The following is a 287,158-nucleotide window of genomic DNA, read 5'->3' as shown; positions in this document are numbered from 1 at the left end:
CTAATGATGGATGAACCTTCAGGAATTTAAAATTCAGTCCAAATGAGCATCCAACACTTCAGATTGTTATCAGATACATATATGAACCACTCCCTATCTAGGGAGATATCTCACATAGGTTTACATCCTTTGCTGTTAAACTGAAATAGTGTGAGGACAACTTTCTTCATTACATCTCACCATTTTTTGTATCAGAAGAGAAATGGGAAATAAACTATCTGAACTTTGGAAGGCTTCTTTAACACATTGGGCTGCATTTCACTTTAGAGAGACTGAGAAAAGATAGAGATTTCCTGTTTGTTCAACTTATTTTGTCCTTTCCCACTAAATACATTGGCTTGGACAAAAATCCAGAATTTAAATACCTGACTGTGTTTATATGTGCATGTATATATGTGCTTCTGTCAAATATACATTATTTATACACACACCTATGTTATAAAAGAATGCTCAGAGACATAGTAACAAGCATTTCCAGTATACTCTTATTTCCACTTGTGCATAGAGATCAGCCAAATGTTAACATTACAACCATTTTGCAGCTATTTGCAGAACATGAATTATTTCTTCTCACTTCAATGTGTCATTGTAATTAATTCACATTGGAGAATAACATTCCATTTTTAATTTAACTGGTTCCATTTAATTCTGAGTCCTTGTTAGAATGTAGCTTAAACAATGACCGCATCCTATGAAAATATACAACAAGAAAATAACATCTGCTGCACTATGTTGGCAAACACCAGGGCTAATGCATGGTTGTCAGTATCAAAACAGATGTCTGTTCACAGTTAAAAAAATATTCTTTACCAGTTAAATTAATTTAGGAATTTACTTAAACTCTTGTTTGCAGTGTGTGGCCCAAATTGCTTTGCTATGATGATGCATGATGGAAATGTTGGTAGATTGAAAGGTTTCTGTTCCCCTTAAGAAGTCTGACTTAAATGTGACATCTAAGTTGGCTTGTGGAATCCATAAGGACAATTTAATTTGATGAAGATTATCTTGTCAGTAGGAGAAGACTTTCATAATTTGCTGAATATAATCATCTACTTAGGAGTATTGCAGTTCAGAATGCTAGAGGGTTTTGCTGAAGTGGAAAATGAATGTTTAAGGGAAAGAACACAAATAGTCGTATCATACAATCAAGTGAAATAAAATGGAAACAACTTCAGTGCTCTCCACTCCACACATCATATTCTTAGCAATCCTCAGCCTGTAGATCTTGCATCCTCTTACATCTACCCCACTTCCTAGTGTTAACAATGTAGGTGCCAATCCTCAAAACAATGAACAAACTGCACGCAAGGCCCATAGGCCTGTCCATAGGCCACTCTTCCATTTGTGTCTCCTCACTGAAAAGGCATTAAATTCAGTTGCTTCTTCCTCTTGGGATAAGAAGTTCCTTTAAACCTTTCTTGGTTATCCAGGTCAATATTAGGAAAGTTCATCTTCTAATGAAGAGTTTTATTTTTTCAGCCGAGACATTCAGTGTACAGAGTCTGTGGTCTGCAGGTCAGGACTGAGCCAGCAATGCAGATTCTAGATTATTTCCCTGAATTTATAGAATTTTCTAACCTTGTGACAGTGTCTCTAGCCTGTCAAGTTTCATAGCTGCATATCCACTTTCATGCAGATATGTGCATTAAACAATATATTTTGACCACATTTTTTCATAGTGGTGGCATTACTACTTGAATAACCTCATCATGACGTACATTCTCTTTCCTCCATCACTTTTTCTCCAAAGCAGACAGCATTTAAGAAGATTAATTGATCTTTGAGAATGAGTCAGCAAATTACATGTTGTGTTTCATCTTTATCATACACAGAAAATTAATGTTACAGTGTGTCAGTAATTCACGATGACATATCAATTGGACTGAATCCAGCACAGATCACAGAGTGGTGAACAGTGCTCATTATTCAATTTAGGTTTATGGACATCAAGAAGAATTAAAAAGAAATATGTAGGTGTTATTGAGGCTTTTGCTGTTTTGTCAAGATAAACCCTAAGTATTGCACATACTTAAACAATTAAAGAGGTTAAAAATAGTGCACAAGTTCAATGCCACTTAATGTAAACAGTCTTTCACCCCTTGCACTGTAAAAACTTACTGGATTGCTGTATTTTCCTTACTGGAAAGTGCAATCTTGAATTTTGTAGCTGAAGTTTTAGATGTATCGTACTGTTGGTTGTAGGTATTGACTTCTTATCGTAAAGAATTCTCAGTAAGACGCTGAACCCATATACATGCAATAAAACCCATGGGAGGAAGTTTTTCCAAATGGTTTTCAATCTCCACAAAGTAGCTTTTCCTGAACTACTTACCACGTCAGAACTATGGTTTGGGTTTTTTTTTAATCCTCTGATCTAAGTCTCTAGCAAGTGTGATGCACTGATTATCTTGTAGGAGCCACTGAACTCTGACTTCTTATTCCTTTGATGCTTCTTGTGTTCGATTGCTTCGCCACTACATCTCCCAGCCAACAGCAGGAGCAAGGCAAGGGAGAGGGTACAAGTGGAGAGAACTTCCTGTGCTTGGAAATGAACAAGGCTATGAATTATCATTTATTCCACAATTACAGTTTATGGTGCACTGGATGTATGTGGAATCCCAGAAGAATTGTGGTGCGTGAAAAGTTGGTTTCTTTGACTTTTCTCTGTCTTTGCAGTGATGCACTCTGAAATGAAAACAACCACGCAAACTATTTTTGGTGTCAGATTTCCTTTTCAGCCTTGTTTCTGCTCCTTAATCTTCTGCTGGGGTAGGTCTTCAGGGGTTCTGGTCTATAAAAACACTTAAACGCTTGTGTTCATGTAATTTTTCTTCCTTTCACACAGAGTCAGATTTAAAATTGCTTCCTTCTCTTATGCCTGGTAATAGCCTATACACTTTACAGCCTCACTAAAGCCAAAAATAAGAGGCAGAATGTGGCTTCTGGAGTGAAACTGAGCAGAAAGTTTGGCTCACTGTGTTCTGACAGGATGCCATTCTGACAGGATGGCATCTGAACTGTGGTGCTGCCTCCTGCTCTGCATTGAAGATGCACCAGTGTATGAATATGTTGAACAAGAACACATACTGGAGTGTACAGGAAGACTGGAAAGCAATGAGTCACCAGGAACTATAGCATTGGTCCGATTCTGAAGGAACCTGGGAACAGAGTGGCTGAGTTGCGAACAAAATGTCTAGGACTGTCTAGAAAAGAGAGTGTTGTCCTTGACACTGGAGAAGAATTATTTAAGAGGCAGGTAAGGGAAATAATTATCTGGAGAAAACCAGACTTTAGAAAAATAATCTGCTTGAAATATTCAAGTTGAGGGGAATGCAAATCAGTGAAACTTTTTGTTAAGGATAATCAGTCTATTTCAATCTACTCCTCCAGTCTTCCTCATGTGTCATGGAAAATAGTTTGAAAAAGAGAACTGGTGGCAAGATACACTTAAAATAATAGCAGACAGACAGTAAATTCTATACACCTGTTTGTATTTTCATATCATAAAAATACACAGATTGTAGAAGACCAACTTTGACTTTCCTGTGGAACTTTCTGCCAAAAGGATTTGCTAAGTGTATGTTAAAAAAAACAAACAAACAAACCCCAACAACAACAAAACCACAACACAGATAGTAAAAATCCTCTTTTTTATAAGCCCATGTGATTTTGAAAAGTCTTTACTTATAGAAAAGCTATTTCAGGACATAGTCGATAATAAAGATGATAGTCATTTTTCTCCCCTTACCTCTTTCCTAGATATATTACGGTCCTAGTAAAGACCAGAGAATGCATAGCTCCAAAACTTAAACTCTAATTAAAATCAGCTATGAATTTTGTATGCTTATTGCAGGTTGTAGCCACCAAACATCCCTTTTGGCAGTGTCCTCAGTCAGAGGAAGAACTGTGAGGCTAGAGTTGTTTCTTTAAAAAAAAATAAATTCAAACAAGCTATGAGGGGTGAATGGAGGAACAGCCTTTTGTACTGTGTTTGATATCTTAGTGGCATATCTGTGTCAGTAGAAACACTGATTTCCTTTATGCTGCTGGCCATCTTTTCTACAGGAAAAGGTTTTGCTTGCATGTTTTCGAGGTAAAGTACTAATGCCTCATCTAGAGGATTAGTTTTTGTCTGTAGCATGAAGAAAATACAAGGGCATTGCATGGAAGTTTGTAGATGATAAAAATTGGTGGAATGAAAAAAATGAGCAAGGTAGGTCATTTAAGAAGAGCAGCTGGTATTGCATTATGAACTAGGTGCATTTACGCGTGACAAATGAAAGGCTGCATGTTTCGGAAGCAAAAAGATGTAGATCCCACTTACACAGTGGGGGCTGTGTCTTGAGAAAGCAAGCTTCAGAAAGGAAGGGGAAGGGCCAGGGGTTGAGGGGCAATTGGTTGAACATGTACTCCTGATTTTAAGCTGAGGCTGAGTAGCTAGCACAGTCCTTGGCAGTGTAGCAGAGGGAATCCAGAGCAGGGATGGAGAAGCACATTCTACAATTATGCAGCATTAGTGTGCCTATTACTGGGCTTCCTTGTCCTGCGCTGGTATTAATACACTTAGGAAGGGAGAGACAAGAGAACAGTGGTATAGAAAACTCATTAAGTCTCCCAGAATAAAAGGTAAGCTCTCAAATTCACCCATTCAGGTGACTTGAGGTGACTTAATCACTCTCAATACACACAGGAAGATTTGTAGTAGGGCAGTTTTAATGAGCTCTAATAAGGGAATTGGACCAACTCATATCGGAAATAGAGTGCTGAATTTTCTAATGGGATGATAATTAGCTCCTGGGACATAGCAGTCATGATGGATTTTCCATCACTTCCAAGGCCTTAAATCTGATTGTGCACTTCTCCATACAATTAGTTTTGACTGCAGCTTATTAAAGTGACTTGGAAACTGGTGGGTGAGGGTGTCTGCTCTGGCTAGATGAGTGTTTTCTGTTTTAAACTTACTTGTAGTTGATGTACAGTCCTGATCTGCAGAAAGTTCCAGGTTCAATTTTACTGAAAGTACAAACCATCTTTAAAATTGCAGATCACTGGAACCTGTGTTGGCGGGATGGAAATGCTCTCCCTCATTGTGTTTTTTCTCTCAGACAGCCCTAATTTTTTCAGTGTGGTCTCTGCTCATCTTGATCACCTATGTCCTCGACCTGGCAAATCATTGTGTTCTTGCCACTATTTTTCAGCTGCACTTGACCATGTGAGAGTGATTCCCTGCACTGTCACACCACTTAGCCCTAGTGGAGAGTCCTGTAAGTTCCACTGAACGCTGCCATGGTACTTTTGGTGTGACAAAATGGGAAATTGAATCCAAACCTCTTAAACTGTATGTACAACTGTGGAAGGATTAGATGCTGCTAATTCAGGAGAGGTTGTTCAACTCCATCTTCTGTAACTGTAGCTTTCAATTCACTTCAGTGTAAAAGTATATTTCTTTCGAAGCTGACTATAACAAACTGAAGGCAAGTGCTGCAGTTACTTAAGCACACATAATTTGCAGTGGTGAAGGGAAGTAATGAAATTACCTTTCATCCCAAAAGAGATGGATGTCTGTGGGACACATTCTGCTCTATCATAACTTTGTTATTTCCATGGGATTGTACTGGTGCGAGAGTACAATATATCCTGTGGTGTCCTTCCCATAGATAAGCTTCTGTTTAATAGGAGTGACTTGTCTCATATCTGAACAGTGCAAGAGGAAGCTCCAGGAAAATCAAAATCCTGTTCAATTTTGCAAGAGGGAATGTGTCTCATAGTGCCTACAGTTTTCTCCTCCTCCCCCCCGGCCCCGTGCCTTTATTTTACTTGTACTCTCTGCACATCTTCAGTCCTGCCTGCTGTGCTGAAGAGATGCCATCCACATGAAAACCCCCCATCAATTTACTGGGCACAGAAAAAGTTCTGGTAGGATCTAGAAGCAGACTGAACCTGACCTTGGCTGAAGTGGTCATCTAAAAATACCATAATTGTAGCAGGTTTAGTTGCATCTGTTCCATCTCACAGAAAAATATCCATGAAGGGAATGATTTTATTAGCTGCAATTTTAGCTAACCACTTTACTCCCTGTCAGAGTAATCTCCTACTTTTATGAGTGACTATAGTAGCATAAACCTTTTAATATTGTGGTTTCTGGACTAACTTGCTGGTCGTTCATCAAAGCAAGGTTTTTGTTTGTTTGGGTGTTATAAAACCAGTGTTTTTTCAGTCAGTTTGGTTTGGAGGAAATTGTTTGTGGTAAAGTCCCCAACACAGGGAAATGCTTTAGTTCTCAAAGCTGTGTAAGGTAGCTTCCCCAGGCTGCCCAGAATCACACAAGAGTGGTGCAGTATAAAAAAAAAAAAGAGGTCACCTTTTTCCTTCGAACATTTTGAAGGAGTGGGTTCAGAGAAAGGCTCTCAAAGAGACTCTTGCCTTTCTTTTTAATTCAGTTCTGTTCAGTATTGTGTTCAGTTCACATTTTAATCATCTTTCAAGACTGAAGTAATCATGCAGGAGAGGAGGAAATAATCCATTCACCTTCATGGGTGTAGTGCTATATGTTGTAGTTTCTAAGTTACCTGCATCTCTGACTTCCTAGTGGTCCCAGCTGCACCTTAAGAAGGATGTCTCCCTTGCTGGATAGTCCTGCTGTTCTCTCCCCACTGTGCAATCCCAGGCTGAGTCTGTGCAGTTCTCAGAGGACGCATCTCTACAGTTGCAATGGAGTATGGCATGGAGATGTCAAAGCTATAAGTGACCTGAGTTGATATTATCTGCTCTGTGCTTGTCCATGTGCAGATTATAGCTCTGGAAGGGAGAAACAGCACAATCTTTGTATGGCAACAAGGCTCTAAGTTGCAGAAAAGTATCTTGCAGTGCTGACAAGCTTGCACCGCGTCTGGTTATAGAGCATGTGAGGTCTCTGCTCTCTCTTCATTGTCTCTGCCTTCCGCTCCCAGCATAGGTTATGGACTGACTACCTTGAGAGGTCTGATTTTCCCATAGAAACCGCAAGTTAAAGCAACAGTATTGCTCATGACCTATCAGGACTCCTGAACCAAATCATTAGCTCTTCAGAATAAAAACATTTAGGAGTAACCCCCCATTCTTTTAAGCACCCATAGCTTAACAGTTAGTCCCCTGCCTTTCACCAGGGCTCTTCAAAGGCCAACACCACAGAGCACTGCGCACAGCCGGCTCTGCTTGGTTGTGAGTTCATTCCTGTTAATAGAGACTGACTGTCCTCAAACCAGTAGGTGTTATCGACGGAGGCCTAGTCAAAATATTCCACACCTTTTCTTATGAGGTGAGGATGTGAAAATTCAGAAGACTTGTTATCTTCCCTCTTTTGGTATAGAGGATTTACATTAACTGGTTCTTACTATCTTAAGTCTGTGAAGGAAGTGGATTTTTCTCTTGCTTTTCTAGCTCTGTACATAAAAAGTCCTTGGCTATACATACAGCTATCAGAAAGTTTGAGTTTTCCACAATTCTGGGGCATCTGTCACACTGTCACACAGTAAATATTGATTTACTGTATTGTAGTATAGAGACCTTCTGCCAATCCATTCAATACTGGCTATTTAGGGTTCCATTTTTATTATACTAGCAAGCTTTTGAAGAACAGGGTGATGTAGACTACAAAGAAATTTTTCCTGCCCCTTCAGCTAGGGAAGGAACTGTTTAAGTAAAAGCAAAGATGGGTGCCTGTAGATAGCAAGGAAAAAGTCAGACAAATGACAGAAATTGCAAGTCCTGTTCAGTTAATTGAGAAATAACAATTCAATCCTGCTGTAAAAGTCTAGTGGTTTCGAGGTGGTGGTGGTGGGGGAGGGTGGTTTTTTTTTTTTGACTTTGTGAGCTGGTTTGCGAGTTCTGGCTCCTTCCTATCTCAGCAGCCACAAAACACAATCACAAATCCTGCTGACGGTGTGGCTGTAGAAAAAACTACAGTGAGTTTTCTCATCTGGGAACACAAATGCTGTGTCATGCTGTTTTCTCAGAATGAATTTTGAAACTGTTTCTGGTGCTGCGTACTTTTATTGTATACTTCCTCCCTTCCTCTTCATTCAGGAGAAAGTTCAGTGAAGGGAACTCTGTAGGATTTTTTTACTTCTCTCTCAGTGCAGTGCGAAGGGTTACAAGAGCATCTTCTACCTCTCAGTGAAGCTGTAAAAATGAACACAGCTGTCTTCTCTTCTTATAGCATTTTTTTAAGTCAAGAAGGTTTTTAGGATCATGCCCGCCTGCCCTGTGAACAACTTTTGAGATGGACCAACAGGTTCAGGCAGATTGGTAGGAGGGCATTGATTCAGAGGTGTTATAATCCTACAGGCTTCAGGAGGAAGCCAAGAAGGAGGGGGGAGAGAGCCCTTATTAATGTCCCCACAAGAAAAAAACCTGCGGTACAGATTTGTGCCATTTTAGACACCAGAGAGTACACATAGGAGAAAAACAGTATAATGCCCTAATGGCAAAAGATTATATAAGCAGCTCTGCCATCCTATTAAATATCAGCAAATCCAACCACAAAACACAGCTTACAGTAAAATAGGTTTGATTAGCTTTGCTGCCCATGGAACTGCTTGTTTATATTGAGACAGTTGCAGTAATTTCCTTTAATGGAGGTTCTGAGAATGAAGAAAAGCATTTCTGTTCATTTTGGGACTACAGAACACATCTGATGTTTTGATTTTTTCATCTCACACACTCAGAGGATGTGGAGGTGCTCCTCTGTTCCTCTGCTCTGATGGGACCATCCAATTTTCCATTCTGGGTCCCCTTATTAACAGGGATTTGCCACCTTGACACACTGGTGAGCTCAATAGGACAGCAGAGAACTGTGAAGCAACACCCAATACTATGTACTAAAATCTTTGCCTGCAAGGAGTCTGACTGACCAGATATTTAATATTTAGTATTTAATATTAATGTGAATATTTACTTTAAAAATATTGTACATCCACTTACGTAAAGCAGTAGTGCAACTGTGGAACAACACACCTGGGAGAAGAAGGAATTTTGCCCTGGTTTAAAACTTGGGCAGCACAGACCCTCCCAAAGACTCCCAGGGAATGGCAGAAGGAGGAGGGAGGGGGAGAGCACAGAAGGGGGGAGGCTGGGATAATAGCATAACCTTGTGCCCTCCCTTTCTGCTGGTCCTACTGGCAGGTTGTCTCCAGGCTTCAAGGAGAGATCGGGAGACCCAACAAGAGTGTTTATGTGGAAGCCCCTGCTATGTGTCCTCAGCGTCACAGTGATGATCCAGTGACCATAAACTGAGGTCTGGTTCCAAAAGGAGCCCCTTGGATTTGTTTCTTGTGATTGAACTGCAATTGCAGCAGTTAAGACTTTCCCATGGTTGGAGCACTAGGAATGTCTCACTTTCCCATGTGCCTTCCTTGGTGTCCATTAAAATGTGAGATCACCCGACCTCCTTTCCGTCAGTCATCGCACTCTTGGTGGTCTTCTTCCCTTATCCAGTGGCCTGTTTTGTTTTGTTTATCAGCATCTCTGTCAAATTTTGTTTAAATTGTCCAAGGCATTGAAAAGATATGTGGAGGACAGACAGATACACCTAGAAAGCCAGACTCAAAATGTAAACTAGATGGCTCTTGAAACTGGCAGTGGGTAGTGGAAACTTCCTGTGTGTCAACAGTTAAGAAACAAAAAAAAGAACAAAGATAGGGAAATAACCATAAAACATTTCTTCAGAAGGGTGTGGTTTACTGGGAGGCAGTACTCTCAGCACACAGCGGTTGAGACCAATATATTTTTGTGCCCAATTTTCTTACTGTTTGATATGTTATCTCTGGGACAGCACCATACGCCTATTTCAGCTCGTAGCATCAACATAATGGAGCTCCTCCCAGAGGTGCTGCTCTCTAGAGCAGGTTGTGTGGTATTGTGCAGTGTTTGCCGTCCTTGTTTTTAACCAACTTCATTATATCTCTGCTCTGGACTTTTTCTGCAGCTGTTTCAAATTGCCACAAGGATAAATCAAGGGTATTTGAAAAATGGGTATTTCGTGTGGCTTTTCGCAGGAAGCAATGGCTGCTTTCAATATCTGAAGGGGGACATTAAAAAAGCTCAAACCACTGGAAGGACAATAGGTCTGGTTTGGATTCCGATTTATTATCCAAATAATGCCATTTAGTGTTAGATGGGAACCAATTTGGAAGTGTTAGCTCAAATGTCCAAGCTACCAAAAGTTCCTCCACAGCCTGGCGCCCTCGTACACAATTTCTTCATTCAGTCTCTCTGCTTAGGAATAGAAGCACTTCCCAGGGTTATCGCCATTAACCAGAGGTGTGGAGGCTGTTCATATTGTACCTGTTGAATAAGAATGGACTGTCAGCTTCCTTAAACTATCACGAGAGTCACTTCTTTTTTAATGGAAAGAAAATAATTCAGTGATCTTTTGAGTTTGATTACTCATTAAAACCAGTGGCATGTTTGGTATCTACAGACAATTTCTGGTGACGATCCAGCAAATCAGAATCTTGTTAGAAGGACGTTATTAATAATAACATCCCCTTACTAGCATAACTTCGAGGAAGAAAAATGTGAATACATTTCTCTAAGAATTTCTCTAAAAGCTGGCTCAGGAAATAGTATTTTCTGATTGTGCATCTGAGGAAAACAAGCTTAGATATTACCTAAACAATTCCTTTTACAGATTATAGTTGTGCTGGAAATATGCTTACTTTATTATCTGTAGTTCTGGTCTACCAGCCTAACGTACTGAAAACTGTTGCTCCGATGGCTGTCAGCAGTTCTGTTGCAAACATAATACTGGATTTGTGGGAGTTCTCACTGAAAGTTTATTTGCAGTTTAATACCAAAGGGTCAACTTGAAGCATTTAGGATTAAAAATCTCCTTTGTTTCTTAATGTCATACAGGAATAAAAGCCAGTATTTATTTTCCTCCAGCTTAATTTTGACATAGGAATACTATTTCAGAATGCCTCCTGTTCATGGTACCTTTTTCTGCTAGTTGTCTTCAGGATTTCTGGACGTGAGTGCTGTGCTTTGGACTGGGTGTGGTGAACGGTTCCTTAAGGCTAATAAGTTTCATTACTTCACACACACATTCCTAATCACCTTGAAATGACAATAAATATCAGCTCATAAATTAATTATTTGCATCTGCCTACTAATATTAGAGTCAGTTTGGAAGAAGCCACCTGTGGGATATTTTTTATTCTTTTTTTGTATGTGACAAATATGGATAGATAATCCAAGATGCTTCAAAGAACTGGTCAGGGAATTGCTTATTTTCCTCATGAAAAGATTTTGATAAATGAAAATGCTTGATTTTTATGAAAATCAAACAACCCTAAAAGGTTACAAGTCCCAAAACTATGTAGGGATTTTCTTTAAGGGGAGAAACAGATCTTTTAATTAAAAGTTCTGTATTTTTACCTTTTACCAATGCAGTTTCTTTAATTTTTTTTGGTTTTTATGGTGGGTTCAAGCAACTTCAGTTTCTGATTACCTTTATATGAAAAAATGTGTCCACATATCTTGAACTTTGTTTATTGGGGTATGTTTTATAAGATCATAGCATTGAAGCATTTTTTTAACATTTTAACATTAACTGAAGCATTTTTTTTTGCATTTTTTAAAAAACTGAAGGCAATTTGACCAAGCCATGCAAGTGAAATACCTTGTCCTTTGTCAGAAACTAAATGTGGATATTTCTAGATCAGGAGGAAAATGTTTTGGAAATGTATAAACTTCAGTATTTCTAAGACGGCTAAAACAGATACTGTCTGGTTTGCTGACTGAAAATTTCCAAAACAGTACAATAAATTGGAAGATTTAGTTACGCTGTGTGGCATCTCTGTGAGAGTATTTTATTCCTACAGTCTGAAAAAACCCTCAAGATTTAAAAAAAAAGCAAGACTATGATGTGTTTTATGGGAACTCCCCCAAAAAGTTATATGCCAAAAAATACGTAAATATATCTAAAAGGCCTGGGGAGGACATATGATGGAAAATATAAGATGTTAAGATGTTTCTCTACCTTTGACTATAAAAGTTGAATTGCTTGGTCAAAGCGAAGGGATAGAGGGAGAGTTCAGCAAACTGTAAAATGGAATTAATATACTCAGTATGTTAACAAAGTATGGAGGCTACTTGGAAGATTGGCTGTCAAGCACACAGGAATAAGTGAAAACTATTGAAGTGAGTACATAAAAGGTTTATGCTTTCCTCTTATGCTAGAGGGAGATACCCTTCTAATAAAGGTGAAGCAGGTTCAGTGTGGTGGGGAATGCATTAGGTCAGGTACTCACTAAATTTGTATTTCTCAAACCCTGGGGTTCGTGGAAAGGCAATCTTGAACAGTTGAATTTACTTTTTAAAAACAGTTTTCCACTACTAGGAAGTGTTTCTGGAAAGCATGCATTTATCTGCTTTTGCTGCTCCAGAGCAGGGGAGTCAGCGTTTAGACTTGTAGCCAGGATTTGCAGATGCTTTTCACTCCCTCAGTCTGGTGGGGCTTAATGGCTGCTCCCAGTGGAGAAGTGCTGATCAACATGGCAGTAGATCAAAGGGTGGGATTTACTGCTGATAGCCGTGAAGGCACGGTTTGCAAGGTCTCAGATGAAGTTTGTTTGAAAGAAGGGAAGGATAATCACATGAAGATGGATAGGTCCAAATAGAGAGACATGTCTGCAAGAAAATTGAGATATGTTGGCTTTACTGTAACTAAATCTAGGAGTACTGTTTCTAGAGTCCTATCATGAGACATGGTTTCCTCCATTTTTGTCCTACTCCGCAGGGCTACTCTGAAAGAAAAACTTAACAAATAAACAGGGTGTAACACATACACTCAATAAATGTAATCAGTTTGTTTAGCCCTTTCAGAACAGGGCTCAGTACAGGGTGTGATACACTGGAAAGTACGGGACAGTGTTTTTTTGGTGTCTTTTATTCTAGCCTAAGTGAGGTGGACACATCAGAACAGTTTGACCTCTGAAGTCTTTCATTCTTTCAAGTCTGTTGATACTAATGAGGCTCCCAGGCAGAATGATATCCCTTTTTCTGTCATATCTCCACTTTCTTTATCCATTCCTGGCTACCTCTTCTTTGTTCTCCGCACCAAAAGCTCATTTACTTGTTTTCTTGCTGGCTGTAGCTGCTGGGGTTCACTTCCTTTCTACGCATTTTCTTCAAAAGCCTTGAAATGTCACATAGCTATATGTCCTGCTGAGATGCTCTTGTCTTATTAATGTACCAACGGGTGTTTTTTAATGAGAAAACATGAAAGTACCATGAGCCTTCGTCTGTGCCTCCCCAGACTGATCATGAGAAATTGATGAATTGTGTGAAGTCTGCAAAGACTTGGGGATTCATTTTAAGTCTGTTTGGGCAAATATGCACAAATAAGAGTTTGTTCTTTAGGAAATGTTTGAAAATGGCTTTTCCAAATAGCATACTTTGACTAGGGCTCAGGGCTCTGAGGCTGAACACAACCTGACACAGTATCCCCAGAATAATATGACTAACGAATTCCCCTGACATGATAAAGGCAACTTATGTCGTGGACTTTGGAACAGAGGCTTGCATTAACTGTTCTCACTGACTTTCATCTCTGGAGTTAACAATTTGGGGTTCATGTATATTCTCTAGAAAGAGCCATCAGATGCTCATGAGGTGGGTGCTACTCTCCACTGCTGATCTCCCGAGGAAGTGATGCAGCGTAGCCCTAGCGATGGGCACCAGGTTCCTCAACTCAAAGCTGGGCTTGTAACCCTGATGGTGTGTGATTGTTCCTTGTTTATAGGCTGAGGCAGCAGTCATCCCAACAGTGCTTTTGAAAATGTGGTAGGTGTTTGCTTGTGAACTTGGGAGCCTCACTTTCAATTCTCCTACGTCATACTCTTGGTCTAAGTTGATGTTTGCTTTGGCTCCACTTTTTGTTGCGCAGTGTTCCTTGTGTAAGACAGAGGAGAAGGCAGGAGAGCAAAAAACAAGCACCAGCAGGGTAGGCAGCTGTCTAATTGAGAGGACTAGATTTTTCTCTGCACTGTGTTTTAAACAGATCTGGAGAGGTCTGTCTGTCTGTCTGCAGTTACACTGTGTGAGGCAGGCCCATTGCAGCTTGCTGAAGGAATGGTTTGCCGGTTTCCTTAGTGAAGACCTTCTTCTCTTTGTTCTTTCTACCCACTATGCTTGGTCTGTGCGTGTCTTTGAATGAAGGGATGTGGTTATTATCAGCAAGAATCACGGCATTTCTAGAACCAGGGCAAAATACTCAGGACCGCAGATTTCAACAGCCTCAGCTTTGGGTTAGCAACAGGGTAGTTGCTATGACAAGGGTTTTTTTTTTGTTTTCTGAGTGTCTTTGGAAGTATATCAAGCTGGAGAGGTGATATGACTAATTATTTGTGTCTACATTACTTTCAGGAGAAACTAAGGCACAGATTCTGGACCTCAGGGGTCCCAGAATGGTCACACTGGATTATATGATAAGGTGGGGACATGTGGTAGGCTGCAGCTGGGAGCATGCCTTTGACTGCTCTGTGCCTTTCCTGAGCAGTGTCCCCTGCCAAGATACCTCCCGTCCTGCAATGCAGCTGTGTCTCTGCCGCTCCAGGACCCCCCACGCCAGATGGAGCCACTCAGCACAGCCATTGCCCTTGAGGCTGGCTGGCTGCACTGTGGGGGTCTCCGAGCAAGATGTGGCTCTGTGCTGCAAGCACGTGAGAGGCTGCGCTCTCAGCAAAGAGTAGGTCCTGTGCTCGGTACCTGAGACTTGCTGGGGTCTGCATTATATTGTCAACTTCGTAGCTGAGAGTCATCTGCCAGTGTGAAACTAGAAAGTATGGGGCAGAGTCCATCCCGTATCACCTACAGACAATTCTATGTAAGAAAATGCAAAGAACCACCCAAGGTCAGAAGAAAGGTTCACCTAATCACTATCCTGTCACCAGTGACAGCCAAATGGGGAAGCCTGGAGAGGAGTGTAAGAACAGTGCAAGCCTGTAGCGATCCCTCCCCAGAATACTCTCCCAAGATCCAGAGATTTTTGGCTCAGGGACTCCCTAAGACAGTGGTGGTACTTTGTATTCAAGAGTCCTTAACAGATTTTTCATTGTGAATTTGCCCTTTTTTGAACATACATACATTTTTACATGTATTCCTGTGCTAAGATGTTTTGCAGCTTAACCATGTATTGTATCATCAAGAATCTCTCGTTTGCTTTGAACTTCTTGCCACTTGTTAATTTCATTTAATGCCCACAGCTATAAGTGGGAATTATACTTTAAGACCAGAGGATCCCTTGCTCAGCATGCAATGTGTACTAAAATGTGTGGTGCATGGGCAAATGGGAATCATAGAACAGAGATTCCGCTGGTCCGTGCCTTGTGAAGGTACATCACACTACCACTAAAACTCCTATACCACTGCAGGAAGAGTTTCCAAATAGTGACTCACTTTGTATTGTCATGTACAAAAATGTAAATCTTGAAATCTAATGTGAAGCCTAGGGGAAGAAGTGTGGGAAAGGAATGATGACGAAGGTTCAGATGAGACTTTGTCTTGATACTTGCATTAAATATGGTAACCTAAAATCTGTTTATGGTTAGGTCAAAAGTTCAGAAGAAGAAAAAACACTAGAGGAAAAGTACAGCAGGGGCTTCCCTTAAAAAAATATGTATCAAAATGTTAAATTGTCCTTGAAGATAGGAACAGTAAGATGTAACAATGGAGTGCAAGCAAGACTGGATACATAAGTTATTGATGGCAACAGATCTTTAAATTACATACAGCAACGGGGAACACCCAGTGTTAAAAGATAACACATGCATATCCGCATATTGACACATGTTCTTTTTTAAAATCTGGCCTCCTGTGTTGGTGTTTTCATTGGCAGCAGGAAAATAAATTTTGCCTAATCTCTGATTTTCATTCCAGATAACATCTTCTTTTTTCCAGCTGCCAGTAGTTACAAGGATGTCATGCAAAAGCAGTAGCTTACTGGTATGAACTGGTGCCTTGGCCTTGTAAATCTCATAGTCCTGTTCTGATGAGCTGTGCTGTTTCCTTCGTGGGTTCTGTACCTTCAGTTTTAAGGGGATGAGTGAGGCTTATGGAACTGACATCTTTGTGCGGAAAACCATGAATGCTGTGTGCTCAAATGAACTTTTCGTGCTATAAAAGCGTATCATTAATTCTTTCTGTATCATACTTGTGTGTATGTGTGTGTGTCTAAACCTTACTGTGATCACAAAATCAAAGGGAAACCACTCAGGAGCTTCTAGGGTTAAGGTTTCATTATGCCTCACATCCATCCTTTCTTCCACTGCAGACTCACAGGTTTTGAAACAAAAAAGCACTGTATTGATGGATTAACACATTAAAGTTTGGGAAGTTTCGGTGATCACAGTCGTATGCAAAGCAAATGTAGAAACATCCATTTTGAGGTGTTTTACCCATCACTTTTCTCGAATGTCATCCCTGCCAGCAGGAGTCTGAAACAGACAGTTGCAGCTAAACCAAACCAAAAAAAAAATCTTTTCTAGGACTGTAAAAATAGGATCGGAAGAGACTATGAGAGCTCCTTGAATCCACTCCCCCTAACTGTTCTGACGAGATGATTGTCTAATCTCTTCTTAAAAACCTCCACTGATGGAGACTCCACATCCTCCCCAGGCAGTCTTTGAGTGCTAAACTAACCTTCCCACTAGAAAGCTTTCCTAATGTCAAATTTGCATCTCCCTTGTGCAATCGAAGCCATTAATTCTGTCCTATTGCAACAGGCGTTGGGAAGAGTCAGTTCCCTGCTTTGCAGCAGCATTTTGTGTACATGAAGCTTACAGTTTCCCCTCTGCCTTCTCTTTTCCAGATTAAATCTCTCCCATCCCTTTGATCATACCCTGCTGCACGCTTTCTCTAGATCTCTTCCTTGAAGTGGGCTGCCAAAATTGGATGCAGTAATCCAGACCATGCCTTACCAGCACTTCATGGAGCAGAAGTTTTATAGATTTCTTTTAATCTATTTATATAGCTTAGTATGACATTTAGCTTCATCCATCTAAGGACGACCTTTGGCTTTTTTGTGACAGAGTAGTACTGCAACAGGAATGGCAAACCTGTGGTTGCTGAGCCATGTGCCGTTTGCAAGTGGATCAAGTATAGCTTCCCTGTATCAGGCTGTATAGGGTACCTGGAAGCATTCCCTGTGACTAGAGCCAGACAAATGGCTCAGACACTAGAATTTGTTTCTTCAGACTGAAATGTGGAAGACTCGTTTTCAACTTGGATCGAATCCTGTAGTACTCCTTAAGAAACTGCCTGAAGAAACTGGGATGAATCCTGCCAATTGAAGGCTGCCAAGAAATCAGCCAAGCTACCATTGTAAGACAGGGCAGTGGTTTCCCTGACCATCCCTGCTACAGAGAGTAAAATCTAGCCAAACACACTTCATTTGTAGTACTTGTATTTAACTACAAAGGCAGAACTGTCAAGTCAGAAATTGTCTGAGCTAAAGGTATCCAAAGGGACAATTTCTGCTGAGTTAAGCCCATTGAGTATCACTGGGATGGAGAAACAGGACTGCAAGCAAGGAATCTCTGGGGTCCACTTCTGTGATACATAACACTGCAAACATAAAACACTGTCTAGAGGTAGGCTTAGATACAAAGTACTGAGCTGGTGTGTTAACAACTAGCACCAAAGTGTTGCACAGCTCCGTGAGAAGCCTGCGAGGGCTGCCTGTCTTCCCAAGTACAGACATGCATATGCAGCTGTACACAAGCTCTTCTCTATTAGTACAACCTTTGAATGAACTGATAAGAGATGCTTAAATATTGTGCCTGAACTATGTTTTGACAGCTGTCGTTGTAGTGTCTCCCCCCAGGTCTATCTTTTAATTACATCAGGTTAACACGATGTTTCATCTGTCACCCTTGGCTGATAGCAGAAAGGGACAAATTCAGCCATGGGATGAACAGATTTCGCTTTTCTTGCTGCCATGACAGTGTTTGCTCCTCTCACTTGAATCACTCACTACCCACAGTCAGTTATCATGGTTAGAAAAAGAAATGGCCTGTCTAAGGGTTCAGGGAATTGGCATGTGCTTTGTATGACATTGTAGTCCAGCAGCTAAGGCATTTTTAGCCGAATCTGCGGCATGTGGTATAATTCTAAATCCCAAGGGACAACTATATTTTCATGCGCTAAAGGGGTCTGAGAATTGGCTGCAGAATGAGAAAAAAATAGTCTTAGCACTTGAGCGATTACTTAAGCTATGTTCACATCTTTCCATAGTCACTTAAGTGTTGCTGCAAATTGGAATTGCTCAAATATTCCCAGAGAATAAAATGGAAAGCCTTCAAGATTAATGTTCCCTCTCTGTGCAGACTGCTAGATGGGGGATGGAAGTAATTAGCTTTTAATGACACGTTTATAGAGGTTAGGTCAGTCTGCTGGGGAACTGATTCAGTATCACACGTCTCCAGTGGTGGGTTCTGCAGTGTTGCTGGGATCTTGCATGTGAATAACGAGTCTTGGAAATACTCTTTGCAAGTGGGCTGTGTGCTGGAGAACAAAGAGTGAAATCAGTTCAAAGAAAAACGTCCTCTAACAGCTTGGAATATAATATATTTTTAAAATGACCCTGGAAAATGAATTTCCTTTGGAAAATTTGTAACTGGGAAGATCTCTGAATAGACTCTTTGCTGACTGTTGCAGAACTGTGTTAAGATGGAGCAAAATACAGTATGGTACAATAAATGTTATAGCTTGCATGTATAAGCTCAGAGTATTGCAAGATTTTCTAAATACAAAACTTCTAAATTTAAGGAAGACTGGTTAGATTATTCTCTACTTTCTAACATGCACTAATGTGCACTAACAGAAAGTAATGTGCACATTTAGTAGTTTCTTTGAGATGCATCATTAAGTAAAAATAATGACATTTATGTTAGTGATAATTCACTGGAGCTGAAAATTTGTAATCCTTTTGAACCAGATTTTATTTTACCTTTCTCTCCTCCCAGATCCAGGAAAGGGAAAGGAAGGGAAACACCTCTTGTTTTGTTTTTTTTATGAAATAAAAGAAGCAGTTCCACTTCCATGCATTTCCTTCCAGCTCCAGCCACCTCCCCAAAGGCCACTACAGTGGAGGTACGTCTGGCTGGCTGTCAGCCTGACACCTTTCATGGGCAGCTAGCTAGGGGTGAACGTACACAGGACAGACTACACCTAGAGACTGATGTCAAATAGGGCAATTGCAAAGGACTGTCACTACTGTGTGTTGGCATGAAAGTCTCTGAGGTTATGATTTCTCTCACACAAAGCTTCATCATTTTGTTCTTATTCCTTTTCTTGTTTGTATGCTAACATTCCTTCTTTCCCTTTGAGATAGTTCAGACATTACTGAGATAGCAGGTAGAACACGGGTAACTTTTCTCAGAGAAGTAATGACTCTTGTGTTCATGTCTGATCTGGCAGATTCTCTTTTTTTTTTTTTCTGTGCTTGTTTCTCTTTTTTTCTTCATTTTGAGACACCATTTGTTTCAGTAGCAGATAACTTACCCTATTCACCGTCCCTGCCATGACAGGCCTCCTGTTTCCATTCTGGACTCCAATCTCTCACACAGTGAGGGAGGAAACTGTAGATGACTGACCATTCTCTATTCAGAGAAAAATGTCCCTTAAAGGGATTTTTTCCCCCGCTTCCTGGAAGAGGTTGTCTGCAGGTCAGGTGGGTGAGTTGGAATGAATTACAGAGGAGAGAGTGAACAGTCAGTTTGGGGACATCTTTTTTCTACCTCCCTTGTCTCTTTTCTTCAATTTCCCAGTCTCATTGAAGTTCGATCTTTCAAGATCTTTCCTGAGAGCAAAAGGAGGCAAAGAAAGCACATCTCTCTCATTTTTTCCTAGTTGTCAGCCAAAAGCTGGTGAGACTTTAGCACCCGTGAAACTGTGAGGAGTCATTTCTCTGCTTCTGTGCTAGTTCCTGCTCATCCTGGTGAAATGCCTCCTACCTTTCTGCCTTTGGTAGAAACTATCTGAAATGCTCTGCAAACTGACATAAACCCAAAGCACCTTCCTGGAGAGGGAAGGGGTTTGTGATAGCACAAGAGAAATGGAGAGCCTTCCACAAATAGCCTGCGCATGCTGCAAATCTGAGACCTCCCTGCAGCAAGAAATGAAAGGCTGCGGTACGCAGTGTGCACTGCGGCTGCTCAGGAGACTTCATCTTCACCTCCCCACAGCTATGTAGCCTGGCACAGGCTCTCCTTGGCTCAAGAGCCCTGTTCCAGCTAGACTCAGTAGGGCAGTATTTCCATCGTGGCAGCGGCACTGGTTCGCCGTTGCTCACTATACCAAGAAGTGGTAGCCCTGCCTTAAAAATGCCTCCTGCCAGAGCTGCTTTGCTGCTGCTCTGTGCTGCAATGGGCAATTGCAGCTGCACTGAGGTGCCGCTAACATTGCTGCAAGCAGCATTAACTTTGAAAAATATACTGGTCATTAAAGTTATGCCCTTTCCAGGGACTGCTCACTGGCTCCTCTGAACCTTGCAGATATCAAACTTTGCAATGTTAATATGGAACAGATTCTGCAAACTCACCAGGAATATGGGGCAAAGCTCTCTCCCATCTCATCTGTGCTTTCGTCTTGTCCTTTCTTCCAGTTTGCAGAGCCTTTTGCTCCTTTCCTTGCTGCGTAGTAGATAGGAACATTTGGCTTTTTGCAATCAAAGCAGCTATAGGGGTCTCAGTGGGATTATTTTTACATGTAAGCATTGCACAAGTCCAGCTCCAGGAAAAGAGGCCAATATTTTCTTTAACACATGCTGGTATAAAATAGGAACAACTCTTCTAAAAGCTTAGAGACTGAGATGGCCTTGAATTAGATCCAAGGACCTCAAATTAATTACGAAACTAAATCAGAATGAATGTTCTTTTATAGTTCAGCTGCACAATAGTCCCTGGACTTAGTGAACCTGGATGTGAAATATATAGATAAGGATGATCTGTACTGAAGCAGAATAAAGGGCACATTTATCTAGCTGTGAATTAAGGGTCTATCCTTTGCTGAATTCTGCTGTTACTTTACTGTATTTGAACAAATCTAATCTCTGCTACTGAGGAGAGAACACGATGATCTTAGAGGTCTTTTCCAACCTTAATGATTCTATGAAAGAAGGTTGCAAGGCAAATTCAGCTTGTTTTACTCAGTCTTGCTCCTTTGCCAGAAGTTTGTCTCTTCTCTCCTAAAAATGATGCTGTAATGTTTCTTGTGCTACAGAAACTTACAGCGCGTGCCACAAAGGTCATCTGTCCTCCTTCTTTTTTAAAGGCTGTCAGGGTAGAGCCTCTATTAACATTGTAAGTTTTAACTTGCAGAGTAAGAACCTGAGTAAATTGTAAAGAACTCCCATTGCCTTTCCTAAAGAGATGAACAGGCCTTTCATGCTTTAGGTAACTGCAGCATGCTTTGGAAACAAGGTTGCATCTATTTGAGTCATTATGACCGACACAGCTCAGGCAGCATGAACTGCAGGCAGATTTCCAAGCAGAGGAAACAGTTGAGGTCTGCAGCGTTTTGGGAAAGACAGCATTTGGGAACAAGAGGAGCCCCAGGACCTACACTTGCCAGGAGCCACTCGTTCACACAGAGGCCCGGTACTACTTGTAGGTTGATTGGCACTGTCTTACCCGCTGAAGAGGAAGCATCTCCTGCTAGCTTCGTACCAGCACATGGAGTCTCTAATTTAGGAAAGCAAAGTACAGTCTTGCATGCCAGTCCTGAAAAAACTACCAACTCTGACGTGGAAACAAGGCAAATCTGTATAGCTCTAGCCAAGAATAAAGGCACACTCGCTTCTCAATGGAAACAATTTCACCGCATGGTGAGATGGAGGGACTTGGCCTGTTCAGCCTGGAGGAAACTCAGGGAGATCTGAGCTAGGAGGGCTGAGCAGATGGAGCCAGGCTTTTCCCAGAGGTGCACAGTGACAGGCACACAGTGGCATCAGCCACACACTGCAACGAGACAAACTCAGTTTGTCCAACTCAGTACAGGAACAAAAATGTCAAAGCCAGAGGGATACAGCACGGGGACACATTGCCCAGAGAAGGTTGAGGGTCCCCATCCTTGGAGGTATGCAAAGTTTGACTGGACAAGGCCCTAAGCAACCTGCTGTCACTTTGAAGGTGTCCCTGCAAGGAGTGGGTGTTGGACGAGACAAGCTCCAGACTCACCTCAATTTGTCTCTGATTCCAGGTTGTTACATATGTTGTTTCTTAACTAAAGTGACTGTGGAAAGTCACTTCACGCTGTTTGCCTCTGTTTCCTTACCTTCATATTGGAAACAGTATTTGACTTCCATGAAACTTAATGTATGTCCTTCATTTTTATTGTCTTTTTTAGTTCCAAGGCTGCACTTGGAGGTATACAAGTCATAAAGAAAATGCCAGTCTTTAGGAAGGCAAAGACTGAAAAAATTGCAGGCCAGTAGTTCAAATACTCTGACACTGCTGTAACACCTTAAAAAAAAAAGGGTTTCTTGATGAGAGGGACTGAAATTATAAAGTATATTTGTCAATTTCCCCCCTTCTTCTAGGTCTCCAGAAACAACGTGTTTTTTTCATCTAGATAAGCACCATTAAGTGGAGCAAGAATAGTGCCATCTGGTTATTCCCAATCATGTCCACATGAGAATTTGCTTGAAATGATGTAGAAATGGCCCAGTGTTGACTTATACAGAGCTTGTGGGCATTTGCAACATGAGGCTGAATTTAAACAATTATAATAGCCGTGCAGGTGGAAGGCAGTACAGGACAGCACGTTCTGGTTACAGACATTGAGATAGAGTTCCATTTCCTAAAATGTCAGTGATGTCAAAAAAAATTCTCCTATACAGCTACAACCACCTCCTTCTCCTTAGACCTTCCACCCTTAGAAAAGGCAAAGCTTTTTCCAGTAGTAAGGCTGGAAACATTTCATTACCCTTCCTGCAGGCAAAGTTTTCTCTATGTATGGATACATGAGAATGGTCAGATAATGAATGAGCTGATTGGCTGAACATCTGCAGGTGCTCTATAATGACAACAATTAAGCTATTCTGAAGCTATTACCATATTAAATTAACTTACTGCAATGCTATTAATTAGAATTCATGTTCTAGAAATGAAACAGCACAGCAATTACATTGGTATTTAATGACCTGTAAAAGTAAAATATAAAAATGGTAAATTTCCTCATGTAATTAATTTAAGGCTGGAAGATGGTGGGTCAGACTGCTTCCCAGTGAAACTCCAGCCACTTCTGTATGTTTGCAACATGAATGATTATGATCTATGTTGCCTTTTATCTTGAAAGAATAATTATTTGGCATCTGATAACTAAAGCTCTCCAACAGTTTTGCCAAAAACTAGAAATCAGGCAAAGTTCAGCTGGTCTCACTGTGAAGTCTGAAACTTGATACGGTTTTGGGAAAAGGCTCAGTAAGGTTTGTGACTGAGGTTGTCAGTTGACATCTGCAATGTATATTTTACGGACAAGATCTAGCAGTGATTACTTTTTTGCATAATATTTTAAGGCTCTCCCTGTACTTATTTTCCGCCCCTCCCCCCCCCTTGGCAGAAGTAAATATAAGTGCTTTTGACTTATTATTTGTGATTGAATTTCTCAGATTCTGTGACATGGTGACTTCTTCAAGGTATATCCTTGAAAACTGAAACAGATGTGTCGTATCTAGTTCTCTGGAGGAGTTACAACATCAGGACCTGTCTCTCCTTGAGCACAGAAGCCTTTGCTTTGCAGCTGCATGAGTTTCATGAAGCAGTGGGGTTACTTCCCCTTGCGTGCTCAGCATGGACCATGCTTGGAGCTTTGTTGTTGCTCTTAAACAGAACTGTTAGGGTGGGCTCAACGTGCCTGGCAGCCAGTCCAGTCAGGACCCCTGAAACAGCCCTTGCTTGTTATTTTGTACTGCTTTACAAGTGGGAACTCTGGATGCCATCCAGTTGTTAATCACAGCATTGTGAAATGAAATAAAGAGAATAAGCTGGAGCAACTGAAACACCTGTGGGTTGCTATCTGCAACAGCAATAGAAACTGGGCTAGACAGCTCCTATCCACGAGCTATCATCCAGCATAAGCTAAGTTTGTAGAGCAACCCACGGGTGTTGCTTTTGGCCTGAGGGAGCTCTGAGCCACAGCTTTTTCCAGCTCTCCTTGCTGATGACTGAGCTATAGTGTTACAAAAGGGATGGTTGTCATGCACATTACTCTTCTGTAATACGTGGCCCTAGATCCTGACTGCTTGTCCACGCATTTTCTATTGCATGCTTTTCGTGGAAAAAGCAGAGCCATAGCCCAGGGCATATACAAAAAATTCTCTGGATGAGAAGCTGCTATACTTACCCTGGGATCTTCCATAACAATGCCCATTTTCAGACTGATTTTCTTCCCCTGGTGGGAGAGGAGAAACTGGGATTTTAATGATTCATTTTATTGATGGATCTGAATGTTTATTGTTGTTTTAACTATCAAAACATACAGAGTCTGGAATCTATCCAGAGAAAAGAAGGCTATTTCTTTTATTTCCTTACACTGTGTGGGGCAGTGGCACGGGAATATTTCCATCTTTATTAGAATAAGCATCTGCCTGAGGAACAGTGGGGCACAGAAGTCTGCAAGTTTGAAGAAAAACAGGATGACAGTCAAAACTGGGAGCTGAACATTGAGGTGTCTTGTTTTATTTGATGCAGGTTCTTGGCTTTCTAATCTTCTCTCTACCTATGCATTAATAGTCAAAACTGTTAAAAATAACATCATACCAACCCAGAACTTCTTGATTGCAGTTTCCTTTACATTTGCTTTTTCAAGGATTGATGCAAGGACTCAGCGTATTTATTTTTAATTGCAGTAAGTTATTGAGTGTGTGTCTATGTGCTTATGTGAAGCTACAGATATAACCGACGTGCCCCGTATGAAATCCCAGAAAGGTATTTCTGTTTAAATATCAAACATTGTTTAGCCTCAAGTGTTTTAAATCAGGCTTAATCCCTTTTGCCCCTTAACCAGACTGTAGTACCCCATAATTTTAAAAATATTTTCATATACGTGAGCAGGGAAACATAGTCTTGACAGACCGCCCTGGTTGTCCTCATAAACTTTTGAGGCAAGCCTTCAGAGCAAATGTAATGTAAAAAAGAAGTCAAAAGGCCCAAGATTTATGTCTCTCTTCTTGAATATCTATAAAAAGGGATGACGGGGTGTTGCAAAACTGGATTAATGGATTGTACCCAGAGCTTTGTGATCCTTCAGACTAAGCCATTATAAATGTTCCGGTATGACCTTTTGCATAGTCCCTCTGTTGGAGCTTTTCCTATAGACACTGTTGCAGTGGACTGTGAGATAGAAACTCCTTGGTGAGCCTCTTGTATGTGGCAAAATTTCTCAAACAAATTGTGTTCTGTTTAATTGCTATTTTATGAAAATGGCAATGTGCTTGAACAACTTTTCCTTTTGATATGGATGGTAGAGACTCAGAATATAAAATTTCTTATCTCACTTTGGAAGCTATTTGTCCAAAGCCCAATATATTTTGGAATGTGTATTAATAATTGAATCTGACCTGGATTTGTTCCTTGCAAATTTGGCACTAACTACTGTGTCCCTAATTGCAGGAAGCTTCTCGTGTTAGGGTGCTAAAGTTTACTGGGGAAAAGGTGTCTCAGGTTCTACCATTTGTTGTGTGGATTTTCACAGGGTGCAGACAAAAATCCCAAAGGTTCTGCATAACATATTCATCTCACTGTAAAACCTGCAGTGGACTCTCCGTGGATGCACTTTGCCTTGGCAGGTTTGTAAATTCAGGAATCCAGAGGGTGATATATTCCCCAGAAGCTTAACGTCCTGTCCTGGGGGTCTGTCCACCTCGACAGAGCCATACTTTTTCCTCTTATACGCTGCTTTTGATGCTTAAACAGAGACATCAATCCATGAAAGACAAGTATGGGAAATAAAAAGCTTGAAATAAATACCGCAGAAGTGAGGGTTTGGTTTAAGGATCTGAGCCCACACAGGATTATGGGTATTAATTTTAGATAGTCACCTTTTTGAAGCTTATCCTAACCTAATTAAGTGTCTGTTTTCCCCTTAGGGCTGGCACTTTTACTAGATGAGATAGCAGCTGCATCTCTGTGAGAAGCCTTGTGAAGGGCAAAATATTTGTTAGCAGTTGCTATTTTCAGCTGTGCCAGAATAAACAAAGAGCTCGGCACCTGCAGTCATTTCTTTCAAAAAGTCAGCACAATTTGTACATACTCTGGGGTCAGCGGAGGAAGGCGCAGGGAGAACAGGCAGGCTCACTTGTGAGGCTTTGGGAAGATGCTTCTGGAGGGAGTGATAGGCTCTTCAGTTTGGAGACATAGTATTGTCTGTGTTAGGTGATCGATAACACTCTTCTAGCAAGGGTAAGGAATACACAGAAGAACAGAATGCTTTGAAATTATTAATGCATCTTGGGACAAGACAGTGTGAGACCCACATTGGCTATAAACAAGAGCTAGCACAAACAAACTAGGGAAATTCAGACAGAGGCAAAGGCAGGGGAAAAGATTTTTTTTTTTTTTTCTCCTTTTTCTTTTTTGGTAATTAACCACAACTAGATTTCAGAACACATAATTTTAGACCCTGATTGTCTAAACGATGTGTCTTCATCTCGAAAACAATTAGGCTTTGGGCTTAACGTGCCTCAGAGGGTTACATAAACTAGATCCAGGATAACTCCTTACACAAGAAAAACATTCCTGACTGTGTTGGAGAGCAGATGGCATTTAGGTAAACTGTATTTGCAGGAAACTCCCCTGTGCCATTAGATGGCAAATGGCTACTGCCACTGCTTTTCCCGTGCTTGGGTTTGTGGGAAGATATGGAAAAAATAAGTGCTTAATAAAGTATGCCAAATGCTGTGGCGATGAAGCAGAGAGGGTTAATCTGCAGACAAGTATTACAAGGGTCAGCACTGTTGTACATTTACGTTGCAGATGTGTCTCTGAGCAGTGCCTGTGGTTGGTGTGCCACATCAAACCTCAGCCTAGGCTACAGGGGAGGGGTGAAGGGGGATTTGGGTTCTGTCTCCGTTCTCCAGAGTGGGCAACGAAAGGCCAGGAGTGAATGCAGCCACAGGTGGGTTTGGATGGGGAAGAAGGATCCACAGCTGCTCCCCATCACATGGCTGAGGGTATCTCATGCTGGGAAGAGCTGTGTGGATGGGGATACAGCCCTGAGACCCCTTAGGCAATCTCATCTTGAAAGGCAGTGGATCTTTGGAAGACCTACACCAAAGTCCGGCTCTGAATTTGACACCAGCTGTGTCTGCAGTGGTAAGATCTATGTTGTACTGGATAAAGGTATTTGGAAGAGCGTTATGGCCCTGGAGGCACCCACAGGCCTTAATGGCCCTGATAAGCCTTACCTGGGACCACCCTGCCCAGGGCCCCATTTCAGCCCTTGGGGCCGCCCATTCCTGGTCTAGTGACGTTGCAGCAGTGCTGGTCTCCAGCTCTCTATGGCCCTGTTGAGCTAGGCCCATGTCCTGGCTTGTCCATGTGGTGACAGTCAAATCCCAGGGAAAGCAGAGCGATGGGCTACCGGAGTGGAGGGTTGGTGGATGTTTCTGTAGGTCTTAGGCTATTTATTTCCATGTACTGAGGGAACTGGAGGAGACAAGGGAGTTAGGCTGGAGCTGATCTCTCACTGCTACTTGGCTGGGTTGGGTTTGAAAAGAAGTTATTAAAGTGTCTGTTTTCTGTCTACTCTGCTTACCTGGATGACTACATTCTCTATGAAGCTTTGTGTTTTTTCCAGATATAATTTATGAATAAGTATGAAACCCTTGTGACTCAGTAACCATGTGGGGCACTTGCCCAAGGGAAGTTTATCCCATCACCCTGTTCTTGGTCCCTCATGGTCTCATTCCTTTCCCACAGTAACCCTTCTGCCTTGATTTGTTGCAGGTTACACAAAGCTTTGGATTATTTTTGGAACTACTTTTGTATTATTACTATTGTTACCCATAGCATTTTTAAAGCAGGATGGGTATTTAAGGGTGGAGAATACCCAGATGAAAATGCAGTATTTAATTTTGTTGCCATGAGTGAGAAAGCCTGCAAAAAGTCAGATTTTCTAGGTCAATAAATGAATAATTATTATTTGAAAATCTATTGTGAAGAGGAAGAGGCTCAAAACTTGACACTGATGAATAACCTGTATTATTTCTGAACTCTGAGGTATCTAAGGGAAAAATAAATGTCTTCCTTTTTATGTGTGAGGCACTCTCAGGGGGCTAAAAGAGCCTGGTAAAACTATATATTGTGCTTATTTGTAGAAACAGTGCTAAACAACAGAGAAAAGTGAAGACACTTTAAAGGCCTAGTGATCTGTTTTCCCCTTCAGTCTTGCAACATTTCACAGCCTTTCACAACTTCACAGTAGGTTGAGGCATTGTGGGAATCTAGGGATGGAGATGCCTGATCACTGAGCCTTCCTGTTATCAGCAGCCATTCTAAAACCAGAGCTCTTCCAGGGCGCTGTCAGTAACTCCAGCTTTTCATTTTCTTGGCTCATTCATATAAATGAGCTCCTCTCGCTTTCAAGAGAGCATTTTCAGTGGAGCTTGTGGAGGAGCAACTGTCCTTTTTGCCTTGTTTGGCATTGCCAATGCCAGTGTAGGGACCTAAGAAAAGAACCAGTCTTTTAGAAAAATAACACCAACTCTGTGCCCAATGCTTTTGGCACCCCAGAGACGGACAGGGTGCCATTCTTGATCAGCTAAGAGTGCAGAAAGAGATGCTACTTACAGGCTCCCAACCTATCTTTTTGTTCGTCCAGCATTCATCTGTATGGTGGTCTCAAGCTCCAAAGTTCATTGCTGTGGCACTGGAAATAAAGACTGACTAATGTTATGTGTAGATTGCTGAGAACAGTAACTATCATTTAAAAGAACCTAATTTAAATTTATAATCCTTCTTAGTTGATCTGGGGCATCTTGACCATCAGGTCAGCCTAAAAGTATCTCCAGTGTTACAAATCTAGTTAGCCTGATCTGATTTCTTTTCTAAAATTGTAACTAAGGTGTGTGTCGTGAATCATCCTTGGCTTTTTCCATCTCTCATCTGGAAGAAGGGCTATGTTTCTACCATAGGTCCTTGGAAAATAATGGAAGTCAGAAGGATCTGAGAGCGCCCCATGTGTGCTTTCCCACAGGATAAAAGGATGGAGCAAGGGTGTCTGGGATGCAGCTGGCTGAAATGATTACTTTAGCACTGCAGGGATCATCAGCATGTTGTCAAGGTTGCGTCACTGGGACAATGCATCCAGCAAAGGCTGAGAGTATAGTGAGAAAGGGCTACTGTACATGTGCCCTTTTCTTACACTTTTTACTGGACCTTTAGTTTTACCCAGTACAGCCACTCTGTAAAGTCCTAGATAAAACAGCTTTTAAAACTCGGCATATCGTTATTTAACTAAGTGGTTAGTTCCCAACAGAAAGGTCTTTTCAGCTTATCTTTGAAAGACAGGGCTTTATTGTGCTCTGACTCTGTGATAAATTCTCCAGTTTGCCCTCTGTTGAAGAGAGATCTGTTCCATAATTTACAGCTTCTTACTCTTGAATTTTTATGCTCTGAGGACTAACACCTTTAAATGTGGTGCATCCAAAGAAAGTTAATCTAAGAATAACTGACTCAAAAAATATGCTTATTAAATGTATTTAGTAAGATGACAGATTCTCCATGTTCTTGCCAATCTGAAATGCTGAGATCTACATCTCCCTCCCTCCTTGCTTGCACTAAGTAAGGATTTACTCCTGGAATTCAAAGTTGCCTCCATTGTTAAATCTGATAGGTTCCAGCTAAAAATCGACATCAAATGAATATATCTCCACACTGTAAAAGCACGCAACTCATCTCTTTTGCCTAAGGGAGAGTAACACAGAAGGCAAAGCTCTTGCTGTTGCCAAGAAGCCTCCAGTCCAAGCTCTTCAGAAATCTGACTTAGTAAAGAAATTTTTTCTCTTTTGTTTACAAGTTACAAATTTACTTTTTTGATAATAGATTCAAGCCTGAATAATGTAACAAGAATGGTATTAAAAGCCCTATATCCATGCTTAAAGCAATTGTTACTGAAATCCCAAATCACCTGAGCAAATCCACTTCAGATTTGGCTCTTTGTACTTTATCCTTTTAAGAACAGAAACCAAGTTTAGAGTCAAAAGTTAATTTCTTATCATGGACCATGCAAAAAAGAGCATAGCACACAAACATATTCTGTGCTACCCCAGTAGCTGTGGAATAGCTTCCTATAGGGAAAGTGCTAAGAAAAAACGAATTAAGCTCTCGCATCATATCCAATGATTATCCATGAACAGTGAAATCAAACTGAATCAGAAAATGCAAAGTACATTTATGGGTGGTACTGTCTTTTTCTCTTGTGAAACAGGAATGGACTAATACGGTTGTGGGGCAAATTTAAAATTAAAAATAGCAGTTCCTACTCTGATAGATGTTTAAATGTATATTTAAAGGATACATTTTGATTGCTTAAAGCAAAATTAATTCTAAATACAGAAGTTAAAGAACTGTCTGTTTGATAAATCTTTTTAAAAGTCCAGTATGAATACAAGGTTCAGAATGATTTATTAAGCACACTAAGCTGGAGTCATGCATAAGCAATGAAGGAAGGCATGCTGTAGCTCTGTTCTGGCTTTGCAAATTCTGCTGCTGGTTTTAATGTTCATAACTTTTAAAGCTATTCTCCAGTTATGTTTCTCTCTTCCTTTGCTGATCTATCTTATGCAAATGTTGGTCCATCTGTGGTACGCCATATGCTCTTCTTAACAGTATTATTATTTAAATTTGGCATTATTTAAAAAACATTTCTGGAAATACTCTCTCCTTGCACTCCAAAGAATCTTCTTTTAGATTTTATAGATTTCACCAGTGTTTGCTAAGACATAAAGCTTAACTTTGGCCTTTGTTCAAGTTATCTGTCACTCAGCTTTATTCATTCTGGTGCTCAATACACAGTAATTTGTCAGATAACAATAAAGAAAATATGTTTTCTTTAAAAAAAATTTTCTAGGTATGAAAGTGCTGACTGAATGGTCAAAATGAATGAATGGAAAACTCAGAAGTTCTGCAAAGCTTCTGTCTATTGCATGAAGTGTGTGATTCGATGCAGGCTTGAATTCAAACGGTATTGAAAATTAAGGGAGGAAAGGATGCTGCAGTTTTTTATTTGGGAGAAATATAATCTGAGTCCAGCTGTGAAAATTCAGAAAGAGCTTGTACAAATTTGAAAAGAGAATGCTTAAATGTTGGTAGGAAGGTGAAATGTAACCAAGGGATACACGAGTGGAAGGAAATAGTGGAGGGAGGTTTAAAGCAATGATTAAGTAAATTGGTTCTACTGGGTTGAGTGAAGAGAAGTTCTGGAGGTTCCAAGGAAGGAGGAAGGAGGCTGCTTGTGGCAGCCAGTCACAAGTGGTGTTCCCCAGAGCTCAGTTTTGGGGCCAGTCTTGTTCAATATCTTTATCAATGATCTGGACGAGGGGATCGAGTGCTCCCTCAGTAAGTTTGCGGATGACACCAAGCTGGGCGGGAGTGTTGATCTGCTCGAGGGTAGGAAGGCTCTGCAGAGGGACCTGGACAGGCTGGATCGATGGGCTGAGGCCAACTGTATGAGGTTCAACAAGGCCAAGTGCCGGGTCCTGCACTTCGGCCACAACAACCCCAGGCAACGCTACAGGCTTGGGGAAGAGTGGCTGGAAAGCTGCCCAGAGGAAAAGGACCTGGGGGTGTGGGTTCAGTGCTGGCTGAACATGAGCCGGCAGTGTGCCCAGGTGGCCAAGAAGGCCAATGGCATCCTGGCCTGTGTCAGAAATAGTGTGGCCAGCAGGAGCAGGGAAGTGATCGTGCCCCTGTACTTGGCACTGGTGAGGCTGCACCTCGAATGCCGTGTTCAGTTTTGGGCCCCTCACTAGAAGGACATGGAGGTGCTGGAGCGTGTCCAGAGAAGGGCAACGAAGCTGGTGAAGGGTCTGGAGCACAAGTCTTATGAGGAGCGGCTGAGGGAACTGGGGTTGTTTAGCCTGGAGAAGAGGAGGCTGAGGGGAGACCTTATCGCGGTCTACAACTACCTGAAAGGAGGGTGTAGTGAGGTGGGGGTTGGTCTCTTCTCCCAAGTAACTAGCGATAGGACGAGAGGAAATGGCCTCAAGTTGCACCAGGGGAGGTTTAGATTGAAGATTAGGAAAAATTTCTTTACTGAAAGAGTGGTCAGGCCTTGGAACAGGCTGCCCAGGGAAGTGGTTGAGTCACCATCCCTGGAGGTATTTAAAAGATGTGTAGATGAGGTTCTTAGGGACATGGTGTAGTGGGTATGGTGGTGTTGGGTTGACAGTTGGACTTGATGATTTTAGAGGTCTTTTCCAACCTTAATGATTCTATGATTCTATGATTCTATGAAAGATTGGAGATAGTGGGACGTGGAGGCATGAAGGCAGATTTTGGCTTTACCTTCTGCTTTATTTTTGAAGTTTATGTGAAGACCTGCAATATCTCTGCCCTTCCAACTACATTCAAGACTCTGTACCGTGAAAGCTGGGATTTAGAGGGGCCCTGTCATTCGGGGAAAAAGATCACTTCAACATTATGCCCTTCCTTAGCGAAAAGGGGCTTATACCTGTCTCTCCTGGATTGCAGACTGGGATCTGCCATAAGCTGAAGAGGGATATGCTGTTCTTGGTTGAGGAAAAAAGGGAGCTGTGCTCCTCTACCCAGGCATGCAGTAGGATCCAGAGGCAAGGCTTGTAGGGATTTGGGTTCTTTTCCCTGCCCTCTCCATATGAACCATTGGATGCCTAACCTGGCCTCTTGATGTGGTGAGCCAGAGAGCAAGCTGCTTGCCAGGCTAAGCCAAAAATACAACATCAAGATGGCAGTGAGGAACTGGGTAGAGACATGCTCTGAGCTTGTCACAGATTTTCAGTAAGGTTCTTTACACCACTCTGGGAAACCTTTTCTGTTTCCAGGCTGATCTCCAAGGCTACAAGTATAATAGTAAATACAGCAGGCTGAGATCTATCTTCCAGCCCATCGTCAAGTGACAGATCATTTCAATATCATCACATTCTTTTTCTTCTAGACAGGGACGGTCTTATCGGGTGTGTTTCCTGAGATCTGCTCCCAGCCCATGCTGTCCCCCAAACCAAGCCTGCGCATGTGGGACAGGGCTGCTGGGTGCAACTAAAGCCCAGCTGGTGAGGTGCAGACTGTTAAACAGCACGGTTGTTCATTTACCAGGGCATCAGTCTGTGCTCTGGCCTGGCTCAGTTTATTATTTTTGACATAGCCCAAGTACTAAGTCCCTGTAAGCATTTGAATTCCTTTCTGATTTGGGTTTTCCTGTCACCAGCAAGAGCCACTGCCTGATGCTTCACAGATGGTGATAATCCTCTTCCTGATTATACCTGGAAGGAAACTTCTTCCTAAGTTTGATGATGGTGAGAAATCTGTACCGTAAGTCATTTCAGCCTACCTAGAAATGCAATTTCTACTTAGTGGAAGTGCAACTTCTCTTCTGACTCATGTAAATACTTACTTCTCTTTAGAGCATCTTGAACCGCTTCTCTTGTTAGTGTAGTTTTGTAACAGTTAAGTCATCCTGTTAAGGCAAAGTTGTTCAGGGATTTGAATAAGTCTGATCATACTGCTATGGTTTAATGCTAACATTATTAAGTTTCTGTGTGTTCTGGTGGGTCTACCTTAACGGTGAATAAAGATGAATAGGGAACATAAGGGATTTCTTTAGTGTCACTTTAAAGCCTTTTTTTTTTTTTTTTGCTATTCAACTGCACTTTGATCTATTAGAGTTTTTGTTGCTTACAGATGTAAGCTACTGAGGTATGTTGTGTTCTCTTACTCATAATTTGTTTTTCTGGACAGACTGTCCTTACTACTGATTACCTGCACGTTGCCCGGCTGTTTTCCTTTTGAAATCCAAGAGGAAAAATGCTGTACAAATAATCACATAAACATCCTGTAAGTGCTTGGAAGTTAACAAGGAAACGAGTAATAGCCAGCATGGATTTGTCAAGAACAAATTATATCAGACTAATCTTTTTTTTTTCTATGACCATGTAACAGGCTGTTTGGATAGGGGAGAATCTATAGATGTCATGAGGCCTGACATTAGGATGCTCTGACATTCCTGCAGATAAGCTGGGGAACGTGCTCTGGATGCAAAATTTCTCATGTGGTTGGTTTTGTGTTCTCAGTGTGTAGTTCTTCATGGGTCACTGCCAAAGTGGAAATAAGTAGTGGTGAGGCATTGTAAGGGTCTGTTATGGCTCTGGGCATACTCAGTATTTTCATTAACAGCTAATTGATAAAAGAGGAAGGATGTGTATTACACTTGCAGATGATACTAAACAGGGAGAGACTGAAAGGTGTGTGAGGTAGTTCTTCCCATCTACTAGGTCCTAGGGAAACTTCCACTGGAGTGACTGTGTATAGCTCAGGGTACTGTATTGCAGGGGAGATGTGTACGGCTGTAGTTGGAAAGCAACGAGAATGACCAGTGGCCTGTGAGGGAAGGCTGAAAGAGCTGTGGTTGCTCAGTCCAGAGAAACACCAAGAGAAAAGGCAAGTCTTAAGTACACAGAAATCTCCCTTAACAGGGAAGGGAATAATTTGCTCTCTTTGTCTGTAGGGTATAAGATGGGAAATAATGGACTTAAATTTTATCAGGGGACACCGAGGTTTGACACTGCGAAAAACTTTTAACATTCAGAATAATTAAGCACTGGAACATGTTGCCTGGGGAAGATGCATAATCTCTCTTACTGGGTTTTTTGAAAAATGAGCTAGACAAAAATTTGTGAGGAATGATGTAGTTACAAGTTTATTTTTGCCTAAGGGCAAGGGGATGGGTTAGATGAAGTCTTGACTCCTTCAAGCACTATTGTCTGTAGTTCTATGTGTCACTGCTGAATTCAGCACTTCCATATTCATGTCTAAAAGCTGGCTGAATACATAAAGAGCTTGAGTTTTCACTCAGACCTCTCTCCTGTGCTTTTCTCTAATCCATAAAATGAAGCCCAGAAGGGGTAGATCTAATTATGTTCTAGTTCAGAGGCACAAGTATTGGGGAGGTAAGAGATAAAGAACAGAAGTTTGGGTGAGAAATGTCTTGCCTTCCCAGTGACGTCCTGCGAAGTGTACCAAGTTCAGTCTTGTTATGCTCCCAAATGGCCCATCTATGATTGCATTAGCACAAAGTATCACCTGAGAAGAGTTCACATGCAGAATTCATTGAATTAAAATTTAAGGCAATAAATGAGGGCTTATAATGTATTGGCAACATTATCAGTAGCAGTATTGCCAGCATATTAGTGACTATGATGGATTGACTACTGGGGAATTCATTAAATTTACAAGAGTCTCCCCAAATGATTCCACTGCCTAAAATACTAAATGCTGCCCTTGGGAGCACTTTGGCCATTTAGTTTCCAAGCAGAGATTACTCTGAGAACACGATTATGCTACTGATGTTTGCTTGAATTTGGGAGTAGAGTCAATTTATGTTAGGGTTTTTCAACATTGAGAATAGTTTCTGTTTGTACAAAGCTTGCTGCCTTACTAAACATAGGGCCTGTGAGAAATAATTTTATGAGTGAAAAATACATTACTTTATATTTATGCTTTTTGGGCACTTTGTATTAACAATAACCAATATTATACTCGTGCAATGAAGCTTAATCTAAAGGCTGTGTTGTTTTGGTTGTGTGGAGGACGGCAGTGATTTCTGTCTGCGCAGTCCCCTTTGCCAAAAGAGGAAAATTGCTGAAACTTTAAGATGAATGTATAGAAATCCTCTACTTTCCTTCTTAGGCTGATGGATACTTTAAGGTTAATTAAGGATACTTTAAGGTTAATTAAAGGTTGCAAAGTCAAGTGTATCTGCATATTTATGAATGTGCACTGGAGAAATTCTCCAGAGATTGAGACTGTAATTCTCTTCAGCAGTGTGGGTCTGTGGAATTGTTCTTGAATGAACTCAAAGTGCAGTGGGTCACAATCTGGATTTAATTTTCTTATTTGTAAATTTTGATTCTGGTTTAGACAACTGGAGATTGGTTGAAGCTGAACAGACCTTCTCCGGGTGCTGTGATTGTATCACAAATTGTTTTCTTGACTACAAAATCGAGATCTGTAAAAACTTTCATGGGTCAGTAGCTGCAGAGTCGATTTCTTTAACGGAACTAGAATTATAATTCAACTGTAATGTAGAAAAGATGAAGCATTTTTGAATGAGGTGACTGATATTTCTTGAACAGACTCTTAGTGTTATAAACTAAATATTAAAGAGAACAATCATAGCAATAATAGTTATCAATGGCTGAGAGAGACAGGAATTCTAGGGCTTTTTCATCTAGTATGGGAACATATTTCACAGCTAAAAGACTGTGAGTCTGCCCCGTTAATAATGTCTCTCTTTTGAAACTTGCTGATGGGCTGGTTTTCTTCTGGAACCCTGAAGACCACCACCTGAATCACTGTCTGATAGTAAGGTGAGCGTTGGGGTAGGAGAGAAGAAGTTTTCTCTCACTTCTGAGTTTTGTTTCACAGCTCCAGCTAAACCCGAACACAGTTGCAGTACTAGCTGGCATAGTCTTATTGTTAGAATACAAGTTGGGCTTTTCTTTTTATCTTGCACAAGATGCAATCCTGGCTTGTCAAACCTGGGAAATGATTGACTCATCTATTGTATTGCCCTGTTCTCAGTAAATTGCAGTGCAATTCCCAATTTACCTGCCATATGGCCAGTTGTTCTTAAAAATCCAATTGCATAAGCAATTTGTGCCCAAGAACACGGGACGGGAGCACATTACTTACAAAGTATGTAATCAAGCAGTGTGATCCAACCCATTAACTGGGTGACATCCTTCTCTTTATTTGGACAGTTTAGTGGCTCTGGGGTTTCAAGTAGGAGCTGTCACTTACACTTTCTGATAATAAAACTTAATTGAAATTTCATTCCTGTACCAGCAAGTGCCAGGTCACCAGATGGTTCCTAATTGTTATGTCCACATATTCTGTGCTGGATAGCAGGATACGTTGTGTGCACTCTTACTGGGACAATTGTTACTTTGCAAATTTTTAATATGCATATCTTATTGTTTCAGTATTTACTAAATAGTGTAAAGTAATAAACTTCCACAGACAATTCTTAAAGTTGGGTTTTTTTGTTGTTTTGTTTTCTAAATCACCAGTAAGACCCTAGCAGCTTTTTACCCACAATAAACTAGTGGGTTCCTATTCAAAAATCGGAATTTCTGAGATTGTAAAAGCTGTGATCCAATCAGGGAGGTGATTCAAGTCACATTGTCTCAGCATATCAGTATGTGCAATGTAAGTAACACTTGCCCTGAGGCAAATGCCCTCCGGGATGAAGGATGGCATACCCAAATTGGGTAGGAGATGTTAACAGGACAAACAAATGGAGAAAATCTGCCTACCGTTGCAGGTTTATGAAAGGCAAGAAAGGATACATACTGTGAGCATGTGCATAAACACACTTTACTTCTCAAACACTTGCTTAGGACTTTTTGGGCCCAGAAATACACTCACTGTGCTGAGCTTAGAAAAAAGGTGTGTCATGAGCTCACTCCTTGCAGCAGGGCAAGCCTAGTCATGACAGAAAAGGAGGATGATCACTGAAGCCATTAAAGGTGCAAGCATGGGTTGGACCCTGCTTCCCTGCCTGCCTGTGTCCTTGGAGGTCTTCTCCCTTTTGGCCATGCACATGAAGAAGTGGTAGCTTGGCCTTTTCCTCGTAGCTGGTTCTGTGACTGCATGTGGGATAATGAAGCAGTAGGAGGTGAAGTTGCTGCAGAGGATTCTTGTAAGAGCAGGAATCGGGCCTGCTCTGAGTAAGTGGCGAGAGGGAGCTTTCATGCAGAAATGGACATAACCATTTAGGTCTCTTCAGGAGTAACAAGCGTGATACTGAATGACAGAACCAGCTGCCTACTTGAACATAGGAACTGAGGTCAATCACAAAGACAGCTTTTGGAAAACAGACTGTAATAATACACAATATGGTGCCTGAGGGATTTTCTGACCACTTGCAGGACTGGGGATGGGAGGTTTCCTAGCTGATGCATTTAAGCAACTCATTTGCATCAAGATACTTTTTTGCACTTACCCTCCAGATGTGCCTAAAAGTTCTTGCTGATGTTCCCCAACAGCTGTCAGGAAGATGATGAAAAAAGAGAGAACAAGTAATCCCTGTCACCACTTGTGGCTTTATAGCAATTTCTAAATTTCAAGTGGCAGGGCTTTCCTCTTTACTTCTTTCATTGTTTTTGCTTTACTCTTTTGTCTTTAATTGGGGTGGCAAAGGGTCTTTGGTGGTGTGTGTGTTTTTATGTGTACTGCTTGTTTTTAACTCTGTCCAGAACAACCCCCAAACTGAAAGGAAAGAGCAAAGATCAGCAGTTGTGGTGTTTTGTGCAGGGATGGGCTATTACTCATTTTAAGAGTCCAACCCAAGATGTCATTTCGGATATATAAGTAATTTTTATCCAGTGTCTTAAAAGACAAACTCTTCCTTGTGCAATCAGGAAGGTAATTGAGAGACCAGTTGAGATGCTTAAGTTAGCTGGGGTGCCTCCAAGAGGGACTCGTCCCTAACACTTACTCCCTCCTTCCTGTTCTTGTCTGTCTTCATTTTAATGCCCTGCAGGTCAAAATGCAAGGCCTGTGGGGCTGTGCCAGAAAGACATACTTTCTCTGACCTGGAGTGCAGGGAGCAAACTCCTGTTGCTAGTGTTGCATCAGTACAGCTTTATTCTGCTTTATGCTGTACATCTGATCCATAACTTTGGTATTTACTCCAGTTGCGGAACTGTTGGCAGACCTGTGTGAGATGGCTCCAGTAAAAGCAGGACTGCTGGGATCTATACTATTGCTAAACTCAAACCAAAACAAAATGCATGTCTTCACAGTTCTTCCTATTGAGATCAGAAGTAGAAGTAATAAATACAGTGAAAGAAGCTGTTCTCAAATTATTTGGGATGTTAAGCGGAATGGGAAAGTGCTTCAAAATATTTCTCAAATGGTTTCTGTAAACATTCCTTGAATAGCTTTCCTGTGCCTAGGTTTGGAGTGTGTTTAAGAAGACAGGGGCACTTTCTAGAAATTAGGTTTTGTCTTTCCTTTGGTTTGTTAGAAATCTCATAGAGGCTGCGGAAAGAGAATTTCAGTTCCATTTTAAGGCTTCAAAAGAAGCAAATAACATTTCAGAGGAATATCTGGAACTTAGCCCCCAACTTTTCACCAAACTTAGAGAAGTTTGCCCATGACTCATTGTTCTGGACATATAAATGTGATGCCAGCAGCAGACAAGGGACGTTTCTTTGGCTGACTCCTGTACTGTTACAAGGTTTCAGAAAAACGGAAAGAAAATTTCAATTAGGACTCTATTGCTATTAGTGCTTTCCTTGATACAGCCCTTGACTGTGTCAACCCAAACTAAATTCACACAGCATGTGTGTAATTTGACAGAATTTAATCAACTGCTAAAAATTTGGAAAAAGGATGCAATTAAAAAGTGATGTTGTAACAGTGATGAATACCATGGAAGCAGTAGGTTAGTGAATCTGCTGCTCTCATTGAAAATGAACCAAATTTCCTGTTGATAAAAGGTTTTGATAACAGTGAATCTGCTCCAATATTTTGTTATTAAAAATGGGTATATAGGGAATGTACTGAAGTACCTCGCTTTCTGGGGTCTTGCCTTTCTGTTGAAGGACCCTGAACAACTGGTTAGATGCTTGTTTTGAAGAAACCCTATGCATCTATTCCACTTTACAAATAAAACTGCACAATGCTTGAAGGGCTATAAAGTAGCATTACAGGAGCAGTAGGAGATGAGAGACATGCAACAATCAAAATTGTGTTTCAGAGGAGTACAGCAATGGCTATGAATCAGAAACCAGATTTTCTTACATACAATAATTCTATTGCTGAGTCTTGTTAGAGTTATGGGTAAGAAAACTGAAACCCATGCATCCCAGGGTATATCAGAGCTTCCCTTATATTGTGTTCTAGGCTAGCAAGGTTTAACTATGTTTCCCAAAGAAGTTTCCTTCACTACATATGCCATTAAATTTTGATGAGCATTATCATTAGTATAGTCGTATCCCAGTGTTAACACCAGCACTCAGGAGTAAGCAGATGAAATGTTAAGACTGCAACGTAGAGAAGGTCAGACCATGATCTGGTGGTTTCTGTCCTAACCTCTGTGTTTGGCATGTTGCCGTCATCAAGAACTCTAAGCAATACAGCTACCTACTGGCAGAAAGAGCAGGATTGAGATGAAGGAAGGAAACACAGATGTACAGCAATTTCCAGATTTTTTTTTTTTTTTGAGAATGGAAGAAGTTAGAGTTACACAGAAATGGGCATAGAGTAGGAAACTAAGGTGCATGGAAGCAGGAAGGGGATAAACCATGCAGAGCCCAGCAGACAATGGGCAGAGCTTCAGTTTGATATCAAAGATAAGAACAAGCCAGTGAAGGTGTCTGAGAAGTGTTTGGGGATTTTTTTGGATGATAAGTATGGGCAAGCTAAGTTCTAGAGATGGCATGAAATATGTGATGAGGAGAAGCTGAAACAGGCAAGGCATCAAGCTGAAAGCAACAACAGGGATTTGGGGGGGTGTCCCTGAAATAAGGTTCTGGAAATACCATGGGGAAGAACAGGCAGGACTGCATGGTGGCATTGAAATTTAGGGGAGAGTCAAAGGTTATGTACTTTTAGTACATAAGCGTAAGGGACAGTAAAAATACTGAATCTGCCAAAAGTTAAAGACAAGAGAAAACGAGCTGGAATTTCCTTGACACCAAGGGAGTTTCTTTCAATCAGGATACCACTAAACTTTCCAAATGTCTCTGAAAATATTTGTTGAAGCATGACTTATCTTCTTTCAAAAACATTTTTGTATTTCAAGAGATAATACTGTTAGAGCCCTCTGCATGGGTTTCCATTCTGCAACCTTTTTCTGAGGTGACTAATTCCCATAGAATTTCAGGGGATTTGACCATGTAAATAGCTTTATTCCTTTTGAAAACCTGCTACCTTCTGTTAATGGATACGTAGAGAACCAAATTTTTACCTGATTTAGCTCAGATACTGCAATGTATGAAGGAAATCTACTATGCTATCACCCAAATGTTTGAAAAATGTCTATGATTAGAATAAATATATATAATAGACATCTGAAGTTTTTCTACTTAACATTTTAGTTTGTGGTTTTTTTTTTTTTATTAACTGTAACTGAATCAATCTTTAAATGTTAATTTAGTTAGGAGTAATGTGTATATCTCAGATGTTATTTAAACATTTCCTCTACCAAGCCATGTTATTTTAAACAATTGGTAAGTGAATCACTTGCAGAGGTCTCTGCAGAACTGAAGATTAATACTGTTTTCTCCAGCATGAGACATTCAAATTCATCCTCTAGAAACCAATACAGAACACTGACTACCCTTCTGGGAAAATGCAATTCCATAAACTCAGGGGAGGTTTACATTACAATTCTGATATAAAATTCAGACAAGTGAAATCATAAAAGCCCAAACAAAACAAAAATGGCTTAATACAGGTGAATGTCAACGCCAAACAATAAAAACGCAGTGAAGCTGCAGCTCATCTAGGTGACTTCAGCATAACAGAACTGCATACATACAAGGAATTTAAAATGAGGGAAGAATCTGAATGTGAACAAAACTGAATTTAAAATCAAACAGTACACTGACTAAAAGGGAGGATGGAAAATGCAAGCAGCTAGCTGGTAGCAAACATTAGCTATAGCAGATGTGATTGTCATTAGCTCTAAATGCATGTTAAATTAAAGCCAGCATCTGTTCTCACTGAGATGGCCTCAGTCATCTAAAAAGAAAGGTTAGTTTGGAAATCAAAACTTTAGAAAAGGATTAAAGGCAGGGTTTGGGAGAGGTAGAGAAACTTGACGTCTGATAACCATGAGCAAATGTTCACAGTTCTGGATGGTCATTCTGCAGCTCTGAATGAGCGGTGTTACATTTCACAGGAGCTGGTGAAGATCCTGCATGTAAAAGTCAACAAAACCTTTTAAGGATGTGAATGTAAGGTTCAATTATTTGACTTCTTTCGAGACAATCAAAAGCTGAGCAAACAGTAAAGTAGATGCTCGTGAGAAATGCTGAGAAAAGGAAAGCAAAGTCCTAAAGGTTTCCAAATAATGACTAGTATTTAACTCTAAGCAGCACTTACGCAAAGAGAAACAAAATTATTACAATAGCAGACATCATAAAATACTGGGACCTAGAAAAATGAAAGTAGTAAGAATGAGTAACTCAGTCAAAAAATTAAATCGCACCATTACCAAGGCTGGATGTAATTTCAGAAAACTGAGGAAAAGGACTTCCAAAATGATGAAGGGATTACAAATTGTAAAATAGGTGGTAGGAATTATCATCAGAGAAATCACAAACAGAAAAGAAATTGTGTCATCAAAGAGCTGAGAGGTGAGGAATAAAAAACGAAGTGGAGGAAACATGCTTGGCTGGGACTTCTTAAAAATGTTCCTAGCCACTGAGTGAGTAATAAGACTGACCAGAACTACCTAACAGCAGGAAAAAAACAGTAGAAGAGGTGAAGTGACGCAAATGGTCAATATTTGGTATCCTGCTCTTCCTATCACGCCATCAGTTATATAGTACTGGCTATCTAAATTTATTTTAATAAATAGTATGCTGAAATAACTGTTTAAAAGACAGTCATAGCAAACTTGTTTTAGGGTCATAAATTCTGAAAAGAATTAATGTGTATATCTAAGAGTTTATTTCTTGGTTTGGGACTTGTGGTGAAACATTAAGTTCAATTTTATTTGAGATGATTTAATCATCCTTATCTTAAGCAATAAAACTATGGTTTTGAACAGCCATCTACCTTATTTCTAGAATATCGTACAGATTTAAAGGAAAGATCAGTTGCTAAAGTAACAAGTAAAAAGTAAGAAGCTAGATGGCTTTGTTTAGTGAGGATCTATATAAACTTAGGTAATTACTTCTCACATTTTAATTTCACTGTAGTAAAGTTTAAAGTGTAACTAACAACAATGTAAAACTTGAATTTGAAGTAACTATACTTTACTGCTTAATAGTGTGGAGCAAGGAAATTTTTAGAGTTAATGAGTCAATGAGACCAAAACGAAAACTACGGCAAATTCAGTCAAAATATGATTATAGATGAAATTTCTGAGGGCTATGGGAAATTAGGAAATAGGGAGCTTTTAGTAAATATTTTGGGTTTGTGACACCTTGCATTGTGACTAGCCATTGGCTCTTCAAGCATGTAACAAATCTGTAACAGAGACCCCATGTTTATGGGGATTGCTCAACCTTCAGTAACAACTGAAAGCTCTTACAAGCAGATGGCTGGGGGGACTGTAAGAAACCATTTTGATTTTAAGTCAGTCTCCCAGTGGATAAGGGCCCACACTGTAATAAGTACTAATTAATAATATTTCCAGGAACCCTGACAAAGAACCATGGATTGAATGCATGTGGAAAAATTAGCTATTCTTGCTCAAAAAGCTGAGTTTTCAAATCAGGATTTTCGTGTGGTGGGACAAGATCTGATTCTTCATCTATCTTCTCTTTTTCTAGTCTGTGGAGGAGTCCTTATGGAACAGTTTTAGTTGAGATCTTACTAGGAAAGTAGTTTTCCAATGCATTGGCTTTCTTAGGACCGAAATCAGAAAATTAGTGCAGAGCTACCAGAGAGAGTACTGACGCTTCTCCTGCTACTTCACTTGGACACCCCAGCTCTACCACTATGGTTCTACTCCTTGGCATGCTTATGGGGTATCTTATAAACAGGTACATATTCTGAAGTATCTATGCTACTTTTGGGAAGGCTGTGCAAGAACTCTGGGGGATATGCTACTATTATTGGCTTCTCCCATATTGCCATGTCCCCTGCACAAACATAATCCATACAATTTAGCTCTTACAATTTAGAAATTATGTCTTTATGAAAAATTGGTGTAATACTTCCATTAAAGTTGAGAAATCTCTTATTAAACCTCTGACATTAACAACTTGATCACAGGGATACAGGATGCAAGTTATAATGACAAAATTGGCTAGCCAGTATAATGTAGTTGAGTGTAGATTATTACAGGATTTGTACAAAAGGGAATTCGTTGCTGCCATTTTTTTTTCGTACTGATAGTAAATATCTCTATTTTGCTCTGTTGGGTTGACATATAGAATCTTCTTGTCATTAGCAGGTACTTCTTGCTAATATATTGGTTTATGAGTTTTCAATGATAAATCAGTGACACGAAGTTCTTTCCCATTTTTGTTGACTGGGAGTTGCTGTTTGAATATTAAGTAAAATTTTGTTTACTCTCATAACAACATAGATAATATCTGAAAAGATTATTATCCCAGAGGGTAGGAACTATCCATGCAGTGATAACTATCTTGAGTCTATATTTAAAAAGACAAAACCAAACTAAAACATGTAACCATGATGCTGACATTCTGTTCTTGTGTAATGTCTCCTATTGTCTTCCTAATATGCATTTTCTGTCATTTTCATCATTCTCCTGAAAAAATTATAAATGCTATTACACAATGAACATTAGAAATGTTATCCCAAATAACACTAGCTGAAAAGAGATTAGTTTCATTATTTAAACAGAAGAAATATTGTTCCTACCATATTTGCTTCTGGAAATTGAAAAGTGAAGATGGGATAGGGGATAGAAAAAGGACTGGGAATTTGCCCTTGAGTTTCAACCCCTTTGGGATTGAAAATAAACTTTTCTTAAGTAATGATCTTCAAATCGTGGACTCTTAGTTAAGTTAGCAACTCATTTAAATAGCCACACAGTAAAAATGGTTGGGCAGCATTGTATTTTAATGACAGTTTTGCCCATGAGAACTGCAAGATCTTAGTCCATTAATAAAATCAGAATTACTGCCATATATAAATGACAGTCTGAATCCATGTGTATCAAAGAAGTCCATGGCATTAGAAGAAAAAAGAAAAAATATACTTTGGTCTGAAATCAGAGCTGATGAAACAGAGGCACCCTCAGTGACATCTAAGAATTGCTCTGGCCCGAGATTCCTTTGATATATGGTAATTTCAGCTGCTTACCTTTAGATTAAAAATATTAGTAGTGGTGTTCTCAGAAGTCAACACCAGATACTTGAATAATCCTCACAGATGTTAGTACTCTAAATAGGAAAGATACTGTCATTCCTACAAAATAAACACATAGTAGGATGGAAATTAAAAAATCCCTGCAAGATGTTGAAGTGTAAACACAGGCTCTTGCAGTAAGTACATAGAGAACTACAGTGAGAAATGAAAAAGTTGGGGAAAGAAGTCAGACTGTAAATTATAAGGAAAAGGGGAGTTGGTAAGTCTGTCATTTAACCCTGAGGATAAATGTCCTAAACGATGATACTTAGAAATGTAAAGCTGGCAAAGAAGATAAAACTACTCAGAGTGGAAAGGGAGGACAAGAGAGACCTAAAAACTAAGGCAGGAATTTCGAGCTCTCTTCAGATTCAAGTCAAAGAACATCTCTGAAATTTCTAACAGGGATATGGACTCTCAAAAAACTCAGTAGTTAAACAAAAGACATTAAGTTCAGTGATCAAACTGGAAGTCATAAAAACCAAACCAGAAATCAAAAGCGAACATCAGACGGTAGTTCAACTGTCATAACAGAAAAGGGGACGTGGCAGGTAGTAGTTCAACCAACGGAACAGAAAAGGGGACGTGGCAAATTCTTCATTATCTCTAATCCTTAAATCATGATGTAATACGCTCATTTGTTCCGAGTTTCTGGACTGTGGGTGCTGACCCCCTGCTTTCCCTCATGTCAGAGAATGCAATCAGGGAGTTGCAAAGCGTTGAAAATTTACTGCAATCTTCCCTACCCTTTGCACACCCTTAGTCTTCAAGGTCAAGCAACTTCCATCAACCTCTCAAAGTTCTCCCAGATTATATAGATTTACTGTCACCAATAATTCTTAAACTATTTTATAATAAATTGTGAAAATCTGACTTAAATGAGAAACTTCAACGTAAGAAACTCTAAAAGGGCTCATCTAGTTCTCGTCACTGTATTTAGTGATAGAACAGTGAAACATCGCGATACAGATCAGCTGATAAAAGTCTGTGCTGTTACTGGCTGTGACTGTATGTTTTAAGTAACTATTTGTAATGAAACTGAAGCGTGGAACTATTTTCATGAGGGATGAAAGCTTAATGTTTAGTTAGGAACGTATTTTGTACTTGGCTGTTTCTGTGGTATGTTATTACTTCCACCCTTGACAAGTTTTGTGGGTACTGACTGCATTTGCTGCTTCCGTCTTCATTTCTGCTTTTGACGATAAGTTATGTTTCTTATGCTGTTTGGATTACTTTTGTATTAAGATACTGACAGTGAAGTCATGCTGTAAGTACCACTTAAGAGCCATTCGTTAGAGATGCAAATAGTTTATTTTTAAAACCTCATAAGTAAATTCACCAATGTATTAAATGTGCATGATAAAGTCTTAAATTATCTTCTATATATTGCAGCTAAATGTAACAGGTGTTATAAAGTTTAAATACCATATCTTAATCCAGACAGTGAAAACTTGTAACTACATTGTGTATCCCGGAAGTTTGTTTATTACAAGTTCACTGATGTCTTTGTATTGATTAGGAACACATAGTGTTCCCAGAAAATCATCCTCTTTGTCCGACATACCGTTTTCCAGGACACTAAGTTCAAGATCAGACATGTTAGATGGCAAGTAAGAGCTAACCTGAGTTACTGACTGGCTTTTTCCTGCAGAGGTCTGCCCCTTTCCTATATTCAGATCAGCATCAGAGCTAACTTGTTCGCTTCTCAGTGTAGACACTTGTTTAATATGCTGATCACCCCTGTTCTCTTCCTTACTGATCTGTTGGGCTTCCTGCTCTTCATCTAATAACCTTGCTCGAATGGAGGCATCATTAAGTGTATCAACAGATTCACCACTGGTTCTCTTGCTGGTTTTTAAGTCATGGTTTCTCTTCAAAGACTGGACTGGAGATGAAACTGAAGGAACTGGCAGAAGATCTGAAGTACTTTCAGCTCTTTGACTTGTCTTTGAAATTCTGGACCTGCTGGATTCCGGCTCTGTATCTGACCAACCTCGCTTTGGGCTTTCAAGCCACAGAGGTTCAGGACTGCTGTCAAGAGCTTCTGAGTCTCTGCCCGTACATTCAGCACTGGTGAAATCTTCTGAATAAACTGTGTTCTCAGGACTAGCAACAAAGTCATCTGAGTATATGAATTCAGAGTTGCTTTCAACACTCCTACTGGGGCTTGGTTTATGATCACTTACAACAGACGCATCATCATGCTCCGTGGTTTCACAGAGGATTAAGTGTATTGCTTCCTCATTACTTCCCTTTGCATTAGCATCTGATGGGAAAGCTGCTGGGAGTTGGGCTTTCGCATACGTTTCCTTGCAAGCAGGTTTTAATAGAGTTTCCTCCAGTAAGGGGGCTGTAGTTCCTTTGCATGGATGTTTCTTGCTTGCAATTTCATCATTCTTCAATAGACTTGCTATAGCCTGTTTCTGCAGGTCAGGGGACACATCTCCTGTCATGGAAATGTATTCTGTGAGAGCACTGTTTTGTAATGAAGTCTCAACAGTTTTATCAAACTGATTATTCTGCTTTGAACTGTCTCCCTTGCTACAATGCCTGTAGGAAACCACATCCTGTTCTCCAGCATTTCTGAGCAGCTTTCTTTTGGATAAATGGCTTCTGTCCTTCAGCATCTCCATTTGCTTTTTTCTGTACTGCTCTCTCCTTTCATGAATTATCAGCTTATCAGGATTGGTCTGCTGCAGCCGTAGCCTCAGTGTATTTGTCAGCCCGTACAACAGTTTCCTTCTAGGACGTCTGTTTTCCTTAGTTTTGCAATTCCTTTCAGAGCTTGTCTCTCCCTGGGATACAGCTTTCTTAGGTCCTCTCCCAGCCCGAGAAGATCCTGGTGAGGTGGCCTCTTGCCAGCCTTTCTTGAATCGAGGGCTGGCAGCTCCACTGCTCCCACCTGGCCTCACAGGTGCCTCTGCAGGCTTGAGGGGAGAGGAGCGGCTGGGGCTGGGGGGCCGTGAGGCCATGCCACCACCCCCTGGGGCCTTGCAGAGCCAGGACGGATGGGGGTGGACAGCAGCAGATGTAGCACTGCTGGTGAGCACCGACAGCTCTGCCAGCAAGGCACTGAGCAGCGGCAGCTGCCCCAGGGTGTTGTGGAGCTGTTGAGGGCTGGTGGGGTGCAGCAATGAGGGCCCAGCACTGGGCCGTGGGAGGCTGTGGATCTTGTCTTGCTCCTGGGGTCTCCACGCCTCGACATGCTCCCATTTCCCCGTGGCTGCTGCTGCTGGCAGCAGATGAGGCTCAGCAGGCTTGCGGCTGTAATAGAGCACGGGAGGGCAAAAGATGTTGCCCTCCAGCTCCTCACCCTCCTCCTCCTCCTCCTCCTCGCCCCACGGCTCAGGGGAGGTGGCAGGCGGTGTGGCAGCGCCGGGGCTGGCGGGGCTCGGCGGGGGCGGTTCCCCAGCGGCCTCCAGGCTGGTGAGGCGGTAGCCCAGGAACAGATCCCCGACGGGGCGGCCCGCGGAGTCCCGCAGCAGGAAGCAGCCGCGGCGGCCGCAGGAGGCAGGCGCCCCGGGCCGCTGCAGCAGCTCGGCGGCGGCGGGGACCAGGGAGACGTAGCAGCTACCGAGGAGGCGGGGCGGCCCCGGGGCGAGCCCGGCGGGCAGCGCCAGGAGCAGGGCGCGGAGCGGCCGGCGGCGGAGCGCGGCGCAGAGCGAGCCCCGGCGCCAGCGGAAGAGGCAGCGCTTGCCGCGGCCGAAGGGGAAGGCCCGCCCCGGCTGCAGGGGCGGCGCGGCGGCGGCGGAGCGCAGCAGGAGGGTGGGGAAGTCCAGGAGGCGCAGCGCCACGGCCGGGCGCAGCGCGGGGCCCGGCGCCGCCACCCGCACCGCCTCCACCAGCAGCTCCAGGGCGAACAGCCCCTCCGCGCCCCCCGCCGCCGCCATGGCGGCCCCCAGGTCTCGCGAGACGGGTGTGTGTGTGAGGGGTGTTCGGTGAGGCCGCCGGCTCTCTCGCGAGAGGAGCGCCGCGGGGCGGGCGTTCAGCCTCCCCAGGGAGGCGTGCTCCCCACCACCGTGGCCTCCAGCAACGCGCCTTTGCAAAGCACGCTGGGAGTTGTAGTCCCTGCCGGGTGGGCGTTGGCGTCCCGGGACAGGCACGGGAACCACTACCCGCCACCCCCTGCAGCGCAGGGGTAGCACGGGCCCAGGGACTCTGAGGGGCTACTCAGCCCCTGATCCCACGGGTGGGGAGATGAGCAGTGCCCCGTGGCCTCCTGTGTGCCCCCAGCGGGGGGGCTCGCGGCAGCCATGTTGCGGCCTCCCCCGGCCGGAGGCTGCGGTGGGCGCAGCCGGTGGAAGCCAGGTGCTCCCTGGTGTCAGCTCGCAAGCGCCCTGTGTAGCGTGGCGGCTGCTGTCGTGCCCCTGCCCTCAGCTCTGAAGGCAGTGGCCGAGGCCCTCGTCGTGTTTTCCCCACTGTGGATAGCCACAGGAGGAGGGGTGGCATGGCACGCTCTGCTCCATCAGTCAGCAGGAGATGGGGTGGAGGCAGGGAGGGAAGTTAAACTGTTTTCTGCTTCTTTGTGGCCTCTTCCCACCCCAAGGGAAACATTGAGGTCTGAGCCAAGGGCTGTGTGCTGAAGAGTCTCTCCAGAGTTGAGGGCCTGTACATATCTGAGGTTTTAAAAACTGTGGTTCTACATTAATCAGGTTTTTCTAATCAGCTGTAAATGTCATCTCTTCATATTTGATGTCTCCATCTCTGTCATGCCTGAGTGCCTTGGACACACATTGATAAATTACCATTTTCTCTCCTGTCTGCATGTAAACTGTGAGTTGCGGTGGACACCCTTGTGGAGAATTTCACTCCTCGCCTCCTGCCTGCCGAAGAGAGTGCCCTTCCCTCTCTGACCACCCTTTCCTTACACCAGAGTCTCCTTGCCACAGGCACAGCAAATACTTGCCGAGCTGGGAAGAAAATTGTTTTGTTCAATTACTGAATTGACTCTGATACAATGTGTCTTAAACTGATGGTGTTTGGTTAAAGCTACAGTACATTGTCACTATTTACCACCAGGGAATTAACTGAAAGAAAGGCCAATCCCCTCTCTGTTCTTTTTATTCCTTCCTTTTCCCCCCTTTCCTTCCTCTGCCAAATCACAATCACTTTTTAGAAAAGCAGAAACCAGCGGGAAATGGTTAAAGAATCCAACCCTTCACTGTTGGTCAGGTCCCTTGATCATTATTATTGAAAGGACACCTTTCATTAGCTATTATGTCTGAGAAGAGAGTTAAGGAGTTTGACCTCTGAATTGTGACCAGGGCTTAAGAAGTAAGTTCTTCTCAGTTCCTTCATTGTTTCTGTTCTAAGCACATGAGTCTAAGAGCTACAAGTCCTCTGCTGTCAAGGCTGCTAGTGTTCGGGTGTTGCCATTGTACTGGCATTGTGGCAGATGAAACAAATGGACAGTCCATTTTGGTGCCACATTCATCTCTGCCATCAGTCATCTGCTTTCCTTGTGTTTCCTTTTCCTCTAGCCTGTTCCCATCCCAGGAGGGCCCGACAGTTTAGTTGTCATTCTCCGTAAAGGAAGAATGACAAAAGACCCCCTGATACACTGAAAGTGACAGACGTATTTAACAGTGGTCAAATAGTCGCTCTCGAAGTCCCCTGGGAAGACAATGGATAGGCATTTTGCCCATTTTACAGGTGGGCATACTGTGACTATGACGTTTAGTTCAAGATTTCTAACCTCTTAATTTTGAAACTTCCAACCTGCGTAGGCAAGAGACACATCTTTGTGTGTGGTAACTGCGACTGAAGTTAGGGGGTAAATTATGGAGTAACCAAACCCTTGTTTTAAGATGCTGAGCCTCTGCATTCCCAACAGTTTCATGTGAAACTGAAATTTTCAGTTTTGTGTCCCTGAAAATCAGCCCTATTCCTGTATTTCATTCTGCATAGACAATATAAATAAAAATTACTGAATGCTTGTGAAAACTATAGATGTTAATAAGCTGTGTAAGATCAGTCAGCAAGTTAGTGACAAAACAATTATTTAAATAGAAAGGGGTATTGATTTTCAAGTTTGTTCTTGTTGGTGTGTTTTATTAAGTCAGTCCTCTGGTCACAAGAGCCTATTTTTCTTCAAAATAAACAGAAAACAACATTTTGTTTTTGAGTTGAAAGTTAGAAAAAAAGACCTTTTTCCTTCCAATAGTCCTAGTTTCTACTAACCACCATTTTAAGGAGACTTGTGATAACACTTCTTTGAACAGCATGTCACAAAAAAGTGGTTTAGCAAATAGGCACGCCTCACACAGGAAGGGTTATGGAGCCAAGTTTCATTACCTGCTACTGCCCCAAAGACAGCAGGTACATATTGGGATCTACATTAGTTACATTCAGTAATCTTTTTAAAATAGCTCTGGTTCTCTCAGTGCAATCTCTTCAGTCCCCCTTTCTTAGAATTAAACTTCAATTCTTGTGTTTTTTTCTAAAAGACTGGAAGACTGAGGAATTTTGCTGATTCAGTGAAGTCTTTCACTGACCTTATTTGTATGTTTGAAGTACTAACATTTCATCTCAAAAAATTCCAATCCAGACAATTGGTGTCATTAGCAGCAACTCAGCAACTTCGGTTCAAATCTATCTTTTGAAGGCTCTGAAATGCCTTCTTTTGCCCTTAATTTCTGTAAAATTTCAGATTTATTGATCTCTCTGCACTAAGAGAGCTCTCTATACAGTTGTATACCTGTTTATGGATGGAGAAGTACGACTATTAAAAAAGATATTGAGAAAACATGGATTTTGCTAGATCTACAATTAAATCTACTTATTCTGGTGTCATTCTAAAGATTGCATTTTTACAGATAAAATGCTGGAGTAAAGAGCCATTGTTCATCTGCATATAAAATTCCTTTTCTCTGTGCAGAATCTGCAGGGCGATGCTTGGAATTTGTGCAAATATTTAGCCTGGTGGTACTGTGATTCAGAAGGGGGTCAGACAGTCTGCTGGAATATTCAGCTGCAACATAATAGCAGTTCTTAAAATACTCCAGCTTAAAATGGCACCCAGAGAAGACTTATTTAGTCTTTTCTCAGTTGTCTGTTGAGTCAGCCACTTGCAAAAGGGCAATAAACGGGAAGAAATTCAGGAGTAGGGATGGCAGCCTTCGATAACTCTCTCAATTTTCATGAGCTCTCCAGTTCAGAAAAAATGAAAAATTATAAAACACATGAGCAAAGCATTTGAGGTTTTTGCAATATATTTAGGTTTCTCTCCTGAAGAACCTGGAAAGGGTTTAGGAAAGGAATAAAGTCAAATGAGAATGTTAAATCTCTTCAGAAATTACTGTTTGCATATTTTTATGTATTTTGTGCAGAGTTTTGCAGGGAGCTTTGCTGTTTCCTGTGTCCGTATTCTACTTCATGATCCTTAATTTCGTGCTGACCCAGACCTAATGTTGTATGGAGCAGCCTAGGAACAGTTGCAATGGTATTATTGGCACAGGCATTTTGATATCCATCAAAATGAAGGATACTGTGATTTCTCCCTACTTCTCAGGGTGTACCCTCCTGTCCACGAAGTGCCCCGTCAGTTGGGTGGTCAGAATAGCTGGTACAGAAGCTATTCAGACACACAGCTCCAAAATACCTCCTTTGCATTGCTACCCTAAAGATGCTTGTTAACTCCTCTTACTTCAGTGTGATAGCTCTCACATTTATTTTCGTTCTCTTCTATCCTTAGCAGACTTTGGGAGTGTTAAAATAAACATTATTTGCCTAGTCGTGTGGCCCTTCTCCATTTGGCAAACACCAGTCTGTTTACTGTCCTTTTAATGGTTTCATTGCTGTCCTTAGTATTTTATTTTCTCAGAGTGGTGAGAGTTAAGGCTTATGGCAGAGTTACTTCTGCAAAGTCAGCAGGGGTGGCACACAGGATCGTTTTCTCATTACCTCTGGGGGAGGGGAAATGGTTGGCCTTTAAGATATGTGTGAATCCATGGCTTTCACAGCCAGCTTGGAAATACAACCCATGCCAGCTTGCCTTCTGATTCCAAATTTCTTCAAGGATTAATGGGACTGCGGCAAAACACAGCTTCTCCTTCTGTACTGAGCGGTCCTCATCATCTTTCTTGGATCTGGGGAGACTCAGTCCAAGCAGACACTTAAAAGAAACGTGGGAAAACCTGGCAAATACTTGAGAGAGAATGACACTGTGAGAGCCAACAGGAGACAGGATGTCACAAATACAGGAGCTTAGACAACTATATTGAACGTGACAATGAGACATATCCATAAGGGTCACATCTGAGGTGATTTCCTCTATTTAAAAAAAGTTCTTATTAAAGCCAATAGACATTTTTGCTTAAATCAAAACAATAGTGAAGGGTCAACCTCAGGATTCAGCCCATTGAATATTCTTTGCATAATGTCCAGCAACATGCAAAGCCAATTTCCTTAAATAACTGGGTGTCATTAGCACATGGAGGCTTTACCATCAGTCTTTCCTTTTATTTGATATGAACCATCATGAACTCATCTGGTATTAATGGAAACCCCCTGGGTTCGCATGCTGTCATTTAGCATTAATTAATATATCATTGTTTAAATTGTGTTACTCCCCATCCAATAGCTGGGAAGCTCTCAGAAAGTTCTCAAAGGGATCGGTTTATTTTCTTTGGCTTCATGGTTGCAGCCCATACTTGTCATGCACATATGTACTGAATGACGAAAGGATTCCAGGTGCTTAGCCATCCAAAGAGCACAGCTTAATCACACAGCAGCGCAGTTGTGTGCGTATGTTTGAGAAGCGGAGAAAATCTGTACCAAAAGTTTTCTTCAAGGGGTGTGGGTCCTTACAATTCCTGTTGTAACTGTAGAGCAAGATAGGTCCTCACCCTTCTCAGGGTTTAGCATTCTCTCTGTAGGCAGTGATTTTTCAGACTCACCACCTCCTAGAAAGCTACGTTTACAGAATTCCTCTAGCTCAAGCTGGGAACCATTGGGGGCAAATTGCAGTTCAAATATCTGACAGAGCTTCTGACAGCAAAAGCTCTTGTGAGCCTCGGGATGGTTCTTAAAGTCAATTCAATAGTTAGATGAGATTTCATTAAAATAAAAAATTGGAGATGTCTGCAAATATTTGAGTAGGAAACAGTTAGTATTGTGTGCATTGTACCATCACACTGATGACACGCATTGTTTAATCTGTCATAATTACCATTGTAAAGTATGTTTTTTCAGAGGTTTACAGTACAGCTGCCTTGTTCACTGCACATTTTCAACCTCTAAGCTGTTTCTCTTTTTCCCTTTAAAAACAAATTAAAATCAATTTGACTGCTTTGAGAGGTCTGCTTTAGAGAGAGCAAACCAAAAAGAGCCAGGGATGTTGTTATGCAGAGCTGCAGAGCTGGACCAGATCCTTCTCTCTGGTTGTGCATGAGGCTGAGTGATAGTCAAGTGCCTGTGCCTGGTAGGAAGGGAGTAAAAATATTCCATCCCACTTAGTAAACAGGAGGTATGAAGCTACTTGTGGACATCACAAAAGGAGAACCTGTATTTCTCATGTCCCTTATTGTTTTCCAAGGAGACATGGTGGTGATCCCATAGTTCAGTTAAGGTGGACTGTGAGAGAAGTGGCTCTCTAATGAATGTTTGTCCCTGGCTTGCCTGGCAGTGGGATTTCCACTCTAAAGATGAGATCCTTTTCTTGGCTAATAGCTTTGTTCCAGGGATCTCAACAATGTACTTCCTGCGCGCTTCATCCCTTCAAGCTTCTGTCCTTACTCTTACTCTGCCAGGTGGCAAGTATGGAGTACTTCACACTGATGTCCTGCTAATGTCCATAACTTGCTGATTCTTACTTACCATGGTGGTGGTTGTGATGTGAAACTTAAATGTATGGACAGGGCATAATCATGGCTTGTTACGTTGCTTTATTGATGAGAAGGAAAGAATAAGGTGTGTTTTAGGATGATAAAAGTGGGAATCTGGAGGTCTAGCTTCAACTCTCTCTTTTGCCATAGGTTTCCTTGGGAAGATCTAATTTTTCTGTGCCTGAGTTCCTCTCATAAGACATGACCAGTGTTTCATAGAGATGCTGAGTGGATAAGTACCCCCTGGAAAGGAACAAATCTCTGGGATGCACAGAGCTCATAGCATCCCTGCCAGCCCTGCAGGCCCCTGCCCTGGGGAGTGATGGCAAGTGGCTATCATGGGGATTGTTTTGCTTGCCCCTGAAATGCAGTACCACAGCTCGGTGGTGAGGCCACTGGCCCTTCACAAGCAGTGAAGAGTGGCTGGAAGTGAGCAATTCCTTATTGCAAGACCTGACCAACTCCTTCCCGCGTTTCAGGAGTGGGCACTGCAGCACAAGGGGAGACGCTCTGAGAGGCTGGTGCATCTGCGTAGCTCTCCGTGTTGCCATGCAGCGCTCTTAGGCGCTGAAAATGTGGCAGCCTGCCTGAGCTAATTATCTCCGCAGCTCTTGAGAGGGCTAGTCCAGGCACGGCACTGTGCTGACACAGCTGTCCTGCTGCCGGTTCCTCGGCTGGCCCCGTCAGGGGGATCCCAGGGCTGCGCTCCATTGCAGAGAGTAGCTATGCCTGTAGGAACTTTTCACAGGTAGTCGCAATGCTGGAAAAGTATTTAATTCATTGCTATGCAAATAGCCCTGTGGCCTACAGCTAGGGAGGAAAATAAGCTTGTTTCTCTTGTGCTACACCGTGTAGTCTGCGTGGGCAGAAAGACAGAGTGCTGTCTGTTGTAAGCCCCTGACACAAGGTCAGACAAGATCTGTGCCAGTGCAGAGGCCTGGCTGGCCAAACTCCCCCCTCGTCTAACTCCACTGACCTTCTCTGAGCTAATTCAGGGATGTCTTTGGCCCGGTAAGTTCAGCTAAAGCAGCTGTGGTTGCCCTACACAAAGTTTCCTGGATTTGCTGGTATATATTTTAAGCTTATTGCTATTTCAGTGCAGTTTCATGCATTTCCTATTTGAACAATTCCTGTCAGAAGCATGTATTGTTTGGGAAGACGTGGCATTAATTACTGTGTGAATTATTTGTTGTGTGGGTACCGTGGAAGAAATAGATGGGAACTATTCCAAATGGTCTTTAATGAGTTCAGTCATCCAAGATCCTGATTTCCATCTCATAAATAATAAACTGTCCTCAATATGCTAATTCAAATTTGCCTTTAAATTGCTTATTTTAATTTTGCAGAGGAAATAATCAAGAAGAAAAAGTTCTGAAAAATGCAAGCCTGCCCTGTTTTTGTGGCAGGGCACTCAGAGGTTGCAGTGTCTCATCCTCTACTCCATGTTAAGTCCTGAGAGTGAGCATGTGAATAGGCTGGTAATGGTTTCATGGTGTGAAGAGTGAAATTTGAAACGTAATGAATGAAAATATATATGAAATCTTTGCTCCGTAAGGGAAGGGTCCTTAATATAACCTTACGCAGTGAGCTCTTTGCCATCTCCTTTTGATGGGATCTCCAGTCTCAATTTCCTCTGCTGATCATTTGCTGTTCGGGCCAATGGAGGCCAGAAGTGCTGCTCTGACAATAGACCTAGCCTCTGGCAAGGTAATAGTGTGTGCTCAGCAGTGACCCATCTGCTTCATCAAATGCAACATCAACAGTCTTTTAGACAAGTTTCATCTAGTCTTGCAGTAGCGGGTGATGATTTTTCAAAAAGCCTTCTCATATTTGCGGACACTTGTACGAGGCATGAATGTACTGGTAACTGGACTAATGATTTACCACTCTGCTAACTATAAATAGAAATATTTCTGCTCCAGGCAGGCAAATCATTACACTCAGAGAGTTTGGTACCGGTATAACAGTTAGCCATGAGATTATTCTGTTCTGAAAACATCCTTTTCATTCTTCCCCCCGCCCCCCCCAGCATTTTATCTTCAGTAAACACATATCATGATTTTACATGAACCTGTGGTCTCTGGGCTGTCTGTAAGTCCAGACTAAACAATAGCACATAGCATAGCAAAAATACTGCAAGAAAAGTAAAAGAAGTGTATTTTGGATGTGTATTAGCTGGTCACACATCATTCAGATTTGTTAAGGTTCGATACCGGATAAATAGACAGGAGTAGAAGGTTTGGATGGTCCTGCAGGCACATCTTACTGGAAACACAGTTGCAGAAATTTCATTTCAAGAGACAAACCAGTGAAAAAACCCAAACAGGTTATTCTATTTCCTGCCCTGGAAGGAATGGCAGCTTTTTGACATTAATATCCTCAGTCAGGCATTGCAAATATTAGTTCTCAGTTCCTTCAAGGGATAAAAAGAGATAAAAATAGAAGCCACTCTGAAACCTCCCAGAGGCTGACAAATGCATTCATTCATTTCTTTATAATGACATCTTTCATGAAGGCCTTAACACTGGAAATTCTCAGAGGAGGATTCTTTCCCCCCAATACTTTCTCACTTCTGTTGAAAGCTATCTGTATCATTGCGAGCAGGCAGGGGGTAAAATACTTTCTGAAAACTCAGCTGTGCTTTTGTACGCTGATCTTAAACAGGAAAAGGCTCGTTCTCCTGAATGCACGAGAATGTGGTGCTGCGACCTGGAATGGCATGGGAGTATCTGGCTGTGATGGGACAGCCCACGTGAGAGGGGACAGCTGCGTGCAGTTCTCAGGCAGGGGTGAGCAAAGTGCAACCCCTGCACCTCAAATCTGTGTGTGAGAAACACATGCTGTACAAAACAGATGTCAAATTTGCAGCAGCTTTCATTTCACTCTCTACTCCTCTCATTCGTATGTCTTCCCAGTTTGTTCATCTCTATTCTAAGGCCTGCATTCATCCTGCTTAGCGGAGGCAACCTAGTCACATTTGCCCTCTGCTGCAGGGAGGGAGAGAGGCTCTTCCAGAGCTATCAGATCTTCAGATTAACTGCCTCCATCTCTGAGGAGCCTCTTTTTGTCTGTTGATTGTACAGGAGCCAAGGCTTGTTTAGCTGGCTTGGTTAAATGTCTACAATTGAGTGGGGTGATCTTGATCTCTACACTTCAATCTTTGGTAAGGTGGGCAGGCAAACAGAGCAGTCAGTCGCTTTATTTTTCTTACACTAATTTTAAGAGTCTTTTTCACAACCAGAGTTTAAAGCAAAGCCCGGCACATTGCTTACATCGACACTGGGAGTTAAAGCTGGAGTCTGAAATGGTATCATTATTGCAGGTGGAACTCGTCTGACCAAATGCAGACTGAACACAGAGATGAACCCCGAAAGACTCTCTTTTACTCCTCACACTATAAATGAACCTAGAGCCAATAGCTCAGGGGTAGTCATGTACATCTAGGGATATGTAGTTAAATTGCATCCACAATGCCTGCAGAGCTCCCTCCATGGCAGTCATTCCAAAGCAAGGGATCAGCCACACAGGTGAACTAAAGATATAGGACTGAAGGGCACCACCTGAGTCATCGAGTCAGTGCCTCTCAAACTGCAGAAAGGCATGCTGCAGATGCGCAGTCTTGTGCAGTATAGCGCTTCTCACCCTGGGATGCTGTACATTTCCAGGCTTCTCATAACAGACTCCAAGTCTGTGCTGGAAGACCAAATGCTGCAACGATTGTGCCACAGGAGGAGAACAGGAGAGATCAAGGGCATTTCTAAGTCCTCCTGGCTAGCAGGAGATTTGCTAGGGTGACATTTGCAGACGCTTCCGGACTATGCACTATGCTGCAGAGGAAGACAAACAAAACACAGCAGTCTCTGATGAGCTAATCTGGAAGAGGATTGCTTCCCTGTTCCAAATCTGGTGATTAGCTCAACCCTGATCATGTGAACAAGCACAGACAGCTGATGGATGCTGATACCTCGAGGAGCACCAATGAACCTTGCGTCGCTCAGTGACCATATTTACACCCTTAACTGACCCAACATGAAGTAAAATACTTTATCTTAAATCCCTGTTAGGGGCTCAGGAAAAAGTATATTGTTCAAGAAAAATGTCAGCCCTGGGAGTATAACCTTAATTATTAAACTACACTGGTCTAATTTTACTCCTATAATTTCCCATGTACACAACAAAAAGATCTCCAGTGGGGGGGTTATTTTTTTCTTTTATAAACAAAGGCTTTGCTTTGTAATGTACTGCTGTTTGGCACAGTCTCTGGTGGTATAAAAGGCAGATCTTTAAACAATGTGCTATGATCTTATCTGATCTGCAACCTGGAGGATATATCATCAATATAATTTGTGGCAGGATATTTGCATAGATGTGGTGAAGTTGGAAACTCCTCTGAAATCACACAGGCAAAAAGGAGACAGTATTAGCGTAAATAAGTGAGGCTATCAGCTTAACAGCTCCATGAATACGTGTTCTTTCTAGAATAGGAAATCACAGTTTGCAGGTACTTAAAGCCAGCTAAGAGAAAACAGCTGATCGTGATTTTCTGCCACTAACTTATTGGATCACACAGGGAACCCGTACAGGCAGAGAGTTTCACCTGTGGTTTGTAACTCCATCGCTGGTATCCAAAGGCTGTTCTTGGCCCCAGAGAAAGGTGGGCTGAAGGGCTTGGCCCCAGAGAAGGGGGGCTGCCATTCTGAAGTCATTAGTAGGTGAGAGGTGGCATTCTGCAAACGACCACTGCCATCAGGAACAAAATTAATTGGTTCCTCTGCTGGTATTCTTGAAAGGAGCTACTAAATGAATGGACATTGCCAGCGCTGTTCAGGAGGCCAAGCTAAATTATCATAATAGACCCTTCTGGCCAAAAAAATCTATGCGTCACTGAAAGGTACTCCCTTTGCGTCAGGGTCAAGATATATATTAGTATAATTTAGGGAGCAAGTGCAGCTCATGGTGTCAGTGAGTGTACTCATACTGTGGAAAAAAAATGTACTTTAGCTTCTACAGCAGCAATTCTGGCCATTTTCACATATTCTGCACTTGCTTGAAGAAAATAAACTGTGCTGTACTGTACATAATAAAGGGCTCCTCTTGAACAGTACTCAGTTGTAACCTAGCAAGAATACTAGGGAACCTGGAAATATCAACTTTGCCTAGACACCCAAAACCTTTCTTTTATATTGTGCCAGTGGTTGCATCAGGGAGCCCTGACGCCATACCGGGATGTGTGAAGGCTAAAGATAATGTAATGATCCAGATCTGGAATTGAAGCTTCCCCAATGGGAGTAGTGTTGGTGTTGGTTATGCTCCATGTCTAGCTGCTTTTTAAGTTGCAAAAGATTTCCATTTCTAGTATAACACCCTGTAAAAAAAGAGCATGCACTGACTTCTCTTGTTAAAATTCCTTTCAGGTTTTAATTTTTTTTTTCCCTTTATTAGTTAGGAATGGTAGAGGTTGGTGGAGCTTTGTGAAGGACCTTTTCAGCAAGGGTGAAACATATTAATCATGCTGCAAATCCTGCCTGCTGGCTGATGGGGTGCCTCTCTCTGCTGGTGTACAGGCCTCTCAGAGCCCTGGGCGAGCTGTATGCACACGTGGGCACCTGATGTATGGATTATCTTGCAGGGATGGAGAACAGCTGAGAGATGAAAGACTGAAAAGCAACAAAGTTCTGCCAGATGCAAAAAGTAAATGAGGAGAAGGAAACCCAAAACTATTCATTTTCACTGTCGCTTTCTTTGTTACTTCTTTGGACAAGTGTAATATCCAAGTAAACCACATTGTCCTTTTTTCTTGTCCTTGACTGCATTTGTATCTTTGCATTTATCGTTAGGTTTTGTCATGCTATCAGCTTCCAACAGTGGTACACCAAATCAGATATTTCTGCTCAAAGCTGTAAGTCTCCAAGTAGGACAAGTGAGTTTGGTTTCTTCCCTAAAAGTTCAAAATGTCCTTGCTTGCTCCTAGGGTCCTCCACGGGCTGCTATTCTGGTTAAATTCAAGAGCTTGGTTCCGGAGTCTTTGCTCCATGAGGGAGATCAGGCTTCTTCCTTTGAGAGCTTGCTCCTGACCTGAATGACAAAGAAACTGAAACAAGGGCAGGGTGAGGCTGGGGAAGGTTTGCTCACTGATGTAGCTCATTAGAGGACTTCACTGCCTTGCTACTAAGCCTTTTGGTTCTGCCAAGTTTCTTGATGAGAGCTGCAGGAGTAACAATAGAAAACTAGGTCAGGAGTAGATCTTACAAATCTACTCAAAGGGCCAAGAGCACAGTTTGTGTAGAAGAAGAAGAAAAGAGAGAAAGGAAAAAAAGAAATAGGAAGATTTTAGGGTGAAGAGAAGGAGAGGAAAGCCGGAAGTTTAGGTGGGACTTCTTGGGTGAACCATGATGTGTAATTATACACCTGATTACAGATTGCGTTCTGATAGTGTCTGAAAAATTCTTCAGTTTCTTCAGCAGGGCTTTCATTAGCACTTCTGAATTTCTTATTCTGCAGTTGCTGTTAGCAGTAAGGCCAGCCTGCCTGCCTGCCGGGATTTTGACTATACCCTGGGTGAGCAATGTGCTGGCCTGCTGTATACGTATTTCAAGTGTGTAGCTGCACCCCTACTGAGACCCAGGGAAAAGCAACAGCAGAGAAACAAGAGCTTTTGCAGGATGGACGGTTTCCTTTGAAATGTGGTAGGCATGTGATTTCTTTAAAGGGAAGAAAATCAATAGAAGGATTTTTTTAGGTTGGAAAAAACACCATCCCCAGTGTTGTCTTTGGGAGTGAACTTCCAAAACACATCTCGGTTTGGGCAATACACACTGCTTATCCAGCACGCACACAGCATACACCTCGACTTTTTATTCAGCTGAACTTTTTGCCACGCTGGCGAAATTTCTTACAAATAGCTGGTGTCATGAGTTTTTTCTATTTAGGCCTAAAACCCTAGGAGGTTTCTGTAACACGCAGTTTAACCCCTGACACACTGAACTGTAATCTGATTTTAAGCGAAATCTGACTGTGGCTCTTCCAGCACATCCATAATTCCAGCTAGCTTCCAGCAAATATTGTATACATCTACATTATATATGTATTTCTTCTGCTTTGTATTAGAATCCTTGTTGGCTGTTAGGGTTTTTGCCGTTCATTTCTTTTTGAGTGCTTTTAACTTGTTTTTCACTTTTGTTTTCCTAGTAGTCAGAACACAAGTTTAAAAAAGCATGTTAAAGTGATACACTGTTTCAGCTGAATGCGCATTCACTAAGAGAAAGTGGGACTGAGAGAGGAACAGGATTTATTCTTACCAGTGCCATCCTTTCATGAGGAAATTTTCCCTTAAAAATGATTTTGCGTTTGGGACAGCTTCCCGTGGATCGGGCACTTTCTGCATTTGATGGTACAAGCCAGCACATTTCCCCACCCTCAGTCAAACTGGGTGCAGATCTGCCTGCTGGTTTTCCCCTATCAATAATTAATACATCAGTTGATAGGCAATGAACATTTTGAAAAGGCCATTTAAACAAAACAGAACAATGTCTTCCTTGCATCTATCAATGAGAGACTTTTTCATCTCTCTTCTGCAAATTCTGTCATTTTCCTTCTGAAAGTTGGAAACCTTTGCCAAGAAAACATGAACAGAAGATTCTTCATTATCATCATAACACAGAGTTTGGAAGGAATGCTGTCAACTTAAACAACTACATTTCTGCCTGAAATGTTTTACCTCCTAGTGTTACAAGTTCAGCATGAAACTTACTGAGAGTTTAGGGAGATACATTTCTCCTTGTTTTTTACTTTTACTTCCTCCATCTGACAGTGTTTTTCTCACTACCTAGCCTCAAGGTTTCCCTACAGCCCATCACTGAGCTCCCTGTCCTGGTACAATGAGGGCACAAGCCAGTTTTAAACATACAGGTGCAGAACTCAATACGTGTGCAGGAGTCACAGGTGTACAGCAGTAAAGCTGTTTTGAAATTAGGGTTGGGTTTTTGTTTTGGTTTTTAGTTTATCTGAAAATCTTGGTAGTTACTCTTTAGACAACCCTATATTTATCTGGAAAATAGGTCTGATGTGGACAGGGGTTGTTCTCACCCACAAATTCCCTCCTCCCGCAGCTGCATGCTACAGCGTGACCTGGAGGCCTCTGTAAAAGCACAGATATACTAGGGAAGGAGCAGGGAAATCGTACACCGAGGAGTTAGTAGCCCACAGGGAGTGGTAGTGATGGATAGGAGCTATTTATATTTTGGGCAGTGACCACAAAAGTCCACCGTGGAGCGGCCTGGGACCACTGGCTGTATTTGGTTCTGCACTGGATGAGTCCCCAGGGAGCAGCACACTGTGAGTGGCCTCATACAGTTGGCAGAACCAACCAGCCTTGTGAAAATCCTCCTGCATATTCTCACTACTATGAGTGCCGAAATGCCTATTTTCTATCCTGACAAAATGTTCTCTGCTCAGGTGGAAGTTTGAAACACTAAATTTTTTTGCTTGGCCTTTGTCTGGACGTGTAGCATGGCTGCGAAGGTGCTGTGTGCTGTTTCCAGATCGCTGGAGGTATCTGACCCACCTGCCAGGTGCCTTTTTTTTCTGTTTCCATGCCCTTGGTGTTGAGCTGTTTACATGTTGTTGTTCGGTCCACTCTCAGCATTCCCCTGGGCAGGCTGATACCTGAGCTGAATCACTGGCTGGTAACAACTGTCACCGGCTGAGGATCTGGCCCATCGTGCGCTGCAGCGTCCCAGCAGAAAAAAGTCCAGTAAATGAAATGCAGTATATAATCTGCAGTTTGCAATGAAAGATTTAATTAATTTATCTCTTGGCATTTTATGCTTGATTTTTGCATGCTTTTCAAACCAAATTATAGAATCATAGAATCATAGAATCTTTTAGGTTGGAAAAGACCTTTAAGATCATCGAGTCCAACTCGATGTGGAATGTTAACCTAGCACTGCCAAGTCCACCACTAAACCATGTCCCTAAGTGCCACATCTACACATCTTTTAAATACCTCCAGGGATTGTGACTCAACCACTTCTCTGAGCAGCCTGTTCCAATGCTTGACATTTCGGTGAAGAAATTTTTCCTAATGTCCAGTCTAAACCTCCCCTGGTGCAACTTGAGGCCGTTTCCTCTTGTCCTATCATTTACTAATTGGGAGAAGAGATGAGAGTAACACTTTCTGAGCTACATCAGACTTTTTTCTAGTTTTGTTATGTGTCATGTCTTTTCCTCACACTGTCTTTCAGTGGCTAGCATTTCCCAAGTGTTTTCTAAGGGAGCTGTATAATCTTTTGACTATTGTAAGTATATAATAGTTGATGCAGTTTTACATAATTTGTTATTTGTAATGTACATTAACTTAATGTTCCTTATGAGTTATAAGATTGTCTTTAATAATGAATTACGTGCCTTACTGAATAGGTTTTCTTTCTCAGGGAGCTCAATACTGGTTTTTAGTTAAAGAAAACCCCGAGTGTCCCTTATCTTTCTCCCTCCCTTTAATTACAAAAGGAGGTCATTTTCAACCAAAATTACGTGGCAGGCCAATGAGGAGTTAAGATTTAGATAAGGCAGAACTGATAAACAGGTTACTATTTTGGAGATAGGCACAGAAATATTTGGAATGCTATGAAGCAGTTGTTACGGTCTTTTAACCCCTCTAAGCTGGGAGTTACTTGGGTAGGAGGAGAAAATAAGACTATTTTTTCCCCCATAAGTTGGATGATGCATGTATATGGATTGCTTACTGATATGACTCAACTGTATGAGCAGAATAACAGTGATCTTACTGTGTTCTCACAGGAGAATTTCTCAAAGATTTCCTATATACCTGAATTTTGTCCCCCATCCCATTGCTCTGTCTTTTAATTAAATTTTACGCTGAATTGATTACATCTAGATTTTCCCATGGGACTGTAGAAGTGAATTTACTTTTATTCTCCTATCTGTAAAGGTTGTTGTCTAAATCTTTTCTGTCTCTTTTTTTTAAGAAAATTTGCTGATTGCAATTTGATTACCTGTTCAGCTTTTTACAAATTATGTTACTCTAATTGAAGCCTAGAAATAGAAATACAATAAATGGCTCTAAGTTAACCTCAGAAATGTTTGATTTTGTATTATTCTATTCTGCTCATCTCAAGATTCTGTGTTATAGTAGATGATACTTTTTAAGCCTCCGTAGAAAATACTAAATTAAAAAAAACAACAAAGCAGAATACTTGCATTTATTCAGTAGCTCTCCATAGAGACTGCAAATGTGGACAAACGCTGAGTCTATTGTCATTTTCTAAATAAGACAACTGTTATCTTGTTGGAAACCAGGACTTTTAAAGTCAGATTTTCAAAAAAGCTCCTAAGGAGTTTAGAGGCATGAGTCTCATTCAAAGGCAGATTTACACCAGCCGGAGATTCCTCTTATATGGGGGGGGATGACATTATCAGAGGGAACAGCAAATTCACTTTGTATATGTCTCTGAATGAATTTTGCTTGTGGGCAAATCTGGCTATTTGCAGCAGAAATGTGCTATTCTTCAATGCTTCAAGTTGTCCCGAGTTCTCACTTCAGCATTAAGTTGCTTGTAAACACTTGTATAGCTGAAAAGGCTTTTCTTCACAGCATGCTTTCCCAATGCAGCGGTCCCAGCAGCACTGTCCCCAGCAGAGTGTGTCCCACGTGTTTCGCACAGCAGCATTTCCATATTAACAGTGTGCTGTGGGACGCCACGGAGCTGCTGCTCTCCGGCTGTTCGCCTTTCAGTCCCACGCTCCTCCGTCTTCTGATGTATAGCACAGAAACCATGTACTTTGCTGCAGCTTAACTGAATTACTCTTGTGTCACCCAGGCCCCGTAATGCTATAAAGGCTGGTTAACATATATATGAAAGCCATGGCTCACCACTGTGCTTTCTGTGACACATGCTCTTGTCAAAGGCTTTCATCACACAAATCCATTAAAAAGTCATGACCACTACTGAAAAGATCCAGAAACAGGACTAGCAAGTAGAGAAATCAAGAAGCAACCCCCCTTGGATTTCGGATGGGGAGAGGAATCTCTTGATTTAGTCACTTTTTATTTTCTACGCCCCCTCAGCGCACGGTGCTAAAGCAGTTAATGCTTCACTGGGTTCATGCTGAAGGCCTCTTGCTGCCAAACACCTGCAACCAGTAGTTGATCATTTGGCTGGGAAGTCAAAGGCAAGACACATGCGATGCCGAAACCGCATCACCCCCTTCTCTAAACGCTACAGAGCTGCAGGAGGGGCACCCAACGGTGCCTTAGGGTATACAGTAAGCTATAGGGTGCATGTTTGTCTTATGTATGGTCAACAGTTATGTACAGAGAATCTCTGTGGAAAGTATCCTGTCCCCCAGGATCAGAGATGGCGTACTACCCATTGTGAAAATGCGATGATGACGACGACGCTGCTGAAGCACACTGAAGGCCAATTTGCAATATGTTGCTCGTATTGTTCGCTCGAGCAATTATTACAATGTAAATGTGCTTTCTGTTGTTATATCATTAACCTTAACAATGTCAAGGTGCTCCCCATATGCAGTTCCATTATACAGCTTCACAGGGTAAGAGCGCAGGACACGTCTCATATGGGGAAGAGTGTTCACAGCCCAAGCTGTACTGATGCCTGAGGAGAACATCAAGTCCTATGGACGGAGCCCGGCTGCGGAGAGGCGCTTGCTTCTCTGCAAAGAGAAATGGGGAGCCCTTTGATCTGCCACTGCCTGACTGCTGCAGGGGGGGGAGGATTTTCTGCCAGAGGTGTGAGTTCTGGTAAAAGGCCACATCCCCAGGGAGCGGTGGTGTCCACAGGGCGGTTTGGGCAGAGCAGCCGCAGGAGCACACGGGAGATGCTTCTGTCCTCCTTTATTCAGCAGCGTTACTCCCAGTTAGTCCCCGTCGAAGAGAGAGAGGAGACGAACCATGTGTTCAAGGTTTTGTGCTTTTCAGAGTGCTGTGAATGCGAAGAGGTTGTTTTGAGGCTATTAGCCACCTACACATATAATAGAAATAAAAAAACGCAGATGAGCAAACTCAGATTGTTGTCTTCTGCACAGAGGTTTGCTTACAGGATTCGGGCTGTATATAGAGAGTCTTTACAATCAGCTAAAATGCAATACAAAATATGATGTTAATGATTTTTCTTGGAGCATCTACATAATATTTCCAGTATATGGGAGATATATTTGACTTCCTAAAAAGGGTCGCAATAGGTCACCCATTTTACATGGACTTTGTTGAGAATCACTAGCTAAAAGCTGACTCTAGTCACAGCTTTTGGGAGATTTACGCTGGCTTTGGACAAGTGTCAGAAGCCCAAAGAGCACAAACTTGGGCTGTAGCAGGGATTTGTTCTGAGGCCACTCCATGTCTGACACACGCGCTCTGGTCTTTCTTGTGTTGCTGCGTCCGAGCTATTACTGTCCCAGTCGTCCTTCCCATTCCTTTGTCATAGTTTATCACCAGCAAATAAGTGGTGGTGGAGTAAAAAAAGAGACCTGTAACCATGTCAGGTGCTAATGTTGGTGTTTCAGTGCAAATTGCCCTTCGCCGCTGGTTTACTGTGTGGGGTAGCAGGCCAGGCGCTCATCTGCCCGCTGCCACCAGCTGGGGTGATGGCACATATGGCAGAGGACAGGGCTGAGGTAGTTTGCCCTGGTTTGGGGAAGAGCCTGTCCTCTAGCCCAGACCTTGGCGTTAGTCTCAGCACAGCTTCTATCTATCAGCACGCTCTCTTCTATCTGAATACACGTGCAGAAATAAATTAAGAAGTTTTAATTGGCCTTTCAGCAGGCCAGTCGCTTAGCATTATCATCAGGCAGTTGACCGCGGAAATGTTTGCCAGTGACCCAAAGGAGGGCAGAGTCCTCTCTCTCTCTCATTCAGCCTTCTACAGGCGGATGCTGCTGCTTTCGTGCCTGGGTGCTGTGGGGGTCCGGGTGATGCAGCTGGGTGCAGCGCTACCTGGGAGCAGGAGGACCGACGGGCCTGGGCGAGGCGGCGCATCCCCCTCTGCTTAAACCCTTCCTGGTGAGCACTACTCTTAACCCCATGCTGTTTCTCTTATCAGCAGCAAAGGGATTATTGATGAGATGCTCAGGGCTGACTAGAAGACTGAGCTATATAGCTGCCATTGAAATTAATGACAGTTATACGGCTAAACCCGCCAGCTGGCTTTGGGAAAACCAGCTTCTCCCTGTCTGTGCTTGTTTACTGGAGAGCATTGCTGTAAGAAGTTATAAAGTAGCAGAGAATGCAGTAGTATTCCGTTGCTGTAGAAGCTAAAGAGAATTAGATGCTCTTTTTTTGCCAGATCCCCAGCTGCTGTAAACTGGCTGCTCTCTGCCAAAGTCAATAGAGCTATACCAATTTGCTCCAGCTCAGGATTTGGATCTTTCAGGCTGTATCAGAGTAGCTGCTGTTTCGCTTTGTAGGCAGGTGAAACACTAATGAATATGGAACAAGATCTTGCAGTCAGGGGATTTTAATAAATAAAAATATATTAACAAAAATCAATGCAGGGTCTTGCTCCTGTCAGCATTTGTTCTGTTTTCTCCCCCCACCCCATTCCTCCTTTGTTCACTGTGATTGCATCTACATCGCTATGGTAACTAATGAATGATTGTTTAATTTACCAATCTCTGGATGCGGCAGTTTAGCGTTTAAAATATTCCAGCACTGTCTGTCATACACATATGCACAAATATACAGTCTGTCACACAGGAAAAACTATAGGTGCTTGATATTCTTATTTTAAGCTAAATGTGTTTGCCTGTCTCTTCAAATGGGATATGAGAGCTTTATCTACTGTGACAATGGCCACAAGCTAAACAGTATGTGCAGATAAACACAGTTGTATTATTTCATGTCTACCGTCAGTATGTGTCAGATGTCAGCCAGCACACCTGAAATGAAGGCAGCACCATTTACATCCCAGAGGATTTCTGCCCAACTCCCAGGTCTTAAGATTTATTACATGTTCACAGGAAGTTTTCAGAAGAAAAGTGGTATTTCATGTTTGTAAGAGCCAGTCTAAAACTGTTGTTTTGAAGGAGTGAAAGGAGAAGAACAACTGTCACTGACTTTTCAAAGGGGTGGTGGGCCTTTAGCCATCTGAAGTCTTCAAGAAAAAGATACATAATTGCTGGAGGAATGCTGGGGCAGCTACACACTCTTCCTTGGGGCTGATGTAGGTGGGGACTGACTGGAAAAGGTAGATCAACAACTGCTTTCATCATGTTTTCTCCCAGCTCTCTACCTGTTTCAGTGCTTTGATGAGCTGGAGATTTTCAGGAATCCCTAGACACCCAGGTATGCTTTTGCTTGAAGGGGACTCAGTTTTATCCTATCCTAAAGAATTGTGCAGCTGACTTTTAATTTGCAAAGGGAATACTTTCTCAGTAGAATATACTCCTGCTAAAGGTGAAGCAGGTAGTTTTAATAAAGTTAAATTGGTTTCTTTTTTTTCTGTGGCTGCTTGAAGAAATTGGCGTGAAAAAGTGAAGGGACAAGAGCGACAATATACATCCAGGCGTGATACGGTCTTACGCCTGTTGAGTGGCTGCAAGAGAGGTGACATGTTTCCCTCCTGGAGCTGGTGGGACCTGAGACCTGACCATTTCAGAGACACCTTGCTTAGGGCCTGGGGAGGAAAGTTTGCCTGGGCTCGAGGAGAAGGAGGAGATTTCAGGTACTCTGGGAAGAGCCCAGGGAAGTGTAATGCTACACAGTCCTCCAGCTCTGCTCACGTGGGAAAACACAGCAAATTGGACTGTGCAAAGACCCTGTTGCCCATGGGCCACAGGAGGTAGCCTGCTTCTTTTGCCCATCCTTTAAGCCATCCTGGGATGCTCAAAGGTGAAAATTCCAGGCTGCAGGCAATTGTTCCTGCCTCACTTAGTTGGGATGTGCACATATGTATATATGCACACTGTATTTTTAATGACACAACTCAGAAACAGCTGTTTTGCATAGGTGAAGCTGAAATCTTCTGAGTACACTCCACTTTGCCCAAACTCCGGCCCCAAGAGCGGCTTTTGACATGTGGCTATGCTTCATTGCAGTTTCATATCTGAAACAGCAGGACCAAGGACTCCTAAATCATGTCCTATTGTTGATATATAAGTGTGCAGTGATCCAGACAGGTAGTTTTATTGCTGGTTACACGAAGCAATAACTGGTTGTATAATGGCCCCCAGTTAACCTGTGGTAAGGTGAAAGCAGGGGCACTAGACTAGAATGAACTGTTATATCCCAAGGTTGATTTAAGGCTAAAATGGGACCTAGATCCACCCAAACTGCGAAACTGTATGGTCCCTCTGCAACAAATGTTTCATTTCATTGCCCATATCCGAAGCAGGCTGCTTTAAAAAAAAAAAAAATCTCATTCCTGAATCCTGATCCCCCCTGAGCATGAAGCAGTAGAGCCCTGGTAAAGAGACAGGCGTGTACAAACCATGCAACTTCTCAGCTCCTGCAGCTCTCTCCCTCTAAGTCTATGTTAAACCTGAATCTCTGCTTCCAAACTCCAAGGAGCCTCATTTAATCCAGGCTTGCTTTAGAAGCCCCTACAGTTCAGGACACGCCCATTACGTGCTGCACTGCTGCTCACCTGGAAACTATTGAGTGTCCTAAAAGAAAATTACGGGCCATCTTACAGGGATAGGTCATCTCTAACAGTTGGATGAGAGATGATTTTTCTAGTCGTACACAGCTTTGAGGTTTAAAAAAAACCCACCCCTTTTCTGTTCCGTATAGGGCTGAAACCAAGTTCCTTCTATTATTACGGGAAAAAAATGCAGAAAGAAAGAAAGATCCTTAGCATAGCCAACAGTTCATTAATCAATTCACATCAGGTGAAAAAGATTCAACTTTGCTGGCCTCCCACATTCCAGAAAAGTGCTCCGACCATAGAAATATCAGGGATCTCCTTTGCAATCTTCAATTTTTTATGCAAAATGGAGCAGTGCCAACCTGTGAAAGCGAGAGGCTGACTTTGGTAGGTAGTTAATATTGGTGATTTATAGTACCTGCCTAGTACACAGGGGTCCAAAGTTCAGGTCTGTGAGAGCCCAGGGCTTTAGGCTATTGTCAATTCTAAGCCTCTCTTGGGTTTTGACCATAAATCACACCCTAGAGAGGAGAAATCTTTCCGGACAAAAGTTCTGGCAATGCAGCTATGTTTGCCTGTGAAACACTTGTTTCAGCCACCTGCTACTTTCTGATAAAAAAAACATTTCATTGAAGAACTTCATGAACTATCTCTAAGTGTTTGGCAGCACTGGATCTTTCAAAGAGCTCAGAAAAATTAAATTAATTTTATTGTATTTTGGATTGCAAAGTCTTTTGGTAAGTTTCCAAAGACCTTTTTTTTTCAGGGTGGTCCATTTTATATGTCTTGGTAGTATCTGATACGCATCTTTGATATCTCAGCTCTTCAGAGGACTTTGGGACACAAGACCCTGGTGCACTGGGTAGTAAAAAGAAAGAGAATTTCCAAAGCATGAAAAATTTACACTTCCATGTGGATGAAAAATGAGAGTAAATAGCTATTTTCTCCCATTTTTAGTGGAGCAAATTAAAAGAAATCTAGTACTTGATGCCACAGAAGGGTTTGGGGCTGGCTGGTGACAAAGGATAAATTTGGTGGCTTTAATGGGATCCACGTAGGCAGATTAAAAATGCATTAACTGTGAAAGCAGAGAGGCTGTTCCAGTGTCTGCAGTGACCTGCTGTGTAGCACAGACCTGGGATTCACCTGCTGACCTGGTTAGGAAAGGAGAAAGTGGCCTGCTTTGCTTCTTTCTAATGGATACCATTAGATACCAAATGATAGATACCGATGGATACCAAAGTGTAGCTCTTCTTGCTCCTAAGCAAGCTGCCCTGCTTGTTTTCTCACCTGAGGACTCTCTCCCGCCTTCAGAAGAGGTCTGCTTAGACGGCTCCTGCGTGGGATTTCTGAACTCCTAGACAAATGAGAAATGTTGATGAATCTTTAACAAATCCTTCCCTTCAGCTGTTAGTCAGACTGAGGAGATAAGTAACACTGGCAGTCCCATCCCAAGTGCTTTTGCCCAAGACAAGTCCTGTCTCTGCTACTAACAGAGAAGTGGCATTTTTTATTTTGCCCAAGAGACTCACTTAACCCATTCTTGTCTGCTGACTGCAGCTCATCATCTGGGTTTTGTGTTCCTGATTTTAGCAGGTGGACACAGAGCTGACTGAGGGCTACAAGACAACGCTTGAGCCTTACTTTTATGAATAAGCCTAGCAAGAAGACAGCAAAAGCAGAAAGATAATTTAATCTGTTTGTCTGCTTGTGTGTGCTGTACTAATGGGGAGAAAATCAGTTTAGGTAGAACAGTGAGGATGCTGTAGGCAGGCTGAATCCAGGAGCAAGAAAGCATGGTCTTGGCAGTAATGCTGTAAGCGCTGACCAGAAGGATATTTCAAAAGGACTGTTTGGTCTTTGCGTGCAGTTGATCCAAGGGGAGAGTGTTTCCTTCTCCCCACAATGAGACAGTCTCTTTGCTGAACAGTAGCAATGTGGTGCAGAGATGGCACGGTGGCTCAGCCCTGTGTATGGGAGATGTGCATTTGGCTTGTGTCAGCCAGGCATTTTAGTGCAGATGCTGTGTTGCCCTGCACTGGCTGTGCTTTTGCTGGCTCTGGAGCCAGCCCAGGCTCCCCCAGCTCAAGTATCTCCGCTCCACACCTCCGTGCACAATGGAGGCATTTCCTTGGAGATGAGGGAAAATCCTCAGGGGGACAGCCTGCATGGGTGCATGGCTATATGACTGTTCTGTGTGTAACTAATCTGTTTTGTGCCTTGAGATCAGGCCTGAAGTGTTGTCTCTACGCCATTGATTTCTCCCTGGGTTTGAGAAAGAGCGAGCTCGCTAGCTTACATATTTTTATCTTTACTTAAATATCCTTAAAATAAATCTTTTACTTAACTATCTTTACTTAAAACTCCAGTTCATGACTAGAGTCAGCATTTTTAGTTAGTTTTCTACTTAGGAAGCACTGATAAATCATGAACAAGGGCATAAGGGTCCTTTTACTCTCCGACTACCAGCTAGCAGAGCTAGGCTTTGTTTGTAAGCTTCTGAAGTAGCCAGGGACACAAGAGAGAGGAGTACACTTTAATGTTGTTCCTCTCAAGTGTCACCCTGGGGTGACTTCTTACTTACAAAACTGCTTGGGGTTCTCTCAAGCTAAGATCGCTCCAAGGCAAAACTTTTGATCAGGCATGACAGTGAAGTACATCCACCGAGGCATAACATTGTATGTGTCCTGCACAGTAAATAGCAGTCGGATACAGGGACGATCTGCAGCAAATCACTGCGGGCTATCACACAGCACTGCCGGCTGTCCCATGGGCATCCCGCGGCAGCCAGGACGTGCTAGTGGCCTCCCCCAGTGCTAGCTACCAAACTGGGGTGCAAGTTTCAAAGACAAAAAGGGCAGTGCTCTGAAATGCTGCTTATGTTCTGTCTGTCTGTTGGACTTTCATTTATTTCTTAGCGCTTCACGAAGAAACAGCTTTGCTTTGCTTTTCCCCGCCCATCACTGGCTGTCTATTATTGCCTGGTGTGAACATTTTCAGTACTCTTTCCTTCTTCTTGCCAAGTACAGTAACAGGGGAAAGGGGAACAGACTTACGCTGGTGGCAGTCTCTCTGTGCCTCCGCTTCTTTGCAGAATGGGGGAATGATGCTTCTTTTTTTTTGCCATTTGTTGCCACAGAGTGTTGAATTGCCACTCTATGCTGAGAAAAAACAGACTCATTGTAATTTTCCCTTTTGCCACCGGTGGGTTGTAATACTGCAGTGTAAAAGCTTGAATCCATTTCCAAGCTGATGGGAAAAGGAATGTACTGGCAAGCCAGGATGGTGTGTGCTGAGCACAAATAAGGGTCGATATAGAGTTTAAAAGTATATTTAAACAGGAGTTTCTGTCTGAACATCAGGAAACACTTTTCTCCTGTGAGGGTGACTGAGCGCTGGCACAGGTTGCCCAGGGTGGTTGTGGAGTCTCCATCCTTGGAGATATTCACGAGCCTTCTAGTCATGGTCTTGGGCAACCAGCTCTAGGTAGCCCTGCTTGAGCAGGGGGGTTGGACGAGGTGACCTTCAGAGGTCCTTTCCAACCTTAACCCTTCTGTGATCCTGTGATTATGGACTTTAGGCTTATAGCCATAGTTCTGTCAGGTCATAAGGGAGATAAGGTTTGTGAGTAGAGTAGTATTATTTTTTAATGCACCAATAATATTGTAAGGAAAAAAATGGACAGACTTTTGGACATAAGCTTTCATCACGTTCTATGTGCCTAAAATCTTGGGTATTTTTCTAAATACGGTGGCTGTTTTAATAAAAGATACTGACTTTATCCACAAAATTTTTGAGGCTTAATATAAATAGATGCATACAATGCAGATTCTGATAGCCCTCAGAATTAAGGAGAAAGATAACTAATTCCTTTATAACTTACGAATGTGAGCCATGATCAGCAAATCTGCACCCAAACCAGAGTGACCTCTCTCTGATACCAATAGCTGCTTTTTCCAAAGGAAAGCACTCAACGTTCACATGTGGAAACGGAAAGTCCTCAGGAAATAGAGGAAAAAGGGGTGTTCATTGCCAGTTTGAGCCAGTTTATCAGACAGTTGCTTCTAGTTAATATAGTCCATTATGCTGAGATATAAATGGTCTGAAGGAGTAGGGAAATTTTTAGCAGAATTTATGGATTAGGCTTTTTGAATCAGCTAAGTAGATCCCCTGACATAGGTCTGACCAGAAAGATACTCCAGTGAACAATATGAGTTACAAGCATGAAGAACTTGCAAGATCTAAGCAAGTGAGATTCTCAGTCATCAACTCTGCAAAATATGTAGCAACTCTGCAAAATACATAGCAAAGCAGGGGCTATATTGCAACTTCCAGATCAGTGCTGCTGGAAATTGCCTAACCTACAGCCAGTCATTGGAGTCTCCGCTTCCTCAGCCTTGCCATTTAGTCCCATACCTACCTAATCTATTTCTGACACATTTCCAAATGTTTAAATAGCGCCTCTTCTCAAATGTGACCAGTTTGCCAGAAACCGATGCCCGCCTCCAGGTAAAGCTGTGACTTGGTGCCAAAAAGGATTGACTTGAGGGAAATGTACCCAGAGATGCAGAGGTGTGTGAGACAGGAAAAAAAGAAAAAGGTAGAGAGGTCATTTCATGACTTGCAGATTGACTCCTTTAATGACATTTTCATTAACAGTTCTTGCTGCTAAACGCCATGGGTTTCTCCCTTTGGAGCTGTCTGCATTAGTAACGTGTGACTCTGCTGGGAAGTGATTTACATAACACATGCTTCTCTCGGTCCAGACGGGAGCTCTGTGCTGGGCCAGAGAGAGAAGGAGAAGGAAGGTAAGTGCACTCTGGAAATGAAGGGCAGTTTGCTATGTTGGGCCATGAGCACCCGTGAAAAATCTCCCTCCCCTCCACCACCACCCTGGCCCAAAATGTTTCCCAGCTCAGAGTCCATACCGCATCCAGGCGAATGTTTTTACACAGGTCTGGCACAGAGTATTGTGGTGGAAGGGCCGGGATCAGCTGATGCAGATCAACACTGCAGAGAAGCTGTAGACGGGAGTAAACTCAGCTTCCCCTGAAGGGCCTTTTCTGCATGTTTTGTACCACATCTGCAGTGCAAAGCGGCCGGGGCCTCTGATCACAGCCTTCTGCATTTCTCCAGCTTTATGTGCCATAGAAATAGGTTCATATTTTGTGGTCTGTCAAGTTCCAGACAGACACCAATGTGAAAACATGACAACTAGAAAACAGAAAATGAAATATCACTTCTTTCCAACTTCATAAAAAAATATTTATTTAATTTCTTCCTAAATATGACTGGGACTTTACATTATGGCTTTTTCCCTAAGTTGGATACAAGGCAGCCTGGACCATTTGTTGCTAAGTCATCCCCTGTGTGCTTTTTTGTTATAGATGAAATGGTTTATGTTGACTCATAAATAAAGAGATGTACAGCTTCTTAGCTTCTTTCCACAATGTTGCAATAAATTAATAGGAAACATACTGCTGAGACTGTGCTCCAAAAGTGGATTCCAGTTAAAGCAGATACAAAGTGAAATCTCAGTTGAGTTTTCTAAGAGTTAGTGATCCAAGCTGTCCAATGCATGCTTTCCTAGAGGGAAACAGTGACCTCCAAAATGGCTCAGCTCTCTTATCTAAGCCACCTATTTTAAGATGAGATGAATTGTTTTCTGAGGGTTCTTATCTCTCTCCATTGACTATGAAGAAAGATATGGGTGACTTAGCTTAGATCTGAAGAATTTCAAAGGCTATCTTGGGAGTTTGAGGGATTTTTTTAAGAGATGACGAAATGGTTTGGAAATGGAAGTAAAGCTGCCATGAGTTTAGTTTCATTTTATATTTTCATTTATATTTCATTTATATATATAAATAAAACATATACACTTAGCATGTTTTAAAGTGAAAAAATGATAAGATTGTCCATAAAGAGACCTTGAAAAGGCAAAAATAATCATCTCTTGCCTGTGGTGGACACTTCTGCCATTGAAATTACGTTGTAGATACAGCCGAGAACTTTGATTTCTGAATAGTAACATCTTGGTCCACTGGGAAGTTACTTACAGGAAAATAAGGCATCATTTGTACATAATTAAGTAAACGCTTTCTGTTTCTTGTTTCTCCATGGAAATAGATTTGTTGTTCAGCTCATTAGAAGTAAACATTTTGCTGGTACTTCCAACAGGAGGACTAGCCTGACAATGCCTTTAAGAATCAGAGAAGGAATCAAAGACTTTGGAAGATAAGCACTTTTACTTCATGAATCCTTGTTAATTTGATAGTTGGAAATTAAGGACTGTGGATGAGAACTTACACTGGCACCTGGATTCATCTCACAGAAAATGCCTGTAAAAATTCAGTTCATGCTTTTTAATGGACAGATTTGATTTCGGAGTAGTAAGGAGGGCAGTCTTGTGTTCTCGGTCATGATGTCTTCTGTGAAACTACATGCAGACCAAAGTCATTTGTCCACATTGGTTTATTTGCTGAGTCCGGGCTTGTACTTGTAGTACTGCGCCCAAACTATCCTTTCAGCAGAATAAATTATAAAAGCTGCAATTCAAATTGTTTCACATTTTGCCTTCCTTTTCTTTCCTAATTTCTACGTCAGCTAAAACCATTGAAATCTAAAAAGTAAAGTATCCCTGATTTTCCTGGGGGATTGTGCAGATCAATGTTTCTGGGAAGTTGACTGAAATGTAACTGTAAGCTTTTGATTCTTTAAATAGCCTTGATGAAATGTTAACAGTTCTTCTGTATCGTATCTGTAACAAAGCGGGAAGATTAGAAGTGAGGTTTGGCTTCAGCAAATCATATTGTTGTCTTTTAAATTAGTTCTGCTGCGGGCATGGTGCCTGTAGTTTGCTTAATCTGTTAAACCTTTTTTGGTAAATTAATATTTTGGACAATGATGAATATAAATAATTTACGTCTACAGCTTTCATGTTGTATGTTCACTAAGCTGGATTTGCAAAGGCATCAAGCCAGGATGTAATTCCTGGCTTTATTAGGTTATGAAACAGAATCTAGCCAGAAGATAGAATGTCCTTAAGCTGTAACATCAGCAGCAACAGACAGACCTTAATGCTGCTGGACCTAATGGAATTAGATTTCATGTATGCTTAATGAATGCAAATGCCACTTAATTTTTACAGCTTGAGTTGTAATACATTGCATGTGACACCTCTGTTACTGCAAAAAATATTCAAATGTGTGATTCTTACACCCAGTGTCCAATTTCAGCACTGTAAAATGTATCCTCTTAGGGAAGAGGGACTGGAGAAACATACCAGCAATATTACTGCATAATTTAAAGCAGCCACCAAAGAGAAATGTTAAAATATGCACCAGGCAATTACAAGCGTTGTATATGTTTTTATTCTCCATTGCTGCTGTTCAACGAGGAGTAGTAAAGAGATTTAGAGCAAGTGGCAACCATAGCAACAAGGAATTTTCGGTTCAGCCTGGTGCTGTATAACTTCTGGCAGAGAAACACATTTCAGGATACTTTGTCAAGTGTTGATTCTTCCAAAAGATCTGTGCAGCGCTTTCAGTTCTGCCTCTCAGGCACTGGTCCCACAGAGATACATGAGACCCAATTTCAGTGCAAGCCCAAGCAGAAGCAATTACAATTGGCTTACGCCAGAGCTGTTCATGGTACTTGTTCAGCGGTGGTCCCTTGGGTTTGTTAATTATCAGAGATAATAAGTCCCGTTGTGCTCTCTGTGAGAGAGAAGGGAAATAGATGTGAAAGAAGGTTTCTATCCGTTACTAGTCTCCCGCTCCATCCAGCTGTGGCTGTGAGAAGTCCCAAGCAGAGCTTTGCTTCTCTGACCTGGTCACATCAACTACCCTGCTCTGGGGGGTACAAAGGGCCCCCTCAAGCACAGCTCCTCAGAGGTGGTAATTACCAGAGTGACTGTGTCCTTAGTCTTTTGCTTGTGCTTCCTGGCATGACCATTTTGCTTGCAGACAGCTAGGTGGGCATTGACCCTGAAAACAAGTCAGGGAAAACTCAAGGGGAATATGGATGGTACGCAGAACTTAATCATGTATGCAAAGGGCCCAGAAAACGTATTCAGTTGATGAGGGTCTGGAGGTTTTTCAAAGACAGTCCAGTGTTTAGTCACTGTGCATTTTACAAAATAGAGTGGGTATGTATAATATTCAAGATTATGGCAGACATAGCAGTCATGAAGAAGTCTGTCTACTGATCACAAACTAAGCTGTGCAAAGTCAGAAGTCTCTGGGACTCTCACTTAGGTGAAAAAGTTGACCTTCACAGCTAGACACCAAAATGAAACGTCCATTGCTTCTTGTGACAAAGAGTTAATTTACACAGTTAATTCTGAAATGAAAACAGCAGCAAGATGACAGGACAACAAATGATATGCAATCTAAAAGATGAGATCGATGTTATTCCAGAGAACATGTTAGAAACAACTGTCAGTTTTTTCTAACACTGTTGGAGACAATCCTTCTCCTTTTCTGTATAAGACGGAGCTGTTCTACATACTGACTTAGAGCAGGCTGAGGGCTTTTTATTTTTATTTGATGGGCCAGACACATCCTCCAGTAGAGGTACTGAGGTATGTAAGCCTCTTACATTAATAGTCTTGTTTTCCTTAACCTTTCCTCGTGGTCACCTTAGGAAGACACTTTACATGCCCCAGGTCTGCTGATCCCAGGCTGAAAGCCACTACATGATGAGGTGCCCCTTGAAAGTCCCTTAGCCAGGCATTAATTCCAGCCATTGAATAAGCAGCTCCATGCTCCCAGAGGTAGCTGGAGTCCTTAGTCACTAACCAAGGAACTCCCTCATTTTTAAAAGTAATTTGCCAATTGCTTTTTTCCAGACATGAAGAGTTGGGGATAGGTCCCAGAAACAATGCATGTAAAGTATGCATCTGACCATTTTATCTAACACTCCTTTGAAGGTTACTTATCACGAGATGATGCGATAGCACATAGATCTCCTCCACCTCATTACACCTTAATTTGGGATCCTGAGAACAATAAAATTGTTTCGTAAATTATCTGGAAGTAGCTATGGCTGACTCTGCATCCCGGAGGGGAAAGCCTATTGCCTTTTGGCAAGACATATGAAGTTACCTTATGATCAAGGCACATTCTTAAATACTTTATCTCCATATGTGCAATCACTGTATCAAGTTACAACAGTAGAAAGTGGAAGAAAAGTATTGCCATCACACTTGCGAATGTAGATGTTTAGAAAAGAGTGAAGTAAGTGAGGCAGAAATCTGGGATCTGCTACTTTCATTTTTTTCAGTAACACCATTTTTTGGACAGCCGAAAAAAGCAGAAGGTGGGTAGTATTATTTGAACAAAGTTCCCAGCAACTATTGCATGTGGATAGCCTTTGTAATGTGCAGATTGTTTTTCTCCACATACTTATTTTGTTTCTGGCACTGGAGCACTTAAAGCATATCCAACAGAGTTATATTCTGCATAAATATTTGGTAACTCTAATTGTGCAGCCTACACCATACTTTGACCCTTGGGCATGTAGTGCAAGTAAATGTGCATACCACCCGTATATAAAATGTTAAGGTTATCAGGGAATGTGTGAGATTGCCTGAAGCATCAATTTAAAGCAACAGCTCTACTTGTGCTGTTTCAAAATCAGAAGAAAAATATGTTCTTATTTTATAACTAAAGAGAGCTACTGTTAAATGATTTCACATTATTTGTTAAATGAACATGAAAATCATCAACTTCTCATTGTCACTTCCATTATAAACACCTGTCCTTCAAGGAATCTTTCACATGTGAAAGAATCTCATCTTTAGAAAGGTAACAAGATAAGAAAGAGGTTTGGGGCATAAGATGGTCTAAATACCATTTTGGTTCTTAGCAAAAGCATTGTTAATCATGGATTTAATTTATTTTGAAAAGAGGTGAGCTATAATTGTAGCTCCTAGAAATACATACTGCAGGATTTCTATCTTTTATTTTCTGCTAAATATAATTTTTTCATCTAAAGAAAAAGCTGGCTATTTTTATTTTGGAAAAGCTGCCTCTGAATGTATATCCGTAGACTCTCTTCTTCCTGAATCATTGATAAATTGAAATACTAATGTTGAGAAAGAAAGATCTCATTTTTTCACTTCCTGTCCACATCCATCTTAAATGCAGAAAACCTGAGGTCATTCTTGTAGGTGGGCATAAGACCAGGATTTCCATCCTGTGGAAAATTCTGGTACTTCTAATTTTTCTTCCTCATGACTTGGATTGAAAAGTTGAGATGGTTTGGGGAAGTCCCAGACTTTCCAGTCTCACATTTATTCATAGTGCTTGTTTAACTGAAATGAAATGCTTCTTTTAATCTTTTTTTTTTTCCCTCTTTTTTGTTTTAACTTTAATGTGTACAAAATACTGAGAATCTGAGTCTTGTGGGACTTTTACTTCCAGCTCCTCTGCTTTCAATTTTTCTCTCTAGGTTGAGTGTCTTGATTGGACTGAACACACCACAGTCATGCACTGCCCGTCTAAGTGCAATGTTTCAGCCGAAGGGGCAGCCTGAGAAACTGTCCTCTTGGGAAAGCTGATGTTGTGCTGAAGTCTCGTGTGTAGCACTGCAGCAATTCAAGTGGATGCAGCTTAGTGCTGAACTGACACACCACAAATTCATCTGACATGTTTCTATTCAGGCTGACATGATTCAAAGGCATTTCATTTCTGTGTTATAATGAAAAAATGAAAAATTATTTTTACCCACAGAAATTTTTACTTTAGGAAGAGCTGCATTTCCAGTTATAAAGACAAAGACATTTTTTCCTGAACAGCATAAATCAAACTTGTTTTCCTGTTTACAAACATCCCAGCCTTGCCTACTAGGTAGAGAAAGCAGAGCATGTCCTCCTGTTTTTCAGTGTAACTGGTCACCCTCAGCTGTCCTTTTCAGCCTGGTTAGGGTAATGGGAAAGGGCCCACATTAAAAAATAATAATAATACTTGCTTTTTGCTTTTCAAAAAGAAGAAAATGTGAAGAGTGGAATGTGCTTCTTTAACATGTCTCAGATAATCTAGGCCAAGCCCTTGGCCTCTGCTTGTGTATCTTCCCTTTCAATCTGTTGTAGCCCCTGGGGCCATTACCAAAAAATGAAGGTGGCAGGCGTTCCCGGCGGGACCCTTCTTGCTGAACGCGAGCTGAGCCGATCACCCTGCACGCCCTTTATCGTTAAGGGAAGAAATAGGCCCTTTTATGGCTTGGTTCGTTTGCCCTTTCCAGGCACCCATATTGGGACACGAGCATCATGCCCCACAAGCGTCTGTTCTCTCCCCTGTCTGTGCAGAGAACTCAAGGCAGCTATCACAGGGGTAAAGGTCTGTGTTTTGTTAAATCAGTCAGGAAGCCTGTGGAGATATCTCCTAAGTCCAGACATAAGGAAGTATGACAAGTATTTTAAAATTGGTAACAATCCGTCATTATAAATGCTTCGCTGAAATTGGTTTGTTACTTGTTATGCGTTATTACATTGACATTGTTATACTCTTAATGACATACTCTTAGGCTGAAAACTGTTAATAACTGTGAATAAGTGAGTCTCAGATCCAGGAACCATGACCTAAGGAAAGTAAAACATTTGCCTTCAGCTTCAACAGAGCTTTGCTTTTTATAGTAAAACTAGCTGGATATATGAGGCTACCATCCAATACACTGGGGCACCCATAAGTAGTTTTGGCAAATGTCTGGTTTCTGAATGGACTGGCCTGTTTTACACAGAGGTATCCAAGACCCCACAGAGCTCTTGCACATGTATCCATAAATCTGAGAAGATACAATTATAATGTGTTATCTATCTGAGGCTGTTTTAGGATTTTTAATTTGCTTCTGAAGATGAAGCCCTCAATGGCAGCTCAGAGCTAGATTATATGGACTGAGGGGTTTCCAGGTTTTTGAACAAACAAATGAACTTAGCAGCTAAGGAAATGTTCTTCTGTCCCTGGCAGAAAATTTACTTTAAAATGAAGCAGAGGGAGAGAGGGGCTGGATATGGAGTCTCCTGGGATAGTTGGCAGAGATTTTTTAAACTAGGAAACTGCCTGCTTTTCTTCACTGGAAGAAACAAGATTTGGGAAAAAATTCAGCAATTTGCAAGCATCTAGCATCATTTGAGATGCTCTAACAGTATTCTACTTAGCCTCCTACCTCCCTCTCCAGCAGGCAATGGCCTCCCAGAAGTCCTGTGTCAGACGTGGCTTGGATATCCCAGGAGGTCCTAAATGGTGCTAGATATGTCCGATATACTTTACATCTCACCCCAAAAGAAAAAATCCAAAGCTCACTGCTTGAGCCAAAGAAACAGCAATATAGCACCCATGGAATGCTCTTTTTAAGCATTTGCCATCTTGCATAATATCTGTAATATCTGTAAATGCAAATGGGATTTCAGTGAATTTTTATACATATGAATTCTAAATCAAATATTCTGAGTGCACCAAATGTGCAGTCTTTGCTTGAGAATGACAAATGTACAGGGAAACATTAGGTTTTCTGGGGCAGAGGAAGAGGGCAGACAAACCTCTGAAGTAAAACAAAACCTTTCAAGACTTTTGTTCTGTGACATCTTGTATTTGGCTTCTGTAAAAATTAACTGTGAGGAGTGGAGATGATAAGTAGGATGTCTCTAAAAGCGTTCACTGATGTATTGGTGCATAATCTACTGGGAGAGACTTCCAATTCAGCACCTCGCTGCTGCCTGAAGTGCCCTTGGGCGGTGCTTGCGGGCCAGGCTGCTCTGTTGCTTGCCGGATGGGGGGGGTGAAGCAGAGGAAGGTGAGAGTCACTCCTAGCAGCCTCCCAGCTCAGTTTGCGATTGGAGTCATCCAGGGTGCACTTAATGTCAGCTACGTAGGAAACATTTGTAAGAAATCAGAAATTTTGGGTAACCTAAGTATTTTTAATGAATTTAAATCATTACCTCCTTGGTTGTCGGTATACACACATGCAGTTTGATTTTCGCAAAGCATTCATGGGAACTGTCACTGTAAAGGGAGGTATCACAGGACATATATTGGAGCAGGTGTGGTGGTACCTTCCTGGAATAAAGTGATCAGTCTGATCGCTGTGAGTTAAGGCCAGCAGTGTCAGACGGCGGTACCTGATGTTACCCTCAGTAAGGTAATATTTAGGCCGCTTTAGATATCTGACATTAAACCTAGTTTTTGCGGAGGCAGCAACAGTACAGCCATCCTGCCTTCCTACGTGCTTATTAAAGATGGCAGGCAAGTGCTGCAATGCCGGTGTCTTTGTTGCTTTTCATCTCCAGCGTACGGACAACTTCCTTGTATCAGCAGAAGTAAAGGCTAAAGTTATGCCAACCTGGCACTGAGGGCAATGCCGGCTGCTCTGGTTAGAGACCTCCAGGGAATCGGCGGGCAGTGACAGACGCTCGCCCTGCCAGAGGTGCCTTGTGCTGCCTACGGGCAGTGGGCTGCACCTTGTTCTCAGGTTTGCTTAACCTTGTGCAATAGGTAGCATTGGGAAGTGGCAAAAACTGACACCATACGGTCATAGAGTCATTCTGGCTGGATGGGCCCTGAGGAGGTCATTTTCTCCTTGGATATATTGGTCAGGAAAGGGGTCTTAGTTTTTTGCGTGGTATGCATGTGCATGGCTTTAGTGCCTCTGTGATTTGGATGAAGTCTGGTAGCACATGTTTAAAAGGAGGGTGCCGGGCACTGGGGCTTGGGACCTTCCCTACCTAGAGCTGTCACTGTGTCTTCATCTGGACCAGCAACATTCCTGCTCTTCCAGTCCTAAGATTTCCCTCAGGTGTGTTCCAGGTTGATGAATTTATGATGGCTTAAATGCTGATGAATGAGTGATTGCCAACATGAAACAGATGCTTCTTGTGATATTATGCTAGAATTGGACCCTGCTTTTGAGAACTGAACAAATGGATTAAGCCCTTTCGTTACTTTTGCCCTCTTGAGAGATAAAATGTCTGCTTGTCTTCTGGAAGACTGGCCAGGATGTGTGATTGCTTGTGACATTTTGCTCTGATTTTGCTCGTCGCTGCAATCTCACCTCACTTTGCAGAGTTTTAGATACATGTTGTTCTATGCTGAAAATCTATTTGATTTGGGAAGACTGCAATAGAGGTTTACTGTACTGTTCTGTACTTTATTAGATGATCATGCTGGCAGGTTGCCATAGCTGCAGGTGCCAAATAGTCAGGGCTCTTCCTTTTCCATGAGGACTTCAACTTCTCTGTCAAAAGAAAGGAAATATTTTTTCTTCTGTCATTTACAGCAGTAGTTTACATCATCGTTACTGAAGAGTATGTAGCAAGAGCACAGGAAGTGATTCACCAGTGAGAAACAAGTATAAAGACGATTTAGAAAACTGTCATTTCCATAGACTAATGGAGAGGTCTTATTTTATACTGTCTTACATCTGCATTATTTGCAGAAAAGAGTTGTATAAAGATGCAAGGCCTTTTAGTGTTATCTTCTTAATAAAATGTTATTTTTTTCCAGTTTCACGTTGCACTGGTTTAATGAATACTTCAGGTTTCTGAAGCTTGTTTTGTTCTACAGACAGTTAGTGACACAGCCCTAATGATAACAGCCTTCTTGAAGTCATCACTCTGTCAGTGACTGGTGAGTTTTACTGTCACATTAACCAAAAAGTCACAGCCAGTCTGAATTTGCACTAATGTAAATCAGAAGTGAATTAATTTTACACCAGTGTGACTTTAGTGCCAGGCACACTGTTAGTCTATGTTTCTCACATTGACTGCTCTAATATGCTCACTTATTTTCCTCCTGTAGTAAAATAAATCCACGTTTCTGTAGGAAGTCCTTTTGTATGTACAGTTACCATGCATGTTATGTTAACTCATTGCATGGATAAAATCAACAGCTAGACTTTTGCGGTTTGTTTTCCCTGACACAGGATGTATTTCTACCAGCATGTTCAAGATGTGTTAAAGTAAGCATTCTTGAGCAGATATGACAAGTGAATTCTATGCTCCAAACCAATTCAAGAGGTGGGTTTTAATCCTTGATACGGTGTAGTTTATAAAAAAAAGCAGACATAATGCTAGGCTTTAGGAGGGTGGCTAGGAACTTTTTGCTAAAGTAGAAATGATCAAGAAAATAGCTATTCAGTCTCTCCAGGGTTTATTGAACAAACAATGGTGGAAATATGGAGATTTTATTTCCCCCCGCTCTGTTTCACTAGTTTTAGACAACTGACTTAGATGAAGCCATCTTTTGATAATATTAATGAAGGAAATATCAGGATCAAGCTAGATTTCCCTTGTAAAGTAAACTTTACTACTTCTCGTACACCAACAAAGCCAACAGGAACTTAGTGTGGAAGATGATGTCAAAATCTAGCCCTGGAGAGATTATAAAGGTAAAAAAAAACCCACCAAAATTCAAGCTTTTGTCACACTGAAATAAGGAATCCAAAAGAACATGAGCTGAAGGGGAAAATAATTCACAATTAAGAAAGCAATTTCAGTTTCGGAGAGTTTGTTTGTTTTGAATGAGTGGTCTCATTTCTTTTTAATTGTGGAGATTTTATGGGTGACTCACTAACCATTGTGAGTCCTACAATGTATTTCAGGTTGGAAGCTGGTTAATATTATATTGCTTATGTCTGAGGTGTGAACTTTCCGCCTCTTTTTTTTTTTTTTTGAATCAGCAAATTTAAACGCTAACTTACTAAAAGTGAGTTTCAGACTGGAGAAACCAGAACCATCAGTCCCATGCTAATCGGGCATCGCCCCTGCTTGCTTACCTCTCGCGGAGCCCCAGAGCTGCTTCCCTGGGAGTGGGTGCAGCAGCCAAGCTGGGCACGGGCCGTTCACAGCCCGTAGGCAGCCGCTCAGAGACTCACCCGTGGAGGAGCTGAGCCCTTGCTTCGGCTTGAAATTCAGCAGATTTCCCTACTTCTGCAAATCTGGCCACGGTGGAGCCTGCAGGTTTTCAGCTTTGGCTTCACTGACTCTTTCCTCTGGGTCCTGAGATGTCTTGTATTTTGGCTCAGCGATACTGACCCTCTTCCAATTGCATTGCTGCTTCCCTGCGACGTTCCTTACAGCTGCGTTTCTTCTCTGGGTATTTGATCACCGAGGCACTCCTCTCCCACTGCCTAAACTCTGGGCTTCTCACTGATCTGGCTACAAGTGTCCTCGCCTTTGTTCGGCTGCTGTCTCCCTCCAATTTCTGCCTGTGACAAGTGTCTAACGCTCCCGTTTTGAGATGACTGAAATGGTACATTTTCTCCACAAACCATCTCATTGGTGCCAAATGCCCCTGTCTGTGCACCCTAATTGTAACTGCTACAGGCCTGTCAAGTCTTGCACATCTGAAGCTTTGCACCTTGAGAGCTCTGAAGTGGAAAGAAACAAGTCTGTTATTAATGGACTCTGCTTTCCCCTCCAGAGCTGATTCTTCTGGATGACCTACTGCGGCATTTCTCTAATCTTCCAGCTCGCCTTCATCACGGGTTTTCAGATGTATGAGTCCATCAGCGTGAGTGGTACATGTTTGAGAAACTATGGGTATTTCTCAGCAAGCCTGGAAAGGAGGGCAAACAGGCAATGGGCTGCAAGGGTGTAGAAGGAGGAGTTGGGAAGATATCTTAATTACTTATGTTCATTAAAATGAGGGGGTATTTTATCTACGTACCTGGTCTTTCAAGCGATATTATTCACAGTCTGTGTTATGAGATACAGAAATTTGCATGACATCATGTCTGCCCAGATGTCATCAGGTGACAGCCTCATCCTGGTGATCCCCTTTTTCTGTATGCATTTACTGATAAGTCCTGCTGGTGAAGGTAAAAAGGTAAAGACCTTCTAAATGCAGAGGGGACTGACTACATAGCAACATGAACAGAGCATCATAAATCAATCTTTCCTCAGGAAAAAAAAATATCCCTGCAGACTCCAGCCTGCTAGGGAGGGAGCATAAATATCTTTTAAATACAGGAAGCAGATCACGTTTCTGGAAGAAACTTTACTCTCCAGAGTTCTTCTTTCACATAAGTTAATGTAAAGCTGGGCTAAAATTGGTCATAGGCTGAGATATTTATAAACAGCTTTGTCTTCAAACAATGTGGGCCATCGATCATGTGTCTCAGCCTTAGAAAGTAGTGCACAGTTCTGAGGAGCGGGACTGGAGTTTAGTTTGCTTTGAAGGAGGCAATGTTCAAAGAAAAATGTCTTCTTCGCTCAGCGAAATCGTTCCGATTTCCATGGTACCACACCGAGCATGTTCTAAGGGGATTGTTTCTCCCCATTAACCTTAGCCAGTGCTGCTGCTTCATCAGCTGTGTGAGGGCTCTTATTGCCTCAAATATATTAAGCTACATATTTCTCCCTGGCAAGCCCAGGACAGCTAAGGAAACCAGAGGAATTCAATAAGTTAAATTTTGGAAGGAAATGTGTCATGGCCATAAAAAAAGAACTCCCTACAGAAATATACTTCCAGCAATGAACTCTGAATGAGCTGTAGGAAGAGATATTATTTATTAAATGGACAAAGAAACAGTGAAAATTAGGTCAAACTAGAAAACCATAGGGCACTTTGACTGGCAAAAAATGGTTAGAAAATAAAAATCCACGTATTTGAAAACTGATATTTTGAATAGGAATCAAAGTTTAAAAAGTATTGAAAACGAAATTCCCGCTTAAAATTCATTTGAAAATATTTAATCGTCTCATTCTGGTCACATTGCAGTAGTTTAATATCAATTATTAAACATAATGCCTTAGTATTTTAGATAGAAAGATGAAATAATCAGGTTAAATGTAAACAGTTTTGCCTCACAAAAACAATTTGGCATTAACAGGATGGAACAGCTGATGTAAACGCAAAGCTGTGGAAATTATTTATTTAAGCTTTCATTTACTTGTAACTTTGCCCAGATCAACGCATTCTCTTTAAAAGTTTCACTTCTGGAGAAGCTTTAAAGAAACATTTGGCCACCAAATATTTTTTAACCAACACTAGGGTAATAATTGCGCCCTGCCAGAGCGTGGTAGGCTGGGGGTGTTCCTACCAGCAACCTGGCTGCTCCCGATTACTCCGTGAAACAGTGTTTCTCGCAAATGGGCAAGTGTTAGGTGCCCTTTCACCGGTTTGAGATTCAGCCTCACGGCTGCCCCTCCAGAGCAGTAAAGCCCAGACCAAATTGTTTTACTTTCTGCAAACATACGTTGTCTTTTCGGGCCTTCAAGATTGTGCACGCTTTATTCTCTCTGTTAGAGCAAAACACAAGCAAACCAGCTTCCTTTCTGTTAGTTAAAGTTTACTTTAACTTACTGTGACAATTAGCAGGACTCATAAAAATAAATCCTGCAGGTTGCTGGGACTTTAAATAGTAAACGTGATAATCCTCTTATATTTATACTTCTCTTTCTAAAAGGAAATCCTTGAATCTGTGGTAGTGCTCTCATTTTCCACACAGAAAGAGCAAACAGTCAACTAACCTTAGAAGCCAGGCTCACAAAACTGACCAAAAATAGACTTTGGCTGAAAGAACAGGGTAAAAAATAGTTTGCAAACCCCTCCTTCTCAAACTTGCAAGTAAGAAAACTGAAGGGATAGATCTCCGCTGTTCTTTTCTGGGGAAGAAGATCTTTATGGGAACAAAGCATATGAGATGTAAAGTAAGCAGAGATAATGCCAGTATATGTTCTGTCAAATTTTAATATGGATCTTTTTATATGGATAATTTACTCCAAGATTCTATGGAAATAAATATGCTGTAGCTGCCTTTTTCCTTTTTTTTCCCTTTTTTATCATGCCATAAAAAGTAATTTTAAGAACTTATTGCTTTAATAGTTTTTATAGGAGCTTCTATAATGGAAATATTTCTTTTGTTGCATTGTACAGTAATGCTTTAGCATATTTTTATTTTCTTTTGCGCTTCGGCTTTACTCGCTACAAAATGGAAATAACGTGTTACCTCCTATGAAAAGCAGTATACAAGGAGCAGTAAGAAAGACCAAGGTATTAGTGGTCTTCCTGTTGTTACTCTCTTTGACGCAAGCATTCAGCTAAATATAAAGTGTCATGATAGATTGTTTCCATAGCTGGAGAAAATGGTGATGGAATCAAGGGTTTCTTTTAATTTCTTCTTTGTCGAGCCGGAGTCTTGTTTTTCTGACGGCACAGGGATTCCAGCCGGTCGGTGTCCTTGCCTGGGGCGTTGAGCCCCTTTCCACTCAGCACGTAGGTGCAGAAGTCTCTTTGGTTTAGTTTTTCTCAGGACTATGCGCCTACTGTTGTCCTGACTCTGATCTGGTGTTTCTTGGCAGCCTTCTCCCTTAGCTTCTCTGTTTCTTTTTGTGTTTGTAATTGATACTCAAGCCTTTGCAAATAGAGGAACCTTTCTGCACACATGTGCCTTTGTTTTGGGTGATCTGAGCTTGCTTGTGGGACGGGGGATGCCTTGGATCCGCTCTCTGGTTCCGTAAGGGCTCTCCTGGAACTCTGTACTCTGTGGTAAATGACAGGCAGCAATTACGCCCAACCTTTAGCACCATTTTAAGAGGATAATGATACCTATTGTGAAAAAAATTATCAGTGATACCGCTGTAGCATCTGATCACCTAATTGCATATTTCATCTTCTGTTCATATAAATAGCAGCCATGAAAGAAGTATAATTAATATTGCAGCTAAGAAAATGTTCTAGAGGCTGTAATTAGGGCTGGATAAATTGTTAACTGTGAATAAATAGTCGAAAGTGTTCCTGATCCTTTTGGTTTGTGAATCAATTAGGGAGTTCTAATTTCTCTCTTTTCCTCTCTTTCTCTTTCTTTTTTCCCCTAAATGCAACTGTTACTAACATGGCAGAAAATGTCAAATTTCCATGGAGTTCAAATTATCTACTTCATGGGGTAGAATTGCTTAACCAAACTGGATGGTACTTATGGGTAAAACTTTCTGAAGAGCATAACAAATAAAAAAGGGGAGGGGATGGGTGCAAATCCTCAGGAGGTATGAATTTTCAAGGCAGCTGAAGACCTACCTTCAGCTGTCGTTAGTGTCTTTGCCAGAATGGGAGAGTGAGCACTGGTCCATGTTTCCAGGGCTTCCCAAACTTTAAGGAGAATGGACTCTCATGTGAGTAAATAGTAATTAATAGCAGAGATGTGTGTGGTCAAGGTGAGCTACGTTTGGAGTTCAGGTGAACGTCCATTCCTGCTACCAGCCTGGATTGCTGCTGCTCTGCATTTTATGTTGGTATTTCTACCAGCACAGAAGGGATCTTGTACGATGTTACGAAGTTGGAGAGTAATTTTTACAGTTTTTCCTTGGCATGAATGTTTCTGTAAGGTCCATGACAGTGAAGAATTCGGCTGTGCCACCACAGCATTTGCTGTAGATCTGATGCACCCAGCTCGCCCACAGATGCTGCATCGTGTCGGGATTTTAAACTCAGCTTGTTCTTTTTTCTCTACTTTTGTCTTCTAAAACTGTCGAGATCACCAGTTGCTCAAAGGAAAGGCACACAGAACGGTATTCCAAATTTACTGAAATGTACTGAAAACGTTTCCTAAACTGTTATTGTTTTGCCACAGTGAACCCATCCCCCCAGTGACTGCTCCGAGTGGATGATATGAAATCACTTTAAAACAGCCGTTGCTTCAGACAAAATGTAGTCTGCAAATGCTCAGTCAGTCACGAGTCCCTCATTTTCCCCAATTTCCCACAAAGGTGAGATTTCAAGCAACCTGCATTGGCAGAAAAATCATAGAAGGCAGTTCACAAGCTCCGGCTGTCACTCAGGAGGGCTGGCTTGTCGGCAGTATACCTTGAATTTCACTCTCATTAAGTACTGATTGGTCCAGCAAGATGCAGAAGGCATACTGCAGCATTCTGTTTGTTGTTGCAATTGCTGATATAAATTGACTAACGCTCTAATTACCCAAATCTTGGGACTAATAATTTACATACTTTATTTTCCACTCAGTAAAATTTATTTGAGACCCAGAGGAGCACAAACTCTATCTACTTAAATGCCAATTTTGAAAGCCAGAGGCTAACTACAAGTACTTCAACATATGTGCGGGGGTGTCAGAAGCATTCAGGCTCAGCCTTGAGCTGACTAAGTGAATTTGCAATTTAGCCTAGAGCTTATCTCCTGTTTTTGGCAGAAGCGGCAAAATTTATGGTCTGTCCTGGTGACATTGGAAACACCCTCATGAACATGTCTGAGTTGTTTTGTTAGCTTTGCAAATTCATGGCTGAAAAGATCAGGTCTCACCTTGAAGAAGGACCAGAACAGATCACATTTCAAGGTTCTATAAAAATACCAAGAGAGTAATCATATTTTTTATAAGAGACTCCAGGCAGGCTATTCTCCAGAGGTAGGTAAGATATTCTCAGGTGGTGGGACGGTGGTGAGAGATGCTAGTTGTATTGATCAAAGATATTGTGACAGAGAAAACCAATAGAACAGTCTCTTTGCCTGACCCGTGTTCCCTCCTCCTTAATCTAAACCACCAGCACTGCTACATTTGGTATTCAGATATAAATGTTTATTGACTCTGACATGATTACGAGCAAGGGAATGGTTTAAGACGTGACCTTTGCTACAAAGGCTGCTGGGTAGTTCAGCCCGAGAGATCCATCATGTGTGCTTTTAAACCTCAGCCACCCTGCAACTCACAGTGAGGCCACCTCAATGAATCAAATGAAAACAAAATCAAAGTGGAGTGCAGAGAGGATTGTTAATATCATCTTGGTTTCCTTTACATTGGCATAATTAACATTTATACATAAACATGCATTTGTTGACATAGTCTAAATAACTAACATATGAAAAATATCTGCTGGGCAGGTGGTGAGCTGTACTGTGCAAACAGAGGGGTGGCAAAATACAATACCCACATGTTGTTCATTTGTTCATCTTGTCCTTCTAAGGTGTCTTGTCCTTGCCTAAGTTGTAGTGGGGGGATTGTTTCACGTGCCATCTAGCACGGCGTTCCCAATGGCAGGGAACAAATTAAAAAATACCACTGCTGACAATGTTTAGCCATTACTGCAATACGAATATCTAATATGCTTTCATGGGAGGTTTGGGGGTGTGACGCCCCGTATACATAAATGCGAGTGTGTGTATGTCTGAGCACTTAATTAAATTATACCAGTAATCTGATAGGATTTTGATCTCAATGGTTCCCCGACTACAATAGCATCACAGTCTAGGCTCTTACCTACTCTTTCTGCCCAACGAGTCAGACACTCCTTGAATCCACCTCATATCTTCCCAGATTAAAATTTCTTGCAACACTCTGAAAAAAACACGTATCAGACAGTAGATGTGGTTTGCTGCAGAGGGACTCCGCAATGTTTGCCAATTTTTTTCTGAATCTATGATACCGGTTTTCCTGCCTCGCTTCCAGCTTCCAAACTGCACCAAGAGAAAATTCAATAGGGTTGAATATTTATGACTTTTCTATATAAAAAGGTTCTGGCGCTGACATGAAAAAAGGACTCCGCAGTTATGAACAGGAAGAGGCAGTCTGTAAAACTGAAGGTGGAGGAGAGGTCTTTTCACCGCTGTTAAATTCCAGCCTATGCAAACAGTAGCTATATTGGAAATCAATAGCAAAACCCCTCTAGACTTTGATGGGAGAACAATTAGGTCGCTGTTGGTTGTCTTTGAATTCCCACACTGGGTATGTCTGTTGTTTGCTTGGCTGGCGTTGTCTTGAAAAACCTACTGGCTTTTTTTCCTTTGTTACATACATTAACTGCAGTAATTCTTATACTAAAGCCTGCTTGTAATGGACAGGAGTAGGCCAACTTTCTTTTAAATTGTATGCGACTTGTTTCTTGGCCCTATTGTGGTTCAAAAGACTGCTAGCACTGCAAAGTGTTCACATAACACCTCGCACAGTGTTAATAAGCACAGTTATTTGAACCTTACTGTGCTTTCCTGTAGGATTATTGTGAAAAGAAGAACGACAATGGGAGTTTGCCATGAAGAATGAAATAACCCTCCTTTGAGGCACTGTGCTGGTCTTGGCTGGGATAGAGTTAATTTTCCCTATAGTAGCTACCATGGGGCTATGTTTTGGATTGGGCTGAAAACAGTGTGTGACTTGCACCCACTTATGGTATCCTCACAGGTGCCTCAGGTGTGAGTAAGAATTGGACCAAGGGTTGTGGATTCGCTCACCTGCTGCAAAGCGAGGGTGTGGACTAGGGCAGGTGCCAGAGGCTATGCTGTGTCAGCATAAGCACTCCTGCGCTGTGAGTTGGGTCAGGGAACTGAGTTGACAACTTTTTTTTTTTTTTAATTAATTTAATTTAATTTTATTTTATTTTATTTTATTTTATTTTATTTATTTATGCTGAGCTGGATCTGCCTGTTTCCGTGATCACCCCGCAGCCAGATGATCACTAACGGCAGAGCGGAGGAGGGAGTGGGGTGTTTGGCGAGGTGGGAAGGAAGGTGGGCTCACCCCTTTTCACAGCAGCCCTAAAGTTGAAGTATGGTTTAGCAAGGGTGTAGGAGCCTGGGCACCTTACGGGAGGGCGCAGAAGGAGCCTGGTCCCTGGTGGAGCGTCCCCAGCTGAAGAGCACTGCTTGCTGCGCTGGGCAGGGCAAACGCTGCGCAGTGGGGTGAGGAGGCTCTTGTCCGCCCGGGCTCCTCCCTTGGTGGTGGGTGAGAGCTGAGAGATGATATCCTCAGCTGGCCTAACTTGGGACAAAATCACTAAGTTCAGAGGAGCTGCCCCATCTCAGTAAGGTGAAGATACGCCTCTTTATGGCTGTGTGAAACCCAGCACTGCTGAGCAGCAGGGGGAAGCGTGCAAGGCAGGGATGGTGGCCACTCTTGCATGGGTGGAGGGCACGTTTTCACACATGGGGTTCCCCCTTTCTTTGCTGATCCCATCTAACGGGGTCCTCTGAGCAGGGGGGAAGCTGTGATGCCTTCATGCTTTGCCAAGGCAAGGCCTTGTGGTGGGCTCTGTGGGTGCAGAGAATAGGGGGTCCATGGGGGTGAGACTGAATGTAACAGTGCGGGTAGGCTGCTGGGCTTCCAGCTTTCTAATGTGCATGTATTTATTGTTTCCCTTTGTGCCTTGGGTTTTTCTCTTGGCCCGGGTGTTTTTTAAAGCTTACACAAAGCCTTGCCCTGGCATTAGGAAAGCAAAAGATAAGAGAGCCTCCTGTTTGAAGAGACAAATATTTGTAAATATGTCTTGGGTGTTTTTCCCTGCACAATATCCTCTTTCTGTGTGCTCCTTTGGAAAAGCTGTTCTTCACTTCTCCTCTAAAATGCTTTTGTGCAGCGTTGCTGATGCAGAATGGTTGCCACGTCCCCTACAGAGGCGACCGATTGATCCCTACATATACACATATATAATCTGTTGAGTGATTCTTCACAATAAGAGGCACTTTGCAGAAGTAAATTATTATTACTATCATACCATTACTTCATTCCTTTGGAACAAGGCCATTTTCCCCCCACTAACTATCAGCATTCCCTGCTAGACAAATAGTAGTGCAGATACTCTCGGGATGAGTCACCGGGCAGCTGCAATAGGATGGCAGCTCAGCCTCAGATAAGCAGCCCATTACCAGTGCAATGTGTCCAGTCACCGCTGACTCAGAAACAGGAGTCCCAAGGTTGCTTTTCAGTCAGCATTGGTGTGACTCTGTCACTAGGCTGCCTTAGCTTGCCTGACATTTTCACTTATGATGAAAATACCAGGCTGCTGATGTCAAAGCAGGACCTGTGTGACTCCAGTAGACTCTGAATAACTACTCTAACACGTTATGCTAGTGAAAATAATTCCAAGGTGGGGGCTTCCAAAGCTGTCTTCTTGCAGAGCCACTCCATGGGTGAAATGGCAACCTGAAAGCCATGCTACAAAATCAATCTTGAAAGCCGTACTTTTACATCTGGTCACATAAACAGGTGTTGCCCTGAAGGTGCCAGTCCTGGCAATGGGACATCCCTGGAAGCAGCTTGCTATTTTCACCCCCAGATATCCCTTGCCATCCTCTGGGGCCTCTACTGAGTCCTGATACAAGCCTGAAGGAGTTACCTGCAGACCCATCGTCAGTCGTCCGATTCTCTCAATGACAGGCACAACTCAAAACCTATTTCTGGGCCTCATTCAAAAGCTTCACCAGCTTCTAGTAGCTTGCAAGCTGCTCTTTGGGAAGAATTCGGGGTGGGGTGGTGGATTTGTTCCGTAAGTAATCCTGTAGCAGTAATGTCTGTCTTAATGTATACTGAGGAATACCTTTAGATCTTTACTTTCTCCTGACTTTCAATGACCAGGGCTTTGGCTGCTGTTAATTTTCAGGTACCTTTTGTACTTGGGAAGGCTGTGGATTAGGCTAAACTGAGAGAGCAAAGATGCTTGTCTGAGGGGTGCCTGCCTTTCTCATTGTATTCTGTTTAGTCACTGTGGTATATGGGAGGGCACACGTTGTCCTGTAATGGCAGGGTTCAGCGTAGTTTAGTGTGCTGTGGTGTCTGAGCCATGGGTGACAGTAAGTGATCTGTGTCCAAAGACCTCAGCAGACAGTGGTTTGGAGAACTGAGTGCTGGTACCTCTGCATGTTTGCCTCCTCTGGGGTATGATAAAGGGCCATGTCTCTACATCCAGAGCTTTGTGCTAATATGTAATGGAAATTACCGCAATGCCTAGAGCAAGCTTGTTCTGAGGAGTATGGCACACTGATTCTTGCCAACCAAACTGCTAGCAGGTTTGAAAAAGCTTTTGAAAACCATATCCAGAAACCAGTGACGAATATGGAACCTGCTTGCCCTTAGTAATTTGGCTGATTTCACTACCTTGATTTAAGGATCAGCAATAAAAAGAGAAGAGGCTAGACCTGCAAGGTGGCGCAAGTCAGTGCAATTTCACTGAACTAAATGGATCTGTGGCAACGTACACCAGTGAGACATCCAGTTCAAGCCTTAAAAGCTTTAAGTTGATGAATATTCCCTGTTGACGGTGGATTACTATTGATACACTTTGGTACAATGCATCTGAAGTGCAGTATTCTATCAATTCAGCACGTTACATGAGCCTGAGGCTTGCTTCACTTTTGTTCAACTTTTCTGGGCACCAGAATTCACTCTCATTTTACAGTGATGTAAGTCTGGAATAAAGCCACAATATACTGGCAGCACTCCTTCAGGTACGGATTTGTACAAACAAGGAGAAGTGTGTTTGTCCCTGTCTGAAAGTCCTTGCTGGCTTGATAAGTTGGATTTTTTTTTCAGGTTATTTTTATTTATTTATTTTCTTTTTCTTATTGCTCACTCGCTACAGCAAAAGGGATAGCCACACTTACACTATGTACAGATGTACATGCCTTTCCCCGCAGGCAAACGATGATAAATGTGGAGGAAAAGAAAGATAGCTTTTAAAGAATGACCTTAGGAAACAGAAACTGCAAAAATAGTTGCTGTGCCTGGTGTTTCATCTGTAAATACGCAGGGAAATTAATTCAAATGCAAGTGGGAAATGCATCCATATCTTTGGGTAGAGGAAACTGAATTTTTTTGCACAGCAGCTGGCTCTTTGGGGCCAGTCTTCTACTGATGTATCCATGGGTTTCTTCATTGAAAGGGGAAAGAGGTCATTTTGCTGGGAGATATTTTAAATGAAATATCAAATGTGCAGTAACTCTTTTATTGCCTAATAGTCCTCGTTTTTCTCATTCCCTGTCAGATGTCCCCTTGGCTTGAGAAGCAACTATCTTCTGAGGTCAGTCTCCATCACACAGCAGCTAGGCTGTTTGTTTGGTTAACTATTTTCAAGACTTACCTCTTTTTCTTTTTCTTTCTATGAAATATGTTTACAGTGTATTTGGCCTGATTGCCTTTGTCATTGATTCCGAATGGTACTTGACCTAGTGGGATGGTTGCATCATTGGATATTGATATAAAGAATCAACGTTTGTTTCATTAGTTCCACAACTGACAGTGGGATCCTAGAGTTGTTGCCTTTGGGTATTTCTTCCAGAATGTTCTTATGCATAAAATTTCTGAGATTCTCCTCATTAAAAAGGAGAAATTAAAAAGTGAAATAACTACTGACAAAAGCTTGGAAGAACACTCAGTTTGGAAACTCACTTTCATTTAGGAGCGTAGTTGTTAAATGCAGGTTAGCTATGCACACAGGGAGATAATTTTGCCTTACTCTTAGCAATGGAGGCAGAGACACCATCACTTTCCTGTGCTCTTTGCTCTCTGGTGTCACCTGAACATTTCTATGCTCTGCAAGCTCAGTGCCATTTTCTGACTGCCATTTCTTGCTAAGGCTGAGGATTATTTGGCAGATGCACATTTGAACCTTATGCAACCTTCAGCTTTCTCAGAAAGTAAAGAAGCAGGGCCTGAAAGTCCTTTTGAGGGATCTTGAAAATAGGAGAGGGAGAAATAGTAGGCAGTAAAATGAAAGCCTCTTCTGACCTTCCTTTTTGGCCTGATTTTAGTTACCTTGGCTGAATATAGTCTTGCTTGCCATTGGTCATATAAATTGGATGCTTGTTGTCTTTGAATCTACGTCACTCTACATGTGTCTATGGGAAAGTAAACTCCGTCTTCCAGGGAATCAATCTCAACTTGTGCTGGGACGTGAGAAAGTGATAGAGGTAGTTAATAAATGATGCTAGGAAAGAGCTACTCTGAATAGGCATCTCTGGGTTAGTAACCTCAACTTCTCTTTAAAGTCAAAGAAGTAGTGTTTTCCTTTCATGTATCCAAAACTGATTAGATGACTCATTCCCTAGAACTACTCCAAAGCCTATGAAGTGGTCCTAGCTTAGCTTTGCTCAGTTGTAAATGTATGTTGACAGATGCCTTAAGGTCTGGTGAATCCCACTCTTGATAGTTCTAAAGATGCAAAGGGGAGCTGAGGATACTTACAGTTTGCAGGAAGTGCCAACCCCAGATTTAGAACAAGGGAATAGCTGTTCAAATTAGACACAACTGACAAATCAGCCTTAATTCAGCAAATTGCTGGTAACATCACACTTAGCGCAAAAAGAACATGGTGTTTCCTGTTCTCTGTGGGCTTTTTTAGATGGGAAAATATCTGATATAGCATAAAATTGTCACAGAAGACTGCATATGGCTGATGCCTTATATAGTTTTAAAGGAAATTCCCACGACCGCATTTGACCTTCCTGTTTTTTAAAACACAATCAGCATCCATATAGCTGTGCACCTGTGTATTATCATGCACTTTGCACATGATGAAGCTGCTGAGTTATGTTAAAATTGGCAGCATGCAAGCTGATATACCTGCCAAGGCAGGAGAAAAATTAAGTTGTCTGTAAAATACGTGCCTTTACTTTAGCAAACTTGGTTTGGCTATGGCACAAAACACTCATCAGAGTATTGAATAAAATAGTCATTCCAGTGAATACAGAAAGAATACCAGAGTGTGTTTTTTGAAATACACACTCTTGATGCAATTCCCTTGCTGAGTACTTTCTTCTGGGAAATAAATATTGTTGTACGTGGTCCATTTTGCTAGCAACTTATCTCATTTATTCACCTGAGTTTCATACAGTTCAGTTTTAATTCTGCAGAAGGAAAATCTTACCATATAAAGGATGGGCTCTAAGCTACTGTTTGACTACACAGAAAATCATACTATACCTCGAATCACAGATTTTTTGTACTTACTGGATCTTTATTACTTCAGTGAAAAGAGTAGATGACATGAATAATTCTTCTGATTGATAGATTGGGGCCAGAATGCCCAGAACCTTGCGGGACTGAGTATCTAAGACCCAATCTGACAAGATTCATACCGACAATTAACATCAGGCACTGTGCACAATCCTATTGACATTTCTGGATACAGATGCCCAGCATACAGTTAAGGACCTGTAGAAGTCTTTGAACAGCCAGAGTTTTAGCTTCCAGGTTGAGAAACGTGTATTTTAAATGTAGCACTAACCCCCTCAAAGGCTGGGTTCTAGTTTCCATTCAGCTCTAGACTAAGTGTTACTTCACCTGGGAAATGAATCATATCTCAGAAGAGAGGTGTGCTGTTTGACTGAATTGAGCAATTTAAATTCCCAGGATAAAATGTACTCAAGATACAATAGACACTTCTATAAATGCTTTGAATTTAAGTAGGAATAAGTCACACACAGGAATCAATTGGCCATTTATTTGTTCATTTATTTTTTGACAGAATTGTATTTTTGGTACTGAAGAATATGGATCCATACAAGTGATGCTGCACTTCATTGGCTTTGACAGTCATTTTGCTTCTAAATATTTTACCGAGTTTTCTTGCGGCCGCAGAATTCTCGGCTGAACACAGAGGACACATCTGGTCTCCGGCTGCTGCAGTTAGTCGCACCACCGTCACAAAAGAAAGAGTGGGCAAGTACACATTGCCAATGTCAGGCTCACATTTGGGGATCTTTAGTGGCATAGGATCAGGAGGATGGATCCTATGGAGGATAGATGACTAGAAGCAAAAGTAGGATCTGAAACTATTTCAAGGAAAATACAAATGTGATTCCAGGCTTTTGCGTAAGAGTTTCCTCCTGGGGAGAAGAAGGGGATCTAATCTCACCTAATGTTAGACAGCTGCAGTGTAGGTGCCTGCCTTTGGGATAACTTTCTTCATAAGAAGAGGGGAGAAAAAGGTGCCTAAAGGTCATGATTGATTTTCCCTGTCCTACCATCTGTCTTAGGATGAGATTGATCACAGCTGCACTTACAAAAGCCTGTTTCTCCATTGATTACAGAGAGACCCTGAAGGATAGTTGAGGTGTACATGTCTACACTGCTATCATCTACAGTTAAGGGAGGTGAATGTTACCCCTGCACCTCTTGTCCCAGGACCCCTCTCTATCCCTGCAACTGAGTCAGATAGCAATGTTCATCTGCTGTGAAATACTTTTCTACAATTTTCCTAATCCTTCTGCTGAATTTTCTCTAGCCTCCAGATGACATGCAAAAATGCTTTCAAGAGCCCCCAGTTTGAATCAGGTGCATAACTTGAAGCTAGGCATATTCTTAAATTACCTGATGAACTGATATATCATTGATTTAGCCATGACTTATCAACTTTTGAGCAGGGACAAAGTGCTCAGACCCCAAACCTATGAAACACTCACATGTATAAAATATTGCATCATAGGTAGAGTGATTTTAAATTGTTACGGGCAATAAGTAGATGGTAGTTTTATCTACTGTTATGGAGAAACTGTTGGAACCAATTGTCCAAAGCCTTTATTGTAACCACATTAAAACATTATTATTTTCTCTGAGGGTGGTAATGAGGATGGATTAGGCAATAATGCAAATCCCTTTGAAAATGAGAAATAACACATAGGATCATTGTTTCTGTGCCCTTTGGGTGCAAAGGCTAAAATAAAGATCTAAGTCGTCTTCCTCTTCTTTCCAATAGCCTGTCTCTTTGCACCCTTAGTTTTATGATTTCCTCAGGCTCATAAATCTCATGCAAGAGGTAAGCATTGTAAGGAGAGAAAAATCACTCTCTTGGGTGAGTTTACATCATTCCTTCTCATTGCCCTTGTGTTCAATTATTTTCATCCTTAATGGTCTTGTTGTTTTCCCTGTATATAAATCAAGCCACACTGACATGCAAAATTAAGAGTAGGAAAATCAGCTGCTTGCTTTATTGCCTGATGAGGATGGGCCACAGAGGTATTTGATGCTACTAGCATCCAGGGAAAAGTACCTGAAAGAGAGTTGCCTTTTTGTGCAAAGCTTTCTTGATACTGTCTGCCCCTTCTAGCCTACATCTTTAAAAAGAGGGGGAGTGGGATCTTGTTGCTGTTGTATTGGCCTGCAGATCAGTAGGTACCTTGGCCATGCCAGGGACAGCTGACAGATCTTAGGCAAAAAGTTCCTTCACCTCTGTGTCTCTTTCCCATCTAAATACTTGCCTTTTAAAATGTCCTTGTATTTAACACCAATAAGACTGTCTATTTGCAGCTACGATTATTTTGCTATGAAAAATGCTCTTCATAAGAAACTGAATGGACAATGCTGCAGAGAGGGAAGATTTTAATTTATCTTTTTTACACAGGAGTTTTCTACTCAATAAGTTGAGTTGGAGTGTAACGTTCTGCATTTTGGGTAAGCGCATACAATTGCTTAAAAGAGCTGGCAGCTTTTCCTACTCCTTTCCATTTTACCAACTGGAATGGTGTTTCAAACTTAACATGAACTGTTGGTACACTTCCCAGTTCCCTCATTAGAACAAGCCTGATGATGTTGCCTACTCATTTGATTGTAAGCTTTTCCCAACCCATTTCCTTTTCTTGTACATTTAAAAGCACTAAAGAGAACAGGATCCTGATTCTGGTAGAGGCCTTTAGGCATTGCTACGTTAAAATCACAATAAATATTGAACTTCTGCAACCCTTCAAGCCACAACAGAGTAGGTCAAATATTTGAACCGAGGTAGGAAATGTTAAGTGCCATGTTGATTTGGAAACTGTATTTGATACTGTCTCAAAACATAGAATGAGTTTCAAGTGGTATAAGAGTTATAACTTTTTTGAGGTCAATGGATCTCATACTGATTTAAATATTACTATCCATTTGGATAGTAATGGTTTGGAATGAATGAGACAGCTAAAGATTTTTCTACTATAGATGATGCCTCTTCTACATGATTCGAAAAAGACCAAAGCCTAGAAGGAAGGAAGGGCAGAGACTGTAAAATAACATGGGCATGAGAAACCAAAGCATGCATCTCATCAAAGCATGCGTGCTGGAGGACTCAAGATTTGTGTGCAGGTTTGGGACAGTCTAGTTAGAGGAATACAAAATGCTGACTGTTCACCTTTGTACAAATCAATTGGATGTTTTGTGTACAGAGATCTTAGCAGCAGCACTCTATGGGTCAAAGAACATTTGTTTGCTTTCAAATGATTTTCAGGAAATGAATGCTTTTTTGCATTGCAAGTGCCTAACTATCATTGCATGCAGTTCTCTTGGGAAACTCACTAGCTTTGTCACTTGCTGACTTTGATTTGCCTTGTTTGGTTTGTTTCTTTTAATTCTTCAATTTTCCTTTTTCTGCTGGGGTGAGCTTTGTGCTCGTGCTTCCCAGTCTGTGATACTGTAATCTTTTACTTATGCACAGAAAGCTGTGACACTGGCCACATAGATGCAGGTTTCTACGCTCCATCCTGGCACGTTGTTTGTGATTACCACTTTGCATTATCCACACACCCCGGGTCTCTTTAGCGATCATTCAGCTGGTGCCAGTGAGCACCAGTTGTGATGGTAACTTCTGCATCTTGACTACTTATCTACTTTGTATTGGATTGACGCTACCGCTTTATTTAGGGCAGAGCTTCATATAGGCATGTGGCAGTAAAAATACATTGAGTTTATTGTTCTGGAGCTGTGACACCAGATAAAAGAATCTGTAGCCTATACGGTCATCCATACCGTTCTCCTTTGACTGAAAGGTACTGGTACAGTCAGCACCTGGGAGGCTGACTTACAATGTCCTCCCTCCATACTTGGCTGCCTCACTGATTATTTACTGGGGTTACAAAGTTCTGTGGTTAAAACACTGAACTGAGATCCAGGAAAGACAAGATAACTTTTGCCTCAGCCACAGATGTTCCTTCTGATCTTGGAGAAGTTTTTCAGTCTCTCTGTGACTGCTGGGGGTAAGAGCTCTGCTCTGTCTTACAGGAATGTTGATAGAGGGTTAACTTGTTTGCAGCGAATAGGTTCTGCTAAAATTGTGCACTGGCTGAGGTGCAGAAGGCAACAAATGAGAAGGAAGGCAGAAGTTACTATAGGGATAGGCTGAACACACAGGCCCAAGGCAACCAGGCTGCATCACTTGGTTTTGTAAGGATAAATTGATTAATCCTTATGAGGTGCTGAGATATGTGAAAGCCATAGAAAATCCCAAATATAAATACACCGACTAACAGAATATCCACTTGCACTACTATGAAAATCCCTGCCAGTTATTTTTTTTGAAACTGAACCTAGTGCTTACAGCTTTTTTGTTTTTACATATACAGAGCTGGGGAAAAAGGTTAAATTCAAATAAACCTCAGGATTGAATTTTTGGCTATAACACAGACCGAGCTGAAACTTAATTGCATCCTTGGAAGCTAATGTAATGGCCATTTGCAGTGCGGGGGCACGTTAGGGATTTTTTTCCATTCACAGCTTTCTTTTCTAATATATATTCAAATGTAAGAGCAACTTCTCATTTTATGAATACATCCAGAAGTAAATCCTACTTCACCAGTGCAGTAACAGAACTGGGTCTGAGGAGCGAGGAGTTACACTTGCAGTTCTCCATTTGCTGCTTTTGAAGGTGTCACCTTCACACAAAGCTTCAATCTGTTCCACACTGCAGAGGCCAGAATGGCCTTTGCCACCTGCAAAACATACCATGCTTCTGCTGCTCCCCCATTTCCGCACTAATCAAAGTTCTTGGCACTGATTTCTTTAATTGCACAGGTGAGATTTGAATGAAAATTGACATCTCATGGTTCCAATGTGACTGAATTAGCCTACAACAGGACGCCCTCGATTTTTGAACAAGCTTAGTGTCCCTTAGACTCTTAAATGAAAGAGTCATTTTTTCATGAGCACTCTTCAAGTACAGTGGACAGTGATGGGGTGAGGAGTGTCTGTGTTTTTCTGAGCATGGGCACATATGAAAAAAGTCATCACCTAACTGACCAGGAAGGCAACCCCCCTCACACACTTAGTTTGCTGGTGTTTCTGGGAGGTAACGTACATAGACTAGGACACTAATGACTCGCATCAGTGGCTTAACTCAGGGGCTCTGCAAACCCACTGGAGTTTTTGTACCGTGAACACATTCTGGAGGTGGATGCCTGGCTGTGAAGAGCTTTTCAATGGTTCTCTGAAGGCAAGAACATCTTCATGCTCGCATACCTCAAGTCAGTGCTTTTACACTAAGGATGGACTTAGGTTTGTAACTGTTATCTGTCTTCAGCCTTCGTAACTCAAGGAACCAAGAGTGAAATAAAAGGCAATGAAGAAAGGGTCTCCTATTCACCCAGCAGCCAGCAGGGGGGAAGCAAAGAAGACAGGGCTGGGACATGCCCATCTGGATGTTGGAAGTGATGCCCGGGACTCCCTGATTTCATTATGCTCCACTGTGCCAAGCAGCAAATGGGTGTCCATTCGACCTTTCTCTCCCACCTTCCCTCCTTTTTTCCCTCTTTTTCCCTCCCTCTTTTTACTTATTCTCACAGGTTGCTCACTTCCCCTTCTTCCTCCCTCTGCCTGTATCATCAACTGCTAAAAAAGCTGCTTTTCTCAGGATGGCATCTATTGGCAACTCTGTGGGAATAATACAGTTACCAGAGCACAGACACAAAAACTTGGCCTTACAAAGTGCTCCCTGGGTTTGTACTCCATGCCCATGACTGTTGTTGTGATGCCATTGCAGCTTGCCACCCCAGTGAGCAGAATTAAGCAGGGAACTAGAAGTTGCTCCCTTCTCTACTCTCAGCAGCTGTGTTTGCAGAGAGTAAAAACATGTCCAGGTTTTTTCTACTTTTATCTTTTGATCATGTCTGATCATCCCATCTGCCCCACGATTTATTTCCCTACATTGGAGGAAATTACCATTATTTATGAATTCTGATTTGCAGAAACCAAAATGCTGAATGCAGGACTTCCATACAGAAATCATGCTTGCATCAAAGGTCAGGGGAAAAGATCGGACAAATAATCTGTCTTGGTCCATCATGTCCATTTTGCCTTGAGAAGATCAGAAAACCACACATATTTAGTCATATTGCTAACAATAGTCCTTTGACTTCAGAGTGGGCTAAGATCCTAATTTCTACTGACTTATTCTAGGTTGAGAGTAATTAATTTCTTAGTTGTGACACAGAATAAACTATAAATTCTTAGTGAAAGACTTACTGAGGGCAGGTAGAAGCATATTCATCCTAAATCTGTTGACTTTTGCTGCTTTATCAAAATCAAAACATTTCAAAGACATTTTCATTTTTGTTTTTCTTTTATTTGCATACACTTATTTTCAAATGTTGTCGAAAGCCTTCCGGTCAATTCTGGTTAGAGGAAATGAGAACAACACAGATTAAAAAAGAAAAAAGAAAACAACCAAAGAGCCCTCCTTTAGAGTTACAAATTCCATTTTATAAGATTGCATTTTACATAGATTTGTGAATGTTTCTTTTACAAAAAATGTTGGTGTCTAGGTAACTTCACCTGAAACATTGGAAATGTCTTTGTTCCATAGTGAGAAAGAGCCTTACCTCTGTGGGAACAGGTGGTTCATAGACCATGAGTGCTTGTCACGTGGGGTAGATAAGCCTATTGCACTTACTCCCTTTATTTCTATCCTGATGATGCTGACATGACAATTTCATGCATTTTTTTAGTGAAAAGAGGTCAGTTTTAATTGTCATCTTAAATATAGTAGCAAATTTCAGTTGAACATTTGAATACTCGCTCGAGGCCTGTTTTCGTAAGTGAAGAAAATCTCATAGCCTTGATTTCTACTGTTTTGACACTTTCTTTTATGAAGGTGTCAGCCTCTGACTTGTAGCGCAATTATTGCAGTGACACTGACACCTATATATTGGTGCTATTAACACTTCCATTTCATGTCCTCTAGATAAGAGCTGGCTCTTGGAAGTCCTTTGGTCGAGTTATTTGCCTCAGGATGTGCCTACAATGCAAAAATAATCAAACCACAGTATTTCTGGCTTTTTAAAGCTGAAATGAAAATCTTAGTTGTCTTTATATGTGACACATTCAATGTGTGCTAATTTTCAGTTGAAGCTGCATTTGTTATAGGTGTTATTTAATGTGATGGTGTTGGTAGAGAGAGACATAGGACTAGAATAGTTTATATTAAACTCCTGGAGGAAATTCCTCTTTAAAATACAAGAATCAGTTCAGATTGTTGTAGTAGGTATAGAATTTGGCAATGGCACTTTCTGGCTGACTAGCTCTTTGAATTTATGGTCCATCAACCAGAACCAGGAGGGAGAAGTTGAAAGACTATCATGACATTCATTGGCATTTTCACCACTAAAATGGCATGGCTATACCTAAGAGTAGATATTATTGCTGCTCAATACAATGAGTTGTCCTGGAGGCAAGCAGAAGAAATGCCCTTACTGTGAGACTTCCAAACAGGGCAGAATTTGTCAGTGGCTCTAGGACACTAGTAAAACTATAACCACAGAACTTCTCCCAAAAGCTGATGAAAGAAAAAAAAGTTTGCATTTTACTAAGCATGTTACTTTAATCTGACATAAACTTGTGCTGCCATTTGTGCTGCCATGGGTTCATGTTCCCCCTCCTAACCCTTACTAACCACCTGTGCCTGCTGCTGCCTCTCTTGTGGTGACATGAACATTGATACGATTCATGATGAATCAGATGGGAGAACAGATGGAGCTGAAAAGTACCTCACCTGGAAATATGATCTGCTGGGTCACTTGCATGTGCTTGCCCAACACTGGTGTTGGTACAAGGGAGGCACTAAGAGCAAGGAGCCAGGTGAAGGAACTCACTGGCCGTGGCCATGGTTCTGCGTTGCAGAGAATGAAGGAAGAGTACTTCAATCGCAAGTATTCTCAGAAAGAGATTAACCGGTCCCCCTGCAGAAAGCAACTACCAGGCTTGGTTTGTCTAGTCAGAAGAGTGGGTGAGGAAGATTCAAGGATTCTAAAGTCCTGACTCTCACGCCAGTTCATGACTCAGATACACAGGATCAACAGCAAGCTCACCTTCTCATGATGCTCATCAATCACGATGCTCACGAAGTGCTTAGTTCAGTCTGAATCAGAAGCAACTCTTTCATAGTCAGCAGAGTTATGCTATCATAAAACCAGCATGACAGGACAATCAGGTCTTATGTCGATAATTATCCGGTTTCTTCACTTTGAGCATTCCCAACCATTTTAGCAATGCTTCCACATCTTCCCTGTGTGTTGTTATCTTGTCTGGCAGACTGGAGTTGTTTGATTTTCTCCTGGTGCTAACCATTGGCCTCAGCATCGCTTTTGTGGCTTTGTTTGAGGAGCAGAGGGCTGCCAGTGCTGCTCACTGGGTTGGCAGCCTCCCCTGTGCGTAGTCAGGGAGAATAGATAGATGATGCCTTAACGGTGATGTGTGTTCTCACTCCTCTGCTGTGCCAGGCACTCCAGAGAAAGTCTCTTAACGTCCTCTCATCTGAGTTGTCCTTTTGAACTCCAATTTCACTAGTTTGAAAATAGTTTCTGTATTAATTAGTTGATCTCTCCTCTTGAAATTTTCAAATCAAACGGTTGACAACACACACACATACAAACACAAACACATCTATGCTTATTCATTGCTATTAATGAATTTTTAAAAAAGATCCTGGGTAGACTGCAGTTTATGAACCTACATAAGGTAGCATAAAAGGATAAATTAGTAGTCCAAGTATAAATCTCTTTTGCAGGAAAATACATTCCTTCATGCTGAGAGCTGCTGAAATGACAAGTTTTGATAAGCTGGCATCCACAATTTTAGTTTTTTTAATACGTCTTCCTCTTTCCACAGTACCAATTGTGTGATTTATTTAAGAAAATGTAACATATACACCTTCTTCTCCACTCCTTGCAGCCTCCTGGCAAAAGAGTCAGTGTTCATCTCAGAAAATTCAAAGGTGCATAATTGGAGTTGCTAAAGGACTTGACTCAACTTTTGTGAGAGTTCATTGAACAGGTTTTTTTTTACCTGGAGGAACCATCAGGTGCAACATAGCAGATGTCCAGATATCAGTGTCATCCACTGCCTTGCCTCAAAATATTTTAGAGGCAAAATACGGTGCCTGGCTTTTTTCTCATCTTTTCTTTTTCTTTTTTGGACAGCTTAAGCTACATGAGATAATTGTACCCACCATAGCTTCCCATTGCTGCCAGGCGACTGAAAAAGAAAAGCTGAAGCTAAATTCGGTTGTGCTCTCTCTTTTGGAATACGTGTAGTATGCAGTCCCTTTTCTTTCTCAATTCAAGCATTGCTTCTAAAGCATATCTGTGAATCACTCTTAAAAGCATCAGCCATGACCATTTCAAAGCATCATCTGCTTAACAAATTCAAAGTAGATTGACCTGTTTCCCCATGCTAAAACAGTTTCACTGACTTGTTAATTTTAGAGGATGTTTCCAGACTGGAGCTTTCTTACTTCTAGAGCCTGATGGATCTGATTTTTATGCCCTCAAGTCAGTAATAATTTACCCCACATGCGCTAACATCCCATTAAGTATGAATAAGAGTATCACCATCAAGCCTTACGTAAACTTGTTTCAGTCTTACCCAGTACACTTTAATCTGTTCTTTCCCCATTCTTATTTCTCTCTTCCCCCTTTGATTTTCTTACAGTCTTGTCAGTTGTTTCAACAGCAGATCCTGTCCTCTAGAAGAACTTTCTGCTACTGCTCTTTGACTTTCTAAATCATTCCAGGTGGAATCTCATAGTAATGAAACCTGCTGTCAGTCAGGTGTAACATTTAGGCACTGTTAGAGAAGCAATAAATGTTGGTTTTATATCACCTTGTGGTTCCTCAGTACTGGCTGATCTTCCAATGTCCAGAGCATCCAGATGTGAGGCTGGCAGAGAGTTGCAGGAGGTTGGCTTATGCAGTTACACTATGATAGAAATACCCAAGAAACTATTTCAGGTACTGAAAACAACAAAACTTAAGAAAAAAAAAAAGTGGCACAGAACTGGTCTGCTGCGGAGACCCATAGGAAACTTAGCTGAGTAGAGCACCGTGGCTCACTATGCTACTGCAGCTTTCTCTGCCCAGCAGTGCCCTGGGCACAGCCCCTGCTGGGTCCTGACCCTGCAGCCTGAGAGAGGGGGGAAGCAGAGCAAGACACTGGAGACCTGCGTTCAGTTCTTGGCTGTGTCAAAGATTTCCTGTCACCTTGAATCTGTCCCTTACTTATCTTCTGTTACTATTTCCATCTGTAAAATAGGGAGAACATGTTTCAACTCCTCATAGAATAATTGTGAAGGTAAATCCAAGACAACATTCCAATACTATTATAATAAGTAATAATGCCAGTAATACAATTTATCAATGGGGTGGAACAGAAGTTGCTGTTTCTACAGAGGGCAAAGCTTATTGCAGTTTCTTTTTATAGTATTCTTTACTTTTCTAGAGGAGCTCCCAGTTTTCTAATTAAATAGTTTCATAAAGAGAGCTCTCCTCCCCTGCCAATGCATTGGAACTCAACAGCGGAGCACAGGCAGCTCATGGGTAATGTCTGTTGGTCACAGATGTCTTGGGGTTTGACTTCAGGCAAAAGGTGTGTGGCCATTTAAAAGAAGACCATGCTATGTAAACAAAAAGTTGCATTTTTATGTCATTGGAGATTCAAAAAGTTATCTCTGGCCTGGGCTTGATCCTGTTCCGATTGGAGGTGATGGGAGCTTTCCTGCTAATTTCACAGGGGCTGGGGTGAGTAAGCTCGCAGTGATATTTAAAGAGAAACAATGCCAGCTAGGTAGTCACTTCCAGAGCACTGCGGAAGGCAAGCATGTTTTGTACCTTTCTGTTTGAAAACACAAGACTCTGACTAGTCCACACAGCCAGGGGCAGGCTGCAGAAATTAATCAGTCTCCCAAGTTGGAGTTCGCTAAGCCATTCTGCAAGAAGGCTTCATTGCCCTAAAGTGTGCTTTTGTCTTCCTCTGCACTCCTTCCCAAAGGATCACTGCTAGTCCCCTGGAAACCTGCCTCAGAGCCACTATCTGTGCTGGAGTCCTTGATTTACCCCCCCATGATTACTACTTTTCTTCAGCACCCATCCTGCTTGCAGCAGCACAGCTTCCAGTATGTAGTGCCTTGCTGCAATGCTGCTGCGTCCTTGCACTACAGGGCTGCCAAGAGGCAGTGGTAGAGCTGAGGCAGCTTGTGGATGAATAGGGGGGAAGGTGCTCCATGCCTTAAACATGACACTTGCCTGGTTGCTCAGGAACCCAGTATTAGACTGTTTCCAAGAAGCTTCCCAGCACACATAGGACAAGACCCCTGTAGGCCAGTCTTGGGGAGACACCCTCTGCTTACGAGGTCCTGGCACTGCGCTGCCCCGAGTGGGATGCCTTGTGCCACACTTGTGAGCAAGGCTGGCAGCTGTGTTTGACTTCCTCAGGGGTGGCCCGTGCAGAAAAGGATGCCGGCTCCCACCTTTTCTTCACCACTGTGCAAAGCAGGTCAGCACCCGGGTTGCCACATCGCACGCAGTGAAAGCAGCTGTGCTCAAGGAGCTAGACAGAGACAGCAGAGCTAAAGCTGCCTTGCTATATTTAGCACTTAACCATGCAACTTAACAGTTTGCATGAGGAAAGATGGATCTTCCTCACTGCTCAGGACAGATTCAGGAGTATGCACAGCAGCATTATCTCATGTTACTGTGTCTTCATTATTTCAACAGTGGCCTGTTTCAACGGGCTGTAAGACAGAACTTCATGAGGCATTAGGCATAATTAAAATTAATTTTCAACTGCCAAAACAAATAACCAGACTAAATGCATTTTCCTTTCTTTGAGTTGTCTTTGTTGCTTTGCTGAGTGGAGTTACATGGCCCTTCAGAACTGTTTTCCCAATCCTTCTCAAGTTTGAAGTAACCTGAAATAAAGAGCTCGTGATCTCTTCTGCAGTGAGTATCTGGGCTTGGCTCCATCCACAAAAAGAGCATATGCAAAATGAGGTGGGAGTTCCCGTTTGGGGAAAGGTGAAAGGCACAGTGCAAAAACAAAAGCCAATTTACAGCTTTTCTATAACTCACCATGGAGTGACATTGTTTTGACAGGTGAGAGGCAGTATACCTCACTGCACCGAGAGAGAGATTTCTGAGTAGCCAGAATCTCCCTTTGTAATGTGTGTGAAAAGGAAAGTAGGCCAGAGAAAGAAACAATTCTCTCTTAGTACAGTCATGCTTGCTCAACAAAACTTAGAAGATAGTATCTACAGAAATACCAGCCTGTCAAAAGTAACAAGAATTAGGACATTACCCGGGTGTCACTACCTCATTTACTGAATCTGTGGAAAACTCTCTGGAAACTTGATCCACATGCCTGCTCATTTTTTGGCTATTATGCAAAGAGTAATTACATTATCAACCAACCAGTAAAACAGGCAAAAACCCGTGGTGAATGCTACTGTTCCACTGATCTATTTAATGAATGAATGATCTTTTCACTTCATCTGCATCTGACTTGTAAAGGAGAGAAGGCAAAATAGAGTAACAGCAATAAAACCATGAAAAAAGGGGATGGGGATGTTTGCATTGTTCTGTGAGGTACCGTGCAAAGACCTTCTTTTGACCAAGCTTGCAGTGATAAATGCGCGTGACTAAATTTAGCACTGTGTGGATCTATGTGTCCTGAAAGCAGTACAGCCCTGTGACCGTTACGCTACCAGACTCCACAGACCTACCCCTCAGCGGGGCTTGCTATTTCGGGTACTGCATTGCACTGCCTGGCTGGCACACCTCCTGCTCTGGCTCTAGGGCAGCCTCGCCGAGTTTAGGCCAACTCCGAGGTGATTTGTAAATGTACCCAAGCTCTGAACCAGTATGACATTTTTCATGCAGGGAGGAGAAGAGAGGGAAAAGACCAATGTTGCCTGGCATTTGAAAGCTGTGTACCTTACCTCTCTCTCCTCTTCTGTACACCGCATTCTTGCCATAAGACTCCGATAGAAAACCCACTGAAGAAAACAAAAAGATTCCTACAACATCAATAAGCTTTCAATCAGGCCAAAAGAGCAAGGTTATGTGGTTGCCTGGCTGCTCCAGTTCTCTTATGTCCCCAATGGCAGGCTGTCAAATCCAGTAATTCATATAAAATAACCTTCTAGCATAAAATGGAAAAAGCAACAGCAACAAATGGAAATGATAAAACTCAAAGGAAAAAGGAAAAAAAAAGAAGCTGATGTGTTCTTAAGTTTCTCAAATACACAAGTCGTTAAAGATCAATTAGCTGCAACTGAAAATATCAGGGCTCAGCTAATGCCATGTGTGTCTGTCATAACCCTCCCGTGGTGCCCCACCAGTGTGATCAGCCAGCCCAGAGAACCTGAAATGTCCCTCTTTTCCAGGCCTGGCAGGGTGAATGTGTCTCTCGGCGACTGCATCATTTTGCAAACTCTGGCCACCTAAGTAGCTGCGGGGAACAGAGCTGCTCAAATTGACACCAGCTGGCTGAGCAATAAAGCCTCCACTATAATGTTCCCTCTAGGGTTGACTATCCCAAACTTTTACTGCTCAAACCTGTTGCTGCCCCTGTGCAAAAAGCCTGCCCAGAGCGGGCATGCAACTGAGCAAAACTGCCGTTGCCCAGGCTCTCCTGGGGTACCAAGCCTTGCTGCCAAAGTCATGCAAAAAACTCATTGGTGCAGAACAAAACCAGGTCAAAGAACTCCAAAATTTGATCTGAATCATTTATAACTTAAGCACAAAGAAGCCTGAGAGTATTTGCAATGTTTCTTCTGTGGCCTGCTCATTTCTGAAGCAGAGTACTCACTGAATTCACAAGTTTTAACGCAGCGTCAGAAGAAACATAAAGGTAACGTTGTCATACTACTCCAAGTGCCAGGTGAAAAGTCATAGCAGAAAAACAAACCTCACCAAACTGTTAGATGTCTCATGATACGTGAGTCAGAAACTCTTTGTTTTCTGCTACACTGTTACCAATTTAGCAGGCTGCAAAACGAGAAAATGGAGCTGTGGATGACAAAGAAGAGATAATTTGTGAAAAATGCCCACAGCTTGTGGGGTAGATGAAAGACAAGATACAGCAATTACAAAATACCAGGAGACACACTATGTGGGCAAAGGGTGTGTCCAAGTTCTTCAAGCATTTGAGCAATTAAAATCCAAGTTATCATTCTTTCCAATGGTTTTCAGTGAGTAGAAGCAGGTGCCTTCTCCAAAGACCACTAGTAGATACATCAGATACATGTTGCATCTGGTACCAAATGAAAGGCAAACATTTAGGCTTTAGTGATCCTTAGTTTGCATCCTTTGTGAATTCCAGGGAGAAAAAGTGTTTTCTGCTGGGAAAGTGTAGAAAAGAGTGCTATCAGTGGGATGTCACAGCACAGAACAAGAGCAGAAGTTCAGAGGTTATTATGAGGCCCAGGTTCAAGATTACTCACCTTTGCTTCTCTCATGTGAGCCAGACTTACCAGCGAAATTCATTTCATGTGTACGTGATCCAAGTAAGGCTTCATCATCTACCACATAACCCCAAAGATAGAGTTAAATACAGCTTTGGGCCATGTGTGAACCATCAAAAGTAAGTAAATTTGCATTTTGATTGCACTAGATATAGTTTGATGAACTAAAACAAATGACTTCTGTAAGATTTGTGAACCCTCCTGTGAATTAAAATGTTCTGTATTTCAACTCCAAATGTTGGTCAGCAGAGCAATGCTATACAATAGGCCTACAGAATAAGCCATGGTTGTTTCCTGTCATTCTGCTGTTTCAAACTGAATGCCTTAAAAAACAGAATTGGGAGATGCGAGGTAGAATGGGAGCTTGATTCTGCTGGCGCAATTTGAAAATAACTGAACAGTTCAATAGCAACTTAACAAAGATCCATGCTTGAGGAAGACATCTCCCTGGGGTTCTTGACAGTATGGCATCTACATTCTCCTGTATTTCAGGAAGGAATTTAGAATTAATTCAGAGGGAAAACAATTCAGAGAAAAGCCATGAGAATTATTATGGGAAATGAAAACCAGATCATAGCGAAAAACTCTGAGCACTCTACCTGTTTCCTTTATAATAGAACTGATTGAGGAGTAATGCAGTTACAGTCTGTATGTACCCGCACTGAGCACACAGCTTGACTGAACTTTTCAGTATAGTGGACAAAAGTATAACAAGATGCATTAACTGAAAGGCAGACAGTTCAAACTGGGAATAAGGCACCCATTTCTAGTAGCGAAAGTAATTGAAACAATTTATCAAGGACTTCGGTGAATTTTCCATCAATGAGAATACATATAGAATGACTGCAAATTTTTCTAGAAGACACCTAGTTGAAACAAAAATTAATTTACAGAAGTTCAATGGCATGTCATATACAGGAGGTCAGACTAGATTATCACAAATGGGCCTTTAGAGCTTCAAAGTCTAAGAATTTATGGGAGATTGAAAAGATATTAACAATTTTTTTTTCCAGTAGAATGTCCTTAACAAAGATCAATCTCTCTATCAATGGATTTTCCATACTTTCCATCACTGTCTTAAGTCTTTCCCAAATAAATTAGATTAGTGTAGAGACATCAATAGTGATTTCATAGCATTTCCTCTTTTTCAGTCTGCCTCGGTTATTGAAAGAACTATCTAGTCTAAATATGTGCAATCTTTTATTCCATTTGAGAAACAACACATCCAATTATATCTCATTAAAGCATCTTAAAATGAAAGTCTTAATGAACATAATAAAACTGCCAACTAAGAAATGCCAAAACTTTAAAACTTCTTTAAAAATTAGCTCTGAATGTTTTTCTATAAAGAGCTAAGTATTTTTACAAAATAATTATGTGTATAGTTTCTAATTTCAGATTTTTCTGAGTTAGTCAGGTGCAAAAGTTCTGGTTGGACCATGTGGAAAATAATCTTTACATGCTTTCATAGCTCTGCTGATTTTCTTTCATCTTTTAAATACCCCAAACTTGTCATGTGCTAAAACCAAGTCTGGAAAATGTCAGTCCCAGAAAACATGCTTGTCAAATTAATAGTGACCAAAAAAAAGGAGTGGTTATATTAAAAAATGAACTCAGTGTTAATTAAAATGGAATTTTTGATGCATATTATCAGTTTGCCTAACCTAAGATGCAGACACTAAGGGACCTGCCAGCAGAAGTTGCCCAGGAGAGATGTGCTGAAGCAGCCTGTCTCTTGATGCCTGGGCTGTCTTTTCTCCCTGGCTGACTTCATTCACATGCCTCATCATGCCAATTTACTCCAGTCCTCCTCCTTCCCTCCCCAGCAGAGTCGGATGTTGCAACCTATTTACAGTCAGGAGATTCCCGTACTAGGTGAACTTTCTGTTACCTGGCAGGAGAAATTCGTCGGGAATGAATGCAGTCTCAGTATCTGTGAAACAGCTAAGGGATTAGAGATGTCTTTTCAAGTCACTGAAAGAGCACAGCAACACTCTGCCGGAAGTGCGGAAGAATACTGATCCCGTAAAAGACTATGGGAGATTTTTTTCAAGTAGAAACTGAACATCCAGGTTAGATATTGGCTATTATTGCCCCAGTCCCAGTAAAAAGTGAGGTATGTGATGGGTGCAAATTTCACAGGCTTTAGACAAGTCAACCCACACTGCTGCAGGGTGGTTATATGTTACCCAGCATGACAATGCATAAAGAATTCAGACTGGGAATATCCACAGTACAGTTTGATCAGCACGGTGCAAGAGAAATTCACCTTTTTCCTCCTTCCGTCTGTGTCTCTCCTTTCACGGCTGTACTCTTAAGGTTTTGTGTCCGTTGAAAGACCCTCAAGTGGAACCTGTGGTAGAAATGTATCGAGCCAGGCACACTCTTGTCTCACCACCACTAGAAAGAAGCCATTTGGTGGCTTTCCAAGAGCTCCTCAGCATAGGAGAGGCTACAGCTGCCTTGCTTTACCATAGTCTTACTGTTGGAGATGTGTCCACTGCCAGGACACCCAGGTTCTGCTTCCTGTTACATTCAACTGGGGTGAACTTAGCTTATTGTCCGAAGTGGGAAAAAAGAAAAAAAAGAAGGCCTGTCACAAGTTAAATAGTTGGGGAATTAGTGAAATAGTGTGGAATTAAAAGAATGGCTTCTTTCCACAGTGAATTGAAGCCAAAACAGCTGTGAATCTAATTTCGGCATCTAGTAGAAAAACTGTCAGCCTGGTTATAGTAAAGATAATAATATTATGTTGTTTAATCTTATCTGGATACGTCCCCTCCAGTGGTTTCCTGCTGGTAAACCACAGAGAAGAGAGGCAGTAGTAAGTAAACTAGCGGAAGTGAGATGAAATATAGTATGCTCCTTTGGTTAATAGGGGATTCATGTGAAGGATATTGCTAATTAAAACCAACAGTATTTTCCTCCATCTGGGCTTTCAAAATGAGTTTCAGAGGATACAGAGGATGTTTTGTTTCACTGAATTGCTCATAGTTTAGGGAAGCCACTGGGATGAAATATTAGTATTGCGGTAAACTGTGCTTGTGCTTTAAGAGCAACACGTGAAATAGGCGCTTTACAGATTGTGAATACATGGTTTCACCCACATAATGTCCAAATGAAAGGGCAGCTTGGGGTTAGAAGAGCAAAATCCACTCTCAGCCTACTCTGAGGTACAAGAAACTGCCAAACAGTCGTGGTTACTGGAATAAGAGCTCTTGTGTCCCCAGGCTATGTGTGTGTGGCTCCAGGGCTGCTGGATCTACAGAAGCATGAAGTCTGGGGATTTGCCTGCAGTGCTGACCTTCGCACCAGTCTGCAGATGGCATGGTGATTCACAGGGAGTGTGCGAAGCCAGTGGCTGCCTCCCTGCTACTGCTCACAGCTTTCCTCTGGTGTGACCAGAGGGAGTTGAGGTTTCTCCAAAGACCTAGCCAGAATTTCCTTGTAGAGCACCTCACCTCATTAACTGCATCAGGAAATACTGAGCAGCGTCAGCAAAAAGATTTGTGAGTGAGATGACATCTTTATGTATTGGTGAGATCTCAGCGCTTACTTACTTCACCTGAATTCTAGGCTAGTGCCCAAGGCTGAGGAAACAAACCTAAACTTTCTTCAGCTTGCCTGTTCTTGAGTGCCTTGTGTCAGCAAAACGTGCCTCATCATGTGGCTACCGGATGTTTTCTCCACCTCCTGCACCACTTCCAAGGATCCCACTTTAACCCACTTCCCCAACAACGAATGGAAAAGTCCACTTTTGTTGTTAGAGTTGTCTTTACGTCACTGGAAACAAACAGTCTGTAGGAGATGTTGGAACAACTCCCTGTGTATTACTAGTGTCTGAAGACTGGCTTCAAGTGTGGCTGAGCTGGGTACTTTGAAATTAAATATGAAGGGGAGAAGTGAAGAAAAGATACTGCAGGAAAAAGTTGGCACCCCTCTTAATCAGAGCTGTCCAAGCTGTGAGCTGTGGGGTGTCTTCTGTCTGGCTTCTGCTTGTATGTTATCTGGCCCATAGCTGTTATAATACCTTCTGGGTCCATATTGTCAAAGGCTGGACTGTCCTGCTCTAAGTGACTTATCCCAAATCTGCGGCAAGTGAGTGTCCTTTGCTAGACAATTCAAGGAAAATACATGCATCCTGGAAGCTGAAGGGAAAATCAGTCTCCTCTTTTCTCCTCACCCTTTTCAAATACATTTTTATGTTTATCAGTTTTCAGTTTGGGCAGGGGATTCCTCTTACCCCATTTGCTCTTGTGCTCTTGAGACTTGAACAGCCCTTTATTATTGCAAGAAGCTCCTGTTTACCTCTTTTCACCTGTGTTATGGTTTCTGGCCCTTGTTCTCTTGTTGACTCCCTGAGGGTACACAGATGGTAGCCTGGAAACCAAAAGGAATGATACTGGAGGAGTGAGAGAGTGAGAGGGAAAAAAAAGTAAGAAAGAAAAAAAAGCAGTGATCACAGCAAGCCTCCAGACTCTCCTAACAGCAAAACCCTAATACATATCAGTGTGCTGGATCTTGTCAAGATACAGGTAATGTATAATTTTGGGAATGCAACCTAAACAACTTTTAGCTTGTTGGCTGTAAATGTTTAGACCTGTTAAGTAAGGTATCACAGTTCCGTCATGAAGTACATTCTGTCAGCTGAGAAAGATTTTTTTATTCACAGGCAGTGCCATTGTTAGTCTGTTCTTTAATGGTGGACGTCAGCCTCAGAGGCACCGCACAGCAGAATGCCTCAGCATTTCTCATGTCCAAATTAAGCTCTCTTACACAGGCTGTGGGCGCAGTATGCAGAGGGGTGAATTCACCCTATGTGCAGGAAGGAGTTAATCTCACCACTGCAGTCTGGTAGGGATTGACCAGTATTTTTTCAGAGGATAAGGAAATGCCATGACTTACAGATAACTTCAGTCACTTTTTTTTAAGCATAGTGTTCTTTAGGAGAGTAGGTGAAACACTGAAATATTCTTGGGGAAAGCTGATTTGCATCCAAAGTGCTTTATAAAACAAGCCTTTAAAAGAAAACCCAGTAAGTAAATATTGTTCTTAGCATATAAAATATTACAGCTCTGTTACCTATTAGTATAGTACGCTACCAGCTTCCTACGTTTGCACATGAAACGTAGCCAAGCTTATAAAAGAACAATTTGGCTTCATTGACGATGCAGGCAGCAGAAAATCAGCCACAGCAGAGGGGGGTTAGTCATTGCACAGGCAAGTTTAGCAAAGCGGAGCGAGCAGGCAGCCCCTGGGCAGAGCTCGCCGCCCGCACCGGCACCGCGCAACTGCCGGGGACACCTAGCGGCCGTTGTGGCGGCCGATGTGGCGGCGGGAGCGCTCCGCCAGCGCGGGGCTCCTCTCGCTAGCGCGGGCGGACCCCCGCTGCCGCCCACCTTCCCTCTCTGCCCGAGAGTTGCGCCGTGCCGTGCCGTGCCGTGCCGTGGGGTACCCAGCGAGGCCGCCCTGCACCGTGCCCTGGGGAGCTCGGCGGTGAGGTCTGGCAGGCCTCGCAGAAAACAGAGAGCTAGTCAGGTTCTGCTCGGGCGTCCAGCCTCGAAGGGACACTGCCGAAAACGGCGTCTGAGCAGGAGTGTTTTGCGTAGCTCGGTATTAACGCGCACTTGTCGGGTGAAGGATATTAATGACAGGGTGCAGAGAGGCGCTTTCAAACCCGAGCGGAAGGACCAAAATACATAGCATGATGCTGAGGGCATGAGGGTTAGCTGAGAAGACGAAAACGAGAAGAGAAATCAGGAAGGACTGGGAAGGACTCTTGCTAAAGGAGATCCTGAGAGCGTGTGGAGAACAACTGTTCTGGTCATCCAGTTTTCCTTCAGAGCAAGAGATGCAGCGTACAACAGCAAGGAGAGAAAATTCAGCAATTGCTGCCAAGAGTCTGAGCTCCAGGAAGGCAGCTCGTCCTCGGAGTGAAAGGGACTCATTGAAACAAGCGGCCAGAGCACTCCAGTAATGAGAACTTGGCCAGCACAGAAATCAGAGACAAGTACTGCCTACCATACTCAGTGCACACTTACACCTCTCCTGATTCCCTGTCTTTCCATTGACATTTTCTGGGCTAGTTCTTAAAGGAATGAACCTTCCAGGAAGGACACTGTCTATAACATGATGAAAGTGGAAAAATACACTGTTCCTTTCACTCGCAGTGTTTTTTTCTGAGGCTCCTTGTCAAGACAATAATAGTATTATTCTTGTGGTCTTGCTTCAGTACAGAGCCAGCCTGCTGCCTAACTGGACTAGTGATTTTGGGTAGAAATGATAACATTCAAAAATGTCATTTTAACCAAAACAGTAACTCAAGTAACAATAACTCAGGAAGGCATCCAAACACTAACTGATGAATGTAATGTTTGTCAGTGCTTTTAGAGTAAATGTTGACACCTTAAAGTTTGTTCCAATAAGCCTGCATGAACCTATGCTTAAATTTATGATTGTGGACTGTATTTCTCGATTTAAAATGTGTATTAAAGGAACAGTTAAGCACAATACCTAAAATTTGGTCTGCCCTGGGTGTTTTGGATCTTTGGCATACATGTGGCAGTTCCTTTCCACTAAAGCCTTCTGCTCTGTTTCCAGCAAAGGGTAGGCAGTGAGGAGAAGTTTACAAGGCAGTGGAATACTTGCAAATGTCAACACGCAGCCTGCTCACCAGAGCTGAGCGAACTGGTACAACCAGAAAGTTACATACCCATGAGAGGTGGGCGCGGGTGGAGGGGAAAGCAAGAGAGAGAGGCCTGGAAAAAATAAAAGAATCGTGGGTTGTTTCTGTAGGGTTCTGTAGGAGTCGACTTTATTCCAATGATGTTGCAGGCCTTGCAGTTTGGGGTAGCAGATGGGAACAGCCACATCGGTCCTGATAACATCTTCTATTTTGCAACCTCTATGTAGAAGTGGGCCCTGTGATTGCAGATATGGCCCCTTGCAGAACTGGCCTGCAGAGTAGAAATAGGGAAATTCAAATTTCAAAACCAGACTTTGGTTTGCTTACCAGAACATGTGCAGGAGGTGGAGGAAATGTGGATACCTAGCCATGGCTTATTTGGCAGGCAAACTAAACATGTTCAGGGCTGTACAACACAGAGGGAAAGCACCGCTGCTTCTGACCATCTACAATTTAAGAGCAGCATACAGGAGGCAGAGCACACAGGGTGATTCTGAGGACTCCACTGCCATGCGTTCCTTCGTTATAGGTATCTTTGGTTTGAAGCTATAGGTAAGAACAATAGGCGCTGTGGGATGGGAACAAAGCCAAAGGCTTGGCAGGGGTCGCTCCCCACTGCAAGCCCGGGGGTCTCAGGCGGGCTTTTGCTGAGGCAATGCAGAGCCCAGTAGGATGGCACAGAGGCCCGGTCAACCTGCTACTCGCTACCCCCGGGGCTCCCGAGGGAAGGAGCGGGGGGACGCAGGAGCCCGAGGGCAGGCAGTGCCGGGCCCGCGCGAGGCAGCGGCGGTTTGCGGTAACGGCAGCGGGCGGCCGGGCGGGGGGTCCGTGGCTGAGAGGCCGGGCCGGGCCGGGCCGGGCGGCGTTGTCCAGGGTCTTGAAAGCGGGGACGAGAGGCCGTGCGGGGCAGGGGCCGTGCCGCCGCGCTGCAGGGGCACCGCTCTGCCTCGGCGCTCCGCTGGGGTTTGGCTGGGCACGGCAGCGGCGGGGGGCCCGATCCGGCTGAGGGACCGGGGCGGCAGCCGGCGCTCACCGGCTCGTTGCCGGGTAGGGCCCTTCCCGGGGCCCCGTGCCTTGCCCTCCCTCCGTCCCTCCACTCCACCTGTTGCTCGCTTCCCTTCACAAACTCGCAGCCTGGCCCCGGGGCGCCCGCGACGCCCCGGGGACCCCCTCCCGCGACCCCCGCCGCGGTGGGTGAAAGGGGGAGGGAGGGAGGCTGTGGGCACGCCGCGGGGCGGGGCCTGGTGTTTTGGTTGCGCGACAGCGCGAGTGGCCAATGCGGAGTTCGCGTTCCCCCGGGGCCGAGCAGGCGAAGCCAATGGGAGGCGGGGCCGGCAGGAGGGGAGGGGCTTGCGGGTGTGGGAGGGAAGGCGAGAGCGTGTGTGTGTCGGTGCTGCTCCCGCCCCTCCCTCCGCCTCTCCTCCCTGTCCGGCGGCTGAGGAGCACTCGAGACCCAGCGCCGGGCAGAGCGCGAGGGAGCGGGCGAGCGCGAGGAAGGGGGTGGTGAGGGGACGAGAGGAGGAGGAGTAGGGAGGAGCGAGGAGCGGCGCGCGCGCCAGCCCGCGAGACCCCAGCGGACACCCCCCGATTCCGTTAACGGCTCCGGCGCCCCGCGGGCGGCGTGCCCCGTAGGAGGGGGGAGGAGCGCACGCCGCTGGCGGGGAGCGAGGGGGGAGCGGAGCGGAGCCTGTGTGCGCGGGGGGGCGATGGGGGTCCCGCGGCGGGAGCAGCCGGAGCGCGGGCAGCAGCAGCAGCAGCAGCAGCGGGTAAGGATCGGCGCCTGCCACCGTGTCCGTGCCCCGCGGCGGGGGGGGACGACGACGGGCGGGCGGGGTGCCCGGCGGAGCGCGGGCGTACGAGTGCTTTCCCTCCCGGGAAGGGCTCGGGAGCAGTTTGGGGAGGGGGGGGCCGTGGGAAGGGACCCTTGTCCTCTCCCCTCCTCAGGTGCCCTTGGGAGGAGACTCGGCTTCTCCGGGCTCCGCGGGAGAACGGGGGGTTGCGGGCGGGGGGAAGCGGCGAGGAGCCGCGGGCCCCCCTTCCCCACCAGCGCACCGTCCTCGCCCCAGCCGCGACACCGTCCCCGCCGCGCCGGAGCGGGGTGTCTCGCTCCCGCGCGTCGCCTTTGTAAATAGCGTTGTGCTCTGGCACATAAATAATGCCCGCCGTGGCCGTGGGGGCGGCAGGGGTGTAAATGGGGTCGCCAGTCACCTGCTGGGCGGTTCTGCCCTTACCGGCTGTAAGAGCCCTGCGCCCGGGCACGTTGCTTCCGTCTCTGAAGCCCACTTAAAGAGTAATGGCAATTGCGGAATAAGTTTGCATAGGTCGGGCGTCGCGGGGGTATAGCCGGTTTTCAGAGCGGAGACGGTGCAATGGGGACCGCCAAGCGTTTGGGGTGGCAGAGGGAAAGATTCTTTAGCCCGTGCAGTTTCCTTAAGTGATTTTAATGCTATTTATTTAGTTATCGTAGACGAGGCGCAACCTGTATCCTTTTGCACTCTTTGTTATCTTATAATACTCTGTTCAGTGGTCCGTTCTCCAAACTTAGTATTTGATTCGTTAAATGATAGTCAGTTGAGATCGACTTTGCTTTAGATTTTATTTTCCCGGCTCTATACCTCCTCTGTGGTGCTCCGCAGCATTTTGCTGAGGGAGTGTACGTCCCTGTGAACGTGGAAGTAGCGTTACGCGGTCTTGACAAAGACAACTCTGAAGTTGACAAATTTCAGATACGGCTGTTAACCTTCACGAAGTAGGTCAGTAAACTAGCTTAGTTCTTGACGCTGGATTATTTTAACACATTAGTCGTTTGAATATTTGCTTTCAGCCTGGCTTTTCTAGAGGAAACGAGTTTTATTTTTTATGATGCAGAAGACAGGCAAAGTTAGAATTGCACATGTGAATTCTCCCGAGCTCTTTTGTGCGCAATTTTCACTTCTAAAAGTTAACACTAGATGGCTTTCTTATATCAGATATCCAACAGAGAAGGAAAGCATGTAGTCTGTTTCTGCAGCCTGCTGTTTCTTTATTTGTCTTTTTTTTTTTTTTTTTTCCTTCGGGTGAATAGTAAACTACCTTCTTGGTCGATTCTGCACTGATGAGACCAGAGCAGAATTTGAAATTTGCTTACTAGTTGACATAATTCATTGTTTTGGTCAGCTCCTCTTGCTGCTTATTTTCTGTACGTACTACCAATATCTAAAGGAAGTTTGTTTAGATGGAAGATAGCTCTGCAAAATATTTAGGTTGCTTCAAAGGAAGGCAGCTGGATAAGGACGGATGTTTGAAAATGGGGAAAAAACAATAATTCAGTCTCAGTTATTACTTAGTTTGATGGACTTATTTTAAAAAGGACTGTAGTGCATTTATATTGTTTGTTCAGCTATTTTTTTCCCAGATTCTGTACCTAACTATCTTAGACTGAAGCATTTGGGAGTTAGATTCAGAAACATAGTGCATCACAGCCTGCTGGATACAGGAATACCTAGGCCTGATGCCTTATTAATCTATTTCTTGTGTTTTTCCAAAACTGTGCCTGCTATCAGTGGAATGTGTTATTTGCCCCCCATTTGCTTCTTCGGTAGTAGCTCTGAAATACTTCAATCTTAAATTTGATCTTTGAAATACCTTTTATCATTAATGCAACCATGTTTAAATCATCAAGAGCTGTAATGCATTATGGATGTTTAAACATCACTTAGGTTCCACAACAGTTGATTTATAATTTATGTAGCATTCACATCCAGAGACCTGTCTGAAATCTAGCTTTATATATTGTCTTGGCTTTGCACGCCCAGTGGGTTACCTTACCAGGTCATGTAGCACTTACATGTAACAAGAAGGAATACTTACTTGTAAGGATGCCAGACTGTTTCACCAATCGTATTGGATCAATTAAAGATCATGTCATTCATATATGCCAAGGGTATAACGTGAAACCTAGAACTAAACAAAACCTCAATTCTTTATAGCTGGTATTTGCTTACTGTGCAAAGGTTTCTGTTCTATTTTGCTGAAAGAAAGATAATATGGTCTTTTTTTGGTAGACATTTACTGACATACCATTACTCAAGTGCATTGTGAAATACTCTTGCAAATGAAGAGAGTCAAATGAGGAACTAAGCAAAGCAGTGGTCAAACAGGCAAAACCATCCCTTTCTTTTGCTGTTTGACCTTCACAAGGGAACCGAGGCAGTTCGTTTTTTCACTTTCAGCTTCATATTGAACATAATAGTCAGGCATTCACCTAAGCTTTTTATGTGCAGATTCACAGTTCAAACTGCAGAAGAAAGTAAGTATTTTCTCCTTGCCTTGGCTGGAATTAAGATTCTATTTGCATGGTTGGATGTTAAAATATTTTCAGTAGTTTCATACTTTTTACAGATGAGTGATCTAGTTTGGTAATATTGAGTGAGAAATGCTATCTTGTTATGAAAATATAAGTTACAGATTGTGGAAAGAGGGTGGGGCGCTGGGTTATCTAGTTTCCCACGTTAGTCATCCAAGATTACCAGCAGTAGCTGTATTGACAGCTTGAAATGAAATCATGGTTTGACGAATGCTCTTTTCTCTTTCCATGCAATTTTGGCTTTGCAATTTAAAATGCTTTGCAATTTTCAAATGTTTGGGCAAGCTGGGTTGTGAATCAGTGAAGTAAAGAGGAGATGGCTATTTATTTTATGTATTGCAATATTGTACTCATAGTAGAAATTTTTGATACATTAGGTGGCATAATTTATATCCAGTTCTTTAAAACATTACCTCTTGCAAAGTTAAGGCAAACTTCAGTTTATCTCTTTATTTTTAAGGGAATTTTCATCCTCTTATAAATCTGAACAGTTCAGGAAGTTTAGGGGAGGGGTGCCCCTCACAGTCTTTTTCTACCCTCTTTTTTTCTACCTGAATTATTTTGGGGAAATACTGTGAGGACTGACTACCAAATCTGAGAATCCAATAAGAAGAATTCCTGAGGACTGTTATGATGTATAGCTCTGACTATATAATTTGTATTTAGTAGACTGAAAAGTATGTTTCACATTTTTCTTCTTTTTTAATTTTAAAAATACTATTTTTTTCACATAGATTGCATTAAGAATAACATTAATTCCTCATGACATTCAGTGATGATGCTGTATGACTGGTTAGATTTTTAAGAATTGCTAGGACTTCACATGAATAGCTGTCTTTTTTTTTTTAGTCTATTGTGAAAGAGTGACCTTAACGTTAAACATCTGATTTATCCTGACAGAAGTAAATGAGAGAGACCCTGCCTTCCTTTGTAGTAAAGCATTGACCCCAGATTTAAAGTTGTTCTCAGGCATAATTGAATGAACTGAAGATTGAGAAGGATTATTATAATTGGTGATACTCTTCTTGTTTTTAGCTAGAGATAGGACAGCAGTAGACAGAAATGTCATTGTGATTATTTTGCACCATAGTTCTTACTAGAAGATATGTAGACTCTTGTTTGGGTCATGAAAGTGTAATTACATCAGCAATTAGCTACTCATGATTTATAAGTAGATTCTTCTGGTTTTCTGGAATTTCTTAAGTAGTGATCAGTTGACACATAATTAAAGGTTTTGTTTAAAAAATGTCTTGAATCTTTATGGAGATAATCTTCTGAACATGTAATAAATGTAAGCAGCTGCTGTTCCATCTTTTTGGATCTGCAGGCAAACAGCTTTATTGGATATGATGTTTGTAAAACATTTTAAGAATAGTAGGTGTTTGAAATGGAGCAGGCATTTGTTTTAGTTGCTGTCAAATGGGGATTCTGTGTTTAGGAAAATGACCTGCACTCACTTTTTTTTTTTTTTTTTTTTGCAAAGCTGAGAGATGTAACGTAGAAAGACACCATAGCTGTTTTGGAAGTAAGGGAATCTTACTAGAAGGAGGCTGGAGGAAAGGTAGTAAATTGTGCTGTAGTAGCTAGGAGGCTGGAAGGTGGCAGTAGCTGAAGTTGTCATGACTTCCCCTCCCCCTCAGCAGCTCAAATGAAATTCTGAGCACAGAACTTGGAGTTTTGCCATTGACTTTGAATCTTTTCTTACATAATGTCTTCATTTGTTGTCCTGGATCCTGCACAGTGACATATCCAGCTCTGAAGATATTTGTATAATCCTCCTATATTATTTGCTGTTCCTTCCTTCCTCCTCTTCTCCCTTCACCCCCTGAATTCTCACTGGCACGGTGTCTGTGGATTGTGATAATGCCTGCCGGCTGCCTCATCTTTTAGGTAGGCTTTTGAATCATAGGTATTTCACAATATGACTTTTCAGACTTAAGTTATATGAAAATTATTTGATGGGATTTATGTTAGAGAACACATAGTAGATATACAAAGCTCTCATACAACTCAACAATTTGCCCTTCCATTTCCCTTTTGGTTCACCAACGTTTATCTTAAACCTGATACAATCTGTGATGAAATTATAGAACTATTTTACAGATTACATCAACAACAGATTACGGTACTTACTAAAATGTATTTATAAGGAAAGGTACTCAGAGAACACTGGAGGTTCTGTAGGGGGTTAATTCAAATGGAATAAAATGTTGTGGTTTTTTTTTTAAATGTAGTATATGCTCTTGAACATCTTCATAAAATTTTCTGGTGGTTTTTTGTTGGCTTTTTTTTTTTTTTGGACACTTGTTTGTTCTGTGTATGTATGAGAGGGAAAGGAGATTCTGGGCCACCTTGTATTTCATGTTGGATTTTTACATTCATTTCAGTCAAATCGGATAAATTGTGAAATGATGTGAGAACGAAATGGCAATTAAGGTGAGTAAGGACAGAATAAAGCTTTCTATAGGTGTTATAAATGCAAATGCTGGTTTTTTTTTCCTTTCACATGGGGGAGTAAAAAGGAGTCCTGCTATTAATGCATAGTTAGCAAAACTGTCACTGCAAAAGCAGTTCTGTCTTCTATATTTTATGGATAGGGCATTTGTGAAAGATATGAAATTTCAGTCTGTGGGTTTTTGGTTTTGTTTTTTTTTCCATTTTGTTTAGGGTTTTTTTTCACCTGAGAGTTACAAGTTATTTAATCACACTCTTCTTCTCTGTTTTTTTTTTTCATTTGTGGCTTTCTGTTCAAAACTAATTATTTCCTACTTTTAGATATCTAAAGTACATTCAAGGAAAAGAGCACTCCTAAGTATTTTTCTAGCCTCTCAGCACTGAAAATAATACTTGACATGTTTTAGCATAAAATCTCATTGCAATTTTAGTATGACACAAAGTGGGAAAAAAGTGAAGAAAAAGAAAAAAGTGTGGCTGTGTATATGCATACATTCTCATGCATAATGTGCGAATCATCTATAGTGTATAGGCAGGCATACGTATTTTGCTGTGCTGATCTTGCTTATTGCAGTGGCCAGCTGCTCTTGAAGAGTTAGGAGCAGTTTCTGGTGATCAGGTTATCCTTTCTGTTCTACTGTAGTAAAGTAAGCCTTGGTTTTGCTTTGTAAGGTTGTCAGGACAACAGCTTATTATTATCGTTCTGGTGTTTTTTCTCTATAGTGATGGAGGGAGCTGTGAGAGAGAGAGTGGCTGCCTTGCCACATTGGGCTGCAGGATTGCCAGCTGTGATTTGGGTTCAGCAGGATGCTCTGGGTTTGTCATGTAAAAATTCTAATTGATGATGAATGCAAACCCAGTGTGAGAATAATTTTGTTCATTGGACTAATGCAAAACAACCCATTGTATTTACAAACCCATGGCCTGTTTTCTCAGCAGTATTGTCATTACTCCTCTGTCCTCTGCCGTCTGAGGCTCAGAGGAAAATGCTTTATGTTTGACAATATGGAACCTATGATATCAGTTGAGGCAAGGTAGGAATTAGTTTAAAGCTATGTTATGCCAGTGTGCTCCAGTCTGACACTGGAGCTAACAAGTGAAACCACTGGGGATTTCTGTTAGGTTTAGTTTGTCACGTCTTCAACAAAAACATCGTATGAAGTTGGTGTTCAATGATAAGCCATACAGTAATTGTTTTAGTGTTGTCATTTTGAAGAGCTACTATTCTTGTTGTGTGGTGAATGAGAAAAAGAATGCCTGTTATTACATATAGCAAGCTAAATGACTAGAAAGGTGCTTCTCTGCATATGGTCATTATATGCAAGAGCTGCAATAATTTCAGTTGAAATAACTTTTAGGTTATTGGCATGTTCAGGGTTCAGGGAAACTTGTTCGGATGTTCAGCAGGGAGAATTATATGAATAAAGCTTTCACATAACTTTGAGGAATTTTTTTTCATTTCATAAAATATGCTAACACATGGGACTTGTTTTGGCACTTCTATAGCGTCCTTTATATTGCTTACATAAAGATATCCCTTAGTTTGATCTTCAAAGTCTTTGATCTGGGTTGAGCTGTAGTAGTCAATTAAGTGATGTCCAGGTAGTTAAAATCCTTTATCAAAACAGTAACCTTCTATTTCAAATTCCCTTTTCAGACAACTAAAACAACAGTCCATTCATAGTTTGGCAGAGATACATAGGCATCTGCATTCAGTTGTGGAAGCTGGCTGACAGAATTAGAAACTATTGGGATAAACCTGTCAATGCTCAAAATGTTTTCTCCTTTATCTGACTGCCAGTTTTTTGAGATCAGGCAGGTACTCCAGAGGTGGTTGTCTTCCCCCTCTCAGATTCTCTGCTACTTGCCACCCCCTCCCCCAACAACTTTCTTAGTATATTTTTACATCTCTTTGAATCACACAGCCTTGTTTGCATAGGAAACCATTTCAAATGATTATTTTTAAAGGTGGTGAGACAAGGTGGGATAAATGTAGTGATCGTTGTAATCTCTAACAATGTGAGGACAGGTTTGCTTATTTCCACTTCTATTCAAATGTAGAATTTGACCAGTTTGCTACAAGAAGGAGACAGGATAAATGATATTATCTGAATTGGTCAAGAGCTGTACAGGTGGTTGCTCAGAGTGCTACAAAAAAACCCCAGGCTATCAAATATAAATTGAGCTCCAACAATGTTTTCTCTACAAGATGAGGTTTCTACTGTTAGAGCAGAGGGGTTTTCTGGGATTCTGAGCTTTTGTTGGCCTCTTACCCTGACCCCTGAAAATCATTATTTTTGGTGGAGATTTCTGAGTGAAGGGCAATCGGTACTTCATTAGTCTGTGAAATTCTCAGATTAGATAATTTTGCTAATGTCAGTGTTTCTGTCACACTTGGGATGCTTTCTGCTTTTTCTCTGTGGTTGTGTAATTTTAATTATGCTCATAGAAACTTCATTTAAAAAGTTTCTTACCCTTGAAACTTTATCTTTTCTATCAAATTTTGCTGAGTCTAACAACGGGCTCAAAAAATCTTGAGGTGAGGGATATGTTGCACTGTGTGATTGCGTAAGGCTTGTTTCCTTGGAAAATAACTCTTAAAAATAGCTGACCATTCTTTTCATCATACCGATCTGCAGCAAATGGATACTGCATTTTGTAAAGTGTTTTGTTTTTACTTTGAATTTTACTGCTGCATTTTTTTAAGTATTGTTAAATATATAAGATTATATTGATACTATCAATGTATAGAGTGTACCTTTGTGTCTGGTAATGTGCATACAAACTGTGTCTTTGTATTCACAAATAGTTAACTGAATATTTGCCTTGCTTTGTGCCTATGAATATATTGTGGCTGAGTGTTAAAATAGAATATTTACATATATGCATAGTAATAATCATTTCTCCTGGGAAAATAGATGCTTGATGGTAATGTTTTTCTCTTTCTTATGTAGACTGTACCGAACAGTGTCAATGTTCCTGTTCACTCATTTTACAACATCCAGTAAGCCTGTAGGTCAGAGGTTGCAAGTTAGAGATTCTCATGAACCACTTTTTTTCCATACCAGCTGTCTCAACCACATCTCTCAGTATGATTGTATGAATTCTTTGTGGCAGCTATAGGAATCACTCGAAGGAAAAGTAATAATAAGAGACATCTAAAATATGTTAGATGATAGTCCTCTCTGTGACTTAACAGCAGGTTATAAGGTTGAAAAAACAACTCCACGAGACAAACCATTCTTCATGGACTCTCAGCAAGTGCTATCCAGACTCCTAATCACCTATGGGTCACTGTGTGAAAATTTGCTAAACTAGAAATTTCCTAAGTAGAGGTCAACATATATGTTGCAGCTGTATATGAAATGGTAGTCAATTAAATTGATTGATAAATAAGTTTAACTTCCATTTATGTAATTCTTTGTATTGCTTTGTTTGTTATAGCATGAAGTCTTTCCGATTTCATCATTCATGTATAAGGGGGATAATGGCTTTGGGTTCCCCTGGTTGGGTGGTGAAATTAGTTTTTATTTTCATGGACTATATTTACAGATTCTGAAGCTTAAAACCTTTCTGTTTTATGCATAAACACATTTTTCTTTAATCTTATGTTTTCTTCCCCAATAGGAAGAAAGTGTGGGTTTTTTTTTTCATAAGCAGGAATTAATATGGCCTGTGTGAAGTTCCTGAGTATCTTTTATATGCATGTCGATAGTCTTGGGACTTTTCTGTATACTGCTGAAATGGTAAATGCCATTAGATTAGATTTAATATTGCTTATGGCAGTTTGCCCATCATCTACCTTGAGTTTATCCAGGCTTTTAGCATGGTTTTCACAGCAACTGTATAACCAAGTTGCAATGTTATGGTTTGGATGGCAGGACTGCCTGGATTGTCAGGCTCAAAACGTAGCAGTTAATGGTTCGCATTCCACCTGGAGACCAGTTACAAGTGGAGTACTGTACTGGGACCTGTCCTGTTTAGTACCTTGATCGATGAACTGGAGGAGGAGATCCTCATCAAATTTGCATGTGACATCACATGGGGGGAGTAGTTGACATGTTTGAGAACAGTGCTCTGTGATTTAGAAAGGCTGGTGGAATGGACCGTAATCAACCTTGTGACATTCAACAAGGATAAATGCACTGTCTTACGCCGTACAGGGTGGGGACTGACTGCCTGGGAAGCAGCTCTTCTGAAAGGGACCTGTACGTTCTGACAGACGTGAGTCAGCACGTCAGTCTTCACTCTGACAGTGAAAAATGCTAGCAGCATACTAGGCTTTATGAACAGGAGCACAGCCAGTGGGTTGCCAGTATTTAGCATTCCTTAGACCACCAGATTGGATAAACCCCATCCAGTTTTGGTTCCCCAAATACATGAGAAACACTGATTAAACTGAAGCTAGTTCAATGGAGAGCCAGCAAAATGAGGGGCTTGGAGCACATAAGCAGAGGCTTAGGGAACTGTCTTTGCATAGCCTGGACAACAGAAAGCTCAGGGGATACTTAATAGCTGCCTCATAAGGTGATACCTAAAAGGTTATTAAGAAGACAGAGCCAGGCCCTTTACAGAGGTACGTGTCAGGAGGAAAAGAGACAGTGGTCATAATCTAAAACAGGTGAGGTTCTGATTTGGCGCTAGGAAAGAAAAATCACCCTGAGGACACTGAGGAATTGGAACAGGTAGTGCAGGCAGGTTGTGCAATCTACATCCTTTCCAGTTTTTAGGACCAGGCTGGCCAAAGCCCTAAGCAAGTTGGTCTGAAGTCAGTGCTTTGAGCAGGAGGTTGGGTTAGATGATGATCCATGGTGCCTTCCAGTGTGAATTATTCTGTGAAATATCACAACTTTTTCATGATATTCGATCTGATAATTGAGAATTTTAGTTGATATTCCAGTGTACTCTGTTTGCACTTTATTATAGTACAGAATATTTCCGTATTATGATGTTGGGAAGATTTTTTTTACAAGACTAAGAAATAGAGTATTATGTACTCATATTATATGTTCTTTGTTTAAACTAGTTGACAAGAATTCCCAAATAAATTATTGGCAGTGAAATATTTTATAACTATAGTACTTAACAAAAGAACAAGCACCTAAAGAAAATAGCATCCTTTCAGGTTTGGCTTCAGATGTACTTTGCTCACCTTGTTGTGAATTCTAAAACATGATTAGCAATACTAGAATTTGAATGTGTGAACTTATATTGAGCGATTCAGTTGGATCTCTTCCAAAAGATTGTTTTACTGTTAAAAAGCAGGACATATGAGTTTGAAATTGGCTTTCAGCCAGTCAAATCTACATTTGTATTTAGTTCTCTTGCTCTGACTACTAATTTTAGTACTGTGAAACTTTTGATAATCTACGCTAGAGTTATCCGTGTGGCTGGAAAAAAAAAAGTTGTGATTTGTCAAATTATTTAAAAATCCAAATTAAAGTGATTCAGCTCTGGAAACAGCTGCTGTTTGCACATTTTTATGTTCAGTCTTAACCTCTTAGCTTCATTAACTATAAACAAGAGCCAGCAGAACCTCAGAAGATTGAGATGATTCCTGTTCTTGCTCATCCAGCTTCACAGTAATTATACTTTTAAGTATTTCTATGTTTACCAAAGCATGAACCAGACCTTCAGATCCCTGTTTTGGTTTTTATAATCCATTTTATTAAGTGTTTAAAAATTCAGGGTTTTGTATAACATTCAGCTTCAGTATGAAAGAGGTAAATGCATGCTGAGTTGAGCATAACAAACAGGAAAGGGAATGGAAAGAATTTCCTTTAGGGTAAAATTCTTTAAAGTTGAAATAACCCTGATAGATAGTGCTTGTCAGTTGGCAGAGAAGGTTATGACTTAACTTCTGAAGATTTTTTGCTAAAGGAGAGAGGACATGGAGAAGCTCAGTCTGATAGCCTTTTGAGTCATATTTTCAACAAAAGGAGTTAAAACTTTGATTTTATGAAACTGATGGATCTCCAAAATTGTTGAATTAAGGCTGATGATCGGTATAGACAGATCAACAACCCTAGCTGAAACCTCCTTTTGCCCTGAACTGAACCACTCATTTCCTTTCTAATCCAGTTGCTATAGAAAACAACTACATCATCGATCTCTTTCACAGATCAGTTGCACTCAGTTTTGATTTACTGATGGGTTGCTGTTGTGTTGTTTTTGTTTTGTTTTCTCCCATCTCATGCTTGTAGTGGAAAGCTGTTCCAGGGACTCACTTTACCGAGGACAAGAATGTTCTGCTAATCTGTGTGTGGAACACATACTGAGATTGCAGCCCATTTGTTTGATCTTACCAATATTCTTGTTTAACTTAAACACTTTTTCTTTCTTCCTGATACTTACAGACAACTTGCTCTGTCAGACCTCATTTTTCTGAGGGTAATCTAGCCAACTTTTAGCCAGTCTTTAAACAAGACAAACACTTAGTTTTGCTCTTGTACAGTACGGTGACTGGGGAACAGAAGGCCCTTCTCTACACTTGTTCTGTTTGTGTGTTTTTGTTATGGCTAATAAGAATTTAAGCAGCATTCTACACAGTCTTGTCTGTGGCAAATAAAATGGCATTAAAGCTTTGTCTCTACTGGAAATATTGTGCAGTTGTGTCTTCACATTGAGTACAATGTCATGGTTATTCTCTTTCTGGTGTTTTCTGCTGATGAGCTACCAGACCAATCAAAATTTTATCCTGTAGTTCTTGAGGGAGTAACTCCAAACATAAAATAAAAGCGGAATGAAATTGTTCCTCAAAACGTACTTTGTTTTTTCTTGGTTATATTTTTACCTTCCTTTGCAGTGCCAGTGCTTCTCAACTTCGTGTTGTATTCAGATTTCATTAGTAACTTCCACTTTTTGTCAAGGTCATTATTGAAAATATGAGGTAAGACTGATTCCAAGATTGATCTTAGGCTTCATCTAGTAAGCTGTTTTAGTTTATTTTCAGAGAGTCTACTGTCTCTTTACTTGTTCTATTTCAGTATGGTACTGTGTCTCATACTTTCTTAATTCTGAGTTGTACTAACAGCAGGTTTTTTTGTATACCATTGATGAGCTGATCTAGGGAATCTTTCTGCTGTGTAGAGCTGCAGTTCCTGACCCAGCCTCTCCTTGATGCTTGTGGGAACCCAGCTGAAGCAGTAGTTCTTGCTGAGTTCCTAAACAGATCAAGTATGGCTTATGTCACAAGCAGTGACAGTATAGTAATTTAAAATACAATGGTAGCAGTATGGAAGGCTGCCTCACCTCAACAATAGTTGTAGAAAGTAATCCATGAAAAATAGGCTTCCAAAATAGGCTTCCAAACAATGGAATTGTTATTGTTCTAATTCTGAATGCTATACAGTGTGACTGAGTAATTGAGAAATGGAAGTTAAAAACAACATGACTGAAGGTGACATGCTTTACAGAAATTTAAGATGAATATGTAAGAACAAAGCAAATAGCAAAAGGAAACAAAGTTTATGAAGTAAACACTTATTTCTAAGTATTCAGGAAGTAAATTTTTTCTCTAACTTGTTCTGACTTGAACAGAATTATTAAAAATGGTGTCTTCATTTTGACCAACTCACTAAAATTGAGTTGAGTAATCTGAGATATGGTTACTCAGTGGGAAGGGTACTTAAACAAAACAAACAAAACCCATAATCCTCCCCCCCCCAGTACTAAGGAAATGTGATTGAGAACTCTTATACTGGAGGTTTAAAAGCATTACATCAGCAGCACCTACTTTGCTCTGTAGCTTTTTGGTTTTTTTTTTAAGGTTCAGCTTGAGGTGGAAAAAATATGTATCCCTTGGGCTGTCCCCCCATCTATTCTCCCTTTTCTCCTCATGAAGGCAATATGTCTGTCATTTAAATTCTTAATGGAGAGATCACAGATTACTATCTTGTAATGGTTACTTTCTTCAGTGTTTCATTTTTATAGCTTTTGCTTGCTGTAGTAGTTTGACTCACAGATCTGATCACATACCAGTGTTTTGGTTACATACACCAAAATAAACACACAGCTTCCTATATTTGCTTTGTATTTTTCTCTCTCTTTACTGTTGGTTTTTCTTTTTGTTCATTTAAACTAGATTTCATGTTCAGCTCCACTGAAATTAATACAGCATATGAAATTGACTTGAATGGTGTGGAGCAAAATTTTAATTAAATATTATTTACATAAAAAATTAGGTCATGGTTTGAAATTGCAAAGATAACTATTTTAAGTGTAGTTAGAAACATATAAAGGCTCAAATAAGAATTATATGTTTGGGGGTTTTCTTCTTTTTTTTTTTTTAAATTGCATAGTTTCAAGGTTTTACACTCTCAGCTAACTTTGCTGTTATTGTGAGTGTCTGTAAACTGGTCTGAGGGATAGTGAAAGTTACAATGTAAATAATCCTTTGTAACATGTCCATAAACTGATAGTCCTGAGGTCTCTGTGTTTCCTACTATGGAAGAGGACAGAGCCTTAAGGGAAAAATTCTGTTAAGTATTATAAAAATGCTTTTTGTGTGGGCTTCACTGATAATAGAAAGCCAAACTCATGTAGAGGCTGTTAGGAGGTATAGTTTGGGGCTCTATGATTTCCCAGCTACTATACAGACTGCAATGTGACAAAATGAGACGAAGATATTAATCCATTAATGTTTCCTGTTAACATCTGAGTAAGCTTTATAGTGACAAACTATTCTGTTTTCTTGTATTGGTTATCCTGGTCTTCACCCATAACTTTTTTTTTTCCCCCTCCATATTCACACTTAAAAAACCACTGTTGTCTGATGTAACTCCATCTCTAGCCACAAGGGTCAATTTTCTCTTCTGGTGCATGCTCTGAACAAGATTCCTCTGAATTTGCATTCCTTACTACCACATCAGGAAAGTGTAGTGTTAGTTGTCTATAACCTGTTGTCTTCTTTCATCTGTTACTTACATGAAGAAAAAAAAATCAATCATCGGACAATCTTATTTGTGTTTATTTAAACATGGAGGTAAAAATTAAATTGTAGATTCAAACAGAGAAACCAAAGAGTTGTGCCCTTTGGAAATACAGGTTGTGCCAAGAGAGGCTTTCATGCTAATTGTTCAGTATCTCAAAGCAGTTCCTGTTCTGTTATTGGAACTTGAGTAGAATGGCACCGCATTGCCCAAGGACGAATGACCAAACTGGCAGCAGAAGCCTTAATATTGGTGACAGTCAGTCACCTAAGTTTGTTGCTCCAGGAGGATCAAAATCAAATACTCAAGGCTGACTGAAAATGGTGTATTTTCATGCCCATCAACATAGTTATGTAGTCATGGATAACATGATTCAGGTCTCGTTTTTAGTTTGTGCTCTGAAACGTCTGCTGGGGTGAGAAAAGAACTCCTGTCCCAGTCCTTGATACAGCTAGACGTCATTCAGTGCTGTGTTAAGGGTGTGGTTTGTGACTCCTCGGCTGTGAGGAACAAATTGATGAGCTTTGTAGACTAATGGTCTGGTATAGCAAATCCTATATTTGTAATGCAGCAGGAAAAATGTGTACAAAAAAGTAAAGATATAATTTCAGTGTTAAATAATAGTTTCCTTTGACGATTTAAATTTTCTTAACATAAAAAGCCTGTGACAACTTAAAAACAAATAAAACAGAACATCTTACATATATATTCTGTTTTAAATGGAACTGACTGGTAAGATGTGCCATATATAGGAATATAGGAAAAAAATAGCGTAGTCAAAATCCCTGGTGCAGTACAAGCAACCTTGTAAACTGTTAGCATGTTTGTAATCTCGTTTTCTCACATAAAGCATATTTTGCTTTAGCCATTAATTGCTGTTACTTCCAACAGTGTCTTTTTGTGTTGCTGGCTTTTTCTGCCTGTATGAATTGTTGCACTTGTGAAGGAGATCAGGGTATGTTAAGCATTTTGGAGAAAAATATCTGTGAAAAAACAAACACTGACAGAGAAGGTAGGATAGTTTAGTGAAAAGTTTTATGTTTGGGGTTGGTTTGTGGGGTTTTTTTTGTGTGTGTGAAAAATGAGAAGACAAAGTAATCATCAAACAGTTTATACACTGTGATAAAATTCTATTTTCAAAGTACTGTTTCCACAATACATTGAAACTCCCACAATATGAAGTAAAATGGATAAACGTTGGATTTTTTTAAGAACAGGAAGAATCATTTTAGCTGAACTTGTTTTCCTTTACATTGTCATTTTCTTCTTTTCTTCATGCTACTGAATAAAAGAAGAGCACAAATGGCAAGATGACTAAAGGGAAGGCTGTTCAGACAATTTCTTCAGGTATTTTAAAAGTCACAGAGCAGAAGGGTGTAAGAGTGGGATCCTCACTAACTGCTGCTAATATTTATTGTTATGGTAATAATTAAAAAAAAATCTTCAAATAGAAGTGATTTATTTTTTCCTTAGCTCATAGACTGCTGAAGGAGGAGGTGGAGAGAGGCTGAGACAATAGGCGAAGAATGAGGAAAGGTGGAGAACACTTGAGTACAAGGTGTGGGGTTGAAGTGTGTCCTTCTGTTCAGCCATTGATGACTTTTAAGGAAATAGCTGTCAGTCAGAGCTATGCTTTCCATTCATTCCCCAGGAAGCTATTTTCTTCACCTCTTCTTTGAAGTGGGAATTTTGGCACCACATGCTTTATCTTGCTTTCAAATTGCTTTATTTAACCATAATGCTCTGGCTTTTGGTTTGCTTCTCCTCTTACCCCCAAAAAACTGATAATTTAAAGTCAATTCAGATCCTAATGGGGTTTCTTACTTGGGAATAAACTGATAGAAACTACTGTTCTGAGCCTTTTGGAGAGAGGATCTTAGGGAGTCATGGATATGCTACAACAAAATTGCAACTAATTGCCAGTAGTCCAGCTGATTTATAGCAATAATATAAAAATTCTCATAGTTGAGCTGACCACAGTAAAACCTTGCAGTTATGCGATGTTATGAAACCTAAAACCTGAGCTTCTAATAAAATGTTTATGGCCTTCAACCTTTTTGGCAATAAATTAAAAAAAACAACCCTGTTTAGAATGCATTTTTTCCTTCAACTGTAATAACATAATTTCTACTCTAATACTTTCCTCCTCCCACATCCAGTCTCTCATTCTACAGTAAAACTTTTCACACCCTTCACTCGTGCTCTATTATATCTCCCACAGCCCTCTACTAACTTGCCATTACCCACTTGTGGAACAAAAAATCACTTCTCTTCTTTGTTTAAAATCATAGGCCTGTGGTACAACTGCGTAGCTCATTTACGCCCTGGGTGTTTCACCGTGCCCAGAGGGGCACAGTGTGTTGTTTGTCTCTCGGGAGGCTGGAGGCAGTGCATACCTGCTGGTGAAAGACAGCTGACTGTCAGCTCCTGTACCTTCTGGCTGGGAAGCCTGTGCTCAGATTTGCTTCCTGCCTCCTGCCTGCAAGGTTTCACATTCACTGCTGCCAAGAGGGCATGCTCTCAGCCCCTGAGTAGGCCAACAGCACAGGTTGCCGCTTGACCACTGGCAAATTAGTGAAATTCCTTTTCCAGCTATGTGTTTTATGGGACTTGTACGGTGTGTAATGTAAGAGATCTCAAGGTAGAGTGAGGTTTTTTTCTGTTTTGTTTTAAAATTCTTTTTCCTGTGATAGCATGCCCTTTCAATAAAGGAATAGATAGTAGTATGTTTTTTCTAAATTTACGGAGAAGTTCTGTCCTTTCAAGCTAGTTAGACTTTAAATGATTTTCTGTCTCATCAGTTAAAGGAAATAAAACCATTGCAAGAGGTTCCAAAGATCAGAAAGTCCATATATGGTTCACAAAGACGATGGGGTTTTTTGTTTGTTTATTCAATGGATTTTAAATGCCTGAACACTTTTCAGGATACAAATCTTCGCTTTTTTTTTTCCTATTTGATACCCATAGGATTAGCACCCTTTCTAACATGGATGACATATTAAAATAAATAAATAATCTGATGTTCAGGTATGATGGTGATGAAAGGCTCTTGAGCTCTGTATGTCATCAATATTTTGAATAATTTGACCGAAGCATTTTGTCTCTTGTAGACTCAGGGCTTTTTTTTTCTTGTTTTAACATCTTGTGTGGTACATACAGTTAGTATGTATACTCTGGAGGTTATTCATAAATTTAATGATAACCCTGGTATCTTTGACAGAGATTCCTTGTTCCTTCACTTTTCTTTTTTCCTCTCTCCTATGTGACTGCTGTAGCCACTGGTATGTTTTAATAATATTTTTATAATCAAAGATGAGCAATTTGTAAAACTTACAAACTACTAGCACATGGAAATAAAGATGCCATTATCTTATTAGAAGAGTTGATAATATTAATGTTTAAGAGGTAACAAGCTGTAAGGTTATGTTTTCTGGGAAGTTAATATACTAACAGCAGTTTCTCTCCACAAACTGATGGGCTGTAGAATAGGTCCTCATTTGTTTAACTCTCCATATTTATATACATTGTATAAAAAGTGGATATTTGTTGCCTTCAAGATGCTCTTAAATGGACGGTGAGTGAGAAGATCAAGTGAATGGAAACACATGTGGAATATGAAAATATTTATTAAGAATACTCTCCATATATACAAAATGTTCTCAATTTTTCTGTTAGATAAAAAGAATTGTTCATCTGAAAAAAAAAATAACTTCAAGTTTCATTTTTAGATATTAAGCACTATATCAGGTGAATTTAGGTAGTGATTTTGCTCTTACATCAAAAGAATGCCCTTCAGCTCTTTCCTGGCTGTTCTTTGACTAGTACAGATGGGAGTGCAGACCTGTATTTCGTGATCATTGGTATTTTGAGTAGAATATTTGAGAATTTGGGCTCTATATTAAGCAAATCTCAAGCTTGCTTTGTATGTCTTCCCATAATTTTTTTTCAAGACTACTTTACTTTTCCATTATTATATTGGGAGCAGTTTACAACAAAATGATGACCTATTTGTATAGGAGTTCACAAGTGAGTAAGTAGTCTGAATGCCCTAACCTTAAGGCCTTAACAGAACAAAAAAGATGTGTCTGAAACTTAATGCTATCTTTTGTGATTGAGTGATATAAGAAAAAAGAAAAACTTGCAAAGTGAACCTCTTTTTGTACAGAACTGTCGCCGCTCTGCTTAGCTGATACAGACTCTTTTCAGCTGTCACTTTCAGTATGAAAGACATGAAGCCTGTGCCTAGACTTACTCCGGCTATCCTAGTCTGATTTTTATCTAAAGCCAAGTCTGATGCCTGCAAGATTATCGACCATTTGTCCTATCAGTGTGCCAAGGTCTAGAATCCTGACTTTTCTGTGTTTTGTAAGTTCGTTGTCAGTTTTCAAAGTATCTTTGTTTCAATAATCAACACTAGATACTATTTTTCTGCTGTTGTGGGGGATAAAAAAATTGTCAAACACAAAAATTCTGTTCTCTTAATGCTCCGAAATATATTAGATGGTCTTTTATGTTCTTTTTTCTTTTTGTCTATACATCTTAAAAGTATGTTAACTTGAAAATTCTTCTGTTTTCAGCAAAAAGCAGCTGTGTACCTATTTTGTTCTTAAAAGTACGAGCTGCTTAAAAATCCTATAGATGATAATCATGACTGAAACAAGAAATACTAATCCCTTTGTGGGAAGGGAAAAGAAGGGCTGGGTGATACTTAGGATATTTGTGATAGCTGCAAAGTGAGTATATTGCAATTGTACATTTGTCTCAAGCATTTTTTTCAGTACTGCTCAGTCTTGATGTGCTGTTTTTTTGTCAAGCCAAGTCTCAACATTCTAGCTAAGTGGTAGGAATTTCTTGGATAGAGCCTTCTACTGAAAAGAAATAAAATAAAGCAACAGTAATGCTCTTGGGTTGGGGAGTGGGGAAATCTTTGCCAGACGGGAGAGGGGTGAGTGAATGGGGTGTGTATGTGTGCATGCCTGTGCACACATCTGAAATGTAGAAAAAGAAATAAAACATAACGGTGAGCGACTGTTTCATTGTCTGTTCCACATATGCAAAAGAAGCAAAACACTCTCAGATCTAAGTAAAACACTGGTTCTTTTTTGTTCTTCTGGTGATCTTGGTATTATAAGTCAGCAGAAAGAGACAGTTTATGCTTCATCTGTGATGTTTATGATTTAGATTTTTTTTTTGATTGCTAGATATCTATTCCTGGTGGAAATGCTACACTACTTGACTGCTGGTTTTCATTACTCTTTTATCCTATTGCAGTTTTTAGAATGGAATATACTGTAGGTAGCATTCTTAATGAGTATAAATTGTTATACAAGTGCATTATTGACATAAAACTGTATGGTGGCGCACACAGTTTCAAAATGCCTTGTAAATCAGTTAGTATTTTACTCCAACCTTCTTCCTTGTGGCAATTGAAGCTTTTTAATAGAAGGGTTTGTCTTGATTTAGTTTTGATTCAATGATTGAGATAAAGGATGTGTTTCTAGAACTTTGGCAACCTTGAAAGTTTGTTTCAGGTCAGGTTAAATTCCTCTTAGTTACTGAATGTTTTTAACAAGACCGAAAGGCTGTGTTCACAACACTGAAGATCAAGGTACTGAATGAGTGAGGGAGACTTACCTTTAAGGCAGAAGATGTGGCATGGCATGGTGCCAAAGCTATTGAGCTAGTTAGCAGAATGCACGAAGATGCAGAGCCTTGCTGTCTTTCTCAAATAAGATTATCTATAAAATGTTTGGGTATAAAAGATGGCAAGAAACTTGATGTCCTTGTAAGTCCCAATTAAGGTATACAACACTCATTACTTTAATTTGCATTCTTTCCTATGCATGGACTAGAAGCATGAACCTTAAATTAGAGCTGTTGTAACTAATATTTGGGAAAAAAAGTACAACTCATGACTTAGAAAACACACATTGAGAGAATGAGTTGTTCTCTTTCTGTAAATGTAGTCATTTGCATTTTGCTTCACAGAAAACTTATTTAAATATGTTGAACTATATTACCCTAATGTAGTCTCCTAATTTTATATTTACATTTATTTTGAAGCTCTTAAATAAATATGTCCCAAACCTGCTTACTATTGTTTTATTTAGAAGTAGGTTAGGTCATATGTGAATCATGTTGAAATCTGTTAAATCTTAACTGGTGGAGTTTTAAATTGAGATTGTAAGCGCCTTTTTTAACACTGTTTTTATTTCTGTGAGGTGTGCTGATTTCTAAACTGTGTACAAAAATATGGGGAGTGGATTTGTCTCTTGGCCAACTTTTTTTTTTCCCCATCTTATAGGTGATTATGACTCCTGTTTCATAAATACTGAATAGCTGTAACTGCTCCACAGTTAAGGACATTTATTTCAGTTCAGCAGCAGATGGCCTCTTTAAATATACAAATCCAGGGACTATCTTATTGAAGATGGAAAGAAAATTACTGTGTATGGCACATGGCAAAGTGAAACTGTTATCCCTGCTAATTATTCAGTAATTTAAATGTGTTGTATTTTTTTTCTTTTCCCTAGACAGTAAAGTCTATAAAAGTCCATGACAAATACTGCTTTCACATATTTCTGGTACAGCAAACAAACCTTGTTCTTAGTAATTTTTTGTTTTACAGGAGGCAGGCTATTATCTGTACTTTTCCTCATCTTTCTTCTTGTGCAATAGTGCCTTTGGGGTGCTTCTAGTTTGATTGGCAGGCTGGCATATTTAGGCATGTCTGAAATACAGACTGTGGGTTTTTCATTCAGAACCACAAAACTATGCCATGTTTGAAGTAAGTTATTGAAGCTTCATCTGCAAGAATAATGGCTTTAAGAATTTAAACTGGAAATTTTGTACGATCAACATTCTGCGTGGTTTTTTTTTCCTAAATGGAAGAGAGGAAATGTATCTGTCAAACATAAATGGAAAAGAAATCAAAATGAGGCAAACCTGAGCAGAAACTAAGTTTTAGTTTTAAGTTTCTTCACTGACTATTCTTCTGGGTTGCCATTCAGTAAAGAACAAAGGGTTGGGAAACAGCAGTAGAGGTGGTAATTGTAATTGCCTGTATTAAAAATGCTTGTGAATGAGCCTTCTTTGCAGCTATATCAGGGAGATGGGGTGTGGGGGGTGGAGAGGAACAAAAAACAAGAAAAAAACCAACCCAAACCAACAACTTCCGCTACCCCCCAACAGGTAATATCAATTATTTATTTAGTAACAGTTCACAGAAACACTGGATGAGTGAAAGAGCGGTGAGCAAATTTTTCTTTTTTTTGGTCAGGCAAACAGACTATACCCTAGACTGTAGTGCAATTATATAAATATTGGGCTCTAGTTGCAACGGGAATCCAAAACGTAGTAAAAATGTTTCCTTAGTCAAAGTAATTGAAGAAGAATTCATTTATAATTTTGTAAATTATGAAAAGATCTGTTATTTCATTCCAACCTCCAAAAAATGTTTATTCAAATCAAAATTGTTGTATAAAATTTACACTTTCATGGGCTTCAAATTTTTTTAATATAAGACAGCTGCCATATCCCAAAACATCTAGTGTTACAACATTCATAAAAGGTGTTATATGGGTGAAATCATAGTGATTTTTGTCTATGACAAACTTTCTTTAACTTCAGTGAAACTAGAATCAACATGTACCCGAAATCTGTCACCAAATCCTGTTGATCTATGGATATGGTTAAATGGTATTTGTGATGCTGAAAGTTTTGGGCTGGTTCCAAGTTAGTCCCTCTGGACCTGAAAGAGGGATAGTGTTCTTGTTACAGTATGTTATAGTGTTCTTATCAGTTCAGATGGTAGTTCAGATCTCTGTACTCCTCAAAAGGATCACCATTAATTCTTTATTTTCTATTGTGTATTTACTGTATATACTCCTCTTTGTTTTGCATTGTGTGTGTGTTTAATCTGGCTTATTCCACTCTACTATTACACCATGTAATTGAGTGTTGACTATAAAAAGTAATGGTAATAAATTATGAGGATCATATTCTTGGAATGAATTTGGTGACCAATTATGCTATTTTTGTCTCTGATATTTGAAGGGAAATGGGAGACATTCAAATGCAATTCTGGGCATTGTCAGTCTTTTCAGAGTTGTGTTAGAGTTAAAGTTGAAAGAGGACTGTACAGAATTTTGAATAGGATTTTCAATCAAATGCATAAGTTCAGTGTGTATGAAAAGCACTATAAGGTTATAATTGTGTTGAATGAAGAAATGATCAAATTAGTTTCTAAATTTGGCAAACTAGTTTCTTTAAATTACTGGATATTTCAGTAGGAGAGCTGGATGGTATGTTAAAGATCTTGATTTATGTTAAATATCCAATTTTGTTCCCCCCAGCTCAAGAGGGATGTTGAGGAACTGGGGAGCACCAATAAGAGGGGTAGAAGGCCCACTGCTTAGAGCACATGATCTGCCAGGAGAGGTTGACAGAGATAGGCTTGTTTACTCTGACAAAGCAGCTGCTATTGGGTGACCTAAGAGTATCCCATAGATGCTTGAAGGGTTGTTACAAAAATGGTAAGAGCTCTGTTTTTCTCAGTGGCACCAGACTGACCACAAACTGTGATACAGTATGTTCAGGTTAGACATAAGGAAGAACACTACTGGGAGGCCAGTACAGCCCTGGAACAGGCTGCCTGGAGAAGCTGTTGAATTTTCCACCTTTGGAGGTCTTAAAGACTCAGCAAGACAAAGCCATGCCTGACACCTTTTCTCGTGTTGATGACAGCCCTGCTCTGAGCAGAAGGTTGGACTGCATGACTTCCAGAAGTCCTTCTCAGCAACTCCAAAACTTAAACTGATTAGGTTTTTGTTCATCCTTTATCCCCTTTCTTTTATTACCCCATTCTAAAGTGACTGTGGCTCATATGTTTATTTGAAAAAACAAACAGCACTGTCACAAGACATATCCTACAAATGATAGTCACAAAACTCTACCCTTGTTTTTGAGAGAAAATAATAATACCAAAAAAATCCCCTCCACTGATAGCATTTGAAAACCATCCTACTTTTCACTCTTGAAGAAAACAGCGCTAATAAAGAAATGTTTTGGGTTTTTCCATAGTACTTAAAATCTTGCTTTCCATTCGAAAAAATAGAAAAAAGTATTTTTTCACCCCAGACAAAAGTTAATAACAAATAAAAGATTAAGCAGACCTATGGGGACAATATAAAAAAAAAATTCGTCTTATTATTTCTGTGAATAGTGTTCACAACGCTGTAATTTAGTTAAGTTTATTTCACACCTGTTTTATGACCTGTGAATAATTTTTGTATCTTTGCTGCTTTTAAGCAGTTGCTTTAAGTCAGTTGCCACATTCCTCTTATCTTTAATTGGAGATTGTCAGGTACTACCTCATCCGCTAGGTGATTTTTTTTTTATCCGCTTTTCTGTGGATACCATCAATGATTTCTGTCTGGTTTAGTAACTTCAGTTCCAGGCTGGTAACTCATCTTAATAGTCATTAATATTTTCAGCATTTACACTTTTGCGAGGTTTCCTTTTTTGTGTTTAGGGGGTATCAAAAGCATTGCAAATGTCTTATTGCTGTACTCTGAAAATACAAGGAAGAGTCCCTATCTCTTTCATTGTGGAGTGTGGTACTCAACTTTGCTGTGGTTATACCAAGCCACTCACATTTAAGCTGTTTACCTCTTCATTTCTGTGATGAAGTCTGGCATAGTACAAAGTAAAAAAAAATCAATGTGAGGACTAAATGCTGAGCTATTCCTGGCATAGAGCAGAAAAGCAGCAAAGACAGAATAGATCTGAAAGTGGCTATACTATCTTCTCTATATTATCTACTGTATTTTCTATAATTTGTGGTCCAAGCGTGATATTTTGTAGTATCAGAATTGATACTGTTTCATGCTCTCTTTGTGGTCTTAATTATTACATGCTTTTGCTGTATGGTCAAAATAAACTGTTGCAAAGGGAGAAAGAAAATGCCTGGAGCTGAACATTGTTTCACAGAAGAAAAATTAAAAAAGGTGGGAATGAAGATGGTGTTCACATTATGTACATGAATGTCAGTGTGTGAAGTGGCATGTTGATAATATAAATAATAAACATTTAGCTCTTTGTTTATTAACAATAATTACATTCCATATTAATTGCCAATTTATTGTAGGTAAAAAGACATCTAGTGAAATGATGGGCAATGTGAGGTGTTCCGTTCACTTCTGACAAAATCATTTTGGTGTAATGCACAAACCCTTTCCCAACTGAAAAGCAAGTTCAAAGAGCCATCTCTAGCTTACATTTTCTGTCTTCATAATGAAGAACATCCTTTACTTGAGGTGATACTCAAAATGTGATAGAACTCTTCAGGTCACAGCAGGGCTAGTTGATTTTTCATATTCAGGATAAAGGTATAGTTACATTCCAGTGTATATAAGAAAATTATGATGGCCTAAGGATAGACCTATTTACACTGCTACTTATATATATAGAGCATATAGTGCACTGTCCACCTTATATATTCCTTAGCAAGTGCTCTTTATTATCAGTCTCAGAGAAAGGATCATCCAAAGTTACAGGTTGCTCAGCAGGTTCCATAAACAATTCTTCTCAGCAGTCAATCTGAGACTTAAGCAGACAAAAGCTGAATGGATATTGCTTTTCAAATTAGTACTGCTGTGTAATTAATTGCCCTTAATTAGCAAATCTTTCTTTAAGTATTCAGACTGCAGTGATGTAATTTGTTTTCCCAGGTAACTGATCACATAACATGACAGTTCAGCTTGGTATGGAAAGCTGCTTTTAACAAACTCCAAGTAATTGCATGTTGCATTGAAAGTGTTTTGATTGTAACAGTGGTGGTCTATCTGATGACCCTCAAATTGTCTTGGGCCCACCCAGTCCTTTCTGCTGGCTCGCTGTTGCTTTAAGATACGAGATGGGTGTTCTGGCAGTGTGCTCTTTGGTAATTGAATGCTGTTCCCTGTGTTACACTCTGCTAGAAGCTTAGAGCTTGGGGATGCATCCACTGGGGAGGCACCCCTCCTTTGCTGCATGCATAGGGACTGGTATGTAGAACTAGGAACAATGTTTACTGTGATGGTGAAGTATCTCCAAACTGACCTGTGGCTGGTGAGGTTAGGCCAGCCTGGATTAAATAAGGTATCCCACTCATAGAGAGGCAAATTTAACTTTGTGATAGTATTTTTATATTTTATATAATTTTATATTGTGACAGTATGTGAGATAGATGTGCTGTTATAGTGATAAAATTCTTGATTTCCTTTTAAACTGAGTGGTATGTGTAGCCTACTACGTGATTAGTGCCCTCATCTGCTTGACTTCTTTTAGAATTTGAACTTTGCACACACCACTGGGCAATAAAGAATTACAGATCTTAGAGAGATGAATGTCATTCTTACTATGATGGATGTTGGTATTTTTGAAACTCACAAACAAGTGTACAAACTGAGGTGCCAGGCATCCTGACCCAACACAAGTTATTTTCATTGTGTTTGTGGCTTTGGTACAGCAGTTCAGAATAGAGTCCAAGAAAAATCTGTAAACGGGGAATTCCAGTTTGGGTTTTAAATAGACATTGTAACATTGCAACCAGCATTTGTATTAAAAAAAGCTTGTCAAATAAGGGAGGATTTTTTTTTGTAGCAGAGGTTGCTGGAATGTTGATTTGTAAACATTTATGTGGGCAGCCTAAAATTAAGAAAGAACTTAGGGATTTAGAAGGAGAACCCAGTTCACAAGTCAACGTATAAAATAATTGTGGTGTCCAAAGCCAGGGATTTTAAAATTTTTAAAGCAAAGATACTGCCTTGTATAGCTTACATTTACGGCCTTGAAAAAACACGTTGAGTGTGTTATAGCAGGAACTACACGGAAAAAGGAAAGACAGAGAGTGGGGTTTGGGGAGAACCGGAATGCAATACAAACCAAGTGAATGGCTGGTCAGAGATACTTGTTGTTTTCTTGAGTCCATGTTTATATTACATTTCACTTTCTAAATCTTGGTGCCTTTCGTTTTTCTGTGTCTCATTATACAGAGCTAAGGGGGAAAAAATACATTGTCGATCTTGTTTATGGCTTGTTTATTGTATATCTTTGTTTTGTTTCACAGTAAAGCATGCTGCTACTTCCTTAACCTTATTGTTTTCTATTTCTCAGTCTATATTTCAAAAAGAAGCAGCATGTTTTCTCTCTGAAATGAAGAATTACAATAGATTTCATGTATGAAACACCTGCACAGAAGGAAGTGAAACAGAACTTTTTAGCTCTCACTGTTTTATGGCAAGATTTCTGTTGCCTTTCCTTCCTGTAAACAAAAGGAGTTACTTAGAGAGTGGGAAATAGGCTGTTTACAGGATATTTTCTGTATGAAAGGAAGGAAAAGTGCCTTTACAGAGATCAGCCTATTGTGTTGGGAATATTGGAAGTTATATGGAGTTAAATTGAGTTCAGTGTTTGGAGGGGAAATAAACAGCAAAATACATGTAATCACTTCAGTCTTGACCCTGAGAAGTGCTAGGTGCCCCCATTAGTTGCTGAAATCACAGCAGGAGTTAGGACATGGAGTGTTTTGGTTTGGTCCCAAATCCGATGTGTAACTTTTGATCATTGTAAGAACTTGATCAGATATAGGCTACACTTCAAAATAAAAGCTAAGAACTTGTGGAATGTGGCTTTTATTTAAAAACAAGCACTTTTGATACTTGCACTTTTAATTACTGGTTCAAATTACTTTTGCATATCTGTCTTCCAGGTGGCTGTCTTATAATACAGTTGTCATAGAGAAATGTCATAATTGGATTTTTCTTGAAAGTAATGGTTTCAAACGTACATGTAGAGTGTAGATATTCTCAAAGTTTTGCTTCACCTGTGAAATATATTAACTATAATTCTGGTGGGAATCAGGATATCTTATTCTTGCCTGTGTTATAAAATTAATTTCTGTGAATAGCTATTTGATTTTCATTTATCTTCTGTAGCACCAGCAAGAACCTTTATCACCAGTAAGAATTTGTGGATTAGGTATTTAACTCTAAATTCTGCTTCAGCATTATAGAATAATCTGGCTTTCTTGAAACCTCAAGTTGTATATATAAGCTGATAGGACAGACAATAGCTTTGCCAATAAAACTGAGCAAGGTAGGGAAAAATATGCATACAATATTACTTGTCATTAGCTGTATCTATTTTACCTGCAGTTCTTTTACTGTAGTCATACTTGAAAATGGAAATTCATTGTAGCAGTTTTTGTCATTTCTTTTGCTCCATAGATTAAAAGTAGTTAATACTTAAATACTGAGAATAGGCAATTGTAAGCATGGACATGAAGAAAGTAAAAAATCTTGTTTGCTTAATAGATACTGAATTTTACTTTTGGTTTGAAAATGGGTACTTAAATACAAAAAGCCTTAACAGCAGTGTTCCCTGTTACAGAAATGTGTTTGTTGGTTTTTTTTTCCCCCCTGTGTAATGGATCCCGTTCTTCACACAGAAATCCTAAGGTCTGGGTATTTCAGTCTAATTTGGCAAATAAGATTGGAGTGTGTGCGTGCGTGTATGTAAATGGCAACTAAGAGTGGCCTATCTTCTGGCGTGTCTTGGTGAATGGAGCATGTGCTCTGTCTTTGTCCTTACAGAAGAAATAGAATGATTCCGTTGCTGCCTGTATTTGTTTCTGTGTTCTTCTAGGCCAGAAGTGTCTGTCTACTTGCTTGCTTTCTCTCTGTGTTTTGTAATTCTTTCTTCATTCTAGGTAGAGTGTTACGAAAAGAGCTACTGTGGTCATGAATGAGACTTTGTCTAGGAGTAGAGGAAAGCATAAGGTTTCTTCTTAAAAGTCTGGAGTCTTGAAGAAACACATGCCAATAGTGTCCTACAACCTAGACCAAATGACTCAACAAGGCATTAGCTAGTCTTTGTGGTGCTATGTGGAATTTATTTTGCTGGACTACATATAATTTTGAACATAATATTTTTCAAAGTGAATGGGATCTCAGATGTAGTTACATTCTTGTCCTGAATATTCTTTAATGAGGAACTATTAGGTTTATATTTCACGTAAGAAATGGTTTCCGTATATATCTTGCAAATGTAATAAATCCAGCTTCTTTTTGTATGTATGGGAGTTTGAATCAAACTTCCCTAGTAGATTTCCTAGGTTTATGTTTCAGACATTCACTGCTGCTTCTTCCTTCCTATGAAAGTTCTCCTATTTTCTCTTAGATATCCCAGCAGAAATATAACTCCTAGACTACAAGTTGAGCATGTCCAGGGTACATCAGACTTACTCTGTAGATTGACTGCGGCAAGTTGATATTCTGGACATAGTGAACTTGCTGTGGAGCTTATCTCTACAGTGACCATCTGTACAGTGTTTCAGAGCCTGCTTGGAACTAGGCTCTTCTGACTAGGATGCTGCCCTTCTGTCCATTCTTTCTGGAATCGCTTTCTTCTGCATAGCCAGAAGTTTTTGGGTAGAGAAAGAAAACTTGCCCGGAGAAAATCAGATGTCTGGTACTGATCTTATTCTCTCTTCCCACTTTTCCTATCACAACAAAATAGGAATAGAAAACATTAAAAGATTGGACATAAGTAATACCAAAGATTCACGCAGAAAAATCATGGTTTTGTAATTGAAAATGAGGTGCCATGTATGGCAGGCAACAGTTACGAATGTCTGACCTTTTGCCAAACAGGAGTACTAATAAGGATTTGCCTTCCTAATCTACTTAGGAATTACTTCTACCTGTGTCTCAGATATCTTCGTATGTGAACTCTTCTTTGCTTTGTCATTAGCCAAGTGGCTTCCTCAGTGACATTCCCTGTAGAAGTAAGGCTCTAGTTTTCAATTCCAGAGGACATTTAGAAAAAGACAAGACTAACAAACCAGCAAATGACATGCATGTATTACATCCTGGAGAATAAAGCAACCCAGATGGGACTCTGGGAATAGTAAAAGATGAGATGTCCAGGAAAAACAGATGTATGATAATCGCCTTATGCACAGGAGTCTTATGATGTCTAATGCTACAAATAAGCTTCAGAGTACATTTAAGAAAATAGGCATAGTTTCTCCTGATTTCTGGTTTAGAATTTGTTACTTTATATGAGTTTAAAGGAACATAAATTACTTTAAGTTTTGAGTATTTTTTTTTTCACTTGTAGATCTTCATGAATGTAGGGGCAAGATGTTATGAAGAAAACTCTTAGAATGCTGGTGAAATCATGAATTATTTTTTAAATATATTAAATTATTTTTCTTTTCAATTCTTAAATATTTTCTTTCCCTGATGCAGTGTTCTGTATAAGAACTTTGGATTAAAAAAAAAAATCAGAATGTGGACAAAGCCTGGTGTTTTCCCGTTTGGCTGCCTCACAAAAGTACTACATAATCCTCTAAATCCTACTTTACTCTGTGGTCAATTGATTCCACTTTTTATTCCCATAAATAGGCAATCTGGAAATTGTCTTTGAGACAGATATTTTGAAGCTTACTCTTCTCGTGAAGAGTATGTGTATGATTCTCGTGATTCAGTGTATGAAGACAACATTAATAATGATAATATTTTCATAAATTTATTTATATAAAATTGAAACCAGTTTCTTTTGGAAAATTGATCAGATTCCATAGCCATTCTCAAAAATTTATTTTCCATTTTTGCAATTGCTTTCTTCTCATTATTTACTTCTCTGGTTCTCCCTCTGTGCTGACTAATGGCTGACTAATCTATGAATCCAGAGGTTCCTGTTGGAAAATAAGGATGGATTTTCGTTATTCTTATCTGTCTGGAGAGGCTTTTTGAATATTTTTGTGTGTTTATATATATAGAGAGATATATATATTTGATTTAGTTTATGATTCAATTTCAGTTTTACATTGGAACAAATGTCTATTTCACAGTAACACTATGAGACTACAGTATAGACTTATACCTATATAGAAGTATGTGTATCATTTATAAACTGCGATAATCCTTGTTTTAAATTGTTGTCTCCAGTTTGTCAGATTAGACTGAAATACATGCCAGTCTACAATTTGTAGAAGGATGTATAGTTTTGCTCCCAGCAATAATCTAGGTGAGAAAACAAATCTGTCCAGCTGGACTTCCTTTCATTCTTCAGCTGTTTGTTTTGCCATGTGGAAGGATTGCTTAGAATTTGGATACTCTTAATTTCTTACAGGTTTTAGATGTGTTCTCCAGTTCTTTCTTCCAGGATTCATGAATAAAAAAGTTAAAATGTTTATCTTTGGCTTTAGTTTCAGCTTTTACTTGAGTAGAGTTTATGTTTGAGATTTGTCTTCATCAGATGTAATTTTTAGGTTAGGAATGAGATTTTTCTTGTTAATATTTTTGGTTTTTAATTGTCTTCTATTGGCAAACAAATTAGTTATCTAATGATGTTGGTCAACACTACTCCTGGTTGAGTTTAGTTTTGTTTTAGCTCTCCCATAAAAGCTGCACTGGCGAAAGTGTTTGCTCAAGGTGTAGGTTATAACTACACCAGGAGGTTTTTGCTACTGTGAGCATGCTGGTAAAAGTAGACGTAAGTGGCTGCCTAGTTTTGGCTAGGCCTAAAATGAGGGTAGTAGTAAACTGTCCTGCATTCCATCTGTGTAGAGTTTTTTATTTGTTTGTGTTACTGGTGTCTATAATACCTAGATTTGCAGTTGACTTAGGATTTTGAGGTTTTGTGTTCTTTTCCATTGTATGTACTATTCTGTAAAATACTTACTAGGATTTTTTTTATCCCTATGGTGGTGATTTAGTACAGGAAATAACATCTGTTCCTGTTCTGTGTATTTTCTTTTTCCTTTCTTTCAATATGAATGTAACATTGTGTATTTTCAAGCCAGATTTTACTATCTGAGGTCGTGCTAAAATGAACTCCCTTTGAAACTGTGTTAGTGCAGATATAAAATAGAAAGCCAAATCACCTTATTGGTACATGATAGTTTTATGTTCTATATCTCTGTATGTTGATCAGACAGACCTATCTAAAATATGTTTACTTTACATATACTTTTATTTTACTTCATTCAGAAGTAATAATATTTCCCTGCTTGCGAGGTTGAGTTTTCTGCAGTTTAGTCACCTTTGTTAGTGTTTCAACAACTTTTTTTTTTGTGTGTGTGTGTCTGTCAAATGTAAAGTTTGCAGTGTTAGATACTTTATTGGCTGTAAGTCATCCTACAGATTCTTATAGAATGTTTCCAAACTTTTTGGATGAACTGACTACTATCTTCCCTCAAAACATTTTATGGAACTTCATGAATTTTTCTCAGACTTGTAATTGAAAATATTATTAAGCTACTTGCTTTTTATGATATGGTTCTAGGAATAGCTGTGGACCCTTTATCATGACCTTTGAAGCAGAGCCATAATGAAACAGTCTGATGGTTCAGCAGCTACTGGTTCATGACCTCATCCCCTAGCAAAGCTTTTTTCCCAGTTACTGCCAGGAACTTACACAGATAACAGCTTTAAATTCTCTGTTGCAACACATACACATAGTATGCGTTACACTAGGCTGAATTTTAAAGCCATTGAGTTGTTCTTGATATTTTGTTTTCATGTATTAATTAGTAGATTGTCATTTTACACAAGTGTTAATTTAAGATTATTATTTTCACTTATGCCTTAGTATAATAAGTGGACATGTTCACCTAAAAATAAAAAAACCCAAACCTTTCTCATTTAACTTGCAGGTATCTCCATTGTACTGATATCAGAAAAAAAGTGACTCAAGTTGGCAGCCTTTGGGAATCCTTCTAGCCAAAGGTAAGCATAATTTCTAACCAGTGACAAATGTATTTTTAGTCTATTTGTAGTATTACCCTACCTTTTAAATAAAATGGCAGCTGTGCTACTGTCTTTCTTGATGTTTGACATTTCACAAACTGAATTTCTTTGGGATATCTAAGGCATCTTAACAACTAATAAGAGAATCATTTACATGGCTCAGCATACAAGTGAAGTTCAGTCTTTTTTGAAATCTGCAAGTTGGCAGATTGCCTCTCATTAATATTGAAGCATATGGTACAATCACTTTGAGGCAACACTTATACAGCTGTGATTATACAGAAGGATGATTGCATTCCTTAGTGCATTGGATAAGCCAAAAATAAAATCATAATTTTGGTGATTTGGAAATTCTTCGCTTGGTCTTCCTCTGGAGAAGCGCTAACATGAGCAGAAATAGACACTAGCATAATACGCTGAAAAGAGTATCCTTTGTAAGGGCTAATTAGGCTGCTTGTAGAAAATCCTGAGCCTACAGTTGCCACAAATCATGACATTTTGATATTTTCTGCAACAGGAGTTAAGAGGTGCAGTCATCGTCCTATAGCTCCTAGTTCTGCAAACTCCTTAATCTAGTCCAACTGGATTTCTTTATAGTTCTCGTGTATGGCTCAGGTTTAGAAATACTTATGTCAGCTGAACACAATTGTCATCTAATGAAGACATGCTCCCTGCAGCACAGTGAAGAAATGAATAATTTATTGGGGGATGAACACCTTCCTGTCCATGTGTGCATGCATGTTTACTTCTGAATAAAACCTGCTTTTGGGGATTTATAGATAAATTGTTTACTTTCAACAACATGCAAACACTGGGGAAGTATTCAATACAAACTTGAAAAACTTGATCAAATGCATTCATTCTGTTTTCACTCCATGGATTCACCAAGAATACTATAATCTACAGAGAAATCTGCCACATAAATAATTCTTTAGTTAATATATCTAGTAATCTGGTCACTGTCGGACATTGTAAATATGTACTGTAACTATTTTTGTTTGGAGAATGGAGTATCACATTGATAATGATAAACAGTGGAAAATAAATTGTGTATCATTGTGTGAAACTTGAGCAAGAGTTTCAGAATTATGCTTAGTTGCTTGTGGTCCAGGTGAAAAACATTCAGTCTTTTACAAACTATTTGAAAAAAACTAACTTAAAAGAAAAGCAATGATACATATGCAAAATTAGCAATATGGATTTCTCATATTACAAGGTGAGAGAGAGAGAGTAGTGAGAGGGAGAAGTAGTTGTGGGAGATTTCTTTTATAGGAAAGAAACAGAATAGTAGAGGGCCACAACATGTCTTGTGGCTGGTTCAACATTCCTGGGTCACTCTAATGTCAAACATGTATGAGAGGTGTGTACCAAAAATTAAAGCTAAGAGGTAATAAATGTTTGTAGATTTAAAGCTACACTTTCATATAACTCAGGATCTCACAATTTTACAGCTGCTGTAGGAGAAAGTAGGAAAGTAAAATGCTGAAAACTTTTGTTTAAGAGAAGCTCTCAAAATTTTCCGGCTTTCATGTTGGCACTGAAGTTACCCTTCAGTGGGTATCATAGGAAGAAGTGCTGTACTCATGCACTCAATGGGCAGATTTGGAGGCGGGGAGGGGCTGGAAGTTGAGCCCTTCTACCTCCCTTCTTTCTAGATTAATAATATCATGAGGATATGATCAATGTGAAATCAAATCAGGTTAAAAGCAGACACAGAGAAGTTCTAGGTAATCTTCTAAGCTAGGCTGCTAATTTTTGTAGTAGTCACTTTTTCTCTTTTGTCTTTTTCTCTTTCGCACAAAGCACAAAAAGAAGGAATTATATACTTTTATACCTAGGAAAATAAGTAAATGTTCTGAGAAACAAGTCTAATTTAGCTTTTTTCCTGATTATTGTTATAACTGAAATGGGTTTTGTAAGAGTAGATAAATTTTATATATAAACAAACTATAAATTATATATGATTATAAATAAATTATATTAAATAAGTTACGCTTCATATTCTTATTGTATTCATTCTAGTCTCTTCACTTCCAGTCTCTTCAAGCACCATACTTCTGCCTTAAATACACTTACTCTGTTCTTTTACACAGGAAGAATGTAAAAGATCATTATTGAAGCTGGTTAGAAACTTCTGTTTTCTGACAGAAACTTATTTTGCATGACCCATTTTTTTTCTAGAATATTCTTATTTTGGCACAGGAAAATAGAACTAGAATCTTTCTTTCTTTTTCTTTCTTTTTTTTTTTTAAAATGGAACTGTCCCAATATCTTTTATTTTTTGTAAGTTTAACACTAAGCTATGTTTGCCTAGGAGGCAAATTAAGCTTGTAAAAGCTTGTGTTCAAGCATCTAATGTCCATGCTGGTGGCCAGCTTTTCTGACTAGGCTGCATCTGGTGTGAGGCAATGGCTTACTTTCTGGCTGACCCAGGCATAGTCATGCAGCTCCCATGACAGACATCTACAGCGCAGGTGAGATATCTGACTAGGGAGGCCAGCCAAACATGGGAGACAGAGTAGAAAGAGGGCAGAATTTCTAACAACAGCTGCTTGTGAAGTACCCATGCCTGTCGAAGATACAGGACAGGGCTGTACTTCCAGAATATTCCAGGTGTTCCAAATGCAGGCTTGAAGATAATTTCTGCTTTATACTTTGTAATACTCTACATGCAATTCCAGTTTGTACTTTTTTCCAGTCTAGTAGTTTTCTGGTTTTCTGTCTGTATCATATTGATGACACCAGTAAAACTTTTAACTTGCATTTCCAACTACATATTGTTTCCAGGGGAAAAAAAAAAATTCTGAAAGGAGAATTGATTTTTTTTTTTTAACTTTTATTTTAAATTTATTATACATTCAGAGATTTGTATGAAGTAAGATAACTGCTTTTGGATTCTGTATAGGTTTGTCAATCTATTCAAAGAATCATAGATTGAGGAGAGTCTCAATAATTGACCTTCCTTGTCAGTGGTCTGGCATGGTTGGCTTGTGGTTTGATGCAAGAAACAAAATTGAACTTTCTGTCCAGCCACCTGAGCCCCTCTGCCCTCTGTGCGCTACAGCAGTTAAACTAGGTGGATGCTCAATAGCTACATGTTATCGTTTATCAGGTTTTAAGTGGCTTCCTTTGCTCACATCAACTTAATAGTTTCTTTCCCCTTCTCATCTAAGGCTCCATTTTTCAATAAATGGTCTGTTCTGTAATACGAAATAAGATCACCAGACTCCTGTGTTACTGAGGCTGATGAAGATCTGCTATATTAATGGCAGTGTAGAACATGCCTCTGAAAATCTTACCTACTACTTCTCATATAAACAGTGTGTTTTGCTTCAGAAATAGTCAGACTGAGAGGACAATATTGTAGCGTATTTTGTATTATGTGTTGTCAAGAATATCTGCATTTGAATAATGCTAATTATGTACTAAATGAGAACTTAACACTGGTAAATCTAGTCTAGTATTGTATGGTAATCACTTCTAGTATTGCATTTGCTTTATCTTTTGGCTGTATAGTTAGCCAAGGCATAGTAGCTGTTTAAAGAAATCTGGAAGAAGCTGAAAAATATAATTTGTAATTCTCTTTTGCTCTCTTTCTATGGTTCAGAGTAATAGTAGTTGTAATATAATAATGCTGCAAAAAGAATGAGGATTACAGCTGTAAAATCTTGTATGTGCTGATGTATTATTGAGGTGCATTGTTTTTCTTTCATAATTTGCCAAGTATGTGGCACAAGTAATATTGCTGTTTATATCAGTTGGGAGAAGAAACTTGTGGTTTGCTCATCTATGAAATAAATACACATTGATTTTTATTTTGTTTTTGTTCCATATATTCTGCTAAAACGCTTATGTCAAAATAATTTTCTGGGTATAGTTTACAACTATGATAGCATTGGTACTGATTAGCAGTTTTGGTAATCCTGATTTTGAAATATGTAAACCTAGAGTATTTTGTAGACTATAAGAACTTATTCACTCTTTTTCTATCATAAGTACAGGCATAAGAAGGTGGAAGGAAATTATTCTCATTGTAGAAAACTGATAGTGGTTTTGTATCTGAAGAAAGTTAAGTAGTTAACCATTTATTAAAGAACGGTAACACTAAAAAGTAAAAAATATTTGAAGTTTGTTTCTGTTTAAGAGGTATTTTAAAAATGGTCACACAAAAGTAAATGTTTGAGAAATGTTTACATTTTCAACTATTTAAAAAGGAATCTAAATTATTATATTAGGTTGTTTAGCTCTTGCAGCTGCACAGGCCTGCATTATGTCTGTAGATGTACTATTAAGGCCGAGGAACAGATAATAAAATTAGAGGCTGTACATCCACATAGGATATAAAGGTGTCAGATTTAAGTGATAAACTTATCCATATTTGCCCAAATCATCATCTGCTTTCTGGGTGACCTTTTGATTGGGAGCATGTGTCCAAATATATGAAGTGAATATAGAGCAGTAAACCTAAATGCAGCATTTGGTCTTAGTTTTGCATCCAGTGGCATATTTCCTTCTAATCATAATAAATACATAAATTTAAAATAAGTCCACCCCTCTTCACCTTTAGCTACTGATAAACTGAACCACTAGGTACTGAATCACTATTCCTTTCACATTTCTGATAGTTATTGTATAGGGACACACGTACGTGGGACAACTTATCCGATCTTGAAGTTTGGTATTTTGGTAGTATGTTTGTGACCTGGGAAAGAACCTGCTTCTAAAGGCTTATGTATTTATGTGAATTAATGGAAACCTAAACTATTGACAGTTTCTATATGGTGTTGATGGTTATGATATGGGGGTAGATAGAACAATGTAGTTCGTGCATAAACATACCATATTTTGAGAAACTAATGCAAAGAAAGAATGTATAACAGTAAATTGATCCAATAATATATGTATAGTGTGATGTAACATTTTCATGGAAAACATGGCATGCATTTGGTGCAAGAAAATTGTTTTCAGAAGCTGAACTGTATTAGACAAATCGCAGAATTGCTGAGGTGGGCCGGCACCTCTTGAGGTCATGTAGTCCAACCCCCCTACTTAAGCATGGTCAGCTAGAGCAGGTTGCTCAGGGCCAAGTCCAGTAAGATTTTAAATGTCTTCAAGGGTAGAGACCCCACAGCCTCTCTGAGCAACCTGTTCTGTTGTCTGACTCTCACAGTAAAAAAATGTTTTCTTACTTGGAGTTTCACGTGTTTCAGTTTGTGTCTGTTGCCTCTTGTCCTGTCAGTGAACACCAATGAGAAGAGTCTGGCTCCCTTTTCATTGCCCCCAATCAGGCACGGGTAAGATCCCCCCTGAGCCTTCTCTTCTCCAGGCTGAACAGTCCCAGCTCTCTCAGCCTTTCCTCATGTGAAAGGTGCTCCAATCCCTTAATCATTTTAGTGGCACTTCACTGGATTTGCTCCAGTAATTCCATGTCTTTCTTGTACTGGGGAACCCAGAACACAGAACTCCAGATGTGATGAGGGAATGATGATGGAATTTTAGCTCCAACCAGTAAGTGAAAAATAACTAGCTAGAAATGCAGATAGGCACATGCTATTTTTGTCAAGAGCATGTAATATATTCAGTAATTCTGTATGGTGTCTGATGTCTCAAATATCCCTTTTCAATCTCCAAATTGTTATCCTTTATTTCCTCTCTGAGAAGAATTAAAAAATACTTACTTGGGAATAAATAAAATATCAAGATGCTTTATTTTTAAGGCATGGTGTGCTATATACTTCAGTTTTAGAGTGGTAGATAGTCATAATAGTTCTTTAATCTGTCACTTGGGTGGAAAGGCGCAAATAATGTTAAGTTATTAGATCGCGTACTACAAAATACTATTAATGCTGTGGGTTGGTTGGTTGTTTTTTTAAAATCATATCAATCTGCAGAGTTGGTCTTCCCAGTCTGGTTCCCTTCTGACTGTCATAAATCTGGCAGGACTTACCAGTTCAGGCAGACGGCTATTCTGGTTCCTAAAGGCAGCAAGCCAAAAGAATACCTGCACTATGTTAGGTTTCTCGGCACTGCGCTTCACAAAGTCTGTGGTTCTGGGAAGATTTATTAAGTTGGCTGCATCTGTCCATTCAGCTTACTGAAGCTTGGAAAGTAGTAGGACTCTCTCACCTATTCAAATGCTATGTCACTCTAAGTAATGAAGAGAGAACAGTAAGAAGCAGTAGTTGACCACTTGTGGAGGCATGCATTATTAGTGAGGTTCACCAAAAATAGAAGTCAAGGTGGATTAACATGCAAGTTAATAAAACAGAAGAGCTTACTAATTTGTGTTTTGTGCTAGCTGTTTTGGAGAAGGCATGGGGGAAAAAAGAGGGAGTATTGGCAGGTTGGGTGTAAGGAAAGGAGAGCTAGGATCAAGAGCTGGAGAGTGATGAGTCTTAAGGGAAAGAGACGGCTATTTTCAAAAAATTGGGAGAAGCTAGTGTAAAACCTTCTTTCCCTAGCCCTCAGCAAATGCAGTATGTACTTTCTCTTTGAGGAAGAGGCTGATGCACCACTGGTGCATACTAAAAAGATGTAAGAAGAAACAAATGCCCTAATAACCAAATAAAAAGAATTGAAAGAAAGTTGTCGGGAGGGAAGGGGGAAAGGATGCACACTATCTTGATCTCTTAATTCATATAACCTGATTTATTTCAGTAAAATGAATTGTGTATTGTTCTTTTATACAAGGTGAAGGATTACAATAAATTATCTTAATTGAAGTCCTTTGTTTCTGGCTCATGCAGAAAAAGATCTCTAATGAAATATTTGAAATAATTAAGAATTAATGTAAATACTTTTGAAGATAAACTGAAGAATGGGTCAAAAACATATCCTATGAGCTTGGGTTTGGTTGGTACCAGAACTGTGCAGGATGAGTGGGAAGGTTGGAAAAAAGAGCTATGCATTTGTGAAGGAGAGACTTCTCAGAGAAAATTGTTGAAACAGAACATGGAACAGAATGGGAAAGAGGAGAAATGAAAAAAATACAGGAATTTGAAAATGGTTCAGGGAAAGCCAAAGCCCTTCTGGAATTAAAGCTGGTGAAGGATATGAAGGGCAACAAAAAGCCCGCTGCAAGTACATCAGCAGTAGAAGAAATGCTAGAGAAAATGTGAGCTCACTGGTGAATGGGGTAGGGGATCTGGTGACAAAGGACACAGAAAAGGCTGAAGTACTCAATACATTCGTCACCTCAGTCTTCGCTGGTAAGACCGGCCTTCAGGAATCCCGGAAAGTGTGGAGCAAGGAAGATTTACTCTCAGTGGAGGAGGATTAAATTAAGGAATATTTAAACAAACTGAGCATAAAGAAGTTCCATGGGACTTGATAGGATGCACCCATGAATGCTGAGGGAGCTGACTGATGTCACTGTGAGGGCACTCTTGATTTTCTTCAAAAGGTCATGGCAGTTTGGAGAGGTACCTGAGGACTGGAGAAAAGCAAATGTTCGAGAAGGATCTGGGGAAGTACAGGCAGGTCAGCCTTGTCTGTCCCTGTGAAGGTCACAGAGCAAGTAATCCTGGAAGGTATTTCCAGAGACACGAAGGACAAGAATGTAACTGGGAGTAGTGAGCATGGATTTAAAAAGGGAAAATCCTGCTTAACCCGCCTGATAGCCTTCTGTGATGAGATGGCTGGCTTGGTGGATGAGGGGAGATGGCCTTGGTAAATGGACAGTGAGACAGACTGAGAACTGGCTGACCTGCCAGGCTCAGAGGGTTGTGATCAGCAGCACGAAGTCCAGTGGGAGGCCAGTTACTAGTGGTGTACCCTTGGGGCCGATACTGGGTTCAGTACTGTTTAATGTCTTCGTTAGTGATCAGGATGATGGGACTGTGTGCACCCTCAGCAAGTTTGCTGATGATACAAAACTGGGAGGAGTGTGTGATATCCCAGGTGGTTGGGCTGCCGTCCAGAGGGACCTTGACAGGCCAGAGAAATGGGCAGAGAAGAGCCTCCCTAGTTCAACAAAGGAGAATGCAGCTGGGGAGAAATAAGCCCATGAACCAGTACATACCAGAGGTCAACCATCTGGAAAGCAGTACTGCAGAAAAGGACCTGGAGATTTGGGTGGACAGCAAATTGAACATGAGCCAGCAATATGTCCTTGTGGCAAAGAAGGCTAATGGTGTTCTAGACTGTATGAAGAAGAGTGTTGCCAGCAGGTTGAGGGAGGTAGTCCTACTGTGTTTCCCAGATATGAACATACTGGAGAGCATCCAGTGCAGGCCACAAAGAAGGTTAAGGGACCAGAGCATTTCTCATGTGGGTAAAGGCTGAGTGAGCTGGGACTGTTTGGCCTAGAGAAGGCTCAGGGGGATCTCATCAATGTATCAATACTTGAAGGGAGCGTGTAAAGAGGATGGAACCAGGCTGTTTTCAGTGATGTCCAGTGACAGAACAAGAGGCAATGGCCATAAATTGAAATACATGAAATTCTGTCTGAACATAAGAAAAGACTTCTACTGTGAGGGTGGTCGGGCACTGGAACAGGCTTCCAGGAGAGGTTGTGGATTCTCCATCCTTGAAGATATTTGAAACCTGACCAGACATGGCCATGAGCAGTCAATCTATCTGACCCAGCTTGAGTAGGGGGATTGGGCTAGGTAATCTCCAGCAATCCCTTCCAACCTCAATGATTCAGTGATTCTGTGTGATTCTGAGAAAATTTATAGGAAAAGGGGAGAAATTGCTGTGTATTTTCCAAGCAGAAGAAAACTGGAACATATTGATAAATTCCATGAATTAAAAAGATTAAGTCAAGGACACTTGCAGCTCTTTCTTAATCAAGTTGTAAGGAAAATGCTCAGGTCATTTATTCCTTGGTTAGTGAGCTTAGGTAACAGGGTAATAGACATCAGAATTTTTTTTCAGCCTCTAGTTCATTAGGGGGGAAAGATTTAATGAGGTTTTGGAAGCATTTTTCAGGGTCAAAATGGATTGTCTAAAAGAACTATCAGTGCTTTGAATTTTGTGAAACTGGCTATGCTGTAATATTTTTACCCTGTCTATGGAATGTCTAAGTTTTTGTTTTCAGTAAATTTTAGTCTTAAAATATCGATAATATGATACAGATGACCTCTTGTTATATTTGGTCTTCTCTTGGGTAGCCTGTCACATCCACTCCTATCTAAAAAATGCAGACAGCTTAAAATAATCTTTTGCAGGCTGACCTGGTCTGGTTATTAACCCAGCACACTCTGAGCCCTGTCTATTTGCAAAGATGGGGGGGGAGAGGAGGGGGCATGAGGCGAGGAAGCATCTAGTTTCAGAAATAGAAAACTCACAAGTACTCTATTTATCTTTGTTAGTCCTCTAAAAAGTTGTTCATTTGCTATGAACAATACTTCGTAGTTCTTACCTGTTAGACTTTTTGCAATTTTTTCTTTGTCTTGCCATCTCACTCTTGTCATTTAGCCTAGTAACCTGATTTGCTGCCTCATCAAATTCCTCCTTATGAATGGAGTGTGTACTCTGTCATGCATGGCAGCCTGGGGGGAGCAAGGGGGGAAGGAGGAATACAAAATTTTCCCAGATCCTCCACTTCATCTAGTGTCTGCTTGTATACAGTTTTTCCTGTTTCATCTTATTGCAAATGGAAGAAAGTGATACAGATGGAAAGGAATCATACTTTAAAAAAAACATAAACAGGAAGATTTTCTTCTTGAAATTTCTTGAGATTTCTCCGTCATCTTTAAGACCAGTGAAATTAACTGCTCTGGACAGCTTCAGGAAGGGCAGGGCTACATGCCAGCAAATGCTGAGGATCAAAGTCCACTGCAGCAACAAAATTTTCTCAAAAATATAAACTAAATTTGTAAACATTTTTTGAAGTGGTTATTTCTAAGAGGGGTAGGAACACATGCTTCCATTTCATGTACTTTTTGTTAAGCGTATTTACTGACTGTCTCCTTAGAAGAAAGGAGGAGTTCGGCTGTTTCTGTATGTGACATCCTTCCTCTTGTCATTTGTCTCTTGCAGATTGTAGAAAAGTGATCTTCATTATTGTTAATGATGATAACAGCTAATTATGTTTGGGTGACTGACGGATTAGATAAACTGTCTATTTCTACTTTGCCTTTCTTTATTTTTCAGTTGGCTCCAAAGGACCATTCACAGATACTTACTTAATTTCTCTTATTTAGTGATGAATGTTCCTCTCGTATCATGTTTAGAAGCCAGATACAAAGAATGTGAATTTGATTTTTGACTCTGATTGTTTTCATCTTTCCCTAAAGTAGGATTTTTTTTTTTTTTTAAGAAGAGAACATTTAGAAATATCTTCCTGTTAATTTTAAAATTTAGGATACACCTATAAATAGATTTCTTTGGTTTTTCCTGTTTTGTTCTCTTTGGCAAGCTTTTTTTAGAATTTAGAAGGTCAGAGTGGGCTGCAGGTTTAATTCAAAACTATTTTCTAAGGAGCAGATAAACTGATGTCATAGTCTAGCCCTTTTACTTTACATATGCTGATTATTAGATTACATTCGGCAGTTGGTAGCTTTGTCTGAGGAGGAGGAAGAGTGTGGATTATGACAGCTGTATGCATTTCAGCTAACTTGGTCTCCAGGGCAGGCAGCATTTATGGTACTTCTAGACTTAGCAAGGTAATCTTGGGTCTCTCTTACTTTGATATAGTTTGACCTTGAAACAGCGTTCTTAAACTATGCAATAGAAATAAGTGTTTGAAATACTTTGTTTTTCTCGAACAGGTTAGTGTATGCAACCATGACAAATTTTGAGTTACTGAAGTGTAGTGTTATTGGATGAGGTAGAAAGGAAACTTGTTCTGTCATAGGATTATTACCACTATAATGAGTTGTTGGCATTGACATTTTGTATCAAGGTAATTGAAGTGATGTAGCTAAAAAGTTGAAGGCTATTTTTTAATTTGAGCTTTCTGTTTTTTCTTTTCTTTCTTGGAGGTTAGCAGAGTGTCTCTTTAAAGAAGTAACTGTGAAAATATAAAAATCGACAGACTGCATACTGAAATTATGTTGTAGTTGACAAGTGTGTTTTATGAAGTAAGATGATTTTTGTCTTGAACGTCCATGTTTATATTCCTGTTGCCCTTGTATTTTTTTCTTACTAAGTTTACACAGGAAACTAAAATAGAATTCTCCATTGTGTTAGGTGTGTGTGGCTTACTATGAGGTGTTGTGTGCATGGCTTCCAGAACTATATATTGAATTAATGATTACATTGTTGGAAGCTTCAGGTTTCCTGGTTTGACAAAAGTGAACAAAAGCACAATTTGCAACCAGATACATTCATGACAAAGGAACAACATGACAGTTGCCAGTGGAACAGCTGCAAGTCTACAGAAAGTATAGGGCCTGGCGAAGTTATACCTGTGACTGTATTTCTGAAGCAAAAATTGAAAACTTAGAGAGTATTTTGATGCTGCTGTGATGCGGGGCATATTTAATAACTTTTTGCAGAGATACAGTTTATTAGTTTCTAAACTTTTAAAGTAATCATCCAGAAAATTTAAAATCTTCCTTTTAGTTCAAGGAGATTAAAACTTAAACTTAGTTTTAAAATGAGAATGAATAAAGATAACTATTTTAGAAGGATCATGTAGAAACATAAACAAATATTCTGGATGGACATAGGTGTTTTGCTCAGGGTCACATGAGGTATAGATCTTTGTGTAGAGCACTATCAGAAATAATGGTATCTTGGAGTATTGGGATAAAATGAGAGTTCCATCCCAGTAAAAACTCCTTAATATTTTGTCTCTCTTCTTTGTGAATGTCCAACTGAAGTGGATGATGTAGTATTAATGCTTCACTCATCTGGTTAATTTAAATTTTTTTTTTTTATCTATTACTTTGGTGGTGAGTGAAATATGAATAAATCTTAACTAAACTGAATTTTTTCTTTTCTTTTGCCAGAAAAATCAATCCCTCATACTAACCCCCCCTCCTCCCCCCGTGTTGGCCATAAGCTCAATGGATGGGTGATGAAGGGCTGGTGAATAGAGTGCATTGTACTGAGACATGCATTCTACTGCATGCCCCTCATCGCCCACATGCTCCCTTTTCTGGAGCTTTCTCATACTCTTTCCTTCTCTTTGTTTCATCCACTAATGCAATACTCTCCCCTCTCTTTTATCCCTTCCTGAAAATAATAAAATAATTGTCCAACAGCTTCTTTTCCTTTTGCTTCAGTTAAGCCACAAGGTTATGTGCAGATCATCCGCATAGTTGCTGAAGAGAAGAGAACTGAGCTTAGTTGGCACATGCAAACCTCCTTGCCCTACTGGTGCATATGTTTGTCTGGTGTGTGTTTTAGGCATATGTGTTCATATGCTTCTTAACCTGAGGCATCAAGCAATCCAATCTTGCTCAGGCCATGGGTAGAAGAAGGACTGCAAAACTGATTTGTTTTGAATGTTGTATAGACTTAGAGGTAGAAAGACACACTGGTAAGGAAAACGTAATTTTAGTTAGAATTAATTGGTGGTGCTTAATTTAATTGTCTAGTCCTATTAAAAATTATTTTCTCTAGCAGTTGTCTTTATAGTTAATTTACTTTCTTCTTCCTCTTTTTTCCTCCTTCTCCCAACTCCATTACCTGGACTGTTAACATATAACTTAATTTCTCTAATTGACAGTTGGGTTTTTTTTTTATTGCTCTTACTGACTTCTAAATGTCAGATTTGACTAGAATATACTTACTGTCTTCTTTCAGCCCCTGATAAACATGCTGATTTGCATGCAGACAGCAATCTCCATTATGTTGATTTAAGTGTTACCACCTTGATGCTCTGTCCTTTTTACGCGGTACATTTGCCTTGAGTATTCATCCCAGCAACTCCCTGACTATGTTGGGCATACTGCTTAGTAAAGATTTTACTAAAATAGTTTTTTACTTATGTTTTCTTCTCTAGTTAGCAGAAGTAGAGCTAAGCACAGTGTAAACAGATGTTTCTCTATTTATGTTTAAATTACAGAATGTTGTAAACCAACCTTGTTTCATAGTATGGAAGGAGGCCTTACTGGTATCCCATACCTCCTATGAAGACTATCTGTGTGATGGGTTGGGGTGGGTGGTTGTTTTTGTTTAAGCACTTTTAGTTCCTGTGCCTCCTTACAAAAAATGCCCTCACAAAGGCAGGATAGAAGTGTCTGTATGTATTCTATGGACGAATCTTTGCAGCATATCATTCACAATTTATTCCGTAATGTATGTGCTACCTTCTTTATTCAATTGTTATGAAATCTGCTTATTAATTGAATCAGAAGACATCTGTTTTTGATACTGATTCATGTTTAAAAAAATCTTTCAGTTGACCACATATGTGGTCTGTCAAGTGGTATTCATTCCTTCTCTGGAAGCAAACGTTTCCAGAAAAGTACTGCTTACATGTCCATTGCCCAGACTCAGGATCTACTTCTGTTGTCTTGTCTACAATTATTAGATGTTGATGATAGCTAGAACTGGGAAGAAATATTTTTTTTCTGCTACGTGAATATTTTGGTTTCTAAGTGTTTCTGTATTTGGTGAGGATGAAGTGGAGATCTGCAAACTTTCTTATAGATGCGTCCCCATTTCAGAGTAGCCAGTTGCTCGGTAGTTTCAGTATTTCACTGGGCTGCTGATTGCTGAGATTACGTTTTGTAGACTTGTTGCAATAAGATTTAATTTGCTTCCTTGTATTAAACAGAGAAGTGAGAACTTACTTACTGGAATCTGAGTGATATTGCAACACAGCAGGAATGCATAGTTCTAAATGTTGCTTAGAAAACAAGCTGTATATTGGACAGACTGTACTCTTTTTTTTTTTTTTTTAAATTAATAAAATAACTTTTTTCTAGAAACAAAAAACAAAGCGCCCCCCCCGCCAAAAAAAAAAAGACACAAAAAACCCCCCGACCATAACACAAAACCTAACAAAAACACCACCAACAAAAATCAAACTCAAATTCAGTTCCTTCTCAGAGTATTTCAGGGTAGGAAGGTGTTTACTATGTTGTACTGTGTAGCTGCTCTGGATAAATTTTTCTTCTGTATTTGTATTTAAGTTCCACAGTTTTCCACAAAGCTGCTTTTCTCCAGTAGACTCGGAATTTTTATGTTAATGTGTACTCTTTCCCCAGTCACTTCACACTGTCACTGGGGTTCTATGGAGTTCAATGGAAATAATGCCGGTCTTGTTTAGCTTAAGCACAATATGCTACTATAGTAGTTTTACCCAACTTTTTTTATGTGCAAAGCAGTTTGTATGGTGTATTGAATTCTATCTCATTCTAATGTAGAGTCATTGTGTGTGTAGGAACAATTAATTGTATACCAGTAAATTGCGTTCAATTTTTGTGTGTTTATTTAATAATGTGCATTTTTCTAACTTAGTTACAAATGTTGTTGCTGATGCCTTCTTTTAAAATTAGGTTTATTAAAATTTATTAAAAATTGAGAGCCAACAAATACTCATTCAAGTTATGCCTTGTTTGAGCACCAAATATGAAAAGAACTGCTGCATTAAGAAGACCTGTTTATTTTTTTGCAGCTTTGAATTGCCTTCGTCTAACTAGAAAGTCAGTTCTAATAATGGTTTAAGACAATATTAAACTACTGATGTATTTTTAAAAAGTTAACTAACTTATTCTAGTTTCTGAAGTAGTTGGGAGGGAATTAGATGGACTCATTGCTTTGCCTCAGATGGGTTGACAGGTATATTTGACAAAGTCCGTGGCTTTATGGCAGCCATAATGTTAGCTGCTTGTACAGACTTGTGAGGAAATTATGTTCCTGGAGAAAACACAGCAGTAAAGAACTACTCCCTTCTAAAATTCTCTCTTGAGTGGTTCCTGCATGCAACAAGGTCACTGTCTTACGTGCAGTTGGTACTAGACTGAGTCCATTCAAAGAGGAGAGACACTTTCATCTGAAATTGGGTGGAGTCAAACTAGGCAAATGGGGAAGGGTCAGTGTTTTACCTGAGAAATGTGGCTATAGATTTGCTTTTAATTTTCTGCAAAGACTAACAAATTGGTCTGCTACCTCTTGCTATGACTAATCCTGTTAATTCTATCTAACTGGCATTTGTTGGCAAGGAATAATATTTGGCTTAGTTTCAAATATTTTAGGACTTCCACATTGATTATTAGAATGGAAGAACTGATTGACTCATGAGTTGATAGGCCTTTATTTCTTTCATGAAGAGTTTTATTAGTAAGCATAGAGAGAGCCCCACTTTCATTTAATCAGTGGAAGAATTGTTTTGACTGGAACACTAAATCTAGTCTTTATTATTAAAAGGTATTTTTGAAGTGTCTTAGCAAGAAAAAACTAATGTCAGTTAACACATTACTCCTTTTATGAAACACAGGTTTCCAGGAAGATGTGGCAAAATAATATAGCATTCCCATTTCTTCTTCAAAATGAGTTCTTGCATTCATAAAGTACTTTGATCAAGAACAGTTATTTCAGTTATTCTCTTGATACAGGTGTTATAGTTTTGTTTTTCTTCATACATGTTGCATTTGTTCAAATTATTTTGTGGCTTCGATATACATCTTTGAGGTTTTTACATGGTAATCTCAGTGTTTAAACTCAAAGATTAAACTCAAAGAACACTTTCAAGTAGCTTTAATCAGTTTCTGAACTATTTAATTATTATTATTTTTAAAAGCAAAGGCTAAATATTTCTATTATATTTCCTTTAAAAATAACAGCTGAAAAGTGAAACAGATATTTAAAAAAATAATTCTAGTTTAAAAAAATGTATGAGATCATACCACAGGGCTACTATACATTCTGTTTTCCATATTAATGTCTTGGTTTAGTTTATCTATACTAAAAATATGTAATTTGTGATCTTTAAGATCTTATTTGTGTTTACTCATTTTCTCACTAGGCTTGTCAGTTTTCGTAATTTAAGGAGGGTTGCTGAGAGTGTTCTCTGAGGGGCTTTGTTCCTTGGAATTTTCTCTAGGCTATTGTTTGAAGTAGATAATTTGCTGACTTTAAGGAGACATTGAAGTACATATTTGTTTTGCCTTGGTTTTGACAGGAGATGGATGGATGGATTAGCACCTAAGTGTAATGCATGGTATTAATTGTTGAGTGTAGGTACAGACCCTTCTTATTCAAAGGAAAAGAAACAACATTTAAATAATCATACAGCATAGCGGACGTTTTAAAAAGTCCCATACCTTCCTTACTCTCCTGCAAAGAAGGATAAAGGAAAGTAAGGTGACTGATGCTAGTAATATTGTACAATGTATCATCTGACTGTCTTGGATATGCCACAAAGATGTATCTTGGTAGAACAGAAAGGACTGATGAATGTTACTTTAGGAAGATATGAATAAGAAGGAAAGAATATTGAGATAAAGGAAGTTGCAGTAGGGGAACAGCAGTGACATCAAAGAAGACAAAGCATTCAGTAAGGAAATTAATAGTAAAACTGCAGACTGAAATAGAACCTGAAGTGAATATTTCTAGATAAGAAGACTAAAACAAAGAGACATGCTTTTAAAGTCAGCTGAACTTAAATACTATGTTGGAAAGCTGGACTTTTGTCAGGGTAGTAGACCTTGGAAAGGACAAGGAAAAGGATATTTATAAAAGAAGAAGAAATGGGCTTGGGGGGGAAGACAATGATGTAGGATGTTTCTTTTGATTTCAAGATGTTATAGGAGGCTGAACTTGCCAGGACCAGATAGATCACTTCTGGATAACAGATGATTTTGAACAAGGGGTCAGATTAATTCTGAGTTTTCCAGGATGGTTTTAGGCATCAGTGAGCAGAAACCAATTGATTTGGGTGGAAAACAGAACGAAGATAGTGTGGATGTGTTGGAGCTTTTGGCTGGTGATTAGCAAAGCTGCTAGTTTTTGCCATCTCTGTAATTGCCTGCAAATTAAATAAATGGTTGATGACAACCATTACCATCCTAACTTTACCTGGCATCTTAATTTACCTTATTGGCCTGTTTACATCTGAATAACTATGCCTGAATAACTGTTATCTGTGAACACTCTCATTCCAGACCAAAGGGTGTCATAGTCCTAACACATGTAAACTATCTGGCTTGTGCTTCTTGAAAGGAGGATGATATAAGTATGGACTGAGAAGGAAAATGTTGCATGAATTGGATATGATTTGGTGAATACGTGGTTCCTAGTATATGGAAATAGAGAAAAGAGGAAGTGAAGAAGCACACAGCATCCTCAACATGTGAGATAAAAATGGGAGACTGAAAGACTCCTGCATTAGAAGGAAAACCCTGGAATAAATATGGGTGGGAGCTACATCATGAGAGGCAAAGAATTCCTGGTGTATGCAGCAAACATGGCATGCAGATGCACACCATCACTTTTATGGAAAGTTAACAAATCCTTAGAATGGAAGGAAAACCCTATATATGCTATTTGTTTTGTAAATATAAATTTGCATAATGAAATCTTCCTAGTGAAATGTGGGCAACCTACTTAATGATGTGATGAAAGGCTGCTATATGCTGAAACAGTAATTCATGAGACTTTGGCACTGTTTTTTTTCCCTCAAGACTTAGCATTTTGGATAGAAAATAGGAGCGGGTTCCTGAGTAAGACTAACACGAAAAATAAGACTGAAACTGTGCAACCTTCTTTTAAGCAGAATGACATGGTTCCTTAAAACATAGTTTTAGCGGGTGTCCCCCACACCCCCATTCTCAGAGCAGTCTGCTACAATTTACTAATTTAAATTTGTGTCACTACCAATGCAGGCCTCATGTAATCAAGCCTTCTAAAGTGCAAGTAGCCTTTTATTTTTTCTAAACATGGCTTTAGGTGATTACTTAGCAAGTTTTCACCCCTCTGTTTTGGCCTAGATTGCTGCCTAAGCTTTTTATGTTAACATAGTTCTCTAGCTAAGGGGGGGTGGGGTGTGCGGGGTGGGTGGGGTGGGGGAAGTCTTGCTTCGTGTAAAATCAAAACTGTTGACCGGAAATTTAGTCTGCATTTTTAGAAAGCCATTTATCCTCTAGGAAGAAGAGGTGTTTTTCCTCCTAGATACCATAGCCTTAAAAATATTCTAGAGTCTATAAAACCTCTGATTAGTTCAATTTAAGCCTATAAAACAGTGTTTAGAGTAGTTAAAGAACAAGATGAGAGGGAATCTGTGATTATATTTAACTTTAAAGATGGTACTAGAATTTACATATACTTTTTGTGCAAAATCATTGTTAACGTGGACCTACAGACTAATGAGAGTATGGATGCATTTGTATGCAAAAATATTTTTCCTTACTTTATACACACACTATAGCGTGAGTGTCTATATTGAGGAATGCAGCCTTGAACATGCACAAAAATTTTCTCCCATACAGTTTGCCTGGAAGAAATTCAAACAACTGAACTATACACTTGCATAGAAGCATAAGTATTTATTAGAATTCTGGATATCTTTGTGGTTTTGTTTTTCTTTTAAAGTGATGTCATGGTTTAACCCCAGCCGGCAATTAAGCCCCACACAGCCACTCGCTTAATCCCCCCCAGTGGGACAGGGGAGAGAATCAGAAGGGTAAAAGTGAGAAAATTCGTGGGTTGAGATACAGACAGTTTAATAGGTAAAGCAAAAGCCGTGTGTGCAAGCAAAGCAAACCAAGGAATTCATTCACTCCTTCCCATTGGCAGGCAGGAGTTCAGCCATCTCCAGGAAAGCAGGGCTCCACCATGCATAACCATGACTTGGGAAGACAAACGCCATCACTCCGAACGTCCCCCCCTTCCTCCTTCTTCCCCCAGCTTTATATGCTGAGCATGACGTCATATAGAATCATAGAATCATTAAGGTTGGAAAAGACCTCTAAGATTATCGAGTCCAACCATCAACCCAACACTACCATGCCCCGTAAACCATGTCCCTAAGCGCCTCATCTACACGTCTTTTAAATACTTCCAGAGATGGTGACTCCACCACTTCCCTGGGCAGCCTGTTCCAAGGCCTGACCACTCTTTCAGTAAAGAAATTTCTCCTAATGTCCAATCTAAACCTCCCTTGGCGCAACTTGAGGCCATTTCCTCTCGTCTTATCGCTAGTTACTTGGCAGAAGAGACCAACACCCACCTCGCTACAACCTCCTTTCAGGGAGTTGTAGAGCGCGATGAGGTCTCCCCTCAGCCTCCTCTTCTCCAGACTAAACAGTCCCAGTTCCCTCAGCCGCTCCTCATAAGACTTGTGCTCCAGGCCCTTCACCAGCTTCATTGCCCTTCTCTGGACACGCTCCAACACCTCCATGTCTTTCTTGTAGTGAGGGGCCCAAAACTGAACACAGGATTCGAAGTGCGGCCTCACCAGTGCCGAGTACAGGGGCACGATCACCTCCCTGCTCCTGCTGGCCACGCTATTTTTGGTACAGGCCAGGATGCCGTTGGCCTTCTTGGCTACCTGGGCACACTGCCGGCTCATGTTCAGCCGGCTGTCAATCAGCACCCCCAGGTCCTTTATATGGTATGGAATATCCCTTTGGTCAGTTGGGGTCAGCTGTCCCAGCCGTGTCCCCTCCCAACTTCTTGTGCACCCCCAGCCTCCTCGCTGGTGGGGTGGGGTGAGAAGCAGAAAAGGCCTTGGCTCTGTGTAAGCACTGCTCAGCAATAACAAAAACATCCCTGTGTTACCAACACTGTTTTCAGCACAAATCCAAAACATAGACCCATAGTAGCTACTATGAAGAAAATTAACCAGCACAAGTGAAAAATAAGTTATCACAACTGATCGTTAGTAAGTCCCTGACTATTTTGATTTTATTGCCTTTTGCGTTACAAAAGACTACTGATCATACCTTATTCAAGCCAGTAGTAATTCATATTAACTTATTGTATGGATATTTTAGTGCATCTTTAATTGCCTTGGTTGTTTGGATTTTTTTATTCTCACGTACACTTACTTGTTTGAAAATGCAGAAAAGCTAGCAGATTCTGTAGACAGTCCTTTAAAATCACTCACATTATGAATTGCTCTAGGTAAGGATACTTTTCTTAAAGTGTCATACATAATGTTGACACGAATAGCTGAGACTTTTGTAAGCAATTTATAATTTGTTGACAAATATGCAGTCAGAGTTCAGTCGAGGGGAAAACATTTCTCTAGGTTATAAAGTAAATAGGATTTATTTGATAATGTCCTGAATTTTGGGGAAAAATAATCTGTGGATTTTACTGATAAAGTAGCTGAGTATGCATTGGGAAGGAGAAGGAATGCCATTTACTTAGGTTATATGTCAAATGTGTAGTTTCTCTTATAATCTAATATGGGCTTTCTAAGAGTCAGAAGCTTAGCAAATGTGATTGTTCCTTTCTAAATTTGGATTTTGAAATACATCTGTAGTTCCTATAATGCGAATATGCTGCAAAAAAGAGGGAGATATGCACTGACACCAAGTAAAAACACAGTTCCAGAAATGTGCAGTCTGTATGAATGATATACAGTTTGTTGGCTGACCAGAAACTTCGTGCTAAATCAAGGCCAATAATGAAATTCAGAGGCAGATTTTTTTACAATGCCTACACTGCATTACTATGCCTGTGTGTGAACACTTTGGATCGGTTAATTATACCCTCCTATTTGAATGTTTTAATTTACATAAGGAGCAGAACTTGATAAATCAGATATAAAATTCAGTGTCTGGATTATTGGATGGGGTGTTATGTAATCAGAATTTTAAAAGCAAAAGTTAAAACAAAATTGGGTCTATAAAAGCAAACCATTCCAGATGCATCTGAATCTATAATTAACATTCCCCATGCTTACCAACAGTGGACCACAGTTATATTTTTCATACTTCCTAGCAGTGTTATTTCTTATTGTCTATAGAGAGCTAGTTAAAGGTAAATTACTGATTATTAAATTACTGAGTATTTCAGTAATTCATCTTAAAGCAAGACTTCTTTTTCCAAAATTTTTGCCTTTTGGCCCTTTATCATAAAGCAGTAAAGTCAGGAAGATGATAGCACGCTTATGATAGCTTGTAGCTATCATCTCATGTGTCACCCCATACAAGAATTTTTTCAGAATCCATAGAAAGAGAGAAAACTGAGAGTAGCATGGGTGGGGGGGCAAAGAAGTAAGATTCCTGAATTATTAAAAACTTACTTTTAGGGTTGTAGCTTTTTAAAGGCTAGTTTAATCCACTGTCATCATGCTAAGAATCAAGAAAGGCTTATAGACATTTTATTTAATGTCTCTTTAACAGGAAGGAATACAACATTGAATCTGCGTTCCTTAACCCCAGTCATGATGATGACTTTGTCTGGAAAATGCATATATACGACGAGAAGTCTTCTTTTCAATGTAGGAAAATGAAGTCTTCCTGATCTGGCTCAGAATTTTTGAATGATGTGTTTGTACACTATAATTTTGAAGACAGTTATTTTCTTCCTGTTTAAAATGAAAATATATAGCATATTTTCTCAGCAGGACAATTCCAGAAGGTTCTTTGACACGTGCTTTAACTTAACAAACTAAAGGCAAAACTGTAGAGCAACGATGAAGCTATCTTATTGGGATTTTTTTTTTTTGAGGGGGGAGCAGAAGGAAGTGTTCCATAAAGTTTACATAAAACTTTAACCAAAACTATTTTCCATTACGACCCTTTTAAGTCTCATTGATAACAAGTTGTATAGCTTGACAGCAATTTGATTCTAGATAAGATATCAAATGATCACTGAACAGATGGCAATGACTTTTTATTGCTATCAAGTTGTGCTGAATTTGAGTGGACTGCTGAAAAATGAAGAACAATATTCTGCTAGCAACTCTCTCGCTCCAGCTACTGTTCTTCTGTTTATGTCTAGAATTATGTGAAAAGGTTTTATTCATTGAAAATGAACTGTGACTCTACAAAGCTGTAGAACAACCGGGCTGTAGCTTGGTTGCCTCAGAGAGGTGCTTGTTTGCCCAAGCTGTATTGTTTAGCACCAGGTGGTCCAGGCTCAATTGCATGTGCTTGGAAATGTTATGTGAACACAAGTTACCAAGTTATTTGGTAACTACGAAGATATTTAAGGTATTTTGTTAATATTATGAAATCTACTTTCCAAATTTACATTGTAAAATTAAAAACAAAATTGTTTTTATGTAGTAAGACTGTATGAATTAAGTGTATTATGGTCACCATAGATTTAAATGTATTTTTTTCCTATATGTAATTTCTGTTCTTTTGATTCAGAGGGAAAAGATAGAAAAAAGTGAAATCTCTGTTCTCAAAAAATAACTTATTTAAAAGGTATTGATGTGCAGTGATGTGAAATAATACTTTAGAGTTCTAAACCAATGCAAAAGTACGTGAGAAGTTACTTGCTGACATCTGAAACTGCAGAACCCCAGTCAGTTTGAAAGATTCAGAAAACTGGCCAGTAATATTTCAGTTTATGCTACCTCACAGTTCATACCTCTTAATAATGAACCAAGGTCAAACTAAAACAGTTTCCATAAAGAAACAGGATGATAAAGGCTAATGTTTCCTTTTTCTTTAAAACTTATTTTACTTTAATCAATCACTTCCTATGTTACTACTAAAAATAATTCAGAACTATATCAGAGCCATTCTACTGCCAAACGACATGGCATAAAACTTATTTTTGTGTTCTACTTTCTTGAAAACATAAGAAACAGAAACAAAGCTAGTATTTCTATTTCTTCCATAAAATGTGCCTTTTTACATGTACTCTGTACTCGCTTCTTAGTGAATATTTTAGATCTCTTCCACACTAGAATGTTTTGAGTTTTTCAACACTCCATCTGTTGTCATAGGCAGTGTTCAATGTTTCTTTATTAATTAGTGGGACAGCATGTTCTTTTAGTTTTTTTCATTGTTGTGAATTTTTATGATGGGTGAGATTATTCAAATTCTCCTTTGTTTTAACAATGAAGTGGACTTAAGCTCTTTTTTTCTCCTAAAAATGAACTAACTTGAACTTCTAAAACTGCATTTATCCACTTTGTGATTCCCTCTTTGCCCAGAAGTTGCAAAGTGTTAGAAAAACACTTTGTTAGCTGCAGCAGCTCAGTGTGTAAGTGAATGTCTAGAGTTGCCTTTAGTAATTACAGACTATTTTCATCCATCCTGGAGGAATGTGGCTGGTCAGGATGGCACAAAGCCAGGACTTTTAACAGGAGTCACACTCTTGAAAAATTTTGAGAAACCCTGTGTCCATTATTGTAAATACTCTCTTGGTAAGAACTAGGTAATCACAGCACGAAGCTGTAGAACAACTGGCCTGTAGGCTGGCTGTCTCCGAGGTGCTTTTTTGCCCAAGCTGTATTGTTCAGTGCCAGGTGGTCCAGGCTCACTCGCATGTGTTTGGAAATGTCAGGTGAATGCAATAAGTCTAGCAAAAGAAGGGAAGGGAATCAACACATTGCTTTTGTGCATTTCATTTGGAAACTGCAGAATGCTTGAGGAATCACTGGATGGTGCTGCATATATGCAGAGAGGCTGTATAGTGCATTTGTGATTTGCCTGGTCACATGACAGGGCAGGAGCTGGAGGATGACCCTCTGCTGTCACAGGCCTACAGCGGTAAGGCCTGTCTACAGGACTTCTTTAGAGCATCACCAATATAGTGTTTTTGTGGAATAATATTTTTTCCCAAAAGAAGCTGGAATAATTAACTTTGTGTTAACAGAAGATTTTTGGAATGGAACAGGGACTTTATTTCTCAGATGCAAGCTGTTGTGTCCCAATGATTAAAGTCCATGCACCCTCTTTTGTTACCTTTCACTGATGGATGTACTGGGCGTGTAGGTAGGCTCTTTCTACTTCAAAAAATTAGATGCCCTTAAAAGTTACATGCAGTATGTCTTGAGAGAGTATTTCTGGTGGAAGTAGCATTAATACCCTTCTAGTGATGAGTGTTTTGCTGTTTGGAGGAATCTGGTGATCTCTGGAGATGATGTCCAATGTATGGGTTTGTGAGCTCATACCATGGAATCCAAGTACGTGCTTAGGACAATGCAAATCGTCTGACCTCTCCAAAGTGAACACGGCAGGCTTAGTATCTGCTCCTGCCTGGAGCAGCATTTTACTATGAAACACAGTTATAATAGAAACATACAAAAGAACTTTCTTGTTCTGGCTGAAAATGGCTTTGTACATTTCAAAAGCTCTTTTGAATCTTGTGTCAGAGTCTGAAACCTGCTTCCTGGAATAGGCGGCCTCAGCTGTTTAATAAATATATTGTTTTATCTTTTTACTGAATGGATAAAAAAGCTTTATTTTGGGCCTTACTGTAGTAGACCTATAAAAAGTGGAATTGCCTCTTAGGGATTTTTGTGGCATACTGACTCTGAAAAGTTAAAGCTTACGGTCTCCTTCTCTTCTTACTGAACAGTTTATCCTCTTCTATTACTTGACTCCTTTTTCACCTTCAGTGCAGCCTCTGAACCTGCTACCACATTTCTACCTGCGAGTGTGAAATAACAGTCAAAATGTTAGCACACTTCTCCTTTCTTATCAACCTTTCATTAAAAACCATTTCTTCAGATACCCCAGGAGGCTCTAACTCCAATATTCTTTTTTTTTTTCAGAATAATTGAAAGCAATTGTACGCAGTATGTGAAAACAGCCTTATACACGTATCCCAAAAAAGGTTTGAGATACTTTCTCTAGAAAATACAGTGCTACAGTCAGAAATTTATCTAAAGGTATTTTTCTGTTAGAAATCACCTTTTGTTCCTGAAGTTTTACACTTCTGTAGATTAACTTTGATATGTATGGATAATGATGCTACTTAATTACTTCTAATTTTTCTATACCATCATTCTACCTGTAGCAATTTGTTATATATTGTGAGGACAAAAATTCTTACACTGTTAGTTTTTTCTCTTATGAAACCGGACAGGACATTTCTTAATATTTTTCTCTATGCCTGCTCTTGGGCAGAGTGCTTTTTTATTGGAATTTCAATAACCATTTTGTGCACTGAGCTAGAATTATAACAAAAAAGATAATTTCTGATGTGACTAATTCTGGAAGAAGGTAGAATATGTTCTTTTCATTGTTTTAAAATAATGGAATATACTTCCATTATTTCTTCTAAATTGCTGGGTTGTTCTTTGTTTCTGCCAGTATTTTACAAGAACTATATTAAAAACTTTTAACATTCTTAGTATTTGTTAATGTGTTTTAACAACCTGAAGGTAAAAGCTTTTGAAATGAAACACGTGTAGTATGTTCCTTTGTCAATATATAATACGAATATTCTCCTTTCTGTATAATTTTCTGTTATTCGGTTTACAGATGCTGAATTTCTCTTCTGAGTGTTATCCCAATGCATACAATTGGCTGTCAAAAGCTCATTTTCATGTGACAGGTTATTCACAACTACTGACTTCCCTTTTGGATTATGCAAATTGTTGCTTAGAGTCAGTACACGGTAGTCCTTTTACTTGTGTTTGAATGATGTGAATATGGTGCCCAAGTCCTATCTGTATCTTTCTAAGCTTTGCCTCTGAAAGTGACTTGGTACACTTGTTTACCAACTGGATTATCATAGTATTTAGCATCCTGTACGTCATACGAGGATCCTGTTGGGACAGGACAAAGAAATAGTCCCTGCCTTGGGGATTATAAAATTTAAATTAGAATACATGCATTCAAGCAGGAAGGGGCAATTCAAGAATCATGGAGGTATGAATATTTCTGAGCCTGTAGACAGTACTGTTTTTACTGAGGATTCAGAGGTTCTCCAACTTGCTTGAGAAGACCACTGAAAATTACTTTTTTGTTGTTTTTGAGTGGAACTTGCTTAATGCAAGTATTGTAAGTGAGAGTTATTCTGGAAGAGTAGAGATGATTCATTCATGCTCTGTCTAATCTGAACTCTCTTACTGCATAGGTTCTACTAGCTGAGGAAAAGTACATGTCATGCAAACAGCTTTTTACTTCCCACTTTGTAAGCTCTTGAACTGCACTGAATATGTAAAGTATTATACAAAATTTACTTGTGTTTATCATCTGCTGACTGATACTTCTTTGTATGAATCTTGTTTGACATACCTATATCATTATGTGTTAAAGATACTTCATTCTCAAAGATGAAACTGGAATGAAAATTCTGTATTATCAGTATTTTAAGGATAAATATATTTACAAGGAAACTGTAATTACTATGAAATGTTGTAGGCACAGAGATAAGTACATCTAAATACTTTAAGGTAGGGAAATGTCTGAGAGTCATTCAGTCTGACATACTTCTTTCTGTCCTGAAGAGATAATGTGCATGCATGTGAAGTATGTTTTGGGTGTCATTTTGGTCTCCCTGTACAAAACAGATTATTTAATGCGCTGTAAGTAGGGTTCTTTTTTTGTTATCTGCCCTTTGACACCTAGATTCGTGAATGGAAAGAATGAAAGGAAACAAAAACACTTTGGATTCTGTTTATTTAAAAATTTTTACTGATACAAGAACTTGACTGACAGGAATATGGCTTCTATTTGCAATTAGTAAAGAATCAGACTGCCAAAAAATGATATTGGTTAACAATAATCTATAAGGAGTTTGATGCTTTTTTGTTTGTGGTTTTTTTTTAATCCTCTCTCATGGGATAATAAGTGTTCAGTGCTTGCAGATGTTTTTTCAACCCTTCACTTGAAAAATTCCTTGGTCTAAGAATTTCATGTTAAGGTCTTTCCTTTTTACCTCATTAATTGCATTATGTTGTAGGCTTTAATGTATTTTGTTAGGTTCCAGAATTTCAGTTAAAAATAGCTGAACTGAATTGGAAGAGTGCAAATGAAAGATTCTCAGTGTGTGTCAGTGATAGTTTTGCTATTGATTTCAACATAATTGTGATTTTACTCTGCTATTTTACATGGTTCAACCTGAACAAGATATAACTTCAATTCCAGTTTTGTAGTTAAACTCTGCATAGGCTGCATAATTGAACTGTTTATAATAGAGCTGTAAGAATAGGAGGATATCCAGTTTGTTCTGGAAATCGAATTAGCCTTAATGCATCTCAGTGTCAAAACTTGTGCTAATGGAACAATAGAATATTGGTATTAAAATTCTAAGAAAATACAGCATTAAAACACTCAGTCACAAATTTATCTAAACATATTTTTCAGTAACAGAAGGTGATTTCTAACAGAAATTTTAAAATCAGTGACAGTAATAGCTTTATATAAAACATTGATATTCACTGAGAGATAACCTAGGTTGCTTGATGAAAAACTTGAACAGTGTCTTTTAATGAAGCAGCATGAATTGAGATAGAATGTTTAAGAGCAAATACTTGGGGAAAGTAGTAGAAGATATGCTAACGAGAAGCTGCTGGAACTTTGTCATAGATATTCTTTGGTGTAATGAGTTACACCAAAGAAAGTATATATTTTGTAACTGCTTTTTAAATTCTTTTTAATAAATGGCTGTTGTATATTTAAAAAAAAAAGTGGTCTAATAGTAGTAAGTGTAGTAGTTGGAAGGTGTGATTTATTAAATTATTTTCTCTGGAAAAGCCAAGATGACAGGTGGGGGATCTTGACCATAAGACAAACTCAAGTCTAACATTTTTGAGGAGTCTGTGTTTTACTGTTAAATCTTATACAATTATTCCTGTGGATGATGATGATATTTTTCTTAACCTGTTACTGAAGGAGAGCAGTTATGATTGGAGGTCTCTCTTAAAAATTAAACACCTTTCATTGAACAGCTGTGGAATTCAAAGTTCTGTTCTAAAGATCCATTGCTCCAAAATTACATGTTGCATTTCTGTCTCAATATTTACGTTTATCTGCCATTTGCTTTGTTGGAGAAGGGAACCGTATTTGAAGAACAGAGTATAACTTTTTATTTTTCTTTTTTTTTTTACCCCAAGTCTTGCACCAGGCTCAAACTCGTGTAATTCCACTGTTTTGATAAGAAATGTGATGGTCTTACAGCATCATTGAGAATCATGTAGGCTGTTGTCACTCTTAGTTATAGCTCCTTCCCGCCAGCCCCCAAATCAGCTAAGCTGTGGTATGATTGTTGGTGGATTATGCTGTAGATACATTTCTGTAACTATGTCATTTCAACACGGGGTTCTTTTCAGTTTCTACACTTGCATTTCTCTCACAAGCAAAGACTATAAATGTGAAGAAATACAGCACAACTAACGAAGTGTGCAACAGATATTCACTACACAGCAGCTCATATGTATTTCCATTAGTCAAATGAGGGGCTTCCCATCCTACTTGTGCCTCTTGTCTATGTCTGCATATTAATCAAGTACCTGAAATATGCGTATGAGAAGTAACCATTTATACTATAGTAGTTATAGTTTTAATTGTGAATTTGCCATGTATAATAATTTGAACCATTTTTTTTCATTGGCTGTGCTCATAATTTGTTCATTGTATTATTTCCAATCCATTTTCCACAGCTGCAATCTGAATAAATGGCTCAATTATAGTTAGTGTTATCCTTTAATATTCACTGTGCCTCATGGAAAACTTTGAAAGAAATATTCTATTTAAAGACAGTTATGCTTAAATATCATGGTTTTCTAAAGACATTTGCATGAAAACAAATGCATGAAGAACTCATTTTCCTCTTCCATACTCCTGTCTGCAGTAATAATTCTCCCGCGTGACATCATAATCAACTGTCATATGATATGATATCACAGTTCAGTGTCATTAGAATTTTCTGGCTTTGACACACAAATAAGTAGCATGGCTTGAAAACCAGGCATAGCCATCATTTTGCTTCTGAAAATTGGATAGTTCTGATTTATGAATCATTAAGAAATAAATGCTGTTAATAGATGTAAATCTGAAAACATTTGCTTATGTAGTCTGTTTTTAAAAATAAGCAAACTGAAACAAGTTTGAACTTGCATTAAAAAACTTTTTTGTATAGTTTTCTTCTTTCTCAAAAATTACTTTTTTTCCTAGTGGCAACCTTCGTTTTAGGAAATGATACCTTGTGATAGATTTGTTCGGTGGGTTATCTGGTCCAGAACTTGTGAAAATACAGGCAGCTTACGAAACATGTTCATTTCTCCTTTGCACTGTTCTTTTTCATTGCACTTAAAAGTATGAGCCTGAAGGCAGAATTTTCTTGCAGACTTTGGATTCCCATAAAGTAGCCATTGTGTAACTGCTGCTCTGTTATACTGGCATATAACATACACTACTACCCTACTACGTGCTTCTTTGAAGAGTGGAAACTAATCAGACACTGAGCACACAGAAAATGCTGTGTAGAATCAATTGAATGCAAATTAAATGTCTGATCTTCAGCTTTTGGCATATTATTCCTGCCTATACTCCTATTTTATCAAATTGCACTTCCCATTTTTTAAGATTAGTAAGCTTGAGAGTCATGGTTTATAGAATTGTCATCTTGATAAATAGTAGAGATTAATGCTTTCATCCAAATTATGCATTCTTTTTAGGACGATAACATTACATAATAATAGGGGCAGATTTCCAAAGTCTTGAGCAACAAAATGATCGCAGAAAGACTTCTTAAATAATTCATTTCCATCTATCAAGGCTGACATGAGGCAGCATTACCAAACAGCCTCCTTTTGACAGGATAGTCCAATAGTACAGTTCTTATTCATTGCTCTGCTACTGGCACAGGAACATTTGTGGGCACGTATCCAGGTCCCCAGGAAACTTGGAATCATTCCATGTTAAAGAACTGTAACTGTGGCTAACAAACCAGCTGCTGTATTGAGCTCAGAAGGAAGTCTTTGTAGCTGTGTGGAAGGAACTTAAGTTATTTGCATAACATCCAGCAGCCTTAGTGGGAAGGGTTGGCAGGAGCACAACAGCAGGGTAGGCATCCAGCTTTTCTTTTCTGACGATATCTGTCGGTGATTCCATTCTTGAATGCTAGGATGAGACGAAAAGAGAGAGAAGTGAAGAACTTGACCAAAAGGACTGTACAGGTCTGAAGAGAAGGGTACTCATGATCATATTGACAGTATTCTTTGTGGAAGTAATAGTTTATTAAATTCAGCAAACAAAAGCGGTTTATAATAAATAGTACCAACATCTATAGGGGGATGTTTGTGAGTTGCTAAATTCTTACTGTGGAGACAGAAAAACCTTAAAGAACAACAAATACAGGAGAATATAGTGCTATCCATCAGCATAGGTCAGCTGTCAACCAAAATGTGCTGTTGTACTGAGTTACAGGAATTCACAGGAATGGTCATTTATAGTAAAAACAGGTAGATTTTGTCAATTAGGCCAACTTCAGATTTAAAAAAAAAATTTACTAATATACCTTAAATATACTGCATCACATCTGCAAATATTAATATTTCCAATAAAATGTCAATTTACAGTTCCAAACCAGGCATTTCTTTGGTCTTCTGTCACATCAGCTTTACACTGTAAAGAAAAATAATTCTCTCTAAATACTACCTTTTGTAATGTGCCTTTGTTTTAAAATACTCAGGCCATACAAAAAGTCTTGCTTTCCTGTGGCCTTCAGGCTCTCTCCTGTCTTCCACAAATACAGCTGTTTGTGAGGCCAAATGGTAAATCACATTGTGGGTTTGGATTGAAAATAAATGGGGTGGTAGTGTGCATTTGTCGCTCTTTTCTCTTTTTTTTTTTTTCTTTACTCTTTTCGTTTTCTCCTTCCTTCTGTCTTCCACCACCTCATCCCTAATTTAATTTCAACCTGGATTATGTTCCTGGTCCAATTCACTACTTTTGCACAAATGGTTATGACAGGGGAAGAAGAGAATGGAATTTTTGCAGGATAGCCTTTTCTGACCTTATATGTATTTTCCCATTTTGTAAGAGATTATTTTTGTTTTTTTAAAAAACGCATGTACTAATGCAGAAAAGGCGAGAAGGCTAGAAGATGTAATTCACCATAATTTCAAAGAAAATTGAATTAATCTTCAATAAGAAGTTAAATATCTTTCCCGATATGTGAAATTGACCTTTCTGTGTTCTCACTATTTTATATTCTTGCAGAAACAGAAAAGATGATTCAGTTTTCCTTAAGTGTTTTTATTTGGCAAAGGTTTCTCACACTTCTATGACTGTATAAAGAACACTCCAAGAGATGACAAAAAAGCTCTCAGCTGTTCGCGTTAATGTGTATCCCACAGAAGTTTTCTTGTATTTCACCTTTGTAATATTACTTGTGTCCCAAAAATATTAAGTATATTGACATATCTGAGAGCAGCCCTACGGAGAAAGACTTGGGGATATTGGTGGATGAAAAACTGAATATGACCCAGCAATGTGCGTTTGCAGCCCAGAAAGCCAATCGCGTCCTGGGCTGCATCAAAAGAAGCACAGCCAGCAGGTCAAGGAACTTGATTTAGTAGAAGGTGTCCCTGCCCATGGCAGGGAGATTGGAACAAGATGATCTTTAAGGTGCCTTCCAACCCAAACCATTCTATGATTCTATGACTGGTATTTTCCTTTTTGTGTTGTATTTTCGTAAGTCAATGTTTAAAAATCCTACAGGCTACTTTTGAAATACTGTTTCTCTGAACACGGCAGTTGTTTAAACAATCTTTTGGACTCCTGTAAGGAACCAAAACCCTTGTTTTCATTGACATCATTGGCCATCAAACGGAGTTCTGAGGAATTCTTATGTAATGAAAGTAAGCTGCAATGTTATATTGTTATTGTTACCCATTCCTAGTAAAAGTCACATAGAAACCATGTCAATCGTGATGCTACTGTAAATCTAATTAATGCATTTTGGTAGAAGAGTCCTAAAGTTTGCTGTATTGTGTTGATTTCTGACAAACAGAAAAAATAATCTGTCAAGTTTTAATGTATATTATTTCTTTGCCCTCCCTGCTTCACACTCTCTTTTTTTTTTTTTTTGATAATTTTTATGGCATTAAATGCAGGGGAAAAAGACACTTATCTTCTGAGCTCCTCTTACCACCTCATATCTTCACTGAAATAAAGGGAGAATTCATATTCCATGCTAATTTGACCTGACCTTTTTTTTAAACTCTGGTAAATGCATATTATGCTTATTTGCAGCATCTTAAAACATTATTATGTTGGCATTTTTGTTCAAGGAACAAAAGCTGAAAAGAAAGTACATAACATGCTATCTTGTCTCTTATTTTAGTCTAGTTTTACGCAATGGGTTAAAGGATGGGCTCTGCCTGCAAAGGAATCTTCACAGCATGAGTCATGATCATTCTTAAGACCATTAAAGCCATTGAAGAATACTTTTATAACCTGACAATTCCAATTTTGTAAGCAAAGTAACGCTTATCAATAGGGCTACTATCTTTTCTTACTTGTGGAAGACAGCAGATGTGTTCTTTAGCATAGTAACTGAGTTAACAGTCTAGGCTTCCAACCAGAGGAATATAATGTAACAGAAACAACTATAACTGTTTTACACAGCTAAATAATAGTTTACACTCCAAATAAAGGAATGTAAGTAACTCTCCCTTTGGGGAGAGAGCGGGGGGGGAAAAGCGAAATACATTTATTCACTGAATTAATGATAGTGGAGAGATTACTTAACTTTAAAATGTTCTTTTAAATGGGATAAAACACTTTTCTTTGTCTAAGGTCCTATCTGTTTCATATATTTTGCTTGCATTTTCTACTAGTCTTGCCTCAGTAACGCCTTGTGTGTATTAGCCAGTTTCAAGCAAACTTGAACAAGGTATCTTAGAGATGGCTATGTTCTTTCATGTTATGTAAAAAAACCAGTGATTAGACAGAGAATAGGCATCTAAGTTGCTGTCAGCATTGAAGAGGACACAGAGAATTGTATGTGGCTATTCTGCTTAGCAGAACCTGGTCTGTTATACAGTGTGCGTGTACTGGTTAGCCCATGTAAGACATGCGGGTTCAAACTGCTCGTATCCTCTGGGCATCGTAGGGGAAACTGGGATTATTGCGTTCGTTGGGTTTTAAGGAGGCAGAGGGTAGAAAACCATACAAAGCAAGTCTCATTAGTTCCAGTTTCATGGGGAAGCAACATGGGAAGCTTACTGTTATTGACTATAAACATTTTAATACACTTTCTCTTCTTTTTTTATGAACAGATAAAAGAAATTTGTCTGGATTAATATTGAACTGAATGCGTCTGAACTGAAGGAAATGTTTTAAGATTGCTCTCCTGAGAGAAGTTGTACAAAAATGGTACACTGAGGTTTCTGCTTGCACTTCTGGGAAGACTGTAACTGTATTTTTTATATCGCAGTTTATTGGCTTATAAAAAACAATGTAATAACAAAAGTAACAGTAAATTTATGCAATAGTAGTGGTTCCCCTCCCACTGACTGGACATGAGTGATCAAAGGTCTTTGCAAGAAGATAAGCACAAAGTTAGCAGAACTTCCTCAAAGTTCAGGGAGTCTTCAAGAAGCATGCAATCTGATGATTATTTTGCTAGAAAACTTAAAGCTTTGAATGGTAGCATGGGTCCTCCTGTATCTTCAAATGCATCTAGCAAAACTGAAAATAATCAAACAAATGGTACACCAGCTGTGCCTAAAATGGGTGTTCGAGCAAGGGTATCTGAATGGCCTCCTAAAAAGGATTGCTCTAAAGAGCTGAGTAAAGCTGCTTGGGAAAACAGACCTCCAACCAGTTATGAAAGTGTTGGCTCAGTACTTCCGAATGGACAAAATGACCAAAGTGATGGACAACAAGAAGAGCTAGAATTGGAATTTACGGAGGGAAAATATTCGATTGGAGATCTTTTTGTTCATTCCCCTCAAAGGGGACTTCATCCCATAAGGCAAAGAAGCAACAGTGATGTGACAATAAGTGATATTGATGCTGAAGATGTGTTAGACCAGAATGCTGTTAACCCAAATACTGGAGCAGCTCTTCATAGAGAATATGGCAGTACCTCTTCAATTGATAGACAAGGCTTGTCTGGAGAAAATTTCTTTGCAATGCTAAGAGGATACCGAGTGGAAAATTTTGAACATAAAACCCTTGCTCCGTTTGGATTTTCAGAGTTTTTCCACTGTGATCCTGCAGTTTCTCCAAGTCTACATGCTGCTGCACAGATTTCCAGGGGAGAATTTGTCAGGATTTCTGGTTTGGATTATATGGATAGTCACCTACTTATTGGTCGAGACAGGGAGAAATCTTTCAAGAGGAGACTAAAATCAGAAGCAGTAGAAACATCTCTATTTAGAAAATTGCGAACAGTTAAAAGTGAGCATGAAACTTTTAAGTTTTCGCCTGATCTGGATGATAGACTTGACAGAAATGTTCGTTCTTGGAACTGTCAGAAATGTTTTGCACATTATGATGTTCAGAGCATTTTGTTTAACATAAATGAAGCAATGGCTACCAGAGTAAATGTAGGAAAAAGAAAAAATATAACCACTGGGGCTTCAGCTGCATCACAAACTCAGATGCCAGCAGGCCAAACAGGAAACTGTGAATCTCCTTTGGGAAGCAAAGAGGACCTCAATTCAAAAGAGAATTTAGATGCTGATGAGGGTGATGGGAAAAGCAATGATTTAGTATTGAGTTGCCCTTACTTCAGGAACGAAACTGGTGGGGAAGGAGATAGACGGATTGCACTTTCTCGGGCAAATTCAGCATCCTTTTCTTCAGGTGAAAGTTGTTCTTTTGAGTCCTCTCTGAGTTCCCATTGCACAAATGCTGGTGTTTCAGTACTAGAAGTACCAAGAGAAAACCAGTCCATTCACAGAGAGAAAGTGAAGCGTTACATCATAGAACACATTGATCTTGGAGCATACTATTACCGCAAGTTCTTCTATGGAAAAGGTAAGTTTTTATAATGCAACTGTTCTGAGGTATTCATGCATTAGATTTAAGTTGCTTAGTAAAGATTTTTTTTTTTCCCCTTCTTCTTCTCTATAGAAAGATGTAAGTATTACAGGGGATCCTGAAACTCTTTACTAAAATTAAGCCTGTTATTCTTACTCTCCCAGAGGGATATTCAACAACCAGTGGGTTATGTATAAAGTTATGTATAAAGTTCACTAAGTGTGGGGTCATTTAAATTAGTATGTAAACTAACTTCTCTGAACCAAACTTTCTCGTTGGGCAGGAGGAAAAGAAGACATTTCTATCCAGTAAATGCATTGGAAATACTGATACCCAGAGTAGAAATCATCCTTTCTTAAAAGGTGCCTCCAAAAGAGAAGGTTTTATTATTGAGGTTTCTGACTCCCTTCTTCTAGATTCTGCTGTCGTCAAGTGCCTTTTGGCTTTTCGTACTGTATGTGCATATACATACTCCTTAAACAGAGAGCTTCTGATGTTATTCAGTTTTTCAGCTTAAAGGTCATTGTTTTATACCTTTTTCCTAGCCTTTTACCCTATTCTTTTAGGATATGTTCACACTGCAAAGTGCCAGGGTACTCTGCAGCAGAGTAATTATCTTGGTTTGAATCGTTATTCAGATAAACTGTTTCCACTTTATTATCTAGTTTGGCTGTCTGTATTCAGTACTGCATTGTGCAATGTGTGTGAAATCTCTGTTTTTGTGGGGAGAACCCCAAAATACCTGTCTCTGTCCTTTCTGTATTACGAATTACAGCTCAGTCTTTTTGCTGTTATTAAAAGAAAAGAAAAAAAAAATCTGCTTCTGTCCTTAAAAGACTGTTTGTTACTGCCCAAGTCTTCCTGAAATCATACTTCCTCTACTTTCTAACTATATTTCAACAGCAGGAAATAAGCACTATACTGTACTCCTTCCTCCTGTGACCCTTTACAAGGGACTCGAAAGAGGATCCAGTACAGTGCTTGTTTTCACAATACAGTAGACTAGAACATATTGGCTATAAAAACACTCTATTGAAAAGGCAAGGAAGAAAAGGAGCTGGATCTCTCATGGAAAGGAGGAAAAAGACCCAGAGCTAAGCAAGTAATGGGCAGTAAACTCAGAGGTTCAAAATGGCTTTTAAGCTAGGCAGGTTGTAAAGGGTCAAAAAGTGTTGAGGGAGTCAGAGTAGAAGATAATGAGGGGACATTTGTAACAAAAGGGTGGCATATTTTTTGAGGGACAGAGAGAAGGAAGGATTGTCATAGATGGAAATAAAAGGAAGATTGTCAATGGACAAAGGTGGTGGCAGGATAGGAAGAAAAAAAGAAGACAAGGATTAAGCCAAGTGAAAGAGGACTTGTTTGTGAAATGCGTTTATCATGGATGAGTTACAGGTTCTGAAGGGCTGAACATTTTTTGTGAAGAACAATCTTGTCAGAGAGATTAAAAACAGAAAATAGAAAGAGTACTCAAAAGCACTTTAAATAATATACTATAAACAAACCTACTGACCTTTCTGGAAAGCTGATGCAAATGTAATTAGTTTTATAGAATCATAGAATAGTTTGGGTTGGAAGGGACCTTTAAAGGTCATCTAGTCCAACCCCCCTGCAGTGAGTAGGGACATCTTCAACTAGATCAGGTTGCTCAGAGCCCCATCCAACATGACCTTGAATGTTCCCAGGGATGGGGCCTCTGCCACCTCTCTAGGCAACCTGTTCCAGGGTTTCACCATCCTCATTGTAAAAAATTTCTTCCTCGTATCTAGTCTAAATCTACCCTCTTTTAGTTTAAAACCATTCCCCCTTGTCCTGTCGCAATAGGCCTTGCTAAAAAGTATGTCCCCATCGTTCTTATAAGCCTCCTTTAAGTACTGAAAGGTTGCAATAAGGTCCCCCCGAAGCCTTCTCTTCTTGAATAACCCCAACTCTCTCAGCCTTTCTTCATAGGAGAGGTGTTACAGTTTAATTAACTTTTGTTCTGATATTAGGTATATATGATCTCTTGACTAAAAGTAAAATATGTTTATATTAATATAGTATTAAAAAGTTAAGAAATAGTATCTAGAGTTTTATCCCACATAGTATAATACCAGGAAACTTGAATTGTTATTGTCCTTGTTACTGATTGTTCTGTAGTTAGAGTTCTTCAAAAGTAAATATGATGTGATGCATTTAATATCCAGTAATAAATTGCTACCCTCTCAAATTTACAGTAATGTATAAGCCATGCCCTGTTCCACATTATCTTTCTATAGAGCTGTAACAGAAGCTACATGAGAGAAATCTGTATTGGATGACTCATGAGACAGATAGTAAGTCAGGGCAAACATGTTGATGGAACGAAAAACTTAATTTTCCATACCTATTATCTCAAGGGATCAAGCATGTAAGGAATCTCCAGGTTATTTCCAGCTGAACACAGTTCTCACCTAAGCAAAGTTTATTGTGGATAGAGGAAATAAAACAGGCATTTTGCCTTGAGCATCAAAATGTCTTGCTGCTGTGCTGATCTCCCATATCTGTGCTGATCTCCCAAGAAAAAGTGACATTTATATGCATACTGAGTCTTACTTGGTGCTATTTCATGACAGTGAGCTCTCCTAGCTGATTGTTCATTGAATTGTAGATTTAATAGCACAATTGAATTTAGCAAAATAATTGTGGAAGGACGAAATAAAAATTTAGCAAACAATAGTTACTTGTATATAGAGACATATGTAATGCCACCGATTTTCTTTGCCTTTAACAAGATATCTATGAAAAAGAAATAACTTTCTGAATATTCCATTTAGTTCACAGTTTTATAATTGGCACTTGTCAGCGTACAAGTTTTATTTCTGTTTTAAAATGCATGGAAGAAACACCCTGGCATGTGTATCACTAATTATTCCATTCCCTTTCAAGAAATGAGAAATTTTGAATTCAGTGTCTTCTGAAATGAGCTGTAGTTTTATACTGCATATTTATTAGCTTTGTAACTATTGTTAAAATCTAATCCAACGCGACTGATGTAAAATATGTTAATGTTTATGGAAAATATCTTCTCAGTTTTCAGTTAAGGTTTGTAAAAGCTAGAATATTTTATTTTATCTCATGGTTTTGATTTATTAATGGTCTCCTTTAGTGAACTATATTTTTGTGGGATAAAAAGGGATGAGAAGGGGAAAAAAGCTATGTTCATTTTTAAAAAGGATAATTGAAATATGCTTTTATTATCATTGATTTGTCCTTTTCCCCTTGTGCAATTATCCTCATAATACCTTGAGACTTCACTATTACTACCATGTTTTTTCTTTGAGGGATTCTTGCAACCATTTCTTAATATGTTATTGTATCTATCTGCTGATATCAAACTGAAAAATGTCCTAGAAGAAATGTACAGGCTTAGCAAGCGTTTGGTATTAACTCAGTTTTGTATAAGTAAGGCTTTTGTATTAGAAGAAAAGTTAACAATTATTCCTCAAAATGAAAAAGTGAAAAAATGAGGAATACTATACCATCTCTCTTTAAACAGCTAGAAAATAGCACTTATTTTCTTCTCTTCTCTCCAGTCGATACTTTTAAATCAACATAAATACTTTTATATGAGCTTAATGAGTTTGTACTTTATGAGATTTGAAAAAAAAAAAGTGCTTTGAATTAAAAATGTTTTCCCCAAATCCCAGAATATCAGTAGCCATGCTATTCTTTAATTTACTGCAGCTTCTTTAATTCCCATTCTTGAAACTGTTTTATCCATTTTATTTTTAATGTACATAAATAATGTCTTTGGTTTTGTGTCTTTCATGTTGTACAAGAAATAAGCAGATATCTGCCAAGCTTGCATTTTTCTGCTCAGTAATACTGCAGCCAAGAAATCTAGTAACTATGGAATACCCTTTTCTAGATTTACATCAAAATGGAAGGCTATAGAAACCCTACCTTTTGTCAAAACCTGAATATGCAGCTGTGGGGAGTTTTTATGTTGTTGAAAGTGTTCGGCCTCTGAATCTCTCTCTCTCTTTCTCTCTTGGGTCTGTGAAATCCTATTCCATTTGATAAATTTGCCTGTTAAGGCTCAAAGTTTTAATTTGACATTGGGAAGTCCATGAGGTATAATTTATCCGTGCAGGTAGAATGCTCAGGCTGGGGAAGGAATGCAGTTGGTGAGCATGAGCGAATAATTTAATGTCTGTGCCCTTTGATCCCAGGTGTTCCTTCCAAAAAAAGGATGCTAGTTATAATGTGCTGCTACTCATTTTTTCTCTACTGGGAGATGAACTGTAACCACCAACATACTTTATAGATAGATTTTTGAAAGACTACTGGAAACTTAATTTAAACTTGATTTGACAAATAAGATTGTCATTTGTGTAGAGATAATTATCTTTTTGTATCCATTCCGAGAGTATGGATGACTTCTCAGTGAAAGATATTTTGCAAAAACTTCCTTACATATTTCTATAAATACTTTTTTTTTTTAAATACAATGTATCAAACTAGCTCAAAAATGCTAGCAACGTGTTTTTCAATCCAGACAATCTTAAAAGGAGAAATTAGTCTATTACTTCATTGCTATTTAAAATATGGAATTATAGCATAAATTGGATTGGAAGACATTTCTGGAGGTCATCCAGTCTAATTCCCTGTTTAAAGCTGCCTTTGAAGGTAGGTTCTGAATAGGTTGCTCAGAACCTATTCCCCTTCAGCTGCCCCTTTAGCTTTCGACCATCCCTAAGGATGGAGATTTCACAAACTCTCTTGACAAGCTGTTCCTGTGTTTGATTTCCCTCAATGAGGGGCTGCCTCTTGTGATGGTTGCATCTTGTCCTTTCTCTCTGCACCTTGGAGAAGGGTCTGGTTCTCCCTTCTCTATAACCCCCCATCAGCTAGTGGGATCCTGCAATTATTTCCCCCCTTAACCTGCTCTTCTCCAGGCTGCGCAAGCCCATCTCCTTCAGCCTCTCCTCATCTGGTATATGTTCCAGCCCCCTAATTGTCTTGGAAGTTGTCTCCTGGCCTTATCCCAGCCCGGAGTGTGGTTAGCCTTCACCTCTGCCAGGGAGTTCTGCTGGCTGCTGTTGCTCACCAGGGTCCCCACTGCTTTTCCACAGAGCTGCTGCTAAGACAGTTGGTCCCTAGCCTGTGCTGTTGTATGAGCTTGTTCTGCTCTAGATACGGGTCTGTGTTGGTCTTCATAAGGTTTTTGTCGATCCATTTTTTCAGATTATCAAAGGGAGAGTTGGTTTTAACATGTCAGGTTGAAAACTTCAGTGGTTTAGGAGTTGCTTCACATACAGCTCAGCTGTCCCATCTCAGCAGCAGCTGCCTCCAGGGGAAGAGGAGAGTGGCCAGTGAAGCACAGAGACCCTACAGCTATAGGACTCTCTACCTGTGTGGATGGGTTAAGCTCCTTTGCCCGCTTTTGTAAAATACTGTGAGATTTATGCATTTCAGTATCTGGCCTATGTGCATATTACTCATTTGTTAAAAGCCTGTCGGTTATTACCCTTTATCTGTTGCACCCAAATACAGCCCTAACCTCCAATACATGCACTGTTCTCCTTGAGCTTGGTCATGTACATGAACTTGCTGAGGATGCATTCCATTCCATCATTTAGATAATTTAAAAAAATGCTAAACAGTAACAGCTCCACTAACAACTTTTGATAAACCTTTTAGTAACTGGCCACTAATTGGAGTTCGTATTACTGATCACAGTCCTTTGAGGCCAGCTGTCCAGCCAGTTTACGTCCACCTTGTAATTTGCATGTCCAAACCATGTCTTTTCAGTCTAGCTACACGGATAGTATGGGAGACTGTGTAAAAAGCATTGCTAAAGTACAAGTAGGTGACATTCATTGCTCCTTCCTCATCCATAAAGCCACTCATCTCACTGTAGAAAGCAACTGGGTTGGTCATGCATGATTTGCATTTCGTAAATCTATGCAGGCTGTTTCCAAGCATCTTTTTGTCCTTCATGTGCCTGGAAATGTCTTCCATGGGAATTTGTTCCTTAATCTCCCTGGGAACTAAGGTTTATGGTGACTAGTCTATAGCTTCCCAGACCTTCTTTCTTGCCCTTTTTAAAAATGAGTGTAACCACTCATTATGACCTTTCAAAGGTGTGATAAAGAGTGGCCTTACAGTGACACTGGCTAGTTCCCTCAACATGTATCCTGTTTGGTCCCATGGACTTCAGTGTGTCTAGTCTGCTTAAAAGGTCTCTAACTTGATCTTCCTCTTCTGTCGGTAGTGCTTTACTCTCCCAGACTGGGCCAGTTGGCTCAAGGATGAATTTAACTATTCATCAAAGATTGAAGAGTTGCTAGCCTCAGTTTTCACTTGTTAAAACTGAGTTGCTACTTTGAATGAATGTAAAGCTTTAAATAAGAATAAATTGAAGGAAATGAAGGAAACTACATAGCACCTTATTTGTTTGAAGACTGTTAGCTTTTGTTGAAGACTTTATGTGGATATAGTTTCTCCAAAGTAGTTTCTTACAGCATCAAGCAAAATGATTAATTTCATAGTAACAAAAAATGCAAAAAGTTATTTCATAGTAGCAGCAGTTGCAGTAATTTGAGTTATGTGATATGAGTGATCATTCTGCTCATCAAAATCAGCATTTTCTAATTTATGTACTTAGCAGTTCAGAAGATCACAAGCCAGTGTATTTACAGATCTCATAGCTCAATTAAAAAGAATATTTTTTTCTTCCGACAGAAATTTTTAATGAGATTTGATGGACATTTTCTATGAGACTCATACTTCATTATTCTCTTCTCTCTTCATTCACTCTCATGCAAAAGAGCATCAGAACTACTTTGGAATAGATGAAAATCTTGGACCTGTAGCAGTCAGCATCCGGAGGGAGAAGGTTGAAGATGCCAAGGAGAAGGAAGGATCTCAGTTCAACTATCGTATAGTTTTCAGGACAAGTGAGGTAAGTTTTTTTCAGTAATTCTGCAAAGGAGTGGAAAAGTTAACTTAGAGCTTAGGATACTAGTTGTTTGTCTGTGGATATGTTGCTAACTTTGAAAGTAAATCTGTTCATGGGAAAGGGATGTTTCTTGTACTGTTAGTAAATGTAGTTGCTCCTGGAACAAAGTTTTCCTCTTCTGTTCTGCGTAAAATTTTTCTCTTTTTGAGCGGGCACCCAAAAGGAGGTAAGTTGGCTAAGGGCATCTGCAAGGGGCAAGCAAGGGAACAGATTATAAGAACAAAGCTGAAGATAAGTTTGGATCAAGCTGTTTGATGTTAAGTTTCTAATGATAGAAATAAAAGATTAAGAAATGTAGGAAAAAAGGGAGGGGAAAAATATGAAAGCTAGTACTACGACTTATTTGTAGTGTTTTGTTTCAAAATACTTTCTCAGAGCTTTTTTCTGTGAGATGTTTTTATATACTTCTACATACATGATTTGTGGAAGGAATATTAATATGTTGATAAAAATAATTGTTTTATTGAGAAGAATAGCTCACTTGTGATCGTTGTGGAAGGACACCTCTCAACTTCTATTTCAAGTGAATTAGTATCTCTTGCAAACTAATTTCTTCTTTATCACAGCAACCAGCTTTGATTTGTATGAAAATACAGAGTGTTATTATTGTAGCAAGCAACTATAAATTTTCATAATCCTTGCTTTTTATTGTGATTAGGACATAGATAAGTGTTAGCTAGACCTCCTGATATCTCTGGGCTCATGTGCTTTTACAAACAGATATATAAACAGATATATATATAAAATTTTTTTTTTTATTAGGCTAGGTTTTTCTTTTATTGCGAAAAAAGGGGTGTCTCTATATGTATGTGTGGAGAGGTGATTCAGCTGACTCACTTCTAAGAAATTACTCTCTTTTTGCCAAATACGATGAAAGTAAAACAGCATGATTGAAAAAATAGGTGCATGGGTTAAATGAAGGTGCCAGGAGCTGTGGCTTACCTCAAGCTGTCCAACCTTACATTCAACTACTGTGTCTGCTAGGGTAGTATGGCATTAAAATTAATAATTTTTAGTTTTCCTTGTGTTTTAAATACTTTTTTCCAAAAAAGCAATAGTCTTAGGAATTAGAATAAGTTAACAAGATTATCAGTGAATTTCTTTAAACAAAATATATATTTGTCACTGAGACAATAAAAGCCTGTCTCCTGTTTAGAAGTTATTTAGTAATCTTTGTACTGGTTAAAAAAATTAAAAATAGGGATCGTTTCTTCCCATTCTTTCTTCCATACTTTTGCTAAAACCTGAAGTTTATACCTTTAAAAGTTATTTTAGTATTAGAACTAAATATGTTTTGTGTGTTTTACCTTTACTGCAGCTTACTACTCTTAGAGGAGCAATTTTAGAAGATGCTATACCATCCACTGCTCGGCATGGCACAGCAAGAGGTCTGCCTCTCAAAGAGGTACTAGAGTATGTAATACCAGAGCTGAGCATTCAGTGCCTGAGGCAGGCTTCCAACTCACCCAAAGTACCCGAACAGCTGCTTAAACTGGATGAACAAGGGGTATGTAGCATGAGACTTTTCTTTAAAGACTATTCATTTTTTAAAAAAAAAAAACTTACCTTAAGTATTTTGTAGGCAATGTTAATAACCATGGATCTGTAATGCAAACCATTCACTTTCTTGGTTTTGGAGATACTTGTGTATTTTCATTTACAAAATGAGGTTTGCTTTTATAAGCAAATTATTTTTAAAATATGTTGCAACTTAGGAAAAACATTATTGGTCTATGGAGATTCTCTTTAGATGAGTGAGTGAGGGAAAGATTATAACTGAAATTTTAACATGGGTAAGAAGTGATTTTCACAATCTGTATTTACACTTTAACGTGTACAAAGCTGAATGCAAATGAAAATACATCTAACATTTTATTAATATTGTGTATATGTAAGGAGGCAAAATGATATAACGTATTAAGTCTCTGCGTCTAAAATTTTGCGTTGTTTTTAACAATAACATTTTCTGATTAACTTGCATTAGTCTTACTAGAATAGAATGCATCTGGGTTCAAACTGAAATTGTGATTGAGACTAATGAATTAATTGCATGGCAATGAAATATTCATATGGCTTAAATTTGGAGAGAAAATGGTGAGGCCTATTGGATTCAATAAAGTGAATCTGCTTCATTCAAAGCTAGTGATTAAATTTGTAGCTTCTGAATATTTTGTGAAGGATAGGCTTGTGATGGCTTTTAAATCAATTTTTAAAACTGTGTTTTTAAAAAATGTTCATTTAAAGTGAAGATTGCACTGTCTAGACAAAAGTCAGTATCTATCTGTTGAAGTTGAACCAGCTGATGGATCCAGTTGATTATGATGGCGGTATAATTAATTTTTTAATGGTAATTCAGTTTCGAATATAGTGATTGTGTCTAACATTGGTGGTGTCTACCAGAATTCTTCTGTCTTCTCTTGTGGCTGTAACAATTGCTCAAAACCAAGTAAATATAGAAAAAGGAAGAGAACTGCTTTTTTGGGTGGATTGTTAAGCTAGTTTTGTATGTAAATTTTACTACTTTTGTTCACTGTAGTCTTTGAGGAGGACTTTTAATTGAAAATTCATTTTGCCAAATGTCCTTATCTTTTCCTGTGTTTGTCAGTTCTTCTGATAAAACAATAAAGGGAAATCAGAAGCACTCAGTTCTGAATCTAAGAGTTCTTGATGTACTGTTGCTCTCTGTCTTTCCTGTTTGAGCTCCAGAGTGAGTTTAGGTTAATCTAATAAATAATATTCACTGCTCAGAGGGGCAGTATGTTCTAGGCCGAATAGAGTACTACTTTATTTGACCTGACCTGAATATTTCCCAAACTCACTAAAAGTATTTCCGAAAAATTGGAAACAGAGATTGTCCATTGAACTGACCAAAGAAATTCTTTAATTGTCAACTCCAAATTTTGAGAGACAGCAGTGCATAGCACTTCTTTTTATTTTGGGTGATCAATTCTGAAAATTCAATCCTATTGTGAAATGGGCTGACACCGGGCAAAATGTAATATTAACGTATCTTATGTGCTGCTTATTATGAGATAATTACTTGAACATAGACAGAAAGATGTGCATAGAACTGGCATGAGATCCATTTATGCTTTTAATCCTCTTATGTACTTGATGCTTTCAGTTTATTAATCAAGCAAATATAAAAAGAGTTATGCTTGGCAGCTGAAGGTGATGACTGGATGAAGCGTCATGAATTTAAAAATATGAATCATGTTCTAGAGGATTAATACTGTCACCAGAATAATATTCATTTTGCATAACGGTGTATTAAATGTTTGCATAGTTCCTCAGCAGCCTGAAGACTGTTTCAGTGTTTTGATTTCATTTTCTACCTGTTTCATAGTTTTCAGGGAAATCTAGTATGGATTATGGAGGAAACATGTGGCTAAAACTTTGTCTCTAAAATAACAGTAGAATGTAGATGCAAATTGGATGGTTGACCTAATTTGAGTATATGAATAAAGAATCTGCATTTTCCCAATTTATTCTGGCATATGGTGATCAGCATTAGATTTGACTGTAAATTAACAAGAAAAGTCAACTCTTTATCCATAACCTGGACAGGATTTTATTTAAATTTTTTTTACCTCCCTCTAGTTCGCCCTCCCCATTTCTGCTAATGGTTGTTTATTGTGTATATGCTTTTTGGTTCCCTTCACATCCCTCTGGGAATGTTCACTTCTCTCTAGGCCAAAGGCTGAAGTTTACATAAAGCCCAAAGAAATTAGGAGCTTTGATTGCAGTGATATTTAGTGGCTATTGAGTGTCTAATCTCTTGAGGTTCCTTGCCAGAACAACTCTACAATCTTCATATGATGAAAGTCAACAAGTTGTTGTTACATGATAAAGAATCTGTACTGTACAAGAAGATGACAAGATGCCAAGATTCAGTAGTGAGTGATTCTGACTAGAACATAGTCATTTTGAGTCAGGAAGGACTGCTATGCACCTTTAATACATATCATATACCCAAGTAGCTAAATGGGTTTAGAAATTATTTTCTGATGTCACGTTATTAAATTGTTCTCAGTGTTACATTAAATGTAAAATTTCTAATTTAGAAATCATGAAATCAGAACCGTGTCTGTAATTATTTACTTAAAAAGACTTGAATAAGCATGCAGTACCATTTCAAAACTGGCAAACTTTATCAGTTTTAAATATTCTGATTTTTCATGCCAGTTAAATGTGCCACATAAGAAGATCCTGCCAAAGCTCATTTAGTTACTTCTTTCTTAGGCATTGACATTCTAAAGGTACCTCGATTTCTGGTTCTGCAGAGTCCCCATGATCTTGGCATGAGAGTTGTTTTGCTTAAGTCTACTAATTTCATAGTCACGAGTGCTCCTACCACACGGGTAGGAGGTTCAGATTACTGCAAAGGAGCTTGCAGCTGCTGCTTTGTTTAGGAATAGTGGTATCGGTAGAATCAAATTTGTACATAATTGCCTGCCTAGTGTTTACAGTACTTGTCCATGAAGTGAAAACCCAGGATTAGTTCCTTCCTTGGGCTGGGGGGTTTCAGATCCTCATCTTCAGTGTCACCTAGGACAATGTTTAAACCATGAGATGGTAGGTTGTTTTGGAAGATAGAGGTATACTTCACTCCTGTTTGGAATTATATTGATATTCGTGAACAAATTCAGGAATGACTGGTGTCCTCAGAAAGAATGAAGGAGTGTGATCGCATATTTCTAGACTGAGTATTTTGCCCAGGTGCTTCTTTACTGTTAGTTGTTGCCCTTACTGTTGGTAGGTCAGTTAGCATTTAACTTCTCCGCTCCTCAATTCTAGTGTGAAGTCAAGGAAATTAACTTAAATACCCTGTGGTTTAAGCTAAACTATTTGACACAGAGCTGGGATAGAGGTGGCAGTGTGGTCACAATCATTTTAAGTCTCTGCTGGGAAGCGTTAAGTTAACAGCATTGCTTCCTGTAATCTAATGTTTATATGACCAGTTCTCTTCCAGTTTCCTCCATGAAATGTTCATGCTAGCTTTCCTCTGAACACAATAGTCACCAGTGTGCAACCTAGAATCTTTTGTTAAATACCTAACTCTCTCCGGGCAGTTCTTCAAAGTGGGGATCAAACAAGGAAGCACTCTGGGTGGATAGTATCTAATGCCAGTCAAAGGGAAACGACAAGAGCAAGCTGGTATCGTAACTCTGCCCTGCTCCAGAGTTCAGCGGTCTCACTCAGGCAGCTCCTACAGTGCATCCATAACCCAGAATCTCCTTTTATTTCAGATGGTCATCCCACCCATTCCACATCAAACTTTGGCACAGCTCCTAATTCTTCTGTGTTCTGTGCTGCCCAGGTGAAAATTTATTGCAGCACCATTCCTCGTTCCTGTCCTTACTAAGACTGTTCTTTGTTCCTAACTGCTCCACGGTCAATGGCCTTCTGCCAGAGTATGTTCCACAAAGGCTCACCCCTACAAAAAGCAGTTATCAAAGGGAGAGGATGGATTGGGGCTCACCAGAGAGGCAGGAGGGCTGCCATCATACATTACTCTTATTCCTGCTGTGCTGCAGGTTTTCTACACCAGTAGACCAAATTCTGTAGTGTGCATTGCCATGAATATAGATCTACTGAAATCACAGAGTTAGGCCTGTTAAAATGAGAAGAAATTGTCCCACTGATAGGCTTAACTTCATAGTAAGAAAAGAACTCCAGGCCCAACTGATGTTATGAAGTGTTTGAAGTGTTTTGCTATTGACTTTAACAGCCTAGCATTTCCCTGTTACTTCATTTTAATATATTTACCTTTTGGGCATGAGATTCTTAGTGTCAATGATTCTATCTATGGCCTTCAAAAATCTTCATTAACTTGGACATCTTGGGGATTTTTTGTGTGTTGGTTGTGTATGAAGGTAAATAGTTAAACCAAGAATGCTGTCAAGTTAAATCTTGAATTGCATGGGAGACAAAAAGAATACTAGCTAAGAAAAGCAGTAGCATCATGAAAATATAGAAGACTAGGTTAGTAAAAGCTTAGCGAAAGCTTTCATTTCTCCAGAGGTGATGAGGATTTGGGTAGTGGTTTTCTTTTTTTGGTTTGTTTTTTGGTTTTTTGTTTTGTTTTTTTTTTTTAATTGACTGTTGGCGACAGCCTTATATACAACTCTCCACTTACAACGGAGAAATGCAGCATTTATTGAAGAGAGAAGGTTGAGGATTATTTGAAGTCTGGAATGATATTTTTGACATTTTGTTCTTTCATGTATGTTTGTTTTCTTAAGTCGACCTTTTAGTATTCTCATCTTTTAGCTTTTCCTCAAAATTGCTGTGGTAAAACATCGGTGCAGTAGCATGTCTATGGATTTGAGTTTTACAATATACGTAACATGGCAGACCATGTGTTACATATGACTAAGGTGAAGCAGACTGTTCTTGTCACCTTTGCTCTAATAGGAATATATACAGTCTTGCATAACACACATTTTAGACACTAATTCTGAAGTTTGATTAAGAGAAGTCTACAGCTGGGGAGCTGATTTGAGTCGTGAATATAGATAAATGTCTTAAGGAACTCTGGTGTCACTGATGGTCTCTGTCAGTTTGTGAAGCTCTAAAAGTTGTCAGTTAAGAATAATAGGACTAATCCATTCACATGGAGGTTTCCTGTTTGTCATCTTAAGTATGCATAAAAGCTAAGAAAACAAGAGAACACTCTGCTCAAGAAGTAATAATCTCTTTTTATACTTAACTTTTTATAGTTTTAATAGTTTTTTTAATAGAAGTAATTTATCTCTTTTTAATGTTCTAGAATTGAGACTGTAGTTTGTTTAACAAAACTATTTAACCGCAATCTGATTTCTAGCCTGAAGTATACTTTTGAAAATGGGGAATAATTTTTAACAATGGGTGATTTTATGGGGAGGGCAAAAGATTACATGTAACAGAAATTACTGTTCTCTGAACTTTAAATAAGAAATAAATACAAATAAGGGAAAATAAGCTCACCTTGCTTTGAATCTGAGAAAGAAGACAGTTATACAAAGATTGCCAGTTAGAGTTCTTATACTATAATGTGCAGTAGAGTGTGCTTTTATAGATAACTAAGTCAAAAGTCTTCATGTACTGCTTTTATCTGTGTTTGGATAGTGACAATACAGTTTTCTTTCAAGATAGTTGCTGGGGTTTGTTTGGTTTCGTTTTTTTTTCCCTTTCTGTGGTGACTTCATTTCCCAAATCAGAACACTTATTTTTTCACTTTCAGATAACATCTGCCAGGGGTTATAACAGTGTTAATATTTTAATTCTTAATATTTGTTCTAGTATTGACTTTCCTTTGCTTCTGTAATTTTTTCTTTCCTTTTTTTTTTTAATTTTTTTATTTATTTCAGCTGAGTTTTCAACATAAGATTGGTATCCTTTACTGCAAAGCAGGCCAAAGCACAGAGGAAGAAATGTATAACAATGAGATGGCAGGACCAGCTTTTGAAGAGTTCCTTGATCTGCTGGGCCAGAGAGTACGGCTAAAAGGATTTAGTAAATACAGGGCTCAGCTAGATAATAAAAGTAAGTTATGTTTCCAACCTATAGTAGAAACTATAATTATTCAGTTGATCTTCTGCAAATCCTGTTTTGTCTTTTCATGCTCTTGACTTTGGTTTTTGATTAGTAAGATTATATGGTAAATGAGGAAGATGAAGCATATGATAAAAGCGTGTATCACACCTTGTCTGAAAGATTATTTGCTTTTTCTGTGGCATTAATAGAACTGAAAATCAAAGCAACTTATTTCATTTGTTTGCACTTAGTTAAAATCATACGCGAGTGATATTTTTTATATATTTCAGAATTTCCCAGCTACACTTTAACGTCTTATCCTTAAAAAGGCAAAAGAAAAGATATGTATTTCAAAATATGGAGTCATGACAAGGGAACATTTTCCTTATTTCAACTAAACTTTTGTTTAATCAACATACATATTGATGTTTATATTTGATGGGCAATCAAGTTTTCTCAGTTTTCTAGTTTCTCACACATGCACAGTAAGCACGTTATTATTCGGCAGTTGATAAACATTCATCTACCTAACCACTGTGCTATTACTGCCATTTCCTCAGGTCTTTCAGTTTCCCGAAGTGCCATAGTATAATAATATAATTGTACAAATTTGTTGGGTTTTGTAGCAAAAATAGGAACTGAAGTATTGCTGTTAAAAAAGTAAATGATATGTTAACACACTTCTTTATTAGCACTGCTTTTCACTGCCCTTAAATTTAACTTAACTCATTCTTAGTTTAATGTAGTTTTAATAGGATTTTGACAACAGATCACTATGAGCTGTGATCTAAGGATATCTAGGTATTCATCTTCTTTATTGTAACATACTGTTTTTATATATATAAAGACTATATAGATATAGATATAAAGAAGGAATTTTTTACAATGAGGGTGGTGAAACCCTGGGACGGGTTCCCAGAGAGGTGGTAGATGCCCCATCCCTGGAAACATTCAAAGTCAGGTTGATCGGGGCTCTGAGCAACCTGCTCTAGTTGAAGATGCCCCTGTTCACTGCAGGGGGGTTAGACTAGATGACCTTTAAAGGTCCCTTCCAACACAAACCATTCTATGATTCTATGATTTGATTTGTATCTATTTTTGCTGTAGTTTGTGTATTACATCCTGAAAGTAGATTTTTCTTTTTAATATACTGTATATGGCCTGTGTATAACAGAAAAGGAAGTTACCGAAGTGCATCTTTTTAAACCATTAAATCCTGCTACTTGTGTGTGTATTCTACTTACTCTTCTAATCAAATGGGAAAGTTCCTTGACCTGTTAGAGATAAGCTGGCAAGAAAGAAACTTAGAAAGATGTACTTAAAGGAAATTAAGGGAAGATCTTCTTTTCTTGCAAGGAGTATTTTGCCTTTCAGATAGTCACAGAGATCTAGGAAGCGATAAGTCCTCTTATTTGCTTCTCTGTTTCTCCTGCCACTTATCCACCTGATCTAGCCTGGTTCTTAGGAATCTCTTGTGTGTTTTTGCTACTTCAACATCAGTCTTCATTTAACTGGAATACATCTGGATTTTTATTTTTTTTGAAATGGTACATTTGAACACTGATCAGTGTCATAGTCATAAAAGGATTTCTCTTCTGTTATCAAACTGGTAGTGCCCTGATGGACTGTCATCTCCTGTACAGCATTAGGAGAGAGACTTAATGATTCGTATTAGAAATTTTTGGAAATGTCTAGTGCGTGTACATTGTGGTTGGTACCCAGTGCAGATAAACTGTCAATAGGCCAATCTCCAGTGGGAAATGAGATATGCAAAGTTGGTAATAAAACCTCATGCTTTTGCAATGAAGGGAGACCAGCTTTCCAACTCAAGAAATCCTTCACATTCTCTATCTCTAGCAGTGGTGGGAAATGGTGAAAAAAGTGAGCTGAATCCTATGACAGATTCTAATTTATGACTTACAAGGTGGGAAAGTTGCAATTCCGTAGCCCTGTCAACCTGCGTAAGCACCACATTTATTTTTATTAACATTATTGCCTCTTTGCTTAAATCCATGCTTGTTTCACTTTAATAATTCAGGCTTGATAGAGACTATTGCATCCTATTTCAGTACAGAATAATAACTCATTTTTCAAATTAATGTGTAGGAATATTTATTAACATGCTGCAGATGTCAGACTTTAGGATGTATTGATAAATAGGGATGAAAAATTCAAAGGAGTAAGGGATGTTTTGGTTTTGCTTTTTTCCCCCCCAATCAGAGCATGACTGAATATCACTTAGTAATTTTTACATATGAAAATATATGCTGGTCTGTCAAGAAAATTCAGTTTCTATATTTGCCGTGCTTCAGTATGAATGTACGTTGCTGATTAGCATTGTGTATGTATCATTCGGTAACATAATTTTAATGTTTTACTAATGCTGTGTGCCATTAATGATATTGGCCTGTCATAATATATTCTCATAGTTTGCAACAAACAGAATGGAATTAAGAGAGTTCACAAGGATATAATCTTCAGTTCTATATTAAATGTAAAATACTGACTTATCTTTTTTGTGTTATACTTTGTCTTTTAGTATAATGGCACAAGTATTACTGCATGTCGTATTTATAATTGGATAATACATTGATCTGACTGCCTGCATGTTCAGAATAGTGTAATAATTTCATCTCTAGTAGCTACATTTTTGGTAGGCATAATGTTTCAGTAATATTTCTTGCTCAGTTTTTGTAGGGTTCACATTTGACTAGCTGTGGGTTTTTTCTTTAAAAAGTTCATTTTTTAAGATTTGGTCTGTTTATTTAGGATTTTGATAAAAGTAGTTAATTGGTCCATTTCTTATGGAATTTAAAATGTTGTGGTGGCTTGACCTGTCTGGCAGGTAAGCCCCCATCCACTTTCTTGCTCACTCACCTCCCAATAGGATGGAGAAGAAAATCAGAAAAGTAAAAGCAAGAAAAACTTGAGTTGATTAAGACAGTTCAATAAGGGAAGGAAAGAAAGGAAAAAAACAAACACCCCTTCTCCCTACCCAAAAACAACAACAACAACAAAAACCCCCAAAAAAGCAACACCAAAAAACCAGCCGACCACCACATCAATCAACCAACCAAACAACAAAAAAACCCCACAAAAACAAGTGATGGAAAGGCAATCACTTGCCACCTCCCATCAGCAAACTGATGCCCAGCCAGTCTCTCAGCAACAGCTACCATGGAAAAACTGCCCCTGCTCCAGTTTTACTGCAGAGCATGACATTATATGGTATGGAGTATGTCTTTGGTCAATTCGAGTCAGCTGTCCTGGTTGCGTCCCATCTCAAACTCTTGCCCACCCCTAGCATACTTCCTGGAGTGGGCTGGGGGGCAGTGTGAGAAACAGAGAAAACCCTGATGCTGTGCAAGCACTATTCAGCAATAGCTGAAACACTGGTGTGTTACCAACACTGTTTTGATCACATGTAGAAAACACAGCACCATATGGACTGCTATGAAGAAAATTAACTCCATCCAAGCCAGACCCAGTGCAAGTGTGAAGAACATGTGGAATATATTAACTACAAACTCTTTTCTGCCCTTCTTTAGTGCATTTTTGATGGCATGCGATTCTAAATCCCAAGATCAAGAAATAAGAAAATTAGACCAATTCAACACTATATAATTTGTTTAGTATATGTTTTAAAACATATCAATCTACTAGAAATGAGGAATTAAAATACTGTTATTGGAACATTAATATTCTCAGTTGTAATGTTGTGGCTTTAATTATGGATTATATTATGGATAAATTGGATTATGTTTGCATTTAATTTCCTTATAAATGTGAAGAGAGAAATTAAGGTGAAAGAAATTGAGAAATGTTGCAATTTTATATCTACAGAGGAATAGTGCTGTTTCACTTTCATTTGGTAACAGGTGCTTTTCTGCAAAAAAGCAGAAATGTTTCATAACTGAAAAAAAAGTTTAGCCAATTTTTCTCAGACTTTGTAAAATAAAACTAATGTTCACAAAGGAATGAGGTGCAAAAATGTCATCCCAGATATATTTTTTTTAAACTAAAATTGTCAGCAGAGTAATGTTTGTAGTAGCAACCATATGTAAATTTAATCGCAGTAGGCCTTAGTAGGTGTTCAGCAAAGCATCTGTTGAATTAGAAAATTTCAGCTTGTGTAGTGTAAGGCGCTAGATTCCAGAAGTAAAACTTGCTAGCCCATTTCCAAAGTCAAGGTGATAAATCAAAAGTATTCAACTAAGTAGGATGTTGTATTAGGAAAGCATTGATTTAAGGGTAAGGAATCTGCCGTTCTGTAAATAAGTATTTAAAGGGATTGTTTTGTGCAAAATCTGATATCAAGATAATTTGACTTTATTTAATATCTAATTGAAAAAGGAGTTGGGGAATAGGGTTGCTGGGATCAGCGTTGTTTAGGCAGATATTTGTATTTCACAGTATAATTTATTTCCTCCTTCTATCTTCAAAATGCCGCGGAAAGGTTATAATGGAATTATATTTTCAACAAAGATTTTAAAATAAAGGAGTGCAATAATGTTTGCTTTTTTTAGCAACATTTAAGTAAGAAACTTCAGTGGAAATTATGCTCGCTATTTCTTATGTAACTGTAATTTATATTATATCAATATTAATAAATGAAGTTAATTTTATTATTGTACGAACATAACTGATGAAGCCAGTTTTAATATGAATGTGTTCAAAACTATACACACACATAAATATTTTCAGATTTAGGGCTGCAGATACAGTATAGTTACTGTTGAATTTTACACTTACGTGTAAAACTGGAGAACTAACATGGCCAATCAATTTCTTTTTGGAATACAGTTACTATTTAAAACAAAACAAAACCCCAAAACCTTAAACAGTGTGTGGAAGAGAGTGCTGGAGAATGTTTATTGCTGTAGATAATGTAAAATTATATAAAAAAATGAGGAAACATGGAAAAATAGGAGAAAAATTGATAGTTGTGTTGACTCAATAGGGTGTTCCCAACCTCCTGCTTTAAAGTTAATTGTACTTACTTAAATAAGCCATACATATTACTTAAATAATCAATACATATTAAAGAAGATGTATAAAAAGGATTAATTTATGACTACAGAGTAAAATTCATCTAATTTGCTGTAAACATTCTGAAATGCTAACTCTATTAATAAACTTCCTAAATAAAAGAAATAAAAATATTAAGTCATATCATATATGAAATGTATTTTAGTAATTTTAAAATATCTGAAAATTCCCAATAAAATTATTTGATGTTGTACTGCAATGTATTATGTACATTTAGGCCTCATAGACAGCAAACTCTTTGGGCAATTTCTTGCAGGACCCTTCTATGTCATAATATGAAACTAAAGAGTAGATCTTTAGCTGATGCAAATTGGTTTTGTTCTATTGAAAAAAGTTTTAAATTGCAATAATAGATTTAAATCATAGCATGCAAAGAGTGGTGTCCTAAAAAGTAGTATGAATATACTATTTTACTGACCTTCTTGCGATTAAATTCATTTTCAGCTGATTCAACAGGAACTCATTCCCTCTATACTACCTATAAAGATTATGAGTTAATGTTTCATGTATCAACAATGCTTCCATACATGCCCAGTAACAGGCAACAGGTATGTTTTTTAACTTTTCATTGTAATTTTACATTATAAACATTTGACATTGAGGGTTTTTTAAAAGTAATACTTATTTTAAAACTGCACTGTTTTATATGAAGTATGACTTAATTGTATTTATTTTTTTTCTTGAAATATTATAAGGCATTAGAAATCTCATAGGATTTTTATACTATAAAATTCAGGAACTTATTCTATCATCTCCCCCATTTCATGATATTATTAAAAGGTAACGTTGCTTGTAGTGAACGAGTTATTTTCAGTTTGGACTGGATTTACATCTTATGTATGTTTTAAACATTGAATGGAATGAAGCTTGAAAATAGTCTTATGGTTAAAATATGCATGTAATAAGATTTTTAAAATTATTCCACTTAATCCTTATATTACAGATCTTGAAATGTTTATTAATGTGTCATAAAGCTTAGTAATAAATGCTTAACTGTAACCTTCAAAGTGTCTGCTTGTGAAGACAGAAAACTTCTGGAGGAATTCCCTTTGCTTATGTAATAATTCAGAATATCCTTAAAGCATTAAGGATGGCTAAAAACCAGCACAGCATCCAAAGTTTGCGGTGCCCCAGTAAGGTGACTTTGTCTTGCCTGTGTCTGATATTTCTTGTGATTGAATTAAAAAGTACAAGCACATTTGGTATAATATATCAACATTAACACTTTAAAAAAAAAAAAAAAGCCAGTAGAATTGCTCATAGGTCAGACTGATGATAGTTTGTAACTTTCTGAGCTACTACTCTGCATTTTTCTAGGTCTGCAGAAATAAGTGTTGTATATATTTAGTTAGTTTTAGAATATTCTCTCATTGCCATGCAAGATATAAAGATTTCAGTCATTTTGGAGGGTTGTCATGAAATAAAGATGCTATCTCACTTTCTTTTTGAGCAGCATACAAAATATTGTTACTGATTGTTAAACCATATGTGAGTTGTATCTTTCATGTCTATCCTATCAATAGGTCTTGTGGGAAGAAAAAGAGATGTGTCAAGGCAGCAAGAAAAAGATAAAATAAAACGATTAAAATTCTTGAAAAAAGGATAAGTGAAAATTGAAATGGAAGAAAGTATATAATGTATTTATGTATTTTAAATAGTCAGTGCATAATGTTCTGAACTGTTTGAAGAATTGTTTCAAGTGAACAGTTAAGACAAGTGCAAATTTTACTCAATTACACTTAGGATTTAAATGTGGTTTAAAGAAACTAAATTAGGAATCTTCACCATATGAATGTTTAGATGACTCACATATTAAAATGTGCGGCTTTCATGAACAGAATGTTCAGCTATATCACACACTCAACTGTGCCAATACCTAGTAATCAAGGTATTGGATCATCATTGATTTGAGATTGTTCCACGTCTCTGAACTTTCACTTACACTTTATTACAATGCAGGATTAATTTAGTGAACACACTAGGAGTCTGTAATCAGTCATAACAATCTGACTTGAAAGCACATGTAAATAGGGAAAACTGTACACTATTAAGATATAATACACTGAATGAGCTTGCCTTAAAAGGAAAAAATTAATATTTTCATAGCTAATCACAGGCACTGCTAGTAAATATGGCCTTACTTGGAGTTTATTACTTTTGTTGTTGTCTTTCATGACTTTCCCTTGTTTGTGAGAATAGGATATCCTCTTGCCACGATCCACTAATTTTCATAATTGTTTGCTGTTTGTCAGCTTCACTGCTGTGTTGCTCAGCCATCCCCTATTACTGTCCTTTCACTTCTTCCTGTGTCTTCCTTTCATTCTCATCATTTCCTTATGTGTCTTTCTTTATAGTCAGGTGCCAATTCTTGTGTACAGCAAAATCTTCCAATTTTAACTCCATAGTTTGCCCCAGCAACAAGCACTCCTTTCCACAGTGTTTTAGTAAGCTCTCATCATTGTCACTTTAACAGGTTCAATATTTAGTAGAAGCACCGTGTTGTTATTCATGGCTTTCTTGGGATCCAAATAACGTGGCAGTTTTCCAAGTTCAAGTAGTATGCCTATCTGAAGACCCACCACATTATTTTTTTTTTTAGGTGCTGGGATCTAGCAGTATTTGCACAGCATGGACACTATCTTAATGAAATGTGACAAGTGCACCCAAATGACCAGAATTTAGCCAGCCTTAATGTGCAAAAGGGATCCATAATCGTTGTTTAATTTTCTTATAATACTGTTTAGTTCCAAAATACATACTGAAGTGTGAAGTGTATCAGCAGTGTTTTTTCTCACATGCTAGGATAAAATTCAGTTAGGTCTCTTTCCTTGAGACATTTTAGATGCTGAAGACCACAGATGCAGTTGCATCGGTTGTGCTCAAGACAGAGAGAGACTTACAGGTGCTGTGGAATATGAATGTTGTTTATCTCTTCAGGGTTTGGCTCACTAACTCTACATACCCAAGTAAGGGGAAGTTAGGGACCATGGTAATTTTCCTCGTAGGTTATGTTAGCAATGAAGACCCCCATTCGATAGTTATTTTTTGCTAACATATTGTGTATTTACTGGCAATGAGGTTATTGCATCGTATCCCTATGTCCCTTGTTTGGTAATGACTGGGCAAGGTATTGAGTCACTCTTCATCATCTAGGACTACGACCTTCAATGAGCAAGCACTGAGCATTGCTTATATTCCAAATACCTGTGAGCCAAAAATAGGCCACACCAGAATTGTTTGTTGCTTCTTCCAGGACATAACTACGCCCTGCTTGGTCCCTGATCAGGACATCCCTCTAGTTTTAGAGCCAGCAGGAGATCCAAAGAGCAAGGTAATTCTCACTTTGGCTGCAACATAGGCTGGAAACTTTCAAGTCAGCTGCTCCTTCCCTAGGACAGAAAAGACTACCAGCCCTGGTGTGGCCAGGTTGTTTTCCTTTACTGGCCTTTTCTTCAAATCATAGTTCAAGGCTTTCCCCTTTAAACTTTACCTTTGCGACGCCCCTTTCCAAATCATTCCCTTGCAAGTTTCCCATTCACACATTTGTAGTCTGCTTGTGTACACATGGTCAGACCTGATTAATCCAAATCAGTTCAAATAATCTGTTTTCACCTGGTTTAATGAAAACTTAAAAATGAAACAGATATGCAATAATGAAATAAACTTGTTGAATTTAAGCTACTGTTAAAGTGGTTGGGATAACAAGACGTGGTTATACCAAACTTTGTTTAACCAGATCTGATAAAATATCTTTTGCCATTTGTTTCTGGTTTTGGTACTGGTTAAGAACAAAAATTGAAAATAAAACTTTTGAAACCACTTATTTTAGAAAATACTAAAATAAGTACTAAAATACTAAAAGAAAGTACTAAAATAAGTTTGAAGATTTTCTTATTTGATTCTTAACATTTCATCATTTAATTGAATGAAGAATATATTTCGGTGCTATTTCGACAAGAATTCCTTGTTGTTTCGCAGTTTGACTAGGCAATTAAGATTCCACCGAAGTGGTAGATATTTTTCTGTCTGGGCATAACCTGTAATATGCTAAGTTTTAAGACAGTACTTTTCTTCAGAGATGCATATCTGAAAATTAAGAATTGAGTAGTTAAAATCTCAAAATCAATATAGTAACTATTATTTGGTATAAATATTTTTAATCTAACAGATTCTGCTTTTCTAACATATTTTCCTTACCGGACTCCCCTTTGCGTGTCTTGTATTCTTATATAAAACTTCACTGATTTCCTTTTGGCTGCCTGTTGTACTTAATTGGGTTCATTTTAAATTCTACCATGCCAATTTAGACTGATGCTAGAATGATGTCAAAGTGTGTTTGATGTCTCCATACTGTAAACAATCCTCTGTAATCTGTGCACCCTGTTGAGAGTTCCTATTGTGCTCTGCATTAGCATGAGATTCTTTAGAATATGTTAGAAAGGCAGATTAAAAAAAAAATTATAATACAACAACCCCCCAAAACCCCAAACCTGAGCAGACCTCAAAATGGGAGAGGAAGGGGAAACTGAGAACCTGAAAAAAACCTAGGAGGTAAAAGTTGGGAGGAAAATCTAGGTCATAGAATGGAAACTAGAAAAGGGTTTCTTATAAATCTTTTTGCTTAGTTCCAGTTTCCTTCAATTCCTTTTTCATTTTCAGTATGCTATCCTTATCTCACATTTCCCAGGGAAGTATGTGTTCCTCCTTCTTCTCCATTCAATACTTTATTCTTTTCCTATTCCTTTATCCTATCCAGAGCACTTCTTTCCATCTTCCAGATCACCCCACTTTACTTCTCTCCACTTTCAAAGTTCTTTGCATTATGATACTCTGCACACAGCCACGCCTGTGCTTTGCCTTTGCATTGTGTTGAAGTTCACTGACCACTTGTGCATGACAGTTATTTATAAAAGTGTTACACTGATTTTATTTTAAAATTTTGAAGGAGTCACTAAGATCTCTGCAAGCTTGGTAAGGTTCTTAAAAATAATGACCTGACTTCCTATTTCTTATTTTTGTGCCTCTTAGAGGTTTAAGCTCTTGAAAATAGTTTAGGGAGGGGATATAGGAACTGCCATAATTTTGAAAAGACTATTTTTGCTAGTAAAATTTCAAACATTTCTAAAACTTACCTCTTATTAAGTGACTGCTATTCTTGCTTAAACAACCTATGATGGCAAGCAGAACCTCCTACAGAGGTCTACAAAAGAAGAAAATATTCTTGAAAACAGTGATTTTCTTGAGAAATAAATATAACTTTAAACAGGATGTTACTTTCTAATTTTTGTATTTTTGCTCTGTGTAAATGTGTAGGCATAGGCATGAACCACTATAGCAAGAAAAGAGTAACTGGGCAGTTAGTTACATAACAAAAGCAGAAATGAATCACCTTGTACCTCATAATTGGAAGATTTCTTACAAAATTTAACTGCGGTGTAAATTCCAACCTGAGAGAGAATAATAACCTCTAAATGCTTCACTACTATGATCTATTTGTATGGTTCACTAGCTTAGCAAATTAAAGCATACCTGACACACTTAGTTCTGTGATCAGTTCCACGTAGTGTACTTCTACTGTAATTTGTATGCAACAGGATCTATATCTTAAATTGCTCAAATAGCCAGTTATTTTAGTCTTAAAAACCTGAAAGCTTGACTGAGCCACATGACTTATACCAAATATTTTCTGTTCTTATATCCGTTTTAAGTTTCATCAGAAGATTAATTTCTTTAATCTGCATTTGGGATTTTGATTATGTTTAAAATAATACAGATACACTTTAAAATTGTGGCTTTGGCCCTTCTTACTACCTTTAGAATACCATCCTTTGTGTTATTTTAGGAGATATAATGAAACATACTTATGGGTCTTAGGCTTTAGCATGTGCAACTTCGCTTTTTTTGTTGGTAGCTGAAATACTAACTTTTAATGGAACTGAGAAAATACAAGTAGATACTCTTTTATTATAGAAAGATTATGTTCTGTAAAATGAGCTTGATAGAGACATTTTTACTTGTTCTGTCATAAAGTTTTCAAATAAATTTATTCTTGTACCCTTTTTAGTTACACATGAGCTAAGGTAAAGCTTTAAGTGTCTGTATGCTGTCAGTTGACAATGCAAGGTCTTTGGCAGGCTTTGGGTGGATGTTTAAAATGTAGCACATGCTAGACTACCTTTTTCCATCTGGTAATATACATGGATGTTTTATAAGCAAAGGTATTTAAGGAAAAAGTGTAAAAAAATTTGAGAGGTACAATATACTTCCATGAGGAAAGTGAACATCATTCTACTATGTTGTTTTGTTGGGTTTTTTTGGGGGGGGAGAGAGACAAGTGGTCCTTTATTGCTGGACATGTTTTGTAGTTTTTATTAAGTTTTAGCCTGTAACAACGATTTAGTACTTTAAATTATTCCTTAAATATATTTTGATGATGAAAGCTACCAATTACAAGAATAAGTTTTTAATTAATGAGTTTCTAATAGCTATTGTTTCCCTATGAGTCTTAGCTCTGTTCCTCAAGTATGCAGTTGTTAAAATTTGTGATGAGTATTCATGATAATCTATTTTTTAAAAAAAATTATCATAATATTAAAGACAATGCAACATGGAAAAGGAAGGTCTATTGAGAAAGAAAAGCAATATTATATTTTTCATATAGAAGCAAATATTACACTGTAAAGAGGGAACTGATGTACAGTTCTCTGGATAGTGAGAACTGTCAAGGGATGTAACATTTTTTTATTACTGAAGTGATGCACTAAAGTAAGAGAAATATATTTTTCTCATAGAATAAAAGAGAAATGAGCAGAAACTATGCAGAACTAGTGTGGAGATGCGAGAGAACTCACTAGTATTTTTGTGAACTTAGCCCAATTTCCTTTCCCTATCTTTTTGCAGTTCAGTCCAATATCCTTTATCTGTAGCTATGCAGGATATGATTAATTAAAAGTTATTTCTGAAAAATTAAGCTTCATTTATTTTGGTTTGGGGGTTTTTTTGCTAAAATGAAGAAATTGTGATTTTTTTTTTTATAACTAATTTTTCAATGCATGTTTCTTGTCTAGCTGCTAAGGAAAAGGCATATAGGAAATGACATAGTTACCATTGTCTTCCAAGAGCCAGGAGCACTTCCTTTTACTCCAAAAAATATTCGTTCCCACTTTCAACATGTATTTGTCATAGTCAAAGTGCATAATCCTTGCACTGAAAATGTGTGCTATAGGTGAGTAGAGCCTTATAACTATTTAAGTTTGTTATTAAGACTACAATGGAACTCTTCTAACAGTTTTGTATTTCCTAGAGATATTATATATACAATTTTAAAATTTCTGCTACATTTTCTGTGAGTTTGAAACCCCAATTTCTCCCTTGCACACATCTAGAGTTATGGGGCACAGTTTGTAGACTTAAATGGGTATGTGCAGAACTCTGTTGCTGATTTATGGGCACAGAATGGGGATATAACAAGTTAGTGAAAATAAGATTTGCAGACATAGCAATAGAAATTAATTAAAATGTGTATTGCACATTTCCTTTTTCAAAGAAAATGATTTAAAATAAAGTATTTTAGAAGGCTATTAACCTGTATAAATCCCTGAATATGACAATATGACAACGGGATGAGTCCTAGCCTTTAAGCACATGAATGAGGACTTTTGGGGAGTATAAAAACATCTCAAATTTCAGATTACCTTAACTCTCACATTTAAGTAACTGCATCATGAATTCTGACAAGGTAACCGGGGTGGAAGCATAGTTCTGAACTGTTTGGGAATTGTGCAAATAATGATAAGGACTTGAAGCATAATGGTGCAGGTTTAGCATGTATAAACGTTATTTATTCATTGTTTAGAATGAAATTAAAGTACATCATGAGGTTGGGTCGTATCACTGTCTTTTATCTGTCTTTCAGAACTTGAGCTATCTTTCAGAAATTGATTTTGTTTCAGTAGCTCTTTTGTGTTGAATAATACATAACATTTCATAAGTTACATTTTTCTTATTACTAAATTATGTCTGTCTGTCATCTCAAATGTGACTGCATTTCAAACTAGTAGTAGTTGTACATAGTTTGCACAGTATTTTGAAATCTTTTTTTGGTTGAAATACATTATGAAGGTATCAATTGTAGGTATAATTGTATCAATGAGAAAATATTCCTATTTCTTTTACATCATGCTATGTACTGTCTATATCAAGAATTGCAGGTATTTTGAAATTTTATGAACGTAGAGTAGGCAACTTAAACAGGTGCAGAATGCTCCCATTATAGACACATTTGACACCAATACTTTTTCTTTATCTTCACACTTCATTGTAGCAAAACGTCTGAGGATTAAAATAAATTCTGTTTCTATTTATATATTTCTTAGTTTTAAGATCATGCAACTGAGTGACAGCTGAAAATGATAGTCAGACTTACATAAAAAAACAATTTTAAAAAATACTTCTCTCGTTTATGTCTCACAAAGCATTTTTATATTTATTCCATTAAAGAAAGGAGACAGTGACACCCTAAGAAGTCATCCTTGATATTTTTTGTGTTAGTAAGATACATCCATAATGTCTTTTATATATTTAAAAGAAAAAAGCCATTTTAAAACAGACAACCCAATCAGTTTTCTTTGATGTTTCTAAAATGTCTGAAAATTGACATGTCAAAGCTAAACCCAGCTGTGTAAATGGACTGCACAGATCACAGTTCTGCTTATCATCTGGTCTTTTTTTTAGGAATTAACCATTGTATTTTTATTCTTTCTATTTCCAGTGTTGGTGTTTCACGATCAAAAGATGTACCTCCATTCGGTCCACCCATTCCCAAAGGAGTAACTTTCCCCAAATCAGCAGTCTTTAGGGACTTCCTTTTAGCCAAAGTTATTAATGCTGAAAATGCGGCACATAAGTCGGAAAAATTTCGAGCCATGGCCACGAGGACACGTCAAGAATACTTGAAAGATCTGGCAGAAAATTTTGTTACCACAGCTACAGTGGATACTTCAGCAAAGTTTAGCTTTATTACTTTAGGAGCAAAAAAAAAGGAAAAAGTGAAACCAAGGAAAGATGCACATCTATTCAGCGTTGGAGCAATTATGTGGAATGTGATTGCACGAGATTTTGGCCAGTCTGCTGACATTGAATGTCTCCTTGGAATCTCCAATGAGTTTATCATGTTGATTGAAAAGGAATCAAAAAATGTTGTGTTTAACTGCTCCTGCAGAGATGTTATTGGATGGACGTCTGGATTAATGAGCATCAAAATATTTTATGAAAGAGGAGAATGTATTCTTCTGTCTGCAGCAGATAATTGTACTGAAGACACCAGAGAAATTGTTCAAAGACTTGAAGTAAGTACAGTTTCTAAACTGGAATTCTAAATTTTTTATGAAGATTTACTTATCTACATCTCCTTTGAGATATAATTAAAAATGTCCTATGTTTATACTTAGGGAGTGTTTTCAGTCTTCAGAGAGCATTACAAACAGTAATCCTCACAACAGCATATGAGATAAGTGTTATCAACCCATTTTCAGGGATGAGGAATCTGATACCAATAATCTAGTAGACTCGCCCACGGTCATGGATGGTTTCAGTGTTGAAATCAGGATTGAAAAGCTAAGCTTTTGTCTTCTCTTGCTGTAGCCTGTTCTCAAATCACACCTTTGTAGGTAGAAATATACCTTAGCTTAAAAATATACAAAATCTTAATGTGTAAAATATATTCACTTGGACTTTTTATAATAACCCATGTGAATATTAGCAGAAAAATTTGTGTGATTTGTTCTTCTGTACTGAGCAACTGCAGGAAGTAAAGAAAACTAGAGCAATTAATGCCAGTTTTTACAGCTGACTGGATAAAGTTTTTTCAGACGCTTGATGACCCTGTTAGCAAACTGTCCTGTAACTACTTCATTCAGTACAAATGAACGGACAGGAACTCCAAGGTAAAAGTGCTGATGCATCTACTTCATGTGGTTACACTTCACCCTTTGATCTTAAATTAAGTGATCTAAATGGTCTCAGTTTTGTTTATATTAGAAAGCCCGGTACTGAAAAGAAATCACTATGCTTACCATTTTCATGCTGGAACAGTTGGATTGCAGCTGATGTTTTAGGGCCTCTGTAGTTCTGCAGTCACATTTAGCATTGCTCAATATCATGCTCTAAACAATAAGCTTTTTCTTCCAAAGTACAATTAATCTTTCAATAGATGAATGTCTTTAAACTTGCCACTCTTATATTATGCTTTTCATTGCGGTCTTCAGTTTCACTTTCCTTAGACAGATAGTTCCCTTCTGAAAAATAGTGTACACATAGTTCACTCCTATTAAGTATTGCTAAATGAACAACATAAATTGCTTAACACAGATGGAAAACAAGATTCAAAGTTCTAGTAAAATCTTCTGCTGTCATCAGTGACGACAATTTCTTTTGCTGTTTTTCACTTACTCGGTTTTACAAAACGTGGAAATATCCCAGTTGCTGAGGATAGATCTTTAAAATTCAGTAATTAAAAACACAAAATTAAATCATTATCTATATTTACTTGAATACTTCCTCTTTTTTATGGTCAGATTTTGGGTTAAATAATGACAAATTGTCTTTAAGCCTCAAAAATCTAGCATCAGTTACTGCCAAGTTAACCCGAATATTAGCTTCAAGTATCTATCCCAATAAACTCTGGCTTTCTCTCTTTCACTGCCACCTATCCAGCTTTCACATTGCTTAAAAGAATTAGCTGTCATTACTTGTTTTAAAACTTTTTTCATCCCAGTTTCTACCTCATATTTTTCTCCTTTTTTCCCTGCTTCTTCCCCTCTTTTGAAAGCTGCATATTAATGTTATTCCCTAGTTGTTTTATGATGTTGAATGCTTTCTACAGTCCTTATATACATTCTGATATAGAAGTTCAGCAGTGACCATTACAACCACTGAAAAGTATTTGATACTCTGATTCCACACTTCATATGCATACTTTAAAAACCGTTTAAGTGACTCAGAACACAGCTAAGGTCAACAACCACATGTGCCAGCAGATGCTAAAGATGAAAGCTCAAACTGTGACGTAATATCAAACTTCAGTGACCAGATGATTAACGCTTTTCAGTCACTAGTAAAAGCATTTCTTAAAACCAGTGAGTAAAATGTTGCAGTTAGTAAATGAGATTGTCAAAGATATAACTACATTTTATTGCCTGGATTTAAATCATGTAGATAAATAGGAAACCTATCTGAATATCCAGATTAAGCAAAGATGTGAAAAGCTGAGACTGTGATTTTGGTTTGAACCAAAATAATCAGTTTAGGACTAAAAAAAGAGCTGGGATTTGTCAATCTAGAGTCAGATCTGTATTTTTGGGGGAGGATATCTAGTGATATAAAGTAGAAAGAGCAGCAAAAGCAAACTACAGATTAACTTGGCGGGCTGTGTTTGAAGGCCAAAAAAGCAGTGGTTCTGAGCTTTAGGATAACAGAGAATAGCAGAGTGATTAAGATTAAGCGAAAACCCTGAATGGATCTTTAGACAAGAATCTGAGTAGACAAAATTTCCTTAAAAGCCTGTATACTAAAAAAACTCTTCACTTTCTTCATGGGACTTAGAGGATCTCTGTCTTTTAATTTCATCTGTGTTAAGTGCATTCCGAGAAGCCGGCTCTTAGTGCATGCACAAGCCACATGTTCAGTGAAACAGCAACCAAGTAAGCAGAATGACCTATTTTGAAGTGGAGCAGCACTATGTTTTATGTGACGTTACTATGTAACATGCTGTGTCACCTTTTAGGGGATATACTAGTGGAGGACTTGATCTCCTGGAATTCTTTCCATTGGAAATAGATGAATCTTTGGCAGGAATGTTTATCTTCCTTCTCTTTTAACCTTTGAATATTTAACTAACTTGAAGAAGAGATTTTGAGTGCTCTGAGTTGGGGAAATCCATATACTTTGACTGGTGCATTCATTCTGTAGTATTCTAGAATTGTGACACAATGATAAAGAGGTGTCTGCCCCCCAAAAGAATATTGTGTAGTTTCATAAGGATAAAATTCCATCCCTCAGCTGGGCTCCTGACTGTAAAAGCATGTTGTTCTTTTCACTGCATGACTAAATATTGTATATATTTTAGAAACTTGTGACAGAAATGTAGGGAAACTAATGAAGAACTGAAAATTTCATTTTCACTTATTTAGTTCATCAGTTATGAAGGTCTTGTTGAAAATTAGTCATGACTGAAGATGAACCTCAGAGCTGGAAAAAAAAGACTTAAATCTAGACAAGGGACAGTGTAGCGGTAATAGGGTCTTAGATCAGTTTAAACTTCCCATGAACTACACCTAGTCAACTGCATCTGACCTGGGTAGTGAAAGGAGTGCTTTTGTGACAGCTTTACCCAGTCACAGTGCCAACATCTCACCAGCTGCACAGTCCTACTCCCTTGCCATGCAGCCCTGAATTAGGTTGGGTCAGGCTTCTGTGGGAAGCTAGGCTGCCCAGATAGTGAGCTAGGCTGTCCGGATTCTGGCTCAAGAATAGTGAGCTAGGCTGCCCAGATTCTGGCGCAAGTAGACAATGAAGAAGGAGAATGACTCTTCCAAAATAGCATCCTGAATTAAGCTCAAGCTATAAAACAACTTTTGCAAAGACCCATCGTATACAACTGACTATACAGGACATTAACCTCCTAACTTAAGCACCTTAAATTAGATGCCTAAAGTCGAGTAATGTGTGTATCTTTGTAATGTACACTAAAGGCAACCATAAACAGCATGAACACCTTTGTGGAACAAGGTCTGCTGTGGAACTGCTCTTGAAGCAGCGTGACCTTGGGAAGGTCCCTTGATCTGTATCGTAACATATGCATCTTTAAAGGGCAGATATTTGCCTTGCTGGTGTGTTATAAAGCATTGTGAGGTCTTTGAATGATATGTGTTATGAGCAAAGGTTTTTGATAATGTTGTTTCACAGTGGTTAAGTTTTTGTTCTAATTGTACTAATGGAGTTAAAATACATACTGGTTTTGTGACACTGACAGAAGGGAATGTTAGTGTAACTCACAAACTTACCTTGTAATGTGGTCTAGAATTTGGTCTTCTGAGTCTGGTGCAGTATCCCAGTATACATGCTATTGTATGATTATTTTTTACTGGGCAAAACTGTTGAGGACTTGTTACATAGTATATAGAAATGAGCCTGCTTAGCGAAGTCTGAATTTGGAGGATTTTGGCTACTCTATATAATGACAGAATTACTTTTCATTGAATATGAAGAAAGTAATTTTTTTGTTTCTGGATTTCACAATGACATGAAAACTCTTATCCCATTTTAGTGATATCCACGTCTGGAGATGGTGGTAGTTAGGAATCTGACTACAAGGCAAAATAAATCAAAATTATCTTCATTGCTACGTTCTTGAGGAAGAAAATCTGCTATAACTGAAGCATTTCACTCAATTTGGCTCATGTTATATCTCAAGTTTAATACTGTCTAATACTGAAGAAAAAATGCGTGTACACCTGCAGTCAGTCAGCCAACAAGAATGAAGTAATTGACAGGACAGCATTTTTGCTTGCTTTGTGTTTTGAAACTAATGCAGCTGTTAAGTTTTCAATAAAATGTAAATGGTATTGTGTTGAAGTTGGGCAAGGGGGAAGGAACTTGACACGGGTCAGCTGCTTGCTCTGGGCATGTAAGACTTTTAGCACTGTGAAATGTTTTGTTCATTTTGTTTTATGCAGAAACCTTCATTCAACCATAAATGTTAAAATAATTGTTAGTATTCTAAAGATATTTAATGTCAAGCCATACATGGCTTTATAGTGTTTGAAAACAGATCTGTTTGTGTGCCCAAAGAAGTGAGAGTCCTGACAATAGCATAACAATCTGTTACTTCTTTAGATAGTGACCAGAGGATGTGAAACCACAGAAATGACCCTTCGGAGGAATGGGTTGGGCCAACTTGGATTCCACGTGAACTTTGAAGGGATAGTGGCAGATGTGGAGCCCTTTGGTTTTGCATGGAAGGCAGGCCTACGGCAAGGGAGCCGCCTGGTTGAGATCTGCAAAGTGGCTGTGGCAACTTTGACTCATGAACAAATGATTGACCTTTTACGTACATCGGTGACAGTAAAAGTGGTGATTATTCAACCACATGAGGATGGAGCGCCTAGAAGGTAATGAGCAACAGTTCTCAATGTGACATGTGTATCTCTCTGTTTTTTTTTTTCTCTGGTACTTCTTAAACAACGTCTCTTATTGGAGGCCCTCAGGAAATGGGTATCATCTTTCATGTTTGGTGACAATATTATTGAGGCTCTTAAAGCAATCTTTTCCCCAAAAGCCCTGTTGGCTTTTTTTATTAGAAGATAAAATGGGATCCTGTAAGAAATGTAATGGGAAATTTACTTTTATATGGCTTTGAAAGAATAAGAAGCAAACTTTAGTGCATCATGACTGAGCTGTTACGAAAGCTGATGTGACTTTTTTTCTTTCACAGGAAAATTTTATATTTTAATACTAAATTTGAAAATTGGGAATCCTTCTCTGAAAACTGTGCCTTGTCTGTCTTTGACATTTCTCTGACTCCTGAGAAAAAGATTTGTTTTATTTTTTCTTATGTTGAAATTTTAACAGAAGTAGTGAAATACTGGGTTCTGGACATAGATGGTACCAGTCTTAGAGTCCTCCTCACTTTTTACAGATATCTAATTTAGTCATATTAAATAGTGAATTACATCAATGAAATCATCAGTTAAAGCAAAGAAATCTTGCTGCAACATGAAATAAATGTGCACACACTCAGGAAAAGACTGTCATAAAGATTATTATAGTGACTGTACCATTGTTTTCAGGGATGAAATGAAAAAGTGTTCCTTTTTCGGCGACAAAAAGATTTTTGCTCTTCTCTCCATTTTTGAATATTATGAGGTAGAGAAGAAGTAGGGAAAAAAATAAACTTTATAATAACGTGACTTTTTCTCACATGCCTTGTCTAGGCACTGTTAATTTTGCTCATTCCAAATGAGAACTGTACCAGAGTAAATTGAATTACTTGTCTTCTTGTAGAAGGCCAACTTTAAATCTCTTGTTGATTTTTAATTTAACCGAAAAAACACTAGATGTGTTGCTTTTGGCAAGACAACAAGCCATAAAATTTTACGTAGCATGCAGCACTATGAAGTTGGTGCCAACTGTACATGAATACTGTTTAATTGGTGGCAATTCTCCAAGTAGTCATTGGCCTGATGAATGACATAGAATTGCCCTCCCCTGCCTCAACCTGCATGTTGATTCATTGGGTTCCTTTCTGAAGAAAATGCCTGTGAATGTAGAATACTACCGTTTTGCTTGGTTGGATAGAATTTGCAATTAAGCCTCTCTTTGCTTAGCTTTGCTATTCTCACCATCTGCTTCTGGGTATGAATTTTCACTGACTTGTTTGGTATACATTTCCAAGCTGTTTAGAGAATATGAGCCTAATGAGCTGATCCTATTATACTGAAGGTAAAACCGTGTATTTTATAGGCCCTGATGGAAAAATACATACTGTATGAATTGTTTATATCTTCTTTGATACATTTTTAGAAATAAAATGTTAAAATCCCAAATCAGTGTGATACATGGCACTCAGTCTATGTGTAGGAGGACTTTTAACTGAGTGCCACCAAACTGGGAAAAATCTGCAAAAGCTGTTATCGTTTATACTAATTACTAAGGAAAATGAATTTTTTTAAACTATGTTTCTATTCTAAAATACGAAAAACACCAAAGCATTTATGTTTAAGTTCTTTTCAGCCTCATCTCTCTAGTATAAAAAAGAAATCTTCATTAATGCCTCTTTCTCTGAAATTTCAACTTCTCACTGAGACAGAAAGCTCCTCATTTTCTCCTTTATATCCCCAAAATATGGTTAGTGATTTTGATTGCCCAACTTGAAAGGGATCCGATATCCAGAGAGTTTTGAGCTTGCCTTTTCTCAGTGTTTCTAATCTAAACAGAGCAGACAGAAAGCAATATATAGATATCAAGTAACCAGACTGAGAATTTCAGTTGACAAACATGACCTATGACATTGTTTGTAAAATATATTAATGAGTGGGGGAATGAGAAGGCAGAAAGGCATAAATTACCAGAGGTTTGGAGAAAGAAGATAGTCTATCACAGCTACTAACAAGTTAAACTTGTGCAAATCCTGTCTCCCACTCAATTGCTTGTCTTGGCCATCTGCAATGTCTTATCAGGCAGAATCATAGAAACAGAGAATAGTTGAGGTTGGAAGGGACCTCTGAAGATTGTTGAGTCCAACCGCATTCCTCAAAGTGAGGTCAACTAGAGTAGATTGCTCAGGGGCATGTTCACTGGGTTTTGAGTATCTCCAAGGATGGAGACTCCACAACTTCAGTTCCAGTGTTCGATCATCCTTACAGTAACAAATGTTTTTACTTATAGTTAAATGGAATTTCCTGTATTTCAATTTGCGCACCTTGCCTCCTCTGTTTTCACTGGATACAACTCTGAAGAGTCTTACTCTGTCATCTTTTCTCCCCACCACCCCATCAGGTATTTATACACATTGATAAGATCCCTCCTGAGCCTTCTCTTTCCCAGGCTGAACTATCCCAGCACTCTCAGCCTCTCCTTGTGTTTCAGGTGCTCTGATCCCTTAATCATCTTTGTAGCCCTTTGTTGGACTTATTCCGGTATGTTCATGTCTTTCTCATACTCTGGTACAGATTTACCAGAAATTTACAGGCAGTAGTTTTGGATGTAAAACAGAAGTATCTGGAGCACTAGAATCCATTTCACCTTCATTTGACAAGAAATGTCACTGTCCTTGGAGAATCCATGTGTGGCTATATAGGACAGAATCGGGTCTCTGTGTGTGATTTCCAACAAATATCTGTGAGCAACAGTTAAGGCAGGTGTGCCAGCTCGTCAGGAGAGAACTTTTTTACTGTCAAGTAGCTCTAATAATTATCAAATAACACTCAAAACAAACATACAGATATTTCCTTCAAAGTTGGGGGTCCATCAATCCTTGATCCACATGCTGTTCATGTCTAGAAGAATGATGGTTCAAAAGCAGGAGAAAGCTTCACATGTATGCTCCAATAATTACTGCTTTCATTCACAGCTGGTTTTAGAGATTTTCTTCTAAGAAATGATACTTCAGTCTATTTGACATATGTAGAACAGTAGATTTGGAGGCCGAAATAAGTACCTTGAAAGTTTGACTCATCCTACAGAGCATACGATCTTCTGGCAGTTGGGTTTTTTCCCTCTGTATTTCAGCCTTATTTCTCAGGGTAGATATTGGTAGTTTATAAAAAAAATTTTACTTTAAATGCCATAATCTGGGGTTTCAAGTTAAGCCACTAAGTTTTTGTCCACAGTGCATAGATATAAAAATACATTCATCTCTGTTTCTACAAGAATCAGTTGCATTAAAAGACATACATTTACAAGAATATAAATATCATTTTAGCAAAAAAAAAAAAATCATAGTTTCATGAAAAATCCCCACGTATCATTTTATTAATGCCTGTCTTTCATTTACTGAGATAATCAGCAGATTTCCACTGCTTGAAAGAGTAGTTTCTGCTTAGCTCTGCCTGCTGGGTTTTAGGAATATGAAGCAATGAGGACTTTCTCTTTGTTGCTTATTAGCACTGGTTCCTTGCTGGGATCAAATTCTGAACTGGGTTTACACAGATTGGACATGAATGCCATGGAGTGTCTTGGGAATTATACCCTTTGAATGAAAATGAGTTTCAAGTGTGCAAGGGTGTTTCCAAAGCAGTCCCAGTCCCTTGGAGAAATATCAGCTGAAGTGGAGACCTTTAATCAAGTTCTTAACTTCATTTTTTTTCTCTATTAGCTTATCCACAAATCATCCTCAGTCCATCAGCCGTTTATATTTTAAAAGAAAACCAACAAAGTGTAAGTGTGCATACAGAGAGAATATTAGCAATGAACTATTAACAATGAATTTATTTTTTGTTGCAAACTGTCTTGTATTAATTTATTCAGCATGAAAATAAATTACTTGAAATGTTGAAGGTGCTTACAAAGGAATGTTATAGAGTGATTAGGAAATTACAGAGGAAAATTCTGCTCAATAAATGCATTCCATTACTTAATGTAGATCCTTCTACCTATAGTCTTGATAGCGGTATATGCAAAAGCAATCATGGAATAAGGCCTTTCATTTACTATCCTGTAAAATTAATGAACGTGAGACAAAGCTCCTGCTGTTTTCAGTTTGCTCCAGCAATTAAATAATCATGCAGAAATTGAGAAATCATAATTATTTGCATGGCACCAGCCTGATATTTAGACAGAAGGATGAAATTGCTATTTAAAACATAAATTCTTTAAATTACAAAGCAGTATTAGTACAAACATGCTGGTCAGTGTATTCAGATCTTAATAAGTATCATTGTGTCATATTTGTCTCTACGTTACGACTTTTCCTTCAGAATTGTTGATTTGTTCTTCTGTTGTTGTCAATATTACCTAGTACTGCAGTGCAGTAGCTAGAATTATACACATTTTAACAGGAGAATAGTGATGTTCATTCCAATTTGCTTTCACTGGTGGTGTCACAGTAATGCTCAAGGACACTATATCCTTAATCAGTCAAATCCAATCAAGGAATTCAAGTAGTTCTAAATCCATTTTAAACTGTAGATTCTGGTAGAATCTTTCTTACTACATTGAAACGTATATGTCTGTCTTAGTTCAACTACCATTATATATAAAAATAAACTGCTTAAGAACTGCTTAAGAAACAATTTCTGGAAAGTTTAGAAAATGAACAAAACTTTAAGCAAAATTTCCAGGGATGGGCAAGGAACAGAAGCTCGAGTACAACCATTGTTAAGAGACGAAGCAGCGGTAGTTTCCACCTGTTGGTCTGAACAAGTAACATTCTTTTTTCCTGCTGTTGTAGGTAATTTTGAAAATGGAAATATTTTAGTAACTCTGACTGAAACTGCCTGTGGGCTGTTATTAAGTACTACTGCATTTCTTTTGAGGTTGTTTTATTCTCTTTAACTTTGCAGACTCTTTCATACAAATAAAATAGGTGTAATGACTTTCTGTATTTTCCAGTCCTGATGCTTGTTCCTCTTAAATGATTGTGATCTTATTAGACAATTGTGTTTCTAGGGCTTTTTTAAAGTAACAGATAACTAGCAGAGTATAGAATATTTGGAAAAATGTTTTTAGGAAGTGGAAGGGTTTACTGTGTGGAGGAGTTCAAATCTTTTCCCAAGGGTGTTTGCTGTAAGCTGGTGGGGTATTTTATAGGGCCTTCGGATTTTTTTTTTTTTTTTTTTTTAATTAAGCCTTCTGAGCTAGAAAGAAGTCAGGTCTAGAATTGCTGGCAGGATACTGCCAGACTAACAACACTTGAGGCGGGTTAAAGCAGAAAAACCTGAAACGGAACTTTTGGTTGTGAAAGTAGAGTTTGGATGTACCAAAGCTTTTAATTACCACCCCTGCTACTAACCTAAGAAGGTTGCAAATACCTGAAAACTCTAGATTATGGTGGTTTTTAGAGGTAACTGAAAGAACTAGCCCTAAGAAAATATAATAATATTAACTGGAAGCCGTATCACTTGCAAAAGTTAATCCTCTGTACCCAACAAAAAACAAAATGGTAGAAAATTCTTAATGTTCTTTACTGTTAGAATTACTGTACTACTTATAACATTATTAGATTCAGGGAATGAGACATATGCACTGTGATTTAGCCTGATGGAGACTCTTGGCAAAAACAAACTCTGTCAGAACTCTGATTAGCACCAGAGATTTTAACCTAGGCTGTTACATTTTAAGTGCAAGCCCTAATAGAAGGTCAGTATCACAGTAAGACCTTTTGGCTCTCCGCCTCACTGGGAACTCTTTGCCGCTCCTCCTGCCTTTGGAAGGGTAGCAGCACCAGCAAACAACAGAGCTTGGGCATAAGGTATGGGCTGCCCTCTTCCCAATCTTTAATATATCATGCACTATATGCTTTGTCTCTTCTCTAAATAACCAAAACATCATGGTTTTCTTCTGCATAAAAGAAAAAGACTTTTATTGTTTTTTAATAAAAATGGTTTTCTGTCACTTTTTATAAATTCTTTTGATCTTCATTCTTCCCAATATAGTTTTCAAAGGAAAGGATGTGTAAACTTGGCCTTTGCCAGTATATCCAATTTGCATTTTAACATCTTTCCTTAAATTCATTGACTTAAGAGAGTAAGGCTAAATACGCAGCATTACTATAATCCTTGGGAAGCTGAAACTTTATTGTACGAGCATCTTTTTCTATTTTGATTTGCATCAAAACAAAGGAAAACCTAGGCAATGTATGTAACATATGGTCTCCACCCAGAAATAGTCTAACAAAAGAACTATAAACTAAAAAGGTACAAAGTTGAAAACAATTCTCTGACGCTTATCGTATTTCTCATCCAATTAAATGATGACTCAAGTCTTTGAGTTTCTCTTATATTTAGTTATGAATGAATTCATAGCAGGAGTTAGTTATAATTGCTAAAGTTTATTATGTGTACAGTTGTTAAAAAACCAAAAATGCCAGGCAAAGCTCTGATTGTCTCCATGGAGAGATGTAAATAGGAGCTCCAGACTCTTTTTTTTTTTTTCTTTTTTCCTTCTCCTCTTTATTATTCAACGTGATTGAAAAAAGTCAAGAGAACCACATGGTTTTGGCATTTTGAAGCTTAATATATTGCCTACTCAATTCTGGGTCAGCAAAGAAGCTTTTCATTGTAAATAACTTGGGGTATATATACTTACTGTTATATAAAACATTTTTTAGGATCCATTTTTGTTACGTCTGGGTTAGAATGCGCAACATCTCTGCAGAAATTGCAAGTGATTTGATCTTTACCTCATCGAAAACTTTTTGGGTTCATGGAATCATAGGGTAATTCAGATTGGAAAGGACTGCAGGGGATTATCTGGTTCAACCTCCTGCTCAAAATGGAATCAGCTATGAGGTCAAGCCAGGTTATTCAGGGCTTTATCCAGTCAGGGATTCAAAAACTCCAGGAGTGGAAACTGCATAACTTCTCTCTGGGAAATATATTCTACTTAGTTTTCTTTGATGAGGATCATTTGTGTTTTCTTAAGAAAAAAATATTTAATATACTTTTAATTTTCTCCTTTTAACAAAAAGGAACAGAAAAAGAATGTCACTGTATGTGTATATGTATGTGTATGTATATTATCCTATACAATATTAGGATAGTGTTCTGTACAATAAGCTAGTCTGTATTTGGGCAACTTTGCTGGCTATTTGGTAAGATAAACTAAGCATTTTCCCCTCAATAATTTGCTAAAAAACCCCTTAGCAACTCAAGTTAAAACCATCTCCTACTCCAACCTTTTTTAGTTGGTTTAAAGCTTCCTCATTTTGTTATCATTTGGAAATAGTATCACAGTGTCTAGCTGTGTCAAGCAGGGAATTTTATCTCCATTGGCAGATCATTTGCCAAATTGGAGCAAGTTCTAGTTCTCCTTTTCTTTATTGCTGTGTGGACTCTACAGTGTTGCTGTAGTCCATACAGTGTACCATTCTCAAGAATCTGATGATTGATTCTTTTTTCTTTTTAATTCTTTCACCTGTAGCTGACATAAAGGTATAGTGTAGACCAGCGAAATAAATTCTGTACACAAGATAACTTATGCAGCATTCTTTGAAATCTTTTCCTTGTTCCATTTGAAGATGTGCCTCATCCTCACAGTGTAACTAAAATTGCCCTACTGACTCCTATGAGCAAACATTCTGGCAGTTATCAAGAACTCTGGACAGCATTGAGAAGATTTTTACTATGCAGCATGTGCATGTCCCACTTAAGTGGAGAAAGGCATTTAAGATATCTTTAATTTGGCACCTACAATAGTGCTCTGCAGAGAAAAGACAGCTTTTGTGCCATTCACCTCATTTACCTGCGTTCATGATTGAACCTAACAGGCATGTTTGGAGTGTTCATATCGATGGACCCTGGTATTTAGAATATGGCTTATAAGAGCTGTACAGAGACTATCAGTTGGATTTAGGCTATTTATTATTACAATTTGGATACTAAATGTCAGGTCTCAGAAGCTCCTGGACTTCAAATTGTTCATTTGGTCCATCAGTTGAAGTAAAATATAGACGTAACCACTTAGAGTGTGCTTGAGGAATTTTTATCTTTCTTTATCAGAAGTATAGTCAATCTGTCATTTTCTTTTGTAAAAGAGAATTGGATGAAAGTTCCACATAGCAAAATTTAAAATGCACCTCTGGAAATGCATTTCAGTGAATTGATCTTAAGACTGATATATTATCAGTCTAAGTGATTACTATGCTGTGCGCAACTGCTGAAATTTGTTGATGTCTTCATAGTCATCTGTAGCTTGATGTCTTTATGCTGTCTCAAATAAAGAAGGCAGGAGATACTAATTGAATGTCTTTTTGCTGCTATGGGGAGTTGCTTTGAAGAATATCATAGTCCGTCCCACTGAAGTAAAGAACAAAATATTTCAAAGGACTCTTTGGAACCTGGAAATTTGAAGTTTGAAAGAATCTGACTGGTGGAGAGATAAATAAAAAATCTTTGGATGTGCTTTGCAGTAGTCCGTTCTTCCCTTTTTTAAGCCTATTGGAGTTCCACAGATGCTATTTCTGACCTAGAAAGATATTTCAGTGCATGCAATTTTGCATTTAGCTTTTTTTGTTGGATCAAATTAGATTTTTTTTCTATTTGTTAAAGAAGATATATTTGTAAGTCATTAAATGGCATATCTATGGAGCCAAACTTTATATTTGCCATTTTATTTTAGATTCAACTGATTGAATCATGTAAATGTTGTGCTTTAACCCCAGTTGGCAACCAAGCACCACACAGCTGCTCGTTCACCCTCTCTCCCCAGTGGGATGGGGGAGCGAATCGGACGGGCAAAAGTAAGAAAACTCGTGGGTTGAGATAAGAACAGTTTAATGATTGAGATAAAATGAAATAATAATAATTTTTAAAAAAAAAAAAAGAAAAGGAAAACAACACAAAGAGGTAGAGGAACAAAACCCAGGGAAAAAAACAAGTGATGCAACTGCTCACCACCCGCTGACCGATGCCCAGCCAGTCCCCGAGCAGCTATTGCTGGCCCCCGGCCAACTCCCCCCAGTTTATATACTGAGCATGATGTAATATGGTATGGAACATCCCTTTGGCCAGTTTGGATCAGCTGTCCTGACTATACTCCCTCCCAGCTTCTTGTGCATCTCCTCGGTGGCAGAGGATGGGAAGCTGAAAAGCAAGCACTGCTTAGCAACAACTAAAACATCAGTGCATTATTACATTATTCTCATGTTAAATCCAAAACACAGCACTATACCAGCTACTAGGAGGAAAATTAACTCTATCCCAGCCGAAACCAGGACAACTTACTACTTCCTCATGACTGATTCCTATATCTCCTCATGTGTGATCTTATTCCTAATCTTGCCTCTCCAGTATCTTAAAGACTACTTCAAAATCAGGATTCATTCTGAACTCAGTCCTTTCAGAGCTCAAAGATTTAAATCTCCATTTGGTACTGTTCCCCTACTTCATTTGGCCTCTCCGTTACTCGTCATTTCCATTTCTTAAGTTGGAGCATAATACAACTTTTACATCCCAGCCATTGGTTTTCCAGCTCTTCTTCATCTCACAATTTTATGGTGAATTTTGAAGGCTTTTTTGTTTAATGTCGCAAAAATCCTTCCTATTTATCTATTTTTCCCAGTGATTCTTCCTTCTTGCCAATAGCTTCTCAAGCCTTTATTCCCTATAATTGTTGTCTTTTGATGTAGCTGTTTTCCTATTCTCTGGGATTTGGAAATGTGACTTGCTCTGTTTGTGTCCTAGTTTCCATCAGCAGAGACTGCAGGGGTTGTTACTGCCTTACTGATCATACAAGTAAGCCAAACACCTTGGTTGTTTTGGGGTTTTTTCTTCTCTTTTATTTCCTGACATCCTTTCATCCTGACATCATTTCCTGACAGCTCCTTTCATCCAACATCCTGTCTGTATTCTCTTGTCTTTTTCATACAGCAATGCGGGTGTAGAGGCTCTTAGGAGGCCTCTCAATTCTTTGTCAGCTCACCAACACAAAGATTCTGTTTAAAACTGTATAGTAACAAAGATCAGAAGGACAATGAGTGTATCTTCATAAAGGAGGGATTGTCAGCTTCAACTCTTCAGCTCTGTGAAGGGACTGCCGGAGCTATCACTCACCTTAAACCAGGAGTGATAAAGTGGGCAGCAGCCTTATCTGAGGTTGCTGTAAGCAATTGCCTACCTCTATTGTGCTATGAAATTATTTTAAAGTAAAACTGATTTACTATTTTTCAAATGACATCTTCGTTTCTGATGCAACAGTGACTACTGTTAATAAGTTTCTGAGATGTCAGAACTTGGAATTTTTGTCTTGACTCTTTGACCAAAGTTCTCTTAGACCATTTGAATCTTATCTAATGTCTTGGACTTGTGCTGTAGTTGATATAGGGAGTCAATGGAGTCCAGGGGTTACCTCCAGGAGGCACTTCAGAGGGTCAGAGAAGGGGAAATGTATGTATGTCTTATTTAACTACATGGTGCATCTAAGCAAAACTAAGTTACTAAATTCTGCTTTTCAGTTAAGTCCCTACAATTATGTAAAATTAATCTATGTTTTATTATGTGCATTTAATAGATTGCATGATGGGTCCTCAGTCTCATTGTGACATCTTGTGGGAACCACTGTAGCGTAGGAACAAACATGTGCTGTAATAGAAGTGATCACTTTCAAATGCGAAGTTTGAGTTAGAAGAATGCAATTCCTTATTGTACTGCTAGATATAGATAAAGATTCCTTACTGAGCAAAATCAAATGTTTTTAATTGAAATGGTGATAGTAAGGGATAATTTATCGGTGTAATACAACCAGTGAACACCAATGATTACTTCTCTACCCCTACATCCCCCTTAGTGGTTCATATCTGTGATACATTGAACTAAAGTTAAGTTGTAACCAGTTATTCTAGTTTTGTTATTACCCTAACAAATCATTCCTGATGCATGAAATCTGTAGGTAGTTGGGGTCCAAATAGCGAAGTCATACCAAGTAGTTTGGTAGTGGTAGGATATAAATGAAAAGAAGTGTAGTTATCAAGGTGGCAAACTGCTGATCGTAGTATATGAAAGCTTCTAATTTTTCTGTGAAGATTAACATTTACCTTTTTTAACTAACATCCTTGCCTAATGTAGGCCCGGCACGGAGCCTTTTACAGAACCTTTATATGGAATCTTAAATTAATACTGAAAGGTTTGGTTAACATAGTTTGAAAAATTTAATGGACTGCTTGATAATTGTCTCAGAACATAATGCTCCTTGCAGTAACATTTGAATATTGCAGATTTTTATAGTGGGCTCTTAAACTTTAATATGCAGTCATGACCTGCTAGCTGTATCATAGAGTCATGCTCTGTGTAATTGCAGAGTAGGTTTTATTAACCAAATTTTTTGTAAGATAATATGGCTCTTGAACCAAAAATATTAGTACGAGTCTGTGCTTTGTGTTGAAGGATTGATTTAATTAATACCAAACTATAGTGAAGGACAGGAAGTGCTATCATTTCTGATGTGTGGTTAAGACTTGGTCACACTTGCTTGAAAAATAACGAGTCCGTTTTTCAAAATGTTGTGTTGAATATAATTGGGAAAGATGTTTGATATCCTATACTTGTTTAACATAAATTTAAATATCTTTTTAAGACCATAAAATAAAGATTTGTCTTTACGTATTTTTGAAGTTAATTTAAAAAAAATTGAGAAATTAAAAAGTGAATTAAAAGCTATCATGCAATACCAGTGTCAACGTGTATTCTTTACCTAGTGGAATAAGTGACAATATTATAAATAGAAGTTAGATAATGGTCCAATTAAATATTTAAAAGGAAATTGCATTTAATTTTGGGGTTTTTTTCATGCAAGATAACTTGCAGTTTGATCCATGGTGGGGGGTGGGGACCCTTATTGGATTGCAGGCATGAATTAATTGATTCTTTTTGTTTCTGATATTGGAGGTAGCTACAATTATGACTTTACATATCTCAGTATACTGCAGTATCTTTAGGCAGTGCTTGTGAAGCAATGAAGCATAATTTTTCATATAAATGTTGAAGTGATTGGTTTGGCACTTTTAAGTTAAAATTAAAAAGTCTATGTGACAAAGGAAGCCATGTAAAGTAGTTCTGTTTTAACCATGGACATTTTTTTTGGGCCAGTTAAAACAGTCATGTTGGGGCTTCATTTTGAATTTAAAAGTAACGTTGTTAGATTTTTATAGTGATCTGAAATAGCGTTGTTTTGTAAGCCTTTTTTTGCAGGAACAGTGCCCTGAATAATTTTTTAATTTATCAGAGAAATAAATTTTAGTGATGTAAACAAACACAAAAGTTTACAGACTTTTAAATTGTTATTCTTTGCGGGAAAGCTTGTTGTTTGCTATTTTTTATATCATGCTGTAGTTATTCAGTTAGCAAGCTGAGTCAAACTAAATAGTAGTAACAACCCTTTTTGCCTTCAAAACCCATGGCTATCTTTACAGCACTTAAAGTACTTTATGCGGGCTATCTAATAAGGGATACAATGACAATTACATGCTATAACTTTCTCAATTACCAAGACAAACTGTGAAATCAATATCCTAATAATTAAAGTTGGGTTTGTCTCTAACACTTAAGGTCTATAGGAATGAAGAAAGGAGTGAAATGATACTAAGAAATCAGCAGAAGGATGATTGAAATTGTAGCCTACATAATTGTTCAACTTCCTAATCAAATAATGACAAACTGTGCATATATGGCCACATGAAAAATTATGCAGTGCACTAAACTAATATTATCCTTGGACTTTCTTTGTTCTGTTTGTTTTGTACATAAAGCTTTATGAAAGTCTTTAATTGAATAATCAATCATCTTAGGCAATTTTTTCGTTTAAGGACTTTCTACGTTCACATAACACGGACCTGCTCTGGAAATGAATCAAGGTTACGTTGCTAGAGGCTATTGTCTCTTACACCTTGGTGTCATTTCTTGCAGGCAGTGAATGAGGCAGGGATCTTTATGAAGAGAAGAATGGTTTTGGGATATAAGCAGTTGAATATTGCACTGGAGAAATGTATTCTATGTATGCTTCTGTGGTAGAAATGTTTGTGTGATTCTATGCAATTCACATAACTTGGCCTTTCCACGGTGTTCATCATTCTAAGAGCTCAACACGTGTTTTGTGGTTTTCAGAAGTGTGAAACAATTTTAAAAAATAGATAAATGAACTGAAGTAGTTTGAAGTGGTGGTCTGAATGAATGTGGCATTTTTAGAGCAGGGCGAAGGCTATAAATATATCAAATTGACCTTCTGAAATTAATTGATAATTTTATAACATTGGTTTTTCTGTAGTTCCACTCCTTGTCTGTGGGAGGAGACTATTATGGTCATCTTACCTCCATAAGGAAGCTACAACCAGAAAATCATTCCTGTGAAATTCTCTGATGCTGTGAGTTAAGAGGAGCTGGAAAGAAATGAGTTTTATACCCAGTGAAAGTATGCAGCCATCAAATAATTTCTTATCACAAATCAGTGCAGGAAAATGCAGCTGATTATCTGACACATATTAAAACATAATCATAGTTATATATTGAGTAGTATCTCTTCAAGTAGTATCTGTCTTTTATATGCATGGAATGAGGTAAAGAGTTCTTTGCTAAAAGCAAAAGAGAAAGTATATGATTTTATTCCACTGACAGAAAGAGGACGGATTAAAGTTACATGTGCAACAAAAATAACTTTGAAATTTCTTACCTTCTGAGTTCTAAGCTTGCAACACTAGTGTTCTTTTGATTTATAGTTTTAGCATGATCCTTTAGATTTTAAAAAAATTAAATAAACAAATATAAGAAATTCCAGCATGTCCAACTGTGCTTTGTCAGCAGAGTTTACTCACGTAAAATTTTACTGGCGAGTTTAATACTGGTATTTCTGATCACAGAATAACCTTGAAAAAACACTCCTGTTTTGGAGTGTTCTAGTGACCCCTCTTCAGCTCATCTTCATCACTGTGTTTTCTACCCTACATTGGCTACTAATCTCTACTCTCAATGCTTTATCCTCTATATTTTATAGTTCTTTATTTACCTTTTTCATATGTTTGAGTGCCAGCAGGGACTGAGATTTAATGCTACAGGATAAAGAGTTCGCCTGTTTAGTAGCACAAAATTCAGCAGCCTGGAGCAATTGGCTGGATCAGACTGGGCATATACAGAGTATCTACTATGTAACTGCTACAGTTGCACACGCATCTTCTCTTCAACAACTTTGAGTAACATAGATAGCATTTTTATAATTTTTTTTTTATCTGCTTACCAGAACACTGACAATGAAAATGTTCCTTTGGTGTTTGGTTCAGAAACTTTGGGGCACAGTAATTTAATGTATGACAATCTGTACAATTTATTTTGAATTTGAAGTAATTTGTGCCAAAACATTTTCCAGATTAAGGCTGTAAACACTTTACACACACTCTCTAGGTGATTTTAACTTAGTTGGAAATGGTGAATGTTGAGTTTTGAACAAAAGCAAATCTTGATCAAGACTCAGCTCAAGGGATAGAGCAGAATTGTAGCTGAGGCAGAGAAGCAAATTTTCACTATTTCTTACTTCAACTTTATGCGTTGCATTAGAATTATTTAGGGTATTTTCTTTATAGACATTAATTTAGTACGCACTGCCTGTCGGACAAATAATGGAGAGAATATAAAATATCTGCGATGATAATCAGTGCTGGCTTAAAGTGGGTGTGAAGCTTCTGTTAACTGATATCTGAAACAGTAACCCTTAACTCAAGTCCAGCCTGCGTCTACAGCAAATACTCCACTGGCGACTGATCTTTTGGGGAACACTGTCACTACTTTTACCTTAGTTTACACTTTCTGGGAATGCTGTTAGTATTTAACCACACCGTAAGCTTCAAGCAGAGGCTGTAAGCCAGACTGTTTCTGATTTGTCTCTTCCTTCTGCCTCCCCATTTCTCTTCCAGGCATAGAGACCCCCAGGAAGAGAGGCAATAGAAAGTACACTTTGAAAACAAATAGAAAAATATTTAGATGCCACTTAATCATTTGCATCGCAGTGTATACTGCGATTCGGTGGGGACAAGGCAGGATTCGAAAGAAAAGTTCTCGATACCATTAAGAAACGTTTAGTTTGCTGCAAAGCAGCAAACATGTTTTGTAATTTTGGATATGTACATTATTACATTAAGAAGTTATTTGTATTTATGAAATTTTAAAAAACTAAAGCTGTTATAGAAGAACTTGATGTTTGCTGACTTCTGAATGCTTTGCTTCTGCTGGTTTTTATTATGTAAAATTCAAGCTGCAGATTAATTTATAAAAGCTTAATATTTTCTCCTTTTTGAAGGGCAAGGAGAGAGTTCAAAAACCTTTGAGCACATGAGAGCAAATCCTTTATTTTGAAATGTTTCCTGCCTGGTTGGCATGATATTTTTGAAGCATTTGAAGAGCTGTACAATGCTGTATGAACACCTTTAGGCACCCAGAAGAAAAATATGCAAATACTTCTGACTGTAGAACACAAGATTTCTTTTCCGGTTCCCTCCAGTGAGACTGATCAGCATTTTTATTTATCACGCAGGGGTTGTTCAGAACTTTGTCGTATACCCATGGTGGAATACAAACTTGACAGTGAAGGCACCCCATGTGAGTATAAAACCCCTTTCAGAAGGAATACCACTTGGCATCGGGTGCCGACTCCCGCTGGGCAGCCTCTCTCTCGTGCCTCTCCAATCCTAGGAACATCTGACAGACTGCAGTGCCAGCAGCTTCTCCAGCAGGCTCAGACAGCCATTCCTCGCAGCACTTCCTTTGATAGAAAACTGCCAGATGGTGCAAGGTAATATACTCTCCGTTTAAGGCCTGTCATTTTCCTAATGTCCCTTACTTTAGATATCTCTGCTTTCTAGAACTTGGGTATACTTATTTTTTAAACCTCATTTTATTAAGTTTTGACAGTAATTTTAATTCTGAGGTTGTATTGAAGAGCATTCACTGAGCCCAGTTCCCTCTACTTGAAACAAGTGACTTTTGATGTTTGTGATGGAAGTGGACAGTACTGAGGATCCTACCACTGAGGACAGCTGACCTTTCCCTTTAGTCCCAAATCAATAAAGTGGGAAACTGCCTTGTGACTTTTTGATCTAAAAACTGTCCTGTCCCCCACCTTTTGGGAGCCTATTTAAACAAATGATGAGTGTAAATAAAATAAACTCATCCCTTTAAAAATGAATTATTTAATCTCATTACCAAGCTATTGGCATAGTTTCAAAGCGTTCTGTAACTTATTACCAGTCCTTATGCTTTGCTTTGTTTTTAATTAAACAAAGCATTTGATTTGAATATGTAACACCTCTTAAATGATGGGATGGTGTCCTTAAATGTTAGTGCTGTTCTAATTTAATCCTAATTCTTCATAAGATAAAAATTTATTTTTAAAGTTAAAAATTTGAAAATACATTTGACCTTTGAATTATTTAGGAAAACCATATGTCTTGAGCAGAACTCTCTGTCCTTTATTGTTTGCAGTTACTTCTGCTTATGCCCTTTTTTCATGGGGTGATGTAGTTCTAATTTCCAAGGAAAAAAATACTGCATGTTGAAAATATCTAATTGATATGGAAATCTAAAATACTACTCTCAAATAGCTTTAAAAAATTCTGGATGAAATCATGAAATACTGCTGTTGCTACACTATCTTATTTAATAGAAAAGAATTAGTGACTTTTTACATTTTTTGAAAATTATACAGCTAATAGTAGTACATATTTGAAAATTTGTCTATGTCATGGTCTGGGGAAGGCAGACTCCCAGTTATGACCATTTGATCACTTGTTTTCTCCTTCTCCCCTACCCCTCTCCTGTTGCATTTCTGTAAGCATGTGTGTACTATTATGGGACTTAAGCTTTTCCTAACGTCTTGTACTGAAATTCTTGGTAACATCTAGCATAAGGAGACAATGGTCGAATGTCTAGAAATACTTCAGGATTTATGGAGCTTTATTAAGCATACTGTATGCCTATATAGAGAAAAAATTGAAGCTTTCCGACATACTACTCATTTCCAAAAAACTTCACAAACACAAGTTGCACTTATGCTTGATGATGATGATTATACTTATGAAGATGATGAACTGTGACATGTGGGTCTTGAAACATTAAAAGAGAGTTACCTGATTGGCAAGGTCTTTCCACATGGGAAGAGGCATAGTTGATGGCTTGGCAGAGAGATGGGCTTAAAACAAGAGTTTAGAGTGAGGTTGATTAGTACTTATGAGTAGTCTTGCAAGGGTGAAAATGTATACTCAGGCTAGGAAAATCATAGAATCATAGAACAGTTTGGATTGGAAGGGACCTTTAAAGGTCTTCTAGTCCAACCCCCCTGCTATGGGCAGAGACATCTTCAACTAGATCAGGTTGCTCAGAGCTCCATCCAACCTGACCTTGAATGTTTCCAGGGATGGGGAATGAAATGAAGAAGATGATTGAATGAAGGAGAATGATGAAGAGATTTTAGAGGGTGAAAGACTCAATATCAATTTAAACAAACTGAAGAGTGCAGGCAGAGAGTAGCAGGTTGATAAAGCAGGCAAGTTATAGCAACTGATCTGAAAATGAGCTAACATTGAAGTCAGTGATAAAATAGTTGGTTTTAGAGATAAAAAGAGGAAGCAGCAGCCATTCAACTACTGTGATATGTAACAGTTAGGTGCCCAGTCCCTGGAGTGAAATGAAAATCTGGGAGCTGAACATCTATGCTCCTAGTACAGTTCCTGAGGAGAGTTAAGTGCTTTGAGAAGGCAATCCAAATGTTTTTGTGTTGATCAAGGAGTTTCCTGTAATTAGTCACTAAGAAATACAAGGATATCCTTGAGCTCTACTCCTGTTTTTACAAAATGCCTAATTCTATGACAGCTGCTCATAGCAAGTGCCTAAGAGTGAAGCTTCAGTCAGACTCGCTCTTCTATTTTTTCGCACCAAGAAGTCTCTGCGTACTTTAGTCCTTGAGTCACACTTGTAGGCGAGTGTGTCCTTTCACCTGAAGTCTGGAATCCATTCTTGAGAGCAGGCAGCTGCAACTCTTCTGTAAAGAACTGTGTGAGGCATTCACTGACTGGATTTTTGTGGTTCTCCTTTTGTAGCCACCTTCTGTTTGGTAGACTAATGGCTATACGCTTGTGCAGCAAATGGGAGGCTTGGGATCTAGACATTCTTCAGCCTGGGATAGTACAAACCAATGTCCTGGCTTTGAGGACAGTGTCCTACACATCAGTCCAGAGGCTGGAAACACATGGGATCATAACTTATCCATTCCTTAATGCTGGTTCACTTAAGCTGCACAAGAAATGCAAAGTTCTTGGTAACAAGCAAGAATATGCAACTGAATTCAACTGTAGTGTATAGACTATTTCACTTGATTGAGAGAGGCTCAGTCCTGTCAATACTTATCAGAGAAAGACATGCTGAAAAACTAGGCAATACTCTTATTTACTTATTGTATATGTGTTTGGCTGTTAGACAAAATATAGTAGCTAATGTCTTTAAAGTTTTCAAGCTGAACAGTAAAGTTGCTTATTGAATGTCATGTCCTTGAGAAATTGTTGTGCATAAATCCCAAACTATCTCTTTTCACCTCTTCCCTGAATACATACATTCATTTCTACATATAGCCATTAAAAAAAAAAAAAAGGGTATGAAAAAAGAAGAGAAATACAGGGAATTCAAGGTAGTGTCATGGAGGGAAATTGTATTGTAGTTATGGACTGATATGCACAGAAGTGAAGGATAGCAGAGTAATTTTGGTCAAAACCAAATTGCATTTCAACTGTCTGGAAATCCAAGAAGAGTAATTAGAGACATTGTTAAGACATGAGGCTCAAAAGTTTAAATAAGTACAAAATAATACTATTCATGAAAATGTTTTCTTACTGCTCTTCTATGTCAAAGAATTAATAAAACAAAAAAATATTGGTATTACCTCTTCTAAATTACTATGTTGAAAATTAGAATACATGCAAAGTGACTAACAATCATTCCTGATCCATCATGAGAGCTTCCCACATGTAAATTTAGAGACCTAATCCAGCTGCTCTGACTCCTGAGTAATCCCACTTGTTCAGAAGTAAAGCTAGATGTAAAGAAAATGGGATTTGGCACTTAGTCTTTCTCTTTTTGTGCCTTTTTTATATATTCACTTGGAAATATTTTATTAGTGATGAAATAAATAGTATACTTTAAAAATAACTGTTTAAGTTTTATGAAGCTAAGATAAAACTGTAAATTCCCCAAATGAATATAATTAAGTGTTCATACTGCATCTGCATTATTTGTAAACGTGAATGTATTTTATAAAAGAAGCACAGCCCAGTTCAAATCTGAAACCCCACAAATACCCCAGTGCACTGTTAATGACTCTAGTCAACATTGCAGAAGTTCTCCGAGCAACCAGTCCTCCTCCAGTGACCCAGGACCCAGCGGGAGCAGCCAGTGGAGACAGCAAGTGGGATATGATGGGTATTGGTGATTTTTTTTTTCTTTTTTTTTTAATCTTGCTATAACTCCCATGCATTTTCTTTCTGAAGCAAAATTTATGTGGATGTTCCATATCATAGATTTATTTGCAAGATCTGTTAGTATATTTTAAGACATACAGGTTTACTGATCTTTAATGTAACATGTATGCCAATACAATTTTAAAGCCATACTGCTTTGACTCTTTAGGACCAAACTGTTATTTTATAATTCAGGTAAATAACAAACATTTCTTAGGTTTGCTTTCCCAGAAACAGGCCAGAAATCAGCTAGTAAAATAATAATTTCTCCTCCTTTTGCTTCAGTGAAAGGGTATTTGGTTAAAAAATTATCTTTATGGTCTTCAAAGGTTTTATTTTCTACTGTGCTTGTTCCAGTGGCATCCATTCCCTAGCATCTCTCCTCAAAAAAGTAGCACTCTTTCAGAAGTCTCTTCTCCCTAAAAGGCTGTTGCAGTATATAGACGGTTCTTTCATATCCCTGTTAATCCCTTGGTGCTGAAGTTTCAGAAGTTAGCTATCATCTGTGTATAAAAGACCACCTCAATATATTGTCCATGTTATAAGAATATTTTGTGAGACATCTGTTCTAAATTACTTCAAATTTATCACTTTGTTGTATAAATATAGCTGCCGAAAACACTCCTGTTATAAAACGTTGAGCTATGGCAATATCTACATAGCATAATATAAAAGCATTCCAGACTTGCCACTTGGTTTTCAGAAGCTACTTTTCAGAAAAAATGTGAATATTGAAAACATCAGCTTGACTCCTTGTCTGCAAGCTTGGTATTGCTTTGGCATGACTGCTTGTGGAAAAGATATTCCATGTAGCAGATATATATGCAATATCTTGGAGACTCCTCAAGGAATTTCAGAATACTCACTGAAATCTCTGGCAGCTAAATAGATGCTAATAATTCAAATAAAACTATAGCAATTGTTTTTACAGTAAACACATGACAATGCATCTTGTGTCATTTTTCCAGCACAGCTATTTCTAGTAGCGACCTTGGTTTTAGTGTGTTGGTTTGTGAAATAATTTAACTTTTGCAATACAATACAAAACAATGGATCTGGTACTAGTTTACATGTTCTGAGCGTGAAAACCTGCAAAACTCTACAGAGTTACTTTCTGTGGTGCTTAGTTCATAAAGCGGTTAAGCATACATTACCGTAGTTCTCCATTGCAAAAACCTTTGGATATGTAGCCCCAAGAATGCATTTCTTCTTAAAGTTCAGTGTCATCTTGGCCTGTTCACACTTAAGATATAACAGTGTGCTGTTGAAAAGATTGCATGTAAATATTTCCATGCAGCGTTTGGAAATGTTACTATGCTTGCTTGGGGAGTGGGGGGTGATGATTGTTTAAACAAATCACTTACAAGATATTTGCTTTGAAGAGTAAAATGTGGTGTTGTTCATCATGTAACTAGTTTTCTAGGAAAAAAACCCAAACAGCTCAATTTTCTGCTTACATTAAAAGGTGCCAGTCCCCTTTGCTCCATGAACACCACCAAGGTTCAGGCTCACTGGAGTGTGAAGGAGGCAGAGAACGAGAGGAAACTTTGGAAGGAACTAGACATTCTGGTAATAAAAACCACTGTATCTTAAAAATAAATGTTCTTTGCAATGCAGTGCCTGTTGAAGTACAGCCACCTTCTGATGCGGAGGTTTGATACTCAAAGAGCATGTAATATGACAGTGAAAGCGGGGACTGTTACAGACAATCTAACAAAATACGGTGTGGGATATTTAGATAATACTTGGAACAAACTACTCCTGAACTTCAGAAAGCCTCATGAATGATGAAAAGCAGGTTGAACTTCATTTAATTATCATTGAAAAACTAGATCTTAGGAAATTCTGCAAAGATACACATCTCTGATTCCAAAGAGCGTGCAGGTATGAAACCTGATGCTAAGCCATGTGCCTTTTTTCTTTGTACAGTATACTTATCTTTTTAGAATTCAGAAATTAAAACACAATTATTTATGGCAGAAACCAAGTGGCATGCACCATCGACCAAAGTCCTGAGCTCCTACAAAGACCGGGCTTTACAGAAAGAAGGCAGTGGCAAGGAGTCGCCAAACAAACTTTCACATGTAAGTCTTTTACCTGGATGTCATTCAAAACTCAAAAAAAAACCCCAAACAAAACCACAAAACCAAAAACAAAACCAAAAAAACCTCCACCCTGGACTTAAAAAAATACATCTTAAAAATACACTTTAGTAGTTTGTGAAGACCACTGTGTGTTTTGGGAGGTAAAGAGTATGATCAGCTAAATGTGGGGTGAATTGAGTATGCTTAATCTATGTTTATAAACTAAGAACTCCAAGAGAGCTTGAGTCTGGGGCATTGAGGAGGTAAAACTAGTATAGTCTACACTCAGCTGTGTATTTGCAGCTTCGTTTATACTGGCTTGCTTAATCTGTGAAGTATTTAATATCTTTTAAAAAAAAAAATTATATTCACCATACCACTTGTCATGTTGTGTGAAATAATACCCATGTACTAATAAGCACTATAAAAATGTGGTTTGTATGTTGGGAATGCTGAAGTCGTCTTCTATTTTTCTTTTGTGTTCGTTACGTGGAAAAACCTGCTATATGTAGTAGGAATCTGTACACTATTTGTAGCCTTATATTGTTAAGAATATGAGGCCGGTTTGTCATCTTGCGTACATTGATACCTTATGAGAATCTAGATTGATACTTCTCAAAAAAAGTACTATCATAAACAGAATCATGCTGTAGAATTATGCACATGAAGACAAAAATACTTACTTTCACCTTAAGATGAAGTTGACAGGAAGCCAGAATCAGCATATGTAACAATCAGTATTAAACAGAGCACTAATACCAAGGTTAAATGATGAGTTTGCTTAACTTCAATCACAGTTTTATGCTAATGGCAGCGCTCATGCTTTTAGGGTGGTGGGGATCTGAACAGAAAATTGCATTATGGGCTTATGTTTGTGTTTGCCTGCGTATGCATATGTGTAGTGCAGGTGCAAAAGAACTATATTGTACAAAGTAAGAACCAGCATTATTATAAATGAGGCTATTTTGTTGTTAGATGCTGTAAAACAGAAAAAAATGGTCATCACCTTGTAAAGGGCCTTTTAATGTTCTCTTGTGCATCCCCTTTTTGTTCAGCTCAGTTTGCCATATGACTCTCTGACAGCCAGTGAAATTCACACTGAGGGCTACAGCAAATGTACAAGAACTCTGTAAAATATTTAACCATTAGAAAAAAAGTCTATGCTGTCTTTTTATCAGTATTAACTTGGGGGAGGGAGGGTGGGGGAAATTTTACTGGCTGTCTTCAAGCTCTCTTTGTTCTCCTGGAATAAATATCATATTCCTGCTGATTTTTTTTTTTTTTTTTTTTTTTAAATCTTGCTCCGTGGCACAATCTTTAACAATATGTAACCATTAGGGCCATGCTGAGCTTTTATACAATAATTGCTCTTGGCACAAGGAAATGCATAAAATGATCCTAAGCTATGGCCATAGTGAACTTTGAGCAGTTCAAGATGTCTGTATCAATAGTTGTCGTCCAGATTCTCTGCTGCTTGCAGGGTCAGGAAGGTGCCTAAGTATATAAGTTCAGCAACATAAAGGGAAATTTTTGGGAAGGTTCATACATCCAATACATCTTCTGAGGTTATTTTTATGCCTTTGAGCTTCCCTTCCCTCCTTGTTTCTTTCCACTTTGGTTCCATTTTACATTTACACTAAGAAGTTACATGTCTTTTCTCCAGACACCTTTCTCTAAGTCCCTCTCCTTGGAAAAACTGCTCATTGTATTTTTATCAATTGTTCCATTGTTTTTAAGGTGACAGCCATCTTGTAAAGGTTAGAATGAATGCAAATGTAATCTCTCCTTTTTTCCCCAAATAATTTTCTCAGATTTTGAGGCCTGTTAATTCCCATATGGAATAAAAGTATCATTTCTGGAAAGGCTGCCTTGTCTAACTGCTTTAACGTGTGAGCAAGAGCTATGTTTATATGCATCTGCTAGAAGGGGATCTCGTAAAAAAGTTAGTCACCCTTCCCACTTACATTCTACCTAATAGAAGTCCATCTGCCCTAATAGAAGTCCATCTGCCTTTATGCTGGCTACTCTGTCACATAGATAAGTTAATCCAACTCTCTATAAAATCTCTTTTAAAAAAAAAAACAACACCAACAAACAAACCCAACTTTATTGACACAAATGCCTGACATAATTATTCCACTTCAATAGCCATGCTTAGCTTAGGGCCCTGTGACTTAAGTTACTTTCATCTGGTACACATACATCCCAATTGGCTTCAATTTAACTAGCCACACATCCAATTGGATTTGATCCAATAAGCTGCATATTTTACCCACACTGAGAAAAAGCCGAGGATAATTCAGTCTTTGGTGTTTTTCAGATTTGCAGTAGAACTTGTTTAAACAAATAATTACCAATGCTTCTAGCTTATTTTAATTGTTCAGAAATGCAATTTTATGGATGTTAAGCAGGTCCTATAATCAGAAAATTCAAGTGTGATCTTAAGATGTGCTACAGAAGATGGAACTAGAGCCTTTTTATTTGCACTGACATCAACGTTTAATGTGTCTATCCAGTTGTGCAACTCATTTCATAGAAACTGGTGGTATAATTAGCTTTTCTATTTATATATATAATATATTATTTATATTATAGCATACTGTAAAAAATGATAAAATGGTCTTTGAATGGCACAAATTCAGTAATTTATATGAAAATAAATATTTTAATATTCAACTTGAGGGGGGTCTTTTTTTGTTTGTTTTCTTGTTGTTAAGATTGGAGACAAAAGCTGTTCAAGCCACTCAAGCAGCAACACCCTATCCAGTAACACATCCAGCAACAGTGATGAAAAACACTTTGGTTCTGGAGATCTGATGGATCCTGAGCTGCTTGGATTAACATATATAAAGGGGGCTTCTACTGACAGTGGAATTGATACAGCTCCCTGCATGCCTGCTCCTCTTCTGGCCCCGTTGCACCTTGCTGGCAGCAGATCCGGAGTACATTGTCGTACTGAGCAGTGGACCGAGTCTTCTGAAACTCCTGGGCCAGATGATGATCCAGCTAAAATCTATGCTGTTCATAGCTATGCCTCTGCTATTTCTACCAGTCATACAGCTGAAGGCAGTATGGGAGACCTAAGTGAAATCTCCTCTCATTCCAGGTATGTGTTTTTTTACAAATTAGGGATTATGGATTATAGATTAACATACAGAGAACTATTTTTCAGTGTTGTTATTCTGTTTGCCTTTCTTTGAAAGTGCATTTAACTGATTTTGATTTTTTTGTTGTGTTTAAATGCCTATATGAGCAATTTTTGATGAGTCTGCCTAAAAAGCATAGCTAGCCCTACTCCCAGATCTGATGGAGACTTTGTATGTGAGCTTGTGCACATTGCTTAGGTTTTTAAAGTTGGGAAACATCCCTGGGTAAAAGTGAAGTTTGCACCTAGAACTTACTTCACATACATTTTTTAGTACAGTGCAACAAATTACCTGGGAGTTAATGCTGAGGGAAATCAGAGAAATTGCAATGGACAATTTTTACATACAGTGATGGGCAATTTTTACATATAGTGAAACTACATTGCATACCATTCCCCCTAATTTACATTATTGTGATGTATGCTTTACAATTTTGTTTGTTGAACTGAATTTCTGATTTATTTTATTTTTGTTACAAATGGAATGTGTGCATGGTACATCTGTTGTAAAGCAAACTTTGAAAGTATTCTTTTACAGCTGGTTGCCTTTATCTCCCAATTCCCATTTTATGGTGACTTTGAAGTTGAAGCTTTGGTCTATGTGTTAAGTTTTTACTCTGTAAAGGATGGAAAGAAATTGTTTGTTCTTCTTTCCCTCTGATTTTTCTGTTTTCAATGTCAATAAGTACAGGAAAACAACCAAATAATATTCTGTATCCTCATTTCTTTATATACTTGACATGAGTGAATTAGTCTTGTATACTTATTCTGACTTCTAGATTTTTTTTTTCACAAGTTATAGAAGATAGACTATTGTGAAAACTAGGTAAATGCTTTCACATTAAGCTTTCACTATCCCTGTGATAATGTAGAAGCTCCAGATTTACTCTGCTTTGTGTGTGTTGAGATTTAATTTTATATATTGAGACTTCTAAAGTGCTAGAAATAAGCTCTATGCTTCTAGGACTTCATCATTATGAGCTGAAATAAATTTCTAATGGCTAGAATATGTATTCTCAGCACTTGTGTGGCAGCTGTCATATTTAAAGTGTCAGGCAGCCATTAAGTAATATGCTGCTCACTTTTATGGAATAAACATTTTATGGACTAATTAAAATTTTTTTTAAAAAAAGCATATAGATTTTAAGTGATTTACCCAGGCATTTCCAAAGTAGTAATTATTGTTGAGATGACGACTCACGTTAGTCATTCCACTTCGGCAATAGCAATGTTTTCAAATGATCACCTTCTAATTTGTGTGCCAAATCCTTTTGCTATACAAAAATGTCAGACTTACGTTATGTTACCCAACTGTTTCATTTAAACTTTGCTTAAATGTCCTTCAAATTATTTTGGAGTGATAAATAATTTTGCAGTTGGGTTTAAAAGCTTGCATCACCTATGCAGCACCCACAGGCATATATTATTAAAAAATATCTCATTTTATAGCTGTGATGCTGCAACACTGTTCAAATAGACATAAGAAAGTTGCGTTAACGTATAAGCCTGTGATATCTACTGGTGAATCCTATATGTATTTTCCAACTGGTCAGACACTGAGTTTGTATTTCTTCATGATCTGCCGCAATGAAAATTCTAACACTGTTGAGGCATTCATTCACAATTATATTATGAATGTTAAATAGTGAAATTGTTCTGCAGTAGCTAAACAGTGTAAGACTTCAAGAAACAAGCCCACAGACTGGTGGAAAGTCATTGATCTATAAATGCAACATTTCTTTATTAAAATTGTATTCTATTTACTGAATAGATAAAGTGCAATGCACAGGAAAGATGTTGATCGGTTGAAAGATACTGGCCTGATTCTCTAACATCATCAGATGATAATACTATAGTGTCCAAGTAAGATTTACAGAATTAAACCTGCTGTGTGAAACAGTATCTCAAACTACAAAATACTGACTTGAGCTATGCACAATGTTATTTCTCACAGCTCTGTTATTAATGGTTTTCTCTCCTATTTTATATTAATTATGCACATGAATTATCAAATACCTTCATGTTATGTAGCTGAAACAGCTTAGCTTCATTGCCTTTAGTATTGCTTTGTTTCTTACGTAGACCATCTTGTGGATCCTAAAAATATATACTGCTTGTTCCAACCATTGCATTGAACTCATTATCTAAACCCAGGCTTTTATAGGCATTTTATTTCTTTACTTCAAAAAATATTCCCTTATTTAAAACCTACAGAATGAGTTGAATGCCCAATTTTTCTTAAATTTAGTTACAAATAGAAATCTAAAATCCTCTGTATAATGTCCTTGCTGTCAATCTGATATGTATTTTACATTGTGCTTCAGTGTTTGCTTCGTCTTTAGATTTCAATTTTTCATAACTGAATTATTTTCTTCACCACATCTTTACATCATTTCTTTGCATATTTGCAAGGATAGCAAGCAAAAAAAGCTTTTAATATCACCTGCATTATTTTCTTCCCCCAAAACCTCATAACCTTGTTTCTACTTTTTGGGGAGGAAGAGGGAGGAGAGGAGAGAAAATAAATTGTTTTTACGATTAAATGCACATACTAACTGAGATCAAATTTATTAATCCATTGCCTTAGTGATTCAACTTTCTTCCACAGTAGGCATTTTAATTTATCTAATGATATCTATGCATGTGCATTGCTTGTATTTGACTGTGCATGGACAGCAAAGTAGACATGACTGTTACACTTTCAGCAACACCTTCTGGTCCTCAGTGAATTAATTCAATGCTCTTGGGATTAGATTAAAAGATAGCAGTGTGTTTGGTATTCGTAAACCAATAATGAAAGTTAGGAGCTGCTGCTTCAGGTTCCAGCCTCTGATCTTAGGCAAGGCACTTGGTTTATGAATGCTTTGGTTACTTCACCTGCAAGATGAAAAGAAGGAATTTATTCTTCAAGGAACTGTTTGCTTTAGTTCATTTTAAACCATTTTGAGAGTCTTCAGTAAAAGGTTTCATTAGTCCCTACTACTGCTATTATTCATAATAAAAGAGGCTATTAAAATTATCCAGAGGACTGTTTTTGTTGAATTGAAATTTACTTCTGTTAATATTAAATTTTCAACAGTACTGAATGAAAGACACACTTTAAACTGGCGTGAACTGGCAAAATTAACATGAAGTGGAAAGGCACAGAAGTTTTATAATTAGCGAGATATTTGGGGTAATTCCTTAGTTGTTGATGTAAATGGTATTATACCGTTAATAATTTGTGTGTATGTATTTACTTAAAATTGCACGCACAAATTCTATATATATGTCTTGAACTTAGTCTTTTAATTTTAATTCGTATCAGTTTGCATTGACTTTTCAGCAAGTTCAGAAACAACATTACTTGTTTAAGAAACTCATCACAATTCTGTTCTCAGAGAGCTTTAATGTATATGCTGCTGGTAGAAAATGACTGTAGCGATATTGCTACCTTGATTTTAACCTTCAGAAAAACTTAACATTAAGAGTTATAGCTGCATACCAGGTGAAGCGTTTCTGATTTGTTGTTGTACAGCAGATTTAATTTTTGCTTTTGTGTGTTTTCTTTACTTTTTCAGTGGTTCACATCATTCAGGAAGCCCATCAACACATTGCTCTAAAAAGAGTGGCTCCCTAGATACCTCCAAAGTCTATATAGTGTCACAGAATAGTAGTCAACAGATTTCTGGGTCAGTTTCAAAACCGTACCACAGACAAGGAGCAGTGAGTAAATATGTCATTGGATGGAAAAAATCAGAAGGAAGTCCTACACCTGAAGAATCTGAAGTTTCTGAATGCCATGAGTAAGAACTCTGTTTAACTTTCTTGGGGGAAGAAGGGTAATGAAAATAAATTCTAAAATAGGATAGAAAGATGAAAAATTACAAATTCCGTTTTGCTTTTAAATGTTTGGGGTTTTTACTGTATCTTGATGTATCAGAAGTGCATCCAAAAAAAAGGAAAAAAGGCAGTAACTGCAGGATATTATTTTCTCCTCTGTTCTGTCCAGCTGCATCTTTTTCCCATGTGTCAAATAAAGCAAGCTGACAGAAATTTCTGAAAGTGCGTGTAGGCAAAAATGTACGGCTGTATGTCAGACATTCTGAATTTCCATTTTGAATCTCTAGGAAACAATTGGGAAGCTACAATTTTATTAAGGTCTTAAACACCTTTTTTTGAAATCTCCAGGATCTTTAGTTAGTTGGAAAAAGCTTACTTCCTGACATTTCTGTATTAAACCTTACTACCTTGTTACCTATTACACCAGCTAATACATTACAGATGAGAGAGATGACCATAAACTTACCAGTGACCTGTGGCAGATAATTAAGAAAAATTAGTGCCAGTTAGAGGTATTTTAATGGTTCTTTGGTATTTTTTTCAGACTTTGTTTTTAATGAACAGGTACGAACTGGTGGTTAGGATCCCACAAGACAAAGATTAAGTGTGGATATATCTGACCCTCTCTTTAAGAAAGTCTACAAAATGTGCAGACTTCACTGAAGTTACTTTTTTTTTTTTTTTTTTGCAAGTGACATTTAGACAAAAATATTCAGAGCAGTTCTAACGAACAGCTATATGTGCAGCTTAACATAAGAATAGCTCATGAGGAATGTGGTTTTAGGTGAAAGAAAAAGGCTTGCACTCAAAGGAAATGATGCAGTATTGTCGTGGTTTAACCTGGCAGGCAGCCAAATACCACGCAGCCGCTCGCTCACTCCTCCCCCCGCCCCCCAGTGGGACAGGGAGAGAATCGGAAGGGTCTCATGGGTTGAGATAAAGACGGTTTAATAGAACAGAAAATGGAAAATAATAATGATAATGATAGAATGTACAAAATGAGTGATGCACAATGCAATTGCTCACCACCCGTGCTGACCGATAACCGAGTAGCGATCACTACTTCCTGGGACACACCTACCATTCATATACTGAGCATGACATCACATGGTATGGAATACCCTGTTGGCCAGCTGGGCTAGCTGTCCTGGCTGTGTTCCCTGCCAACGCTTGGTTTGGTTTGGTTTTTTCTTAAGCTGAATGTCCTTGACTAGCAGCATACTTAGCAACAACTGAAAACATCAGTGTGTTATCAACATTCTTCTCATACTAAATCCAAAACACAGCATTAGGAAGAAATTTAACTCTATCCCAGCTGAAACCAGGACAAGTATCTCAAATGTAGATAAGAGATTAATACTTTCCCAGTGCTGCAGCAGTAATAAGTAATGTTTGAATCCCCTGTTTGGAACTAACTTTTGAATTCCTGTTATCTTCAAAATCATCTTCTCGGGTAACCTCCTTGCTTTCTTTTTGTGCATAAGCTATTTAGTTCTATCTCTCAGTAAATCATAGTCAGCCCTATATATCTCGATACATTGACAAGATGACATGCAGTACCTGATTTTCAAATGTTTAATATGGAATTACTCTTTGTTTAATGGGAATGGGTTATTTGCATCTAATATCTTGTATTGCGTATATCTGCATATTTATGGTAAGATTAATATTTTAAAATATAAGCTAGAGTATATGTACTATGAAATATGAACCTGAAGTTAAGCTCTTCATTTCCTGATTTTCAAAAGTAGAAGATGCTACTACCTTCCTGTCCTGGTTATTGTCATTTTTTGTCCCCCAACATTTTAGTTACTTAAATTGTTCAGTCGTAGCAGTATTTGCACTTAAAAAGTGGTAACTTCATTGATTCCCACAAGTTTTTGCATTTTGAAGTTGATGAACTCCTGAAACAATTTCTCTTTATTTTGGATGGAAACCTTAAAACAAAATTGCATAATGAATCATATCATTTAGACTAAAACCACAGCAATTTAGAAAAGTATCTTCAAGAGCTAGTTCTATTTAAGAAATGTTAATTGAATATGGCAGCACTTCATATATCAGAAAATATTTTCGGATTTGTCCATGGCGGACAGCATTGCTTCACCTCTTTCTTTCTAGGAAAGCTTTCTATACATCACAGAGAGGAAATCTCTTTCTGAGGATAATTATGTTCAAATAAAATAACATCTCTAATTAGCAGTGATGATGAAAATTAGGTCAATTGCTGAATGTTGTGCCACTATAGGATATAATTCACTGAGAATTAGACTTTACTGTAGCAAAGCTTGTTTCCTCTCTGCTGAAGACAGAGTCGCTGATTATGCTGCACTTGGCAGTAAGTAATGGCTTCAAATGTATGTTCTGTGTGGTTGGGAATCTCTAGTTCCTTTGACTGCATTTCCAGAATAAACCTGTTAAAATTCTCTCTCCTTTCTCACTGGAAGGAAGCTGAAAGATAATAATTCAGTTTGACAGTCTTTTGTTGACTGTAAATACATTTTTATATGCTGATAATTAAGGAAGACAGCTGTTTTATTTATCTAAAGAGCTTTATGAAATAAAATACACTTGGCACATGGCACAATTGATTACAAATAGACTTCAAACATTGCCATTGATGACCGTAGTAATTTTGCCAGATTGTGAAGCTGGCTACAATATCACACTATAAAATATTGATTTTCTTATTTGCTAAAGAAGCAAAAGTTATTTTGTGATTAACTATTGGAAATATTGATATAAATACAACTTTAACAATAGAGAAGTGTGGTCTGTAAAAAAGAGAGAGGCAAGCTAGGAGAAACAAGCATTACGCTTTTTTAAATTGTTCTTTAGAATTCCTAAAATTGATTTTTCAGTGGTTTAAGAATTTCATGTTGGACCCACAAACAGTTTCATAAATATAAAATGATTGAAAAATGTGGTAAATAAGAGTGTGCTGTGTCAATATAATTCTAACAATTTTTACTTTGTGACAGAAGATTAATGCAGTCTTTCAAATCCCAGAGTACTATTGCTTCTATTGCTAAAAACACCAATTGTCTCAACAGAGTGTATGATGATATTGATGCTGTGTCTGGATCAAGTCCACTCCAAACTTCCGTGAGGAATGCCATTGTTGAAAGCCAGCAAGTCTTGTCCAAAGAAGATTTTCTGAAGTTGATGCTGCCAGACAACCTCTCTGTGGAGGAGGGGAGAAGAAAGGTTAGCTACTTTCTTTGGCTCAGTGTATCTCAGACACAGTTACCTTAGAAATGAATTTCTGGTATTCCCAAAATTGCTGTAGAGAAGACAATATCATTTTGTACAAGCTAAGTATATTCCATGGGGATGCTATAAATACCGACCATAAGTCCCAAAATATCATTTCCCACAATAGGAAAATGATATCTAGTTTGATGATTATGTATGAAATACAGTATTTGTTTAAGTATGTTTTCGCTTACCTTGAGCAGAGACAGGTGCAGTTTGAGCAACTTAATTAAAATTTCAAAGATCAAAAGTAACATTTTCAAGGTTGGATGCCTAAATTTATACACCTCATATGATGTTAAGGCACATGAATAGAAGTAGCCCACTTTCCCCTGCCCTGTGATACTCAGTACCAGCAATTCTGTTTGAAGTCTGAATCACAATTTCATGTAGGTGTCAGTGGCAACTGCTCAAAAGGCATAATTGTCAGTGCTAGTGGAGAGCGTACATCTAATCTTTATACTATGAAGACAATCGGTAATATTTAAAAGTTCACAAAAAGTGGATAGAGAACTTAAAATTTACTACTGCCCAAAGTATACATGATTCTGAATTCTGTGCTTAATATTGAATAAAGCACAAAACAATTAAATTACTTGAGATAATTGTAACACTTCGATATTAACTCAATGCTCTATTAACCCATTGTGTTAATACAATGTGCTAAATAGCATAATCATCATGTCTGAACAAAAGTAACACGTGTAGTAAATCTTCTAAGTGCATAGTTGAATGTAAAATTCAGATCATATATATTTTTTAACGTGCGGTATGTTAAGTATGCATTGTATGTGTTTGAATTCTCATGAATAATGTCCTAGAGGTTTTTATAATTTATGGTTTATTGATTTTCTGTGATGATTTCAAGAGCTGCCAATGTTTTTGGCTACCTAAACAAGAAACAACGAGGAGTGAGGAGGCGTGGCCGTCTTGAGACAAATTACTGTTGTCCCTTTCCCCTCCCAAGACACCCAAACAGAAGCTCACTAAGTGAGAGAGGCCCTGACTTGCAGGGGATCCGCAGCCGTAGGACTCAGCAGTATCCAGTCTTTGATCCTTCATAGAGGGTAATAATCTTGGTATAGGCGAGTCAGTTGTCTTTGACAGTGAAGCCAGAAAGGAATTTTCTGAATATGTAAGACACTACCAAATCAAATCACATTTTTGGTTTGGTTTGGTTTTACATTCTTCATAGATCAGGGAATAATGAGCCCTCTAGGTAATGTTTAATTTTTGTCGCACCCTGAAAGGAAACTCTGTAAAGCTTCAACAATTAACATTCCACATGTTTGGATAGCTAGTGAACAACCTTTATAGACAGAAGATGCAGTATAAGGTTGAGGAGACTTGAGTAACAGCCAAGAATTGCAGCAGGATGCTTGCTGGAAATCTTGAGTGCAGGAAAGAGGATCGGAGACCCTTCAATTCAGAGGGTGAAGGTTTTTAACCTTTTGCCCAATGTGCTCCCCAATTAGGCTCAGGGTCTTTTAATATTCTTCAACCACTGCTTATAGAAGGATACCATATATCCATTCATTTAAGGATGCTGTGTATATTCTCTATCGGTTCATTTAGGGATGCTGCTTATTTCTATTGTTGTGATCATTTTACGTATGTGTTAAAATAAAGTTTTGAATGATGTTTATTGCCACGGCCCATATCTGTTTCAGACAAATCTCTAGAATCGATGTAGTATTTTGATGCTTTCCCAGATTAGAATCTGAATTATCTCCCTCAATTTTTTCTGGGATGTAGTTAAGTATTCTAACAATTGAGCACGTTCTGTATTGTCATCAAGATAGATGCTTTCCTGAACTAGTGCTATGAAGTGTATTTAAGTATTTTGTAAAGACTGTGTCTTGTGGCATGATTGAGTGTTTCTGTGTATTCCTTTTAGAAGTATTCATCAGGGAGCAAATTTTGTCAGAAATATAACAATGTAGATATCTTTAATGCTATGCTATATTCACTGTTTTAAAAAGCTACTGCTCTTAAGCATACATTCTGCATAGGGGGTGTGCAATTCATAATTAATTACAAAGAAAACAGGACAGGACATTGCTATATGCAGGACAAACCAGTTAAAATAATTAAGGCAATAACTGACCTTTGTAGATGTAAAAAATAACTGGATTTGCAGTGCTGAAGAATAACTTACGGAATGGCCCAGTTTTACAAAACAGTAACATCTTGTTTTACTGTAGATATTTGGGTTGTGGTTTAAGTAACTTTTTGAAATTCATAAGCAGTTTTCACTGAACTCTATTATCCTCTTTTCTAAGCCTATTTCATGATATCTGGAGGGATGCAGTGTCTTGAGTCACTTTTATCATCCAATGAATTATATTGCACTATATATCAGTTCAGAATGCTTAATATCAAAGTGTAGTCATTTCAAATTAAAATCAAACAGTTCTATGTATAGTCTTGAATAAATGTTGCCAGAGTTGGTAAGCTTACATGTATTTCTGGAAAACCTTGCTGTCATAAGACTATGGAGGTTTCATTTAACATTTCAGAATTAATAAAACTACACAATATCTGATTAATTCATGGTGATATGTTCCAAAATATCAAGACCAAGTATGAAAATCCAATTCAGTAACTCGTTTGAGGCCCTGATAGATCTGATATTGTGGAAGAAATCTCTGATCTTCTGTATTAGCTCAAGAATTCCAGAGTGCCTGCCCAGAAAAATACTCCCAAGAACTGGTGATGGGATATGATCGTGTGAATTATTTTAATCAGTAATATGTGTTCTTATATTTTCATATTTTGATGTTTAGTTTTCATTGTATGGAAACCTTTCTCCACGGAGGACACTTTATCGTACTCTATCTGATGAGAGTATATGTAGCAATCGAAGAGGATCTTCATATGCTAGCTCTCGAAGTTCAATGCTAGACCAGGCCTTGCCAAATGATATCTTATTCAGCACTACTCCACCGTATCACAGCACATTGCCTCCCAGAATGAGCCTGACTCCTGGAGTGGGAAATCTGAGAAGTAAGTGATTATTGCTGTCACTGCTGAGTTTGGAATATTTATAATAAACTCAAACAAATCTAAGTTAGATTTTACTTTTAAGGTAAAATTATGAAATGTCAAATCAGTGTTCTAGATATCCTATAAAAGCATAGTTGATCAGCAGTACATGCTTATGCTTGCTTTAGTGATCAATTCAGATTTATCATGTTTGGAGACGGCATTCATTTCATTTCCCAAAAAAATTTCATGAGACCAGTGATGGGCAACAAACATTTATCCGAAGATATTTCTTGTTACCATTTTATTTTCCAGTGGTGACCTAATTAAGCCAAACCGGCCTGTTTTGTTTCAATATTTTTGTTTGCTTATTTTTTGTGTGTATTCAAATTACTGAAATATTCATTAATATATTCAATAAAATAGCTAAATGGGACAGCTTCTATTTAAATGATCCTTTTGGTAACATCTTAAAAGGAAATGTGCAATAGTTGTCGTCATCATCTCCAATTTCAAAACTGAATTTGCTGATAATTTATTTTAACAGTAAAACCTTTGCAAATAACACTTCATTTCTAATAGCAGAAAAAGAGTAGTCTGAGGCGCTAAGTTAAAAATATTTTATGAAGGTGTCCCTTCACTTGTAAGGTCTTCATAAGCAAGATCTTTATTGTATTATTATCTTGCAGTAATTGCAATATGATGCAGTGATGAACTATAAAGTTTGTAGTAATTTTATGGAAAATATGGAATGAAAATTATGAAAATAAAAAAAAAAAAACAAAGGAAATTGTGAAAAATATACATGCTTATATACCACAGCCCAAATCTATGCAGCCAGATACATATATTCAGGCTACATATCCATATTTATATATTTAATAACAGGGAATTGTTTTTTAAAAAATGCTAAATCTCTTCACTTCTCGATTATTTTAGGATGACCTATAAGGGGACACCCAATCTGGAAAAAAAAGAGGCACTTTTAGTTAGCTACTTTAATATTGCATCACAGTTGACTGCAATTTAAAAAGATAGTAGAGCAACTTGGACTCTGAAGTCCATAGTTAAGAAGCTGTAGGTAGATTTCTTGAAAGCATTAAGGACTTTTGTAGGTGCATATCCAGAGAGAATGCAGACAAATGACTTAAAAGAAGTAGTAATAATAGAGCTCTCTGTCATTCATCATGTCCTTCAGGACCTAGCAGTCACTTGCTAACTTTCAGAAGTAAGCCTTAAATGACAAAACACTTTTCTAGTTATAGTGGCCTCAGCTATGAAACTGAGTTCTAGTCACTAACCACTGGTTAATTTTAAACTGGTATCACAAACAAGTGCTAAATTCCTGCTTCAGATGGGAATGCATGCTTGTTGTACCTTTTGCCATTCTAAAAATATTCTTGTATCAGAGTGAAACTCCTTACTATAAATTTAATATGAAAAGATCCTTTGCTTTTACTGATAGAGAATGAAGACCCATTTTGTTTCATTTGAGACTAATTCAGTAGATTTTGTAGTCTATGAAGGAGCTATGTATATAATCAGTCATCCTGCTTGTATTTTTTTTCTTTTACTATGTTAGGCCTGTGTTTTTAAAGCTATTTCTTGTAAAGGTAAATATGCAATGGGACCAAACCTTCAGCATGCTTTTATTCTGGAGATTGACACAAGGCAAATAATTGTGTACACTCAAGCTATATACTGCTTCTCCAGCAGTGAAATTTTAGTGTTTCATGTATTAGTTCTGTCTTAGAGACCTTATTTTCCATTCTTGCTGCTTCTTAGATACAGAAAGTTATTTATGCACATAACTGGGAAAAACCATGAACTAGTATCCTGTCAGTCAAAATGAAGCTGATTGATTGTTGATATCCAAGGTAGTTCATGCTATTTTCATATACAACCTCTATTTTCTGCTTCTGGTTTTGTATTATAAAAGTGCCTTTCAATGCCAGCAATATAGGATCTTTTATGATGTCCGTTTCAAGGAAGATTTAATTGGTTATCTGTAATTACACTCTGAAAAAAACCACATCATGACTTACCCATCTTTGTTTTCAAAATAAGATTAGTCAGTATCTCCATATAAGAAACTAACTTTGGCTCTTGTTAGGAAGGTTTTTGTAATCAGTGCGTAGCAGGTATTTACATTCTATAGCAGTGGTGATGCGAGAGGTTTCTTTTTCATTTATAATTTTAGTCCGAGGTTGTAGTTTCAAATATCAGGATTCTTAGCTGTCGTAGTAATGTCTTTTGTAAAATACATATGTTTGTGATCTTAAAACATTTTAATTTTACTGATATTTAATGTTTACAGAAATCAGTAGAAATAGTGTGGTTTTGGCTGGAATTCATTTTAGAAAGATACATTCTTGCATGTTATTACCCAGCATGTGGTACATGAAATATTGTGGCAGCACCAAGTCTCATGAGATCCCCCTAGCAAGGAAAAGAGTGTGATTAATAGATAAGCAAGGCAGCACCAAAACCAAAGCATAATTGAAGGGTTTCAATTTACTGGGAAATCAGAATTATCAGACGGAACAACCATGCAAATATGGAAACAGAAACTTCAGCTGTGTGTGATGTTGACTGTGGGAAGGAGATGAGAAAATGAAGCTATAGGATTTTTTAATTATTTTATCACTGGGGGAAGTGAAGCGAAGCGAAGCGAAGCGAAGTGAAGTAAGAGTTGCTTTCAGTAAAGCCTGAAATGCAAGCTCTGACATTTGAGTGCTGTTGATTGCACACAGTACACAAATGTAGGAAAAATTTATTTCATTTTATCTTATTTTTAACTTAAACCAGAAAGCAGAACTCATGTAACTGAGAACTCTGGAATTTTACCTGAGACAGTGCTGTTCACATTGAGTGATTCTAGCATGCCGTACGTGGTTGCAGGTACAAATCTATCCCCGCTTGCAAATTCATGGCAGCTGAACTAGCAGGGAAAGAATGAAAACAGTGAGAACCACAGATACAGAACTAGTGTACTAACACAAGTCAGAAACCCAGAAAGTCACATGGAGGCAGTCTGACTGACATTGCAGGCACCGTGGTCCGCTGCTATTATGAAACACAAAAAGAAAGGGGAAAGAAAAATGCCCTAAGTGATACACTGTCATGACATTCCTGTGCTGTGAGGAAAGGAGCAAGGTGCGGGATACTTGCAGTGAAGAGGGTCATAAGGAAGGGAATATTTTGCAATGATTCACTAACAAATTCTGAAAGTTCTCAGATTATACATGCCACAGGGAAAAGGCTGCCAGAAGTGCAGCTGATACATCTGCAACGATGTTATTAGATGAAAGTCTTATCTTAAAATTGGCTTACTACCAGTGTTACCTTCAATCCAAAAATAACTCCATTGATAAGAAGCAGTATTAAAATGGAAGAGCATCATGGTGTATTGATGATGTACGACGTGAACGATTTGGAAATCAGTTTTTCGTAAGCAAATAAAGGCTGTTGATTAAATAATTCACGCAACCAAAGGAGTACATGTGTTGTCTTTTACAGACTCTCACACAGACTCTCCACCATACCAGAACATGAGACTATTTTCAATAACAAAAGGGAAGAGGCAAGTAGTTTTTGGGACCACATGTCCACTATTCTAACAGTAATGTGAGCATATGTCCATGAGAAAGTCTACTAGCAGGCTGGCATCTTTGAAGGGAGACTTTGGGCAACCCTAGGTAATACTGAAGAAGGGAAGGGTTCAGCAGGCAGAAGCTGTTGTTTAAAAGGAGCGTAGAGATATAATTGGTGATTGCAGGAAAGAACAGGAAGCAGACAATGGGATTTATGTCTGCATATAACTTGATATGTTCCTTCAGCTGCAGCATCTTTTGAAATAATCTACTTGTTAAATGACATGTCTAGTGTGAGCACAGTAAGTGAGGAGTACTTAGATATTTTTTTCATGATCTACAGTCTCTACATAAAAGTAGCAGTTCCAACTGAAGCAGGATACTTGTCTCGGAAGTAGAAAAGGTTAAGTCAGGTGAATCTTTCTTCTTTCTGTATAACTAGTTACTCTTTGAATACAGAGGTATGTGGGACCGATGACAGTCAATTTGAGGAGCTCTGTTGGAAACTGAACTGACCATATAATTTTAGTGAAAATAAGGACTCTTCAAAATGCTTTATACTTTTATGTATCAATAATAAAAATAAAGAAAATTCGGTAGTGTAGGAAAAGACTGACGTAACTGAAAGGACCAAAAACCACAAGATCAATGATTTTGTGCCAAAAGGAGTACAGCAAATAAAATAATCTTTAAAACTGAAACATAACACTTACATTGTTTCCTCAGAGGAAATAACGGATAAGTCTGTGTTGCTTCAAAACCAATCTTGTGGGCAATGAAGGTAGCCTACAAGATTAGGCATATCGTCCTGGACACACAGAGGTGGGCATGATCAAGCATAACTTGCCACCTTTGCACAAATCAAAAAGGAAGACAAGAGGCGGCCTGCAGCTGCTAATGTGGCAGTCATACAGAGAAAAAGTGGAGGTTAACAGTGAGGTAGGAGGAGCAGGGAAATGCAAATACAGGAGGCTAGAAATAATTAATGTCACCCAGAGCATTCCTGAAATACAAACAATATTCTCTGAAATTCAAAAGCACAAAGAGACCTATATCATTAGAGCTCCTCTTTTTTTTTTTTCCTTTTTTTTTCTTTTTCCTCTCCCCCTCCCCCCACCCCCATTGCACAAGAACACATCATTTATATCTTGGAAATGAATTATTCTGTGGTGGCATACTCATGCCTGTTCAGTTATTCTGCTTATAATTTCAGCCATCGGCATGAGTGCCTGCATTTTCAGAGCTATCAATATTCAAGTCTCTGCTCTGGCAGGCTTTCTGCAGTTGAGTTGCTCTGTCAGGTCTTATGCAGGACTGAATAGGACCCACCCTAAGGTGAACTGAGGTTCTCACAAAGACAATGCATAATGAAGGATGACTACTGGTGAATATATCACTCCTACACTTTAATTTGGAAAGCCAGCAGAATCGCACTGGGAACAAGCATCTTCCTGACAGGTTTCACAATCAGCCTCTGTCGGCTGATCACACAAAAGCAAGGGCTGTCCCCTAGGGCCTGCCTGCTGGTCTAGAACCAAAAGCTGGCTTGCCAGCCTTTCAAATAAGGCATTCTGTCTTTTTTCCACAACAGGGATGTATAAAACATTTGTACTTGCATAAATAAGTTTCTTAGAATTCCCAGGTCATATACAAAAGTTCAGAGACTGCTCTGATGTTGAGCTTTCAATGTATTTGCACCCCAAGGTAACCTTACATAAGATTTTATGTATGTTTATAAGGAACTGAAAATAAAATCTTAGTACAGATGTATGGGTAGAATGTATTTGTATGTTACATTTTCCATCTCATGTAACATCCACTTTTGCATACTAAGAGTGGGTAATGAGAAAGATATTTCTACAGAGGTTTGTCAAGCCACTTCCAATTGTAAGATAACATCTTTCATGTAAGTTGTAGAACAAGATAAATTCCACAGAAAACAGGATTTCTACCTCTTGTGCATTGTTGTGCTTTGTGGGACTCCTAATTTTTGACAGAGGATTGCAAACCTCCTTTGCTTTCCTGTTCCTGATTTTTTTTTTTTTAAAAAACAAGCTTTCTGCAAAGAATATGATATGTTCTAATCATTGCTCCCTGCAGTACAATGCTCTGTAACGGGCTACTGCTTTTGGATTTTTGGGTCAGAAATCTTTAATTCAAATGGACTTTGGTATTCTTTTTCATTGATACCAGGACAATGACAACATGCCATTTTCTTAAACTATTATGTATCTTTCACTTGTATGTGTGCATTTTTTCCTTCATTGATTTTTGTGCGTGGTGTTGTCCTGGAAAAAATATTCCTCATAAATATGATAGTCTGAATCACTGGAATAACTAGATGGAAATTTCCTTCTGAAATATTTGATGAAAAATTACTATTTTGATCTTTTTATTTAATAGAAGTAGATACATCTGAAGCAAATTTTTTTTTTTCCTGACTATACTATGTAATAGAAGTACAATATTGTATCACTAGCTTTACGGTTAAGATGAAATGTGATTATAAATAATGTATTTGGTTTATGTTCAGTTTCAAGAACCTCTGTGTGCCTGTCCAGCAGTATTCATTTTAATGTGTTCACATTGATCAGAGTGAAGATTGCTATGGATAGACAAGGAAAATGTAAAACTATTTAAGATAATTATGAAAATTAGCATCTCCTCTACTAAGATGTATGTTCGTGGTACCTTTCTAAAAGACTGCATAACTGAAAGCTGTGTTTGAATTAACTTTATAGTGTATACATTTCAATTAATATACAATCTATTTACAGTATACAATGTGTTACATCTCACTCTGGAGCTTAGAGATCGGCACACAAGTCTTACATCCTCAGATATAGAGCTACAAATATTAAACTAATAGGGTAGTATTTTCAATGTGAAAGTGAGTTTTGGAAATAGGCTAGAATTTACAAATGCATTAAAAAAAAAGCAGGTGGTATTTTTAAAATTGCTTCTGGAACAGAAATATTTAAGTTTCAGAATAAAACTCTGCATGTAAATATCTCATATGTTGTTTCACAGCCGCCTTAAAAATATAACTTTGTGTATCCAGCAACTTTTCTGCTCAGTGCTCAGGTTTAACATGGTATGCTTTAAGAATGGATGCTGCCTACTCACACAGCATTCACATGAAAATGCGAAGAACACATCATGTGCAAAGTGGCACAAAAAAACCTTTAGAAACCCTTCCCATCTTATTCTGCCAAAGTTTACAAATTGTTCCACCCATACTGAGTATTGAACAGGAAAAGACAGAAACAAGAGAAATGAAGAAAAGCGCTTTTTGCTTCTACATTTTTTATAGTTCATTATAATAGCTTCAAAATTAATTGTACATCATTGTTGTAGGAAGACTAATTATTGTGTTTATTGTTTAGATGAATTCTGGTTCTCAGATGGGTCCTTATCTGATAAAGCCAAATTCAATGATCCTGGCCTGATGCCCCTGCCAGACACTGCCACAGGGCTAGACTGGTCCCACCTGGTAGATGCTGCACGAGCGTTTGAAGGTAACAGGAAAATTTGATTAAAGATCAATGTTCAGTACACAAACTTTTTTAAAAAAAAATATATTGTGTAGCCACATTTTGAATTACAAAAATCCAGTGTTTGCTCCGTAGCCCTTTAGTTCTTTTGGCAGTATCATTTCTCAGTGTGGAAGATTGTCACTGAAAATTTGGGGTATTCATGATACATTTCATGATTTTGGGTACAATTCATCCACTTAGGGGCCTAAGTTCCTTCTGTAATCAATTGGAAAAATCGGGTGCTTTGAAGGAGAGACTCAAAGCGTTTAACTAGATGTTTAAAGTGAAACTGGGAGTAACACTTCCCTGAGTTTATTGTGTTGTGTTTATAAACGTGAACACGTAGTCCAAACGATGTTGCAGTCCCTCTCAGTTTTCATAATAAGCCCTTGAAAAACAGCAAAAATGTACGCTTTATTTTCCAATAGCAGAACTAGAGGTGCAGGATATAGACCAGGTTTGCATTATTAAATTGTAAGACCAGGTTAACTAAGAAAAAATCTAATTCACCTCTGTGAGAGTTAACCTACACATAACATCTAAACACAGAAAGGTGGATGTTGGATTGAGTGTATATATGAATATATACAGTTAAATGTTTGTGTTTTATTGTTTCTGAGGGGTGTTTTTGTTAGGTCACTGTGCTGTCCTAAAATTTCCGACATTTCTTAACTCAGGGAGCATCCTGCTATTTGCTATTGACACCTAAACAACTGGAAATAGATTTGGATCAGTAAACGACTAACTGTGTAACTTTGTACTTGAAGAATATTTTTAAATGCTAATAATATTTTGAGTTCAGCTGACTAAAAGGTCATTCTCTACCAGTTATGCTCCTGTATTTTTAGTTTTCTTTGAAAACTTTAATAGATTTTCATTATTTTTACTACTTAATATTGTGATGAAAATAATTTCACTTTGGTAAGTGTTATGTGAGCGTAATTACCGTTTGAATTTGAGAGAGACAGGTAGAACAACGTAGCTATCCACAGTCCTAGGGAGGAGGAGTATTCACTTGTTGGGTTTTAATTGCAGAAATCTTAAATATATCTGTGGATAATGCTGAAGAACTGATGGTCTGAGTCGCAAGATAGAAACTTTTTGTTGGGGTTTTTTTGAATTATTGTAGGAATTTGAGTAGTAAACAATAATCTAGTTTTGTATGAAGGAATATAATTCTTTTCTGTTTAGGACTCTGCAATAGACATATCTGTGTATATGTTAGATGATTTATAAAATGTTTTGACTAAATTCATAGTACTGCAATTTGAAATTTTTACAAGAAATGGAATTTTTAAGCCCATGTTCAACTTTCTTTATCCTATGTTTTGCAATTTGAAAGTCATTTAAAAAAGAATAACTGATAGGCATGTCATAAAAAAATCACTGGGAGGGAATGTGTTGGATATGAATTAGCAGGTGCAGTTTCCTTATGTATTTTAATTTGTTGACTTAGGAGTTGCTTCAACTTACTATTTAAAAATAGCTTGGAACTACTGTTCTGCATTCTATCAATGTGAAAAAGAGAGTGGATGATTCTAAAGTTTGTCCCCTTCTGAATATAAAACTGCTTTGATCTTTTTATTAAACTGGGTGGAAATGTGATCACATTTTATATAGGATCGTCTCAAAAAAACCCAAAACAAACAACACCCCTCCCCTTCCCCCCAACCTTCAATGAAAAAGATCACAAAATGGATAGGACTTGTTTAATACTGATTTAAGAAATTAATGTTAGAATTGTTCTCTAGTTTGGCTTTGCCAACCTGATATTTCAAAGTTGTGTTCTGTTCTAGAACCCAGATACAAGACTTAATTTTCGTTTTTTCTTTGTACAAGGTCTTTTCTTAATATCAGTTTATTAGAATTACCAATCTGATTCTAAGGTCAGAGTTTTTCCCCTGTGATCTCTCTAGATTGTATGTTGACAACTTACATATCTTGATCAGTTCAACATCCATAATGTGGGCCTCACAATCCTTCATCTGTCTGTCTTAAAATGCAATTGTATCTCGAATAATGTTAAATATAGCCTTTTTAGGTGCTTGCAATGTTGGCATTAATTGGATTAAGAATTAAAGTAGCAAGATTTTTGCTACCATCATCTGTACTCAGAGTTTACTCATGGGTGTAACAAGAACAGCGGTCTCATTTTTTAGCTTCCCTCCCTCCCCCCAAATGAACAGTTGACTAGGCTATTTATTAATTAGTATTAGCTTTTATCCAATTGAAGCCTTGGTTCTATCTAGAACAGCAGTTTTTAAATTGTGATCCATGAGGGTGGAGTAGGTCGTTACTTTTTTATTTAATTGAAAGTATGATGGTAACGCGTTTCACTTTGTGAGGATTTCATTTTCACTGCTTTTGCTTGGCAAGAACTTTTGTGGGAAGCTGAATATTTACTTCGGAACTTTTCCTGAAAATCCTCTGCTATTCCTAAGACAGGTCGTCACAGTGCAATGGAGAGCTGTGCAGGCGTTAACTCCACAGGCTCCAGAAGCTGCATCAGTAAGGGGTTTTGCTTGAGCTGTGTCTGTTGAGGGTCAGTGTCCATAAGCTGGAGCACAGTACAACATTATTTTAAGTCTTCTCACTGCCTTCCTTTGCAGCACATAGTTTTACCTCTGATATTTGTCCAGAGATCATCTTTAGCGTGCATGCAGTCAGCAGCAAGGGGTATCCTTCCATTTCTTTCATACATGGATAGGCTACTTCCCGTTCCCTTCACTTATTTTGGTGGGAGCTGCAGAGAGACAGTAACCAGGGAGCAGCTGACATGCTAGAAGTACACTGTTGTAATATTTTTGTATCCATCCCTGAAGCAAACAATAAAAAATAGATAGAACTGGATGTGACTGTACAGCAAAAGAGGTGGGGTTTTAGGGAGGGCAATTGGGGTGAAAAAGGAGAAGTTAAAGAAGTAAAAAGAAAGAAAGCATGTTGAACTGAGTAAAGATAAAGATATGGGGATTTACAGAATACATTGGAAAGCCAAATTAGAAAAAGGAGAACAAAGAAATCTCAGGAAAGAATAAGGGAAAAGGAGAGAATGTATTCTTTAATTCTCTTTTTGTATTATCCTTCAAATAGATCTCCATATCCTTCCAATAGATCTCCAAGTTAGGGAAGGAGGACTGGCTTTCAAAATGTGTATTATGTTGCTGATGGCTAGTTTTGGATCTTTTCAATGTTTTGGAGACCAAAAGGAGAAGTCTTTCTAGATGTTCGTATCTGTTACTGTCATTATAGAAGAGAATTGGCACAAACATAAATATTTTTAATTATTATTATGAATAGAAATTTTTACTCTTTGTGCTACTTTAAACTGGGTTTATTGTGCTTAAAAAAAGCTGTTTAGTGTTTGGTAAATCATATTGTGGGAATTAACAGCCTAAGAAAGTCCCTCTGATGTCTCTGATTTAGTTCATTAAAATAGGTGGTTTCAACTTCTGATATTTTTTCCAGGTTATTTTTATGAAAGTCTACTAGTGCCAATCAGAATGCAGTGTTTCTTAAAGCCAATTTATCTTTGCAGAAACATCTGTGCTGCTATAATTAATATTATTTTAATACTTACATTTAAAATCTTTATAGCTTAATGCAAGTAATGCTGCACATAACATAATGAGAAAGAAGTGAAGCATTGAGTATGAGAGATAATTATTTTAACCAAATTAGTATGTTAAACTGCTAAAAAAAAGAAAAAAATGAAAATATTTAGTTAACATTCGGTCATTTCTAGTGCATGCATGTATAACTCTTTTTGCTTCAGTGAATATGTCGGTGGATGTTTGTGGGTAGACTTTGCCTAATAATGAGAGAGCGGCTTCATGCACTATATTCATTTTAGCCTTTTCTGCTCTCCAGTACATCAAAATTGTCTGGAGTTTTTTCTGGCCTCTGCTAGTGGTCTGGAACAATGAAAATACAGATTCAAATTCTTAGTGGTTACAACTGTACAATTCTATTACTTTAAAGTGAGACATGAATTTTGTCTCATCTTTGGTCTTGCTAAGTCAACTGTTGCTTAAACTTTTGATATAAACACCACTATATTTTTGCAAATAGTTTTCTATGCATGGGTCCTATGTGGGGTTTGGCAAGGACGTCCAGATAAAAATAAGAGCTCTGAGATCTACATGTATTTTCTTCTGTTTAGTATGCACATATCACTTGAATTGAATAAAAGGTGTCCCTGTAGTTTGGAGGAAGCAGAACTTATGTCTACAGCATTGTAGCCAGAAATACACTTGATTGTTCTTTCGAAAAATTAATTGTCGGTGAAAGTAGCTTTGATTTCATTTTCATGAATGTAGGGTCAAGCCAATTCTGTTAAGAACAAATAAACCAAAAATCAGTAGGAAGATCTTGCTCTTTGAAGCACAAGTTCGATCTTCACCACAATTCAGGTTTAAAAACAGTTCTGATTTAAATAGTAAATTGGTGAAACTATTGCTAAACATGAATACTTACAGGGAGATCAGTGAGATTTGATATAGTTACTGAAAATAAAAATGTGCCTTTGAAAGAACTTGAAAAGTATTTAAAGGCAAAATATTTTGCTAGGCCAGGATCTTATTGATGTACTAGTTATTACAGAGACTTATTGTGTTACTAACTTGTTCAGAGAATGATTTTGACACTAACCTGGCTTTTGAAAATTAAGGAACTACTCTTTGAAGAGCAACACAGGAATTTACATAGTATGTTATATGATTAGAGACTTCTGGTTATTAGTGACCACGTAGTGACTTTATTCCTCACCTGATGAATGTGAGAATATGGTTTCAAATTTTATAAAGACATGAATGTTGGAAAAATATGTTTAAGTTATACTAGGAAAATAGAAAAGGTTTAACAATTAATTTCCTACTCTAAGTGTTAATATTATTTTTAAATTATGTAGAGTTGAAATTCATTAGGGATTACACAAGGACGAAAAAGTTAATCCACACATTATGCTTCATTGCAAGCATCCATGTTTTTATATTTTTATTGTGTGTTGAAATAATATTGAAAATATTTTAAAATATTGTGTTTAAAAATGGCGTCATGATTTCATTAACAGCTGCATGTACCTGTTTTTGCACCTGCTTTTATCCATCAAGAAAAAGATGCTTTCAAATACTGCTGGGGAGATCAAACTGACAAAATGTTTTCTCAACAGACAAAATAAACCAGAATAGTGGCCATTCTCTTTAATTAAGCTTACTCGGCAGAGGGAGGAAAATGCAGGGTTTTTTATATTACAGTAGAATTGCCTGTGAAACACAATGTCACGTCACGTGTTGTTGGTCGTAGAAAAAATAGCAGCAGCATAACATTTGTTGCTGGCTTTGTTGTCTTCTATCAAGTGGTAATGAAAATGTGAACAGCATAAAGGTGAAATCAGTAATTAGATATGTACTTCAAACTGATGGTTTACATAGTCTTGTTTCTGGCCTACATACTGTGTTTGATCTGGGAAATTAGTTTTAGTTTATCTGTACTAATTAAATCTATTCAACTTAAGTTTCAAATCTGTAAATGATGTCATTGATGATGTGTTTAAAATTATATTCTTACCTTATTGCCAGCAGATATGAAAAAGTCATGTTCGTATTTGCTGAGATCCATCACCAGCCAGAAGTAAGGATAAAAGTAGCGGAAATGAGCTGTGGTCTTTAAAATTGGACAAAAAATGACATGCAACTTTTCTTTATTATATTATAGAATGAATTGTCAATATCTTCGCTATTCCTTAAAACTATTCATTTTAAAAATCCCTTTAAAGAGCTTTTTAGTGATTTCCGATTTTTGTTTGGTGGAACTTCTAAACCACGATTTCCTTCCTAGTTAAAATGATCTGGCCTGTATTCATTGTTTGGATGCTTAGAGTTTGGAGGGTTGTCTTTTTATGTATCATGCCAAGTTGTCATGCTGTGTCGCAATAGTGGATATTACTATTAGAGACATGGGGCATGACACCTCATGCTTTACTGTAATGTCGGTGTTGTGTAAAAATGGCGTTGCAAGGCTGAGAATGAGAGCCAGCATGAGTTGCACGGGGAGTATTCCACTGTCTGCGCTGTTCGTGAGGGCCACAGCTGCTCCAGCAGAGATGGACTGTCTTGTTCATAGGAACATTCTAAATCTTATTCCAGGTTTTGACTCAGATGAAGAATTTGGGCCGTTCTGTCATCACACGCCGTTTCTAGGTGATGGTCTGGGATTGATGACTTTTGCCTTTTGTAAACTTTCTTTAATATTTCCTATGTTTGCACGTTTGCATGATAATGCAAGCTTCGGGCCTGTGGGGTGGTAGAGCAAGGGGAGAAAGGGCAAGGCAGGCTTGTTGTCGCCAGAATTTATACAAGCCTACAGACATGGATTTTGTTTGGCAGAAATAAGTTAAATCAATCTCCAAAGAATACGGATTTTTTTTTTTTAAAGACAACAAATTAAATACTAAGGAATGCATCATTTACTCCTGTTCTGTGCAATGATGATCTGCATGGCATACTTCTATGATGTGGTGACTGATGTATTTTGGCAACCACACTGTATATCCATAGGTAATTACATCTGTGCTTGTTAGATTATGTTCTAGTGGAATCCAATGTAGATAATAGTGTGTCTTAGTAATATATATATATAACAAAAACTCAACTGATAAAAATAGTGTGAATTTATTGTTTTTCAAGTATGCAGATTACCATTAGGTTCTGCAAATGCTTGAGACAGTAAAGCAATATGAAACGAACAGTGCAGATTTCTGAGGAATCCGATGGCTTTAAGTCCATGGAAAATGCAAACCTTTTCGCTGAATTATTACTGTCATTCGTTGTGGCCCTGAATTCTCAAATGGTTTTCTTCAGATTTCATCAAGACCAATTTACTGTTCATATCAGCATTAACTGGTCCAGACAAATCTATCTTACTCTGCTGATAGACACAAAAAATTGCTTGGGGTTGCCTTTGGATGCAGATGTGGGGAAGCCAACTAGTTGGAATATACTTTACATCTGCTGATTATCTTCAAAGCTATGATGTAGAAACCTACATCCATTTCTCTAACTGAACCATGATAATGGCTGTAATATAGCCTTCTATTTTGTACATATGTTCAGCTTTAAACGTATCCTTGCGTTACTTTTTTACAGATCAGAGAGTAGCATCTTTTTGCACCTTGAATGATATGCAGCAAGCTCAGGACTTGGAAGGAACACAAGACTTACCTTTGGATGAGAGTCCCACAGATGGAAAAGATTTCCTTGAGGCTACTGGGTATGTCAGAATTAAAGCATATTTCTTACAAAAATATTTTAAGAGAAGGTGCTCTCTTAATGTTGCATGTCAGTTTGCCTGTATGCATTTTCACTGCTATTTGATGGCAGACCTGTTAACCTTGACTGATCATGTCTTTAGTTTCAAAAAATGATGTTTCTTGGAATCAACCTCTGAGCAGTTCTATCTAGAAAATTTGTAGTATAGTCAGATAAAGCTCTCTCACTAGAATAGGCCTCTAAGGCAGAGTAGGGTTAGATGCAGAGTTTCAACTAATCAAATTTTTCACTGTATTCCTCCTATACAATAATAATTTGTTACACTTATTTCTATTTTCATTTGAATAAAACCGGTAACAGGAGCTCAACTCTGTAGTATGCAATAACCTTATCTGCAGCAAATGTCTCAGACCTTGGGACAGGTGTTCCTACCTATCTTTTGCCACTATTTGCCACTTGCAAATCCATAATTTTTCATTTATATAAAGGCAAATCAATCAAGAGAACCTGTAACTGAGGACTGCAGGAAACTTTTATGCCAAACTTCCCAATTCTTCAAATTCTTCCCAGTGCTCTGGGAGAGATTATTCTCTTTTTCAACCCCCCCCGCTCCGTCTTCCCTGCTGTGAGGAGTATACTTGTTAAAAACACAGATTCAGCAGTATAATCTGTCCACTAGCATGCTTTAAAAGAAAAACACATCTTTGATTAGTTTTGCTCTTCAGCTGCAAGGAATGGAAGAACAGTAAAGGGAGGGAAAAATTTTCTTGCTTGTTAGACTATCACATTTTAATTTGAAACAATTTTACACAAATTAACTAACTTACATGGTAAAGCACATTTATTGTAATGACTTCTAAGTCCACATCTTTCCCCAGCCTAGTGATCAGTAGGGATTGCAAAAGACTGTTGAAGATGTTCCACTTTTAGCATCGGCAAATCTGTCAGATTTGTGCACTTGCATGAAGCAGCTGATTCAGCTTTTTATATAAAGCTTCTCTCTTCAGCTTCTCTCTTCTAGACAAAATGATTCACATTATGGCTAATTTAATCTATAACATATATGAAACTGTCTCCCACAGTGCTCATTGTCATACAGGAAACAGAAACTATTCTCAGTATTTTCCTTCAGTCATGCATTTGATTAACCTGTGGCGATATTTCATATGTTTTGACCTTTAAACAAAATATTTGTCTCCATAAAGCCAGAGGTTTATCCTTTACTGGAAATGACACAACTGCAGACCAGACAAAAGAACTCTCAACAGCTCTTTTGGTTTACAATAATTGCTGCTGCAGCTTGCTTCAGATTAGTACAGTCCTTATCAGAAAGCTGCTTGTTAACAAATGTGCTCGGCACGCCATTTAGCAGCAAGTTTGACTTGCACTGTGAGGGTACGTGCAAATAATTCCTAAAACATTCCTTCTTAAAATCATTGTAATTTCTGCCTGATTTGCATGAGAGGCAATGTCATATTTCAGATATTGCAGCAATGGGTTTATGTTCCAGTAATAATCTTTTGCTGGTGCTGGTTTTGTCTGTGTTTTCCTAACTATGCCTAAACCGATTTGTTTCCTTTGCTATCACTAAAAGTGTTACTCTGAAAAAGCTGGGGGAGAAAATGTTTTTATCTAACCCAGAGTGAAGGTAGTGGTTTACTTCACAGGGAACATGCTCCGAGTACTCTGACTGGAAAAGTAAATCAGCTAGAAGTCATCCTCCGACAGCTACAAACCGACCTGAGAAAGGTAAGAGATCATTAGCGATATTATTAGTCTCCAGTTTCAATAGTTATAGTTTTATGCAGAGTTCATCAAGGGCTTGAAAAAAGCACATCAGTTAAACTAGACAGTGTAATTAATGAATAGTGGAGCCCAGTGGTTGATCAGAACACTGAAGTGCAGAAGGTCCTGTGGGAGTGGTTATGTGAACAAGCTGCCCCAAGGCTAACTAGTTTATGGGTCTTTAGTCCAGAATAACTGTCCTACATATAGTCATACCCCAGAAAGAATGAGGCACACTATCTCCATTTATGGTACCTTGGATTTAACAAAGGATAGGGACAGGGACACGGGCACTGTTGCTAAGTAGTTAACACTCCAGATTTGTCATCCTTGTGGCCTTGTGGTATCTTGATCATGTAACAATGACTTGCTTTGTGTCTCATTTGCTGTCTAATTTCTGAGCTGGAGATAATGCCAGGACTGGTAGAAATGAGACTGCTTTTGGTAAGAAAATAATCATGTAAGGGAAAATTTTGAAATTAGATTTTTTTTTTCCTTAACATACGCTTGAAATAAATTCCTCATGTCTTGGGCTCTCACATATGATTTGTAATAGCTGAAAGTTTCTTATCCTCTTAGTACTTGAATTTTTTTGTTAAATGGAGTAACTCCTGTAATTTTTCTATTAAAGTAGCATCTAGTTTTCTTTTTAGCTTACAATATTTTCTGAGAATGAATGAGGTAGTTGGAGCATATTTGGGGAATTAACTTACAGTTAGTAGTTGTCAGAATGGATTAGGGAGCTCAATAAAATATAGCTGTATGACTTGCACAGAAATATTAACAACAAAAATAATTGCTGTCATCACGACTACTCACTTTACTCAACTTGTGTCTCTTTTAACCAGGAAAAACAGGACAAGGCAGTTCTCCAAGCAGAGGTACAGCATCTGAGACAAGATAACATGAGACTTCAGGAGGAGTCTCAAACAGCAGCTGCTCAACTGAGGAAATTTACAGAATGGTTTTTCAATACGATAGACAAAAAATCTTAATGACTGGGCCCCTGGAAAATACTTATTTGAACAATGTAACAGCTGTATTTTTTGAATTAGCGGGGTAATAATTTCACTGTGTTCACAATCCATTTTAGGTGTTTCTGCTACATTCTCTACCCAGCTTTATTCATTTGAAAAGGAGAGAGAACTGTGGTAATCTGTCTTTAAATTCATATGAAGAAAGCAGAGAACAGCAGATATTTGTTTGTGTGCAGATGAATGTAAAAAATCCTTAGTGTCATTTTAGACATTTTTAGAAGATGCTCTGGCTGGGGCTTGCCTGAAGAGGAATATTTGGGGTTTTAGTTCCTGCATTTCAGGTGCGCTGGTGAAGATATTAAAGCAATTTACATTAGCTTGGGCTTCAGTATTGTAAGATAAAAAGAATAACCAGACATATACTTTAATGTTTAAAAGGTGCTCTATTTTTTTGTATGTACAGTAGTTTTATTTCCACAGTCCACATTGTCATAGCAATAACAATGGAGGTATAGTGAATAGTCACAAAGCTGTGTTTATAAAATGTTAGCACTGATGTGTTTAACACTAGTTTGGATGCAGATACATTAGAGATTATTTATTTGCAGGAACAAATGGTGCCTGAATATAAACAGTGTTCTGATTTTCTAAAAATACACATGCCTTGTAAATGGCTCACTGGGGTTAGCCCACTCCCAACTTCAGTTACTTTTGTATAGTTGATGTTCAGCTAAACAGTTATACTGCTTAACTATTGAAATCATGTATGGTGTGAGCCAGCCAATCAATTGTACAATGCCAAATTTGTTTATCTTTGTACAGAAGCTTTGATCAAGTGTCTTGTATTTAACACCTTTATTTAAGCTTATTTAACCTAAATTGTTGTTTTTATAAAGTTTGTTTTATCTGCACTATGGTGAGGTCAGTTGGTTGCAAGTTGTAATATTTTTAGCTTGCCAAGACCGTACTGAGGAGTTCTAGAAAATTCTAACAATTGGATGCTGCTAGTACACAATTGATTTGTTTGTATGCTTTAACATTTTTAACTGTTTAATTTGAAATGAACATACATCCTGCTTTTTTAATAAATGTTAAAAATCTAAACCTGAATTATTTTATCTTGTATTATCCGTAACCACTGTCACCAGTAATAGCTCAGGGTTCTGTTCAGCCCACTCTCTAGGTTCTTAATCTGGATACAGTCCAGCCCCCCAGAGCTCTCACGATTCCTTGTTACCATCGAGGGACTGTCAACACTATTAAAGTTGATCTCTTTGGTGTATAGTTGATCTCTTTGGTATAACTGAGAAGGTAGCTTCACGGGTCAAGGAACAAAAGCCGTTTTGACTGCTCACAGACATTGATTAGTGACCTAGGAGAAAAACTGCTTTACCCAAAAATATGTCTTAAAGAAAGTTTTCAAAAAGAATCAAGTCATCTTATATTATTTTCCATTAATTGTAGCAGCAAATAGCTTGCCATCTTCTTGTGCCAGCAATCGAGGATTTGATTGCAGTGTTAGCACATGTGAGATGTTTTGTGTATAGTACTGAGCTTGAAGTCTACTCCAAAAAAGTACAGTTTTGTAAAATGAAATGAAGCTAATGAGCACGTTTGATGTTATCTTTCGGAGAGAAAAAAAAAAAAGTTCAAGATCACGGTTGTATCCCAGTTTCCTTTCAACAGCTGAATGCATTCAGGCAAACCCACAGAAAATGGTTGAAGAGTTAAAAAACATATTCAGCTGATGCAAGTAAATTCTGTCTCCATTGTTAGTGCATTTGGCTAAGAAGTGTTTTGTAAGTTGAACAAATGCCTGTCCCTGCTATAATAATTGTTCTGAATGACTGCTCATAGGAAAGGTTATACATGCACAGAGAATCAAGGCTTTGGTATCCTTACATTCAAATGAAAAAGGCTATTTTGTCTTTGTATTTTTCATCAAAAACTCTGACTCTTACATGCCAAACAATATCCATTAAGCTGTATTAACTTAGAGTAATTAAACATAGCAGTCATGTGTTACACTAGATTCTGATTTAAACACCTTACAGGAATCATTAGCAAACCCATCTGGCTGGAGACCTTGCCAAATAACAGTGCTGAACAACTTGGGCAATTTGTCTGTGAACATGTTTCTGTGAGGGTTGGTTTGCCCACTTTGAAAAGCTGTGCTAGCTGAAATGAGCTTGAGAATAAGCTCGTTCTGAAGGGACGCTGTTAGGTTTGTGTAAGAGTTTATAGTCCAATATTCATTTTAGCTCTTTATCTCTCAGTTACTGAAAACAAATGCCTATCTGCACAAAAAGGATTTCAGTAGTTATCTTCTTTTCCCATGCAATTGAAAACATTTTATTTCCAAAAGTGACAGAAAACTTTGTCTACAAATCTCTTATTCCCTTTGCTGACAAAAGCAGTTGTGTCAGAGGCACGTGGTCCTTCCTTAAGTAATTTTCACCATGGGAAAAAGTTTCTAGTCTGGCTGTTATTGTTTTAATGACATGTGAATACAATATTTATCAGAGACCATAACACAGTTTTGGCATAGGTAAAGGCCATTTAATTGGACATTTTAATTAACTGTTTTTTAAGAGTAATCCTCTCGGAGACATTTTGCTAACAAAAATGCCTGTTTTAGACGCGTGGAGGCAAAGGCTAGGTCTACATAAGAAACGAGTGTGGAGCACTAGGAAAATTTAGTGTTGCTAACCCAGGTTTTGGGAGTGGGAGGAGATCTTTCAGATCTTCAGATCTTTCTTGTCCAGTCCCATGACTGGACACCTCTTAGTGGCTGAAATCGTATGTTAGGTGGGCTCTGGCTTAGGTTTGTCGGAAGCTCTGTGCTTTAAAACCAATCCATATGAACCGAAGCAGAGTGAGTGGGGATGACTGAGAAATTCACTTCAAAAAGATGTGTTTGTGATCTGAATTAAACAGTAATATGGAAGTGTTTTAAATGTCAACAAAGTCTTCCCAGCACAGCAGGCCGTGCTGTGAAGTACTGAAATGCAGAAACCAAACATGTGAGCCAAAGCGGGTGCTTACTTCTGTAAAAGGGACAAATACACATCATGGCAAAATTACAAAATGCTCTGCTTCTGCCTTAAAAGTGGCACCCTAATTTATATGTAGATCTTGATTGAAGGGATCGTTACTAAGACATCACAATGTGGACTGTATTTTATTATGTATAGGTTTTTTTTGAGACCACTATTACAAACAGAAGGGATAAGTTTGGATATTTTTTCTGTTCCTGAGAATGTAGTCATACTGTGGTTTAGGCATGTGATAGCTTTATACAGAAGCTTTATACATCCTCTGCATATTATTTAATATAAATTCTAAAATTAGTTCATCTTTTTTTGTGCCCAAAATCCAGTTGTGTGGGAAAAATGTTTAAAATTTTTGTAATATTGTAGGGCAGTTGCTTAGAAAAACAATTTTCAGTCTGGAAAAGAAGAGAGTTGCTATGTGCATTATGTTGTTGCAGCATTTCTTGAGCTCTCTGTGCCAGCTGGTTCTAATATCTAAGAAATTCAGTGAAACTTAGGAATTGGTGTCGTATGATTTGAAATCATCAGAACCATTAATTATTGCCAAAACAAGTTATTCTTCACCCCAGCCTCTCTTGTCCACAGCAAAGACTAGAAGAAAAAAAATGTCTTTCAACTCAAAAGCAAATAAAATCTTGCTTCTGCGTGTTTGGGAGCAGATTATGCAAACTGAGATGAAAAGGTATACTTTAGCAGTCCTGGGAATAAATTTGCCAAGAATATAAATCTTAATCTCAGCTCTTTTCTCTATGCACACAGGTTGTATTTTTCATTCGATTCCTCGCATTTCCTTTAAGCATTTTGCAGTCTGTGCTGCTACATTGTTCTCCACAGTGGCTACAGATCAGAAAGTGGGGCAGGTACAATTCCACCCAGCCTTGCAAATGTAAATCTTCACTATTTTGCAGACTCCGAAGTCACTCACTGTCTTACCCAAGTACTAGCTTTCTGAATCAGGTTTTGAGTCGTGGGTAAAGCAACCAGCAAGAATGTGTATTTCCAAAATAACTGTATCTAGCAGATTTCCAAAACCTTCACCAAGGAAGCAATTAAAAAAAAAAAGAAAAAAGCGGTGGGGGATAGAGAGGACATTTTCTTAGGTTTTATTTTGATTCTCCTTTCAGACAGACAACCATCATTGCTGGCTGTTGCACCAACTTTTGGGGACATGGCAGGACCAGAGAATGGAATGAACAGGCCAAATTCCTCATAGCCTTTCATGTTAGAAATCACTGGAAGGTTCAAACGTATCAGTGTTGGAATCCTATTTATTTTATTGACTTCTCTAGTGAAATAGTTTTATGTCATTTGTTCCATTTTTTGAACGTGTGAGCCTTTTTCCCCCACTAAGCATCAATATTTAAAGGCTGCTTTGCCACATAGCATCACAGAATTAATCTAGTAATAGTCATATTGACCTTGTCCACATTGGAACAAACTGGGGCTGATAGGTGAATAATACAAATGTGGTAGTTTTGCAGAAAGGCTATAAATCTTTTTTTTTTTTTTTATTCCTGCTATACAATAGCAAATCATTAAATCTCAAAAGCTGAAAACAGCAGATGGGCGTTTTCTGACCAATGTCATAAAAAAAAAAAAGATTATTCAATATGCCATTGATATCAGTTCAGGTCTTTGTGTCCAGACATCAGCTGGAGGCGTTTAAAATAAATCTGAGGAGAGTGATGGAGAGTAACAAGACAAAAACATGCCATGTCCGAAAGCGGGACATGCGAAGTGCACCAGTAGTAATCATGGGCAATATATGAGTTGTGCTTTCATTGATGACAGCGGACTCTATGTCCAGAGACTAGAACTTCAATAAAACAGGAAATTTTCATGTAAGTTGTAAATCCACTGATTGGAACCCAGAAAGCAATTGTGAGAATACCTCGGGATAAACTTGTGCCATGAGTTAACCCTGACCAGAAATCTGGGAGAAGGTCTGCAGTACTTGGGTAGTTATGACAATATCTAAGCGGTGGGGCTTGGTTATACTGAACCCAAATTTAAAGTGTTAGAAGCTCACTCCTTTCCGTCTTTGCTTCCTGTTTTGAAACAGATGAAAGTGTGTGAAAGCTGTTACTAATGGAATAAATAAGTGACCCTAGGGTAGTAGTAGTAAATACTGGTCCAGCCATATGAGGTTCTCTTTACCACTAAGACTGTAGTCTCACTTTCAGCTCAGGCATAACTTCGATGAATAATATTTTCTGAAGAATTTTTTGTGGAAACCTGAGATGTCCGCGTTCTCATCAATGTTGTGTTTCTCCCTCTACACAGACATTTTATTCAAGTTGATGGATGTTCCTTTCACAAACCCAAGGCACAGTGTTTCTTTTCAACAAGAAATGTTTCTCTTGTGTGTAAGAGCAGTGCTCCAGGAAGTATATTCTAGCAGTAGCGCAACTTTAAGCTGTTTGTGCTCAAGGTTGACTATCTTCTGCCACACAGCTCCCAGATTCTTGGTCTTCCCTTCCTTTGCTAAGAGCTGAGTTTCTCAGTAGGGGGTTCAGTAAAAATAAACACAAAGCAAAAAGCTCCTTCAGCCTTGCAATGTCTTCATTTTGTATGAAATACAGTTTAAAGGTACAAATCTCCTATCTTGTTCTTTTCTGTGCCTTCTCCTGTCAGGAAGCTTAAAAAGGAACTTTCAGGGTGGCTCAGCGCTTGAACAATTCAAAGCCTGTTTGCTGAAATGCTGGTGTATGAGTAGGGGATCTTAAACAGAAGCACTAATTGATATAAAAATTTGTTCAACATGCTTTCAGCCTGCATACAGACCAGAAACAACCTTGTTTCCTATGAGGGAAATGCCGTTCCATCAATTCTAGTCCACGTTGGCTTGGACAATAAGGAATGAGTAACCTGCCATTCAAAGGAGAAAGCAAGCAATGGGCTCATGCCTATGTATTTTAGTGTTACATAGCCAACAGAAGTTGTGTATCATTTAGCCAGAAAAGCTCCAAATGGCACCATTAAATTGGACTGTGCTTTGTGGGCTGGGGAGCTGATTTCTTTGAAAATATCAGCAAATGTGTTCAATTCCTCCAGTGTAAATCAGATTTAATATCATTGAAATTACTGAAGAGAGTAAACTGGGAAAAATAATCAGTCTCTTTGTGTGGAACGGTGAATTACATCCAGACCATGTTTAAAAACCATGAGGTCAAGTGATTAGGCCAAAAACAGGATATGAAAATAAAATTGAAGTCCGTCTTTATTAACCATTACCTCAGTAGTCCACAGTTTTTTGGCTCATTGATTTCTAATGTTAATGGTTTAAACCTCTTACTAAGCTCTGAAGAATGTTCTTTCAACAGAACCATATCTATTAAATGAGTCATTTGCTCTTTAAAACTAGATAGCTTCACAGCACAGCATGCAGTAAGCCTCCCGACGTCTCGCCAATTGTCCGGCAAGACTGTTGATATTTATACAGAGAAACTTTAAAGGGATGCTGACAGGAGAGTTTCATCATCTGTAAATAGCCTTATTAAGGTTCAAGCATAAAATCCTCTTGGATTCCTGAAGTGTGAATTCTTGCTAAGACTGTGTGTCGGTACCGTCCTTCCCAGCCTGTCTTAGTTTGTTATTGCAGAGCAACCCAGAGTTGTTCAGCTGCTGATTCTGTTTTGTGTAAACCAAACATGAAATAGAAGAGACTCTGAAAGAAACCTAAGGAGAGAAAATCAATCTTCAGACTAGCACAGATGAGCACCCTTTTAAAATGTTTTTATAACGTCATAGAGATGCTTTAATAATCCTCTTAGAGAGAAAAAGAGAGAAATAACTAGGCTTGCATATTTAACAGGCCAGTGTATAATTCCTGAATGCACCACAGGTTCTGCTGTCAAGCCATGCAGACAGCAAACCACACTGCAGGGAATGGCTAACAATATGGTAATAATGACTTGTCCACGTGTTTTACAAGAAATGTTACAAATTCCCTCTATAAAATCACTATTTTTCATCTCTAGGAAAGTTCTCAGAAATACCCAAGCTTTAAAGTGATGTGGAAATGCTCACTTATTGTTAACGGCATGAACCCCTTAGTCAGTGTTGTGAATGAGTGAGATTGCTCAGCTGTGCCGGCAGGAGACCGGGGTGCCCAGAGGCGTCAGAGGCGCAGATAGACCTGCACCTTTTCCTTGAAGGGACTGCGCCTGAGATATCAAAAGGGCTTCCAGTCTCTAATGCCTGATTTGATGAGAATACAGATGAGAGCAAGGTACCTGCTGGCAGAGATACTCTGATTTTCTGATGGAGACAGGTTCTTTTTCCTAGTGTTCACAGCCAAATTTTTGCCCCCTGCCCACGAGGGCTGGCTTTTTCCTCTTGCTCATACTGTGGAGCTTTGAGCAGCTTCCCGGATTGCATGGTCCTGTTTGACACCCGAGGAAAGTGTCAAGTCCCCTGGCAGCCTGCAGGTTATTTGAGAGTCGTCTTGTTACAGGCGAATCTCCTGTTCCTTTTGGGAATCTCCAGCCCGCAGGCTCCCTGCTCTCTGTTCCCCACCTTCCTCCAGTGGCTTTCACCCGCCCCGTGCGCCACAGCAAGCTGCTTGCTTGCATGCCAGAGAAAAGCAGCCTGCCTTTCTGCTGTCCTCCTGCAGCCTTTTAAACTGTCCATAACACACAACACGCACGCAGTAAACAGCGAACAAACAAATACAAGAGATACTATCTATCCTTCCCACTTACCTAAGTGTTTTTGAAACATTTTCTTGTGGTCATATAACGATAACTCTGGAAAATCCGGTGGTACCAGTACTGAGCACAAACTGTGGATTGCAGCTGGAAATGCAGGAAATACAGTGGGTTTGAAAAAATGTAAACAGCTTAGTCTCATTAAAGTCATGTACAGGGAGAAGCAGCACAAGAAACTTCAGCTATTTTGAGGAAAAACTATATTGCTCGGCTAGCTGGTCTTCAATGGCTAAATAGGATTCTTTTTTTCTTTTTTTTTATGTGGTTTTATTTTTTTAACAAACTATCATAGAAGCCCTGAGACGATTCAAAACTTGATTGTAGAACTTTGCCTAGTGGCAAACAAACAGGTTCAGGGTTCCTCGGTTATTTTAGAAGTATCCATAGGAGTTATATTCAATGCACATGAAGTATCTTTTCTGGCATCCAAAGTAGTCAACTGTACACTTGAAGAGCTATCCCTTTGAATGTATATTTAACCCCCAATATGTATAAGGTATTGTATTGTCTAAAAAAGCCCTCCTCTATGAATCTTATCTGGGGCTTTATATTCCAACTCTAAGCAGGAAATATGGAGAACTCCATATTTTTAGTGAGGCTGCTTTTTGTTCTCTTCAAATTATCTGATGACCTTAAACTTGCGAAGGCAACATTCCCAGAAAAGTAAATGCTCTCTTTCATCTCTGAGTGCTTTTTCTTCATTTGGCCTGTATGGATTTGCAGGGTCCAGAGTCCATTTTTCATACGTGCCTAGATATTTTTTCCTCCCCTGTGAGCAACCACATTTCCTTTTGAAGCTGTTTCAGTTCTTGCCAATTAACAGGACTTATAGTTTGTGACAGAAATGTTGGCTGGAGGGAGTGTCTGGAGGTCATCCTGTCCAACCTCCTGAACTAGCACCGCCACTCTACCAGGTTAGGTATGGCTTTGTCTATCCAAGTCTTACAAACCTCCAAGGACGGTGATTCCACAACCTCCCTGGGTACCCCCTATTATCCCCCGGTAAAGTTTTTTTTCCTAATGTCCACCCAAGCCACAATCTGTGGTTGTTGCCTCTTGTTATCATCTGGCAGTACCAAGATTTTGGCTGTTTCATGTGTGTAAATACCCTACAAATAGTCATAAAGGTATTAAATCATCCCTTAGTATCTTCTTTATCAGATTAAACAAGATTAAACAAGCCCAATTCTCTCAGCTGCCCCTTTTTGGCCACATGCTTAAGGCCCCAGACCATCTTAGCAGCACTCTGCTGCTCTCTCTCCAGTTTATGACCTTCCATCTCATACTGGGAGTCCAAAACTGAACACAATATGCCAATTGAAGCCTTACCAGTACAGTTAATTACCCCATAAATCCAGGGACATGCAGCGTAACTGTAGTTTCTGCCACTTTCCTTCCTTTTCCCACCAACCCCAACGCTCTTTGGAGATGCAGCAATGTTTTTTGATTTTTGTTACGTCTGGGATTTTGTCTGGCTATGGTTTGAGGACATGAGATGCTTTGCTATTTATGTCATCGTGGAGGTGGCGACAACGGTAAAGACATCGCAGATGCACACGCGGTCCTGATATAGACACAGTCACAAGTGTTGGTGTTGGGCAGAAGCTGAAGTAAAAGACACATACGTACACCTTCTGTGAGATCCACATTAGCTGAAACTCCCCAGAGGAGTGTGGTTACTGCAAGGAAAATAACCTTCTTTAGTTTAAGACTCTTTTCAAACACGCTGTTGCTATTTGCTGCAAATCCAAGAGGGGTGCTGGGTAGCAATCCGCTCACTTGTCTTTCTACTACAGATTCCCAAGAAAGATCTGTCCGGATGAAGCCTCCTACATCTGAACTCAACTTCTTAATAGCTGGAGAAGGAAAACAAGGGCTTGCAGAGGGTAGCTCAGCTGAACGATATCACGGAGCTTCTCTGAAGCGAGTCACCCACTGACAGGCCCTCTTTCTCTCTCTCCAGCATGAGAGGAGCAGCAAAAAAGGAGCTCAGGTGTAGAGTTCTGCAGTATGGCCTGTTTTCCAGATTTTTTGTTGTTCATTGCTTGTGTTGCCTTTAATGTTTAAATGAATGTTTATGAACATCTTGAACAAAATGAGGAACACCCTGTCCTGCTTTAGCTAGCAAGCAAGATCGATGTTCAGATTATTTGAAGTCAGTCCTGGTTTGTGTTCTACACAAAGTGTTATCCCTCAAAGGTGTTTTTTCATTTTGAATAAATGAGAACGGGAGATGTGAGATGTACTCAGCTAGCTTATCTTGGCTGAGACAAGTTTGAAGAGTTGTTGGATGCCTCAGTAAATGACATATGATCATCTGGAAACAGATTTTTATAACCCAGGATTTCTATCCTTTTCGGACAGATTATTATGAGGAGCAGAGTTCAGCTGGCTTCAAGCTGGTGTTAAAGTAGAATCTAGTAGAGGCTCTAATAGGGTATCTAATAAACAAAGAGACTTTGAGCCTGATCTACCAGTGTGTTATTCTAGTTTACTTCTAGAGTAACTCAATTCACTTAATGTTATTATACTTTATATTATAGAGCTGCTTATTGTTGAATCAAGTCCTGTGTTTTGACCAAGATACAGAGAACTGTGTTTTTAAAAGTGCTGAAGTCTTTGTTTGTTTGTTTTGGAAGATGTTAAAACACGTTAAAGAAAATTAGTTCTAGGCTGAATATTTGTATGACAAGTTCTGCCTACAGCAAATCTCTATGACTGAGCTGCAGATCTCTAAAAATAAGATTTAAAATTGGAATGTTTATGCAAGTCTTAACACTTGCGGTACTAGCGCATGTTGCCATAATAATAAGAGGAATAACAGAGTGTTGTCACATTGCATTGAATTTCTGACCTCTGTTTCATCTTGTAAGACAAATTGATCCTCGAACATTAAGGTCATAAAGGATTGGACACGATGATCTTAGAGGTCTTTTCCAACCTGTATGATTCTATGATTATCTAAATAGAAATGTTTTCTGGATACTTGTAATGAAACTCAATATGCTACATGATTCAAGTAACCAATAAATGAATTCATTATTATGATCAGTTTGTAAATGACATTAGCAGCAAAGCAGAAGCATCATCAAACAAAAAAGTAGGCAATAACAGGGATTTTTTTCTATGCCTTTGTCTTACACTCCACAGATGAAAATTTCTAAAGAGCAAAAATTTACAAAATCCAATAACTCTGTGTGGGAGTTAACTCCTGCGGTTCCACAGGATGTTATTTCTAACGCACAGCAATGTGAAACAGTGAAACGTTTCTGGGTTTGCCCTTTCCAAAGGGGGCCATCAGTGAGTGGCCAAATACAGCAGTTGTAGAAAATACATTCAGGGGAGTTGTGCTTTCTCTGTTACTGCAAGGGGAGCCGGTGCTCAGAGCCCCTCCAGCGGCACCGCCGGCTGCGTGGGAGGCCGGGGGGAGTGGGGACGACCGAGATACGTCAGTACATTTATGCCTCCGTGGCACCAACACACTGAATCACCTCTGGATCTTTTTCATACTCTTTTGATCATGCTGCTGGAGTTGTTTGGATTGTTCTTCAAGGTAATGGAAATTATGCTGGGGAACAGAGCCAGGATCCCAAGAGCCAGAGTAGCTGAAAGAGCAATAGCTCTGCTTGCCTCTCCCTCTTCATCCTCTGGGCTCCCTTGCTGCAGCCTGGGATGTGTGCCATAGATTTGAATCCCAGGAGGCCGGAGTGCCTTAGCCACTGCTCTGTAGAGAGGTTGAAGGCTCCTCCTCTCTCCCCTTTATACCTATGGAAGAGTTTGGCTGGGAATATCGTTATTTTGACTTACTAACAAGGAGCTTTGCTTGGGGCGGGCCACGCTGCTGCACTGGCTGAGTTTAGTCTCCCTTCTTCAGAGCCTGGAGAGAACTATGTGCCTTTATTCCCTAAATAGAAACAGGTGTTGAAAGGCACTGCCTTCAATCTGGCAGGAGAGATCATCATGCCTTTGATGTAAACTGGTGCTGCAGCAGGAAAACTAGCCCCGCTCTGTGGAGCCTGGAGTTCTGCCAGAAACCAGAGGGCAGAGCATCTTTGTCTTTGCTGACAGAGCCCCTTATCCCAGGGGGGGACGTACTGGTGCCAGGACTGGCTTCGGGGGTACAAGTGACCTGTAATCCAACAGTGATTTTGGGAACAGTGTGTATGATATCCCTGTGAAGAGACCATATTTGTTTTTCCAAAATTAGTTGCTTTTTGCAAGACTACCCTTAGCCGGTAAGTATTCCTTCTTTTATGTGTATTTCTCCCGTAGTTTATCCAGGGCAGGGTTTAGGAACAGTGATGTTATGAGACAGTGCGACAGTTTATATGTCAAACCTCACAGGAGAATCTCCTTTTGGGGCTATCCCATATTTCAGATTGTTTGGCCTTCCTTCCATGTGCTCCACAGGCTCAGAGGTGAAGGTTTCAGTGCCTAGATCTGATAACCAATGTAGAGAAGGTAATCTTGTATTAGGTGAATGTCTTAGGGAAACTCTTACATCATTTTAAGCAACCACAACTCAACAAGCTTCTAAAAGAACTGGGGTTTCTGTTGCTCTCTGTTTTCTCCGATTATGTCCAAGGCAGAGTTGGGAGTTCCAAAACTAGAGGAGTCTTTCTTTGCTTGTTCTGCTCGTCACTCCACAGAAAAACCTTCACCTTTTGTCCCTACCCCTCAAATGAAATCTCAGCGCTCTCGGTCAGGTGATCTACTTTGATTCGCTTGCAAAGTGAAATCAATAATCTCATTTTAAAAAGTTGCTGAAGGCAGGGAATGTCCCTAGTATTGGACATGCTATCAGAGAAGAATCTGCCATTCTGGGTGCAACCTGACCTCCAGCCTGCAAGGATAAGTAGCCTGAG

The 287,158-nt window shown here is 38.9% G+C and overlaps 2 protein-coding genes across 2 annotated transcripts; one reads left to right on the top strand and one right to left on the bottom strand.

Moving 5' to 3' along the window:
• Nucleotides 1-46,588: 46,588 nt before the first annotated feature.
• On the bottom strand, nt 46,589-49,186 carry MAP10 (microtubule associated protein 10). The gene has a single exon (XM_075146450.1). It carries the CDS (start codon nt 49,184-49,186, stop codon nt 46,754-46,756), a length of 2,433 nt encoding a protein of 810 aa, XP_075002551.1. The 3' UTR covers nt 46,589-46,753.
• A 72,887-nt stretch (nt 49,187-122,073) lies between these two features.
• On the top strand, nt 122,074-275,629 carry SIPA1L2 (signal induced proliferation associated 1 like 2). The gene is made up of 22 exons (XM_075146451.1): nt 122,074-122,374; nt 154,042-154,114; nt 187,128-188,835; nt 195,633-195,766; nt 197,142-197,330; nt 203,176-203,350; nt 208,835-208,938; nt 215,458-215,615; nt 217,161-217,737; nt 222,284-222,558; nt 238,115-238,372; nt 241,963-242,046; nt 243,550-243,653; nt 244,065-244,168; nt 246,886-247,274; nt 250,874-251,098; nt 254,189-254,342; nt 257,177-257,396; nt 264,355-264,486; nt 271,647-271,770; nt 273,437-273,518; nt 274,403-275,629. Exons 3-22 carry the CDS (start codon nt 187,371-187,373, stop codon nt 274,547-274,549), a joined length of 5,100 nt encoding a protein of 1,699 aa, XP_075002552.1. The 5' UTR covers nt 122,074-122,374; nt 154,042-154,114; nt 187,128-187,370; the 3' UTR covers nt 274,550-275,629.
• The last annotated feature ends 11,529 nt before the right edge of the window (nt 275,630-287,158 follow it).

The sequence above is a fragment of the Calonectris borealis genome, chromosome 3, assembly GCF_964195595.1.
Source record: "Calonectris borealis chromosome 3, bCalBor7.hap1.2, whole genome shotgun sequence".
Taxonomy (NCBI): Eukaryota; Metazoa; Chordata; class Aves; order Procellariiformes; family Procellariidae; genus Calonectris; species Calonectris borealis.
This window is presented reverse-complemented; position numbering and strand designations above follow the sequence as displayed.

Excerpts from the sequence above, each read along its gene's own strand:
- MAP10 (XM_075146450.1), bottom strand. The coding sequence starts at position 49,186 with ATGGCGGCGGCGGGGGGCGCGGAGGGGCTGTTCGCCCTGGAGCTGCTG.
- SIPA1L2 (XM_075146451.1), top strand. The coding sequence starts at position 187,371 with ATGAGTGATCAAAGGTCTTTGCAAGAAGATAAGCACAAAGTTAGCAGA. Across the intron at positions 195,767-197,141 it reads TAGTTTTCAGGACAAGTGAG|CTTACTACTCTTAGAGGAGC; the intron begins GTAAGTTTTTTT and ends CCTTTACTGCAG. Across the intron at positions 247,275-250,873 it reads GAAATCTCCTCTCATTCCAG|TGGTTCACATCATTCAGGAA; the intron begins GTATGTGTTTTT and ends TTACTTTTTCAG.